Source organism: Maniola hyperantus, chromosome 24 (genome assembly GCF_902806685.2).
Source record: "Maniola hyperantus chromosome 24, iAphHyp1.2, whole genome shotgun sequence".
NCBI classification, from domain to species: Eukaryota; Metazoa; Arthropoda; class Insecta; order Lepidoptera; family Nymphalidae; genus Maniola; species Maniola hyperantus.
The window spans coordinates 3,285,934-3,543,684 of NC_048559.1; the positions used below are offsets into that span (position 1 = coordinate 3,285,934).

General features: G+C 38.5%; 5 protein-coding genes across 11 annotated transcripts; 3 read left to right on the forward strand and 2 right to left on the reverse strand.

Moving 5' to 3' along the window:
* The first annotated feature begins 11,204 nt into the window (after positions 1-11,204).
* On the forward strand, positions 11,205-20,533 carry LOC117993401 (uncharacterized). Of its 3 annotated transcripts, none has more exons than XR_011238151.1 (2): positions 11,205-16,174; positions 16,226-17,053. XR_011238151.1 is itself a non-coding variant. In XM_034981194.2 (2 exons), the coding sequence occupies exons 1-2, from the start codon at positions 11,361-11,363 to the stop codon at positions 20,324-20,326; spliced, it is 1,092 nt and encodes a 363-aa protein (XP_034837085.2). In that variant the 5' UTR covers positions 11,205-11,360; the 3' UTR covers positions 20,327-20,533. The 3 variants fall into 3 exon arrangements, 2 of the variants coding, with proteins under 2 accessions (XP_034837085.2, XP_069363087.1); XM_034981194.2 differs by lacking the exon at positions 16,226-17,053 and adding an exon at positions 20,214-20,533 and having other exon boundaries at positions 11,205-12,339; XM_069506986.1 differs by having other exon boundaries at positions 11,205-12,273; positions 12,340-17,053.
* A 5,881-nt stretch (positions 20,534-26,414) lies between these two features.
* On the reverse strand, positions 26,415-64,671 carry 5PtaseI (inositol polyphosphate-5-phosphatase A). The gene is made up of 13 exons (XM_034981350.2): positions 64,516-64,671; positions 60,594-60,824; positions 51,382-51,549; positions 50,741-50,866; positions 50,240-50,368; positions 49,993-50,154; positions 47,663-47,787; positions 46,065-46,166; positions 44,779-44,878; positions 44,149-44,282; positions 40,931-41,105; positions 40,232-40,268; positions 26,415-31,746 (listed from the first exon to the last, which is right to left on the reverse strand). The coding sequence occupies exons 1-13, from the start codon at positions 64,594-64,596 to the stop codon at positions 31,607-31,609; spliced, it is 1,710 nt and encodes a 569-aa protein (XP_034837241.1). The 5' UTR covers positions 64,597-64,671; the 3' UTR covers positions 26,415-31,606.
* Positions 64,672-66,243: 1,572 nt separating this feature from the next.
* Scgalpha (sarcoglycan alpha) lies at positions 66,244-74,706 on the forward strand. 2 transcript variants are annotated; one of them, XM_034981432.2, is made up of 10 exons: positions 66,244-66,381; positions 66,720-66,849; positions 67,869-68,011; positions 69,136-69,284; positions 70,378-70,509; positions 71,234-71,408; positions 72,184-72,428; positions 72,972-73,040; positions 73,560-73,661; positions 73,895-74,706. In XM_034981432.2, exons 2-10 carry the CDS (start codon positions 66,723-66,725, stop codon positions 74,319-74,321), a joined length of 1,569 nt encoding a protein of 522 aa, XP_034837323.1. In that variant the 5' UTR covers positions 66,244-66,381; positions 66,720-66,722; the 3' UTR covers positions 74,322-74,706. The 2 variants fall into 2 exon arrangements, with proteins under 2 accessions (XP_034837323.1, XP_034837325.1); XM_034981434.2 differs by lacking the exon at positions 72,972-73,040.
* Positions 74,707-75,414: 708 nt separating this feature from the next.
* On the reverse strand, positions 75,415-95,568 carry Kaz (E3 ubiquitin-protein transferase Katazuke). 2 transcript variants are annotated; one of them, XM_034981358.2, is made up of 9 exons: positions 95,231-95,568; positions 83,871-84,023; positions 83,284-83,427; positions 82,072-82,201; positions 81,353-81,489; positions 80,543-80,681; positions 79,620-79,770; positions 78,629-78,818; positions 75,415-77,470 (listed from the first exon to the last, which is right to left on the reverse strand). In XM_034981358.2, exons 1-9 carry the CDS (start codon positions 95,267-95,269, stop codon positions 77,372-77,374), a joined length of 1,182 nt encoding a protein of 393 aa, XP_034837249.1. In that variant the 5' UTR covers positions 95,270-95,568; the 3' UTR covers positions 75,415-77,371. The 2 variants fall into 2 exon arrangements, with proteins under 2 accessions (XP_034837249.1, XP_069363076.1); XM_069506975.1 differs by having other exon boundaries at positions 78,629-78,808; positions 79,610-79,770.
* A 1,185-nt stretch (positions 95,569-96,753) lies between these two features.
* Positions 96,754-214,236, forward strand: CtBP (C-terminal binding protein). Of its 3 annotated transcripts, none has more exons than XM_034981356.2 (13): positions 96,754-97,006; positions 152,277-152,314; positions 190,479-190,675; positions 196,370-196,432; positions 198,046-198,173; positions 203,212-203,471; positions 204,435-204,566; positions 205,126-205,325; positions 206,458-206,557; positions 207,166-207,296; positions 208,241-208,487; positions 209,317-209,447; positions 210,139-214,236. In XM_034981356.2, the coding sequence occupies exons 5-13, from the start codon at positions 198,091-198,093 to the stop codon at positions 210,199-210,201; spliced, it is 1,347 nt and encodes a 448-aa protein (XP_034837247.1). In that variant the 5' UTR covers positions 96,754-97,006; positions 152,277-152,314; positions 190,479-190,675; positions 196,370-196,432; positions 198,046-198,090; the 3' UTR covers positions 210,202-214,236. The 3 variants fall into 3 exon arrangements, with proteins under 3 accessions (XP_034837247.1, XP_034837248.1, XP_069363074.1); XM_034981357.2 differs by lacking the exon at positions 96,754-97,006 and adding an exon at positions 139,589-139,761; XM_069506973.1 differs by lacking the exon at positions 96,754-97,006 and adding an exon at positions 144,475-144,495.
* The last annotated feature ends 43,515 nt before the right edge of the window (positions 214,237-257,751 follow it).

Consider the following 257,751-nt stretch of genomic DNA (forward strand, 5'->3'; position numbering starts at 1 on the left):
CATCACTCATTGCTGCCAAGTAAACGGTCGCATTCCTATCAGCGACGTGCAGGCAAGGCGGGTGCGTAGAGCGGAGATAGCTTCTTCCGTGCTTCTTACCTACCTACGATTTATTTGTAACGCTGGTCGTCGTTGTAACCGGACAATTTTGTGTGAAATTCCGTCATTAAAAGCGGTCGGTCGTTATAGAGGAGTCATAATTAACGGATGTAGGTACTTTCATAGTGGCTCATATTAAAACCAAACACATGCCCCACATGCCTACCTACTTACGACGCTAAAACGTTTCGTTGTTATATGCGAAGTCGTACCTACTAAACGGACTACACTGGTATTGTAAAAATGATTTCATGATAAAATTACAACTCTATATATCCGTGTGAAGGCGAGGCGGGTTGCTAGTATATATATTAAAAACTGGGTGTCTATCCGTATTTTCCAGTTTGCACATCATAACGATATTTTGTTCGATATTTTCCTTGTACAGAGCATTCCTATTTCCTACATAACTAACATAACCTACCTATAACCACAATAACAGGATAACTCAATGTTTTAAGTACCTACTTAGAAATATCGAGATATACCTGGAGTAAGGCCCATTACGGACGGACGACTAGTCGCTCGGTCGACGACGCGACGGCGACAAAATTATATAGAATTCGCCGTATGTTTACGCACGCGCAGTCGCCACAACTTCGTGCGCATAGACACGGAGACTTCCATATAAATTACAGATTCTAACGGTCGACTAGTCGATTTTGCAAAATGGCTTAGTTTGCGGCCCAAGTGGGAGCGGTTGCGTCCTGCAGGGTGGCCAGCGTGTGCACAGGAAGACGCGCGGACGTGTCCTAATCGAGAGAGGGTGCCGAGTGGCATGGATAGTAAGTATGGCACTCACTGCCCGCAGGACGCACCCGCTCCCACTGGGCCGCTGACGGTATCGACTGAGTACATAACTATCGGCAACTTCCATATAATTTACAGGTCGTCGACCGAGTTGCGGGGCGAGTCGTCGACCGTGGTGCGTATAATAGAGCTTACCTACTACGCATATTAGGTATATGTCTGATCAATGAAATATTTCGTTCTAGCTGTACCGGATATTTTTTTTGTTCTAGCTGCACCCGCGACTCTGTTCAGGTAAATTAGGGGTTTACCGTGGAAAACTCGAAACTGATTTTCCGAAAAAAAAGTGCGAGTCATACTCCCGCACCGAGGATTCCGTACTACAGTCGTATTTTTTCGACATTTACACGATAAATCAAAAACTGGTATGTATATATAAAAATTAATAAAAAATCTCTTTTAGAATGTACAGGTAAAGCCCTTTCATATGATACCCCACTATATGTACAGTATATGTATTAATCTTACTTTGAAAGTTGAAAATACTAATTACTTAATTATTGTTCTTGAACACGTCATTTTAATATTTTTTTTGTGATGTAAACATAAATTCACGGTTTTCGGATGTTTTCCCTTACATGTGCTATAAAACCTATCTACCTGCCAAATTTCATGATTCCATGACAGACACGACAGACAGAAAACGAAGTGACCCTATGAGGGGTTCCTTTTTAGGGTTCCGTGCCTCAAAAGGAAAAACAGAACCCTTATAGGATCACTTTGTTGTCTGTCTGTCAGTCTGTCGGTCTGTCAAGAAATCTACAGGGTACTTCCCGTTGACCTAGAATCATGTGGCAGGTAGGCAGGTCTTATAGCAGACATTCGGAGAAAAATCTGAAAACCGTGACTTTGTGGTTACATCACACAAAAAAAATTAAATTGTGGTCATGAACAAATAATTAGTATTTCAATATTTGAAGTAAGATAACTATATTAAGTGGGGTATCAATCATCATATGACAGGGCTTCACCTGTGCATTCTAAAACAGATTTTTATTTATTTTTATGCATCATAGTTGTTGAATTATCGTGCAAAATGTCGAAAAAATACGACTGTAGTACGGAACCCTCGTTGCGCGAGCCTGACTCGCACTTGGCTGGTTTTTCCTTTTGAGGTACGGAACCCTACAAAGTAGGTAGGTAGTAGGTACCTATCCTATATGTCCGTCTCGGATGCAATACTACTTACCTTAGTCAGAGATAATATATCTGCCTTAGTTACCTTAGTAGTACCTACAGACTTATGTTGCTATCTGTCGTCGATTTTCCAAAGATCGGTTCAGCAGGTGAACAAAATTAAAAAGGAATTTTTTGTCTGTTGTGAGCGATGTTTCTGAGTCGTGGCTGATATGGGTCAGGGCTAACAAGTATTTAAGTGTGTAGGTACTTATCGGCAGTCTGCGTTTGCCTGTTGAGTAGGATGGTCCCTTACAGACTGTTGCTGTTATATGTACTTATATACATTATAATTGATTCGTAACTGTCGAATGTGGTGACGTCACAACCAAGGCGCGGAGCAAAGATTAATTCGACAGAACCTTCACCTTCTGAACGGAAGAATACCGACGGCAATTGTTGTTTCGGATTGTGTTATTTTGCTTGCTGCGATGATGAAAAACAAAAGAGAAGACGTCGAAGGAATACCTCCAATAATTATACCAGTGACACTTTGTTTAGTAATGATTCCAACACAGCCAATTTCGTAAATGATAATCAACACACACACGCATACAGTTACCATGGAGCTAGTACACATCATGGTGGAACTACTGACCATTCGGGTGGTGGTGATTGGGGAGGGGGAGACTCCGGTGGTGGTGATTGTGGAGGAGGAGACTCCGGCGGCGGTGATTGTGGAGGGGGCGACACGGGTGGTGGTGATTGTGGAGGGGGAGACACGGGTGGCGGTGATTGTGGAGGGGGAGATTCCGGCGGCGGTACTTGTGGTACAGATTAATGGTTTATACTATGGATTGTTTAGTTTAGTGGTGATCAGCAAAAGTGGACTAAATTATGGGAAAATAAAAGCTGGCAATTTGAAAAGAGGACTCTTAGTGGTTCTAAATTAAAGATAGTATTAGTATTTTGCGCGCCGTTGTATGGCAGATTGTGATTAGATTTTATAATTTTAAGACCCATTTGTATAGTCCGCGACAGGTCGAGATGGTAGTAGGGGCACAGGGGTATGAGGGGGGGGGGGGGCACACCCGCACGTACCCACGCTCGCTCGCACCGGTTAACGCGGTGGCTGTGCGGGAGTGCGCCGCGGGCCGTTCCATTCATACATTCTGAAATGATAATGTTTTACACTCCTCGACTTCCGGAGTCTCGATAAATATATTTTTATTCAATTAAACTTTTACAAGTATTATTGAATCGTCAGCTGCATCTACCACTCGTTCGGAATGCCTTTTCGACCGAGAAGAACCATCAAGAAACTCGGCGGTTGCTTTTTTCAAAGATTTGATATACAATATTATATGTAGGTAGGTAAATTGAGATATTGATGTGCGTCTATTGCATTTGGAAGTTGGAAGTTGGAACCCATGGGTTTTTAAGATATCGAAATCCGTAAACGATTTTATTGATTAAAAACCAGTCAAGTGCGAGTTCAACTCGCGTGGATAGGGTTCCGTACGATGAATACCTATGTAAGTTTGTACACACTATATTAAGAAATTTACTATGTACCTACCTATGTTATTTAAAGACCACTTCTTATAGGTTTTCCTGTCATCTATACCTGATATAAATATATAAAAAGAATAGGTGACTGACTGACTGACTGACTGATCTATCAACGCACAGCTCAAACTATTGGACGGATCGGGCTGAAATTTTGCATGCAGATAGCTATTATGATGTAGACATCCGCTAAGAAAGGATTTTTGAAAATTCAACCCCTAAGGGGGTAAATTAGGGGTTTGAAATTTGTATAGTTCACGCGGACGAAGTCGCGAGCATGAGCTAGTAATATTATAAAGTGGACATAGGTCTCTTGTAGGGACTTCGACACGCCACGGTCTTGCGCCACCTGAATCCAGCGGCTCCCTGCGATTCGTCTGATGTCGTCCGTCCACCTAGTGGGGGTTTTCCAACGCTGCGCCTTCCGGTGCGAGGTTGCCATTCCAGCACGTCCAACCAACGTCTATTGGTTTTCCGAGCTAAGTGCCCTGCCCATTGCCACTTCAGCTTCGCAACCCCCTTGAGCTATGTCGGTTACTCTAGGTCTCCTACGATTACTCTTATTTACACTATAGGTACATACATACGTATTTGGGGCACAGTAATTCATATACTGTGCATCTTAGTGTAGACCAATTAAGTTAGAAGGATCTAACTTAATTGGTCCAGTACATTTGAAGCAAATTGGCTGTGACAGACGGATAGACAGAGACCCGAGTGATCCTGTAAGAGTTCCGTGTTTCAATCGGACGTACGGAACCCTTATAATTAAATTACAAACTTGAGTAGGCGTGGTAGGTGTGGTATTTCCAATCTCAATTTAATAAACCTGTTTTTTTTCGATTTTCCTGTTGCTCGACTCGAGAGACGCTCCTTTAAAAATACTTATTTATTTCACCTACCTGTTACAACTAAATACACTGTCTATCGAACTATACATCCTCAAAAATACCTAACTTAAAATATTTTAAATTTGTATCTACTGTAGGTAAACAAAATTAGAAGCAGGTATCTCAACTTTAAACAATGTCTGATGTAATATCTATACAACCACTTGCAATGGAAAAAGAAATTGATGAATCACTTTCCACCGCAAATATCACCAATGAAGAACATATTAATGAAGAAGCAACCACACTGCAGCCTAAACGGGAACCCCAAGACTTAACAAAGCGAAAAAGACAAAAAGAATGTTGCCCTAGGTGTTCTATCAGTGATTTTTGCTCTAGTTGCTCTTGTTGTGATTGTTGCTCTGGTTACTCTAATTGTAGTGATTTCTGCGCGCATACAATGTACGCGTGTTGGTGTCCCGCTTTCCAATGGTGCGTTGGAATGCTTGAGTGCTGTGGTTCATGTTGTATCTTGTTTTCCAGTATCTGTCCAACCTGATCAATAGACATCGGAATATGCATATAGTACGCGACTAGTCGAGATGGCAATCGGGGAGGGAACGCCCCGCACCGCAACCTGCATAGCCCGCGCGCTAACCCGGGGCGGGCAAACGCGGGTGTAGGCGTCCCCCGCTTCGTACCCCGATTGCCATCTCAACCGGTTGCGGACTACAGATATATTCCGATATGTACCTACCTATTAACGAGGTATTAACCAGTCCGATATCTATAGTCGAATTTTTAATTAAACAACATTTTTTAGCGTTTCCAGTGCTACTAGATTTTTATCAAAAATAAATAATGCGGGGGCAAAAAGAATCACCAACTGAGTTGATACAGTAGCTACGGGTAACTTTGGAAAGGTGTCTAACATTGTGAGTCGATGGTTCAATGGAATGAGTAGGTTTCTAGGCAACATTCGAGAAAATTTTCATAGATGGCGCTGAATTTTACAACCACTAAAGATGAAGAATAATACCAATATCTATATGATCTATGTTTTAATGTTTAGGTCGTGTCAATCAATGACATAGATGAAGAGTAAGAGCTAGCGTGCACTGCAATTATTTTCCTTACGTTTCTTCCCCACAAAATCTGTGAACTATAATAGAAGTAGTTAATTAATTAATTTCGCATCCGATTTAAATTTAAAAATTTAAAGCATAGATGATCTAGATATAGGTATTATTTTTCATCTTTAGTGGTGGAATATTTCAGCGCTATCTATGAAAATTTTCTCGAACATTGCCTGGAAACCTCCTCAAAAGTTATAAAAAAAACTCAATCACCTACTAACTTAATTGTTTAATAACATCTAAGAGCACCTAATTACTCAATAAAATATATTATATTTACGTAAATCATATCCTAAGACCATTTTTAAAGCACTATTATACACTCTTACCCACCTCTAAATACTTATTTTATTTTAGTCTACTTGTGTGAGTTCAAATTAAAATAGAGAAGCGGGAACTGGTTCATTTACTCATTCACATGACACAACTGAACCATTAAATCACTATAATCTTAAACATGATATCATTATTTTACGATCAAATTTCACCTCTCGCACTTTTAGAGTTATAGAGACGTATCTGAAAAATGAGAAATCCAGAAAAAACTGGTCTATAGAATATTTAATCTATTGAACAGTTTGAAATCACTTTCAAATTCACTACCTGGGTATCAAAATCTATATCTATAATTATAATAAAACTGTAACTGTATCGGAGGAAATATTATTGTCTCATACATTAGACTCCAAAAAAAATTTATTCGAAATTTGAGAATAGAGGTCAAAGAACGTTGCGTAAGTAAGCCACTCGGAGTCAATGCCGCGTCGTCTAGGCGGGGCATGACAAAATGGAAAAAGTTTTAAAGTAGTTACCTATTGGTATTGGATTGTATTTAGGTAGTTGTAGTGTAATTATATTATAGAACATGAGGGTATTCTCAAAATAAATTCAGTTGTTGGTCAACCAGCCTCGTTTTATTACATGGTGGCAGCGGCGAGAGTGAAAAATGATAAATTAAAGAGTAATAGTAATGTGATAATTAAATAATAAGCAATAAAAGTGATATTAGTAAAGTGATTATTGAAAATAAGTAAGAATGGAGCACGCACGACCGCCACCGGAGCTAAATATAGAAGGAAGTCCAGCCGTGCGGGCTGAGGCGTGGTCAAAATGGTGGAAGCAATTCGAAATATTCCTCAAGGCATCCGGGATAATAAAAGAAACTCAGGATGTACAGGCCAGCTTGCTGGTAAACCTCATCGGGCCAGACGGTTATGAAATTTATTCTACATTCACGTACAATAAAGGTGAAAGTGCAGACGACCTGAAATGTTTAAAAAGTAAATTTGATAACTTTTTTGGAACCAAGAAGGCTAACGTGACGATGTTAAGATTTAAGTTTTTTACAAGAAATCAAAGCGACGGTGAGACTATAGGTAAATATGTAACCGCGCTCAGATTACTCAGCCAAGATTGCAAATTCGAGCATCTCACGGATGATTTAATAAAAGATCGGATCGTATGTGGCATATCTAACAATGTCGTGCGAGATCGACTGTTGAGAACGGACGATTTAAATCTGGCGAAGGCGGTGCAAATTTGCGAGGCTGATGAGGCGTCCAGGCACGAAAGTCGTCAAATACAGGAGGCAAGTTCGAGCATACGGGTGGATGGAGTGGCTGGTCGGAGCGGTCGCGAGGCTGGACGAGGCAGTGATCGAGGCGACTGGTCGGCGTCGAGAAGCGCGCGCGGGTCCTGGCGCGGCGCCGCCGCCGCCAGTGGGGCGCGCGACGAGGAGCGCCGGGGCGTGCGCCCGCGCCGGGAGGGCCGCGCTTGCTATCGGTGCGGCCGTGATTTTTGTGATGAGCTGCGGTGCCCAGCTATTCAAGCTATTTGTTTTACGTGTAAATCCCGGGGGCATTTTTCCCGGAAGTGTAGATCAGTGGGAAAGCGGGTTCACAAAATAAGTGAGAGTAGTGAATCGGACGGATCTAATGATGAGTTAATTTATGTGAATGTGATTAGCGATGGTAGGCCGAAGGAATGGACTACGTTTTTGGACTTTAGTGGTAAGCAATTAGAATTCAAATTAGATACAGGATCGATGATAAATATTTTGTCAAAATTAGAGTATGAGGAATTAGGCCTTAATTTTAAAAATTTAAGTCCCTACCGTGGCCGTGTGCATTCTTACACGGGTAATATTGTGCCGATAATAGGACAGTGTTATGTATTATTTAAGTATAAACAAGTAGAATATAACCTAAAATTTGTAGTGTGTAATATGAAATGTCAAAATATTTTAGGTCTGAGTGCTTGTGTGAAGTTAGGCTTGATACAGCGGGTAGACGCATTGGATATTGATAATGATTATAGGGATCTATTTAAGGGCCTGGGAAAATTACCGGGAGTACACAGATTAACCATAGATAAAACGGTGCAACCGAGCATATGTCCAGCTCGCAAGGTTCCACTAGGGCTTAAAGATAAACTGTATAGTGAGTTGCAGCGTATGGAGGAACTGGACGTGATTCGTAAAGTGCACCGTCCGACTGAATGGGTTAATGCTATTGTGATAACAGCGAAAAAGAACGGAGATATACGTGTGTGCTTAGACCCGCGACCGTTAAATCGCGCTATTAAGCGTGCGCATTTCACTCTGCCGACGGTGACCGATCTCGCGTCGCGACTTCGCGGGGCGAGTTTCTTTAGCGTGCTCGACGCTCGCTGTGGGTTTTGGATGCTGCAGCTGGACGATGCCAGCGCCGACCTGTGTACCTTCAGCACACCTTTCGGCAGATACCAGTTCTTGCGGTTACCGTATGGAATAAGCTGTGCGCCAGAATTATTTCATTCGAGGGTGCGACAACATCTGGAAGACCTGGAAGGGGTCGATTCCTTTATCGATGATATAGTAGTTTGGGGTAGAACTCGCGAAGAGCATGATTTACGTCTAAAACGATTACTAGAGAGGGCACGGGAAATAGACATGAGATTTAATAAGGATAAGTGTAAATTCGGTGTTAAAGAAATAACGTACTTGGGGCATATTTTCGATGAACGCGGTATGAGACCGGACGTAAATAAAGTGAAAGCTATCTTAGAAATGCCTGAGCCTAGGGATAGAAAATCGTTGGAGCGGTTTCTAGGTATGATTAATTACTTATCGAAGTTTGTTCCCAATTATTCACAGTCGGTAGCAGTCCTTAGGTATCTATTAAAGAAAAATTCTGAATGGGTCTGGGATTCGGTGCACTCGGAAGCAGTGAATTTATTAAAAAATAAAATCGCAACGGCTCCGGTACTAGCGTTGTATTCCAGCGAGCTGCCCGTGGTGCTGTCGGTGGACGCGAGCTCGGAGGCGCTGGGCGCGGTGCTGCTGCAGGGGGGCCGCCCGGTCGAGTTCGCCTCGCTCACGCTCACCGACACGCAGCGACGGTACGCACAAATAGAAAAAGAGATGTTAGCCATCGTCTTTGCGTGTGAACGTTTTCACCAGTATATATTTGGGAGATGTGACATCACGGTACAGAGTGATCATAAACCGCTCGAAGCTATTTTTACAAAATCGCTTTCCTCGGTTCCCGCGAGGCTACAGCGCATGTTGTTAAGGATTCAAAGATATGATTTTAAGGTCACTTATACTCCGGGAAAGTATATGTATATAGCGGACACGTTATCTCGTGCGCCGTTATCAGATTATATGTATGAAAAATTTAATGAAAGTTTGGAGGCTCAGACTTGTTTTATGATTAATAATTTACAGTTCAGCAATCAAAAGCTAAGGCTGATAAAAGAACATATAGAAAAAGATGAAGAATGCCAAGAAATACTGAAGTATATAGTAGAAGGATGGCCTAGAAATAAATACGACGTAAAAGTTAATCTTAGAGTTTTTTGGTCTTATCGTGAAAGTTTTCAATATGTGGATGGTTTAATATTAAAGGATTATTTGTTGTATATCCCAAGAGCCTTACGAGGAGATATGTTACAGAGAATTCACGAGGGGCATCTCGGTATGGACCGGTGCAAGCGGCGCGCGCGACAAGTGATGTTCTGGGTAGGCATGTCGCGCGACATCGAGCGCGCGGTGCGCGAGTGCGCGACGTGCGAGCGGTATGCGCCGGCGCCGGGCCGGGAGCCGATGTTGCCGCACTCTATTCCTGATGTACCCTGGCTCAAAGTGGGCTCGGATATATTCGAGTATAGGAAGAAGTATTATCTCATTTTAGTAGATTATTTCTCTAACTTTGTTGAAGTTACAGAATTAAATCTTATAAATAGTAAGTCTATAATAAAGGCTATGAAAGAACAATTCGCAAGACATGGAATACCAAACGAATTAGTGACTGACAATTTTTCTGCGTATGTATCTAGTGAATTTCGGGCCTTCCTTAGTGCATGGGATATCAAACACGTCACATCTTCTCCCTTATATGCACAGAGTAATGGTAAAAGTGAACGGAGTGTCCGTACTGTTAAAAACTTACTAAAGAAATGTTGCGACTCGGGCGAAGATTATTACATAGGGCTGTTAAATTTGAGAACTACGCCACGAGAAAATATCGATTCGCCCGCGCAAATTCTTATGGGTAGGAGACTAAACACGCGGTTGCCTACATATCACAAACTCTTGGATGAAACAGTCGATCGTAAAAGAAATTATAGTGCTATATTGAAGCATCAACAAAAACAAAAACTAAATTATGATAGGTCTGCGAAACCCCTTCCACCGCTTCACACGAATGATAAGGTTGTGATAGTAGACGGCAAGGAACGCAAGCTTGCGAAAGTGGTTCAGCAGACTGCGGAACCTAGGTCTTATTTTGTAGAAGACCAAACCAGGCGTATATATAGGCGCAATAGGCGACATCTGGTAAATAGAAAGGGCGAACAGACGTCCGAGGGAAGGCACAATGATTGCGAGACACGTTCAACTGAAACTAGTGCGAGTACAGGTGAGTCCGGTACGGTTGCAGATACTAATCTCATGGGTACGGGACCAGCCAAAATGACGTCGAAAGACGCTGTTTTGCTGCAGGATTGTGCCTTGCCTCGTCGCACGAGAAGGGCTTGCCGTTTAAACAATAAAAATAATTCAGAATAGTACTGTTGTTGTGTAGATTGGTAGTGTAACTTGTACATAATTTTTATTTTATTTTATCTATTGATGAATTTTAGCAATGATAATTATTTTAAGTGGGTACTACTAGTAATGTTATTTTGTATTGTGCATTGTTATTTTATATCGGATTATTAATGGAATGTGTTATATGGTATGGATTTTGTAATATGAGGAGATGAATAGAAATTTAATGTATTAGAATTGTAATGCATGTCACAAACATCAATTGTTTTTCAGTATAGAAAAAGAAAGATGTAGTGTAATTATATTATAGAACATGAGGGTATTCTCAAAATAAATTCAGTTGTTGGTCAACCAGCCTCGTTTTATTACAGTAGTGTAACAATTAACACTAAGTTTTGCTAGCGTTCTGGTTACACCCTGTAAGTATAGGGTAGTTTTTGTTTGTTAATTATTTAGGTGGGTAATTTGAAATTACGATATAAGTTTATTAATATATCGGCGTTTCGTCTTTATCGATTAACTCTGTGTGATGTCTCCACAGAGTAGGTACCTATATTAAATATACGGAGTCTGTGGCATAATACCTAATGTATTAACAATGTGTGAGAGCGCCTAGCTTCTTTCTTTACACATTATAATATTATTTAAGAGTTAGTTAAGTGCCAAAATAAAAGTGAGTGGGTGGGTGGACTGTATTAAACCAAATCACTGTAGATAGGTAGTTAGTTTTTATTTCAACTTTGATTATCTACTGTACTAAACAAACGAACTATGTCGAACGTCGTGACGTCGCAGCCAAGACAAGAGGCAAAGATTAATTCAAAAGAACTGCCAACATCCGATAAAAATTGTGAGAGGTGTCACGAAGACGACGACCAATGTTGCTTCGTTTACTTCTACTCGTTATACTGTAGTCAATGCCGCTGTTCTGGCTGCTGTAATGAGGAAAAACAAAAAAGACAGATACCTGAAAGGCGTGGCGAGAATTATTTTTATACTAGTGAGCAGAGACCTCAACGGCATAGAGTGAATAATTATGATCGTAGTGATTATGATATTATGTTTGACGATGATACAGACATAACAAGAGGCTTTTTATACGATAAAAATGGTTTAATACATACATACAGCGACCATAGGCAAAGTGACGTTCCCGTATATGGTGAAGCTACTGACACTTTAATGAGTCCTTCTGAAGGCAGAGCTCATTTGGGTGATAATATTGGCAATCGAGATCATTTTGGGAGCGGACATCACCACGTGGTACATTCTGAAGGTGAAGGTCACAGAGTTGCTAGTGTATGTCATTCTGGAAGTGAAGGTCTCTCAGAAGAACAATTTAAACTTGGAGGTCGCTCGCGCGATAATAATGGCGATGGAGGTCGTTCAGGGGGCGAATGTCCCTCACCCAGTGGTGAAGGTTACTCTTGGGGGCATTCTGAAAGTAGGGGTTATTTAGGTGGTCATTCGGTGGGTGGGAATGATCCAGATATGAATTGTTGGAACAGAGATGACTCTGCTTGTAAAAGTGAAGGTAATAATGCAGGAGGTGACACTAATGGTGACTGTGCACGAGGCGATACTGGGGGTGACTATGGAGGAGGTGACACTGGGGGTGACAATGGAGGAGGTGACACTGGGGGTGATTGTGGCGGCGGCGACACTGGGGGTGACTGTGGAGGAGGTGACACTGGGGGTGATTGTGGAGGGGGCGATACTGGAGGTGACTGTGGAGGAGGTGACACTGGAGGTGATTGTGGGGGTGGCGGAGACGATTAAAGCCAGATATTATTTGCTAGCTGACATACCTCGCCTTCGCCAGAGAAGGCTCATCTATTTTATAGACTAATTCATGTAAATGTTTTAGGTAGGTTTACAATACTAATGTGTCTCCAGGATGCAACCTATCTCCGTACCTACCAAGTCGATGATGCCCGCAACTTCCCCCAGGATTTTTTTGGGTGTATGACATGTGATATGTGCATGAAGTCATGCACACTTGATGGTGTATGGCTATTGAGTTGACTGGACGTCGCTTCAAGTCAGCTGCAAACTTGATGGTATTCTTGACCATGTATGACCAGCGTGATACATCTACGAATTGTTTAATCTTTGTACATGGCAAAACGAAATGTCAAAAATCATTTCTAGTGTATGAGATGAGTTTTTCTCTTTGGTTTAAACTGTAACGTCAAAACTCAAACTAAAAACTTTTTTGTTTTTCTCTTTTTTGTTTGTGTCTTTTTAAGTTTGTGTATTTGTTTTGCTAGTGCGGTCAATAGTTTTCTGTGTGTGAAGGTGTTTCATTTTCAAACACGTTCTAAATTTAAATCATGATTCATGCATAGAAACTCTCTTTGAAACGTGTGCCAAACCTAGGTATAATACTTGGTGTATTATAAGTAACCCAAAACCAGTTCCTCAAAAGCGTGTTTTTATCCTCTTTGCTCATAACCATAATTGAATTCCCAGTTCCCACTCGACTTACAATAATACACAGAAACAGCTAATATATGGAAACAGTGTTCCTGTTCTCCACTTGCAGATATTATTATTATTACCCATTTTGAACTTTAAACATAAAGACGTCTATAATATTGTAAATTATTACTCACTTTCGTAAAGTGCGTACATAATTCGAAGACCTATCATAAAAAGTTGAAAAATAAAAGTAAATAATGTCAGCTCCAATCACAACTCAACCTCAACCTGCAAGCAACACAAGTGAAAACCTGAACAGTGATTTATCAGATACCTTTGTAAATGTAAGCAAAGAAAACGAAGTTTTGCAGCCTCTTGAAAATGAGGTAGTACCTGATGGGGAAGAGAGAAAAAAGAAAAGGAAAGGAGATGCATGTTGTGCTTGTTGCGTGAATTGCAATGATAATGATGAGGATTTTTCTATATTAGATCTTTGTGCATGTCTAGCGTGGTTTAGTAACACTTTTTCGGAGTGCATTCAGTGTTGTTATCTAGGGTGCTGTCAGTGTCTTGGAGAGTTTGTTACTGAGTGTGGATCGTGCGACTGTGATTGCAATTGCGACGACTGTGATTGCAATTGCGGTGACTGTGATTGTGGTGATTGTGATTGCGATTGTGACTGTTCAGATTAAAAGAACCTACAGTACATAGCCGAAAGTAATGTACATCAACCTTTAAAAGAAGATAGCAAATTTGTAGAGCGCTGTCTCTGTCGTAGAGACTGACAAAACGTCATATAGGTATGAGTGACAGAAACAATGTTTTACAAATCCGAAATTTCATTCTAAAGGCAGATGTACATTACTTTCGGTCACGTACTGTAAGTTATATTTTAGCCAGCTGCATATTATTATGAGAAATCATCTGCCAGAAATCCGACTACTCCATAAATCTATATACATATTCATGGATAGAGCACTGCTAAAATCTACTTGAAGCAAATACCTACATAAAACTATCCCAGTTCAATTAACAAATTAGAGTGAGAGGTAAGACCAGCCATACATGGACAGCTTGAAGCAGTCGGGATGGACTGCTTCAAGCTGCGACTGCGTGTTGAACTACAGACTTCTACGTACGTACATACACAAACTGCTCAAGCAGTTGCAACAGCTTCGGGCGGTTGGGCGGTCAAGCAGTCTCCAGGCAGACACTGACTGCTCGAGTTGTCGACCGCTCTCGCGCAGTTACCTCCGCCCGCGCTCCTTATTCCACGTTGCGCACGCATCCCGCCCGCATTGAAATTGCTTGGCAACTTCAAGCTGTTGACTCTGACTGCTCGAGCGGTCCGTGTATGTTGATCACTGGCTAACCGCTCGAGCAGTCATTGTATGGCGGGCCTTAGACCCCCAGTGGTGTCTGACCTCTTGCTTGCTTGACAATTAAAGCGAGATAGGGACAAGTAGATTTTAGGAATGCTCTATCTATAGGTGAATACATATAGATTCATGGACTGCTCATACACTACATACTAGACATACTGCAGATAATCTGCAGACGCTGTACACAGAACACAAAATGTTTCTAATTTTCGTAGAGTGCAACAGTAAGATTTCTGATATGTGAGTGGCCTATAATCCATTTCAGAATCTCTATCACTGCTCGGCAACACTTTTTTATTTAGACGCAAGTTAGCTCTAATTTATTTCTCTAATAAATTAGCTCTAATTATAGCAGGTATTCCCCTCTGCTGGAAATCAAACTAAGACCATTATCTAAGACCATAGTAAAAAGCAAATAATGTCATTTCTCGTTCAAAGAGCTTAATTGTAATATGGGACTTTGAATTGAAAGTAGTTTCGATAACTGCAAAGTGTCGCTACTAGATGGCATTAAACAGTCGCTTCAGTACTGAGTTAACAGACATATCACCAATTTCGTCACTGGCAGTAAGCGAGACCGTGGCCGAGTGGTCAAGGCATCGGGCGCGAACCCAGAAGATGCAGGTTCGATTCCTGCCGGTTACGCAACTTTTGATATGTATTTAAAATTATTAAGACCATTATCATTTTGGAGAATCTGAGTAGGCACTTTATATCTTGGGAAAACAATAGGCTTCCACTGAATTTTTGTAATTCTTCTATTGACAATTCTATGGAGAAAGTATAAATATGCAGGCAAAACTAATTTTAGGTATAACTTGATGTAAAACAAATTGTGCCATTGACAATAGTACTTAGGAAAAAATTGCATTTAATATACCTACTTACATGTTTATTACGCTTTATTACCTATGTGTTGAATGTATTAAACACTGAGTTATCTTTTATACAGTAACAGGAACAGCCTATGTAAGCTAGAGGGTCTCATACTAACTAATATCTTACTTAAATTGTAACGAGCCTTTTTAAATCAGTACCCTTGTTATAAATGCGAAAGTGTGTTTGTACTTTGTTTGTTGGTTTGTTCAATCACGTCGTAACGGTGCAAAGGATTGACGTGATTTTTTGCATGGGTATAGAAAAAGACCTGGAGAGTGACATAGACTACTTTTTATCTCGGAAAATCGAGTTCCTACGGGATTTTTGAAAAGCCTAATTCCACGCGGACGAAGTCGCGGGCATCAGCTAGTCTAAAATAATTATGAATGTATTCTCACTATTATTAAATATTAAAAATATTATAGGTAGACCAGAATCTCATGAAAAATATGGAAATGAAATTCCAAAGTTAGCAACACTGTACTCTGTGGTGAATTATTAATATTCACCACAAAGTACTATGTACATAGGATATTCACAGAGTACAGTGTTACTGACTTTGGAATTTCATTTCATGACATTCTGGTGGACCTATATCTAATACTATTTTAAGAGTTTGTATGCTTAGAGTTTGTATTTTATTTCTATAAAGAATTAAAACTTTATACTACTATTAAAATTAAAAATTAATTATACAGTTGTTATTACATATTATAAAATAGTTATAAATATCTACTTAAGTAATATATAGTTAATATAAGTACCTACCTAGTTTTAATTTAAACTCAAGCTGACTGATATACGGTCTGTACCTACTTATAACGCGTCCAAACTAAGAACGGGAAATCTTATCCGACCCCTTATACCTTCGACATATTTCTAGCTAGTAGAAATATGTCGAAGGTATAATAAGGAAGGTTCGACATATTTCTAGCTAGTAGAAATATGTCGAAGGTATAATATTGCTAAAATCCTATGTCTTTATTATTTAGGTTTAGCAGTAGGTATATCCTCGATATTATGATTCAAAATATTTTCAATAGATTTTGTTCAAAATTCATTGAAAAGTCATTTAAAATATATTGTACCAATAATATAGCTGAGATGTCACAACATGGCGGAGATTTCCAACATTTTGCTACAGTACGCGCCAGGAAATATTGTACATCTACCGTTAGAAAGAGAGTGGTTTCGTAGACCGTTGTCTCTGTCGTTGAGACAGACAAACATTGATTTACCAAAAAATCGATACCGACAAAACGTCACATACCTACGTTTGAGTGACAGAGACAACGCTCTACGAAACCGAAACCTCTTTCTAAAGGTTGATGTACAATATTTCTTGCTGGCGATTGTAGTTTGGACGCATAATATAAGTAAATATGGCAACAATGTACTTTGCTACTAATATTTTGCTGAATATTTACATTTTACAGTTTTTTCTTTGATATTTTTTGTCAAAGATTTTTATAGTTAATTGCCACTTTTTACAAGTTTTATCTAAGACTAACAGTTTACAAAGTAGCTGTAAAGTGTTTAATCCATTTTTTTAAATTTTATTTTAATAATAATATTATGTTGATGACATCAAATTTTCATACAAATATACTTTGTCTCCAGAATGTGATACGAAAACAATCAACAATATGTGTTTGAAGACTCATAAAGTGTTAAACATAAGGAAAAGAACGATAATTGAACTACATAATGCAATATATCAATATCTTTAAACAGCATTTTTTTTAAATCCTAGTTTTAAAACTTGTCTTTAGTTTTTTTACTTTTATGTTACCAATATTATTCATCTCTTCAGTTCACTTATCTCTTATTACTGATGTCAGTTAATTAGCCGAGCATGCAGTCATCTGAATGAGCGGCCAGTGACCAGTAAGACCGCAAACCCATTATTATGAATAAGATAGGGTTGAAATTTTTACAGAATATGTATTATATAACTATATATATATATATATATATAAAACTTTCTATACGTGAGAATTCAATTGGAATTATAATAAGACAGATTTGAAGATTAATATAAAGGATATAACAAAAATAAAGTCTGAACCTTCAAATGCAAAAAAATCTGGAAATATTGGTTTTGTTGGTAAGCCCTTTTTAGGGTTGCGTAGTAAACAAAGAACCCTTATAGTTTCGCCATGTCCGTCCGTATGTCCGTCTGTCCGTCCGTCCTCGGTTAATCTCAGAGACTGTTAGTGCTAGAAATCTAATTTGACGTGGGTATAAATATTAATCACGCCGACCAAGTGGCGAAATAAAATTGTGATAAATATTTTTAGGAAGGAACGTGAAACAATTCACAGCGGTAGTAGGTAAATAATATAATCAATTTTAAAGGAAAACTATCATGGCTAAGTTGTGACTACGGAACCCTACACTGCGCGTGGCCCGCCACGCACTTGGCCGGTTTTATTATACTTACCCCTTCAATTATGTAGGGCGTAGGTATCGAGGCGTGCAAGTATAGTCATTAATTAACCAAGGAGTGCAACTTCTTTACGTATACGAGGTACCTACTAATTTATTTTTTGTGACAAAAGACACGATCTATCGGGATCAGTTCTCTGTGATCGGGATACAGCGTAAACTGCTTAAAATAATTTAAACTTGTTTCTACCTACCTACTGTAAACAAAGGTGTATCAACTTTAAACAATGTGTGATGTAGTAAATAAACAACCATATTTTAGCGATTCCGTAAATATTAAAAATGGAGAAGCAACCACGCTGCAGCTTAAAGAGAACCCCCAAGAAAAACAATGTTGCTCTTGTTCTTCTATCAGTGATTTTTGCTCATATTTTCTATGGTGCATTGAAATGGTCAAGTGTTGTGGTGTATGTTGTGTGATGTGTTCCAGTATCTTTCAAAACTGACCATTAGGTACTAAGTAAACCAGTTGACGCGCCCCGGCTTCGCACGAAGGGCCTACCTATTCCACAAACAAAAACCCGGCCAACAGCGAGTCTCTCGCACCGAGGGTTCCGTACTACAGTCGTATTTTAAGGAAAAAGAAACCGTTGTAGGATTACTTCGTTGTCTGTCTGTCTATATATTAAGAAACCTATAGGGTACTTCCTGTTGACCTAGAATCATGAAATTTGGCAGGTAGGTAGGTCTTATAGCACAAGTAGCAAAAAATCCGAAAACCGTGAATTTGTGTGGTAACATCACAAAAAAAAAACCTAAAATGTGTTCATTAACTAACTAATAATTAGTATTTTTAAAGTAAGATAACTATATCAAGTGAGGTAGGTATCATATTAAAGGGCTTTATTTGTACATTCTAAAACAGATTGTTATTTATTTTTTGCAAAATAGTTTTTGATTTATCGTGCAAAATGTCGAAAAAATACCGTTCCCCCTTATCTCAGAATCTAAAAAACCAATCAAAAATCTGAAATAAGCTCAATAGGATATATTTTACAGAAAAAATAAAACGAACGTTCTATCATAGTTTTTTTGATATAACAATAAACTACGTACCTACAGTCGATTTTGCGGTTCGTTAAAAGTGATTCAGATTACCGTTTTACTTTTTCTGTAGTACGGTTCCGTACCGTACCGTAAACGCACCGAGCGCGAGTCCGACTCGCACTTGACCGGTTTTTTATCAAAGCTAGCACAATCTATGTAGGTATAGATATATAAAACTAAGATTATGAAGTATTAACTATTACATTTTAAGGCTGGTTTATTCACTGAATTAAATTATGTACCTACTATAATGTAGTAAAATATTTTCTCAAACGGTTTATTGCATTTTTTGGAAAGCAGCTGTTGACAACACTAGTGTCTAGTACCTACGTGCCTACCTACATATATATTCTGTGCTGAGAAGAGAAGTGAAGTTACCCGTTGGCGGTGCAATGCACCCAAATGCACTGGCAATGCATCGAGTTCATACATGTTATTGGTTTGTGGCATAGAGTAACGAATGGTCTGTGGCCGGTGCCAAGTTTACTTTACTCTATGGTAAGTACCATGAAAATAATCATAAAGAATAATTTAACGCCAAAGTAAAAGTGAGTGGAGTGTATATAATAAATACCCACATCACATAGCTAAAAACTTCAATATATATTTTATAAGAAATATTGTTACATTAAACCTAGGTAACACAGAGTACATTGAATATACTAGGTAAGGTAGGTACCTACTACATCTTGGGCATTGATCATTAGGTATTGAACAATGACTTATACCTATGTATCATTGTTATTGAAACAAAATGATGTCGAACGTGGTGACGTCACAACCAAGGCAAGAGGCAAAGATTAATTCAAAAGAACTGCCATCGCCCAAAATAAATTGTTGCTGGTGCTGCGAAAATGTCGACCAATGTTGCTTCGTTTACTTCTACACTTTATATTGTTATAAATGCCGCTGTTCTGGCTGCTGTGAGGAAAAACAAGAGAGACAGATACCTCAAAGGCGTGGAGTGAATTATTATAGTATTGATAATGATATTATGTTAAACGATGATACATTCATAATAAGAAGCTCCGTATACGATGAAAATGGCTTAATACATACATACACCCACCATAGGCAAAGTGACGTTCCCGAAAATGGTGGAACTACTGACAATATTATGGGTCATTCTGAAGGCGGAAATAACTTGGGTGATAATATTGGCAATCAAGGTCATTTTGGGAGTGAATGCCCCTCGGGTACTGGTGGAGGTTACTTTTGGAGACATTCTGAAAACGGGGCTATTTAGGAGTTAGTGGTGGGGGTGTAGGACACTGTATCAGCGGAGATCATTCGGGGAGTGGAGATGTCAGCAGAGGTCATTCGGGGAATGGAGATCTCAGCGGAGGTCATTCGAAGGGGGGGGGGGGTGACTCAGGTGCGCATTGCTGGGGCAATGATTACAGTGGAGGTAATAATAGAGGCGGTGACACTGGGGGTGACTATGGAGGTGGTGACACTGGGGGTGATTGTGGAGGAGGCGACACTGGGGGTGATTATGGAGGCGGTGACACTGGGGCTGATTATGGAGGCGGTGACACTGGAGGTGGCGGAGTTTATTAGCGATATAATATTTGCTATGCTGACTTGTCTCAGCTTCGCAAGATTAGGTTTAGGTACCTATTATACCTACTAAAATATTCGAATGTTTTATATAATACTAGCGACTCTGCCCGGCTTCGCACGGGTAGCTTATTACAATTTTCGTAATAAATCTATTATTAAAGAAAATAGCCTAGGTATGCCACTCAGGAATAATGTAGCTTTCTAATGGTGAAATTTTTTTTAAATAAAATATTTTTTATTGAAAATAAAAGCTTTTCCTATAATGGTCTACATAATGCATTAAACATGACGTGATGTACCATACTAATTGTAGTGATGGCTGTCGCCTATCAAACTGTTGTTTGGGCTATCTGATCGACGATTTTTTTAATCTTTGTAAATGTCATAATGAAAATTGTCAAAAATGTGGACGACAGCGTAGGACGTTACCTGTATCTCCGGATTACTGATCTGTGCTGCCTGTAGATATATTATATTTTGGAGGAAGACGCTATGATACGAGAAAATATTTTTACGATATTTACTACGCCTAAACTATTTATAGTTAGGTATTATAGTCACACGAGTTTATAGTTACAGCTAAGTATCAATGAATCACTATGTTTTTGGTGTCAAAGGGCAATGCCCTCAAAAGTTAATTATTATACGTAGGTAGGTACACTTCAATGCAGTATGTACCTACCTCGTCTCGCGCTTCCCCGTACCGCACGTCCTAGATGCGGTTTGAAACATCTGAATTTAGCAGCATTGGCAGAATTGCATAGCAGCATGCAACGCTACCAAGGCTGGTAAATTCAGAAGTTTTACTCACTTTTACTTACCTAGTAGTTTTTAGGGTTCCGTAGTAAACACGGAACCCTTATAGTTTCGCCATGTCCGACCGCTTTTTTTATTAACGCCGATTAACACTTTAAAATATGATGTTTTAAAGTGTTAATTTTTATTAGTCAAGTGTTCCTCCCTCTATCAGCCAAATGGTAGTACCTATATATACCTACTATACATATAGGAACGTGAAAAAATTCACAGCAGTAGTACCTATTTATAATCAATTTTTAACCGACTTCAAAAAAAGGAGGAGGTTCTCAATTCGTCGGAATCTTTTTTTTTTTTTTTTTTTTTTTTTTTTATTTTTTATGTATGTTCCCCGATTACTCAAAAACGCCTGGACCGATTTTGAAAATTCTTTTTTTGTTTGAAAGGGTATACTTCAAAGTTGGTCCCATTTCAATTTGGTGAAGATCTGATGAACATCTTCGAAGATAAACACTGGAACTCCTCAACGGATAAGAGTAAATTGCTCGCGATCAGTGTAATAGCTTAGTAAACAGTAGATTTTTAACCAGGCATAGCATAATTCCATGGGGCCACTAAAAATAGTGAAATAAAAAATTTTTACAAAAAAAATAAAAACCGACTTCGTTACATAAACACTAAAAATTGAAAAATAATTTAATTTATTACCGAATATATTATGTATACAAGAGTTAATATAGTTCCATAATAATATTTTTTGGGGTCGGTGCCAATGAGGTGCCATTGTGGAGTCCCATAAAAATATGAAGTCTAGACGATTCGCGCAGCTAAAGCTAATTGGCACCGGCACCAAAAAGTATTATTATGGAACTATATTAACTCTTGTATACATAATATATTCGGTAATAAATTAAATTATTTTTCAATTTTTAGTGTTTATGTAACGAAGTCGGTTTTTATTTTTTTTGTAAAAATTTTTTTAAAGGAAAACTATCATGGCTTAGTAGGGTTCGCAGGTTAAGGACTTCTATCTGTTTTTCGAGGATTGTGACTACAGAACCCTACACTGCGCGTCACCCTACCCGCACCCTACACGGCGTGCGACCCGCCACGCACTTGGCCGGTTTTTTTTGACTTACGCACTGTATAGAACTTCACTGACGCTATACCTAATAAGTTCGCGACAGGTTGAGATGGCAATCGGGGTATGAGGCGAGGGGACGCCCCGCACACCCGCATGGCTCCCGCGCTCGCCCGCACCAGGTTAGCATGGAGGTTGTGCGAGTGTGCGGGGCGTTCCCTCCTCGATTGCCATCTCGACCTATCGCGTACTATACTTGTTTTCGTGCCAGTGACGTCATTTGACGGGTGCGGTGGCGATGGCGGACTGCTCACACTCACTGCATGCGTAATGCATTTAGCAGAATGCAGTTCGCGACCGTTGCGTAGTTAGGTATTGCCGTAGGTTATTTCTGCATTCTTGTTTTGAAGTGGTCGTGTAGGTACCTAGTCAGTTGAATCACAGAATACTGAATTTTGTTTTCAATTTTCTGAGTTATTTAGTTTACTAGTGTGGTGTTTGTGAGTTTCATATCCAAACATAAATTTTATGTTTAGGTTGATAAGTATGAATTATTATGATGATTCATGAATAAAACTCAGTGAAAGGTGTACCAAATAACTACTATAAGTACGTAGGGGAAACAAGTTGGTCAAAAGTGTTTCTATCCTCTTTACTCATTGCCATAATTATTGTAGACTTCCAATAATTCTCAGAAACAGTTTATCTAGAGGGAAACAGTTTTCCTGTTCTCCGGACTCCGCTTGCTGGCTCCGCTTACTTCTTAGGTACCTACTTTGAACTTAAAGAATAATAAAAACGAGCATATTGTTAAATAAAGATTTCGACCATAAAGAATAACACAATCACTAAGTTTTTAACGGCTACCTACCTACCTACGGTTGAAAGTTGAAAAAAAAATGTCAGCTCCAATTACAACCCAACCTCAACTTGCAACCACTGGATATAATATATTAGTTGCTGCAACCATACCAAGTGAGAAGCCCAATAGTGATTCTACAGATTCATTTTTAAATGTAAGCAAAGAACGCGAAGTTTTGCAGCCTCTTGAAAGTGAGGTTGTATCTGATGGGGAAGAGAAAAAAAAGGAAGAAGGTGGATGTTGTGCGTGTTGTTGCAATGATAATTATTATGAAGATAACTTTAATTGGTTAGATTTTTGCGCTAGTCTGACGTGGGGTTGTAGCAGGCTTGCAGAGTGCATTGAAAGTTGTTATTCAGGGTGCTGTCATTGTCTTGAAAACTGTTTTACGTTCTGTAACTGTGATTGCAATTGTGCCGAGTGTAATTGCTGTGGTTGCGAATGCAGCGACTGCGACTTCAATTGTGACTGTACAAATTAAAGGAATGTATAATATTATGGCCAGCTTTATGTTTATATTATCAGAAAATGGTACTGATGCTGGTGCCAACATTTAAGAGTCGGTATTCACATCTTTTTCTTACCAATGTAATAAGAAAAGGACAGACAAACTTATTTTTATTATTTAAAAAACTGTCTCGTGACCAATCCCTTAGAGACCACGCTTGTGACTTTAGGCGCCAATCTTAAGAGCTTCCGAGACGGTCAAGCACGTATAGATTTTTGCTTGAGTCAAGCATTTAGAGCATTTACTTGTTTGACGCGTGATTGACGCGAATTTATATTTTTGCTTGACGCGCGTCGTTCAAACAGTATGAGAAAAGAGCCGTTTGCTTGATCAAGCCGCTTGACGGGCGCATCAAGCAATACAAATCTATGTACCTACCTACGTGATTGACGTCAAGCTGAAGCCGCTTGACCGTCCCGGAAGCTCTTTAGCATAGTGTTTATATTTCTTTATTACTATTGCTAGGTACCTACTAGTTTTTTATTAATATTTACGATTTTTTCTTTGATATATTTATCAAAGATTTTTGTACCTAGGTAGTAACTATATAGAACTACGTAAAAAGTAGGAACTTTGCTACTTTTTGCAAGTTTTATTTTATTAAGAATATACCTATATTTAATTTTACGTAACTAAGTATATTTATTAATACATATTTACCTATAATACTTATTAGTACATAATATAATAATTAATATACTTAGCATAGCAAAATATATACTCAAATATTTTTCAAGTGTTCAAATGTTTATACCTACTTGTAATATAAATATTTACAATAGGTACCTACTCGTTTACCTAACTACTTGAGTTTTATTTAACCGGTAGTTAGCTAGTACCTACTTAAGAGATTTTATGCAGGATGTTTAGGTACCGCTCTATCATAATTTATTAGGTGAACCGTGAGATTAGTAAATAAAATGAAGGATCAATAAAATTCATTCTCATAATTGAAATTTTATTTTCATAGACACATCTAATAATAAAATGACTAGACACCGATACAACATTTTATATAAATACTTAACAATTTATAATTTTTTCACAAATAATATATCTCCGCGCGCCGTTCGCGCTTTACTTCGTACCCCAATTATTATTTGGTGATACGAAGTAAAGCGCGACGCAATACTTTGGCAAATAAATCGATTAATCACTCACTCCTGAGTGTGCTGGTTCAAGATCTATATTTAACTGACGCCATGTATAGGATTTGAACAGACTAGCAACGAGAAAAATAATTTAACCGCGAGGTGAGCCCCCGACCTGGGTAAAGTTCTTGCATTATACGAGTGCGCGTGGCTCATATTGCATGGGACAGGTCGATATGGCACTAGATTAGTTTATAGGTGATGCTGTTGTACTTTATATCACAATTTGTATATTTACGTTAATATGTATAACGCGAACTCGATGGCGGTCTGTGTATTTTAATGTAGGTAGGTACCTACTTAACTGAATATTCTGTGATCCATAAAAAATACCACCCAGTAGATCGATAAATTACCAAATCTCTTTGCAATTCAAGGTTAGAGTTATTTTTCCTGGCGCCAACTATAGTTAATTAAACTATTTAAACACTCACAACACTATTCTGTAGTCATGGAATGGATATTGAAATATTATAAAATATCATCGATTTACTGCAAGAACTTATTGCAAATAATCATCACTACAGTTTACGACAACTATGAACTCAACAAATTCATAGTTGGTGTAACATAAATATTTCAAAAAATCATCAAGTTCAGTTTACAACAACTATGAACTCAACAAATTCATAGTTGTAACATAAATATTGCAAATAATCACCCAGACCACTACAGTTTACAAGTACTATGAACTCAAAAAATTCATAGTTGTTGCATTGTAACATAAATATTGCAAATAATCATCAAGTACGGCTTAAAATAACTATGAATTATGTTCTATATTATATATTACTCTTCTTGGTGATGTATAACTACAACTATGAACTCGACGAATTCATAGTTGTTGTAAACGGTAGAGGTAGGACTTCATGATTTTTACAATTAATGAGTTCTTGTAGTGAACCGACGCTATGTGACGACACGAACATTTAACTTTATTAGAAATATTAAATGAAAGCGAGTACGCCCATTATTTTAATACATAAACGTAATTTGATCTAAGTTTTATCTTTAGGTAACAATATTGGCATTTTTATTTTACCAAAATATAGTAATTTTATTTGTAACATCTGTAATTAACAATAGAATATGTCAGTTTCATTATACGCATGTGCTATATTAAATATCTTCAGGTATTTTAGCGTTTAAACTATCGTGAGTGATTTTCATTATAAATATCCCGGCTGTACTCACGTGGTTAGTCGACGTAAGCCCGAGGCGATCCCAGATGGGTTCGAGACTAGTCGGGCTTACGTCGACTAACCACGTAAGTACCTACAGACGGGATCTCCTTCTATAATCTTTAGGTTCCCCATTCTGCACTATTCACTAACTGTAACCAAGTTGCTTTGTATATTTACTAATTTTTAAACTGTATATTTTATGGGCTAAATGATATTCAGAATGAAACTTCCTACAATATACTTAGTGCAGTAATTTTAATGCATAGGAACTAATAATATACTCAATTATTCATATTAATATCACTGATACATGCACTCACACAACGTTAAAAATAATTTTCGGTTACCTCTTATTTATGAACTATTAAACTACGAATAAAATACCCACTGAATTAGATTAAGGACTCGAGCGCACTTATTACACAGGTACTAAACGGACTACAAGACAAGGATAACGTGCCTGAATGTAATAAAATGTTTGAATTCAGTCACGTTAGTTGCTCTGACGTTATCAAAGCTTTTAAATTAATTAATAATAAGAAAACAAATGATCTGTGGGGCATTTCCGTTAACGTTGTGAAATCATTAATTGATATTGTTGCACCCGAGTTAGCATTAATATTCAATAATTGTGTTGACTGTGGTGAGTTTCCAGACTTAATGAAACATAGTAAAATAATTCCATTATTTAAATCAGGTAGTACTAGTGACCCCACTAACTTCAGACCGATATCTGTACTACCCACTTTTAGTAAAATCTTTGAAAAAATAATTTTAACTCAACTGCTTAATTTTTTCAACATTAATGATTTATTTCACACCAAACAGTTTGGTTTTACACGGGGTCGCTCAACAACCGATGCTGGTGTTGAGTTAATACTAAATATATTTGAAGCCTGGGAGGAATCACGTGATGCGCTTGGCGTTTTATGTGATTTATCCAAGGCTTTCGACTGCGTTGATCATGAAACATTGGTCGCGAAATTGCACCATTATGGAATTAGGGGTGCAGCATTGGAATTGATGAGTTCTTACCTAAATGATAGAATACAAAGGGTAGACGTGAATGGAAAGCGATCTCCCGGATCCGTTGTAAAAATGGGGGTGCCACAAGGTTCCATCTTAGGACCTTTTCTGTTCCTTATTTACATCAATGACCTTCCTTACCTCGCTAAGGACAATTACGGGATAGTCTTGTTTGCTGATGATACATCACTTTTATTTAAAATCAATCGATACTTAACAACTTTTGATGAAGTAAACAATTCTCTCACCAAGTTAGTACAGTGGTTCGAAGCTAATAACCTGCTTCTCAACGGGAAAAAGACAAAGTGTATTAAATTCACTTTACCAAATGTTAAGCAGGTGAAAACCACTGTGCAACTTAATAATGAGGAATTAGATTTAGTGGATACCGCTATTTTTCTTGGAATAACGTTAGATGCAAAACTTCAATGGGGCTCTCATATAAATAACTTATCGAACAGACTTAGTTCTGCCGCATATGCGGTAAAAAAGATTCGCCAGTTGACAGACATAGAAACTGCGAGACTAGTATATTTTAGTTACTTTCACAGCATTATGTCATATGGTATATTATTATGGGGTAATGCTGCTGATATTAATTCTATTTTTGTGCTGCAGAAAAGGGCTGTTCGAGCCATATACAGTATGGGGCCACGAGAGTCGCTGAGAACTAAATTTAGGGAAGTTAAAATTATGACAGTGCATAATCAATATATTTTTGAAAATTTACTGTACGTACATAAAAACATAAATAAATTAAAAAAAAAAAGTGACTGTCATAATATAAATACTAGAAATAAAAATAAACTTGTAATTCCCGCCTCTAGGCTCAGTAAAGTTAGCAATTCATTTGCTCGTAATTCCATACGTTTCTATAATAAGCTTCCAGAAGACATATTGGAGATGTCTCTCAACAAGTTCAAAGTTTTCATAAAACGTAAACTAATTGAAAAATCCTATTACAATGTAAAGGATTATTTAAATGATAAGCAAGCTTGGGAATGAGTTGCTTAACGACTTTGTGATAGTTCTAATAAGTTTCAATAAATTTGTAAAGTGGTGATAATAAAAAGAATACCCGGCTGAGTTTGTTGTGGGCTCTTCTCAGACCTGGGCGCGTTTGGAACCCTCGTAGCTTTAGTTTTAAGTTTGCGTTATAATTATCACCACTATATTATCTTACAAATCTAACACTATACCAGACAATCAATAAGAGTAATTTATTACCTATTTTGAATAAATCATTTGACTTGACATTAAATAGGTACTACATTTGAAAAATAAATACACCCAGAGCTTACATAACTAGGTAATTGTTAAGTATTATTAAACTACTTAATTCAGTTGGAGGTAAATGTATAACTTAGTAAGGTGATTTGCTAACTCAGTGTCTAACACTGAATGATAGCCACCGAGCTCATTTGACATTGATTGGTTCTATATTGCAGCTTCATTGAGTGATATTAAAATAATTTTTCGAAGAACCTACAATGAATCTATACATAGGTATAAAAGGAAAAGGTGACTGACTAACTGTGTTTATCAACGCACAGCTCAAACTACTAGACGGATCCGGCTGAAATTTGGCATGCAGATAGCTATTATGACGTAGACATCCGCTAAGAAAGGATTTTTGAAAATTCAACTCCTAAGGGGGTAAAATAGGGGTTCCAAATTTGAGTAGTCCACGCGTCCACGCGGACGAAGTCGCGGGCATAAGCTAGTAGGAACTATTATAATACCTCCCAATTAATAATGTAGATTTTACCCCTACTATATGACTTATTCTAAAATCTAAACCACAGAACAATTTCAACATTTATGAATATGAATATTAATGATTACCCTACCTACTTGTTATTTATTTATAAAACCAATAATAAATTAGGTAGTAATTCACCTAAAATGAAATTCTCTTAACTTTCTTGTAATAATCTACCCTGTGATGTTATTTTGGCTTCTTTTTACATAAGATATTTTATTTCTTAATAAATTCGTAATGAAGAAAAATTACGTAGAGAAATAAATAGATAAGTACATAATAACGATACATATATTATAAGTCTCGCAAATTGCTAATGCGCGTGGCCGCCATTTTAGTGACGTCAGCACTAGACGACGTCAGCACTAGACTAAAGTTTCGAGCTGATGCTATATTTTTATTTCGGCTGACGTCAAAATGACGTCATTTCGATGTTGATGGGACATGGTTTCAGCGTAATAGCAATTTGCGGGACTTAGGATAACATATTTTTTACATTTATAATAGAGGATAAGTTTAGAAGTTTCATAATAAATTAATATTGATCCGCAAAGAAGATATATAAGTAATAAACAGTAACTTAGCATTTTATATTTTAGTTAATTAATTATAGCTATTTGATTATATTAAATATTTTACTAATAGGTAAGTAGTTAAGAATAACATTAGGGGATAGGGATAGTTTTAATATTCAATATCATCTATTAGTAAATTGACTAGAGTTGAAACAAAGCTCAATGGGAAATGACACAGTGCGCGGCCAAAAGTGATGAACATCGATCTGTAGAAGGAGATGATGGAGGATTTGTAGAGCACTCTCTCGGTTGTTGAGGCCGACAAAACGTCATAAGGGTATGAGTGACAGAGACAACGCTCTACAAACCTGAAATGTCATTCTAAAGGCCGATCTTCATCACTTTCGCCCGCGGGCCCCGTACTGTTCTTAATTCAAGTTTTTTTATTTATAGGTATGTTAAATTATTACTTTACATACATAATTATGTATGTAAAAAAAATTAACAGACTTAAAAAAAAAGGATCATTTATGTATTACGGTCACTATTATCTCAAAGACGAAACGATTTGAACATTTTGAGAAGGGTTGCACGATTTTTAGACCTGTCAATTTAGTTTAGAGATTAGGTACATTCGAATTAATATCAATTTTTTTAGTTTTCGATACCATAAGTAGTCTAAAGTTACTTAGTTAAGTAAAGTAGTCTAAAATTACATTTAATCAATCAAATTACATTAAATTAATTTAATAGATTAAGGATTTAAGGAATGACTAGCGACGAATATTAATTTTAAGAAAATTTTCATATTACCTAATAATAGGTAACTTATTTAAACATTTATTTATTCTTCTAATTGTCAAATAAAATATTATAGTTTTAGATAGAAACGCTCTATCCTGGATAGATGACAGTTTACCTTCTTCCTAATCATAAAAAAGAAATATTGTACATCGACTTTTATAAAGAGATTTTGGCTTCGTAGAGCGTTGTCTCTGTCATTCATACCTATGTGACGTTTTGTCGGTCGCAACGACAGAGACAACGCTCTACAAATCTCTTTCTAAAGGTCGATGCACTATATTTCCTGCCGGGTAGTACTGTAGTAGCCAATTTGATTGCTGATTCGGCTTTACAACATGTTTGAAAGTAGTGCTATTCTTTTCCGCATGGAGCATCGTGAAAGGGATAGCACTATTTTTTGACCTGTCAATTCAGTTTAGAGATTGTGTGCAACCGAATCAGCACTAAGCTACTATGCGATACTCGTATAACAATAATGACGTGTAAATAGTTAGTTCGAAGAAATAATTAGATGTTGGGGTTCCAAGATGCTGATGATGATGAAATGGCGTTCTGGCACCGGAAATTGCGGCGTTAACTGACCCCCCATTAAGTTAACATCAAATGATCCGCATCATGGGGCCGCTGGATCAAGCTGCGCGATTGCGGTTGAATGACAGCTACAATGTCACGATCGCAATCACCTCTGATTGGTTAACGCTCGCGCACTATTGGCTACGATTCATTGTTGCAACAAGAATACCATAAATTCAGCCAATCACAATCATTGCGATTGTAATAATGATTGATGCAGGTTTTACGGAATCGACCAGCAGGCGTATCTACCAAGACCGCTCCCACGGAGCCGCTGGACCCAGACGCAAGACAGCGGCGTATGGAAGTACCTTCTTATTCTTCGGGACTAAGCAGGTTCTTGGATACCCTGTATCACTTCAACCTTCTGCGATCCATTGTGATCGCCCCCACCTTATAGTTCTTTGTCAAAACTTGTGGCCGTTAGATACAGCAAAAGTTTTCTGATTGGAATTAAAATAGCTTCCCCAGGGTGTACGATGTTTTCCTAGATAGATGCTACGTTTATGCATTAGAACAAGTCCAAACATGAAGAAGTCCCTACAAGAGATCTATGTCCAGCTGTGAACGTCTATCGGTTGGCCACGAAGAGTAGTTAAAAATCTTCAACACTCAGTCCCGAGAATAAATAAAAATAATTATCTTTTCTATTACCTTATACAGGGTGTAACCAGAACGCTAGCAAAAACGAAAACAGGTGATAGTACTGATGATTACCGATATGATACCATAAAACAGAATTAACGCGAGAAAATATATAAAAAAATCCTTAATTTTGTAAAAGTTCACGTATATCGTTGCAAATAAAACATCTGACTGACGCTAGAGGTCAACAAACGTTGCGTAAGTAGGCCAGTCTGAGTGAATGCCGCGTCATAGGCGGGGCATTGACCCGAGTTTTGCACGCTATACATTACGAGTTTGAATAATTCCAAATCACTAAAACTACAAAATGAAGCAAATGGTTATTGGTATTGGATTGTGTTTAGTTAGTATAATAAAAACTTTAAGTTTTTGCTAGCGTTCTGGTTACATCCTGTATAGAATACTGCGGTTTATATATCTGTCTCTTTGAATATGTTATTAGGGGTGGACTGGAAGTGGATATAGCGAGTGTTCGGCGACTCCGTTTCCTCGTTCTCTTCAGTGCCTCGCTTTGGCGACGCTTCCGAGTGCAGCTCGTGACGGAAATTCCCTGAAAATTTACAATTTCTATATGACTTTTCATAGAAATAAACAGAATAGAATATACTTTTATTCACATACAACTTTTATAAGTGCTTTTGGATCGTTAAAATATTTTACTAGGTACTGCATTTATATTTTTATGAGTGTGTTTACCTACACTTCAAGGAAATTTCTAAGTAATTTCTAGATACATATCACAAATTTCGTCACTGGCAGCAAGCAAACGTCCGAATCCTGTTGGTTCCGCAATTTTTGTTATGTATTTAAACATTATTTTACTACTGGTTCAGAATGCTGAAAATATATTGTAAGGCCTTAGTGGCCGTTCTAAACGAGGGTCATGCAGACCGTGGCGTGCAGCGTTCGTCTCAATCGCATGTTCAACACTAGCAGTGCCGGCTGAAGCCTCCCACCAGACCGGACCAAAGTCAATTCAGAAATTATAAAATACAAAATTGCCTCTCCCGGGAATCGAATCTGGGGCCTCTCATTTTTATAGACCACTGTCTTTCATCAAGTCTATCAAATCTATGCTAAACAACCGACTTCTATAGGTGCTTGGTGCTTTTTAACGGATTTCTGACTCTTTTCCACCAGAACTAAGATATGGCTAAGCTATGAAACTGAAGCGATCCTATTGGTGGGGTTCACATGTGTGATCCTTCGCTTCGCATCCTACTGATTTATTAGGCAATATTTTCGGTATGCTTAAAGCAACGCCGAATCCCATACCGACTCAGACGTTACATATAGTTTAATGAATTCACATATACTAATATTAAAAACATTTAATCTATCACATCGCCGGTGGAATAAAAGCCTAAAGTAAAGCTCGCAACAAAAGCACACTAAACTAGTTCGATGTTCGAAAACAAACATAAAAACATACTTACAAGCAAAGCTTCATAGATGCAGCTATTTCTATATTCTGAAATCGACTATAACAAAACAAACTACAAGAAATAAGCACAACAAAACTACTACTACAGTTCTTGCAATTCACGAAGACGAGTGAACTTCACTTGTGGTTACGTCGTTTACATAAACATTGCGCAAGTGTGCGTGCATGTCGGACCAATCAGCAAGCGCTCGCAAACGCACACATTTACTGTACCTTACTTATACCGATACGACTTAAACACAAGCATGAGCTACTCGTCTTCGTGAAATGGAAAAATATACTTTTAGCCGGTAGCAAATTTTTAATTGATACTTGATAAAATAAAAATAAATTCTCATTAATATTTTATTTTATATTCATAAATAAAAAAGCTGATAGTATTAAATCGGTATTTATTAAGAAAAGGTCCACTTGAGCATCCTTTAGACTAGAATCATAGACCATTTGGTATAATTTCACTTCACTTTATATGTTAGGCTCTTTTCGCACTGCATCCGATCCGAATCCGAGGAAGTTCAGATCTAAAAAACTCTGATCGAAACCGGATGTCGTTTTTATACTGCATCTGTTTCGACGCTCGGATTCGTATCGTACGCAGTTCGTGTTCATACAAGTAATACTGTGGTTAAATTGTGGCCGCCATTTTAGTGACGTCAGCACTAGACTGAAGTTTCGAGCTGATGGTATATTTTTATATCGGCTGACATCAAAATGACGTCATTTCGATGTTAATGAGACATGGTTCCAGCTCAATAGCAACTTGCGGGACTAATACTGTGCTTAGAATTGGAGATATTCTCAGCTTCCGAAAACAAATTTCAGATCTAGTGCGCAACCCCTCATATAAATAGTACTACGCCTACTTCAGATCAAAAATTCTCGGATTCGACTCGGATGTAGTGCGAAAGGAGCCTAAGGACCTGTTTCAGATAAATTTTATCTAACGAATTTTGACTTACGACTGTTTTTGTACTGGGTATCTGTGAAAATATCAAAGGGCTTTAAAGATTTTTGTCTAGTCTGTAACTAGTAGTCAGGCATTTTTATCTTTTCCAAAATAGCGACTAAACACATTAAGCCTATATTAATCAATCGCTGGCATCAATACGAACAAGTTTGTATGAAGCTTATTTCACATTACGGGATATAAATTATATAATAGTCCGGTCAATATTGGTGTTAAAATTCGTAATTTCTAGAGCTAAAAATTGGTACGAATGTCGGGAATACCAATATTGCCCGGACTACAATATAATTTATATCCTGTAGTGTGAAATAAGCTTCAGACAAAATTTTCCAAAGTATATAAGCTATCAAACCGAGATATAAGCTATCAAAGTTATACTGGTGGCGTCATCACTACAACACCTAGCCATTGGTACAACTTTAATCTATACTAATATTATAAAGAGGTAGGTAATGTCGTTAAGTTTGTTTGTAGGGGGTAATCTCTAGAACTACTGAACCGATTTTGAAAATTCTTTCACCAATAGAAAGCTACATTACTCCTGAGTGACATAGGCTATATTATATACACGCGGGCGAAGCCGCGGGGATCAGCTAGTAGCTTATATACCTCGGAAATCGGTGGAAGATTTTGTCTCATACAATAGGTACTTGTTCGTATCGATGCCAGCTATTGAATAAAACAGGTTTTATCCGAGGACGCTATTTTGGAATAAAAAGAAAATGGCGGACTACTAAACTAGCGGCACGCTATGATGGCCGGTTTGACGTTTGTCCGCTCATGAAGTTCCGTATTAATTGATAACGACTTTGAAGGAAATAATTGTATTACTTTATTGACGATAGTGATGTGCAGAGATTCATAAATTTTATCGAATGTAGTTTTAGGTTTAGGACTCAAAATTTATTTATTAAATTGATTTCTTAAATGTATACAAGTGTAGAAAAATCAGTTTGCACCATTTAAGGGGTGAATGTACTTGTGAATATGAACAATTTTCACTATGTGGACAAACCTCTGAAATCGCAAAAAAATATCAATAAATTTTTAAAAATGGAATCTAATACGATCGTCACATAGGATCGCTGGCTAGCACAACTACTACCTCCGGCAAACTCGCGTCAATGCTCAATGCAAAACAAAGCAGTTTCGAATTGACGTTGCTTCGAAAAGTATAAACTGTCAGTGCAATGCGATTGTGATATAGTTTTGACCTGGCTTTGGATTTCAAATATTGATACTGCATTACTGTTGACCCTTGCTCGTTAATTTGGACTCTGTTCAAGCCCTTTGTTGTGGATTTCGTCGATATGACCGAACGTACGCAGAGAACTGTTCTAAATAGTCAGACACGTGAGTTCCTAATACGCCTTCGTAACTATTTCGATCGTGAAGCTCAAAATGGAGGGCCAATTTTACCTATAACGTCAGTGGTTGAACGCGTAGCTGATGCGCTTAATATTGGACAACGAACTGTTAGACGGATAACTAAAAAAAAATATGGCGAGACTGGCACAGAAGAAAATAAACTTCACACACCAAAAAAGAGAAAACGAGCAAAACCAGTCGTAGGCATCGATAGCTTTGATGCCGATGCTATCCGAAGACATGTTTACGGCTACTATTTACAGAAGGAGTATCCAACAAGAAAAAAGTTGGTGCATTCACTGAAGGAAGCTGGATTATTCTTCGGTGGGGAAAGTTCTTTAACGAAGATTTTGAAGACCATTGGATTTCGATACAAAAAATGTAACAAACGCAAAATATTGATGGAAAGATTTGATATAGCGATGGCAAGGTATACTTTTTTACGGCAAGTGAAAGAAATCAAAAATTGGCAAAATGTTGTGTTCTTGGATGAAACATGGCTTAATGCTAACCATACTGTAGGCCGTTCTTGGAACGATGACACAGCAGCATCTACTTCCAAAGTTCCTGTAGGAAAGGATCGCGACTTATAATTTGTCACGCCGGAACCATCAACGGGTTTGTCGAAGGTTCTCTCATGGCTTTTGCGTCAAAAACCACTGGAGACTATCATGAAGACATGAATGGAGAAAAGTTTACTGAATGGTTTACCTCAATGTTGTGTAGCCTCCCTGAACCATCTATTATAATTATGGACAACGCCCCATACCACTCGATGCAAATTGACAAGCCACCTGCCCAATCCCAAAAGAAAGCTGATATCGTCGCATGGCTTCGTAAAAATGGCGTAGATGCAAACATGAATATGTTAAAAGCGGAATTAGTACGTCTTTTAAAAGAAAACAAACCAACCAAGATCCGATACGTCATTGACGAAATAGCATTAGAACATGGGCACAGAGTTATACGGTTACCGCCTTACCATTGTGAGTATAATGCGATTGAGTTGGTGTGGGCTCAAATTAAGGGATATGCTGCAAGACACAATACAGAACCCCCATTTACCACAAAAAAAATGCTAAAATTATTAGAAGAAGCTTGTGAACATGTGACTAAAGGAGACTGGGAAAAGGTTGTGAATAGAACTGTTAAATTCATAAGGGAAGATTATGAAAGAGATGTGAAAATAGATAATATTATAGAAAACGAACATATAATTATTAATGTATGTGATGATAGCAGTGACGACAGTGAAATAGTAGTATGGACGAATCTGATTAATTATGGCCTTTGTGGCACCTTTTTCGGTATCTTTTGTATTCATATGTTTCTTGTGTGCATATAAAGTATGTATATTCATTTTCGTTCAAATATTCAGTTCGTTCAAATAAATTAAATAAACATATACATTTTTGTTTTATTAAACCTATTTAATCAGGTACAAAAACAAAACTTAATTGTTTTTTGTTCGAGAATAAATTGACATTCCACATCACTATTGTAATGTGTCAAACCGGCCATCATAGCGTGCCGCTAGTGTAGGTAGGCCAAGTTCCATACTAATATATTCAAACCCCTTTATTCGTCAGATAAAGTCTATCTGACGGTTGTGAAACACGCCCTAGAGTTACATCAATGTAAGTACGGCACAGCTGAAATTACATCTTTTATATTATGTACGTTTAAAAAAAAAAGAATATAAGCCATGTTAAATGACTAATATTCCCCTTTTCCTCTCCAACTAAGCGTCAGGCTAGGAGTAGGTACGACAATAGTGCAACGGGCGGGGTTTGAACCATCGACCTTTCGGTTTTCAGAGAAGAGTTTGTTGTATTTGCTCCGCTCACCATATTTTTTTCTGAATTATTCACTGGAATTATTTCTCTATGCGTTGTATTGCAGAGGGTCGTGACCTCTTCCAATTAATCACATAATGGTAGGGAGGTTTCTTGGGTTAATCATGCGGTGGGTACCCTGCAGCTCCCTCCGCATACTACATTGTTTAGAATTATGTATATCAATAGATAATCGATACAGAATTCACAATCAATCCATAATCAATCAATTTAATTTAATAAATAAATTAATATAAATTAAAATTAAATCCTATCTGAGATCTGTCGATAAGCGACTAACAGCCGTACTCAGAGTCGCTTAATCGTTACTTAAGGCATTCCTTATCCATACTAATTCATGTCTTAAGTAACGAGTGCGGCTGTTAGCAAAGCAACGTTGTTATTTGTCAAAAATTGTATGGTCTTTTTTGACAAAATATAGCAATGTTTCTGAGTAACTTATTGATATTTAAAACAAAGAGTGAATAGGCACCTTCTAGGCAAACGCGTCCTATCTTAGGCCACATCATCACTTCCCATGAGGTGTGATCGTGGTCAAGCGTGCGCCTATAACGAATAAAAAATAAATAAAAAAAAGATTGATCATTAATTTTGGCCGATAATAGTAATCTGTCAACTAGAAAGTAGTATAGTAGTAAGTGGATTATAATAAATGTACTGTACGATATTCAATTTTAATCTTTTGAGTAGGTAATTTATACTTTTATATACAACTGTGCCATAGACTAGTAGAACTGTTCCATAAAATTATTTATACATTTAAAAAGTATCTTGTAACTTATTTATCTAATTGATATTGCAATATAAAATGCACGCGTCATATTGGTTTGGTTCTAATTCAGTTGTACCACAATTTCTAAACTTAACTATGTAAAAGCTATCTTTTTTCGCAGGAAACATTGTAAAGAGATAACATTTAGATCTGCCATTTTAGTTTAATTTAGAAAATGTGTACAACCAGTGAACGACAAATCTTTAGAAATATTCCATACGCTCCATTACAGCGTAATGAAATCTCTACTGCGGTATAGTCCGTATAAAATTACTTTTCACGCGCCATTTTAACTCTATGGGTCAACTGTCATGTGACATGTCAAAAGTACTGCTCACCTTTAAAATCAGGACTAAAGTTGTACCTTTGACATGAAATTTTGACACAAAAAGTTAAAATGGCGCATGAGAAGTAATTTTTTAAGCATATTAAATATAATATTATAAACTCTACCGCATGCGTCTTTAATTTACTATAACGCCATAACTGTGACGTTGAGTCAGCCAATAGGCGGCGCGGCGGCCAGTGTCACATGACACAAGTACAGACCAATCATAAGCCTGTTATAATTTACACTAATTTAATTTAAATTACGTGTTTAACAGACGTGAGTTTGTGGCTCCCATTTTCGAATGACAATTGTTAGAAACGCGGTTTCTATGCTTTGTCGTTCACTGTGTAGAACCGAATAAGCACAATTAACGAAAATTCTTGATAAATACTCGTAGGTTGTTTAATTAAAAAAAAAAACACTTTTTTTACATCAAACACTATTAAGTATTTTCGCTAAGGAATTATTAACTTATTTCTATATATTTTTATTTAATACTAGGGTAAAACATGCGCCACACATTTACTTTAAGTAAGCGTCGAAAAAAAAAATGGTGACCATTTTTCAAAAACAACAACAAAAAACAGTTGGCATCTAAGAAATTTAAGGCAGGTTTAGATTGAGAGAGCAACTGTAGAAGCGTCGCTGGAATACCAGCAATAATTGGCAAGTCACTGTCTCAATCTAAACCTGCCATTATAAAGTGTATTTATTCGTGTACAGTGAGTGCTACATTAAAATACAGTTTTAAATTAAATGCAGTTCACTTTGAATTAAAAAAGTTCGTGAATAAAATCCAAAAAAATTAATAACACGCACAGGAAAGACCATAGTATCGACTAGTTAACAAAAAAAAGCTATATTGGTAGCTTGGTCAAATACGTATTTTTTCAGCTCACACTGGTGCTATTCGCTTGTGCACAATCACTCTAAACTAAATTGACATGTCTCATAGTAATGCTATCTCCTTTTCTCTGCAGAAAAAGAAAGCACTATTTACTTATAGTTTAGGGATTATTTACAAACGAATTAGTACCACTGATGCTCAAATTTGAAGTCACAAAAATGAACTTTATAAACTTCAACGCAGGGTTGAACAACAAAGAAAACCTTATTTGACGACAGCGGACATGAAACTATACATGTACAATTATACTATGTATAATTAAGTCTAAATAAATTACAGTGCGTGTGGCGTCAACTTTAATAAAGTAAAGCTTACGCGATTAAGTACAAAAATGCAATATAAGTAGCGCGAAAAACGACAGAGATATTTGCCATCCTTGTCTATTCATGTCCGTAATCGACCAATGGAGTTACTGGCTTAGTACAAGTTTGCAACGTTATAGATTTCAAGTGTCAAAACACTAGTTAGTTTTTTATAAGATAAGCTTGCGCTTGATAAAGTCTAGGTCCGGGCGGGCTTGCCTAGAGGTTCAAGTTGAAGTTTAGTATTTCGAAGTCAAAACCTATAAACGTTGAAATTTAAAGACGTGCCAATAAATAAGCGAATTGAAAAGAGAGGCGGTTACCTTTTGATCTCATTTAAACAATAATCTTGTGTACAGTGTGTGATTGAGACGGAGCGATTAGTATAGCTTCGTTTCGATTCGTTTCCTTATAAGCACGCGTTATACTAAGGCACAAAACACGACAAACGTTCATACGTCATGAGGAACAACACTTCAAGCCACTACAGCTACAATTCACTTTACGAGCTCTACTCCTACAGAAACCGTAACATTTCAACGCCAAACAACACAACCCCCCTTTTTTACTACTACCCGACTTGCAAGACTCCCTACTGTCTAACCTTTGTAGTTCCGGAACGCTTTTTTTGCTTTTACAGTTTCTGTTCAACAACATGTCTAACCTAGTTTTTAATTGGGACGGTGAAACACTCCTATCCCGAGTTAAAGTAGTCACGACTAAATCATCGACAACAGTCAGATCGGCAGATACATCAGCGTTTGGAGTAAAAGATTCGACGCTTTCCGGCGTATACGGATCCGAAAACTGTTTGGGACTTAACAACGTTGTGTCGATATCGTTAACGAATATGCCGTCGTAACTCGAATAGTCTGCTCGAGTGATTTCAACGTATGGAATACGAAATATCTTTTCGTTAAGTGAACCCGTTCTAGTACGTTTTATTCGGTTGTCGGGTAATAGTTTGTCGGGGTGGCTGGTGGAGTATTCTAGATTGTTTATAGTTAGTAACTTTTTGTTCGCGTATATGTCAGGGTCTGTAGGCAAGCGTTTGAGACGCGGGGGGAGGGGGTTGCAGGGTACGATACCTCGATCGCTTTGCAGCATCACTCGGAGGTAAATCGGCTGTGGACAATGTTTAGCGATTGGTAGAAGAGTATGCGAATCGATCTTTTATTATTTCAATGTATTTTATTTAGTTCGTCGATTCCCTTTAAGATACAATGTTTTTCTCTAAACTGAATATAGGGTATCTCCATCTTTTTCTTTTTAATATTACTAAAAAAGGGCGGAAAATGAATTTTAAATTAACTTTAAAGACGTAATCTGGGCAAATTTTCGCCGCATCGTAAGAAAATCGACAAACTATTTATTCTTGATTAATTTTAAATTTAATAAAGTTATCATTAATTTACGTAAAAAAAATTATCTACTTTTAAAATAAATATACTAATAATATAATAAGCTTGCATTTACAGTTTACAAAATTGAATAGTATAACCAATGTAATTAAACTCTGAACTAGTTACTATTAATTCAAAGTAAAAATAGGTACCTAACCTAAGTGAATGTTTTTATTAGATTATGGTAAGTATAATTTAATAATCACCTACAAATTAAATTAATTAGTAAGTCATGCAGTGTTTCAAAAATACTCACTTAAGTACTCATGTTTTAGAACTAGATTTTGTAAAAAATTAATAACTTGTAGAAAATTATGATTGGTAGAAAATGGTAATAAAATTGGTACCAAATGGTACGAAAGTTGGTAGAAAATGATAGTTCACCTTATGGTCCCCCATGCAAGCCGCGTCTCCTATAACGCCATACTCGCTCCGCCTGCGCGCCGGCGCGTCGACCAATCTCCGAAGTTCCGCCGATGCCTCGCCCGATTTTGGTGATCCTTCCGATTGGTTCCGTACCAGTTTGCGGCGGCCCGGAGATACTTCTGAATCTGATACCCTGCACCAATAATAACGACTTTATGACAAGGTAACTAACTGTAAACTGTCAAGTCTCCGGTACACATTGTCCTAATGCATTTTACAAGTCAAGTGGCCGCCAATATGTAACCGATTTGCACACTAACTGCCGTACTCAGAGTCGCTTAATCGTTACTTAAGTTTAGTTAAAACGAGACAGAGCTATATCTCTCACATAAATATGTCTCGTTTTAACTCAATCTTAAGTAACGATTAGCGACTCTGAGTACGGCAGTTAGATCCTTTAATGTTTGTTCGAAATCCCACATACAATCACCAAAAGGCAAAAGCAACAATACAGGAAGTATCAAATCCCTACTACAAGTACGAGTAATATTATAAAGACAAAAGTGTGATTGATTGTTAGTTTTTCCTTCGATCACGTCGCAACGGAGCAACGGATCGACGTGATTTTTAGCATGGATATAGTCAAAGACCTGCAGAGTGACATAGGCTATTTTTTATCCCGAAAAAACAAACGGTTCTGCGGATAGCTTGCCATCTTTCAATCACGCAGCAAGAGATCAACGGATCACATGATTTGTCGTATAGTCCCATAGTTTGCATGGAAAAAAAAATATCCCAGAAAAACTAAGAGTTCTCACGAGATTTTTCAAAAACCTAAATCCACGCAGACGAAGTCGTGGGCATCATCTAGTAGTAGTATACATAAAAACTTATTTATAACATTTATGTATTTTAACTCTAATGATATTTATGTGCAATGTGTGAAATGTGGTGTGAAATAACTAGAAATAACGAATGTAACAAAGTGACAGCCAGCGCGTGCCAGACTTTTGTTATTTTATAAAAGCTGAAAGTTTCTCTGCGTATTGTCCCATACACAGGAAGGAACGATCAGCGACTATAAAGTTTGGGTATCTGGTAGTAAGGGTGACTGGCAAACCCCTGCCAGACACCCTTAAATTACCTGTTATTGAATTGAATTACCTGTTATTTCACAAAGCCACCATGATACAATTTTCAAACTTCATTGTTTACCCATATTCGCAATAAAGAAATTTGAATTTGAATTTGAATTTGAATTTACCGTTCCTCCCTGTGTTGGGGACGACACGCAGACAAACTTTTAGATTTTTATAAAGTAACGAAGGTCTGGCACGCGCTGGCTTTTAGTCCATAAGCCTAAATTACCTATGAGAACACCTATACCATCCAATGACAAAGAAATACAATTAGTGCAATTGTATCTTTTGTGCAAAACATACACTAAAAATCTTATTGTTAATTTTATAATTCAATATTGCTCGAAACGTATTGATCAAACAAAACAACGACATTAAACATTCCAAAATTCATGTTTTTTACTTTATGCATGAATTTGAATTGAATTTAATGACAAAAGAAAAATGCATTTACACTTCAAATGTATGAATAAAAAAAACAACAATTCATACATAATATTATAGAATGTGTGTTACATTTAAAAGACATCGAGAAGAGTCGAGCCGCCGGATTAAGTTTTTATGTTAAAAAAAAGAATATTAGCCATGTCAATTATGACCAATGAGCTATAATGCTAGGAGTAGGTACGACAATAGTGCAACGGGTGGGGTTTGAACCTCCGACATTTCGGAATTCAGTCCGCTCCTTAACCGTTGAGCTATTGAGACTATAACAGACTATGGCGTGTGGAAATTCCTACACGAGACCTATGTCCAGCAGTGGACATCTTGACAATGATGATGATGAGGACATTTAAAGGCGAAAAAAATTAACACATTAATTGCAATCCCATCACATTCGTAACATCGGTTAACTTACGGTTTTTGCTTTGTGAAATATTTCCATTTCAGTCTGTAAAAGTTTAGTTTAGATACATTTTTTGTATTACACTAGCTGAACCACCCCGGCTTCGCTCGGGTGGAGTGTAGAAAATTGAGGAGGTTGAATTAAATTTTTCTCTCCGTAAGAACCTTCCTCGTACTTCAAGGAATATTATAAAAAAAGAATTAGCGAAATCGGTTCAGCTGTTCACGAGATTTGCGATGACCAACACATTTGGTGATACATTTTTATATTATTTTATTTTATTTTTATTTTTTATTTATTTATTCAACTCTTTAAATCTAGCATTACAGGAAATGGTCCTAATGCACTAGATTAAGCCTTAAATATTATCTAAATCTAATTATAGAAGATAGGACTAGTGTTTTGTAGATACTAGGACCAAAGGCTAGGCTAGGACTAGAAACTAACACCAGCGTAGAAGAAATAACACTCAATTTTTTTATGTAACCACAAATTCACGGTTTTCGGATTTATTTTTTAATTGTGCTATAAGACATTGCTACCTGCCAAATTTTTTGATTCTAGGTGAACGGGTAGTGCCCTATAGGTTTTGATTCCCCTGACGGGTCTTGATGTTGGTTTTTAGGGTTCCGTACCTCAAAAGGAAAAACGGAACCCTTATAGGATCACTTTGTTGTCTGTCTGTCTGCCTGTCTGTCAAGAAACCTTCAGGGTACTTCCTGTTGACCTAGAATCATGAAATTTGGCAGGTAGGTAGATCTTATAGCTGACATTTGGGGAAAAATCTGAAAACCGTGAATTTAGGGTTAGATCACACAAAAAAAATTAAATTGTGGTCATGAACTAATAATTAATATTTTCAACTTTCGAAGTGAGTGCCTATATCAAGTGGGGTATCATATGAAAGGTCTTCACCTGTACATTCTAAAACAGATTTTTTATTTATTTTTATGCGTCATAGTTTTTGAATTATCGTGCAAAATGTCGAAAAATACGACTGTAGTACGGACAGTGGCGTGCAGCTCATAGAAGCATAAACGCACTGCTTACCCTCATTGTAATAAATCAATGATTATTTTTCATTTTAACCTGCCGTAAAATAAGTTCATACCTAAATGCATACCCTGGCTTGAACTCCTGTGCACGCCACTGAGTACGGAACCCTCATTGCGCGAGCCTGACTCGCACTTGGCCGGTTTTTCTCTGGGGGTACGGAACCCTAAAAAAGAAGTCAAAACGGGATACCTCACCTGGCATTGATGGCTTGCTGTAGGCTGGTGGGGTCTGCGATGCTCTTTCTGCTCGCCTGTATGGCGGGCACGCTGAGCACATCCAACTCTGCTGCGCTGCTTTTCTTCTCTAGGGTTCTGCTGGGACTCCATTGCTGAGGAAATATTTTAAATTCGATTTCTAGTCCCATTTTTTTTATTCCATAGTTTTTTTTATTCTGTTACAAGTTAGCCCATGACTGCGATCTCACCTGGTGGTAAGTGATGATACAGTCTAAAATGGAAGCGGGGTAACTTGGAAGGGGTATGACAATTTTATTAAAACCATATCCCATATCGGTTTCTACACATGCTAAGTCGGATGGCAATACGGCTTTGGTGATGATCTAGGTAATGTCAATGAAGTTCATCATCAATCTATCGCTGGCTCACTACTGAGCACGAGTCTCCTGTCAGAATGACAAAGGTTTGGTTATTGTCTACCACCCTATTGCCTCGCTGAATGGTTATAGCCCTAGCCGTTGAGCTTTTGGGTTGATGTTTTTTATTCCATTACAAGTTAGTGTGATCCTTTGACTGTGATCTCACCTGGTGGCAAGTGATGAATGATCATGCAGTGTAAGATGAAAGTGGGCTATTTTCGCGTGTTACCTGATTGTGCTGCCTGGCCGGCGAACCGGACCTGGCGGGGCTGCTGTCTGCAGACGACACTCGTCCGCTGCCGCTGTCTGTTGAATCTGCTACCGACTTCCTACACCAAAAAAAAACAGAGTACCTTCACTCACATGTTGTAGACACAGGTGGAATAAATCACAAGGCAGAGATCTCGAAAACAACTGGTTTATTAATAATTAGCTGATGCCAGCGACTTCGTCCGCGTGGAATTAGGTTTTTAAAAATCCCGTGGGAACTTTTTGATTTTCCGAGATAAAAAGTAGCCTATGTCACTTCACTCCACTCCAGGTCTAAATCTATACCCATGCAAAAAATCACGTCAATCCGTTGCACCGTTGCGACGTGATTGAAGGACAAACCAACAAACAAACACACTCTCGCATTTATATAATAAGGGATTGAGTATGCTTCGTGGCCGCTACAGCGTCACCGGATGGGGTGGCGAGCGCTAAGCTTCGCCGGGGGGTGAGCCTAGGGCGCCACCCCAGGTGACGAGACCTTGGGCTACCAGGCCAAAAACTATTAGGATCCAGGTAACAATGTGCTACCTGAGAGGAAATGCCCGGGCAAGGAGTGCAGCCTCGAGGCCCGCACCAAGATTGACTTAGGTCGATCGAGAAGACCCTTCATCATCACTTGCCCTAAACATCTATATATATAAAAGGAAAAGGTGACTGACTGACTGATCTATCAACGCACTGCTCAAACTACTGGACGGATCGCGCTGAAATTCGGCATGCAGATAGCTATTGTGACGTAGGCATCCGCTAAGAAAGGATTTTTCAAAATTCAACCCCTAAAGGGGTAAAATAGGGGTTTGAAGTTTGTATGAAAGTCTGTCAGTTTTGAAGTTAGAATCGCGAAAGTTTGTAAGTTACAATTATCTATCTTATCTTATACTAGCTTATGCTCGCGACTTCGTCCGCGTGGACTACAAAATTTCAAAACCCTATTTCACCCCCTTAGGAGTTGAATTTTCAAAAATCCTTTCTTAGCGGATGCCTACGTCATAATAGCTATCTGCATGCCAAATTTCAGCCCGATCCGTCCAGTAGTTTGAGCTGTGCGTTGATAGATCAGTCAGTCAGTCAGTCAGTCAGTCATTCAGTCAGTCAGTCAGTCAGTCACCTTTTCCTTTTATATATATAGATTTATTATAAAATAGGGGTTTTAAATTTGTGTAGTCCACGCGGACGAAGTCGCGGGCATAAGCTAGTTCACACTAAACAGGCTGCGGTTCATTGGCATCATAACTTACTAACCTCGAGCCGTGTAGCCTGTTCTCTCCAGTCCTGGCGTCGCTCTGCTGCACCAACAGGCGCGCGGACTGCGACAGGAACACTCGGTCGCACCACGCCGGACATCTGCGGAACAGATAACTTGGTCCTTAACTGTCCTGGGTCGCGCCGGATTACGAGACCTCACAGATCCTCTGTCGTAGAGGCGATGGCCGTTGGAGCCGGAAAGTCCTTGAGTGGAGACCGCGTTTAAGCAAGCGTAGAGTGGGACGCCCACCAGCACGATGGACCGACGATATAAAGAGGCTGGCGGGAAGTAGCTGGATGAGGAAGGCTGAGGACCGGGTGTGGTGGCGCTCTTTAGGGAAGGCCTATGTCCAACAGTGGATGTCCACAGGCTGATGATAATGATGATGATGATGATGATGATGACAGATCCTCAATGGACACGGCTGTTTCCGGGCGCGCCTGCATGGGATGACGTTATGCGAGAGCCCGGCGTGCGAGTGCGGCTTTGGCGACGAGGATAGGCACCATGTGCTGTGGGAGTGTCCCCTTTATGAGGACTTGCGGGTGATCGTACGCAGGGAAGCGGGGCCGGTCTTCTACACGGACCTCGTCTCATCGGCGGGGAACTACAACCGGCTACGGGAATTCGCGCACCATTGGCATAAGAAGCGAAGCAGCTGGGAGCGTGCAGGTGCTAGGCCGGCACCACGGAGGAGCAGCAGCGAGGATCTCAGCTGTGCTAGTGACGTCTAGCCCCCAAGGAGGGAGAGTGAGCATATAAAGGACAAGGAGGAGACGTAAAATAATTTGTAGGGAGTCAAGGTGCCCCGGGAAAACGCCAAGAGCAAATACCGGCCCATATAACCGGGAGGTTGGTGGGACCATGGGAGGTGGAGGATCAAGGGTTAACTGTTGAGATGGACAATTTCACAGACCATGGAAAAATCACGTGAAGCCTTTATGTAATAATGGCTACCTCACTTAAAGTAACCTATAAAAATCGGTCAAGTGCGAGTAAGACTCGCACACGAAAGGTACCGTACCACAAGATGTTACACTTTTTCATTTTTGTTAATTTTTATGGCGACCATTTTGAAATTCTTATTTGTTGCCGCTATAGGCAATAGAAATACATATTCTGTTAAAGTTTCAACTCCCTATCTATTACGGTTCACGAGATACAGCCCGCTGACAGACGGACGGACGGCGAAGGGTTTGTAATACGGTCCCGTAACCCGTTGGAACCTTTCGGGTACGGCAATTCAATATCCGTAAAAGCCCTAGTAAACAGTGCATTTCACAAGATATTGCATCCTCTAATAATGTTATCTCCCTGGGTTTTTAAAAGAATCTGAGTAATGGAAGCCGGTTTTGCGGTTACTGTAAACCACTGACCTGGTCCTAAATAATATCTGTCCCGGCTGTACTCACGTGTTTAGTCGACGTTAGCTCGACTAGTTTCGAACCGTGCGCGAACGGACTCCCTTGAAAAAGGACCCCGGATGGGTTCGAAACTAGTCGGGCTAGCGTCGACTAAACACGTGAGTACAGCCGGGACAGATATTATTTAGAATGGAAATCACTCATGGTAGTTTAAACGCTAAAACACTGACCTGGTCTTCATGTAATGCGTGGGTAGATGCACGTCCTCTTCGAAGGGGTACGAGGGCGGGAACTTGACGGGGAACTCGTACAGGTTCGGCTTGAAGGCTTCCAGCTCGCGGTCATATTTCTGCAGCTGAAACAACCCATATAGCCATGGTACTGATTCTGAAGATAGTTCTAATAAGTTTCAATAATTTTGTAAAGTGGTGATAATAAAAAGAATACCCGGCTGTGTTTGTTGTGGACTCTTCTCAGACCTGGGCGCGTTTGGAACCCTCGTAGCTTTAGTTTTAAGTTTGCGTAATAATTATCACCACCATATCTTAGATATTCAACATCTGACCATCAAAAAGAGTAATTTATTACCTATTTTGAATAAATCATTGGACTTTGACTTTGAACGCAACTAAAAGAGACCGACTATCTCCCATACATCACTGGGTCCAAAAATTGATGAACCGTTACAAGTTTCAATTAGTGTGATTTGTTAGATAAAAATATCTCCTTTAGACTGCTTTACGCGGTGTCCTATGTGAGCCACGAATACTACGCGACGCGACGCGACACGACGTAATGCGTATATGGCAGATAGGCCGCAAGCACGGTATGCCGTTGCGTTGATCGCGTTCGTCGCGTTCGCAGCGTCGCGTCGCGTAGTATTCGTCGCTCACGCAGGACACCGCGTAAAGTTTCAGTTTGAGTGACAATTGCATAATCAAAATATCATGTTCAAATCCATGGGTTACGTTGTATTAGATAGTGTGTAATTTGAACAGTATTCATTCCCACAGTGAGCACGGTTCTGTCGTCGGTTTTAGTGCGATACTGCAGCTTGGACGAGTCTACGTTTTGTATCAGGAGAACATCATATCACTCACCCAGGGCTCTCGGAATATCTTCTGATGGTCGACGTGCGCAAACTCCTTCTTGCCCACAGTGAGCACGGTTCTGTCGTCGGCTTTGGCGCGATACTGTAGCTTGGACGAGTCTACGTTTTGTACCAGGAGAACATCATATCACTCACCCAGGGCTCGCGGAATATCTTCTGATGGTCGACGTGCGCAAACTCCTTCTTGCCCACAGTGAGCACGGTTCTGTCGTCGGCTTTGGCGCGATACTGTAGCTTGGACGAGTCTACGTTTTGTACCAGGAGAACATCATATCACTCACCCAGGGCTCGCGGAATATCTTCTGATGGTCGACGTGCGCAAACTCCTTCTTGCCCACAGTGAGCACGGTTCTGTCGTCGGCTTTGGCGCGATACTGTAGCTTGGACGAGTCTACGTTTTGTACCAGGAGAACATCATATCACTCACCCAGGGCTCGCGGAATATCTTCTGATGGTCGACGTGCGCAAACTCCTTCTTGCCCACAGTGAGCACGGTTCTGTCGTCGGCTTTGGCGCGATACTGTAGCTTGGACGAGTCTACGTTTTGTACCAGGAGAACATCATATCACTCACCCAGGGCTCGCGGAATATCTTCTGATGGTCGACGTGCGCAAACTCCTTCTTGCCCACAGTGAGCACGGTTCTGTCGTCGGCTTTGGCGCGATACTGTAGCTTGGACGAGTCTACGTTTTGTACCAGGAGAACATCATATCACTCACCCAGGGCTCGCGGAATATCTTCTGATGGTCGACGTGCGCAAACTCCTTCTTGCCCACAGTGAGCACGGTTCTGTCGTCGGCTTTGGCGCGATACTGTAGCTTGGACGAGTCTACGTTTTGTACCAGGAGAACATCATATCACTCACCCAGGGCTCGCGGAATATCTTCTGATGGTCGACGTGCGCAAACTCCTTCTTGCCCACAGTGAGCACGGTTCTGTCGTCGGCTTTGGCGCGATACTGTAGCTTGGACGAGTCTACGTTTTGTACCAGGAGAACATCATATCACTCACCCAGGGCTCGCGGAATATCTTCTGATGGTCGACGTGCGCAAACTCCTTCTTGCCCACAGTGAGCACGGTTCTGTCGTCGGCTTTGGCGCGATACTGTAGCTTGGACGAGTCTACGTTTTGTACCAGGAGAACATCATATCACTCACCCAGGGCTCGCGGAATATCTTCTGATGGTCGACGTGCGCAAACTCCTTCTTGCCCACAGTGAGCACGGTTCTGTCGTCGGCTTTGGCGCGATACTGTAGCTTGGACGAGTCTACGTTTTGTACCAGGAGAACATCATATCACTCACCCAGGGCTCGCGGAATATCTTCTGATGGTCGACGTGCGCAAACTCCTTCTTGCCCACAGTGAGCACGGTTCTGTCGTCGGCTTTGGCGCGATACTGTAGCTTGGACGAGTCTACGTTTTGTACCAGGAGAACATCATATCACTCACCCAGGGCTCGCGGAATATCTTCTGATGGTCGACGTGCGCAAACTCCTTCTTGCCCACAGTGAGCACGGTTCTGTCGTCGGCTTTGGCGCGATACTGTAGCTTGGACGAGTCTACACTTGCGCCGTTTTGAAGACGACAGGCGGTCAGTTCTTCTGTTACTTTCTGGAAAATATGAATTCGTTAACTTATTAAAAGTTTATTTACACAGAAATATTAATTTTAACAGAATGGTATTCGCCATTACTACCTTAACGACGGCACCAGTGTCGGTCCTAAAGTTGAAGTCCCCGAATATGAAGTACGGCGCCCCGTTGACGTCAGAGTGCAGATGTCTGAGCGTATGTCGCAATGCGCGCCGTCGACTGCGACAGTATACCTACAAAACATTGGTAAATCAGTCGCTCGATTGCGGTAGAATGACAGCTACAATGTCACGTTCGCAATCACCTCTGATTGGTTATCGGTCGCTCACTATTGGCCACAATGTATTGGCAACAAGAATTGCACAAATTCAGCCAATCACAACAATTGAGATTGTAATAAGGATTGGATGCAGGTTTTACGAAATCAACCTACTGGTAAATCTTTTACAGCTCGATCCCGGGAATGGTTATTGGTTCTGGATTGTGTTTAGGTAGTATAACAATAAGTTTTTGCCAGCGTTCTGGTTACACCCTGTATACGTAAAAAAAGACACGTCTTCAAACGCAGTTTGCAAAAGCTCCAAAAATTATATTTTTATACTCACAGAGGGGAAAGGTTCCATAGCCAGCAGGTTGGACGCGTCGTGGAACAGATGTATGTTGACAAACTCTATGGCAGTGCTGCGGATCGACCAGCGCGTGCGCAGGAAGCCTTTGCGAGACCATTTGCACTGTGAAACAATACCAATTAATTTATGCAGGGCCGTCTTTGCCCGGGGGTTCAAGGGGTGCGGTGCACCCGGGCGCAGAGAGCTCCTAGGGAGCGCAAGGCAACCGCCATAAATTTCCATAGGTACCTACTACATTGAAACAACGCGAGCGGAGCCGTGGGCACAGCCAGTGGAGTAAAAGGCTAACTTTTGCACCCCGGCGCCGAATATGCTTTGATGTGCGAGTGTGTGAACTGTGAGGCGTCCCCCTGCCTCATACCCCGATTGCCATCTCAACCTGTCGCGGACTATAGACTACAAGGGTCTAATTCCACGCGGACGAAGTTAAAGGCTAGTGTACTATTTTTTTAACTCAGATAAAAGTTAGCCTTTGACTGCAATCTCAGCTGGTGGTAAGTGATGATGCAGTCTACGATGGAAGCAGGCTAACCTGGAAGGGGTATGGCAGTTTTTAGTAAACACTTTGCCCATACCCTTTTTTACAATTAAAATGTTGTACTGTACTGTATACTTACTTCAGGAAAGAACTGTTGTGGGAACTTGGCCTTCTCTTTAGTGGTGACCTTCTCAATGTTGCCACTGTTGACCTCTTTGCTGACTACGTCAACATATGACTTCAGTTCAAAGTCCCAAATCTTGAGGTCCGTCAAAGTGGAATGAGCGAAGTACATGTTCCCAAGGGCCTGCAAAACATATAAAAGTGCAATTTATATTACACCAATATTATGAAGAGGTAAAGTTTTTAATGTCGTTAAACCACGAAATAACCTTAAAATCGTGAGGTAAAGTTTGTAAGTGTGTATGTAGGGGGTAATCTCCGGAACTAATGATCCATTCTGAAAATTCTTTTTCAACTATATCCATGTAAAGAAAACCGGCCAACTGCCACACCGAGGGTTCCGTAGAAGAGTTACTAAAGTCGTATTTTTTCGACATTTAGCAAGATAAATCAAAAACTATTATGAATAAAAATAAATAGAAATCTGTTTTAGAATGTACAAGTAAAGTCTTTTCATATGATACACACTCGGTATAGTAATCTTTACTTTGAAAGTTAAAAATACCAACTTTTGTTTATGAACACATTTTTTATTTTATTTTATTTTATTGTTTTTTGCAATCAACAGCGATATATACAATATAATTTTACATAAAAACAGACTGAAAATAAGGCCAAATAGGATTACAATTTTTTACAGATTACTTAAATAGATATGAAATATAAATTATTTATAACAGTACGTTTGATAATTTAAACAAGCTTTACAATAATATAATAATATGAAAATATAAAAGTCAATTAACTAGTAAAAATACCTAGTAGGTGATTCACAACATATGTATGTGTGTGTGTGATTAATTTTTTTCTTGTGATGTAACCACATTTTCCTTTACTTGTGCTATAAGACCTACTTACCTGCCAAATTTCATGATTCAAAGTCAACGGGAAGTACCCTGTAGGTTTTCTAGACAGACACGACAACGAAGTGAACCTGTAAGGGTTCCTTTTTTCCTTTTGAGGTACGGCACCCTAAAAATCAGACCAATCCGTTGCTCCGTTGCGGCGTGATTGACGGACAAACCAATAAACCAACAACCAAACACACTTTTGCATTAATTTTAGTAAGTATTTTTATATTTTTTTATTTTTTTTAAAGAATATTAGCTATATTAAAAGACTAATATTCCTCTTTCCTCTCCAACTAAGCGTCAAGCTTGTGCTAGGAGTAGGTACAACAATAGTGCAACTGGCAGGGCTTTGAACCGTCGACCTTTCGGTTTTCAGTCCACTCCTTTACCCGTTGACCTATTGAGGCTCTAAATCTCTAAATCTAATCTAAATAGTGATAAACGCGTTGTGTGGCCTGAGTTTTAACACGCCTAACGTTCACGTCAGAGATTTTTTTAATATCTAGGTATTACAAGTGGTAATAAGAGCTTACCGTAACTCTAATATCTGGTAATATTCGTATCAGACTGATAGGATATCAAGTCAGTATTGTCGAACCTATTCTGCCACAGATCGATTATTGATTACTCTATATTAGCTGATGCCCGCGACTTCACGTGGATTTAGGTTTTTCAAAATCTCGTGGGAATTGTTTTTTTTTCCGAGACAAAATGTAAATCCTGCGAGAATGCTTTGATTTACCAAGACAAAAGGTAGCCTATGTCACTCTACAGCCAGGAAAAAAATCGATAAAGTCAAATGATTTATTCAAAATAGGTAATATATTACTCTTTTTTTATAATCAGATGATGGATTTGTAAGATATAGTGGTGATAATTATTACGCAAACTTAAAACTAAAGCTACGAGGGTTCCAAACGCGCCCAAGTCTGAGAAGAGCCCACAACAGACTCAGCCGGGTATTCTTTTTATTATCACCACTTTACATAATTATTTAAACTTATTACAACTATCACATAGCCGTTAAGCAACTCATTCCCAAGCTTGCTTATCATTTAAATAATCCTTTACATTGTAATAGGATTTTTCAATGAGTTTACTTTTTATGAAAACTTTGAACGTGAACTTAATTATTGTATTATATTGTTAGGGTATTATTTAGAGTACTTTATAGGGATGCTTGAGTTCTCCATAATGTTCTCAAAAGTGTACGAAAGCTGCCAACCCACACAATATGCTCAGCGAAGTGAATTACCGCCTAAGCCTTTCTCATGCCGGTTGAGTTTGTTGTGGGCTCAGACCCGGGCGCGTTTCGAACCCTCGTAGCTTTAGTTTTAATTTCACGTAATTAATTTTCACCGTTACAATTTAACTAACGACAATCAAAAAGTGTTCAATGTTAGTTGTTACCAATTTTGAGTAAATGATTTGATTTTAACTTTGACTTTGAGAGGCGACCCGTGTTGACTACAAGTGGGCTGGCGATGGGATTATGATGATAAGCCGTCGAACGCATAGCCAGAGCGCTTTTGGTCGATGTGTACTAGGCTCTTTATAGTATAAGTTGCGATTTTCCGTATAACCTTTGAACGTCGTAAGCGAGTATTTATTTTAGTTTCATGTCAAGGGCGGGACGGCCGTTATTTATTAACGCCTCGTTGAAGTGGGCACACGCCCTGAAAGTTTTATCCGATTTACAAAAGAATAACATACAGGCTACAACAAAACTGCGATTCTTTATAAATTTATAATTTATTAGCTTATGCTCGCGACTTCGTCCGCGTGGACTACATAAATTTCAAACCCCTATTTCACCCCCTTAGGGGTTGAACTTTCAAAAATCCTTTCTTAGCGGATGCCTACGTCATAATACCTATCTGCATGCCGATTTTCAGCCCGATCCGTCCAGTAGTTTGAGCTGTGCGTTGATAGATTAAGATCAGTCAGTCACCTTTTCCTTTTATATATTTAGACTAGCAGTTGCCAGCGAATTGGTCCGCGTAAAATTTCTGGTTTCTCATGAGATTAGGAATTTTTCCGCTGCAAAAGGCCTCACTTACTTAGTCTCTCTTTAAGGCGGTTATGCACTCATCCGATCCGAGTATGTGAAAATACGTTCCTTTTGTTTTGTATGGGTCCTAATGACATATGTCGTAGATAATCGCCGGTATTCTCACGGATGACGGATAGAACTCGGATGACGGAAGTGCAGCGCGTAATCGCCGTTAGGGTCTTTGTGCACTCATCAGTGATTTGACGGATGCGTTAAAAAAATACGAATCGAATGTATCTACGTATTTGTGTGACGGTCACTTCGAAGAATCACGGATACGAAAAGAATACGGATGAGTGCACAAAGGCTTTTAAGGTACGGAACCCAGAATACCTAAATGCCGATTTTCATATCTCAAACTTCAAATACAGACTTCCATATAACTTTTCAACCTTCAAATCACGCCCTTAGGCACCCCCCTGCCCGACTTGCCTACGCAGACTATACCTAGACTATGCAGAGAACTTTCCGCTTTTATAAAATAACGAAGGTCTGGCACGCGCTGGCTCTTGGTCCAAAACAAATGAACGTCATAAAAGACACGCCGTGCAAGTAAATCAATTAGAAATCATCATCATGTACAAATAAAAATACTTTTTAATGCAAAAGAAATAGCGTATGTTTTACAACGGTACGTATTCTCGGTCATTGTTTAGGAAGGAGCTATTAAAATCGGCCCATTTCCATTTATAGGTGACGATGCTAAATGGAGTTACGTCATTAGGCCATATTGGATTTATTTTGGTCCTTTGAATCCAGACGTTTTATTCTTTCCACCAACTGTTTATTCATACTTTTTTTTCGTATTGTATTATGTATTTTCACAGTTAATAATTAGTCATTTCTATCTTTAACCTGTCGATCAGTTACTTCTTAACCGACTGCCAAAAAGGAGGAGGTTCTCAAATTTTTTTTGTATGTTTGTTACGCAATTACTCCGTCAATTATCAACCGATTTTGATGATTTTTTTTTGTTTTGTAGGACATAGGTACTTCAGAATTGGTCCCATTTTAGTTTGGTAAAGATCTGGTGAATATCTTCGGAGATGGAGAACGGAACTCCTCAATGGATAAGATTTTTTAGTTTTTAGTGTTTGTGGTTATTGAAATCGGTTTTTTTTTAATGTTTTATGTTAGGTATCCTACTATGTGAAAAATTGTAGGGTTTTTAAATAAAAAACGATGTTGCTAATTACTAACTTGTCGACAGATTACTGATTTTAATAAATAAACACGCGGGCATAAGCTAGTTATCGTTACAAAATATGTAGTACCGAGTCAGTAATGGTTTCCACCTGAACTGCGTCAGTATGACGAATTCTACGTCTAGGTTTTTACATAATGGTATTGCGTCGTAGTGATAATATTGCAAAATCCTTGGCATGGTAGGATATTACGATTTGTCTATAACAAAGGATGACGCGGAAAACGTCACTACACTACAGTACACGGCAGAAATTATTGTACGTCGACCTTTAGAAGGCGATAACGGTTTCGTACCTATGTGACGTTTTGTCGGTTTCAACGACAGAGACAACGCTCTACAAAGCCGAAATCTCATTCTAAAGGTATTTGTACCATATTTCTTGCCGGCTACTGTAATTTTGTCTTCGCTATGAATGTGGCTGCTTCTGTTATACCTACGTACAGTATTATAGGCTATAGGAACTTAACTAAAAATAAAAGTTTGCTATCGCTTTCATAATCCTCCCTGCGGAAAAAGATAAGTAGGTAATTATTAGATAATTTCATTAACAGCCTTAAAACTCTTCTCTAATTTTGCTTTCGCTAAGGATGTGGCTGATTCTTTTTTTTTTAAAGAATTTTCGCCATGTTAAATGACTAATATTCCCCTTTCCTCTCCAACTAAGCGACAGGCTTGTGCTGGGTGTCGGTACGACAATAGTGCAACGGGCGGGGTTTGAACCGTCGACGTTTCGGTTTTCAGTCCACTCCTTTACCAGTTGAGCTATTGAGGCTCTACATTGTTGTACGTACAGTCTATTTATATAGGTATTAAACTTAAAAAAGCAACGGACAGCTCAAACTACTGGACGGATCGGGCTGAAATTTTAGCATGCAGATAGGCTAGATTATGACGTAGACATTCGCTAAGACAGAATTTTTGAAAAATTAACACCTAAGGGAGTAAAATAGGGGTTTAAAATTTGTGTAGTCCACGCGGACCACGCGGACAAGTCGCGGGCTTAAATTTCGCTGTCGCTTAAATAATGCTCCCTGCGAAAAATGATATCTAAGTAATATTTATAACTTTGATAACAGCCTTTGGTGGGGACGGCGTGCTGCCAGCACTGTGGTAATTAAGGAGCAAAAAAACCAGTTAAGTGCAAGTCGGACTCGCACCACATGAAAGGTTCCGTACCATCGTAAAATAAACAACTCATTTTAAGGGTTCCGTACCTCAAAAGGAAAAACGGAACCCTTATAGGATCACTTTGTTGTCTGTCTGTCTGTCTGTCAAGAAACCTACAGGGTACTTCCCGTTGACCTAGAATCATGAAATTTGACAGGTAGGTAGATCTTATAGCTGACATTTGGGGGAAAATCTGAAAACCGTGATTTTAGGGTTAGATCACACAAAAAAATTAAATTGTGGTCATGAACTAATAATTAGTATTTTCAACTTTCGAAGTGAGATAACATATCAAGTGGGGTATCATATGAAAGGTCTTCACCTGTACATTCTAAAACAGATTTTTATTTATTTTTATGCATCATAATTTTTGAATTATCGTGCAAATTGTCGAAAATAAAAAATGTAGTACGGAACCCTCATTGCGCGAGCCTGACTCGCACTTGGCCGGTTTTTTTAATTTTTATGGCAACCATTTGGCGTAACTCTGTTCAAAGACTGTGGCTACTCAACTTAGTCCGGGAAGTCTCAATTTTCCACAGATTGCGACTTTGCCATAGTCACACGAATAAGTAATAGAACGGGAAATCCACATAATTCTTAAGATTATGCAGATGCAGAATTCCATGCATAGATGACGTGCAATATGACGTCATTACACCTTATAGGATTTACTGGTATTTGATTCTTCAAGCCGCATTCTATTCCACAATCCGGTTGATTCATACGCGAAGTAATCTACACTAATATTCAATAGAATAGAATATGAAATAGAAATATTCTGTGAACATTTCAACTCCCTACAGTACGCGGCCGAAAGTAATGAACATCGAGCTTGAAGGAGATAGCAGATTTGTAGAGCATTGTCTCTATCGTTGAGACCGACAAAACGTCATATAGGTATGACTCTACAAAGCCGAAATGTCATTCTAAAGGCCGATGTACATTACTTTCGGCCGCGTACTTTACCTAAGTATTACGGTTCAAGGAATACAGCCCGCTGACAGACAGAATTACGGACGGACGGACGGACGGACAGCGGATGTTTAGTCTTAGCTTAGATGCCTTAGGAACCCTAAAAATTATAATTGGCTGGTTTAATGGGAGGCTTCGGTAGTAGGCTAGTCTTACCCTTCTATTTATTGCGCTAGAGAGAGGTCGACCAAAAATACGTAGGTTAGGTATTTATGCTCAGAGTTATAAGTACATTTGCTAACTTTAAGTCAGGGTCGCTGTATCGATTTCTGCTTCCGACGAAATGCTAATAACTCGCTTTCCACGAGTTGATGAACTACGATGGGAATTAAAGTTTCTAAACGATAATAAGATTTAAAAAAACCGGCCAACTGCGAGTCAGGCTCGCGCAATGAGGGTTCCGTACTATAGTCGTATTTTTTCGACATTTTGCAGGATAATTCAAAAACTATGATACATAAAAATAAATATTAGTTTATGACCACAACTTAATTTTTTTTGTGTGATCTAACCCTAAATTCATGGTTTTCAGATTTTTCCCCAAATGTCAGCTATAAGATCTACCTACCTGTCAAATTTCATGATTCTAGGTCAACGGGAAGTACCCTGTAGGTTTCTTGACAGACAGACAGACAGAAAACAAAGTGATCCTATAAGGGTTCCGTTTTTCCTTTTGAGGTACGGAACCCTAAAAAGCGATCAAGTGCGAGTCGAACTCGCACACGAAGGGTTCCGTGTCATCTAGGCTATTTGTTATTTTATCCTCACCACCAAGTGTGTGTATATTTTTTTTTATTTCAAAGATATTGGACCCAATATTTCGCAAGAAATCGATTTTTTGTACACTTCTCAGTAGGTACACTCAGAAAATAAAATTTGATTAACACGCAGCCTATGTGTTAATCCAAGGTAAAATCTATCTCCATTCCAAAATTACAGCCTAATCATCCAGTAGTTTTTGCGTGAAAGAGTAACAAACACACACACATACAAACTTTCGCCTTTATAATATTAGTGTGATGATGTGAAAATGAAAGGGAGAAAAAAATATCTTGCGTAACAAGTTGCCGTAACTAAAGGGTTCCTAAAAATAGAAAATATAATGACGCCATAGCCTAAGCCTTGTAGAAGCACTTATGAATTCTGTGCAGTGGCGGATTTGCCCTAAGGCCCAGTAGGCCCGGGCCTAGGGCGGCTAGATATTAGACGCGGCCAATCATGACAAAAATCACTTTTTTTAGTAACAAAAAAAAATTGCGCCTGCTGCGCTCGAGCTCGAGGTAAATTTTTAACCCCCCCCTCAACTCATGGCTACGACCATGATTAATGGGTGTTGAGAAAAGGGCGGCTGGTGCTTACGAAATCCTGGGGCCTAGGGCGGCCAAGACTGAAAATCCGCCACTGATTCTGTGGGATTTACTGCTATAGATAGATAGCTATAGGTAAAGTCTGTTCACTAACTTAGTGTCGCTACACCCGCAGGCGCATTTATTATTTTCCTTTTATTATATTATTTTTCTATTCTAAGAATAAAATAGAATATCTACTACATTATTCTTAAGGTTCGTACGCACCTGAGCGGCGCGGCGCGGCGCTTCAGCGAGCTGCACGTCGCGGCACAGAGCGTCAAAATATCATTTCTATCATTTTGTATGGCGCATATCGCACTAGAGCGGCGCTGCACAGCGCTTCACCGCGCGTTGCCGCGCGGCACGGCTGGAGAGAATATTTTGAAGCGCAGCGAAGCGACGCGCAGTGCAGTGACGCTAGTGCGACATACCCAGCGGCGCGGCGCGGCGCTTCGCGCTCGTACGCGAACGGGTATAAAAGTGACGCGCAAGTGACGCGAGGTGCCGCGTACTGAAGTTGTAGTGCGGTAGGCACCGTCGAGCGGCCTGAGGTGACGCGTTCTGCAGTCGGACTGAAGCGCCGCGCCGCGCCGCTCAGGTGCGTACGAACCTTTATGGTTATTGTAACAAATAAAAATAAATAATAAACACTAGTTGGGTGGCGACACTAAGTTAGTGAACAGACAGTGTGATGTAGGTAACGAATGTCATATTTTGGACATTCGCGGATGCGAATGCGAATATATGCTGCCAACATTCGCGAATGCGAGTATTCAGTTTTTGTTTAAATTTGGCGCCAGCCGCCATTTGTCTATGGCTTGGTGACCTTGGCGGCAGTCCCTTTACCAAATGATACAGAGAAGACTGATGATGTGATTACGAGGTTAAGTTACTTTTTGTTACATTAAAAAACATAAGAAATTAATGGTTTTTTTTAATTAACCAACTATTACATCAAAACAATTTTTTTTTATATTCGCAGTAATTTCGCAAAAATATGCGAATATTCGCGAATGCGAATATTCGTTACATCACTAATAGGTACGTTTCTGCGATAAAAGACCGAAATCAACGAATGCAGAAGTTGAAACGAGGTGTTAAAGGTTGTCACATTAGTGAAATTGTTACCAGAGTTAACTTTTTATCACGGAAAATCTAGAGTTCCCACGGAATTCATAAGGGCCCATATTTTGGTACAGAATCGCTTGCGTCCCGGAATTTGACATACCTAGGCAACTTTTATCCCGGAAAAATCAAAGTCTACATGGGATTTTTAAAAAACCTAGATCCACGCGGAAGTCGCGTGCATCATCTAGTCATCATACTAATATTATGAAAGTGTGTATGTTTGTTGGTTTGTCCTTCAATCACGCCGCAAAAGAGGAACGGCGTGATTTTTTGCACGGGTATAGTTAAGGACCTGGAGAGTGTCATAGGCTACTTTTTATAACGGCAAATCAAAGAGTTCCCAGGGAATTAAAAAAAATCTTACTCCAATATGTAAAAAAACATGTTTCTAACGAAGATATTTAGAGGAAAAAAATCAATTTCTAGAAAGATTCTTACCGTAAATTTCTCCGGAGAGCTGAAGTCCTCGTCCAGGAATATCCTGATCTTGTCATATAGCCGCAGTTCTGGACTGTCGCAGAGCCTCTGTACGAAGTCTGTGACGTATTGCATGGACTTCTCATACGCTTTGCCGCCAACCTCTTGAAGATGGAGTGCTATGAACTTCGGGTCCATGCGCGCTACTGCTTGGAGGAACTCGGAGGTCCAAATCGGGAGCATGACGGAAGGCTGAAAGAACGTAACGAGTGTTTATTAGTGTTCCGTACCTCAAAAGGAAAAACGGAACCCTTATAGGATCACTTTGTCTGTCTGTCTATCAGGAAACCTATAGGGTACTTCCCGTTGACCTAGAATGGCAGGAAGGTAGGTTGCAGATATGAGGGGAAAAATCTAAAAACCGTGAATTTGCGGTTACATCACAAGAAAAAAATTAAAATGTGTTCATGAACAAATATTGCTCTTTTCAACTTTCAAAGTAAAATTACTATACCAAGTGGGGTATCATAATATGAAAGAGCTTTACTTGTACATTCTAAAACTGATTTTTATTGATTTTTAGGCATAATAGTTTTTAATTTATGCAAAATGACGATAAAATACGATTGTAGTACGGGACCCTCAGTGCGCGAGTCTGACTCGCACTTGGCCGGTTTTTTTATAATTTTATACCGTAGTGTAGGACGACCTTCAACCCGCTGGACCGAAGACCTGAAGCAGCGGGATGTGGAAGGTGGCGACTGGCGGACCATGTTTAGTGGCGCGGTCTTGAAAAGGCCTATGTCCACCAGTGGACGCATACAGGCTGATGAATTGGAATTATATTTTATCGATTACAAGTTCGGATCGTCCGCGCGTCGGACTTGCCTCGGACGTGGCACAACCTTGCATAGATCATCACTTACTCTGATAAGTTAAGAGAGGCGTACCCGGGAACCTCCCCGGACCCACTGACTAGGAGGTTGACGCTTTAACCACTAGGCTATCACAGTTTCATTGTAGTCAGGTAAGTAATCCATACTAATATTATAAATGCTCAAGTGTGTCTGTCTGTCAGTCTGTCTGCTAGCCATTCACGGGCCATCCGTTCAACCGATTGTGACGAAATTTGGTACAGCGATAGCTTACATCCCGGGGAAGGACATAGGCTACTTTTTATCCCGGAAATCAAAGAGTTCCCACGGGGTTTTTGAAAGCTCAAATCCACGCGGACGAAGTCGCGGGCATCATCTAGTAAATAACTTAGAGCCTCAATAGCTCAACCGGTATAGGAGTAGACTGAAAACCGAAAGGTCGACGGTTCAAACCCCGCCCGTTGCACTATTGTCGTACCTACTCCTAGCACAAGCCTGACGCTGAATTGGAGAGGAAAGGGGAATATTAGTCATTTAACATGGCTAATATTCTTTAAAAAAAAAACTAAACTTCTGTTTTTTTCTACAACAAAAATAATTATCTTTATAATTATGAATAGTAAAAACGAATTACTTATTCATATTTCCTGTTTATAACAAACTTGACGTCAGCGGTTTTTAATTGCCTAAAACGGTTTTGTTATGACATCCATTTTTACCTGACCTCGCTAGGAGGTTTTCTGTAATCTAAATATATAAAAGGAAAAGGTGACTGACTGACTGACTGATCTATCAACGCACAGCTTAAACTATTGGACGGATCGGGCTGAAATTTGGCATGCAGATAACTATTATGATGTAGGCATCCGCTAAGAAAGGATTTTTGAAAATTCAACCCCTAAGGGGGTGAAATAGGAGTTTGAAATTTGTGTAGTCCACGCGGAAGAAGTCGCGAGCGTAAGCTAGTCTGTAAATAATGTTCTTACAGTACGCGGCAGAAAGTAATGTACATCGGCCTTTAGAATGACATTTTGGCTTTGTAGAGCGTTGTCTCTGTCACTCATACCTATATGACGTTTTGTCGGTGTCAATGACAGAGACAATGCTCTACAAATCTGCTATCTCCTCTGCCGCGAACTGTACTAGCTTTTCGTTATTATTATGATCAACCAATCGTCGTCCCACTACTCTCTCTTTTCAGAATTAGAAGGGGTTAGGCCATAATCCACCACGCTGGCCAAGTGCTGATTGGCAGACTTCATTCCTTCTTGTCCTAAATTAAATAGTAATAGATATTATAGTTATAGATATTTTACTAACAAATAGGTTTAAGTTTTGTGTAATTATAAACACCAATATGATCCTTGTTGGTCCAAAAAAAATATTTTATTTTATTTATTTATTTATTTATTTATTCACCTTTGAACATTGTGAAGAACTCTCATGCATGCAGATTTCCTCATAATGATTTCCTTCACCGTTTAAGCAAGTGATATTTAATTGCTTAAACGCACATACTTAATCCCGTTTTTTTTTTTTTTTTAATTATTATTGACATCAACATGCGTTTTTATACTTAAATCAAATCATACTGTTGACATTACTTACCTAGATAGATGAATTTATATATAATATAAAGTTAAGTAAGTAGAGGTTATTGAGGATAATATTATTGATTGTAAATTTTCATTTTTTTCTATGATAATGTAATAGAACAATTTGCACACTAAGTTATTGGTTGAATGTGTTAGAACAAAATAGATTTAAGACCAAATTGTACCACATTCTAGCAAATAAACACTATTTCTATTTTGAAAAGGTGGAGTTGGAGGAGGGCCGAGATTGAACCCCAACCTCCCGATAAGAAGGCAAACGTTTTAATTACTATTCTATCACTGCCTTTACTAGCTTATACAAAATATAATATGTTACATATGTAACAAATGAAATTTTTAGATTTTTTCCAAATTCAGTCATTTTAGTTAAGGATTTGCGCACAATCACAAATTCACTAATGAGTACTTATCATAAAAATTAATTGACATTTCTATAAATTAGTGATACTGATAACAATTCCTGTTATTTCCATACAAATTAGTGGAGTTTTTAATCAGATTAGTTGTTTAATGAATGACAGTTTTTTATTAGATGTATGTAATGTAATGGTCAAGGATTATGCCTGGGATATGATGAGGGCTCACCCAGGTGCAAGCCCACATAGCCCCTCCGTTTCCCCTGAGTTCAATAGAATTCAATAAGAGTTCAACAATGGTGTCATATTGTAATACTGATGCTGCAGGGTACTGCACTAGAAGTTCTATGGCTTTTTAGGAACTGTTGATGGTGAATTAATTTTGTACCATTTACCATTGTACCAGACCACAACCACATGATCGAACTCCGTTCACGAAAATCCCATGCACTCCTTCGAAAATTCTATTATTTTCTGAACTTATTCGCCAGCAAGAAAAGATTGGAGAAGGTGGATAGGGAGGCGTGAGGGGTGCAACAGATCGACGTGATTTTTTGTATGGATATAGTTTAAGACTGGAGAGTAACACTGGCTACTTTTATCACGGATAATCAAAGAGTTCCCACGGGCGTTTAAAAACCTACATCCATGCGAACGAAGTCGTGGGCTAGTTGTCAAATATAATCAGAACTACCTTCTATCTATAGTGTTATTGGGGAAAAGCCCTACCATATCTATAATATAAAAATGAATCACTAAATGTGCTGCTCATCGCAAATCTCGAGAACCGCTGAACCGATTTGGCTAATTCTTTTTTTATAATATTCCTTTAAGTACGAGGATGGTTCTTACGGAGAGAAAAATTTAAGTCAACCTCCCCCTCAATTTTCTAAATTCCACCCGAGCGAAGCCGGAGCGGTTCAGCTAGTTGATTATAGAATTGCCACAATAAACAAGTAACATAAACACTCTATCTATTCAAAATAAGAACACTAGTCAACACATTATTCTAATTCAAAAAATGTGGGCAGGCACAGACCGCGATTAGAACGAGTCTCGGTCGAGAAAACTTTGTTGTTAAATGAACTTTACTCACGTCTTCGAATATGGATCCAACGTTCGCAGTCACAAGCAGCAACGGTACTTTCTCGGAACCCATTTTTTTGAATTTCAACATGTTTATTTCGCATACATAATATTTTTTTTAAGCACCACTCCACTACTCCTCACTGCTCCTCACACCAATGTACTCTGTGCCCAGTGTTTCCATATGTAAATCGAGAATTACCGTGTTCATGGGTTAAAATTACGGTGTTTCTAGATTAAATTACGGTGGATTAGCTAAAAGAATACCGTGTAAATTACCGTGTCATTTTTAAAATTTGCTTTTTAATCAACTATTAATATTATTCTGAATCTGACTCTCCTAGCATACTTAGCAATATCTTTTTCATATACGGATTTATTCATATTTATATTTTGTTAAATCTCATTAGTTTTACATTTTACTCCTTCCTAATTGCTTGAATAAGGACGAAAATAGATTGCTGAGATTTGATGCTTAAACCGAGAGCAAGATAAATGTTGCCATTACGAAATATGCTTAGGTGACTGAGATTCGTACTCGTATTACGCAGTATATTATGAATTTTTAACGTGATTTTGTATTACGGTGACACGGTCAAGGTAATGGCCATATTACCTTGACGGTAGATTAGGGCTGAATTACGGTGCATCTACGGTAATTACCGTGTACATGGAAACACTGTCTGTGCCTCACACCTTCGAGCAACAGAGCAACCCAGACTGAGACTGACATTTTGATTTTTCTTAGTTGTAATAATGCTGCCAGGCCCTTATCAAAATTTCCCCCCAAGATTTTTTTTAGATCCCCCTTAAAAGTTTTAAAACCCCATGAGAATTGACATGGTAGGTAACAGATGGTTCATATTATTTTGTTCTTTGGTTCGTATTTTCTATCTTTCATTCGGCATCTGTCACTTGAAATGAAACATCAGTGGCCCTACCACGGTTGTTTGACAGCTACAATGTCACGATCGCAATCATCTCTGATTGGTTAATGCTCGCTCACTATTGGCCACAATGCATTGTTGCTCATTGTTGCAACAAGAATCGCACTAATTCAGCCAATCGGAACAATTGAGATTGTAATAATGATTGATGCAGGTTTTAGACAATCGCCCCGCCACAACACAACAAGAATCATAGGTGTTAAGCAAAATTAGATACCTACCTAATCACTCCAGTGAACTTTCACTCTGAATGAACCGTCTGATATCACTTTAGTTAGTGTAATAATGTATAGGTTCATACATATTAATCGTGCATATAATTTCTTTGATGAAGTGCCGTTGTTCGTAAATCGTGACTCATAAAATAAAGCTCTTAGGCGAATACTCATGGTGGAAGTGTGGAGCTAGCAGGTTTGTTAGTAGCCCTGAAAAATCCAAAGAAAATTCCAGCCCATGAATATCCCCTTTTACCCAAAATTTCAGGGAAAACCTCCTAAGCTGGAACCACTGTATTCATGTACGAATCGTGAAATGAATGGAGTGACGTGACGTTAAGTTTTACGTGTAAAAAGTTTACACGATTCACAGTAAAATAACTTCCTAACCATAAATTATTTAGTGATATCTTAATCATTGAATGTTACGCATATTTTCAAATGAAAGTTTTATAAATGGGCTTTAATTTAGAACCAAAAATGTTCTTTAGAATAGAAAATTATGTTGTTAGTCTTGTGGAATGGATCGTAAATTTCAATACCAACCCACAAGAACACAACATTATTTTTTTCTCAACATTGTTTTTGTTTGCAAATTGCAACCAATGACGTCGCGTCTGTTTTACGTACGTCACTTAGTCACGCCCTATTTTCAGGGACGTATTTGCTTATTTTTATCGAAAACATAAATAAATGGGAAGTAACTAAATAATTGTAAGTAAATTTAATACCTATCTACTTATTCCAAATTAAATGATGACTTCTATTTAACATTCGTTAGCGTAGGTTTGATAAATGTATTTTATTATTTCTAGCTCAGTTTATTTAGGTCTGTGCGTACGCGGAATTTTTATTTTATTTTTGTTGCGTTCTTTACTGCTTTTGCTAAATTACTGTTTTGTTCATTAAATATTCAAAATTATTTAAATAATTTAATTAAGTATATTTAACCAGTAATTTAACGGTTTATATATGGATATTCAGTAATTTTAATTTAACTCAGTCAATCTAATTTTAAAATTTTATTTGACCGTTCCTTTTTAAATTTTCAGAATATGGTGCTAATATTGATTTGGATATTATTCTTTGGCAAAGCGGTATTAGGGCATGTCTATAATGCGGTGGAAACAGAAATGTTTGCAATACCGATCAGTCCCAATTTGTTCAACTGGACATATCAAGGTATGTCCAAACTCCAAATAATGTCTAACTAGAGAAGTTAAGTAGGTACATACCTACTTACTATGTACCCACCTATAGTCCGTACAAAATGACTCCTCACACGCCATTTTAACTCTATGGGTCAGCTGTCACCTTTAAAATAAGGACTAATAAAATCGTAGGTACTCTTGATATGAAATGACACATTTCATCTAAACCTTCGTGGTTTTTTTGCTCTGTCTTAAAGCCTCAGAACAAATCTGATTAAAGCGGACTTGTTAAACATTCTTTATGTTGATAATTAAATTACGATTAAAACTTATCAGATTAGGTAAGTACCTACTTATTAAAAATTAATGTTTGTCTGTCTGTCTATTCGTTACCTCGTTCGCGCGTCGTTCATCTGATTATAGTTGTTGTTGGCACTTCCGTGAAGGTTTTTGGCACTGTACCATCAACGCACAAACGCACGCGTGCCAAGTCTGCAATTCCGCACTTGGCCAGCGTGGTGGACTAAGTATGGCCTAAAATCCGCTTTTCATTTTGAGTGCAAACCTGTGCTCAATAGTAAATTTATTTATTTATTTATGAAAGCTAAAGTAAAAATATAAGTAATTTCTCGATAAGTTTCATGAATATTTGTTTTAGGATTAAAAAACCTGAAACTTGACTGTAAAAAAATTAACGAAAATATAGGCAAAATAAATTTTTATTTAGCCTATGCTTTCCAAATTTTTTTACAAATATTCTGATGATGTTATTGAACAGATAGAATTTGATTTGATGGTGATACAAAAATCTTGAAGACAGTACATCCAGCGAAAGTGTGTCTGTCTGTCTGTCTGCTAGCTTTTCACGGCTCAACCGTTCAACCGATTTTGACGAAATTTGGTACTGAGATAGCTGGCATCCCGGGGAAGGACATAGGCTACTTTTAATCCCGGAAAATTGAAGAGCTCCCATAGGATTTTTAAAAACCTAAAGTCGTGGGCATCATCTAGTTTGTTCATACTTGAATGGGTATTTGTCTGCTTTCCCAGAATTCGACCAGCAATACAGATTCCACGCATCTCTAATCGGCAAGCCGGAGTTGCCGCCGTGGCTCCGGTACATCTACAGCGGCCGACACCACTCCGGATTTATTTTCGGCACACCACCGAGGAATACCAAGTCGCCGATCACTGTAAGTGCATATAATACCTAAAGTGCGACAAGGCTTTTTTGGGGAGTGGCGAAAATCCGAACTAACGTTGTCGTCAAAGCCTTTGTTCTTAACATAAACAAGAATAGTACAAATTCAGCCAATCACAACAATGAGGAAGTTTCAGGGCAACGTTCGATAAAATTTTCATAGGTGCTAAATAAATGCAGTAGGGCGATTGTCTAAAACCTGCATCAATCATTATTACAATCTCAATTGTTCTGATTGGCTGAATTTGTGCAATTTTTGTTGCAACAATGCATTGTAGCCAATAGTGAGCGAGCATTAACCAATCAGAGATGATTGCGATCGTGACATTGTAGCTGTCAAACAACCGCGGTAGGGCCACTGGTTTTAGACAATCGCCCTACGGGTTTATTTTCAGAACAAGGAGTACCAAATCTCCGATAACTGTTTACGCGTTATCGTTTATCTTTGAAGTTTCGATCGTTTTATTTATAGGTCCATCGTTAAAGTTTCGGACGATTTTGTATAAATATTTGGGTGCTGAGGCAATCAACCAACTGGACGGATCGGACTGAAATTTGGCATGCAGATAGCTATTTTCACGTAGGCATCCATTAAGAAAGGATTTTTACAAATTCAACCCCTAAAGGGGAGAAATAGAGGTTTGAAATTTGTGTAGTCCACGCGGATGAAGTCGCGAGCATAAGCTAGTATAATATTAAGCGTTAATCTTGAAGATCTCTAATAAATATACTCACCCTTCCGAAGTACGAATATTCGCTTAAAAAACTAGCCGATAAAAAAATAGCCGATTACTGCAAACCATCAAAAACCAAATCGATTCGATCAAGTAAGCGTTGAAAGTTAATTTTACTTTCAATGGTTACTTTACTTACATTTTGTTAATTACATTACGTAGGTACTTAATGCTCGTTCCAGCAACGCGCAGGACTGCAAATACTTTTTTTATACATGGCATAATATTGTATATTAAATCTTTGAAAAGAGCAACCGCCGAATTTCTTGCTGGTTCTTCTCGGTAGGAAAGGCATTTCGAACCAGCTGTCGATTCAAAAATACTTGTAAAAGTTTATTTGAATAAAAATATTTTTATTTTATTTTTATTTTAACGTTTACAGGTGGAAGTAATAGGCCTAAATAGACAGGACTATGAAACTCGTCGAGTGTTGCTGACCCTGAAGGTCATCCCAAAAGACAACATGGCGAGACATGAGGTGGAACTGAAGATCGACAACCTTAATGTTGAAGATTTGTTAGATGAGCATAGGTGAGATCCTTTCAATCCATCAGCCTGTTTGCGTCCACTGCTGGACATAGGCCTTCCCAAGAGCACGCCACCACACACGATGCTCCGCATTCCTCATCCACCCACTTCCTGCTATAGTTCTTGCATTTCACGAAGGCGAGTGGCTCATGCTTGTGTGTAAGTCGTATCGGTATAAGTAGGGTACAGTAAATGTGTGCGTTTGCGAGCGCTTGCTCGCGACTGATTGGTCCGACGTGCACGCACACTTACGCAATGCCCGTGTATACTACGTAACCACAAGTAAAGTTCACTCGCCTTCGTGAATTGCAAGAACGGTACCTTCTTAAGGTCGTCAGTCCAGCGGGCTGGAGGTCGTCCCACACTGCGCTTGCTGATACGCGGTCTCCACACCAGAACACGTCTGCCCCATCGGCCATCGGTTCTGCGGCAGACGTGGCCTGCCCACTGCCACTTCAGCTGACTAATTCGTTGAGCTATTTTTACCTCCCTGGCGCAGTGATAAGCGCTGTGATCTTATTAGTCCCGGTGCCGGATTCGATTCCCGGCAGGGGTTTGGAATTTCATAATTTCTGGGGTTCGGTTATAATAATTTTTTCTCTGGAACTGTCCATTATCTTATAACGGGAGTGGTATTAGAGGTGAGGGAGCATTTTAAATTTTATAATTACTAAATTTCTGGTCTGGTCTGATGGGAGGCTTCGGCCGTGGCTAGTTACCGCTCTACCGGCAAAGCCATGCCGCTAAGCGATTAAGCTTAAGATTTATTTATAGATCGCACTTTGTCTTTGCTCAGACTTAATATTGAGTTAAAACGGGACAGATTTATGTGAGAGATATAGCTCTGTCTCGTTTTAACTCTAGCTTAAGTCTAACTAAGCTAAGTCAGAGTACGCTCTATAGATCTCACCCTTAGCGTTCCGGTACGATGCCGTGTAGAAACTATAGGGTTTAATAAAACTGCAATACACCTTCCAGGTTAGCCCGCTTCCATCTTAGACGGCGTCATCACTTACCACCAGGTGAGATTGCAGTCAAGGGCTAACTTGTATCTGAATAAATAAATTTAAAAAAAAATTTTGGCTGGGCCTTTCAGGATGACACGTTTGAAGGACATCCTAAGAACGAAGCTATGGACGGAAAGTAGCACGGACTTGTATCCTACGTTTCTTGCATCTGCTATTGACTTGGGGGCACGATTGCCTTTGAAGCCCGGCGATGGAGAAGGGTGAGGGCTGACGCTCATATATTTTTTTTATTTTTGAAAATCTTAGCGTATTGAAAGATACTTTCTTTTTTTTTAAATTACCAACATAATGTTTAACAAATCCAATTTAGACACAGCAAAAAAACCACGAAGGTCACTTAGATCCAGTTGTTTGAGTTGTACATTTATATCTCAGTCAATCCGTCAACTTATGTTTTAAATGCCTATCTCTTATTTTTCTCTAAACTACTTAAATTTAGTGTCTGCATCTTTTTCTTTTTAATATTGCTAAAAAAGGACGCAAAATGAATTTTTGAAGACTTTAGCGCACTGCTCACGACTGGCACCTAAAGTCTCAGATTAGGTTAAGCCTAAAGCCACGAGGTTTGACCTGTTCTAAATAAAATTAGGTTTGAGTTACCTTTTCTTTTTACAATGGTAAGAAAAAGATGCGAACATCTACTACTCAAAAATTTTGTTGCGCTCAGAATCAGTAGCTACCATTATTAAATAAAATACGTATGGTACGCGGCCGAAAGTAATGTACATCGACCTTTAGAACGTGATAGCAGATTTGTAGAGTACTGTCTCGGTCGTTGATACCGACAAAACGTCATATAGTCGTCATAAGTGACAGAGACAACGCTCTACAAAGCCGAAATGTCATTCTAAAGGCCGATGTACATTACTTTCGGCCGCGTACTACTTAGGTATATGTTATTTTTCCATTGCGACGTAATTTTAGGCTCGTAGTTCGACTGGGCAGTACCATGCCGTTCTCGTCAGAACTGAAACGGCTGAGAGAAGAGGTTCGTCCCTTATCACGGCTACCCAGTTGTCCTCGTGAATATAAAAGGACAACTGTTGAAAGACTGTTCCGAGACGCTGGCTTGACGCTTGATTGGTGCAGCTTTGAATTGGTAAGTTCAATGACTTCTTATCTTGACCCAATTTCAGTTTATTTATTCACTAGCTGATGCCCGCGACTTCGTCCCTTTGAATTAGGTTTTTTAAAAATCCCGTGGGAACTCTTTGATTTTCCCGGATAAAAAGTAGCCTATGTCACTCTCCAGGTCTTTATCTATACCCATGCAAAAAAATACGCCAATCCGTTGCACCGTTGCGACATGATTGAGGGCCAAACCAACAAACCACCAACAAACAAACACACGTTGATAATTTTGATTGATCAACGGCTAAAGGTTGATAAAACGATCAAGTTAACATCGATCGATGCTGGCTCAAAGGTCAATTGGTGGTGAAACGACAAATCGCCATGCGGGACTGACGAATCGATAAATATCGAGCAATCGATATCGAAATTAAGGTTGTTCAACATAGGATTTTTTCTTTGAAATTATTGCGACCGAACGATCCTGTCCCATCCAACTCTGTTACAACAATGTGCATCCCATCATTGGAATGCGTACCTCCCGCTTGTTCGCTCTAATCTGTCGTACCGCTTACCTATAGTACGCGACAGGTTGAAATGGCATTCGGGGAGGGAACAGCCCGCACAGCCCCTGCGCTAACCCGTTGCGGGCGAGCGCGGGTAACGTGCGGGTTTGCGGGGAGTCTCCCCGCCTCATGCCCCGATTGCTTTTTCGACCTGTCGCGTCGAGTTTACCTTTTGCTCGCATAGTGACGTCATCAGTTACGCTGGCGATGTAGTAGTTAATTAATTATTCTTTTCAGTACAACACGATATACAAAGAGCGTACAACAGAGCACCTAGAATACCTAACCGAAATACCAAACACATCCAAAACCCGTAACTCAAAGGGTCTAGAGACTGACGTATGGTCAGCGCCGTACAAGCAGTCATTGCCGTCGCGGAGCTACGCGCAGCAATTAACAGCAGCGATTGCTGCGCCGATGGTGCTGCTATTGCTGTCCATTGCTGCGCTCACTGCTGTGTTGTGCTTCCATTATGCTGCTATGTGAGTACTTAATTAAACTTTTTTCATCATACTTAACGGCGATATAATCAACTTGTCACTCGCAACAGCGTCCTCGTAAAATTTTAATTTTATAAGAACAATTACTGGTATGACATAATCTAAGAACGCCATATTAATTTTAATCAAATCAGCAACTCTTGATCAATTAATTTACTACTACACTAGGACTAGGACTTGTGTTATTCACGACTAGCTTATGCTCGCGACCTCGTCCGCGTGGACTACACAAATTTCAAACCCATGTTTCACCCCCTTAGGGGTTGAATTTTCAAAAATCCTTTCTTAGCGGATGTCTACGTCATAAAAGCTATCTGCATGCCATATGTCAGCCCGATCCGTCAAGTAGTTTGAGCTGTGCGTTGATAGATCAGTCAGTCACCTTTTCCTTTTATACTATTTAGATATCTCAGGAGGAACCTTCCTTTTATTTTAGAGATCGCTACATTATTATAGCTATTGTGAATATTTGGGGATAGACAGTTTTATAAATAGGTACCTAATAACCTACCCAATATCTTTCAGGCCAGATCCAGAATCAAATAATTTCCTTGAGGGAATTTATCACATCTGTGAGGAATACAAAATGCGAAGGTTCGAAATTGTGTGTCCAATAAACTAACCAGCTTTTTATTAAAACAATTTAACAACTTAGAAATATCTTAAGCCTTTACAAAGTCAATAAAATAAAAAATAAAAATTGACTAAAACAATAAAACTAAAACCTTAAAAAATATAATATTATAACTAAAATATATTATTAAACGGAGTCCCTTTAGGCAAGGTTCCGAAGATACTGGCAGCGTTCCCCCTTTGAATTGCTAGGCTTATTCTTTGTCCGAGGAAAAGACAGAAATAAGATATTATGTTTTATCGCTAACCTACATGACTAGAATTTAGATTAGCCTGTGATAGATTTTTCTCCCACTTGCTCAGAATCGGCTACTTTACTTAGTACGATTATATCTTGTGTGACTTGACTGAAGAAAAGATTTCATTACAGAGGACTGTCTATACTGGCCGCGCGCCAGCAATTTCCAAGAGGACTGTAATGGAAATTGCTGGACAGTAACCAGAAAGATTTAAGAACTGTTAGATATTCTCTAATTTCAGAGCACACAAGTCAGCAAGAGTGGAACTTTGCAGGTACGGCACTGGCAACACCGAACAGACGCAAGTGGGCGACAATACGAGCCAGAAGAGTTTAGGTCTCAGGTAAGTTTTGATAAGTGCCTATATAAATAACTAGTAAGTATTATAAGTACCATGCTAACAGCCTCACTCAGAGTCGCTAATCGTTATCTACTTAAGATTGAGATAAAACGAGACAGATTTATGTGAGTGATATTAGCTCTGTCTCTTTTAACTCAATCTTTAGTATAACTATTAAGCGACTCTGAGTGCGGCTGTTAGAGTAAGTTCCCCAATGAAGTTTTATTTTGTTTCAGTCCAAACAACAGTCTAGCCCGCCCTTACAGCCCGAAATCCACCACAAACCTAGCGGCAAACTACAACCGCCCACAACCTCCCCCCTACATGGGCAGCAACACACACCAGCGCAAATCCCACGACCGGACGCCGTCCACACACTCACACACACCTGAACACAACCGCGGACACCTAGCACTCGAGGAATCACTCCAATTACTAAACGAAGCCAATATAACCAACGAATTCGACAACCTAATCTTACAAAGCAAAATAATCGACCTAGCCGACGGTTCTGACGATTACGTTCCCATTAAACCGGATTCAACCGAATATTTGTCGATGAAACCGGATAAAACCGGTTATGTTTCGAATAATCCGGATTTGGACGATATAAACGTGCCGGAACTAGCTAAGTATGGGATTTCTGGGATTGGGCAGATTTGACATGACGTTACGGACGGTTCGGAACCGCCAGTTAAGACTTGGTTTTGCTGAAGTCTTAACAGAATAATTTTACCTGTTCAAATACTTAGGTACTCAATATACTGACATCGAAAACAGGTGCCATCATTTTAGATTCTCGTAGACGATAGAACTCAATGTAGGTAAACCATTCAGACAACAAATTCAATACTTTAGCACGTAGGTATAACATAACGAGGTACTTAGTTATTATTGCAAGAAAGTAAGAAACGACACTAACTTATACCTACCTATGTAATTTTTTATGTAAGCACTTAATACAAAATACACTCAACGTAGATATTTATAATCACAAATTAAATGTATGAAATGTTTCTAGTCATAACTAGTCAATAAAGTGTTCTAATTTAAATCTCGTTTTAATTTTATTCATCACTAATCGTCACCTCACCTATAACTGAGGACAGATCTCCTCTCAGGAAATAAAAAGGGCTACCGTCATATCTACGCAGGACGACCCGTGCACCCCCCAGCTTCTCCCATCAACTATTTAGTATTTATTTATCGATACGATGTATAGTCATACGTATTTTTAAAATTAAATCCAATTTTAGCGTTTAAACTACCGTGAGTGATTTCTATTCTAAATAATATCTGTTCCGGCTCTACTCACGTGTTTAGTCGACGTTAGCCCGACTAGTTTCGAACCCATCCGGGGTCCTTTTTCAAGGGAGTCCGTTCGCGCACGCGCCGCGGTTTTGACTGCCCCCCTCCCCCCCTGTTTAGGTTTTTTTGAAAAACGACCCCGGATGGGTTCGAAACTAGTCGGGCTAACGTCGACTAAACACGTGAGTAATTCCAATCCCAACGCAGTCTGTGCACGGGTAAATATGAATTTCCCATGTACCCACTGCACCGGTGGGTACCTAGTACAGTACGCGCCAGAAAGTAATGTACATTTAGAAGGAGATAGCAGATTTGTAGAGCGTTGTCCCTGTCATTGAGACCAACAAAACGTCGTATATGAGAGACAGAGACAACGCTCTACAAAGCCGAAATGTCAAATGTTGCTGGGTCAAACGAATTAGTTGAATTTAATTAGAAATACAAATAGTACGTGATTACTGTTTATTCTTTAAAAATTACATGGAATAAGATACGAACGCTTACATTTTCCCATACATTTTGAGAATGCAAATAAAACTAAATCAACTACACTGTGATGTTGTTTATTTCTTTTAAAACATGGACATGGAAATGAACCCGTATTATTTTTATGACCCAAAATCTCGGAATCATTACACTGAGTTGTATTGAATATTCGTATTTAGCTTAATCGGGTAGCATTAGAATGAGCATCAGGCTCAAAGTGTGATTCCATCTTTTCTTTTCCATTATGGAACAATATGGACAAGTTTTACAGAGAAACTTTCAGTTTTTACAAAATAACGAAGGCCCTCGCTGGCCATTAGAGATCAAAGAGATTCAGTTTTATCAATGTAGTTAATTTATAAATACAATAAAAATATTTTACATAAGTAGTATTTACAAATTAATTACCTGGTTTTATTATTGCCTTTAGTGTAAAACGTCTGAAAATATTTTTCTTTGATTTAATGTAATCAATAGGTAAGATATGTTTTGTAACTTTTGAAAATATAATTAAAAGGCTACATAACAAAAGCAATGGCGTATGAGTCGCGAGACGTCATTCCATGCATGGCCAAAATGTACTGTCTTACTTGTGACCTTTTGTTCTTAATTGTGACCTTAGTCAATCACAACAATTATTGACATTGTAGCAATGATTCACGCAGCTTTTTCTATTGCAACAGCTAAAATGTCACGATCGCAATTACCTCTGATTGGAATGCTCGCTCACTATTGGCTACAATGCATTGTTGCAACATGAATACCATAAATTCACCCAACCACAACAATTGCAATTGTAATAGTGATTGATACAGGTTTTCCGCAATTGACAGGCTGCCGTCATGTTGACAGATCGCGACTTTAAGTTGCTATAATATATCAAAAACTGAAAGCCATAAAGCAAATTAAGAAGAAGAATATATCAAAACCTTATAAGTGTATCGGAAATGCGTTAAATAACGAGGCAAAACTTGAGCAATCACTAAATGTTTTACAGTAAAACAGCGACAATAACGTAGACCGAAATAAGTTTAAAACAGCAAAAAAATCTTAAATACTTAATACAAATATGGACACGAGTATAACTAACACACTAACATTTATGTCGTCCGTTTTTGTAACATCGACGAAGAAATTGCTTTCCTCCCACTTGCTCGGAAGTTGCTTCATTATTAAAAAACCGGCCAAGTGCGAGTCAGGCTCGCGCAACGAGGGTTCCGTACTACAGTTATATTTTTTCGACATTTTGCACGATAATTCAAAACCTATGATGCATAAAAATAAATAAAAATCTGTTTTAGAATGCACAGGTGCAGCCCTTTTATATGATACCTCACTTGATATAGTTATCTTACTTCGAAAATTGAAAATACTAATTTTTAGTTCATGACCATAATTTTTTTTGTGTGATGTAAACCTGGCAAATTTCAGGATTCTAGGTCTACGGGAAGTACCGTGTAGGTTTCATGACAGACCGACAGACAGACAACAAAGTAATTCAATAAGGGTTCCGTTTTTCCTTTTGAGTTACGGCACCCTAAAAAACAAAATGTCAATCGGCTCTTTTCTATAAGCACGCCATCAATTTCAAACACCACCGCGGTAATGGACATTGTTAAACAGTATACTGGTAACGAGGTTCAACGTGAAAATGACGAAAATCAAGTTGCTTCAAAAACATGTTCAGCGTTGTATTAGTAGAGGTCCAGTGCCTTAGTATTGTCTAGTTGCCCATATAAAACGTTCCATAAAATCGTATTATTAAAATAAATTAAAATGGAGAGTGTTGACTAAAACTTTTTACATTTTTTTTACCCGTTTTCGTATCACAATGGATTTTATTCATAAAAAGATAAAATATTTGACAAAAACGTGGCGACATAAATACATAATTAGGTATTTCTTGTGTTGTGTATGCTTTACATGACGTAAACTTTCTCTACGCGTTTCATACAGAACACTTCGTTTGTCTTTGGGCATATGATCGATCCGTGTTCCTTCATCATTTCCTTCAGGGCCTGAAATAAAAATAAAATAAACGTTTAGTACAGAAATTTTTGACCTTCGTTTTCTTTTTTTTTGCGGAATTGCAAACTTAAGAACTGGATATAGCAAGAGAACTCCTATCATTATATTATGACTAGCTGATGCCTGCGACTTCGTTCGCATGGATTAAGCTTTTAAAAAATCCCGTGGGAACTCGTTTGTAAAAAGTAGCCTATGTCTCTCTCCAGGTCTTTGACTATACCCATGCAAAAAATCACGTTAATCCGTTGCACCGTTGCGACGTGATTGGAGGACAAACCAACAAACAAACACACTTTCGCATTTATAATAAGGGTACTGATTAATTGCAAGGGTTTGGTGAGAGGCTACGGCCTAGTTACCACCCTACCGGCAAAGCCGTTCCGCCTAGCGATTTACCATTCCGGTACGATTGTAGTTAGAAACCGATAAGGGGTAGGTATGGTTGTAATAAAAACCGGCAAACCCCTTCTAAGTCAGCCTGCTACCATTTTAACTGCTGATATCCAGACTCAGTTGCATGAGTCGTGCTCACGACGGGACCTCGCGTAAAAAATCGCCTAATTAATCGTGGTATGTTCCCGTTTTATACAATACAATATCTCTTTCTAAGAGCTAGCGCGCACCACATATGAATTTTGTTCTATCAAAATCCGCTGCGGAAATAATCCTGCAGTGCGCGCACTTCTAAGAATGTAGTTCTATAGTTCACAGATTTTGCGGGAAAAAACGTGCGGAAATTTACCGTGGTGCGTGCTATCTCTAAAGGTCGATGTACATTAATTGTTGCCGGCCACTGTATAAAGCTGTGATAGCCGAGTGGTTAGGACGTCCGCCTTCTAATCGGAGGTCGGGGGTTTGATCCCGGGCACGCACCTCTAACTTTTCGGAGCTTTCGCGTTTTAATTAATTAAATATCACTTGCTTTAACGGTGAAGGAAAACATCGTGAGGAACCTGCATGCCTGAGAGTTCTCCATAATGTTCTCAAAGGTGTGTGAAGTCTACGTAACCGCACATGGCCAGCGTGGTAGACTATGGCTAAAACTCTTCTCACTATGAGAGGAGACCCGTGCTCTGTAGTGAGCCGGTGATGGGTTGATCATGATGATGATGATGACTGTACAAAGAGGAAGAAAACTAGGTTTATACCTTCTCGCCGTAGACTTGCCCGTTGGGCAGCACCATGGGCTGGTTGTGCTCGTTGAGCGGCAGGCGCGAGATGCGGCACACGAGGCGCGAGTGCGAGCAGTGCGCGTGCGGCAACAGCCGCGCCAGCGCGTTCAGCGGCGGCTGGCACGCCGGGCACGCGGACACTTGCGTGCTCTCCACGTAACACTGAGTGTTGTTGTGTTAAAGAATTTAAGATGTGAATTGATAGCCATTGTCTGCGAGAATATTGTGCGGATATCCTAAATGCATCAAAACTATCCCCTACATTCGTAAAAATGAAGCGTTTGGTGAAAATTTTTATGGGACCACCACTGAAAATAAAAAATCCCTATCAATTAAAAAAAATTTTGCAAATCAGTCCAGAAACCTAGAAAAAATCGGTGAACATACATTAAAAAAAAAACGGGGCGAATTGAGAACCACCTCCTTTTTCGAAGTCGGTTAAAAACTAAATGATGCACAAGACGATGAAACATTGTGATAGTTCTTATAAGTTTAAGTGATTTTTTTAAAGTGGTGATAATAAAAAGAATAGCCGGCTGAGTTTGTTGTAGGCTCCTCAGACTTGGGCGCGTTTGGAACCCTCATAGATTTAGTTTTAAGTTACGTAATTAATAATTATCACAACTACCTTATCATCTTACAAATTAACAATTTTGATCATTAGTAAGAATAACATGTTACCTATTCTGAATAAATTGACTTTGACTTTGATGTCGCTATTTGGTGCGTGGATACAGGTTTATAAAAACCACATGGTGTTTTTATGAACTCCGTGGGGTCAATCAAAGAGTTCGGGATCACGGGAACTCTTTAATTTTCAATTCACACAATCACTTCTCCAGGTCTTTAACTATACCTATGCAAAAAATCACGTCGATCCGTTGTGATATGATTGAAGGACAAACCAACAAACAAACACACATTCGCTTTTATAATATTGAATGTGCACACTATTAGCAAAGGATATGGCGTGTTCAACGCAGCGAGGCCGAGCTGCAGCGCCACGGGCAGGGCCGGCAAGCGCGCGGGGTGCAGCAGGCGCGCGTGCTCCCAGCGGAACTGCGCCACCAGCGCGCCCCAGCGCCAGCCGCCCAGCAGCGAGCGGTACGGCTCCACCTCTGCAAATAAAATAAATCAGTACCCTTAATAACTAAACGGAGACCTAGTGGTAAAGGCATCGGGCGCGAACCCAGAAGATGCAGGTTCGATTCCTGCCAGTTACGCAATTTTTGATATGTATTTAAAATTATTTAGTAATTTCCTTGAAGTGTAAGTAAAACACTAAAAAAATTATAAAAATATCAGTACCCTTATTATAAATTAGCTGATGCCCGCGACTTCGTCCGCGTGGAATTGGGTTTTTAAAAATCCCGTGCGAACTATTCGATTTTCTGGGATTAAAAGTAGCCTTTGTCACTTTCCAGGTCTTTATCTATACCCATGCAAAAAATCACGTCAAACCGGTACTTTTTATCCCGGAAAATCAAAGAGTTCCCACGGGATTTATAAAAACCTAATTCCAGGCAGACGATTAAAATTAAAAATTAGAAGGTACATCATCGAAAAATGATTCCCACACCCACAGTATTTGTAAAAGATCTATTCAACGATACCCCACACTATGGGGTAGACGACAAAAAAAATTCATCCCCACTTCACATGTAGGGGAGCTACCCTAAAAAAATATTTATCACAATTTTATTTCACCACATTGTCAGCGTGATTAACATTTATACCCATGTAAAATTACAGATTTCTAGCACTAATAGTCTCTGAGATAAACCGAGGACGGGCGGACGGACGGACATGGCGAAATTATAAGGGTTCTTTGTTTACTACGGAACCCTAAAAAGCACAACCTTTTCCAATAAATAATGAATACAAACATACCAGTGTCCTTAGGAAATGCGAGCATTCCCATGCAATGTTGTATGTCGTCGAGCTGGCCGTCTTCGTATGTGGAGAAATGCTTCTTGGCGTAGCGCACCGCCTCCAGGCGACGATCTTCGCGAACCAACTCTATGAACTCCTGCAAGAACGAAAAAAGCCTTGAAGTATTGTGGGTCATCCTACAGAAAGTCAAGCTTTACATATTATACATAGTGGCGTCGATTCTGATGTCTTTCTCTAATCAAAATTTAGAGTATTTGCATCTTTTTCTTTTTAATATTGCTAAAAAGGGACAGAAAATTAATTTAAAATTTAAAGACTAAATTTAAACAATAGGGTCACGACTGACCTAAGTTACGAGGTTTGACAGTTCTAAATTAAATTAGGCTTGTCTCTAATTTTCTTATTACATTGATACGTAAAAGATGTGAATACTCTAAGATTTAATTGCACTAAGAATCAGCACCAGTACCTTATACTCTGTTTTGCTCACTCATATGGGCAACAATATGCACTGCTCAGTTAATAGGGATTTTTCTTTCTGGTAAGAATGTTTTAACTTTTGCTTTTGAAGATCAAGGGACGGGATTGAAATCCGAAATATTTTAAGTTGGACCTATGTGGGGTTGCGTTAATTTGTTACCTTTCTGACCTAGCGTACGGGGCCTTGAGTGGCCAAGAATGGGGATCCACAGGCAAGACTGATCTCAGAGGGCGCCACAAAAAGTTCAACCAATGCAAGCTGTCATCTTCATAGTTTCTTACTTAGATTTTGTAGTGTGGTTCCCCATTGTCACGAACGAGCAATACCTGGATGCGTATCTTGAACTCCATGGTGGAGTTGAGTTTGCGCAGCTTGGAGCGGTTGTCGGCGCACCACTGAAGACACCGAGCGGTGCGGCGAGCGGACAACTCCGCCTCCACTTCTGCCGCCGCCGCGTAGATATCTTATAAAATTAATCAAACAAGGCGTCAATACGTTGCCATCAGGTAAAAAGAGCCTAGACAACAATAGAGGTAATGTAAACCATTTTGAGTTACCAACCAATCACAAACATGTTTTCAAAAAACATTCGAAAACAATTTCGTAATTGGTTGGTGCCTCAAAATGGCTACAGTGGCCGGCAAACAACTTGAGCATTGGCGTGATTGGCTGGCGAATGGCGGGCGCACGGGATTGGTTGATCAGTCGGCGCGGGTGCACGCGATTTTCGCTTCCCGGATTCGCTAACTTTCTCCCATTACGCTGCTTCAGGTCCAAGTTGTTTGCCGAGCACTATAACACCTGGTGATATTTTCTTCTCTGACATTTGTATGGGTTTACGTTGCAGAGATAGCCCTATTCTAACTTCTTTCCGTGGATAAAGTATAGTAACATCATTGTAAGTTACTACGGACTCAGGCTTGAAGTGTGTGATCGCTGTACATAATCCTTTTTCGTACGAGAACATCATCGTCGAGACGAGTACGAGACGTCATTCATAATCTGTACCTATATGAAAATCGCCACATTCTACAAGACTACTTACCAACATTAGTGAGATCTCTAAGGTCGCGCTTGTCTGCCAACTTGTTGGCTGAATCGTAGTAGCCGTTACGTAGGAAATAGTCCACGAGCATCCTGTCCAAACGCACGCTACGCCATTGATTCATTTGTGTCTAAAAACAATGCAAACAAAACTTATACAGAATGAAGCTTCCATTTTAATATGCTTAATATGCTTTATTGTTTTTATTACTGCTACAGTCGACGCATTTTAAACTGAGTCGTCGAGTTATCCCTGTTTCGCTCGCAGTTATAGGTCGTAGGTAAGTGCGAGCGAAACAGACAGATAACTCGACGACTCAGTTTAAAATGCGTCGACTATAGGTATATATACAATGATATTGGGGCCGATTCTCTTGTACACAATCTCTAAACTAAACTAAATTAACAGGTCTAAATCTAGTGCTATCCTATTCCGCAAGCAACATTATGAAAGGGATAGCAATAGATTTAGACAATATATCATTTTAGTTTACACTAAACAATAGGTTGCAAACTCAGTATAGCCCAGCATTTTCCCTGCTAGCTGTAATATCGCTACCTTCAAAAGAAGAGTGAATAGGCACCGTCTAGGCAGGCATGCTCCACTTTAGACTACACTATCGCACTAACTACTTGGTCTTATTGAAATAAAGTCCAAGCCTAACTAAAAAGTAAAGTTACTACTACTTAATTTAAAAAATTTGAGACTTGCTTACATGATAAAAAAAACTTAAATCAACACAATCAATATTGTGAGAAATGCCTACTACTGATTCAGATAAAACAACTAACTTATTGTAATATCAATGGTACAACTCAAACCGCTAGATCTAAAGATATAGACAACAATCTAGATGTTAGGTTTTTTTTTAAATTTTGATTTTTTTTTAAGAATTTGAAAAAAGAATGTTAGCAGTACAACAATAGTGCAAAGGGTAGGGTTTGAACCGCTGATCTTTCGGAATTCAGTCTGCTCCTCAACTGTTGAGCTATTGAGGTATTATTGCTATAATTTATAGTCGTAGTAAGAAATAATTGGTGCCAATTCTCTTGTACACAATCTCTAAACTAAACTAAATTAACAGGTTGAAATCTACTGCTATCCTTTTCCGCAAGCAACATTATGATAGGGATAGCAATAGATTTAGATGTGCCATTTTAGTTTAGTTTAGAGATTGTATACAACGGAATTGCCCACACTATAGCTGTAAACCTTAGCCTGTGGTGCGGTAGGGTCTGCTAGCGAATCCGCCTGCTCCTTGAGGTGTTCCAAGCGTTTCTTGCACACAAATGCGGCTTGCACCTCCTCTGTTATCGCCTCAGATGCTTTGCGCTTCATTGTTGTTAACTTCTCTACCTGGCAGTTGAAAATAATAAGTTTGTTGCTAAGCCACTTTCACATGATAAAAAAAACCGGCTAAATGCGAGTAAGACTCGCGCACTGAGGTCTCCGTACTACAGTCATATTTTATCGACATTTTGCACGATAAATCAAAAACTATTATGCCTAAAATAAATAAAAATCTGTTTTAGAATGTACAAGTAAAGCCCTTTCATATGATACCTCACTTGGTATAGTAAACTTACTTTGAAAGTTGAAAATAGCAATATTTGTTCATGAACACATTTTAGTTTTTTTCTTGTGATGTATCCACAAATTCAAGGTTTTTAGATTTTTAATTTTTTTGCATGGGTGCCAAAAAATCACGTCGATCTGTTGCTCCGTTGCGACGTGATTGAAGGACAAACATATAAACACACTTTCGCATTTATAATACGGGTAATGATTATGTCACTTACCATTCCACCAAGTAATGAGTCAATCTCGCCAGTCGTAGCACCTTTCTTCGTAGCAGCATCAATGTCACTTACAGATGAGGCCACTTGTCTTGCTTCTACATCCAGCACCCTTTGAGCATTGCGGTAACGCTTGTTGAACACTTCATAGGGTACCTGGATTTAGTGTTTATTATACGAAGGAATAGCTTATGCCCACGACTTTATCCATGTGGACTACACAAATTTCAACCCCCTGTTTTACCTAATCCCTAAGGATTGAATTTTCAAAAAATATTTTCTTAACAGATGTCTACGTCATAATAGCTATCCGCATGCCAAATTTTAGCCTGATCTGTCCAGTAGATTGAGCTGTGTGTTGATAGACCAGTCAGTCAGTCAGTTAGCTTTTCCTTTTATATATTTAGAAGAAGATATTATATTTTAACATGGACAAACCTCCGGAGGTAGTTATGGAAACAATATCATCTTAGAATCCCTAAAATGTCAGATTACTTCACTACAATATATATATATCTCGACTCTAGTATCATAAGGTCGGATGTGTACTTCCGACCAAACTCACTTTTTTACATAAAGGTAATGAGCATTTCGGGCTCTTTCTGCCAAGCTGACACCAGTATTTCTATCTCTTTTCGTTGCAAAGATAAATACATGCATAATGTCGTATCTGAACACATTCTAAAAATTTGGAGAACCATAATTATATTTTTTGACTTGCGTATGTATGCACCAAAGCAATGGAGAAAAATGATAGATGTATTTTGAGTTCGACCATTATGCTACGAAATTAGTTTATTTGTAATACTAGCTGGTACTGCAGTTACGCACTTCTGCTTCTAAAATATGTAATAATTTTGTTAGGTAAAATCACAACAGATGTTATGCTTCGAATTTTTTGTATTAATATTTGGACTGTGAATCATTTAAGACTTTTTGCCTTGTAATATATGTCGGAGAACAGGAGGATGGCTGATAATTATTATTCATCTTTAGCCGACATCAGAAGGTAGTAATTAATAAGTAGGTACTTTAATCCATGTTCTTTACAAATAGTTCTCAGTAACGTATCGCACATGGAAACCATCAACGTAACACAACCAGATCACCCTAACCTAACCCTACCTATGGTCGCCTCCAACCACCCCTCACAGCGACCCCTCACCTCACTCTAAACTAGCTAACCTAAGCTAAACACTACATCGTGTGATTAGGGCGCAATTGCTATTGCAACCTCTCAATCAAGTCACGACCTACTCCGTTATCTAATCATCTCAAGGTAATCAATCACAACTTCATGAACGCTCTTAAAAGGATCATTGCATCGACTCTCTTACGATCTAAACCAGATCTTATAATTGACTTCTCATTACTAATTCAGAATATCGCAATAGCTCTACCTTCTCCACTCTGTGCACATCTGCATACAGAACACCATAGCATCGTGCGCCACACGCGCCACGACTACTATATCCACCCAAATAAGCGATCACAACAGAAACCAGGTAGAATGTAAGCTATTCGATCTCATGGGCAACTCATTGTCTAATCCATTTCAACATTACACGAGAGTCATCAATGATTCTTTACCAACCGGGTTATACGATTCTAAAGCGGGTACCTACTATCAAAGTTAACTTCAAGTTACTATCACACTAAACTATCACTTCAAACTAATCATTATCTCAACTGCCGGTATATCTCCAATTACACTCTAAATCACTAGCGTCTGCAGAAATAACCTTAACGGATGTCCTTTTAATAATCTATCCACTGAGCCAAACGTTAACTCACGAATTACTCTAATATTCACCATTAATTAGTATTCCATATTCGTCAAACAACTACGCGAACATTATTAATAGTGCTTTGCAGACAAAGTCACCGGATGGCACTAGATGTTACGATTTAACACAATGTACATTAGCATCGAACAATTACTGTTCTAACTATATCACAATCACCGAATTAAATATCACGATTAAGAAACTACCTACCTATCTCAAAGAATAATAATTAGCTAAGCTATAATCTGATACTTAATTAATTTAACGCGAGAGAAAATTGTGAACGACAACAAAATTCGTGCGTGTCAAAGTCCAACTCTGACAACTAAAATAAAGATGGCTACCTTCCGTAGAGTAAAACTCATACGTTTCTTTTCACGGAGTCTATAGACAGTAAGAACTCTTTCAATATCGACCCTCCAATACGGCCATTCTGACATGCGACCGTCCTCGGGCGCTAGTATGTATCAAGCACAAACATTTTATAAACGTCAGAACATCCGCTCGTTCATCCTGACAATCAGCACAAGCACACAAACCACATATTCTAAAGCATGCATATCACAACCATTACAAATAAAACAAGCATGACACAACCAAAGCATAGCCCAACTTTATCCATAGTAGCAACTTCTAAAACACACTGCACCATTTGCCATAATAGACTCACCGCTCATAATTATGTCTCATAAAACCCGAACTCCAGCAGTACCCCGCTACTGATCCTATCACCTGTTCCAAACACCCACCACACTATACACCAAGCTAACTCCCCTCAGCTGAAACGGCCACGCCGCCGTCCATCCATCATCGGAACAGCCACCTCGCCGTTTATCATCTAAATGGCCACCTCGCCTTTTAGACAACTCCCTTTTTTTCAAAACAGCCACCTCGCCGTTTATTATCTAAATGGCCACCTCGCCTTTTAGACAACTCCCTTTTTTTTCAAAACAGCCACCTCGCCGTTTATTATCTAAATGGCCACCTCGCCTTTTAGATAACCCCCTTTTTTTTCAAAACAGCCACCTCGCCGTTTATCATCTAAATGGCCACCTCGCCGTTTAGACAACCCATTTTTATAAATCAAATATTCTTTAACGTCGCAATAGCACTTTTCCAAAAGCAATTCACTAAGCTCTTCCTTATACACATCCAAACTCATCCTTTTGAGGTCAATCGGCAGCTTATTGTTCATTTTTTTTTACAGCCATAGCGCAAACGCTTTTCATGCATGTACCACTGTGACATTCTGAAATGCATAGCTCGTTCGTGCATCCAACCGACCCACTCATCCTTACCTCATAATCTCGTTGGAAATATTTTTGACATCTCCTAATAAATACGCCCATATCCTCTATGCATCACAGTGGAAGGACCCCCATTTTTTTTATAACGGCATACAGCAATCGAACAGACCCATAACACAGACAGTCGTTATGCACTTCCTTTGAAGTCGAAATGCCCTTTTAGCATCAACGTAATTACCCTACAATGTCAATCCATACGACAACACGGATGATACACATCCGTGGGATGCACCCAAAGCCGCATTCAATTATATCATCTGCACCAGACGTCCCCACGCATACACAAATTCGTCCAATTCAGCACACACACCTAATGTGCACCCTCAAATTAGAGTTCCTGTCGCAAATTATTCCCAAAAACTTTAACTCATCAACCCTCTCCATCGTCGCATGATCATGAACTGCATCATTTTAGTTTTATTTAAGCGCACTTCCAAGTCATTATTACTAATTCAATTAATTATCCTCCAAAGCGCCGTTCAATTCCCATTCCTACATTCCTTCAACATTATTCTATCATCTGCAAACAATACACAACGAACAGTGGTCGCTATCGTAATGTCACCAATACAAGTTACAAAAAAAAAACAAATATTCCGGCGAATTTAAAAACCTCCTCCGTTTTTGAAGTCAGTTCAAACGGAAGGATTCTAATACACCACACATACCATACAGTCTGAGGTACCCCTCGCTTATCACATTCCAGTGGAGATCCGTACACCCTTTGGTATTATTTTTCATTCTAGCAATCCCAGCGCACATTTTCGGTCCATTCAAATACGACTCTATCCATTCATAAGCTCTTCTTTCAACACAATATCCATCTAATTTATCCAATAATATTTTATCATTCACAAAGTCAAAAGCCTTAGTCACATCCTGAAAAATAATAGCAATAGGTACCCTGTTATTCAGGCTATCATTATCTATTCCACTTAAACAGAAACAATCCTCAACAGTGGAGCTGTCATTGCAAAAACCAAATCGTTCATCCACGAGCACACCATTGGCATCGAATTTTTTTTTGAGACGTTTCACCATTACCTTTCCAATCATTCCCGCTAATATTGGCACCAATGTTATAGTACGGTGCCACATCAATCGCCTTTTTTTTTTAACACGGGCTACAGGAATGGTAACTATAGAAATTTTTAAGTTGCCTAGCAACCCCTAAAACCCCTTATTCAAACGACTGATTCACTATGTCTGCAAATACACTGCATAGGCGAATAGCGCACTCCTCTACAGAGCCAGTCCTCATCTCATCTTAGCCCAGCTTCAGTGTCACTCGGTGACTCTATTATACCAAAAATCCCTTCAGTCAACCATACCGTTTTATTATTACAATTATCCATTTTCACCTTCTTAAAGGGTAAACACAGCACATAGAAAAGTTATACAACATCATGAAAGGAATCAAATGCCTCGCCGACGCTTTCCGAATATTCGAAAATGTAAGGGACTAGATAAATTTCATGAATAAAATTATTTCGTATTATCCCCGTTGTAGTCCCTCCCATATTAAGACCATGCAGACCTATATCGCACTTTTTTTTCAACCCTTACTGCCAATGCCCAAGTAGCATCATGATCTGAGAGTGCTAGATAGTCAATCTCAGCAGCTGAAAACATCAGACCACTAGCTATTAAATTAGATGACAACCGTGCTGGGACATCACACTCCCAATGCTATAACCATTTAGTAAGGAAACCAAGTAGTTTGGAACCCTCGTAGCCTTAGCTCCAAGCTTACACAATTCACCATCACCACCATACCACATAACTCCAACAACTGACAGTCAAAATTGTAAATTAACTAAACTTAACTATTTTGAATAAATGATTCGAGTTTTGAGTTTAACTCCATTAAATCACGGCCACTTTCACCACTCCTTAGCGCATCTCTACACAAAATAATCCTTCTTTCTTTCTCTTTTTATTCAAAACACACAAAAGTAAATCAAGCTTTTCAAGAAAGACCACGTGTGGGTATTAAAATTGAAAACATGTCTTGCACAAATAAATAAAAAAAAAAAAAAAAAATCTTGTAACTTTTTTTTTTTTTTTTAAACAAAGCTAGTGTTGCAATGATTTTCGAAAATGTGGGCATAAATCGTGTATCCCACTTCTGATGTCGGAGAACAGGAGGATGGCTGATAATTATTATTCATCTTTAGCCGACATCAGAAGGTAGTAATTAATAAGTAGGTACTTTAATCCATGTTCTTTACAAATAGTTCTCAGTAACGTATCGCACATGGAAACCATCAACGTAACACAACCAGATCACCCTAACCTAACCCTACCTATGGTCGCCTCCAACCACCCCTCACAGCGACCCCTCACCTCACTCTAAACTAGCTAACCTAAGCTAAACACTACATCGTGTGATTAGGGCGCAATTGCTATTGCAACCTCTCAATCAAGTCACGACCTACTCCGTTATCTAATCATCTCAAGGTAATCAATCACAACTTCATGAACGCTCTTAAAAGGATCATTGCATCGACTCTCTTACGATCTAAACCAGATCTTATAATTGACTTCTCATTACTAATTCAGAATATCGCAATAGCTCTACCTTCTCCACTCTGTGCACATCTGCATACAGAACACCATAGCATCGTGCGCCACACGCGCCACGACTACTATATCCACCCAAATAAGCGATCACAACAGAAACCAGGTAGAATGTAAGCTATTCGATCTCATGGGCAACTCATTGTCTAATCCATTTCAACATTACACGAGAGTCATCAATGATTCTTTACCAACCGGGTTATACGATTCTAAAGCGGGTACCTACTATCAAAGTTAACTTCAAGTTACTATCACACTAAACTATCACTTCAAACTAATCATTATCTCAACTGCCGGTATATCTCCAATTACACTCTAAATCACTAGCGTCTGCAGAAATAACCTTAACGGATGTCCTTTTAATAATCTATCCACTGAGCCAAACGTTAACTCACGAATTACTCTAATATTCACCATTAATTAGTATTCCATATTCGTCAAACAACTACGCGAACATTATTAATAGTGCTTTGCAGACAAAGTCACCGGATGGCACTAGATGTTACGATTTAACACAATGTACATTAGCATCGAACAATTACTGTTCTAACTATATCACAATCACCGAATTAAATATCACGATTAAGAAACTACCTACCTATCTCAAAGAATAATAATTAGCTAAGCTATAATCTGATACTTAATTAATTTAACGCGAGAGAAAATTGTGAACGACAACAAAATTCGTGCGTGTCAAAGTCCAACTCTGACAACTAAAATAAAGATGGCTACCTTCCGTAGAGTAAAACTCATACGTTTCTTTTCACGGAGTCTATAGACAGTAAGAACTCTTTCAATATCGACCCTCCAATATATAAATAATTTTGCAATAAAATTCATGGAAGTAAGTTGAAATAAAGCTTTTTGTTTGTGACTACATTAAAGTTGATGTGATTAATAGGTAGGAGATCCATCCTATTTCACCAAAATTTTGGACTAAACTGCGGGAAAAAAGTAAGGAGCCAGAATAAAGCTGAAGACATTATGAAAATGTAGACTAGAAAATCTTTTAGGACCACAAAAATCACACCATGGAAATCTAAAACTTTATTATAATAATACCCCACTAAGCAAAAAACCGTGCATTTATGGTGTTTTTTATGAATCATAGTTCAAATCATCAGTTCAAAAATTTATTGCCCTAGTTTTTAAGGTAGCCTTGAAAAATTAGAGTACCTAATCAATTTTTTTCTTCTTTACCCGTCTTATAATCGACCGAATTTCATATTAATCGAGAGCAGAAATTATAAGTCACCTACAATATGTGATGATAGTGATTCTAACGAAACATACCTAATTATAGGAAGCTTTAGATTATGTTAATTTAAATATAAATGTAGTATAAATTAATTTATTAATTAAACAACTAATAAAAGTGAAAGTAAAAAAATAAAAAAACTTAACTAAAACACGAAAGAAACAGTTTAAAAAAGTATCTGTTAAAAAGAACAGTCGAAACAGAAGCAATGGAATTTTCAAAAAAGTCGAAACAGAAGCAATGGAATTTTTAAAATTTTTTTTATTAAAAAAGTGGCAATGCCGGATTTGACTAACAGTAAATCCTTATACCTGCGTAGTTTCTGCACCTTAAAAACGATTCATGATGCTACCAGCAGTGTTGCTACTTTAATGTGGTCTGAAAACATCAGCTGCAGCGGAAGGAATAAAACAGTATCTTGTCTTATTTCATTAATCTACTAGAGAAGAAACAAAGTATTCTCGAAATTGTTGAAGAATTGACTTTGTGGTCTGAAAATTGTGTCGGTCATTATCGGAGCATGATAATCGTTATGGCTTACTTATGATTATTATAAGGATTGCCACACTAAAAAGTGATAAATCCTTGGACGATCTAACCTATGGACTTGTAACGCGCCTAATATTACGAATAAAAATTTCTGTCACTTTTGGTGCGGGACGAGGAAACACTACATAGACAACTTGACACACTCACTTAACAAAGTTTTGTGTCATTATTAACACACACATATCTAAATCTTCAACACTACTACATTTTACGCACACTAATAAGTTATTTACATCAACATACAAAGACATTACGAGTGTAAGACAGTCAAATTGATTTGCGATGCTACCGTATCGATATTTTAAAATATATCGATAGTTTTTCAGAAACAAAAGTAGAAGTAAGAATTTATTACTCGTATTTAATTACTTAAAACCAGTGTTTGGTCAGCGTAGCGTATTCTTGCATACATTCACCTCACTTAATAGGTAATTATCCCAAAAACTAATAATGCAACGTAAAAATAAGAAAAATATATATTTAAAAAATATGCACATACTTTTTTACTTATTTTATATCATTTTTAATCTTTTGTATTTTTTTATATAACGAAATTTTCATTTAAAATTTCGATAGTGAAAATGTGCTTATTAATGACCTTGGACGTTCTAATCTAGGTTAGATCGTCCAAGTTAATGACTTATATTATTATATAATACAAAATAAACCTGACCGCGCAAAAGCCTACCAAACATAATTAGTAGGTATATCAATCAATAAAATGTTTCTTTCTTTCCAATCAATCATTTATTTATTGCGCATTGGGTTTACATGGTAATTCCAATATGGTGTACTCTTTGTCCAAAAAAATTAAATGTAAGTTATTAAATATTACACGTATTGCCCTTACAAATTAGCAATGCAAAAATTTTCTCAATAAGCGGCAGGCGCTTTTACCCCACAGCAATATTCCATAAGACAGATATGATACTATGAAAATAAATTAGTAAACACACACGGTGGCCTCTTCTATTTTTAACACGTCATTATTTACCATTAGGTTAATGTTATGTATATTCTTGGCGATTCTCTCTGTAAAAATATCGAAATCTGTAAAAATAAAACGATTATGATAAATTATTACCTAATCCTCATCCTTGAGAAAGGTACACCTTTTAGCTACATATTACCCAGTTCAGAGACACCCTACCCCGTTTCGCGCCTATCACTAAAATTGCGTTGCTTTAATATTTTTTTAAATGTATTAAGTACGTGAAATCACAGAAATCGACCAGTTTTATTACAAGTATAGGTAGCGAAAAAATTGTGGTAATTAATAATAACTATTCTTTACTTGACTTGAAGACGGTAATTTAGTCGTTAATAATAAAGAAAATGTTTTCATCGATATCGATAATCGAACCGCAATCACTATCACATGATTCTTAAAAATCGAACCTTATGTCCTATGCAATTAAATCTAATACTGAAAAATTTTGTAAAAATAACACTATAGTCTCGTGGGGAGTGCGGTATACTATAGACGGAGAGCCAGGACCCAAAATACTGTTTGAATTTACTAAGGCTAATTTTTATATAGTTCATTAGAATGGTTGCGTACACAAACATACTGCGGTCAGTCAAGTGAACCTGAGAACAGTGACTCAGGTGCGCTATCAAAGGTGTCGTACCTGCGAGGTAATAAAATGAATTTACTAAGGCTGAAAATTGTTATATAACTTGTATATTGCATATAAATAAAAGTTGTAATGGTTAGTCAGCAGAATATGGGGACAGAGCTGGTCAGTATGCGCAAAAAATTAGCCTTAGTAAATTCAAACAGTTTTTTGAGCGCTGGCTCTCCGTCTATAGTATACCGCACTTCCCACGAGACTAGTGTTATTTTTACTACTACGTAATTTCATGCTGTTCACGCGTATTCAAATTTTAACCTAATTTGTATATATCGAGGGTTGCAATTGTTTAGAAAAAACAAAATATAGTCTCGTGAGGAGTGTGACTCGTTTCTACCGAATTATTACGTACTCAATTACTGAATCGGTAAAGTTCTCGATTGTTATTTTATTATAATAATTTATGTAATTAAATTTATAGAAAGCGTTTATTACACCAAAAATACTTACTTATGAAATGAAATTCCATCTTTTTGTAAATTTGATGTGTTTGATTTGTTCTTGCACTCACTAACGGCACAAACAGGCATTTTTCACCCAGCGTGTAAGACGTCGTCACACATCGAAAACGATTCTGACAATGATAAAATCGATTCCGCAAACAGTGTTTATAAACGCAGTGGATTAAAAATCCATTACTATTGACAGAGGGGAATAATCATGCGAGGCGCGTCCTTAGGTTAGATCGTCCAAGGATAAATCACAAGCTTTATGCTAAAATGCAACATGTACCTACGTGGAGTAAGATATAATCCATGCACAAATAGAAAAAAAGGGAACAGCTGAAAACAATGCAGATTACTAAACTAAGAGATTGGTCACAGTTTACATGAACATGCGAAGGAAACAAAACTTTTTGATAAGTTTGATTTGGCACTACAACATATTTTTAAAGACCACATCCCTTTACAAAGGTGATAGACCGTTTGTTATATCAAAAAAAAAATAAGAACGGCGGGGATTTTCAGATTTCAGAATATATTACCTGGCTACAACTAACGCAATAATGCTGGGTGTTAATTTTTTATTAAAACTACTTACTTTAAAGACTTTTTTGTATTTCATTAGTATGTTATAGGTACATATAAACTTAAAAATTCTTCCCCGCTTTCGCCCAATATACGACATAATGAGAAACCATTATCCACTGTAAAATATAACCAACTTTTGCAGTAGGTACCTGCTGACCCCCATTCTTACTTTACGTACCTAATCATTATAAGGAAAATCAGGCTATGTTGGCATGTTTTAGATTTCTATATTGATGTAACCGTCATGTATGCAATTCCACAAAAAATGTTTGGCCCACTGTAGGTTTCTAATTACTTTGTAATTTTTTTTTCAATTTTTGGCCGTTGTTTTTAATTAATGGGCTTTATTTGTGAATTTGTAAATGTTATTTTCATTCATTCAGAAGACACAAGGTTTACACGGATGCAATGGTCAGACTATCGGGCGAATGCAATTATTATGTTTCAGATCTAACTAATCAGTTTCAGAAAAATCAGATAGGTACATTGTTGCTATCTCACAAAACTCCTAAATGTTTTTTGTGAGATAACTACTGTGATCTTTTGTCCGAATATTACTTATGTATAATCAGTTAAGACGTATTATGAAATATTAAGTAATAGATCCGACTTTTATTTCAAATTTGTAATAGTAAAAATTGCAGCCATAAAGTCGGTTTACAACTTATGCACACAATTTTTTAGCACAGTTACGGATATTACCAGCATAAAGTCGCATATCGTCCATTTTGAAGAAATTGTGAGTTTATATTTTATTTATTAATGATAAAGTATTTCTAGTAATGGTTAATGATAGGTACAGTTAAGTGTTAAATATTACAAAAACAACTGAAATTGTATCTCTAGTAGTTTAGAAATTATGACCCGATTTCACTAGCATTTTTGTTTTGGCTCTCCTGAAAAGTAGCAAAAATCCACATCCGACCTTATGATACTAGAGTCGAGATATATGTATCTGTTAACTTTTAACTTGTGTTAAGTACAATACCATAATTATGAAATAGCCACTTGCATATTGAGATCAATCAAGTAAGCACTTACCTATTGCTTAATCTAGGCTTCTGCAAAACTTTATTACTTAATAATGACTTAAATGAGCAATAATTGAACGAAGCAACGAAGTGCGTCACTAAAATGGAAGCTATCTTCAAATAGACAAGAACATGTTTGCAGATTTAGTTTTTATTGATCGTAAATAGAAAATATTCTTCACTCACCTTCAAAGTGGCGTGTTCCAGTGATTTTATTTCGTTCATTGTAGGCAATTTGTGTCACTACCTCAAAATTCCCTCAAGGTATCGCTTCCAAGCAGCCACCCTCAATAATGAAAACAAAACTCAGCTGATTTTTTGTTGACTATAGTCAATACTTCAATAGTCATTCAACTACCACATCCTATTTAGCAAAATCATAGACCATGAACAAGTTTCTATTCAATTCAGTATTTTGATAATGAAATAATTCGGCTCCACAATGAGTAAATCGCAAAAATTTCAAGAAAATGATTAAATTTTTCTGATTTTTCCTGACAAAAGCAAATGGATGATTTTATAATTTATTTGTCAAAAATGTCAAATTGTCAAAACAGTGTCTTGTCACGGAGACGCCAAGAATGAAGAGTCTATGGTTGCACGGTAAAATGGATAACATTGGTACACTTAAAAGCGTAAAATGCATATACCAGTCCAGGTTTCTAAAAATGCTTTCTAGGACTGTAGTGTTTTCGGTGATGATGTGTCTCCTTGTCTGGTGCCTCTATTGATTTGAAATTCAGCTCCCTCCAGTCTCTTTCCAGTCTAATAAAATTCTTGCCCGGCATCTAGAATATACACTTTTGATTATAATATTTATGTAACTTTGAGAGACACCTTGTTCTAGTAATGACGACCATATTCTATTCCTATCGATTAAGTCGAAGTTTTTTGTAGTCGATAAAATACAAATATACCTAGTTAACTAGTTACATCTTTAAGTCGTATTCATTTGCCTTCTCTGTCAATTGAGTCACTACCTGAATATGGTCCACCGTGGTCTATTTTTCCTAAAGCCAGCTTTTTCGCATGGTTGCTAGTCATCCAGCGTGTTTCATTCTGTTCATTCTGTTCAAGAGCACTTTAGTAAAAACTTTGCAAATATTGGACATAAGACTAATCGGCCTATAGTTGCCCAACTTGCCTCTGTCACCCTTTGTAAACAAAAGTGTTATGACAGATTCTGAGCACTGTGGCCCATCTGTGGCCCGTCAGGCGCACGGAGGGTGCACGTCAGGCGTCAGTTTCATGTTCAAGAATCAAGATGCGATTAAAAAGAGAAAGAAGCAGCTCTCGTAAAGCGTAAACACACTTATAACACCTCATTCGAGATTCTTCTGAGTTTTTATAGCATATAATGCTCTACCTCGGATGTCCATGAGGTAGAGTATCATGAGCACATGAGATCTTACGGGCTCTTTGGCGACGGGATGTAAAGTTTGCAGTACATTAGTCTGTTCTACTATCTGGCTGTCTTCATAATATGTTTTTCTGTTAGATTCTGTAGAATTCTGTTGTTTTCTTAATTATTTAATTAATAAAACCATACATTTTGTAGGAAGCAGTTTTGTACCTGCTACAATATCAATGTTACTCGTTTCTATTGCACATATTTGACACGTTTCTAAAGTTACCCGTCACTCCTCTTAAAGTCATAGACCAAATATATACTTTTATTATCTATGCTTTTGTCAGCGCGTCACCGCGTCACTTTCTTAACGCGAATCCGCCATTTTGTACGTAGCTGGCGGTGATTCGGGGTTCGCTTTCCCGGCTAAGTGTTTATTGCGTGGAAAACCTGGAAAACTTCGTTTGATTTCCTTCTCCAACTGACTTTAGGCGAAATTGACATTTTAGTGTATAAAATTTGCTTCGGTACCAAGTGCTTTCGTGATTTGTGAGTGCACTGTAATTGGAGCGCGTGGCTGGTTACTCTTTGTTGTTGGATTCTGCGTAAAATAGGTAAGTTTCACAGTTTTCTCATTTGTTTCATCATATTTGAGCTCCAATAAAGTCATATAGTAGTTTAATGTCTTAAAACGATCGAGTTCAGATAAGATATTAGCGAGTATGTTGGCGTCATCCGGGTGGTAATGCCAGTATTATAAGAAGTGTGTCGTTTTGTATGAGACAGTGCTGAGGTCTCCGTTATGTCCTTTGTCGACGCTTGGCCGCGCTTCAACCTCACGGGCGGTAATCGCGCTGGCCGCGTCAGTTTTCTAGAACCTACCAACTAATCGAACGACACCACGCGGTTTTTGTCCGAATGACGGGACGCTGACCTACTTGGCGTAGAAAGTTAGTTTAGTGTAAATAATTCATATTTAACTTAACGATTGTTGGTCACTACATCGGTTTATTGTCTATTGAGAATTTTAAAGTCACTATGTAAAACTGACTTGATTGGTAAAGTATCACTTTTAATCAATTAGATACTGGTACTTGGATCAATTTTAAGATAGTCACATGTAACTGTAAGCCAGCATGAACATTCATTTTGTGCCAAGCATGTTTGAGCTCCCGTATGATGATTTTTTGTAAGCGATTCATCCTTTACATAGTCTCTCATGAAATCAAAAATGGCTTTCTCTTTTAACAACACATTTACTATACCAATGTTTAGAAATTGCAGTTTGAATTTTTAAACCATGTAAATACTGGTACATAAAAAATGCATATCGAAAATTTCATTATTGGCTGTGAATAGGCCATTGTCTAAATTCCCTGGATACTCTTAGTTTTTTCAGAATACAAAGTGGCCTTGATCTATCCCTGAGCAAAATATCTCTGTACCAAATTTTGTCAAAATCAGTTGATCAGATGGATCTTGAAAAACTGGCAGACAAATAGATGCACTTTCACATTTATAATATCAGTATGGGTTGATAATGAAAATTACAATTTCTTTATGTGGCTGCTGTACTCATGTGGTTAGTCAAAGTAAGCCTGACCAGTTTCAAGCCCATCCGGAGTCCTTTTTCACAGGGACTCTACTCGCGACGCGGCGTGGTTGAGACTGCGGGCTGCTCGGGTTGCAGCCTGTGGTATATATAATAAGTGACTATATGTTTTTAAAAATTCCAGAAGAACCATGGATTTTAACTGAATGAAAAGTAGCCTATGTGTTAATCCAAGGTATAAGCGATCTCCATTCCAAATTTTAGCCAAATCTATCCAGTAGTTTTTTCGTGAAAGAGTAACAAACATACACACACATACTAACTTTCGCCTTTGTGATGTAGTCTCCCTATATGTATATAAAAGGAAAAGCTGACTGACTGACTGACTGATTTATCAATGCACAGCTCAAACTACTGGATTGATTTGGCTGAAATTTGGCATGGAGATAGCTATGACATACACATGTGCTAAGGAAGAGTTTTTGAAAATTCTACCCCTAAGGGGGGTAAAATGGGGGTGAAGTTCGTGTAGTCCATGTGGACAAAGTCTCGGGCACAAGCTATTGTGATTTTAAAATGTTGACTCATCTTTAGAAATAAAATATTATCATTGTCAATGATACAAAAATATTATCAAGGAGGAATATACACAATAGTGATATCTGATATTTTATGAGTTACCAGATAAAACAACCAACAAAATTAAATTAAGTAATTATGTATGAGAATGATGCAATTTTTTATTTCAGTTTATAATAATGAATTTCATTATCTCATTAACCCATGACTTTGTTTGTATGGATACTAAATGTCTTTTGGGGGGTTTTAATGCTATGCTTTTTGGTAAACTAGCTTATGCTCGCGACTTCGTCCGCGTGAACTACACAAATTTCAAACCCCTATTTCACCCCCTTAGAAGTTGAATGTTCAAAAATCCTTTCTTAGCGGATGTCTACATCATAATAGCTATCTGCATGCCAAATTTCAGCCTGATCCGTCCAGTAGTTTGAGCTGTGCGTTGATAGTTCAGTCAGTCAGTCACCTTTTCCTTTTAAATATTATGTTTAAACTTGTTCAAAAGCACTTGTAAAAGTTTACTCGAATAAAAATATATTCTATTCTATTCTATAGAGGGAAGCAGTTGAAAAATCAGAAATTTTCACTCTGTCTGAAGTAGAACCTGGAAGTTTTAGCTTTGATAATATGTTAGATATTTGTTTGTATGTTTAACTAAAATGCGCTCATTCATTTTCTAAGACATCCCAGAAAGTCATTAAACTGTCAAGTAGGTACTTTCCTCCAAGGCAATATCAAACATTGTTTCTCATGTCCCTTAGAAAAGTTAAATTAGTACAGACTCGCTCAACTAAACTTTGAATTGGGTAAAAAGTTTGAATGGATTTCATTTGAAAGTTTGCCTTTTCATTATTTACCTATTTAGCTTTTTGCTTTTGTTTTCAAAGTCCGAAGGTTTAGTTTTGGCAGAATTCTTTTCCAACTTTTCATTAATTTCACCACTCGAAGTTTCACTTTGGTAAGAAACAATTCTATTATGCTCTTTGAACAAAAAAAAAGTTTTCTATTGAATTAAGAATTTAAAAGAAAACTTTGGAACTTTATTGTCTTAAACATTGTCTTTTTCTTTGAAAAGTTTTGGAAACAAAGTTGTTGGCCACAACAGCAACTTAACTGGTTATGTACACTTTCCAAAGGGCCAAACTTCTCAAAGGTATAAAGGCTGTTGAGTTTCTTTTTTTTTGTTGATTTGTTTTTTTTTGTTTAGTTTTTTCATTTTAATCACAAACCATATTATAACAAGATACATAGTTTTTTCATCAAGGATCACTTTGTTGTCTGTCTGTCTGTCTGTCTGTCTGTCTGTCTGTCAAGAAACCTACAGGGTACTTCCCGTTGACCTAGAATCATGAAATTTGGCAGGTAGGTAGGTCTTAAAGCTGGCTTTAGGGGAAAAATCAGAAAACTGTGAATTTGTGGTCACATCACACAAAAAAATTAAATTGTGGTCATAAACTAATAATTAGTATTTTTAATTTTTGAACAAAGATAACTATATCAAGTGGGGTATATATCATATGAAAGGGCTTTACCTGTGCATTCTAAAACAGATTTATATTTATTTTTATGCATCATAGTTTTTGGATTATCGTGCAAAATGTCGAAAAAATACCAGTGTAATACGGAACTCTCGGTGCGCGAACCTGTTTCGCACTTAGCCGGTTTTTTTTATCAAGTCTCAACACTGACCTCTACTAATACAAGTACACTCCTGCAAACCATACTTTTTTACCGAAATGTAGGAATTGTAGAATCAGGGCTTATAAGTAGAGTTATTTGTTGTTTAATATTATAAATGTGATACAGTCAAGAACACTTAAGAGCTATATAGATGTACCTACTTTATAAGAGCACAGTCGCATTGCGTCTGTACTGTGGAGAGAATGTTACGTGGCGACTTGTTTTCTCTCCATGTCTAGGGTTGGCGCACTCGTAAACTTTTAAATTTCAGGGTTCCGTATTTATATCGATATTCGATAGCCGATCAAGCCCGCGGCGACCGGTTACTCTGTATGTGTGAAAAGGAGATCCATGTGTGCGAACGGATGTGTTGAGTGTATGTGAAATGTATTTGCTAAGACTTCGGGAGGCATCGTGCAAACTATGGATAGGAAGTGTTGCTTGTTTGTCTCTTTCGTTTTAAGGGTTCCGTACCGTCAGTCGTCGTCTGTCGTACGTCTTTCCGTCCATCTGTCTGTCTATTAGCGGGCTGTATCTCGTGAACCGAAATAGGTAGAGAGTTGAATTTTTTACAGAATGTGTATTTTTATTGCCACTATAACTACAAATAATAAAAATTTCAGAATTGAACCATGGAAATTTAAAAATAAATAAAAAAGTATTCTTGAACGATGGTACGGAAGTCCGACACTCACGTGACCAGTTTTTTGGTTATTTATTGTTTTGAGAATTAAAAGCAGCTTAATTAAAATCTATTTTGTCTATCCTGTCTGTTTGTTTTTATGTTTGAGAAGAGGCGGGCATCATCTGGTTTTACGAACACGTGTCAAAAATCCTGTCATCTAAAGTCAGGAAATGTATAAGACGCTATAGGCGAAAATAACGCCATATTAGATGATGCCCGCGACTTGGTTCGCGTAAGCGTATGTATAAAAATTAAAAATCCCTTGGGAACCATTTGATTTTTGCGCGTTAAAATGTACATGTAGGTACCTATTATGCAAGCAATGTCTGTACAAAACGTCGAAATTGGTTAAATAGGATGGGCCGTTAAATGCTAGGAGACAGACAGACATTTCGCATTTATAATACTTGTATGGATTAATGATAGTGTGTCCGACCGTGACCTCGAAATGAGTTAAGCTCGTGAATATAATAATTATTTAAGTATGTTATTTAAATTATTATTATTATTAAGTAATCATTGCCTCGTTTTATAATACGCTGATTAGGCTGTCTGATTGCCTCGACAATTTATCAATGTCATATATAGACTTATTTTTTATAAAATTACTTAATTATTATTAATTATGGATACATTTTGTAGAATTTCTTTAATTTTATATTATTTTCGCTAGAACATTTACCTTTATATATTACTTTTGACAATTGATATTTATTTATCTTTATTTTAGAAGGTTTACTGCTGATTAAAATTACAAAATATAGACTTAAGAAATAGTTACCTACTTAATAGGTAGGTAGGTAGGTAGTTATTTTTCGCAATCAGATCATACCTTTAATTTAAAGTACAAATCCTATTTGCCGTAGCGTAAATCGGTTAGCATAATATTGGTTATCTGTAAAAATTTATACATAATATGTATGTTAACATTACAATGATGTGATGAACGCAGGAAAATTGTCACCACAGTACCTATAACAATATGTACAAAAACACCACGTTTTGTGGTCACTGGAAACAATTTACGGAGCAGCAAATAATGTACATCGACCTTTAGAAGGAGATAGGGCATTGTCTCTGTCGTTGAGACCGACAAAACGTCATATAGGTATGAGTGACAGAGACAACGCTCTACAAAGCCGGAATGTCATTCTAAAGGCCGATGTAATGTACTTTCTGCCGCGTACTGTATTTATTTGCTACTCCGTTTATGGCAGCAGTACGAGCTAGTTCAAAAACCTGCGTATCTACGCGATATCGTGTATTTAGCTTAATTCACACGTTTTCTCAGATACCTAGGTATTTAATACGGATACTATACATCCAAATTCGCCGTTTAAAAAAGAATGCTGTGTAAAACCAAACAAAAACTAACTAAAGTCCTAGGTAGCATTCGTTTTCAAAAATATATAAAAAACCCTTGTTTTTATGGCGATAACTCAAAAACTACTTTTTGGAATACGAACATTTTGAAATTTTTATTATTCGTAGTTATAGCGCCAACAGAAATACTCATTCTGTGAAAATTTAACTCCTACTACGGTTCACGATATACAGCGCGCTGACAGACAGACATACGGACGGACGAACAGACAGCGTAGTCTTAGTAATAGGCTTTCGTTGGCACCCTTCGGGTACCCTAAAAACGAAAAAGAAAAAATAAGCTACACTTCCCATCCATAGTTTGCACGATGCCTCCCGAAGTCTTAGCAAATACATTTCACATACACTCAACACATCCGTTCGCACACATGAATCTCCTTTTCACACATACATAGTAACCGGTCGCCGCGGGCTTGATCGGCTATCGAATATCGATTGCCCGCCTTTAAATACGGACAGTTGAACGTGCTTTTATTCCACTTTATATCTTTCCTATTGACCACTATGGCTTTTATTTAAAAGTGAAGCCATTCTTCCCTATACAATATATACTTCTATACTAATACTAGCTTATGCTCGCGACTTCGTCCGCGTGGACTATACAAATTTCAAACCCCTATTTCATCCCCTTAGGGGTTGATTTTTCAAAAAATCTTTCTTAGCGGATGCCTATGTCATAATAGCTATCAGCATGCCTTTCAGCCCGATCCGTCCAGTAGTTTGAGCTGTGCGCTGACAGATCAATCAGACACCTTTTCCTTTTATATATATATCTTACAAATCCTACAACCGACCATCAAAAAGAGTAATTTATTACCTATTTTGAAAAAAAAATCGAATTTTGAATTTTAGGGTCTTCGCACATTACACAAACTCGACGTTGAATTCACTTCGATTCGACTAACAGTAGGTAAAGCATGGAAATGTCAGCTTTATATCCTGTTACTTACGGTGGTAGTTTCTATATCTAATTGAAGTGGACCACGTTCAATACCTACCACGTAGGTACCAATACTGAAATGTTGAAAATTGCCCGTAAGTAACACGACATAAAACTCAAATTTCCATGTGAGTCGAGTCGGAAGAAGTGGTTGGTGTTAGTGTCGGTGTCGTCTGTGTAATGTGCGAAGACCTTTATTCAGAGATAGTTTTGCGTGACCTCAAATTTCCATGTGAGTCGAGTCGGAAGAAGTGGTTGGTGTTAGTGTCGGTGTCGTCTGTGTAATGTGCGAAGACCTTTATTCAGAGATAGTTTTGCGTGACCATTATGTTGAACTTTTAAGTCGTTTACTTACAAACATTGTATGTATTGTTGGTAGGTATAATAAACAATAATGTTTGAGTTACAAAGTACTAAAATGCGCGTTAATATTATCTTCGTGTTTTGCTGACGCAAACCACAGTATACTGTATAGTTAAATGCAATTTTCCTCGTATGTCGTGTCTATTCTGCCTAACTACAGTTTTTTTGTGTTTTATTGATTAATTAATTAATTTCATTTTGTTGTTTAAATATAACTACTTGTGGAAAATTAAAAGATACCTTAATTTACTTTTTCACCATAATGTTCTCAAAGGTGTGTGAAGTCTACCAATCCGCACATGGCCAGCGTGGTAGACTGGCCAAAAACCCTTCTCTCTGGGAGGAGACCCGTGCTGAAACTGAGGAACATGATGACGATGACCAATTTTTATGGAAATCAGGCAAATCAAGTTAAGGTGTAGTTTTGAAGGTAACTTTGAAATTACACATTTTTCGAGAAATCTGGAACCGGCAGACACTGGTCATGTTTGTTTCTAGAATGTATCTACAAAATTTATTAGTGATTGGTCAATATTCATATGAGAACCGGACTACCTTTATATTATGGGGAGCGAGTTAGGGATACCTCTCTTAAAAGCTTGTGCTAGAAGTAGATAATTCGACCTTTCGGTTTTAAGTCCGCGCCCTTATCGTTGCGCTATTGGGGCTTCGTCGCAAATTCTAATTAAACTGCCACCTGCCTGGCAGGTGACTGGTTGTGAAATCGAAACTAATCGTCTACGATTAAAAATATTCCACTATGGAGTTAAACGTTTAAATTATCGTGAGTGATTTCCATTATACATATCTCACACCCGGCTTTACTCACGTGTTTAGTCGAACGTTAGCCAGACTAGTTTCGAACACATCCGGGGTCCTTTATCAAAGGGAGTCAGTTCGCGCGAAAAGGAGTCTCAACGCGACGCGTGTGCGAACTGACTGCCTTTGAAAAAGGACCCCGGATGGGTTCGAAAGTAGTCGGGCTAACGTTCGACTAAACACGTGAGTAAAGCCGGGAGTGAGATAGTATTATGGAGTTTAACATTTCTATATATACTAGTTGACCCGCCCGGCTTAGATCGGATGAATGAAGTTCGGTATATATTATGTATCTATGCCTATGTCCGTCCATCCAAGGTCATTATACAAATAATTAGACCTTGAATTAATAGTTTCAGAGAGACAATGGCATGGATTTTCTGGGGATAATAACACTAAGGGTGATATCTATAGAGCGCGCTCTGACTTTGCTTAGACTTAAGACAGAGTTAAAACGAGACAGCTATAGCTCTCACACAAGTCTGTCACGTTTTAACTCAATCTTAAGTCTGAGCAAAGTCAAAGTGCGCTCTATAGATTTCAGCCTAAGTTCCCAGGTCCATCGACATCCAAGGTAAAAGTATGAAGTGAAAAGTATTATCTCAACTCTCAGGTTTTCGATTATGTTGGCTGACTAATCCACACGTCCCTTGATCTATATCACCTAAAAAACCTTAACGTGTTAGTAAGCAGTACGTGTAGAGACAGACAATTTCATTATTTCGACGTCGAACTCGTCTTGGCAAATTGGGCTCATATGTCACGCAAAGGGTTTTCCCTCGGCGCGACACCTCTATAAATTACTGACGTAATTCTCTAGGGTTGTCACTCGTTATCCTTAATACCAATTCGAATTGCTGTCGAAAATATAATTTAAACAAGTTTTGTGGCTAGAACATTTTCTTGAGGCTTACACACATTAAAGTTCTTAAACAGTAGGTCGATTTGTTTTAGCTTGATACACGGAAGGCACTGTTCACGACAGTTAGGAAACTTGTAACAAAACGTCGAGGCTTCTCTTACACTGGCAGGCGTCAAATGACGTTACCTACATTTGACGCTAAGTTGGCTATGAAACGACTAGGTAATCTTTGATTTCACGTCACCTCTAGTCTCCCTGGCGCAGTGGTCTTATTAGTGGGAGGTACCGGGTTCGATTCCTGGCAGGGGTTTCGAATTTTAATATTAATTCTAAATTTCTGGCCTGGTCTAGTGGGAGGCTTCGGCCGTGTCTAGTAACCCTCCTACCGGCAAAGCCGTGCCACCAAGCGATTTAGCGTTCCGGTACGATGCCGTGTAGAAACCAAAGGGGTATGGGTTTAATAAAAACTGCCATACCTCTTCCAGGTTAGCCCAATTCCATCTTAGACTGCATCATCACTTACCACCAGGTGAGATTGCAGTCAAGGGCTAACTTGTATCTGAATTAAAAAAAACATTTGACAAATGTCGATTCAAGATTAAAATCGAGATTCACTCTGCTTAAGGCTTTTAGACTGAAGTACCATCGTCCACATGAGACACAGAATTCTCGAAGTAAATAAACTAAAGCTTCAACGTCGAATTCACGCGCTCAACGCTCGATAACGTTTCCAAAAGCTGTATTATAATTTGAGTTACATAAACCTATTGTATTTCCACCCCCACCCGGAGCGATCGTGGGCGACCCCTCCAGCCTTCCCCCACTCGCTGACCGACCTATTAAAATTGTAATTACCAGACGGCTTTGTGTATTATTGCCGAAATGATGTCATATTGATTTTCCCCGGCCTTTCCGTTAAATATTAAATGGCTTGTTAAAAGAAATTGGTCGTTACGTTTTGATAAATGCAAAGGCAGCATTTTTAAAAACGAGATTTGATTACGTCAGCATCCGAAGTTTAATCAGCCAGAGCAAACTCGCAGAAAGAGAATCTCGATTGAAACTCGAATAATAATCACTACCCATATTATAAATGCGAAAGTGTTTGTTTGTTGGTTTATTGAGTTGTCTTTCAATCACAACAACGCAACTGTCCGTTTTCTAAACCAGTTCAAATTGAATATTTTTTTTTAGCTGCGACATGATCAAAGTCTGAAGCTTACTCGTTTATTTTTAAACCATATACTGAAATCTACAAAGAATGTTAACAAGACCAAAATAACCGACGTGAGTCGTGCTGCGTTGACCATAACTATGTCATCTTGATTGAAGGAATTTTTGGGAAGTTGGGACCGATTGGTGCTGTCTGTTTGTGTCTTTATTTATTGTACAAAACAGACATTTATATATATATCTACAGTCCACCACGTGGGCTAAGCGCAAATTGGCACACTACACACTTTAAGCACATTATAGACAACTCTGGCACGCAGATTTCCTTCATTATTGAAGCAGGTGAACTAATTGCTCAAACAACACATAAATCTGAAAAGTAAAGAGGAGTGTGCCCAGACCAAAACTACTTTTTTGATTGCTAATGGGCTGCCGCTTGATGACAATCATGCTAAATAAAAGACAACGACAAGGTTATGGAGCGCGCTTGCCTAAAATATGCCTAATTACTCTTGCCTTAAAGGTATTTAGGTTACACGTACTATGAACGAACGTAGGTACTTAAACTAACCGCCACTAAAAGAAATAGGATGACCTAAATCGTAATTTGTTGAGTTATACAAAAACACCAATCCGACTTATGGATATAATTTCACATTGACCGATTTTGACATACCGCTTAGCTAGCAGATTTGACGGACTAGTGCTCGCCAAGCTATCTAAATACCCGACCTCCAACGAATGGCCGATGCTGTAACAGCGAAATCGTGTAATAAAACACTCCATTGTTATTGCTCAGCGTTTCGTACGACTGAAATAGTTACATAAAACTCCGTTTCTAACGCTTCAGCGAATTATAGATTTACGCTTGTGGGCTTACCTACCTATTTTTGCAATATAAATCAAAGTTCTTTTTTTAAAAAACTAATTGCATATCTAATTCGAACCGCAAGGATATGGTACCCCCTTCCGGTATTTTTTAGGGTTCCGTACCTCAAAAGGAAAAACGGAACCCTTATAGGCTCACTTTGTTGTCTGTCTGTCTGTCTGTAAAGAAACCTACAGGGTACTTCCCGTGGACCTAGAATCATGAAATTTGGCAGGTAGGTACATCTTATAGCTGACATTTGGGGAAAAATTGAAATTGAATTGAAAACCGTGAATTTAGGGTTAGATCACACAAAAAAAAATTAAATTGTGGTCATGAACTAATAATTAGTATTTTCAACTTTCGAAGTGAGTGACTATATCAAGTGGGGTATCATATGAAAGGTCTTCACCTGTGCATTCTAAAACAGATTTTTATTTATTTTTAAGCATCATAGTTTTTGAATTATCGTGCAAAATGTCTAAAAAATACCACTGTATTACGGAACCCTCGTCGCGCGAGCCTGACTCGCACTTGGCCGGTTTTTTATGTAGCATGATGATAATATTATTATACCTTTCGAAGATTAAACACAAAATTAATTTCTGAACGCGCTATACATATTTGCCCGCAGACAAATCACTACCATATTATATTTGCTAACGTGTGTAGGTTTGTTAGTTTGTTGGTTTGTCCTTTTCCATGGGTATAGTTAAAGGCCTGGAGAGTTATATAGGCTACTTTTTAACCCGGAAGAAACCTAAATCCACGCGGGCATCAGCTAGTACCTAATACTAATAGTAATCTTAAATTAGTCATGGTAAAGAATTTATAGATGCACAAGTGAATCACGCGTTTTATAAACGTATCAGTACGTGTAAGAACTAGTAGCTATAATGCGTTGTTTTCAAATACTTGCATAAAAGGCAATGCTTTAATACTTAATAAGATACTCGTAGTAAACGGTCGTAGTTATATGCTTTTTAACATAATATTAATAAAATAACAAAGAAGTTTTTACCATAACTAAAACAGTAGAATTTCTAATTACTTAGCCAGTTTCTTTGTTAGTTCTGAAATTAAAAACATAAAAAATACTGGTACTTTTCCACAAACAATGAAAGACTAATTTGTAAAGGCACCAAAAACAAACTAATTAGGTATAAAAGGTTTGAACAAACAAAGCGTGAACTGCTTTGCGTCACATCGTAAGCGCGTGTACACGTGAATTTTATCAATACATCCAAAAAAGGGGAATATTAGTCATTTAATATGGCTAATATTCTTTTTAAAAAATAAAAAATTCACTGACTGACTCATCACCTCCCAGTCCATAGTCCAAACCTTTACACCTAGAAAGCTAAAATTTTACACGAAATTTCACGAAATTTGTAATAATATTGTCCTCCCGAAAGAATTATCTGCCACAGCGGATAGTCTCATCTGCATGGGGGGATGTTTTAGCGCACAAATGTGTTCGCAAACACAGGTGGACTTTCTATTTCCTCATTCTCATAGCCCGATGGCACGGCGCAGAACCGACGGCACGGGCTGAAACACGCCAACTTCCTAATTCTGTAGCTAGTAATAAGAATTTCATGACCGAAAATCCAATACTAAATGTTTTTGGCACAATTTTTATCAAAGAACTGTATGAAGCACGTGACATTGCGGCACGCCATGGCCACGACGCGAGACTGTATTGATTTGCAGGTTCTATACGCGCGCTTTGAGTTGTGAAATATTTCATTCTACTCTTCGAACCGAGTTAGACCTGTTTCGTCGCGCATTTTGTGTATCCCAAGCTTAAACGCAATTCAGAAGTCAGAAGTCAGAACTCATAATGAAATATTCCAAAAATAGACACTATACAATATACATACACCCCATACAGAATTACTTGACAAAGGACGTGGCACAATAGTAAATGTGATTTGAACACAATAGGGTGTGCTCGGGAAGGACGGGAGTACCCCCTCGAGGACGGCATTGGGACACCTAGCTCAAGATTCGAGATACGACCTTGTTTCGTCCCCTTCGCTAAACCGCCTGTTACAGGGCGGAGTCTCCTACTCCTTCATTTATAAACGTGTTGAATTCGTTTATCCATTACCAAATGTTTACACAAATCGTGAAGTGTTGCAGTTAACTGCTAGGTTTTCTATGTTCACATTATTTCAATAGCATTTCAGTCTAGCGCTGAATTGGAAGCAGGCAGATTTTTATAAAATGATCTACTAGGGTTTATTTCATTATGATGAATGACGTTCTACTGTCTTTGGATTAGTGTAAAACTCTTGTGAGTTTAACATAAAGTAGTTCTAGTAAAATCAGTACGTGAACCCTGAGTACAATACTTAAACGTTTGCTGGGGTGGATCACCTTATATAAGAACCAGTTATGAGTATTCGAAGACAGCAATTTAGAAACTTTATATTCCTTGCAACGCGACGTCCCCCTAGAGACAGATATCAAAAGGAACTTTCTTGCTTTAATGCAGATTCGCAGAATCTTCGCGGGTGCAATAACATTAGTGATTTTTAGTTCAACTTGTTTTTATTACTTTGGGAGTAGGTATCGTAGTGTGTCTTTTATTGCAGAATAGCTACTTATAGCACGCGACAGGTCGAGATGGCAATCGTGGAGGGAACGCCCCGCACAACCGCACAGCCCCCGCGATAACCCAGTGCGGGCCATTGGTCATTAGACAAAAATTATTTAATTGAACAACCGATATATGACCGAGCAGAATGACCGGTTACGTAAAACTTTGCAGTAGCGATAGCAGTAGCAATACGATAGTTCATTTGCTGTCGCTTTTCTTCTTCTTATTTTGCTTTATGGCTATTGCTGTCTCTCTCTAGCCGGACGTTTGACAGCAATGATCGCGAGATTTACGCCTGTCACTAGGCTGTCACGAGATACGTAATCATCCCGCGGAACAATCTTATGAAACTAACACTGGAATTCATAGTCAAGAATCAAGATAGGGGACAATTCAAGTGATATGTGTCATACTCAACATTTATGCAATGCAGATATTAAGATTGAATATAGCACATGTCGTCGGAATGGTCCCCTAACGAAGCCCCTATCTTGACTATGCATTCCAGTGTAACAATGGCGGTTGAAAAATTAACAGTACTAAAATTACTACATATTTCAAATCCAAACAGTTTCCACCAAAACAACAAGTCCACGCGGGGCGGCCTCTTGCAAAAAAAACCTGGCCAAGTGCGAGTCCGACTCGCGCATCGAAGCAGGGTTCCGTACTCGAGTTTTTTTTCCCGACATTTTGCACGATAAATCAAAAACTATTAGGTATGCATAAAAATCTGTTTTAGAATGTCTTGTACATTTGTTGTCAACAATTTAGATTTTTATTTATTTTCTCAACAATTGAAAATATGTACTTAATTATTTATTATTAAACACGTTTTTTATTAAAGGATGTAACCACAACGGTTTACGGATTGTTTCCTTTGGTTGTGCTATAAGACCTACCTATCTGCCAAATTTCATGATTCTAGGTCAATGGGAAATACACTATAGGTTTTCTTGACAGGCACGACAACGAAGTGATCATATAAGGGTTCCTTTTTCCTTTTGAGGTACGGAACCCTAGAAACTGATTACGCGTGTAAAGCCAACGCAACGTGTATTTTTAGATAACCTTAAATACTGCAGCACTAGACGCCCCCACGATTCATACATTGAGACTTGCTCGATATAGCTACGGTATTTTTATTATAATACTATTTCGAGACCGCTAGATGTAGACATCTGTTCAGTGCAGTGGTTCGAAAGCTCGCTTATTACACGTTCCCGGGTTCAGCCTTTTAGATCTCGAAAGAACTATCCTATATCTCATCGGAATCTCGAAACTAATACCCATTACGCACGATCGACTAATCGTCGACTCAGTCGACGGCGACCGATCATCGACTGAGTTGCCATATGCTACCAAATCGTATCTATTTGCTACCACAGTGGAAACTTCCTTTTCTTCCCGTTTATATTATTATGACTTATGAGTGATCTGGGCGTGGTGTTATTTCAATTAATGGAAATATTTCACAAATTGTTATTTTTACGACTTCGCGAATCGTCACACTTTTTGTACACGTTCTGTGATTTCGGTAAGTCGAAGTGGCGACTTCATAAGTAATAAAGATTACGAAGCTACTTCAAACAATGTCTTGAGGAGAGTTGATGAACTTTATATGTATTGTTTTTGTAAAAATAACGAAGCGTCGTTTATCTACTAGGATAATACGAATAATGGAAAGTTTTGTTAGAGAAAATATCTACACTGGCGACAATGGCATTCTCCGTTTTGATGTAGAAAAGTTGTGAGTTTGTGTTGTGAAAAATTGTGATGTCATGTTGTGTACTGTGGGATTAGGGTTACTAAAACTAACAGCCGTACTCAGTGTCGCTAATCGTTACTTAAGATTGAGTTAAAACGAGACAGATTTATGTGAGAGATACAGCTGTCTCGTTTTAACTAAACTTAAGTAACGATTAAGCGACTTTGAGTACGGCTGTAAACTAATTTTAAGTAACAAATCAAATCCTTTTTAATTGATCATAGGCCAAAGTACTTAAGTATTTCCCGGCCCTTGATTATTTTTAGTGCCAAAATAGTCTTGTCTCTGTTCTCTACTTTTTAATGATTGGAATAGTTCTATTTATTGGTTTGTGTACTCAAAAACCGACAGATTGAGACGAAACTAGCAGTTCAGGGACTTAAATTACTGCTACAACTTAGATCAAAAACGATGAGCTGGAAACTTGAAAACCTCTTGACCTAAATTTAACGCAAATGAAGCTGAGGGCTATAGCTAGTCAAATTAAGGTGTTTTACACACTTGAATAGTTTTGGAGTTTCACACAGTTTTTAGAGTCAACAATAGACCAATGGGTGAATATGTATATCGTTGTTATAAAGCTTCATGACGTGCTGTGATTTAACTTTGCCTGGATGTTCCGACTTATTAAATTATAAATTTTTCGCGTTGGCGGCGTCACATGTGCATTTTATATACCTACACACTGCAATACGACCGTTGCGATGCAATATAAACACGCGAATTATCCATTTGAGCGCGATCATTCCGTTGTTTATTGCGAACGGTCGCGGCGATAAAGGATTTATGGCTCAATTTCACCCATACCTACTCCGCGTGCTATCTCCGTATCTCTTCCCCTATCCGATACGTGTTCGATAAATGCCCTAGTTATCTAATTGAATGCTTTGAACACGATATTGTGGCTAATTCTGTTGTACACAATCTCTGAACTTGACTAAATGACAGGTGTAAATCTAGTGGTATGATTTTCTGGAGGAGATCTGTTATTTTAGTTAAGAGATTGTGTACAACAGAATGGACCAGCGGGTGTTTGACAACAGTTTAATCGATAATTTAAAATGGTTAAACTAACAAATGACGTGGATTTTGCGTATTTTGGAAGACCCTCCATAATAATAAATAATAAATATAATAAAATATAATAAATACTAAATATAGTATTTATTTTTGACTTATATTTTTACTCTTGTGTAAAAACTCACTAAATCGAGGCTATGAATTTTTCAATGTCAAAGTTGCGTGGCAGTAACCGGCTGAGCTTTCAGTTGATGGTGTAGTGAATAGTTACATTAATAATAATATTGTTACTTTTTGTGATTTGATAAGAGCAACTGCTGAGTTGCTTACTGGCTCTTTTCAGTAGAAACTGTTGTCCGAACGGGTGGTAAAGTCAAAGACGTAACATAAGGGACATTATTCCTAAATGGAATAAATAAATTTAGATTTTAATTCGTGATTTCAGTTATTTCCATTCCTACTCTTTTGAGCGTAATTTGTCTAGAATGATGTAGTTAGTCCTATGTACCTAGTCTAACCGCTAATGGGTCAGCTGTATTTTAAACAACTAAGTTTCACTAAAACTAGCAACTAGCAACATTGCAACATGCAGCAATCTTAACATCACATCCCGATGGTGTTAATGTTAACTAACTCTACGTAAACAAAGTTGTTAGTTTAACACTACAATTCTGTAAGACTACATCGAGATTTTTAAAAAGGTTGTTAGTTGTTACCGATTGTTATTTTGTACTTATTAAGTTCCTGCTTAAATTGGTTGCTTGCCTGAGACTGCCGTGTGAGGACAATAATATATCTACTGTATCTCAAAACAAGCATTTCTCAGAAATGGCGATTTTTTTTCGGAATTCAGCCATAAAATCTTTAATATCTGTCGAAACTATTATCTCTATATATAAAAATGAATCGCTGAATGTGTTGCTGATCGCAAATCTCGAGAACAGCTAAACCGATTTCGAAAAATTTAAAAACCGGCCAAGTGCGTGAAAGCTCGCGCAATGAGGGTCCCGTACTACAGTCGTATTTTTTCGACATTTTGCACGATAATTCAAAAACTATGATGCATAAAAATAAATAAATTTTTTTTTAGAATGTACAGGTGAAGACCTTTCATATGATACCCCACTTGATATAGTCACTCACTTCGAAAGTTGAAAATACTAATTATTAGTTCATGACCACATTTTAATTTTTTTTGTGTGATCTTACCCTAAATTCACGGTTTTCAGATTTTTCCCCAAATGTCAGCTTTAAGATCTACCTACCAAATTTCCTGATTCTAGGTCAACGGGAAGTACCCTGTAGGTTTCTTGACAGACAGACGGACAGACAGACAGACAGACAGACAACAAAGTGATCCTATAAGGGTTCCGTTTTTCCTTTTGAGGTACGGAACCCTAAAAAATTCCCAAAAAAAACTACTGTAAGGCGTTACGAAGTTCGCCGGGGCAGAGAGTTTTTAATATAATAAATAAATATAATATATTTTGAATTGTTATGACGAAACACTGTATTTTTGTATGCAGTTTCTTGTCAAAACAAACTCTTATGTTTTATTATACCCTTATGTATTATGATACAGGGTATTTACATTTGAAGTTTCTCAGTATTTAAAAATATTTAAATGCCATATTATGGAACCTCGTGCGAGGAGCTGATTTATCGCTATGACCACAAAACACTATATCTGTAGATACAGTGTATTGTCCTCGCACGGCAGCAGAGTAATTCTATGGAATTCTTTCAAAAACACAATTATTACCTAAATTGACATTCGTATCAGCCGTCCATTAAACGGATCGTTAAGTGTTGGGAAAATTCCGATTGCTATCGGTATCGATATACAATAACATTGTAATTACGGAATATTTGTGTTTACTGAGAAAAAATAATCTACGCCCTTGTGGTTTTACTTTTAAGGTAAGTTAAAGGCCTGGACAGACTCGAGCGATGGCAGGATGTAAGTTCACACTGAATGCCATTAATAATCAAGAAAGTGTATAAAATCTTTTCAAGGTAGGGAACCCTCGGTATGCGATTCTCGCAACTTGGTCGGCTTTTATAATTAATAATTTTTTTAGACTTTTACCGTTTTATAGACTTCAAAACCATCCAACCGATGTGCCCCAAACCGGTTTTATTAGAAAGGCAATAATGGAAAGATTGTTTTCGACAAAAAAAAGCATTAGCCAATTTTTATCATAGTAGCCGCCGGCTATCCGATAGTGAGATAATAAGTAACTACATATTCGGACGGCTAAGCTGTGTAAACACTCAAGTGTTATCAATTATCATACTGACCTCTAAGTTTGGATTTAAACTCTAGCACATTTTTAAAATGAATACCACTTCTGATGATAGGGAGCTGGACTCCAGTGATCGATAGCTTATATTGCTCTCCTGTAAGCAGCATAAAAATAATATAAAATGTACAGTGTATTTTCTTGCGAGACTTCTCGAGGTATTTTACGGTTTCCGTTTATTCGGCCAGTTAATAAAAGCCGCCGGGATGGGATGGCTAATTGGATTTCGTTTTGTATCGGAAACAGCCGGCGATGCCACGTTTACTAAGGTCATTCACCTCAAGACAGTTTTGATGTCAGTTTTACCAATTACGATTATTATTTATGTCAATGTAATAAGGAAATATCTTGAGATATCAATCACTCGTTGAGCTATAAATCATAATATAGGGAACTCAATTTAAAAATATTTTATGTTATTTACCTGTTATGATATTAAACGTAATCGACGTTAAACAGTAAAACAGCGGTGTCTACAAATACAAAAGTTTCGGGCAGAAAAGCCTTAACCATCTGACGCCTAAATCATAATTTATTAAATGTTGTAACTTGTAAAGCGTTATATCTACCTAGATTAGGGAATCTGTATCTATTATACCTTCTGGTAGGTACTTATAACGTAAGCCTATTTCAGTTCAGAACTTCGTGGTGTGCCCTCGGAAATAATATTAGAAGTCAACTTTACCCTCGCCGGCAAACTTTTCAATGGGTCTCGGAACCTCGACAAAAGTTACTCTTTCGCCGCCAAGGATATACCTACTTATACGGACTATCGAAAGTTTTATGAAAAGAATAAAAGTCAAATTCGCCTCGCCTCTGTAATTTATTCTCAGTCGCTCACCTTTATCATTGCCAATAGCGCTATTACAAAGTGTTTTATTGGTATAAAAAATCCGCGTTACAACGGAAAACAAGTCGCACGACGTCGATTTTGATATAAAGGTTGGTGCTGAGTCACGTAAGTGGCGACCGTGGGGAGCTGAGTAGGTTCGCGGAGGTGGGGGGCGGGGGGCCGGGGAGAGGAAGAAACCGCTCGGCTCAGCCACCTATTGTCGTACTGTGGACTTGTGGAGGCACGTTGTTTTTGCTGAGAGCAATGTCAGCGACACACCGGGACTAGGGCTTGACAATCGGACTTTTTTTCAGCTCCGGAGTCGGGTTTTGATGCTGAGCATTCCGAGTCCGGAGTTCCGGAGTTTCGAAACTTCATTAAAAAAAATTGAATGTGATTGAATAACGCGTTTGATTTGAATATTTCTTGCACTTAAGTAAATGTTCAAGCCTGTTAGTTATGAAATTAATCAAATCAGTTAGAAAAATGAAAAGGAAACTTTAGTTTAAGACCTGGTAAAATTATTGTAGTAAGATTTTTCTTTTACATTTTTTGTTTTGTTTTCTATCGATAAATTGTAGTTTTACCCTATTTCATATTATGTACAATTTATAAAGACTGTACTGTATATGTAAAAGCTGAAAAAGCTCGACTTTTTTCTAAAAATATAAAACCGAAACGCCGGTTATGTTCACGATAACTCCGGTTTCGCAAACGTGTGTTTCGAAGCTCCGGAGTTATTTCAAAACAAGCCCTAACCGGGACGTGAGTCGACGTGGCACCGCTGAGCCATGTTTTTAACGTCACGGGAAACAGGATTTATGCTACTCTTACTTGTTGTTAATACTGCCGCGTCCGACTTTGAATCTTCTCCAATTTTGTAATAGTTTGTTACGTAACAGATCACGCTGGATGGCGGGGCGAACTGTTAAAGAGGGGGTTTATTTGTGATGCGCTCCTAACAAACGTATAGTACGCGACAGGTCGAGATGGTATTGCCATCTCAACCTGTCTCGGACTATAGTTTGACTCTCATTTGAATACTAATCAATCAAACTCAATCAAATTTTATAGGCACGTCGAGTTTAGTTTCTAGAACGTATCTTCATATTTTTTAAAGAATATTAGCCAATGATGACTAATATTCCTCTTTCTCCTCCAACTAAGCGTTAAGCTTGTGCTAGGAGTACTGTATATGACAATTAGTGCAACGCAATAGTGTAGTCTGATTTCAGTCCGCTCCTTTAACCGTTGAGCTATTGAGGCTCTTTAACGTCGAGTTTGATCTATAAGTACTATTATATTATTCTAATATTGTGTTTATACTAATATTATAATCTTTTTTTGTGGGAAGTAATCTCTGGAACTACTGAACCGATTTTGAAAATTCTTTCACCAGTAGAAAGCTATATTATTCCTGAATGCACATAAGCTATATTCTATTTTCAAAAAATTAGAGATTTCAGCCCGATCTGTCCAGTTGTTTGAGCTGTGCGTTGTTACATCAGTCAACCAGTCAGTCACCTTTTCTTTTTATATATTTAGATGAATTCAAATGAAAAGCAGACTACGTTTGTATCGAGCGAGTGACGGAGATATCGCCCTTAATGGAAGTTTAAAGTCGCTAAGATAACACGTAATTGATATGAAATGAATGACACATGCGGTATTGTTTGTTTGTGTGTGTGTGTGATAATTTTGATTGAATATTAAGTAACGGGCATCATGCAGATTGATTTATGTACCTATTTTAATCTACATTTGATGATTTATTAATGTGCCTGACTCGTATTCTATTTCTTATGGAGATACGGAACCATCGAATCTTAAAATGAACAAGGTCACAAATATGCATATACTGGAAAACCCTCTATATTCAAATCGTGATTTTATATTGAAACTAGATGACACCGGAAACTTCGTCCGCGTGGATTTAGGTTTTCAAAAATCTTGGAACTCTTCGATTTTCCGGAATGAAAAGCAACATTATATCCATGCCCGGGATGCTAGTAATCTTTTTACCAGATAAAGCCGGCTATTTCGTCCACGTGGTTTTTAAAATCTTTGATTGTTCAGGGACAAAATGTAGCACATGCCCGTCTCAGGATGTAAGCTATCTCTATACTAAATTTCGCCAAAATCGATTAAACGGATATCCCATGAAGAGGTAGCAGAGTTTCACTTTAGTACTTAGGTAACATAACATAAAGTAGCGCTGCATTCAAAAGTTTTGTTCGACGTTGTTATTGATGTATGATCAAAATATTCTAGGTCAGCATACAATGATACCTAGTCAATTTTCTGTTCACGTAAAATTCAAGCCGCTTAGATTTAGGCTACGTCAGAATGAGTCAGCTTGAAATTTCTCGCGACGAAACTGTAAAAGCCAATTACTTAGTCAGCGCATAGTTTAGACAGACACAGCTTAGCGACCATACAGTTTGCAGTGAATGTAATCCTGCAAAGCAACGATGGGCTGAAATTTCAAACTCGCTTGGTTTATGTTATCGAGTTGGTAGAATCATTAGAGCGTGTTTGAAAAGTTTAAGACCCATTCCTTTTACTTTGGTCACTAATCGCAATTGCAGCATTGTATTGTAGCATTGCTACAATTTCAACTGATGCGATTGGCTGAATTTATGGTATTCTTGTTGCAACAATTCATTTTAGCTAATAGTGAGAGTGTCGGCCAATCGGAGCTCATTACGATCGTCACATTGTAGCTGCCATATTGTCGCCTGATGTCTGTTATGAGTACTATTTTACAGCGACACAGCAGTGTGGTGTGTATTTGAAAGACATTGCGTATTCATACGCGTGATAGGTCTTATATCTAAAAATACCTTTTTTAGTTGGTTACGTATACGTAGTTTCCGAACGAAAGGCTTTATTAAAACCTTGGTCCTACGTAGCATTCTTGTGTAGAAATATTAGTTTTTGAATGTATGATAACACAAAAAATAGTTTTTGCAGTTAACGGTTAATTAGTTTACACAAGTAAGAGGAATTCGGGTTTAAAAACCAACGTGACGTGATGACTAGTATTCGTTTTCCTAAATCGACCTTGAAACGATAAATAGCACCGAGAAGTAATTTAAGGAATCTAAAAGTTTCCGAACTGTATGAACGTTAAACTGCTGACAAATCCGTCAGAGAACGTTGGAAAATGTTAGAATTTTTATTTTCAGCGTATACTCGCGCTCGTAGTTTTGCCCCTTTCATGTTGTTGCCGAACACAAATGGACGCAGGATGTAGTTTTCTCTTTGCGCCAACTTCGCCGCTACGAATCCGTTGCGTTTTCGAACTCTTTTCTCGTTTCTTCTTGTTTTTGATTAATTGTGTCATTTTCATTGTTTGCGAAGTTTTGCCACAGCCTGTATTTTTAGCGAATTGTACAGCAACAGAATTTAGAACGATACTTCTACCTTTTCTTCTTCTTTGCCATTGCTACTTTTTTTAAATTAAGAATATTAGCCATATTAAATGACTAATATTCCCCTTTCCTCTCCAACTAAGCGTCAGGCTCGTAACATGTTTTTTAACTTTTTCTGTAGTCATCGTTTCTGTAGGTATACGTAGCATTTATGGTTGCTTTCTTTTAGATCCAGTAAAAACTTTTATATTGACACTTTTAATGATCTACCGCACCGCTCCACCCGTAAGCAATTTCACCCTCGCCACCCGCACCTTGGTATACTTCGACCGCGCATCCTTTTTTCCACGCACATATACCTATATAAAATTTACATTCCAATACTAAGCCTCCGCTGTCTGTCCTCTGTCTGTCCGTCCATCCATGCGTCTGTCTGTAAGCGAGCTGTACCTATTTTGTGAACTGTAATAGGTACAGAATTTGTATTTCTATTGCCACTATAACAACAAATAATAAAATTTTAAAATGACCGCCATGAAAATTAAAACTTTATTTCTTGTACGGAACCCTTCGTATGCGAGTCCGAGAAGATTATTGGAAACGACGCGGAATTGATCGCGGAGTTTCTTTTATTTTTCTACTTATTATTGCGATAAGATAGTAGGTCGTGAACATTACGATAGTTGGCCAATTTTCTGCTTTCTAAAAACACGAGACACTTTAACAGAGCGCTTATACTACGTACAATGAGTCTACTTAAAATTGCTAGAGACCGTTTTAAAAGAACAATTACTTAGACGAGACGAAGTTTGACACGCACCCGACCCGCTCGGAAACTATTAAGGTTAAACTTTTATTTTGTACTTTCAAAAGAAATTTAGAATGTCGCGAGAGAAACTTATAATTGTGAATAAAAGGAATTGTGTTACTTCGTCGTCATGAACCGACAAACATCTATTGATGGGCATAGGTCTCCTGGAGGGACTTCCACACACCAGAGGCTTGCGCGCCTGTGTCTAGGGGTCCCCTGCGACTAGACTGATATCATCCGTCTACCTAATAGGGATACCCAAAGTATTATTACTTCATCATGATCAACCCGTCGCTGGCTGACTACAGAGCACGGGTCTCCTCTCAGAGTGAGAAGGGTTTTGGCCATAGTCTACCACGCTGGCTAAGTGCGGATTGGCAGACTTCACATACCTTTGAGAACAATATGTAGATCTCTCAGATTGCAGACATGCAGGTTTTCTCACGATGCTTTTCTTCACTAAAGACCTATTGGTATTTTTTTTGGGTTCCGTACCTCAAAAGGAAAAACGGAACCCTTATAGGATCACTTTGTTGTCTGTCTGTCAAGAAACCTACAGGGTACTTTCCGTTGACCTAGAATCATGAAATTTGGCAGGTAAGTAGATCTTATAGCTGACATTTGGGGAAAAATCTGAAAACCGTGAATTTTGGGTTAGATCACACAAAAAAAATTAAATTGTAGTCATGAACTAATAATTAGTATTTTCAACTTTCGAAGTGAGTGACTATATCAAGTGGGGTATCATATGAAAGGTCTTCACCTGTGCATTCTAAAACAGATTTTTATTTGTTTTTATGCATCATAGTTTTTGAATTATCGAGCAAAATGTCGAAAAAATACGACTGTAGTACGGAACTCTCATTGCGTGAGCCTGACTCGCACTTGGCCGGTTTTTATTTATTATTCAGATGCAAGTTAGCCCTTGACTGCAATCTCACCTGGTGGTAAGTGAGATAAAATCTAAGATGGATGTGGGCTAACCTGGAAGAAGTATGGCAGTTTTTATTAAACCCATACCCCTTTGGTTTCTACACGGCATCGTACCAGAACGCTAAACCGCTTAGCGTCAAGGCTTTGCCGGTAGAGTGGTATGCTGGCTTATATATATATATTATGTGAGTTTATTTTATACGAGACATTTATTTAATTCTATAACAGGAATTAACAACAAACCTCATTAAAAAGATTTCACCAACAGAATGTCATTAGAGGTTATCTCTCTTGATAACAAAAAATTGTAACTTATTAAAGAAAGTCATTATTACGCTATCGACGTAATTAAAAGAGCCGCGTAAGGTCAACAAGACATGCGTGCTATCTTATCTCCGAGCCGAATGTACTCAAATTAGGTACGCTTTAACTGGTTATAACCGGTTCAGATAACAATAAAATTTAACAAAAAAAAGTCCTATCACCAACCTGGCCACCAGCCACACTACAATGAGTGTGAACTAGAGTGAGGGAACTCTTTTTCAACAGATTTTGGAAAAGTATTAGTCCCATAGAGTTGAGATTGTATCCTTACAATTTGCAGGCCTGCCGGTGTAGTGCGAGAGTAACAACTACGGTAGCAATCACCTCGGTCGGCTGATGCTCCCTTCCTATTGGCTAAAATGATCATGTGCAGCAAGAACATTATGTTATATTCAGGGAATCACAAGAATTGACATTGTATAGCTGCTGGTCGATGGCTTGCTGGGGCTCTTGATATTGGCTAAATGCACAGTCGCAGCCAGAATTTTTGTGATTGGCTGAACTGGCTTGGCTGATATTGCTGCAACTGCATTTTAGCCAATAGCGAGAGGGTGTCAGTTAATCATAGGTGATTGCGATTGTAACTTTCAAACAACGGCGTTCGGGCCACTTATCTACGTCAATAACGCAAATATGTTTATTTATCGCGCGATAGAAAATTTCTACGTAACAGTCAATACTCGATAATGTTTGCTAACACTAATGTTGTATGCCTATAGGTTATTTATAAAGTAGGTACATATACGTAGGTTGATTTTATGTAGTAGATACATAGCAAAGCCTAGGGTTGACACATTGTATAGGAAGGCAGTTTTTCATACGCCATTTTATGAATAAAATAGAGGTAATTTATCTTTACTTTTTATTACGTCACATAAAATCCTCTCAGCTCAAAAGATTGAGATCGTAAAAACAGGATAGGCTATGAAACTTTTATTGTACCTAAATGTTGCTACTACACAATCTTGGTTAAGTTCTTCATTAAAGGAAAATCGTCCAAAGAATTCGGTTAAACGTGTTTGAACGAGTAAATTTACTAATTCAAATGAAATACAGAACCACTCTTAATTTTAAGATAGCCTTGTTGTTGTCTTTATAAAGTGAACACCACTAACTAAGATATAATAAATTGGCAGACTAAAGGCTGCTCCAGACGCGTTTAATGTATTATGTTATAATATGTGACGCGAATGCTTTAGTATAGTCCACCGATAGACATCCACTGCACTGCTTGTCATAGGTCTCTTGTAGGGCCTTCCACACCAAACGGTCTTGTCACCAAAAGCACAGTGGGACGCTAACGAATGCTTATCGTTGACGTTATGACGCTCGTCTGATGTAAATCGGCCTTAGATGGACATAATTCTGTAGCCTACGAATATTATAAACAATGCTCGGCCAGGCACGTTGCCTGACCGTGCGTTGATCCATCAGCATGTTGATTCGCTAACTCAGTGTTCAACCATGAAAAACAACCTCCGAGCTCATTTGACATTGGTTGGTCTAAGTTGCTGTTTCACTGAGTGATATAAAAGTAATATTTCGGAGCAAACTTTCAGTGGATTAAAAATAAATGTCAAATGAGCTCATTCATCGATGAACATTGAGTTAGCGAATCACACCTGGTGTCGCTTTTGTAGCGGGCACGAAGGAGAGTGCAGTACTTTTTTGGACAGACTTCGTGTTATCGTTACATTAGTACATGTTTCTCAACCAGCCTTTTCACCTTTTAATCTTTTGACAACCCTAACACATAAAGCTTAGTCACGTACACACGTCACATACATTCATATTGTCATAGTTATACATGTGTGGAACTTGAATAAATAGTGGAATTTCGCGCTCTGCTCGTTCGCTTGACAGCGGTTAGCTTAGTTAGAGTAATCACATTCACGCTAGCGTCGTTGTGTATTTACTTTGAGTCTATACTATACTCAATCTATCTCTAATATGTCGATAAGTTACCTAGCAACGCTGTGATTTGTCAAAATTTAGCATACAAACGACCGAACTATTAGAGTAGAATAGAATATAGTTTTATTAAAGTAAACTTTTTTTTTCCTTATTGTTGAGAGCCAATTAGCTACTCAATTATATTACGATCTAGCCTAATGTATGACTAATAAATAATTTTATTTTAACCTAAACTAATAAATTATCTTATATACTAAGAAATTGTCCACTGACGCATCTTAGTCTTTCTTGGTTTGAGATACACTTTGTTCGCGTGTTCTTTTAGTAAACTTTTACAAGTGCTTTTTAAACGTCAAAATATTTTCCACTCGTTCGGAATGCCGTTCCTATTTAACCCTCCCTGCAAAATAATAACATAGGTTACGATATAGGTTCCTATCGGGGGCAGTTCTGCCATGCAAAACAATGTTTAGTAACATATTGACAGATTATAGATAGATTGAATATAGAAACCTAGATTGAATTATGCAGATTCTATTGTGAATGATAAATAATAATAGAACAGATGACCTAACTTTTTTTAAAGAATATCAGCCAAGTTCATTGCCGACTAATATTTCAATTTCCCTCCAATTAAGCGTAAAGCTTGTGCTAAGAGTAGGTACGACAATAGTGCAACGGGTGGAATTTGAACCGGCGACCTTTCGGTTATCAGTCCGCTCCTTTAACCGTTGTCATGTTATAAAAATATTTTTTCTTACGTTTCGTTATTGCTTCACCTAACCATAGTATGGCAATTTTGGATCTCTAATATTGATACAATAATTAGAGAACGGGTTTGGCTCATCTATTTTAATAGAAAATCTGGAAATTCGATAATATTCAGGATTCTTCACGTATTCTGTCTACGTCAGGAATTATTTCACCATAGTTTACTATTTATTTACACAGTTTGTGGTTTATCCAATAGAAAGCCGGTTCATGTTGCTGTAACGCTATATTCTGGTTTAGGTATGAAATTTCATGACTCTGTTTTACCTACTCTACCCAATAACCTACAATTTATTGTAAACAGGATTTCAATAAATCAAATAATTATACTAACGCGCGCTAACCATACCTACCTCCTCCAAGTTATGCAGTCAAATAACAGTATACAATCTGCTAAATAAATAAATAATAAAATGTTTTTATTTCGACCAACAAGGATCATATTGGTGTTAGTAATTACACGAAACTTAAACCTAATTGTTAGTAATTATTAATATTAGTGTTAGTAATTACACGAAACTTAAACCTATTTGTTAGTACAAAAATCTATAACTATTTAAATTAGGACAGGATCGATTTGCCAGCACGTGAACCATACAACAGTGATTCAAGTACTGGCAGTCGATCCTGTCAGAAAATACCTTCAGGAGGCCGTTGGGGCTGGACCGGACTCTACGCAACGCTAAGATCGAGTCAAAAGCTAAATTGTCAAATACGAAAAAAATAACATAATACTTATACCTATACCTATAGTATGCGACAGTTTGAAATGGCAATCGGGGTATGAGGCGGGGAAACGCCCTGCACACCCGCAAGTCACCCGCGGGGCCTGTGCGAGTGTACGGGTGTACCTACGGGGCGTCCCCATCCCCTTTTTGCCATCTCGACCTGTCGCGTACTATACGTATTATGAATTTCGTTGAAAAACAAACAAGCATAATATTCCTATTAGTTAATCTCCCAGTCGATAAAAAAAAGTAAAAAAAAAAAAAAAAAGTATATTAGCCATATTGAATGACTAATATTCCCCTTGTGCTAGGAGTAGGTACGACAATAGTGCAACGGGCGGGGTTTGAACCATCGACCTTTCGGTTTTCAGTCCACTCCTATACCGGTTGAGCTATTGAGGCTCAGTTGTCGGAAATGTAACTAAATGCGAAAGAAATTGGAAGCGATCGTGCAATCAGCAGCAAAGGAGCATCGTCGGCTTTCTCTTTGTGTTGGAAATGCGCTTAGTTGGCAAAAAGTCGCTGATGTGACCAACTGGGGTTTCGCTCACCTAGGCGCGGGCACTTCAAACAGATACGACATTCAGTAATTCTACAGGTATAGTTAGGTACATTGTTCAGACACGATGGGACTAAATTAGGAATCCTTTGAGATCCAAGTAGGTTCATTCAATGGTAATCCTAATAATGTTACCTTAGGTTATCCTCGTTTCCACTTTTTTCCGTGTTTCTACAACTATTACGTCTTATATTATACTGAAATCTATGCCTATATACAGACAAACTGACTGACTGATACATCAACGTACAGCTCAAACCGCTGGATCTAGAAACTTTGTCCTAAGTTCTTTTTCAGAAATTCCACGTGGACAAAGTTAAGGGGAAAGCTAGTAGGCATTTATGTGAACTGTAAATCTTTATTACTAAATAGCTTGATAAAACATTTATTGAATTTAAAAAAAATAGTTAAATATTATTGAGAGTTCCGTACTCGAAGGGAGCCGATGGGACTCTATTACTATTTACTAAGACCTCGCTGTCCGTCGTTCCGTGTGTGTGTCATGTTTTTCTACGATGGCACGGAACCCTTCGTGTGCGAGTCCGATTCGCACTTGACAGATTTTATTGAATATGGTGAGGATCATTAATATGTAGAGATGATTTATTATTAAAAATGACATAATGCAAAGTTTACACTATTAGGATTAGCCAAAAAATATCGATTAATCTAAAAATACCTAATAGCCAGTTCTGCAATCGTTTCGTAAACTGGTTCCGAAGCCAGGTGGCACCCGACCGGCTTGTCAATGTCAATTAAAAAAAGCGCGTCTGCAGCCGGCCGGTGGGCAATTAGCATCTTCTGCGAATGGGCGGTTTACACTCAACGACAAAATAGTAATGCAATGTCGTTGCTGTAAGCCTTTTCCAACCTTCTCTATCTATCTCTGTCGTCCTATTCTTAAAGAGCTGTTTAATCTGTTTTCGAATGTACAGGAACATAATATACCAACGCATAAACTCCTTTGATTTTTGAGGTTGCTAAGTTAGCGGTTTATACATAATCGTAGGACTATGTTAAAAGTAGCTTAAAATTATAATATTATGAGCTTTAGCTTCATTAAAAATTGTGTCGTGGTCGTGTCGTTGCATTTCACTTTAAAAACAGTCAGTGATGGAAGAACCTGTATTGACTATGTGATAATTGGAACTTGGAAGGCACTTAGGTATTATCAGTCTTCTTTTCTTCATATCATGGCATTCATGTACTATCTGTAAATTTAATGTGCCACCATTTTACATATACTTTTAGAAGTTTTTGCCAAACAGTAGTAGGTACAGTGCGCGGCAGAAAATAATGTATATCGGCCTTTAGAATGACGTTTCGGCTTTGTAGAGCGTTGTCTCTGTCACTCATACCTGTATGACGTTTTGTCGGTTTCAACGACAAAGCCGCTATCTCTTTCTAAAGGTCGATGTACATTCTTTTCTGCTGCGTATGTAGTAACTATATTATTTGTCTAAAGAAGTTTTACCTACCATTTTACTTACTTTAATATCTATGATGCAATCTCCATGTGACTCACAGATACGTATATGGCAGCAATTAATCTAAATAGCACATAATACGTGATTATATTCACTTGTATGCAGAAATGTTACCCGCAATCTGCATATAAAATATATTCGAGACACGTTTCTTCTATATACAAAAACAGTTTCTTTATATCTCAAGATTATGCACTGAGACTTGTGAATCTTTATCCATGTTAAGTTTAACAATAATATTATATTCTTCACTACGGAAAATGTGTATTCGGGTACTGCTCCTCAATACACGTTAGGCCAAAAATAGGAAGCAGTTGATAGAATTTGAGCTTTCTTATGAGGCCCTTAGTTAATCATGGGTAATAGAGACCTATATGAGTGTGTCCTACCTGTGATGACGTAACTAAAAGTCGCTCAGCGCGCTATGGAGCGAACTATGTTGGGTATTACTCTCAAGGATAAAATCCGGAACGAGGAAATTCGCTAAAGAACAAAAGCGATCGCCATAGCTCAAAGGATTAGCAAGCTGAAGTGGCAATGGGCAGCTCATGTCTGTCGCAGAACCGACGGCCGATGGGGCAGACGTATTCTGAAGTGGAGACCGCGGTCCGGTAAGCGCAGTGTGGGACGACCTCCAGCCCGCTGGACCGATGACCTGAAGATGGCGGGGAGCGGATAGATGAGAAAGGCGGAGGACCGTGTTTGTTGGCGCGCTCTTGGAAAGGCCTATGTCCAGCAGTGAACGCAAACAGGCTGATGGATTGAATTGGATTGAATAGAGACCGACATATCAAGAAAGGTTCTCGGTCTTTCGGTCTCCAGCTCCAGGCCATCGCCGGGACGAAGTCTTAGGTTTTCGTTACTACAGTTAATGGTTTTGTACATTTCATAAGCATAATATCGTTTGTCCGGCGCAGGGTCAAATGTCGCAATAAATAAACATGCAATTTGCACACTGCCGTCCACATAATTTATGGATTGACTGTCACTATCGGCTGGAATATTTATGTGGACGTTTGTAATAAAATTATTCACATCATTTCTTTCCAGCGGCGTCGGGCAAATTTGATTAAAAACAAGTTCTTATTTATAGGTATGCAGCTTAATAATAAAACGGCCCTTATTTGCTTCCATGTTGAATTGAACTGTTCATACATTTACTTACTTTGTAAGCATGTAGGTATTTTGTTAATGTTTTATCTATCTATCTAATAGTGTAGCTAATTAAAGCTCGTCGGAATATTTATCGGCACGAGGCGACTCAATAACGATGACAATAACCTACTATATACTACACTTATTACTACTCCTACAGCAAAAAGGGTGGTGTTTTTTTTATTTTGTTTTGACTTTATGCTTCTTATAAATACATAAAACTAGCTGATGCCCGCGACTTCGTCCGCGTGGATTTAGGTTTCTAAAAATCCCGTGGGAAATCTCTGATTTTCCAGGGTAAAAAGTAGCTTATGTCCTTCCCCGGGATTCAAGCAATATCTGTACCAAATTTAGTCAAAATCGATTGAACCGGGCCGTGAAAGGCTAGCAGACAGACAGACACACTTTCGCATTTATAATATTAGTATGGATGAAAGATGACTGACTGACTGAGTGACATACATCTAGTTGTGAGCTTCTACAAACCGCCATTAGCGTGTGTGGTTGTGAAATAACCTTAATTCGATAATCGTGCGCATAAAATTATTCAAAAATCATCAAAAACCAAGACCTGGCTAGGCTGAAGACGCAAAATAAGGACAAGTGTTTGGTGCAACATGTGAGAAGGTGACTTGAAAATTCACAACTTCATCAAACTGTGAGTTCATCCTATGTTCTTCTAGACGTCCCATTTCCTAGCTAGTTCCTTGTTTTGAATGCTACTTATTTTCGGGGAAAAATTAATTTAAACCGCTTTAATCTACAGTCCACTTTTAAAGTTAAATAAATATCGAAATAAGTCGTACCGCTTCAAATATGGTCGAATTCCGTTTACCCCATAATTAATTTTTGGAGTTTAACATATTTTTTCTATCAACGCCCAGCTCAAACTACTAGACGGATCGGACTGAAATATGGCATGCTATTATGTAGGCATCCGCTAAGAAAGGATTTTTTTTAAATTCAACCATAAGGGGGTGAAATAGTGGTTTGCAATTTGTGTAGTCCACGCGGACGAAGTCGCGAGCATAAGCTAGTTGAATAATAAAAGTAATTGCCTTCGGAGTAAACTAAAGGATTATTTCATGGGTTTTGAACCTCCTTTAGGTCTGATACCCTGCAGAAGTGATACTTTTTGTATAATTGCTACACAAAAACTCTGATAGATCGATCATCGAACTAAAGTCTAAAACACGAGTTGATTTAATGAATAAGAAATGATTGTAAAGAAAATTGTTATATCGTAATAACATTGTTTTTCAAAAGTAGCAAATTACCGTTGTAAGCTCGTTTACAAAAACGTGTCTAATGTTAATTTACTGTTCCCTTTGAGTTCACAAAATGTCAGCAGTAATTGAACACGTTTGCTTTGTTATATTCTTATGAAAAAAGAATTATTATGGTTCGTATTTAATTTCTTAGAATTCGCGGCATATTTCGATAGACGACCACCTACATACATATTATGTGCAAACTAATCGGCTTACCGACACGTTTACCGTACCCCTACAGTACGCGGCCAAAAGTGATGAACATCGGCCTTCAGAATGACATTTCATCTTTGTAGAGCGTTGTCTCTGTCACTCATACCCACATGACGCTTTGTCGGTCTTAACGACCGAGACAGTGCTCTACAAATCTGCTGTCTTCTAAACATCGATGTTCATCACTTTTCGTACGAAGTGATTACTTTCTCCTTTCTAATACGCACTACTAGAATATGGAATGCCCTTTCTGACTTTCGTTTTCCCTGCTAGCTATAATATTGGCATCTTCAAAAGAAGAGTCATCATCATCAACAACCGATATTCAGCTTCGCAGTCAAAGAAGAGTCATCACCTACTATTTGGTATGATGTAGTCAAACGCAAGTAGTTAAAAAATCTTTTGATCTTGAATCCAACGTACAACAGTGAAAGTCGTTTGCCAATCTAACTTGACGTAAATAGTGATAGAGATGGACTATTTCGCATGTAGCATATGAAAAATCACGAAAATTCTTGTCCGTAAAAACCACCTGTGACATATCAGCGCTTTCATTAGTATATATTAATTAAGCAAACAATTATTGTAATTGTGAAAATTGAAAAATCACTTTTCGTGAAAAATAGCTTGTGAAATCATTGTTAAAGTGAACCAGAGTGATATGTCAAATATTAGACTATGGGTGACGTAATCAGAGAAAAATTTGGCTATTCATAGGCAACCTAGTGTCAAATGTAGGAATATTTGACGCCTGCCAGTGACGTCGATGCTTCGACCCTTTGTCACAAGGTCTTGAACTGTGTCACTGTGAAGAAAAATAATATAATTTCACCAGATGAAGATGATTTCAAAAGTAGCAATAATGCCCATCTCTGGTATATGATATAGATTTAGATAAAGCAGCGTAGCAAAAAGAATGTTCTCGCCTGTAGTCAGCTCACATCTTGGGCGAGGGGGGCAGGGTGGTGGTGTGGGCGGGCGAGGCTGGTGCCAAGGTCGCCGCCCTTGTCTGCGTAACCCCGCCCGACCTAGCTAGGCTCTGTCGTCGGGCGCACGCTTTACGATTTAATCGAACGAGTGTTACTAACTAAATATTGAATGATTTGTTAGAATATATTATGTTATGCACTTTTGGAATAATAAGTAACATGTATTCACGGAATAAGTATCTTTTTTCAAGATTAGAAGTTTTACCTCTTTTATGGTTTGGTTAGGTCAGAAGTGTAACTTTTCAAGTTAACATTTGAAACAACGTTTAAAAGTTAATCGGAGTATAAGGCGGGGAGACGCCTCGCGCTCACCCGCGCCCGCCCGCACCGGGTTAGTGGGGGGGAGGGCGTTCCCTCCCCGATTGTTTTCGAAGAATATTTTTACACATACTCGTGTTATGGAGTGGTTATAGTTTATTAGTAACTGTAGGATGTATAATTACGAATTTCTGTCAAATACGAAAACTTGTACAGACGTAGGTACTCTCAATATTTTACGGTAAATCTAGTTAGAAACCGTAATTGAGTAGAAGTGAGCCCCTCGTATATGAAAGTATAGAACGCAATAATATGCTTACCTGATATACCGATGTAGGAGGATAGATATAAAGAACTGTGAAAAACGCTGAATGACTGACTGATCTGTCAACGCACAGCTAAAACTACTTGACGGATCGAGCTGAAATTGGGAATGCAGATGGCTATTATGATTATGTAGACATCCGCTAAGAAAGGATTTTTGAAAATTCCACCCCTAAGGTAAAATAGGGGTTTGAAATTTATGTAGTCCACATGGACAATGTCGCGGGCATAAGCTAGTATTCTATACTACCTGCTGTTGCCTCCGCTATTCCGCATCGGGTAAGCGCGGGGGTTGTGCGGGGCGTTCCCACCCCGATCGCGTACTGTAGTTACCTACACATAAAAATTTTATTTTATGACACTCATAAAGTATTCTTGTTATTTTCCAGGTAAAGCAATTAGCCGCGTAGCAACTTGACGCCTGTCGCTGTGAGTCACTAGCTTTCACCTAATGAATTGCGTCCGCCGCGCCGCCACATTTTCATGGAAACGCGACGACTCTAACTAAACGACTTTAAAGCGCAACGCACACCGGCAGAGTTGAGGTGCGGCTTCACAATAACAAGTCAAAACTACGACTAAATAAAGCGTAGTTAGGCTAAAGATATTATAAAACTTCAGATAGACAAAGCTCATATACTTAACTATATTTTAAAAAGTGACACAGACTACATAAATTAAGCGGGATTTAAGCACCTTTTGACACCTTCGAGTGTGCTTAAAAATGGATACCAGGATTCACTCAGGCATAATAGAGGCCCAATGACGCACGCCCTCCCTGTTTTACTTTCCTTATGTAAAGTCAATTATGTGCGTTTTAAGTAATTAAATATCACATTGTGAGTTCTCCATAATGTTCTCAAAGATGTGTGAAGTCTAGACCAGGCAGCGTGGTAGACTATGGCCAAAACTCTTCTTATTCTGAGAGGAGTCCCATGGTTTGTAGTGAGCCGGCCATGGGTTGATGATGATGATGTAAAGTTCGGCGGCATGTCAAACTAAATAACGTTGAGTTAGAGAAGAGTAGGTAGTTGTTAAAAAGATTCGATTCTACTCCATCTGTTAGCGCTGGCTCTAGGACTTAATTAATTTAAACGACACCGTTTTCCGAAATGTTCGATTCCTTTGTTCTACGAGCTAGCGGTTTCTAGATACTTTGAAAGGGGACTGTTTATTATTCTAACCTAGTTTTCGGAGGCGACCAGATTTTAATCACCGACGCAAAAACGGCGGGTTTGTCTTTAATGGCCTAGATACACGCAGCGACCTTGATCGACAGCGACTTGATAGCGATTTAGGCCTATAGTCTCCACACAATAGGGATCTATGTGTAGTCTTTATCTGACCTCTATTTACATTAATTTGCGACGAAAGGAGAAGTGTTGTCAGCGCTAACAGCTTTTAAAACGGACGCCTTTTCAGATTTGGAGCGATTCAATCGCTGTATTGTCAGCGACATCGCGATCGCTGCTATTACCACGTCCACACACGTCGCCAGCGAGTCGCTGTCGACCTAAGTCGCTACCGTGTGTACCCGTCATTATGTGCTCATTTTTGTTGTATAACCGAAACCAATGAATTTATTGGTTGGTTTCAGTTTGATTTATTCTATTTTGTAATAGCTAAGTTTTTAGGATCCGGTACCCGAAGGGTGCCAAAGGTACCCTATTACTAAGGTTCCGCTGTCCGTCCGTCCGTCTATCAACGGGCTGTATCTCGTCAACCGTAGTCCGTAATAGGTAGAGACCTGAAATTTTCGCACAATGTGTAACTCTATTGCCTCTATAACAAATAATAAATATTTCTGTGTAAATTTTGTTTGATACAGATGAACGTCAAAAAATAATTAAATATTTGTATAAAACATGTTCTTGACAATGTTTTATTCTTTAAAAGAACAAAGTTTTTTTTTTCAACTTTATCTCAATCTGGAGGGAAATCCTTTATAATATTATGCAGTGAAACTACTTAATATACAAAACAACACTTGCATCTAAATAATTGCTTGCCCAGTCGATCAGTTCCCCGCAGCGTCAGCGCAACGCGAACGGCTCCCTCAACTTTGAACTACTTGGAGCACAACTCCCGGCAACTTCGCAACTAGAAACTTTCCACAACTTGCCCCGTGCGAACATCTACATTCTACGTATACTCGTAGTTCTTGCGAACAATCCCCTTTACATAAACTTTAGATTTTAGGATTAAACAGAGTAGATTTATAATAATTAACTACATAGTACTTACATCAACTTTTAACAAATTATTGGCGTTTGGAAGTCCTTCCAAGAGACATATTATATCCGGCTTTGGACGTCTATCTGTTGATGATAATGAGGATGACTTACATCTATAGGCCGTGACAGGTCGAGATGGCAATCGGGGTGGGGACGCCCAGCACACCCTCACTGCCCCGGCACTAACCCGGTGCGGGCGATCGCGGATGACGTGCGGGTGTGCGTGGCGTCCCCCCGCCTCATACCCCGATTGCCATTTCGACTTGTCGCGTACTATACATATATGGGTAACGAAAGTCCTTAAGCCGTTATTGAAGGTTCAATTTTATTTTCTCATGGATATCATTCACGATAGTTTCAACGCTAAAACTTCAACATTTCCTTTCTCTCTGCAATGACTTCCTCATTGCTGAGGGTCGTTGCTCATGATCCTTGCCATGTGTCGCCTTTTTACACACGGTTATTTATGTTATTTATATATAGCGGCTATGTGGGAATTATGTTAACAGATCTACGAGTACCTACATATTATATAAATCCTTGAGCCTATGGAACTTTGAAACTAAATATTTTGACAGAAATCTGGCAAACTACAGAGTACAGATATAACAGATATTCCTAGAACGATTCTACTAAACTTAATTAAGCCAAACTATTTTTGTTTGGAACGCATTACGAATAAACTCCTCTTAAATGATTAATCAATGTCATCAACATCAACCGATACACGTCCACTGCTGGACATAGGTCTCTTGTAGAGACTTCCACGCACCACGGTCTTGCGCCGTCTGAATCCCTGCGACTCGCCTAATGTCCATCATCAGGTGCCTATCAATCAACCAATCTATCAATATAGTGCCTATCGATCCTCTTTAATGACGCCTAGGCAGCTATTCAGTGCTCTTGGTGTTTTAATTTTTTTTAATCTTACGAAAATCTCTCCTACTGCTTTAATTATTACGTCAGTCCGACATTTAACACAAAAACGTAAATTAGAGACTTGAAAACCTGTTTGAAGTCTGCAGTCAGCCCAGACGAGTCAATCTGCTTTTAGATAAATTCTATGTTTATAAAGAAACTAGAAAATAGCCGCTACTTCGTCCGCGTGGATTTAAGTCATTTAAAAATTCCTTGAGAGATTTTTGATTTTCCGGAATAAAAAGTAGGTAAGTAGTCTATAACGATATTGTTCGCGACTTCCTCCTTTTGGATCCAGGTTTTTGAAAATCCCATGGAATCTCTTTGATTTTTCGGAACAAAAAGTAGCCCATGTCCGTCCCAAGCTATCTCTTGTATCTTAAATATATAAAGGGAAAAGGTGACTGACTGACTGCTGATCTATCACAGCTCAAACTACTGGACGGATCGGGCTGAAATTTAGCATGCAGATAGCTATTATGACGTAGGCATCCGCTAAGAAAGGATTTTTGAAAATTCAACCCCTAAGGGGGTGAAATAAGGGTTTGAAATTTGTGTAGTCCACGCGAACGAAGTCGCAAGCATAAGCTAGCATTATTATATACCTTTCGCCAAAATGGATGGGTCGTGAAAATCTAGCAGACAGACATACACACTTTCGCATTTATAATATTAGTATGCGTATGATTATTAGAGTATGGATGATCAGAATGTGTATAGGGTAAATGGCATGATATATTATTATTTAATAGCCATAAAAGTTCGGCTTCGGTCATGGTCTAAAAATACTCGAAATCTTTTGTAGATCTATATTTATCGTTAAAGGAAAGAGATTCAAAGAGCGGTCTCTCTGAGATGACGAATCATGTTAAAACATCGCTAAATATTAACTTTTATGATTCGTGGCACAAGCAATCCAATATTTAAGAGTGACGATTTGCTTAAACATTATTCGAGCCGTTCACCTTGCGTATATCAAGTCCATGTGTGACTGTTTCATACCCACTCCGCTGTCGACGTATAGCCTCAGAGATTCTATTAGTTTTTCTATTGAATTTTTTTACACATAAAATGCTAATTGTTGTGAAGTTTTCCTATTAGAAGACTTTGCCCGGATTAGTGTCCCTGTCCCTACAAATGATATAATTCCATACAAATATTACAAAACTGTATCTATTTGTCTGTGTGACCCTGTCACGGCCCATCCTTTAAATCTATTTTGGCAAAATTTGGAACGACAGAAGATATTTTAAGCGATTTTGGCAAAGTTCAAAACAGACAGAAGATGCATAACTTGCATCGTGGAGACGATTAGGATTAGGTTACTTTTTGTCCCGGAAAATCAAAGAGCTTCCACGGGACTTTTGAATAACCTAAATCCACTCGGACGAAATCGTAGGCATCAGCTTGTTTTAATTTTTTTAATACAATGCTAGCTAGATTAATCAATAACGTACAAACACCATGTGACGTATATATATAGTACGCAACAGGTCGAGATGGCAAAGCGGGGCGGCCCCCCGCCTCATAGCTCGATTGCCACCTTGACCTGTCGCGTACTATACTTGCAAAACATGGGTACATGTGGGTACCTAAATTATAAGTGTAGCGAAAATAATTATAGAGGTTAGGTACCTAACTTAAACGTTTGTATTGATTCAATGCGAATTCTCGCAGCCGCCTCTCAATTTGTCATGCCGTTTGCGGCTTAACAATCGGTGTCTTTGTGTTGTACAGGACGACTAGCGTCTGTTATTATTAATAGGTATTATTGCTAGCAGGAAAACGTGTCTCGAAATAGCGCAATTGTGCGATGGCGAGGCGAGCCGCCGGCGTCCGTCATTATTCACTTTTTGCCGAGTGCGCTAGCTCGATGCTTCATGCTACACTATGAACGCCAGATGTACAGACACTTTTTTTGGGACACGTCATTACCAGAGTGAACTAGTGAGGAAACTCTCGGGTTTGATCCTGAATCGACAGCTGTCAAAGATTATTCTGGGGGTGACATGAAATCAAAGATACCTAGTGGTTTCATAGCCTACATAGAGTCAAATGTATAGCAATCGGGGTGCGGACGACTCCGCACAGCCCCCGCGCTAACTCGATGCTGGTGAACGCGGGGGACGTGCGGGTTCCCGCCCCGGTTTTGCACGGGTCGCTTATTACAGTTTTCGTAGGGATCCCTAATTTTTTTGAAATAAAAATGGTCTGTCTTAATATTAATAATGTAGCTTTCTACTGGTGAAAGAATTTTCAAAATCGGTTCAGTAGTTCCGGAGATTACCCCTACAAACAAACTTACAAACTTTACTTCTTTATATTACTAGTTTTAGATATGAGACTATCCGGTAAACTTGATAGAGCTGGCGACATTGCCGTGCAGGTTCGGTCTGCACACGGACGTTTTTGCACTTGTGCACCGTTTCGCTTGATACGCCGTTGTCATTTTCGGACGACCACTCTGGTTTCCGGGCTCGGATCTGCCGCGTCGAATCACAAAAAAAGTATTGCCATTTCAGACGGTTCTGGCTCATTAGCGGCCATTGTTTTGTCGATTGTCGCATTGTATAGTTGTCTCAGACTCCGCTCAGCTGTACCTACATTATGTAGATTGTCTGGAATACACATTAAACAGTTTTAGGCAGTTTTATCTTTGTATATTTACTTATTTATATATAAGCTGTGATAGCCTAGTGGTTAGGACGTCGGCGAGCGGCAGGGAGCCGCTGGATGCAGGCGGCGCAAGACCGTGGCGTGTGGAAGTCCCTACAAGTGACCTATGCCTAGCAGTGGACGTCTATCGGTTGATGATGATGATGATGTACAACTAACAACGTATATTTGACCATGAGACAAACCACCAACTGCCGACAAAGCAACTAATTTAGTCAAGTCGAGTATACTCGATTCAATAGAACAAGTGAGACGTATCCGATGGTTTTTATTGCTTTGTAGGCGACTCCAGTGACTCATTGTGTTCCTATTATTGATTGTCTTTGTCCTGTGGAATGGGAATCTCGTGTCTTTCACTATTCTAACTGGAAGGCCATGCGAAAATCAAACCGTTTTCACTTGAGATAATTCTCTGTTAGCCTAGTGTGAAGCTGTGATAGCCTAGTGGTAAGGGCGTCCGCCTCCTCATCGGACGTCGAGGGTTCGATGCCGGGCACGCACCTCTTAACTGTTCGGAGTTATGTGCGTTTTAAGTAATTAAACATCACTTGCTTTAACGGCGAAGTAAAACATCTGGAGGAAACCTGCATGCAAGCACACAGCGCTGGTTTTCATCTAGCTCCGATTACTGTTATACATGATCACGTTGTGCAAGTATCTATTCGTACTGTTGAGAGAAATCGATATTATTAACTGAATCCCGCCCACTCAGCGTCTGACCTTTCGTCACCTTCGCCTTAATACCCACTTGTAAGGCAAGAGTAAACGGTCTTATCACTTATATTGTTGCGCAATTCCGATAAATAAACACGTGTTATCTCGCAGACTCGGTCGAGAATGTTCGGCGAGGCCTTTGATTCTAATATTGAGCCCATTACTACATCGCTAACCAACTCTTTGATTTACCGGGATTAAAAGTAGCCTATGTCCTTCCCGGGGATGCAAGCTATCTCTGAACCAAATTTCGTAAAAATCGGTTTAACGGACGGGAAAAGCTAGCAGATAGACAGACAGACAGACACTTTCGAATTTATAATATTAGTATGTATTTCCGGCAAAAATTCGAATAAAATGCTGGTATCGCGATTGTATCTGTTTTTCGTCGTTGTAGAGACGGGACTTAAATTACGTTTTCACCAGAGTGTGGCGTGAAAGGCGATCGCCGGCGGTGCATTCACCGCTCGCGGCCGTATCGAATTTATCGCGAGATAGATAAGCGGCCGCTTTTACCTGCGCCCCGGTACAAAAGCGGCCAACTCAATAAATTGACATTTTGAAATTCGGTCGGTGACAGCCTCGTTATTGGACTTTGACGTCAAATTCGGGTCTGTTCCTTTTCGCCTGGCACGTTTTTAATTTTTTTAACTATGCGTTTTAAGCCTTAGATAACATTTGCGTTAATGGTGAAGGAAAAGTTGTAAGGTAATCTGCATGCCTGAGAGTTGTCAAAGGTGTGTGAATTCTGCCATTCCGTAGGTACTTGGCCAGTGTGCTTGATGTCCTAATTCCTGAACCTTCGCATACTGAGAGGAGGCCCCTTCCAGTAGGTCGGCGATGGGTTGAGTTAATGATGATTATGTTATTTACGAAACAGATATCACTGATACTTTATTTATTATGGTTTACCTTTTTTATTAACAATTTGTAACAGTTAAATATGTAAAATTTTAATTACGTTATTAAAAATGCACTGGGTAACAAAATTATGCCGCTATTTGCTGGTCTTTGTTTGAAAATTTATTTAAAAAAATAAGTAATTTTGCAAATAATAAAGCTATTGTACCTACACCTAATAATTTTCTTTAAATATCTACAAATACATATTGGTTACAATTTTTTTGATGGCTTATAAAAAATCTTAACAAATGTATTTTTTGAGTTGTGCCACATACATTAGCGCGCTATACGCAGTTTGTCGACACACCGTACACGTGGCGGGGACGCGCTTTCGCATGTGTGCGTCACGATTATATGGAATTCAGTGATTACGCCACCTATCTACGTCCGAGCCGAGACCGCGTCCAATAATAATAATAATTAGCCAGTTGTTAGCCGCTGCCGCTGACTGCCGCACGACCGCTGTCATCGACAGATAAATACCTGCTTATACACAACGCGATCGAATCATATCGAGTACATATTGTATTATTGTAACTATCTCCCTCCTTCATTATTCGATAGAGGGATCGGACGTTTCTGTGTTGTCAGGGTATAACAGTGTCGTGTTTGAGTGAAACTGTTGCCACCATAATCAAAAATTGATAACGGAAATAGACATTGATTGTTGATAAATATTAATTACACCGCGTTTTAAGTATGAGTGCAAACTTCAATGCGATCGTTTCTTATTCGTAATTCGATGATGTAAATGGGCGTTTGATGTCAGAATTTGGCACTTTTAAAATACATAAAAAATAGGTATGTAACCATTAAAACAAAATGCTTGTCGATAAAGACCTTGAAATACTTTTATTTTAATGTCTGACTTCCTTGAGCGCTGACATTGAATTTACATACAAACTGCAACAAATTACAGCACCAAAAATTGCGAATAATTAAGTAAGATTATGAAAGTCTATTTTATTTAATAAAAATGTTACCATAAATTTAGAGCTAACCTTATCTAATTACTGTACGATCATGCCCGCATAGAATGGTTCCAAGGATACTTTCTGTGCTCAACAGTCACGCTGATCCTTTGCGCAAAAAAATGACCTAGCCCTTCTGTCACCAGATTAAAACTTAATTGTTCACACTTTTCTTAGTTTTTAGTCACTCACCCACAGTCGAATAATTAGGCTTTCAAGTGTCGAGTTTTTTTGTTTGACAGTAAGTAGATAAGCTTGTCAATTCACATCATCGTCTTATGAAGTAGGTAGTGTATAATACCTAGTTATTGTTGTACGGTCTATTGTGATAGCTATCTACCCAGTGCTGTGTACCTGCCGTGCAATAGTGCCATTGTGATCGGATTGTTCACAGTTCGAACCGAAGGACTTATCAGGTACGTTTGTTTGACTTGGCTAACGTAAACAATGGCGCTGCGAGTGTTTAGGTTTACCCAGTCACTGCTGCAAGGTAGGGCTACCTCATCTAGTTCACTGCAGCTTTAGGTTACTGTATTATACTTGCCAGGTTTGTCAATTAACTAATGATTATGAACTCATATTAAAAATCTAAGAGCCACGATAGCCTAGTGGTTAGGACGTCGGCCTCCTATTCGGGAGGTCGGGGGTTCGATCAGAGGCATGCACCTCTAACTTTTCTGAGTTAGGTGCGTTTTAGGAAATTAAATATTAACTGTAAAAAAAAAAAAACATCGTGAGGAAATCTGCATACTTGAAAGTTCTCCGTAATGTTCTCAAAGGTGTGTGAAGTCTGCCAATCCGCACTTGGCCAGCGTGGTGGACTAACCAAACCCTTCTCGTACGATCATGATGATTACAGTTCTTCGGACATGTATCCCGGCCTGAGAGTGACTCCATCGAGCTTCTTATCTTTTTGTGCAGGAAAATGGAATTGCACCAGAGGACGAGGACAGGAGGATAGGTTAGGACAGGTCGCCCATGCAATGGACCGACCAAATTAGGTCTGTTTTGGGTGGTCCCTTGCACGAGTGTACTAGTCAGTCATTTCAAAGATTGTTTACAACACAAATTAGCCACATTGTAGAGTCAATAGATATATTATTGATGTTTAGTTTCAGCCCGGTTTAATGTCGTATAATTTGGAGTAGGTACCTATTCTTATGTATTTTATTTATTTAAACAACTTTATTATTAACAAAATTACCAAGCGTAAGAATACAGGATACACTTAAAAAACAAAGGGCGACCTTATCACCAAAGTGATATCTATTGTATGAACTATTCTATCCACGGTCGAGCTGTGCGAGTGTAGAGCTAAGCCACAGGCTAAGCGTCCTATCTTTCTTCTTCGTCTTCTTGGCAGAGTGGTTGTGGTCATCTCGAAGTGACGTTTTGCGGGCAGATGTTATGCGCCTCACGAGCATTCGCCTGTTCACCCTGCTGGCCGATAGTCTCGTACACTCGTACGTCTTACCTACAGTCATAATATAGTTTTATAGTTTTCCTGCATGTTTCTTCATCAGGAGCCCTTGCAAATCAATAACCATTCGACTTCTATTCCATAAGAGACAGGAAATGGGTATTGATTGTAAACAAGCAAGGGCTCCTGGTGAAAAACATGCAGGAAAATTATTAAAATTTTATTCGACACCCCTAACTTCTAGCCCGATAAACAGGCGAAGTTGTGAAGTAGGCACGCTAGGGTTCGCTTAGGTCCCACTCGGTATGTGCAAGCGTTCAGTGACCTTGTGATTGAGGCGGCGGCGGCCCCGTGCCGGCATATTATGATCGTACACGTGGCTGCGAAACTGTTTACTCTTCTGATTAAACTGCTTATGTGGCGTGGTTATTACTGTTACACCATACGAAATTATACGTATTAGGTACCAATGATAACACTGATAGCCCAGTGGTTAGGACGTCCGCTTCCTAATAGGAGGTCGGGGGTTCGATCCCGGGCTCGAACTTTTCAGAGTTATGTGCGTTTTAAGTAATTAAATATCACCTACTTTAACAGTGAAGGAAACCATCGTAAGGAAACCTGCATGACTGCGAGTTCTCCATAATGTTCTCAAAGGTGTGTGAAGTCTGCCAATCCGCCGAAACCCTTCTCACTCTGAGAGCAGACCCCTGTTCTGTAGTGAGCCGGCGATGGGTTGATCATGATGATGATGAAATAATTTGTAAAAATAATGTATTTTTCGAGGCTGTTATGCAATTGATGAATTTCTAATGACAAAATTGTGTGGAAGCAACTGACACGGCGGATCTTTGAGTTGCTCCCCAAGATAGTGTAGTAGACTGTTACATTGATAATATTGAAACTTTTATGATTCGAAAAGAGTAGTTCTGCTTAGTTTCATTCCCGCTCTTCTCCTCCTTTTCAAACCAATAGTAAAGTCTCAGACATTGTGGGATACTTTGTCCTACACGAAATAAATAAAAATGCAGAATTTGATACCATTGCATTGGTATGTAGGACAAGTAGGTATATTATTTGTTACTAGCTTGGTCTGCGTTGACATTAGGTATTTGTACAGCCGAATGCAATTAACGTCAGCAAAAATACTTTGTTACTATGCAAGAGTTTCATACACGTGTTCAAACTATTACATTTGTAGGTACTGCAAGCCCGACCGCTCGCTGCCGGCCCGTATTACACGCGCGTAATAATTTACATAAACGGTAATTAAAACAGAGGTAACCGAAATAATCTATATTAAACTAGCTGCCCCGGCGAACTTCTTACCGCCTAAGTCGATTCAAATTTTTTAAATTTTTCTCCATAAGAACCATCCTCGTACTTCAAGGAATATTATAAGAAAAAAATTAGCGAAATCGGTTCAGCTGTTCTCGAGATTTGCGATCAGCAACACATTTAACGATTCATTTATTATATATAGAGATGTTATCCACTGATATTGTTTTATAATACTAGTTGCTACTAACTTATGCTCGCGACATCGTCCGCGTGGACTACACAAATTTCGAAGCCCTATTTTACCCCCGTTATGGGTTGAATTTTCAAAAATCCTTTCTTAGCGGATGTCTACGTCAGAATAGCTCTATCTGCATCCGGGTTAGCGCGGGGGGTGTGCGGGGCGTCCCCACTACGATTGCCATCTCGACCTGTCGCTTACTATAGTCATGTTGTTTATATTGATGCTGGTTACGGGTTGTGTTTGTGTTTAGAGTGTTTGCATCAGAGGCCAGAGCAATGTTAACATCTCATGTATATTCATGCGAATCATGAATATCTATTTTGGTTACGAGTTGTATAGTTTGTTTGCTTAAATGCCTCGTTTCCAGGATTCCAATCAATTTCATTCCAGCGTTGGATTGGAATGTTCGGCGTCGGCTACTTGATGCCGTTTCGCACCGACTGGCTTGCTTACTGGACAGACCAGAATAAAACCACTCTGCAGTTTCTTCAAATTATTGTACCTGTAACAAACCAGCGCTGATTCAATGATAGTTTAGTCTTTAGTAGAAGACGCACGTTTTTTAACTTTTCAAAATTATTTTTTCCAATGTCTTCAATTTAGTAACAACATAAGTTTTTTCTTTTCTTCGTACATCTATATAGGTACACAAAAGGAAAAGCTGACTGACTGACTGATCTATCAACGCACAGCTCAAACTATTGGACGGATCGGGCTGAAATTTGGTATGCAGATAGCTATTATGTCGTAGACATCCGCCAAGACAGGTTTTTGAAAATTCAGCTATTATGACGTAGACATCCGCCACGACGGGATTTTTAAAATTCAACCCCTAGAGGGCTAAAACAGGGGTTTGGAATTTGTGTAGTCCACGCGGACGAAGGTGCGAGCATTAGCAAGTTCATTTTAAAAAGTAATATCTGTTTAAAAGGTTATGTGAGAGATCCGTGTTCAATTAACGTTGTTAAGGTAACTGTAGCGGTGCGGCGTAGGAAAGTACGCGGAAGTTGCATAACGCGAAATTGCCGACGAGTCATGTTATTCCAAGCTGCACGCTCGTGTGCGCCGCTGCTTACGAGGCAGGGCCGAATGTCGCTTAGCGTGCGTACGGACACCATGAATCATGAATATACAAGCGGGACCATTTGAAATATTGCCGCTTAGTTTTTGTATTAAGGCCCATCTGGAATCGTAATGTCCTACAACTAGCTACACACAAATTTCAAACCCCTATTTCATCCTTTTAGGGCTCATATTTTTAAAAATCCTTTCTTACCGGATGCCTACGTCATAATAGCTATCTGCATGCCAAATTTCGGCCCGAATCGTCCAGTAGTTTGAGCTGTGCGTTGATAGATCAGTCAGTCAGTTGGTTAGTCAGTCAGTCAGTCACCTTTTTATTTTATATATTTAGATTATTTTTTACACGTACAAACTTTCGCTTACAGAGGCGCAGAGTAGTACGTTAAGAAATCTGGCGTCAGGTAGGAGGTAGGTAAATAGAGCTCTAGACGACAGGTGGAGGAAGTATGTCTAGGTTAGGTATGTGCGCGTACCATATCTAATCCACTGCTAGCTCTATGGCGCACATAGTAGGAAGCGTAACTCTATGACACCATTTCTTAAAAGTGCCTTAAAAAACATTTTGGCAGTGACGTTTGTTTTTTCTTGGACGAAAATTCTCGATTAGAAATGTAACCTCGCATCTCTTTGTAATCCATATCCATACTATTATTATAATTGCGAAAGTCTGTCTGTCTGTCTGTCCGTCCGTCTGTCCCTCTGTCTGTCTAACTTTTCACGGCCCATCCGTTTAACCGTTTTCATTGAAATTTGGTACAGAGATAGCTTGCATATCGGGGAAGGACATAGGCTACTTTTGATCCCGGAGAATCAAAGAGTTCTCACGGGATTGAAAAGTTCTCGCAGGTTTAGGGTCAGACAGGTCTTTTTACCAGTCCCCAAAATTAAACTCAAACATTCTGTGGTAACTTACCATTGTGGCAGATTAGCATAACTAATTCTGTTGTCACGTTTTTTGACTTAAATAGTTACACAACGACCTCTGAATATAAGTTTGATCTATATACTTTTTTATTTATTTATAGACTAGCGCCTGGCTACAATCAGACCTGGGTGGCAAGTGATGATGCAGCCTAAGACGGAGCGCGCTTGCCTAGAAGATGCCTATTCACTCTTGTCTTGAAGGTAAAAGGGAAAACTGATGCTGGAAGGGTGTTCCAAATCTTGGCGGTTCGAATTAGAAATGAATCTAGTACTTTATAATATAGTACTTGGTACTTTATAGTTTACATAGTAATTATAATACAGGAAAAGCCCTTCCTTTATTGATACGTGTGGTAACTCTAGCGCGGCATGTAGCTAAACGTGAGTGCTATTACAATATGTAGGTAGGTATATACGTACTCGATATGTGCGAGTACGTGTATGTACGCAAGTGGAAATGTTTCACTAATGATGTCACACTCATACGCGTGTTGATAGCGATGGGGATTTGTCGACGAGCGCGGAAAAGTGTTGTGTTTTTAAATATTGTAGTGTTTTCCAACTTTGGCAAGCAATGTTTTTTAAAAAAGAATATTAGGCATGTCGTCACCGTCTCAATACAGAGCACAGGTCTTTTCTCAGAGTGAGAAGAGTTTTGGCCATAGGCCATCATCTACCACGATGGCCATGTGCGGATTGGTAGACTTAACACAACTTTCATAACGTTATGGAGAACTCTCAGGTTTCCTCACGATGTTTTCACTTCACTGTTAAAGCAAGTGATATTTAATTAATTAAAACGCACATGACTCCGAAAAGTTAGAGGTGCGGGCCCGGGATCGAACCCCCGACCTCCGATTAGAAGGCGTACGTCCTAACCACTAGGCTATCACAGCTTTTTTCATGACTAATAATATTCCTTTTTCGACTCCCAACTAAGCGTATAGCTTGTGCTAGGAGTAGGTACGATAATTAGTGCAACGGGTGGGGGTTTGAACCCCAACCTTTCGGATTTCAGTCCGCTCCTTTAACCGTTGAGCTATTGAGGCACTATTTTTGGTGACTGGGTGCGACTTATAGCGAGATATGTACAATCTAAATAGGTCTATGTTAATGTTAGGCATATACGAGTAGTTTTAGTCACATAGTATGTGTATATTATATATATTATATGATGTGTATACAGCGTGTTTGATAAATCATATATATGACAACATGAGATACATGTAGCACCAATTAGTTAATGCCATAGATTATTTTGGTGTCTCTGTATTGACAAACGTTATAACGGTGAGTTCACAGAAGTTTTTTACGAGTTCCCTTCCGCGATTTGGAGGGTTGTCACATTGTAGTTTCAATCAAATCCTTTAAGTCCTCATAACTTCCACGGGTATCACGCTACGAGGCTCATTAAGTATTTTTCTGGTACAACTGCACCTCTCGGTTTGATCCTGTATCGACGATATGTCAAATATTAGGCTATGGTGACGTGAAATCCAAGAAAAATAGGGCTGCCTTCAGGCTACCTGAGGCAAATGTACTGACATTTGACGCCTGCCAGTGACGTCGAAGCGTCGACGTTTTGTTATAAGTTCTAACAGTCTCGAACTGTGTCAGTAGCTACTCGTATCATTGCACCGCCTCGATCTTTGAGTACTTGAAATAAATAACAAGAACTCTATAATTTAGTAAACATCTTACATAAATTGAATCAAAGTTATGTCTGGTAGTATAGTAGACAAATATTGACAAGCAGCAATGCAAATTGTAGAGAAATTTATCTTCGAGCTAAGATAGACTGATGTATACCCGTGGAGCCAACATGGACAGTCTAAAAGGCAAGTCGTCCATTATCCAGCAACTAGACATTATTTATACAGCAGAACCGGGCATTTATTAAAACCGGTCTGGTACACATAGGCAGCAGGCTAGAAAATACGTTCAGGGATCAAAGAAAGTTGTATCCAGTGCCGTAGGTCCATGCGTTTACATTTTAAGCCTGTACCATACACAGCGTGCGACGTGGTACTGCAAATGCTCATGGGCGGCGGTAATCACTTAACATCAGGTGGGTGACCCGCCTGCTCGGTTGCTCGCCATTTTTATAAAAAAAAAATGATTCTTATCATCAGTCAATCGGAGATGTGCTTCACAGTTTCACACAGTAGCTCTGCCAAAGAAACGTCTATGATAATGAAAGCACGTCAAACACTACGCGTGATGCCGGCGCGCGGATGCTGGAGCGCTCGCGCTACGCCAATGTGCGCTGCTCTGTGTGAACGCCATCATACAGTTACTTGTATTACAACTTCTAGAGTTCGCGCTGGACTCCGTCGCTATTCTGTTTTCAGCCTTTATAATGCCCGTGTAGACGCGGGCGGAATAGAAAGTTGCGTCGAGTTGTACTGCGATACAATAGTGCAGATATTTCTGCAATAAAGCGCTACCCGCTAACGTTCATTATAGAGAACTTAATAAAAGTTTGTTAGTGGTTAGAAAATAGATGATTTTCACTCTATGAGTAAGAATATAGGTATTTATGTTTAGGGTTACAAAATAATGTTACAGAATTTATCGCCCAAGGATCAATAACATAGTGCCGTAACGTAACTCAATATAAAGAACGTAATAAAGCTTTCTCGTTGCTCGTTCTAAAATCGATGATCCTAAGATATATACAGCCAGCGAAGTCGAATAAAATATATAGTGCTTAGGGGTCAAATGTCCACTTTAGGGAACGTAATATAGTTTTCTTGTCATAAAACCAAGGATTCTTGGATAGAGAATAATATAAGGATTGAAAAATATATAGTAGAGATCGTATCTCGAGGAGCTCGTATTTTTATTACAATGCTCAGTTGTGCGGACACTGGCGGAATAGAAAGTAGAATCGTGTTCTACCTACCAACTAGATTCTAGATTTTCTACATAGCCTAATAATTTTAGGCTATGTAAAACCTGCTTAAATATATTTAGACTTTGATCTTGTATTTCAACCAAGTGTTGAATTAAAAATAAGGCTGTCCACTAAGTGCGGATTGGCAGACTTCACACACCTTTGAGAACATTATGGAGAACTCTCAGGTATGCAGCTTCAATAATAATAACCGCTAAAATTTTCCTAGTTCATCCAATCACGACTTGTGTGTCACTAGTCACCACTTAACATCGTAAGTGGCGTCTGCGGAAGCCATCAAAAATTTAACACTCGCAAGTCTCCCGCCTAGCAACTGCATATATTGCGTTCTCTTTTGGATGCTTGCAATATCTAGCATCTACACGCGTAAAGGTAGTTGACCCTGTGTCATTGTTGAACTCGCGAGTAATTGGACGTCGCCGTGTGAAAGTTGGCTATCTAACACGGCAACCGTTTTATTCGTCATAATATAAAACCGCGTTTATATCACGCCAGTAATCTCTATACAATTTTTTACCTGTTCATTAAAGCTGGTTCCCACGGTTTGTTATGATGCGATGATAGTTTGGTTTCTATCACTGTCAAATCGACAAAGGGTGCCTAAAAGTATGATGTATAGTTCGCGACAGGTTGAGATGGCAATCGGGGTATGAGGCGGGGGGACGCCCCGCACACCCGCGGTCGCCCGCACCGAGTTAGCGCGGGGGCTGTGCGGGGCGTTCCGTCCCCGAGTGCCATCTCTGCCTGGCGTGTATTATAGGCACGAGTACCTAATATAAAGTTTTCAAACGTATGTTTTGAGTGCATACACGGACTACCGACTAATTGAAGTGTCGTTGCTAGTTGCTACCTCCATTGGAGTGTCGTCGAGTCGCTAGTGCCTTGTTTTTGTATTTAGAGATATTTGTTTGGGGTTTATTTGGTCTGTATATAGATTTATCAGTTTGTTAAGACAGTGTCAATACACAATTCTTAAAACTACTAATTATAAATTATTATTCTGTAACAACGTCGTCAAAAAGTCCGCCCAGGTTGCCCCTAGTAGGCCAAAGGTGCCCATCAAGCTAGAAGTATAGCCACGCGGCACTGAATGGCGATGGACAACCTTTGGACCAGCCCCCCAAATGTGTTTAATGATTTCATCGTTATCATTATCGTCGTCATCGTCATAATTACGATAACGATGAATACGTTTTTCTTACACAATCGGGGGGCAGGTAGGCCCCAGAGCGCATAACGCTGCCTCTTTGCCTTATTCGACGACCGATGTCGCGCACGAAACTAGTTACTAGTAGGAAGTACATTGTAGTTTTTGAAATCAAAGATATGGTTTAATCCTCATGTATTTAGCGCCTTGTACAAATAATTTTCCACAGGTCACCAGGTTAGCCCTTGGTGGCATGACTTTGCCCCGGTAGCCACAGCTGAAGCCTCTCATCAGACCAGACTGTAGGAACTAGCCACAGCCGAGAAAAAGGTCAGCCGCCGAATCCAAGTCGCCTGGGCAGTGTTCAGGAAGCTTCTTGTCCAATATTCCTCAGTGCTTGAAGACCAAAGTCATGAAACAGTGCGTGTTGCCAGTGATGACATAATTATGGATTATGGATCTGAGACATGGTCGCAATGGGCCTCATAAGAAAGCTCAGAGTCACTCAGCGGGCGATGGAGAGATCTACGCTCGGAGTTTCTCTACGTGATCAAAACAGAAATGAGATCCGTAGGAGAACTGGAGTAACTGACACAGCTCAACGGGTTGCGAAGCTGAAGTAGATGATGATTATTGATTATACAATATCAAACAAACCCGTTTTTTGTTAATGTTGAATGATTGTTGTGATGTACGTCAAAAGCCAACAGATTTATGGAAGGGAGGCGTGCCACCTATTTCAGTATTTTGATATTTTCCAAATGTTTTTATTGATTTAGTGCCTATCGTTTGCCAAGGAATTTAAAGAGTCACCCTCACGTCTTACTGGTATGCTGGTTTCAGATGGGGACAAATACGCCGTTTGCCAAAATAACATGTACTCGTACGTGATATGAAAGATTAAATTCGATCAAAAATCCATTAATGATATGGAATCTTTCTTGTCTTCTATCCCATAGTTTGTGGAAGAATAAATTACTTTGAACAAATGGAACCATTACCTACCAACTTTAAAACTATTATTTTAAAACTTCCGAGATAGTTCAGAACTTTTAAGTATACCAACGAATATGCTGGTTTTAAAAGTGTTTCCTTTGCTTTCCTTGCCCGAAAGAATTGTTTTATGTATTTGTAACTTTTTGAACAAAGAACTTCGGAATCGATTCTTTGTTTCTTATAGTATAATATATGCAGTCCCATACAAAATCTGGTAGTAGGGACTTGTTTTTGACAGCAATAAAAAAGGCAAAAATACATTTTCCTCCAAACTACATTTAACTTTGTGTACACTCATTGTATTTTTACAACACACTGCGTGAGATAGGTCGCATTGACTTTCTCACTAGCAAATCATCGATAATAAGTTTTCATGAACACTTTTTGACGATCAACGACAGCATATCTTGTACAGTAATGATCGAAGGATCGAAAAACTACTCTGCTTAAACGTAGTAGTAACGTTATTCGATAAATTTAGTTATTACGCGCATCAAAATTCGCTATGTCATACATTCATCTAAAAATATTGCACTTGGCACTGAATAAAACGGCGTTAACTCTTTGAACCGCGGCCAAAGTATTCTTTCCGACGAACTCTATGGCAAAGCGGTATGAAATCTCATCTCACGGTGGTTCTGTTCCCGATTGAACACTCTACGGAAATAAACGAAACGCCAGAGACCACTAAGACCTGTTTGTTTGCTTGCCACATTGTTTTGTTATATCACTTACATAATCATGATGTGATGTGACTTAATTTGCTAATTTCAATACTGTATAAATGTAGCGTTTAAATTCACTAAGAACGAAGATGCGCTTGGGGTCTTTTGATGACCATATTGATACCTACTATAACTCTTCTACTATCTTATCAAAAATGCGACATGGCTTTTTAATTAGCCGTAGGTACCTATTATTACTACTTTTACTTATTGTTATTTTCAACAGCTAAGTTAAACAAGCATTAATAAATCGTTATAACAAGATAAAAAGAAAGAAATCCGCCATCTTAGGGCAGTCTTGGAATGTGATGGGCTGATCGGCGCGTCACTCGACCTCCGCGAAGGCCGGGCCTTTATTGATTTTTTATGCGCGCTGTCCATTCGTTACACAGTACCAACGCCCCTGCTCGATTCCCAACTGTATTATTGATGTACTACAAAAGAAATCGCTTTTACTCCACGTCTGAGCGAGTTGTAGAGCTCTGTAATGTGAAGTTGCCTTGAACTTTTACTTTGTTTATTTATATACAAAAAGGTAGTATGGTAGTAAGGCACAAATGTAGCTATACTATAAAGCATTGTTTCTCGAACTACTTTGTTTATAGCGTTAGCTGTCTGCTGTGCCACGGTAATCTCTATATATATAAAAATGAATCGCTGAATGTGTTGCTGATCGCAAAACTCGAGAACAGCTGAACCGATTTCGCTAATTCTTTATTGTAATATTCCTTGCAGTACGAAGATGGTTCTAACGGAGACAAAAATTAAAAAAAAATTAATCGACTGTTAGGCGGTACGAAGTTCGCCGGGGCAGCTAGTTGTATATAAAAGATATGGAAGACTCTTTTAGAAGATTTATTTCAGCAGGATATTTATTATAGCAAATAAATTGCCAAAATTAGCCTCTAGTTATAATTAGTGATAAGCGACCTAGTCAAAAGCTAGCCAATAGCTGTACCTACCCTGAACCTGGAATTTAATATTACTATTAAATTATTTTTGTAATTTTAAAATTAATGAATCTATATTTTTACTTTTACATACCTACCTAGTTATCTACTTATTATTTTTTTTAGTCTCATTTCAAAATATATTTTTTGTATCTAAACAACCTTTATATAGTGAAAGTATAATGAAATAGAAATTAATTTTAGAAATAAGAGTGTGTTAGAACTTAGAATGTGTAGAATATAAGAAAATAGTAATTAAGTATAAACGTAAAAAAAAAAATTGTAACATTATATTATACCTAGTAGTTAATTTAGTTTTTTTAACATATTTATTAATTTTACAGTAGAACGTTTACCTACTGTTTACTTTTTAACCATACCTACAGACATACTGAATGGAATCTTTACCTACTTAAATTGTTATCCCCTTTGTAACTCTGATATCTGTACGGAATTTGCATGCAGTGTTTACTTTTAAATGATTTAACATAGTTGTGCATGATAGAAAAACCTATGTATTTATTATAGTTAGTAAGTTTTATGTTAAAATCGCTAGTAAACCATTCAATAAAAATAAAAAATAAAAAAATAAAATTAGCCTCGACTAGCATTGTTCATGACAGTTAGGGAACTTCTAATAAAACGCCGAGACTTCGACGTCACTGCCAGGCGTCAAATTTTAGTACATTTGACGCAGGTAGACCTATTTTTCTTTGATTTCACGTCACCATAGTCTAATATTTGACATACCGTCAACCGAAAATACTGTAAAGTATCAAAACGGTACTATAATTAGGTACCTTTGTCTACCACAGTGGATGTCTATCGTTTAAGTTTATGAAGACTATGTTGAAGAAAACTGCTTAGCATCAACAACTTTACCGCCGAAATTATATATTATATCGAAGCTATATATAATAATCTAATCTTATCAAATGGCGGACATGTCGCTATTTCCTGTGTAACACTGGTACCTATATCTGAAGATTAAGCAATTCCGTCAGATTGATTTTCGTACGATTTCCCTCAATAACTTAGCCGAAACCGAATGACCCGATCTTGTTACGAAAATGAAGCTAGTTATTCAATAAATCACAAAACTAGTTAGTGGAATTCGTGATAGTTTTATATGTACAAAGTTAAATGTGCTTACAAGTAGTTTGGTAGTTCGGCGAACTTCCTAAAGCCATCTTGGGGACATATTTATAGCGTGATAATAAATTAATGTGCCTACTTGTTTGTTTTAGGTCATTGCCGGAGCAGAAAGCAGTTTGGACTATACAGAGTGAGTTGTAATTTATTAACTAATTTGTAGATTTACTTGGGCTATTAATGTCCATTTTATGTCTTTATTTAAAGGCGCAACCCACACCTACGGAATGGCGTGGGACAATAGGTGAAGCGTCTTTTTTGATAACAACTCGACAACTAGCGACGAAAATCGCGCTGTTTGAATCTCTCGTTTTTGTTTTCATTTCAACCGCAAAGTTTCGAGTTACTTATTTAAAAAGTACGCTGCACCTCGGTTCAATTTCATTCCGTAGATGTGCGTTTTGCTTTAGAATATTGTACAACCCACCACCTCCCATGGCCCCACCAACCTCGCGGTTATATGGGCCGAAACGCGGGAGGGCGCCCGTTCGGTACTTGCTCGGTGGCTCTTTCCCGGGGCGCCTTCTTGACTCCCTACAAATTCTTTCTTTCCTGTCCTTGTCCCTAATTGGTCTTTCTCCCCTTTCTGGGGCAGACGTACACAACACGTGAGACTTACACAACACGTTAGAATATTGTACAGTTAGAAAATCGAACGGGTTTTACTACATTAGATAAAATCTATGAAAGTATAGCGCAGTACTTCCGGTTCCGCGCCGCAGAATGACCGGTTTTAACTGGTTATTTCGGACATTAGATGATAGATTTATATACGGAGAGAACGGAGACCTGTCGCTTTACTTATTATCCCCAGAAACTTATCATCATGACTGTGATCAAATCTATAAAGATTGAGTTCCAAAGATATACACTCATAATATACCTATAATAAGAACAGTCAATGGAGTGCACTTTTATTTAAAGTTAGGGTAGGCAGTTAGGTGGGTTATCCGTTTACTGACAGTTCATAATGAAAAATGTACATAGAGCTATTTCAGTGTAAGCAGTGTTTTAATCCCTTTATGAGCTGCACGCCACTGACTAATCTATACTAATATTCTAACCCTCTAACAAATAAACCTGGAATAGCGGTGGAATAGTTATACTCTGTTTTGTCTTTCTCTGTCATCAGTAATTTGACATTTGAAGGAAAAAGACAAAACAGAGTATAACTATTCCACCGCTATTCCAAGTTTATTTGTTAGAGGGTTAGAATATCCTAATATTATAAAGAGGTAAAAGTTTGTTTAGGGTAATCTCGGAGTTACTGAATCGATTTTGAAAATTCCTGCACCAGTAGAAAGCTACATTATTCCTGAGTAACATAGGCTATATTTTATTTCCAAAAATTAGATATCCCTACGAAAATTGGACTAAGATACCCGTGCGATACCGGGGCGGGTGGCTAGTAATCTATAAAGTATCTACTTAATTCTACGCAATAGTAAATTGTCCACATATCTTGGCGAGTCCACTATTCATCATTGTTAGAGATGAGTTATATCCAGCGGGCCGACATACAGTTCGCTAGATGAACGCTAACCACACTACAAATCATCACTCGACCGACTCCCCAAGAATCCTCCTTACCCCACCCTCCTTTCTTCCCCCCACCTATTCCCCTCGCAACTAATTCCCACCCATAAATGTCTCATACAGTTGTCGAATGGTATTAGGTTTTAGTATCGAATAGATATACAGTTATATACGATCAGTAATTCCCTTGTCCAAATACACGCCGAACAAGGTGAGTAGGTATATGGTACGCCACAGGTCGAGATGGCAATCGGGGAGGTAACGCCCCGCACACGCGCAGCTCCCGCGCTAACCCGGTACAGGCGAGCGCGGGAGACGTGCGGGTGTGTCGGGCATCCCTTCGCCTCATACTCCGATTGCCATCTCAACCTGTCGCGTACTATAAGTTACATAAGTATGACGCAATGGGTCGGATAATCCGAAACATTATTATTCGCACTCTCGCTATCGCATAGTAACACAAGTTGTAGGTAATAATTTATTTATTACTAGCTGATGCCCGCGACTTAGTACGCGTGGATTTAGGTTTCTAAAAATCCCGTGGGAACTCTTCGATTTTCCGGGATTAAAAGGAGCCTATGTCCTTCCCCGGGATGCAATCTATCTTTGTACCAAATTTTGTTAAAATTGGTTGAACGGATGGGCCGCGAAAAGCTAGCAGACGGACAGACAGACAGACACACTTTCGCATTTATAATATTAGTATGGATTCATAATTACCGAACAAAGGCTCATTTCTTGAACTGGTAAATACTGTGAGGAGCTGCACCGGTTTGCTGTTAGTATGACAAGACCTAAAACGTGTATCTGTTAATAATAATTGCGATTGTCTGGCCATACGTGCGCGGCGAGTTACAGCCTGTGTTATAGCGCAGTTGCCAAGCACCTCTCCTCACTCCCCTAGCCTCTCCGCCACTCGGATCAGTAACCGCTTCTTGAGACGAAAGCATTCTCGTTTATACAGCTTGAATGGACGACTAGTTTACATGACTAAGCGTATGATCACATACTATTATTGGTACCTGCTTTTTATCTTTTCATCATCCCTCTACTTGATCCAATGACAGAATAATAGATAGAGGCGCCAGATTCCGTAAAAATACGAATCGAATGAATATGTATTTGTATGACGGCCACTTCAAAGAATCACGGATACGAACCGAATACGCAGTGGCGTGCACAGGATTTCAAGCCAGGGTATGCATTTAGGTATGAACTTATTTTCCGGCAGGTTTTAATGAAAATTAAGCATCAATTGATTTATTACAATGAGGGTAAGCAGTGTGTTTATGCCTCTATGAGCTGCACTATGCCACTGCGAATAGGGATGAGTGCACGAAGACCCTTACTGTCGTGAACTGTGGTACTCGTGTAACTATACGCGTAATCAGGAATCAGCTGCTCGATTGCGGTAGAATGACGGCTACAATGTCGAGGTCGCAGTCACCTCTGATTGATTAACGCTCGCTCACTATTGGCTACAATGCATTGTTGCAACAAGAATCGCACAAATTCAGCCAATCTCAAAAATTTAGATTATAATAATTATTAATGCCGGTTTTACGAAATCGACCTACAGGATGACGAGAATGCATTTTGCCATGACACGTTAAAAACTACTACACGATAAATGTCAGTCATAATTAACTACTCGGTGCGGGCGTGTTCTCAGAATTGCTAATGACCAGCTCTAAATTCCTTTAGGCTCTTTAACTTCTACTAATATGGATTGCGACACGGTTCATTTAAATTGGATATCTGTATCGATAGTTATTAATTTAATTTTATGGGGCAGTTGGACTTCAGTCGCTACTCATAACAGCTTAACCTTTATTGCTATTTGTACAGAGTAACGATATGATATTACATACAGACTCAACGAAGTCATCTATAGACATAACAATAACCGTGCAGTAAGTGCGAAGCAGCAGCGGCCCGAACTGGCTTGCTAGCTCGGGCCGTTATGTTGAACCATCGTCATTTACCACGAGAACAAAGGCGTCGGACACTGTGTCTGAGATTTTTATATTATGTTAATTTGATTGAATTCATCGATCATTAAAATATAAGAAAATTAAGTGATCGCTTATTTTCATTAGTAACTAGCTGCCTCGGCGAACTTGGTACCGGCTAACAGTTGATTCTTTTTCAAATTTTTTTTTAAATTTTCTCTCCGTAAGAACTTTAAGGAATATTATGAAAAAAGAATTAGCGAAGTCGGTTCAGCAGTTCTCGAGATTTGCGATCAGCAACACATTTAGCGATTCATTTTTATATATAGAGATTTAGTACGTTAGTAAGGAACCAATGTGAGTAGGTACGTCTCACGATTCTACAGTTTGCTTTGAAAGTTGTAAAAATACAACAAATAAAGTAGTCTAAAGGAAGTAATAGTACGCGACAGGTCGAGATGGCAATCGGACAGAGAACGCCCCGCACACGCGCAGCCCCTGCGCTAACCCGGTGCGGGTGACGTGCGGATGTGCGGGGCGTCCCCCTGCCTCATATCATCTCAACCGGTCGCGGACTAAAGGTACTTCTGCTTTTTTACGGTTCGGCTAATAAGTAATAACTCGAAACGGATACAATTTCTATTAGATTCTGATATGGAATGCATGTTTTATATTGTACTTTAATGATCGACGTATATTAATAGGCAGAAGTATGGGCTGTTACTACTTACTATTATTAATTTTCATGATAATACGTATTTAATTAGTAGGTATTACTATTCCACTTCGCCGCACTTAAATGGATTTTGCCCCGCTTATATTAAACCATTATATTTAGTAACCTTGATTCATAATTAATCGTTTGTATGCTGATTGATGGATCAAAATGAAAGCGTAGAAATGCTTCGTAGAGTTCAAGTTTTTTAATAAAAAGAGTAGATATTGTTGCGATGATCAAAAAACAGTTTTATTTTATGTTTACTTCAAGATCCTCGTGATTTCTGAGTTTCATTAATTTCTTTAGCTAATATCAGGTAAGGTAAAAATAGCAAATGTCGAGCGCAGTCGACACGCGTTTTATGATATACTAGCTTATGCTCGCGACTTCGTCCGCGTGGACTACAAAATTTCAAAGCCCTATTTCACCCCCTTAGGAGTGGAATTTTCAAAAATCCTTTCTTAGCGGATGTCTGCGTCATAATAGCTATCTGCATGCCAAATTTCAGCCCGATCCGTCCAGTAGTTTGAGCTGTGCGTTGATAGATCAGTCAGTCAGTCAGTCAGTCACCTTTTCCTTTTATATATATAGATTGTGGTTGGGGTACGAAGGTCATTTATCAATGCTCGCATAATATATTATTATCAACATTAAATTTCATGAAAATCCACAGAGTCGTTTAGTGTTTAAACTTTTTAAAGTGCGCATACCCAGAACGCGTTTCTATTATTAATAGAGTCACTAACGGACACAAAAATTGAAACCACGGCCAAAAACGGCAGCTGTAAAATGTAGATAAGCGCTTTTTCCAGCTTACGTTGCCATAGTAGTTTTTCCGTTAGGTTGCACATTTTTACGATCGCGCCGCCGGGTCCGAAATGGCGGTAATTTAACACAGGCGGGCGGAGGCGGACTCTCACGACCGGTCCCCTACGTGATCTCCGGCGACGCTTGCCGACTCGTTAATAGCTCCGAATGTTAGGGCTAGATCGCACTGCGGAATGGCACCGTGCGGCCGAACACAAAACGTCACAAGATACTGCAAAAACTGGTAGGGTACATAAGGTAGAGTCCCGTAGCCATGCTAGTTTGTTTGCTTTGCGCACTTTATTTGATTTTGAAGAATTAACTACCGCTAAAGAAATAATGGCCGTCAAAGTTTTTAGCAACTCTAATCCAGTCGCTAAAAACTTTGACTGCCATTATTTCTTAAACGGTAGTCAATTCTTATTTTATTATTATTTTTTGAATAACTTGTAGGAAACCCTAATGATGATTTTAATTCGGGGTATGTGGTACTTACTAGTGGTAAACCAAAATGTTCAGGAGGTACCCTGAAAATGTTACTATGTCTCTGCGTAGCAGTAACAGGTTTCTGCAACTTTTTGAACTTTTGCTCTTGTGTTTCTATAAATTTTTCAACTTTACAGCTTTTGTGGTTTATTTTTAAAATCGCTGTGACAGACAGACTGGCTGGATGAAACTATAAGGGTTCCTTGCTTACGGGACACTATAATTTAAACAGATTTTCAACTCTTCTTTTCCGATATGCCAAACTTTGAAGCGATATTGGCAAGTTTCTATTCTTTCATTTTTGTATTTTAAAAAAGAAGACAAAAAAATCATGTAGGCCAACTTGTTACGGCTCTATGATGTCAACTTTCTACGTCTTTGACGCATTATGAAGTCTAAATTTGAATAAATACGGCGCGGCAATATTCCACCGTGTGTGCAATTTCCAAAACTTCAGCCCCTAAATACACTCGCTTGTTTGTATTCGACACTGGGACCGCCATCCCGAGCGCTGTGTGCAACGCTTATTGCCATCTGATGTAGTTTCCATGTTCTGTCGAGCCAGGCGTTTTAGTTTATAGCCTCGTTCTATATGTCTAACGATCATAATATAGTGAACTAGACGATGCCCACGACTTGGTCCGCGTAAATTTCCGTATTTTAAAAATCCTGCGGGAACTTTTTGATTTTCCGGGATAAAACGTAGCATATTTCTGTCTCTGGGATGTAAGCTAACTCTGTACCAAATTTTATCAAAATCGGTTAAACTGCTGGGCCGTGAAAAGCTAGCGGACAGACAGAAACACTTTCGCATTTATAATATTAGTATGGATAATGGTAGAACTGAAAGTTTTCCTTTGTACTTTGAACAAAGGCTTAAATCGGTATTAGAGGAAATTATACAACGGCAATCGCTAACCATGTTGCGGACATCTGCCAGTTAATTATACCTAATAGGTACTTATCCATAATAGTATCAAAGTAAATATAGCTTGTATCTCTATCTCTCTATCTAAGGCTCTCGCTCGAATGGATAGAAGGCATAGATACACTCCTGTGGGCCACAGCAGTAAAATCATATTATTAGATATGCCAATAAATCGCAAGCCGACACTTTCCGACCTAGGCATCTATCCCACAGTGGATCCGCCTTAATTAAATAAGAATATTATTTATAACTTTTATTAACCTATACTTTAAGGAAAATCTTAGTAATAATTCGAACCTCGCGTCTCTCTGGGTTTTGGTCACCGAGAGATGTGCAAGTTTCGAATCCTGCCTGTTCCGTAATTTTTGACAGTAAAATTATTCAGCAACAGTAATTAATATTGCGATGGACTACAAAAGTATTGAAATATGATTGTCAAACAACTTTTGCGTTGATTGTTTAGCTATGTGTAGAATGTCCTGAAGTAAGTATTATTATGAAATTAAATAGCAATTTCAGTTGGACAAATTAGTCTCTGCCAATTTGGAGTGTGTTGGATGGATTTTCTAATCAACAGTAATGCGAAACTGTCGGTGCCGACATTGGGTGTTAGAAGTTGGTATATCTGTAGGTGTAGAGGCTAGGCGCTCAGGCGAAAGGACGGAGGTATAGAGATACGATAGATAAAAGGTACATTCCCGGTGGCGGCAACACAAGACTATACACACATGAATACACGCACAAACACACAGAAAGGTGCATTCCAACGTCCTTGCTCGGCGTTATCGGCTTTCGCATACCAATACTTGCCGACTATCGTTTCTTGTGAAAGACGGGTCGGAGGAAGTAGGGAATAAGGCGTTTCTATATAGAGGCTAAGTTTGGCACTGGAATTTTTGATTTGTTATATTATTTGTAGTATAGCACTTCTTATGTTCAAAACGTATATATTATTTACCAATTTTGAATAAGGTATTTTGAATTTGAGTTAATCAAGACAATTTCATTGCTGCGTAATATAACTAGTTGTTGTTTGTAATATTATTTATAGCTAGGAGAACAAGGGAATTAATAACTCAGGCGAAGCAAATTTTGGCAGGTCGAAATTAACCCAGAAACAGTTTAATCTTGGACCTCTTGTCGCGAGGCATGGGCGTTCGTTGATGTACACCTGGATCCTTATCCGGCAACTTCCCTCTTCCTTCTCATAATAATATCATCGATTTTTCATCCTTTTCGTATTTGGATAGAGCAGCTATTCAACGCTTGACCGCTGACCGCTTCATTAAATAGTTGTATATCGTTCACATGCATGTAACCATGTCCATGACAGTTTTATTGGTGCGTAATTTAAAAGTTGTTTCTGGAGCGCCCACCTCTCGACTCAAAGACCGCCGCACGACGGTTGCAATTGCGTCGATTGTCCCTCGTCCGTTGGAATTGACCCGCCTCAATTATTGCGGCCGGCGTCCATTAGCAACCGCCACTTCAGTCTATATCTGTAGCATCGACACAGACATGCCGACATGTCGGGGCTGTGAATAAGTTAAGTATAACAAGAGTCAGCATTGCTTTAAACAAGTGTTTTAAATATGGTTTTTTTAAATTAAAACAGTTTTAAACAAAAACTATTTTGTTTTGTTAAAAAAACTGGTTTTTTTCCTGAACCTGGGTTATCCATTGTCCAATAACAATAGTGTCGGATTGACTTGTCAACCGACGTGTGACATTAGTATTTGTTACAAATGTTAATTGAGGATCTGTAGTCTTTGATTATAAGTACACAGGGGAATTTCTATCGAACTCCCGATTTCATAGTTTTCCCGTTCGGTAGATTATCAGTAAAGGAAGTCATTGATTAGAAGTAAGGGACGCAGAGAAATTCCTATCAAAATTCCGATTTCGTAGTTTTCTCTTTCAGTATAGATAAAGGAAAAGTTCCCTCTTTTAAAAAGAAACGCTTTCGAAAGAAGACACTCAGAAAATATTGCTCTCAGTATAGTTTTGTTGATAAATACGGATACGCCAACGGTAACTTGAGATGTCCTTAGATTTGTTCATCCACTTCGTAGATCCCTATAGATTTCTTGACAGACCGACAGACAGGCAACTAAGTGTTCCTTTTTTTCCTTTTGAGCTACGAATCCCTAAAAATCTTCCGTTTAGTTCAGACTTGCGAATCTGTCGGGGTTGGAAGTTGGCTCGTCTGTCTTACTATGACAAACACTCGTACTACAAAGCGAGATATAATTTCTATCTCAAACAAGGTCGTCTATTGGTCTATTAATGTCAAGATCACTGTTTAGTATCCAACGGACACGTTATGATTTTTTTCTTTTATTGCGAAGTACGTAAGTACGGCTGTAGATAAGTACCTACCTAAGTATAATCCTATAATTACCTAACATATACAATATACATATACCTAATATGAAAGCAAACTGACTGGTTATTTATCAACGTATAGCTTAAACCGCCTAGGTCTAGAAATAAGATTTTACAAATAGATTTTCTGTTGTAGACCCCTAAGAAAGGGTTTTTAAAAAATCCTGTGCGTGTGTGTGTGAACGAAATATGTAAACAAAAAAACCATATGTACCATTACATATAATTGTAAATGTTGTAATCTATCAATAATATACCTACAGTTTCGTAAACGGAACCACGTCAGTATAAATATAAATAAAACGTGTGAGCCAGTCTCGTAAGTAGGTACCTAGATAAATACCCGTGCCAGTAGGTAGATAGGTAGGACGGATTCGTCAAATTATTATCATAAGTAGCACTTTTAGGGTTCCGTACCCAAAGGGTGCTAACTAGGGACTCTATTACTAAGCCTCCGCTGTCCGTCCGCCTGTCTGTCAGCGGACTGTATCTCGTGAACCGTAACAGCACAGTTCATAAAACTGTGGTAATAGGTAAAGTGTTGTCATAGAATATGTATATCTATCGCGACTATTTAGTAACAAATAATAAAAAAATCAAAATAGCCGCCATGAAATTTTTATTTTTATTGTACGGAACTCTTCATGAACCTGGCTCGCACTTGACGGATTTTTTTATATATTTATTTATGTGCGCTTATGTAATGTTTTGTCTGGACGATACGACGCCGACAAGTTTATTATCAATTCTTTTGTTACTTGGCAAGGTTTTGAATACATAATTAAATACGAGTGTGGGCTATTATACAAATAATATACATGTCTACTCCACACTTTTTGCCCAAAAATGGCAAGCAAGATTTATTTGTATTACTAACTGACCCGCCCTGGTTTTGCTCGGGCAGTTCTCGCTCTAGTCATAAAGCGAAAATATAAATCCTCTTTTGGACGCATCGGGCGGATTTGGCATGCAGATATAGCTATTATGACGTAGACATCCGCAAAGAAAGGATTATTGAAAATTCAACCCCTAAGGGGGTAAAAAGAGATTTGAAATTTGTGTAGTCTACGCGGACGAAGTCGCGAGCATATTAAGCTAGTTGTCTATAAAAGAACTGTAAAATTTCAGCTTTCTAGATCCAAGAGTTTGGTCTGGGCGTTGATGAGTTCGTCAGTGAGTGAGTCAATACTTTCTTCTTATTGTATTGATAAAACTAATTCTTATTACTTGAATGTACAATTGTAACATTTTAAGTTTATAATACACATGATGTATCATAATAAAATTATAGTACCTAGCCCACTTGTGGAATATTATAAGATCAAGTCATACAAGGAGGTAGGTATAATTTTCTAAGTAGAACAATGTGCTCTGCTCTAATATACATCGCGTACTTTAACCAGTCTGAACTACTGTATTACGAGTTACGCCATTACAATTACGTTTCGACTTTCGGCCTTTACTAGTCTCGGGCCTGTCTGACCGCACATGATTGCTACATTGCTGTGTGAAACACTTTTTTGCATAACCTCTATTCGGTGTCGGGGCGGAGTTGTATTTAAAATCAGAGGGATTGTAATTCCAAATTCTACCCTTGGGACTATTGGTACTTAGGTTTTAAGTTTTAATTTAGGTAAAAGGATGAGTTATGACTTTGAGTTATATTATACTTTAATTATGCTGAAAGAATGCACAAGACTCGTAAAAGTATTCATAATATTTAATTAATCTAATAACATGCTCGTTTGTATAAATCGATTTCATAATTAAACGCTTTAATTCTTGTAGTTAGTTTGGCATACCATTTCGTGATTAAATATTTATCACTAGCCCACACACTTTTGCTTATGCCAAATGTTAATACTATTGAAAATAACTTGAAAAGACGCGTGCAGCTGTCACTCTTTGATGCAGTTTTCTTGATAGCGTTACTTCATTTTATTTATAGCTATTATACGCCGCGTGTTACAATAGGTACGTGGTAATTATTTATCGAGCTTGTGAATAATGTGCAAATACAAGGCGCGATCTGTCACCACTCGCGTCTTGCTCGCTTCACGCGCTTTGTGTTACTAACGACCGTAGGGCTGTCACTGCATTTAAATTTTTCATTTCAAATTTCGCCGCGAAAATGTTACCCGCCAACTTTTTAGGTTCATGAGCTGTGATGACGTCACACGGATTAATAAACAACGATATTTTCTGAGTGAAAACATTACAACTTCAATTAATGTGACGTCAGAGTCAGAATTAACATGGCGGCTACGGTATAATGCGTTTTGGACATAATATGTAGAGTAGACAAATAATGAAAGCTTTAAAATGAATTATAACATTCATTATATAAATTTATAAACTGAAATTAACATTTTTCGATTGCTTATTGCTAATACTTACAATTACTAGTAAAATACCGTATTGTTGTTTCGTGTTGTAAATTACATAATATAGTTTTGACGCAGCCCTTATGACCCTTTATATGAAGTCAAATACAGTAAACAGGAAAATGTTGCGGCTTTATAACCGGCCTTCGGCATCCATCCTTTTGCTCGAGAAGCTTAATACAATATTGAACTGTATATATAGCTTTACTATACTTGCACATACATATATTTTATTCTCATAATATTACGCCTTGAGGCAAAATCATACGATACTGATACTATTTGTGATACGATATTAAACCCTATTTTATGTACACAATTAGGTTTATATCGTAACGAAAAAAATGAAACAAATATATGAATGAAACGAAACGATGTGCTCACGAGTTCGGAAACTCAATTGAGCACTGTTAGACACCTTTTTCTCTTGAATAACCTAATAATGTGTTTTTGATATGAGGGCATGAATGCGATATTGGATTGGCATAGAATTTATATCAAACATCTTGAAAGTCGGAGATTGATTTACGAGTATGAAGTTATTCGAGACTTGTTATATTCTTTGAAGATATTTGTTGAGTTGCGCTGTTGGATATTGAATGATTTATTCTGATTCTACCTTTTACTCTGATTCCAATATACATTACCAAAAATAATTGTTAACTCTGCTTTCATACAATTTTACTTACCAATCCATTTCCGTGGGTATCTTTTATAACATAGAGAAGGATTCGTGTGATATTCGACATGCGGATTGCGGACATTGTTATCCGTTTCTATTAGAGATTAGATGAGCTAAAGGCTGTCCTATTGGTGGGTGCCAAGTGTCAAAAACATCCCTCGTGCATCCCTGGTGAAAATGCAGCTCTTTAAAGGCCTATTTAGACAGGGGCGATTCTCGTATCGATGATAACATTATCGAAAGAAGATAAAAAAAGTTTCTTCGTCTAAACATTCACAACTATCATGCTATTATCGCCCTTCCACTTTGGCGAGAATTGCCTCGCATGGAATACCTATTGATTGTGTCCGCGTAGACAGAATTTTAAAGCAATAATCGCAAGCAATAATCTCATTTCGAGTTTTTGTGTCAGTTGCTACCATGAGTGCAGTGCGCGAGGGTGTTTTAATTATATCGGCTCTTCTTAGACAAGAAATACTTAATAAAAGGAAAAAAAGATGTTGGGTAAAAAAATGGATAGCGAGAAGAAACGCTCTTGGAGCATCTAATACGTTGTGCCGTGAATTACAATTGGAAGATGAAGAAACATCTCGATTTTTGTAGTGTTCATGCTCCTTGTTCCATAAACATTCAAAGTTCCTATATAGTTCGATGAACTTTATATTATCATTAACTGAAAATTTGAAGGATAAATGCGACACGTTAACATTGAATCACTAAACTCGAATGGCAAATCTCGTACTCAAAACTATTCGAACCGATTTGTACGATACTCGTATGAACATGAAAAAATAGCATACGAGTTCATGTCGTACACAAGTCGAGATTCTCGTAAGCTAGAAACTTCTTACTATAATTTCGCCGTCTAAAGAGATGCAGGCAATTATCGCCTAGTGATAATTTCCTTACGAATCTCGTATGACATAATCGTAGGCGAGAATTTAGTTCTTGCCTCTATTTAAACATTTTGATGCGATAATGTTATGGTGATTATTGCTTGCGATAATAGCATACGATTTCTCGAACGGAAACGTGCGAGAATCGCCTCCCGTCTAAATGGCACTTTACTGTTAAATCTCATAGACATAAAGACTGTGAATTGGCAACATGTCCTATCTCAAACTTTTGACGATTTCACTTTACACTATTCCGTAATTTGCAGTGTCACAGTTCAAGACAATTATTTAGCTTAGCACACGTACACTAGCGAGGCTTCACCTACACTGGCAGGCGTATATTATATAAACATCGTATTTTTCCTTCATCCTGTAAAATTGTTAAAATTGAGGCAGTAGTACAGGTTGCCAGTTCACAGTCGATATCAGTTTTGGCACCCTTTCTAGAATTCCGTGCCACACAATTGTCGCTGTATACTTAGTATTTTGTAATCACTCAACTCCACAATCTACATAGTAACACTAATACAGCGTTTCCCAAACATTAGTTTACAGAAACAAAATATAGTGGCTGGCTGTTCTCATGCCGTCGCGAGTGTATGAAAATCAGAAAAAATTGTTTTGGCGATGGTCATAAATCATTTATTTGCCAAATGTTTAATATAGAAACTTGTCTTTATTCTTTGTGTTATATCTTTGTGATTGTATGTTAACCAATGCTATCGAAATAATAGGAATGCGCTTATCATAGTAGTAGGTAGTAGAGAAAATGTAATACGGTTGGTTTTACGGTAAATGGTAAATCGGTTAAAAGGATGTGCCTTGAAAAGACAAACAGACAGACACACATTCTCATTTATACTATTAGTATGGATTTTTGTACCTAAACTACATACAGTCAAAATATATAATGATATATACCATACTGATATAACAACATTGAAGGGACCACGATTATTAGGTCGCAATAGCCGCTAGTTGTAATAACCAGTGTTAATAAACAGTGTCTTTACACTAGGTACAAAACTACAAACTACAAATAGCCAGGATTCATATTTTTTACTAAAATGTCATTGCTTTTGTTTTAAACGGTTTTGTATAGCTGTAGTTCCAAATAAACGTCAGTATTCTGTTTTTACCCGGCTAAGTTTGTTGTGGCCTCTTTTCAGACCTGGGCGCGTTTGGAACCCTCGTAGCTTCAGTTTTAAGTACGTATTAATTATCACCACTATATCATCTTATAAATTAAAATTTTGAACATCAGTAAGCGTAAAATGTTACCTATTCTGAATAAATAATTTGAGTTAGGCTTGGAGTTTTTTTTTTTAAATTAGACACCAAAATAATGTTTTGGAAACGGTCGGTGCTCCGACGCAATTTAGATCGTTCATCTATGTTCGTATAACGGTGTGACAGATGATTTGCAAAACGTGCGCCACGTTTCGCGAATTACCGCCGGCTACGTCTTATTTATTTTAGTTTGTACCTGACAGTGTAACTATTTGAATGCGCCGTAAACATGTCTGTTTAGTTGGTTGGTTTCGCGCCTGGGGTGTGTTCACGAATCTCGCAATGCTTTCGGAAATCGTAGGTATTCCTTTTGTTTTGTTTATCATTTATTGTTGTAGCAAACACATTTCGTAAATCGTTTCTAAATAATAGGCAGACTAGGTACATGCAATGTTGATACAGTTTTATAATTTGAACTTGCAAACCGAATCTAAATATATAAAAGGAAAAGGTGACTGACTGACTGACTGATCTATCAACGCACAGCTCAAACTACTGGACGGATCGGGCTGAAATTTTGCATGCAGATAGCTTTTATGACGTAGGCATCCGCTAACAAAGGATTTTTGAAAATTCAACCTCTAAGGGGAGGAAATAGGGGTTTGAAATTTGTGTAGTCCACGCGGACGAAGCCGCGAGCATAAACTAGTAGACTTATATTTTAGTGTCATCATTATGATCAATTCTTGAAGTGCCGGACGTTGGGACATGTAAATATTATTTTAGCAAACCCGACGTCCGAGGCAGCAAAACGTATGTAAATAAGATGGTTCGTAATAACATAAGTCGTACAAATAATTAATTAGTAACTATACTAAGATCTAGTTAAAAGTGTTTGAAAGAAATACTTAATTTTAAATCATTTGTTAAATATTGACTCAGCTAGCTAGAAATAAGAATACCCAGGATAGAAGGCCGACGACGCGACGTCTTAACCGAAGTCTTGACGCTCTAAGCAATAAGTTGAAGAAGTAAAACTGAATCGACTAAAGAGTAGAAGAATTGAAGAGGAAAAATCTAATGGTGTAAAGGCGGCCTCATCTTTATGCTAAAATCTAAATAATGTTCAAGCAACCTCTGGTGAAAGGAATAGTGGTAGAAAGTGAACGCTTATATTTGATGATCAAGGAAAACTAGTAAAAGCAATCGCCGGATCAAAACTAAGTTGTAAAATAACTACTCCTCTCTACCTTCTAAGTTTCATCTTATCCGAGTTCTCAGGATAGGATATTCATTTATATGGCAATATCTATAGATTTCCTCGTAGCTGCCTATAATTCTAGTTGCATTGTAGGTAATTTGTGTATGTTTGTGTATACGATAAGGTTTTTTTAAATCTTTTTCTCCATTCTCTTTTTCTCTGTGTCGTATTCCTCTTTGCTGACGGTCAGGTCTTGACCCCTTTCTATTTTAACAAGCGACCCGCCCCGGCTTCGCACGGGTAGCTTATTAGGGGATTTCGTAGGGATCTCTTATTTTTGATAATAATATAATATAGCCTATGTCACTCAGAAATAATGTAGCTTTGTACTGGTGAAAGAATTTTTTAAAATCGGCTCCGTAGTTCAAAAGATAACCTCCTACAAACAAACTTGCAAACTATAATTTTATAATATTAGTGCAGGTAGATTACGTAATGGTTAGGAGTTTTCGTGCGAAAATTTTGTTGTAGTCTTCATGAAATCCCGGGAATATGGTCACCCTAGGAGCCCACCCACAGAGAGTATTAACCCAAGTACACCACCGCTACTCGTATATCGTTATGTACCAGTACAGATTCTGATAAGTGCGCGGACCACACGCTAACATTCTTTACATTTAATCTGTTTAATGAAATTGCGAAGAAAAACTAGCCAGTTGGAGTCGTACTTGTGCACGAAGGGTCCGTACCATTATCTATAAAAACGAGCGAAAAATCACGTTTGTTGTATGGAGCCCCCTTAATTTTTTTTTAATTTTTAGGGTTCCGTACCTCAAAAGGAAAAACGGAACCCTTATAGGATCACTCTGTTGTCTGTCTGTCAAGAAACCTACAGGGTACTTCCCGTAGACCTAGAATCATGAAATTTGGCAGGTAGGTGGGTCTTATAGCTGGCTTTAGGGGAAAAATCTGAAAACCGTTAATTTAGGGTTAGATCACACAAATAAAATTAAATTGTGGTCATGAACTAATAATTAGTATTTTCAATATTCGAAGTATGATAACTATATCAAGTGGGGTATCATATCAAAGGGCTTTACTTGTGCATTCTAAAACAGATTTTTATTTATTTTTATGCATCATAGTTTTTGAATTATCGTGAAAAATGTTGAAAAAATACGACTGTAGTACGGAACCCTCAGTGTGCGAGCCTGACTCGCACTTGGCCGGTTTTATTTAAGTATAATTGTTGTTATAGCGGCAACAGAAATACATCATCTGTGAAAATTTTAACTGTCTTACTATCACGGTTCTTGAGATACAGCCTGATGACATACGGACAGCAGAGTCTTAGTACTAACTAATAGGGCCCCGTTTTACCCTTTGGGTACGGAAACCTAAAAACTAGCCAAGATTGCTTACTTTGTCTCACTAGGTACTTAAGTTTTCCTTAGTATGCTTAAAAGATCAACAAATCGCAGAAATCTTATCGGAGACATGCGTAAGCGACGCGATTTGTCCGGTGCTTTAGACCCTCTGGAGTTGGGATTTTCACTTTTCTATCATGATTTCTTAGTCACTTCGCGGTAACAAGGTTGTATGGGCCGCATATAGTGCACCTTTTATGCAATTCAGCGAGAACATACTTGTTTTACTTGATTATATACTAGCTGATGCCCGCGACTACGTCCGCGTGGATTTATCTTATCACCAGGTAAGATTGTAGTCAAGGGCTAACTTGTATCTGAATAAAAATATAAATAAAAATTAAATAATGTACTTTATGTAGGTAGCACAGTTTCCTATTCGGTGATGTAGTTCGTGACACATCTGCACTGTGTGAAACGGCAGCAGTTGTGCACTGTGCGAAACGGCAGCAGTAATGAGCGTCTTCTAGCAGTCACGTTGGACACGTTTCCGTCGCATGTTGTCTTTCCAATCCGTTATTTACACTATCTTCTTAAAACGTACTCGCATTATAAGGATTTTTCGAAAAGACAATCATTCAATCTATTCAGACCCAAACTTTGCTATTGTACTTCATAGAAGTGTTAAAAGAAGTTCTTACATTGCGCAATCTTAAATTTTATCAAAACTATGTACACGTTGTTAGGTATATCATAACATATTGCATGCTAATAGGCAGAATTTGGCTGTACCTTTTTGTTTTTGTAACATCTCCACTGTTTACCCAGATTCGCAATAAAGAAATTTGTACTTGTAGTCGAGAGTCTTTCATGTAGCGTAGCGCCATAGGGAACTACCTAAGATGTATAACATACGTAACGCTAATTAAGCTCTGTAGTCTGTATCTGTATCTACCCAAAGAGTAACGAATTCAAAGTTTTATAATACATCCATTCATTGCATTCACGGCTCTAGTTTGCGAATGACGTGCGAGGATAGGTTCAAAGTCCTCGATCGTATTCTTGAAGCCGGGTCACGCACATGCACACAAAACCTCTACATGTGTAAATGTGATGAACGAACGTCTGTTCGTGTGTGCAATACGCGTGTAGTGTAATTATCATAGCACGCACACATTAACGGACATGTTTCAATGGTCCAGACATTTCTCATGTTATAGTGTCTAGTGGACGTAGTTTTCTCAGTGTGAGAAATGAATGCCGTGGCCCATGATATTAATAAAAAAAACAAATGTACACACCTGTGTATATTTCTTACGACCACCTTAGAAATAAAGAAACAAAGTGTCTCACATTTTGTCAAGAAATATTAACTTGCCGTAAATACTGGTTGAAAATAGAATACAGGACATTTTTAGACAAAATAGAATATAGTCACCAAAAAGAAAAAGAAAATACGTATACACACATAATTCTATTTATGGTGCTAGCATGTTAAAGGCAGATTTATTGCTAATATCTCCCAGGCAATCCCAAACTAAATTTAAAAAGTTACCTAGAATAGCAGAAAGTTGCTAGTGCGGATAACCGATAATCTGTTTAGTAAAAAAATTGTGTAAAAAAGTTAATAAAATGACTCAGAATCTTAAATAAATAACTTATTTGCTTACCGCCAATGCCTTGTGAAATGGACATCCTACATGGCTACTAAACAGCAGCGAGTTTCACTGGAACCGGTTGGTTTTAGCTACAAGCCATACCGGGCCCGTAACTCGTTTTATGTTCGCCAAGAACTTAAGAAAGCTTCTAAGGATGATGATACTTTACGTAATTATAAAAGCAAACAGTAAAATTTACACTTTGGAAAAGTTTTCTTTAGTGAAATTTTAATTAATTAGTAAATTTCTAGAACCTAGATGGTTTTCCATAACACCGTTAAAACAACCGTCTCTAAGGAATTCGCGTGTTAGACATGCAGAATTAGTAAAAATATATTATAACACCGCTCTTTGTGGGTCGGGGATTAAAAAGACGTAAAACAGTCTAAAGCAGGATTTTATTTAACCTTTATTTCAACAGTTTTGTCGTCAGTTGCGGGTCTGCTGTCAGCACAATACTATAAAACTTTTCAAGACAGCAGCCAGAAATTGTGTGTGATAGGTTTGTCTTTCAAATTCGTTTGTTCGGAAGCGCCTTTGTGGAAACACCGAAGAGGGGGAGTCTTTTTTGTAGTCCGTTCCGGTCGCCGCTATGAATAAAATTTAGTTTTCAATAGGTAGGTACTCTTTAGTGCAGTAGAGTGAATGTAGGCCCAGTAACTTTGTCGCAGAAGTTCAATCGTTTTCTAGCTCTTTGTTAGAACATTCACGCACGTATAGTCCGCGACAGGTCGAGATGGCAATCGGGGTATAAGGCAGGGGGACGCCCCGCACACCCGTACGTCATCCGCGTTCGCCCGCACACCCGCACGTCATCCGTGTTCGCCCGCACCGGGTTAGCGCGCGGGCTATGCGCGTGTGCGGGGTGTCGCCACCCCGGTTTCCATCTCAACCTGTCGCACTATATGCTATAATATCATCATCGTCCATTGTCTTAAATATATAAAAGGAAAAGCTGACTGACTAACTGACTATTGACTAATCTATCAACGCACAGCTCAAACTACTGAATGGATCCCATAAACTCCTATTTTATCTCCTTAGGGGTTGGATTTACAAAAATTCTTTCTTAGCGGATGTCTACGTCATAATAGCTATCTGCATGCCTTGCGGACTGATCCGTCTAGTAGTTTGAGCTAAGCGTTGATAGATCAGTCAGTCAGTCAGCTTTTCCTTCTATATATTTAGATAAAAACTCGGTTTTGACTTGTTAAAAAGATTCTTTATCATCTAGTTTTTGGGAATGAAATTCGAAGTTGTACCAACTTTGAAGAATTCTTAAAGAAAGAATAACACAAAAGGAAGTATGACATAATTACGACTTTGAAGCAACAATTTCTGTAGACCTCCGCATAGAATAACAGAGTAATTGAAGTCCGTACTTCGTAAAGAATATTCTCTGTCCATCTATTGGGTGTAAACATCGTGTTATCGATCTGACAGATCACAGATGACACTGTTAGCGGCCATCTTCCAAAAACTCACGGTTCACGGAATACAAGTAATAACTTTGCGTTCAAGTCTGCCTGTGTCTACTCGACGTAACGGACACGACCCAAAAACAAAAGCCGAACTTTTCGCAATTGTTATTAGATAAACAATTGAATTAAATTTCACCAGTAATTATGTATTTAGCCAACCATGGAAATTGTAGAGACCTCAATGTCAGAAACCTTCCAGTATAGAAAATAGTTGTTATTCAGAAAGTTAAGTAATCCTCGATTACGGTGAAATTATGTTACTGCGTTGTTTTGACATTTGATTTTGACCTAGAAAAGTTGCTGTAATAAGGGTGCTTAGCTGAAATAAGCATTCTTATTTGCATAATATACACGTCTTACTTTTTTCCCAAATATATCTGGTACTAGCTGATGCCTGCGACTTCGTCCGCGTGGATTTAGGTTTTTACAATCCCCTGGAAACTCTTTGATTTTCCGGGGTAAAAAGTAGCCTTTGTCACTCTCCAGGTCTTTAATTATATCTATGTAAAACATCACGCCGATCCGTTGCTATGTGCTTTTTGTTGTTGTTGTTGTTGTTAGGTGATCTTGTTCATAATATTTGCTTGGTTGCAGGTTTTTTCTTCTGATCGTTACAGTTAACTATACAACAAAGATAAATGCATTGCCCCAAAATTGGGTCAAGCGGGGGGATTGCTATCTATTGTGGATTTTGCGTAAATATGATAATGGCCGATGTAAACAACATATCGATTTGTCAAACGCACTAGCGGCCATCTTCCAAGAGCTTATAGTCCATAACGTAACGCGCGCGTTAAAACTTTGCCCACTTATGTACACGCCACGTCACGTTACAGATACGATTTGTTCAACGGTAAAGAACAAATCGTAAGTTAAAAAAACAAAGCTTCAATTGTGTCTAATAGATTCTGAATAACTAACGAAAATAGCGCTAGGCGGAGTATAATATTTTAAGTTTTGAGATGCAAATGATAAGCAGACCTTTGGAAGATGGTTTACAATGGATCGGTATTGGCTTGTGAATAATTTAAGCTCCATGATACAACTACGGTATAACATGCAATGGGTCCAAAAATGTGGAGATATCACCGACGTGTGCATGAATTCGCCGCGCATGAAATAGTATACTTTACCCAGAACTTTTTATTGAATACACGTATAGTTTTTATTTCATGTAGACCTATAAGCACGTTTAGATTTTCAAGACCGCCTGATTGTTATGACTTTACTAACTAATCAGTACGGTCGGTCGGTACTATTCATTCTTTGTTTTCATTAGATTAGCTGAGCTGCCCGGCTTCGCTAGAGTTGAAAGGCGGTTGAGAGGAGGGGCCGGGATTTCCAAAAATCGTGAAACGTTTAAATCTTCATTTTTTACCAAAAATTAAATACCAAGTTTCATGGATATAGCTTCAAAAATGATAGACTGTCATATAAACTTCCATCTCCTATTTAATCCCCTTAGGCGTGGAACCTTACTGTCAATTTCAATTTTCTAATCCTAACGGTTTAGGCTATGCGTTGATAAATCAGTCAGTTAGGCCAAGTCGTTTAACTGTATAAATATATGGAAATGTTATTATGTTTGGGCGTTTTGAAAACCAAAAATGTCGTAGTCGTGTCGTCGTTGGCGAGCGGACGCAATGACGACAGTCGGTCCGGTCGGCGCGGGTGAACGACCCGAGCGCGTCCCCGCGTCGATCGAAGGCCCTCCACCGCGCCACTCCGCTCGCCCTGCCGCCGCCTGCCCGCCTGGCTGCCCCACTTGCGCGACAGACACTTTACCGTACTTTCTGTTTTCTCTGCCACTAGCACTGTAGGTTCGCCATATCACCCTCTTTTATAATATTACTAGATGATGCTCGCGACTTCGTTCGCGAGGATTGAAGCTTTTATATAATGGCGCGGGAACTCTTTGATTTTTTGTGATAATAAGTTGCTTATATCCGTCGAGCTGACTCTGCTCTAAATTTCGTCAAAATCGGTTAAGCGGATGGGCCATGAAAATGTAACCGACCGATAGACAAACTTTCGCCTTCTGACTTCTATCTGTCCGAAGTTTGACTGGTTTTTGCTTCTTAACAGTACGTCTTTGTTTATCACTTCTAGTCTTTAACTTAACAACAGTAACGATTCGTAACATTGAAGTTTTGCAAGTTGATTCTTCAAATAATGCTTCTACGTTATTTAGTACTGAGTCGCTCCGGCGCGGCGTAGAAACAGAAATCTTCTATAAAAAACTTTATTATTCTTTTACAGGTCCATTTTCACGATGTAAAATGTCTAGGTGACCCAAGATTAATCTTATTGTGACTCAAATTTTTGTTATTGTTTCTGCCAACTTTCTTTACAAGAGCGGAAATATAAAGCATTATTATGATAGGCTTTATAGTTCCACTCTTGTTGGTTATGGATGGTGACTACTCAAATAAAATCCGTTCAGCATTTTTGAGCGCCTTATGAGCGCCTTTACATAAGTCAGGCTGATTTTATACGATGGAGTGATTATGTGCAACTCGCACCAGCTGCCGTGTGAGATTTCGCTAAACGAGGTCGCATATTTAACGATAAACTTGGCAACTTGGCTTTCAGACTTTGCTGTTACGTGTATTGCAATAATTCGAACAAAGGCTAAGATAAAGAAATGAAAACTAAACTTGGCGAGTTTTGGGCCATTTTGAGAACATTAAAGAGAAAGTTCTTGATCTTCTTGATTTGATTGACTTTAATCCTAATGGCAGACTTAAGTCGATTTGTGATAAAGCTCGTTTGTAGATTTAATGATAAAGGTTGACCTTAGTGACTTTTAGGATTTTGGCAAGTTTAGCGCCCTCTAATGATCTTGATCTTGACTTTATCGTAATGACAGATATTAGATGATTTGTGATACAGCTCGTTAGTTTTCTAATAATATAGCATGGCCTTAGTGATATGGCCTTATAGTAATTTTAAAATTCGATAAAATCTTGTATTGTTTTTTTTAGAAAGTATCATATTCAGTCTTTTGCGTATGTTCACTGAAATATGGCTTCTAATGTTGTCTTTTGAAAGACTACGTGTCAGAATCCTAGGATCTTTCTATACTTTTATCTACTCATTCTGTTCTCTTAGTTTTAGATTTCATTTAAAATACTTGCTCGTAAGAGCTTGGAAATTAGGAATTAATATATATCATGAATTTTAACTAAACATTTTATGGCTTTATGCAGGAATATATTAATATTATAAAACTTCAAATAGTCAGGTACCAGCTCGAGCGTCATATTATGCTGGCATGCACTGCAAAGCGTTATTTTAAAAGCGTTTTCAAAGTAGGTACAATAAAAATAAAAATATGAATGTAGAACAAAATACCTACCCTATCATTTTTATTTTTTAAACAGTACCAAAGACTTAATGTATTAAATTTATTTTTCTCTGCTCATTTCACGGTTGAATAATACCTACCACGTTTTTTATTTTTATTTCATTAATTATTTCATTGATATAACGAGGATTCTTTTAACTAGTTTAGGTAATAATTATTATGGCGGCGCTTACCACCGACGCACCAAACTGATTTTACGATGACGTCACATAGGTACTTATTATTTTAGTTATAGGTAGTCCTCTTTGCCCTTGAGCTTTTATGAAGCCATAGTCACTGAGCCAGATTCAAGGTTAACCATTTACATATTATGCTCCAATTCCAAAATATATGTTCAACTATTGGATGAGTCAGCCTGGAACGTGGAAAGGGCTTGGCAGTTATTGAACCTATATCCCTAAGAGCGTTTGTACAGTGCTCATTCGTATTCGTAAAAATACGATTTGAAGTGACCGACCGTCATAAAATAATTATTCGGATCCGTCAAAGTACGTACATGTTATATGACAGCCACTTCGAATCGTTTTTTTTTTACGAAAATGAATACGAATGAGTGCACATATGCCCTAAATCCCTAATCGCTTTCTACGCGGCATCATATTGCAACATTGAATTGCATGGCTGCAGGGTTGACCAGCCAAGGCTGAAGCACCAGGTCCGAGTCAATGTAGTTTTAAATTGCAAATTTGACCCAACCGACAATCGAACTCGGTATCTTCTTTATAATGGCGGGGCTTCATTAGCGTGCTACGGCGAATATTCGCGTTGTCGCGACTAGTGTGGCCGAGTAGTTCGTCGCATCGCGGTGTATTCAGGCGCAGACGATTGGCCATCGCGGCACTGGCACAGAATACAGCAACGGGCGCGCATCAAAGGGTCTGTCGCGACAACTGCGCTTGCGTGGCTACACTGCGTAGATGTAGACAAGAACATCACGTTTAAAAAAAAAATTATAACTATCTGCCCCGGCGAACTTCGTACTGCCTAACAGTCGATTCTTTTTCGGGAATTGTTTTAAATTTTTCTCTCCATAAGAACTATCCCCGTACTTCAAGGAATATTATGAAAAAGAATTAGCGAAATCGGTTCAGCTGTGCTCGAGATTTGCGATCAGCAACACATTCAGCGATTCATTTTTATATATAGAGATCAAGTAGTAGGTATACAAGATAAATACATATTATGTACATTTTTTGATTCTCGCCAAACTGGTGAACCAGTTTGTTGGTGTGTACGTTTATCCGTACACGTTTTTGGCGCGACAACGAGAATATTTGCCCTCTAATGAAGCCCCACCGTAAATCACAGCGCTTACCACAACGCTATGGAGTGAGTTAAAACTTTTGTAACTTGTGTTGAACTCATCAATAGTTCACAACTACCATTACAGGACTGTGTTACTTAAAGTTGAGCATACACACGAGTAGCTACCTACTAAACTTTGTCGGCAGAGCTTACAAACTAACTTTTCAACTAATCCTTCAAAAACATTGTGAACTACACCGCGTACCTACCTACAGCTTTAACTAAGTTCGTAAGCGCTCGCTGGTTCGCTCGTTAGTGCACACGGTTGCTTCAGTTCCTAGTCCAAAGTAATCGCTTTTCATAACTTATTCGCACGTAACACTTGCTTCTTGGGTCCATTAGACGACCGGTTTCGATGTCAGTTTTGCGACTCTTGCTGTGACTGAGGGGTAACCTTTTTTTGTTGGCTGAGGGGAATCGGGTTGTGTGGGATTTGAAAAAGACAAAACGTGCGGCCGGTGCCTCTTGATACTTTATTGCTCAAATGGGGACGCGCCGCGACAACCAACTCTTTATAAGATGTATTGTATGACATAATTTAAAAATAAACGATTTTTTCAGCCCGATCCGTTCTGCAGTTTTAGCTATAGAAAGGTAAGTTGATAGACCAGTCAGTCAGTCAGTCACGTTTTCCTTTTAGATAATAATGCTCTTCGTTGACACAAATAAAAAATATATGCCAGCGGTTCTGAATTTACACTATTAGCGGTACAGAAATTTTACAGTAGGTACCTAATGATCAAGATCTGATTTTTCATGCAAATCACTAAAGTAAACTAAGTTTGGTAATTTGCCAGGAATTATCAAATTCTCTATATTGGCAGTAACATTTGATAAATTTATCAATGAGCAATTTATACATATGTATAATATGGAAATCACTCACGATAGTTTAAACGCTGAAATGAGAAATTTATTTGTAACTTGCTTAAAACTGTCGTAATAGTGTACTGGTGGCTTAGTTCATGATGTTGGAGCACACGAGTCCTTAGCAGTTTTAAGTGGAAAAGCTCACCAATGTTGTGTGTAATCCCTTCAAGAACATAACGCAGCATACTGCATACTGTCTATAGTTTCAACAAAGTTCGTGAGTTTCAGTTCGTCAGTTTGCGCGCTCTGCATGGGAAATGGGAACGTATAATAGCTTTTCGTCCTATACAACAACAACTACGGCGTATGAACTTGTAGTTTGTTTTCCCCGTTCCTGTTACATACGAATTTTTTACACTGTAATACCTATAATATTAGGCGAATTTCTTTATACTTTTCTTTTTGGTGGATTTTTTCTAAAGTTATAGACTAGCGCTTGGCTGCAATCAGACCTGCTGGTAAGTGATGATGCAGCCTAAAATTGAGCGCGCTTGCGTAGAGAAGATGTCTATTCACTCTTTGACTTGAAAGTTCCAAAGAAGGACAAACCAACAAAGTAGTTATAAATAAATAAGTAATAAAATTGAATTCACAAGCGCTACTCTTTTCGAAAATTCAAAGACAAGTAGTTGATCTAAAAGTACACGCTTTTAATGTAATTAACAAGTAAGTACATTCAACAAAAAGTTTGTTTACGAGAACATGAAAGTATTAGAAAAGCTTTGCTTAAATATTATAAAGTTTCTGCGATTTTGCTTTATGTAAAGTTTTAACTTTTGTTTTTCGCAATGTTAAACCTACGCCAACAACAATGGAGAGTTTTCAGAACTTTAGCTACCTACCTTCATTAATCTTTATTTTGTGTACACAATTGAGAGTAATGTATAGTACGCGACAGGTCGAGATGGCAATCGGGGAGGGAACGACCCGCACACCGGCACAGCCCCCGCGCTAGCCTGGTGCGGGTGAGTAACGGGTGACGTGTGGGTGTGCGGGGCGTTTCCCCGCGTCATACCCCGATTGCCATCTCAACCTTTCGCGGACTTTACTATTATATTAATTACTTCTCGACTTGTACGATATTTTTTGGTTTTGTGTATTTGTTGACTAGATGATGCCTGTGACTCCGCCCACGTGGCTTTAGGTTTTAAAAATCCCAAGGGAACTCTTTGATTTTCTGGGATAACAAGTATTTACCCTGTGTACTTCTCAGTACCTACTGGAGATATTTAGGTATACCTATCAAATTTCACCCTAATGATGCGGACCAGCTAGTACCGAATAATATGCAGTAGATAGATGTTATACGTCGTTGTTAAGTTATAATTTATGTACCAAGAAAGCCTCAAAGCTTTGAAGATGTAGTTACTCAATCCAACTTGTGGTTATCGCATAGCTATGTTTGGCTACGTGCCCAGATGACGTTATTTACTGAGGGTTTTAATCACTACCCTTACTATAAATGCGAAAGTGTGTTTGTTTGTTGGTTTGTCTTTCCGTCGCAACGGTGCAACGGATTGACGTAATTTTTTGCATGGGTAAAGATAAGGACCTGGAGAGTGACATTTATCTTTTTATCTACTTTTTATCTCGGGTAATCAAAGAGTTCCTACGGGTTTTTTTTAAACAGATTTTTAAAAACCTAATTCCACGCGGATGAAGTCGCGGGTATCAGCTAGTAAAATAATATTATGTACATTTTATTACTATTAGGATATTGGCGTCTCTATAGTACCTAAGTGCTATTATTGATGTTACCGAATTTATTCTATCACAAAGGGTCATTACAGTATTGAGTAAACATAGGTCGATACCGTAATTTATTAGTCATAATCATAATTTATTGAGCAATTCGATGAGCCCATTACGTCTTACTTATATAATAGTACACAATTATTACTATGAACCTTTAAAATTTAATAGCTCTACTTATCTATTATTAACTAATATTTTGTAAATAATAGCCATTGGTAAAAGGTTATTAGCGTTTAAACTATCGTGAGTGGACTACTGACTATTCGACTAATCACTTGAGTCCAGCCGGTTTTATGTTATATTCACCTATATCTCAAACATTTTATGATTTACTAGGTTATTCCCGCGACTTCGTCCGCGTGGACTACACAAATTTCGAACCCCTATTTTAACCCTATAGGTGTTGAATTTTTAAAAATCCTTTCTTATCCGATGCCTATATCATAACAGCTTTCTGCATGCAAAATTGCAGCTCAATTTACTAGCTTATTCCCGCGACTTCAGCCGCGTGGACTACACAAATGTCGAACCCCTAGTTTACTCCTTTAGGTGTTGAATTTTTAAAAATGATTTCCTGGCCTACGTCATAATACCTGCATGCAAAATTTCAGCCCGATCTATCCAGTGGTTTGAGCTGTGCGTTGATAGATCAGTCTGTCAGTCAGTCAGCTTTTCCTTTTATAAATTTTGCTACCTCGACCTGTCGCGTACTATCTAGATAGTAATGCAACAAATAGACAACACAGCAGTCAGCGGGGTTCGGGGTACGCGAACAAAGTTGCCAAAGATTTTAATGGAAGTTGGTCCGCTTTGTTTAAGTTCGGCGTTCGTCCGTTCAACTTCATGTCGCCGAATGTCAGGGGTGACTGCCATTGTGCATATCGTTATTATACAAGACTAAATGAGGCCCGCGACTTGGTCCGTGTGGATTTAGGCTTTTCAAAATTTCGTGGGAACTATTCGCTTTTCCGGGATAAAAAGATGCATGACTTGATTACTAATACTACTCTGAAGAAATGTAAAAAAATTAGACTTTATACTTTGACGTAAGATTTTTTACACCTTTATTATCTACCTGTTATCTCGCACTATGATCCAAACAAACATTCGTCCCAGTGTTGGGGACAATATGCAGATAAACTTTCAGCTTTGATAAAATAAGGAAGGTCTAGCACGCGCTGGCTCTCTCTCTATTAGAAAGAGGCCCGACAAAACGTCACATAGGTATGAGTGACAGCGACAACGCTCTACGAAGCCAAAATCTCTTTATAAAGGTAGATGTACAATATTTCTTGCGGCTACTGTACCTACAGTTATTAGCGGATGTAAATGAAGACCAAATTCAGATCTCCAAAGTTGATCGTTCATCCAGTTACCGACTTGGATTAATGTTGCTTAACGATCGCGGTCGATTGATATACGTTGTCACAAATAGGCTACACGTCCCTCCTACCTAATAAACCTTACCTTTCGTAAAACATGAGAAACAAGCTGGTTAACATTTGAACTTACAGTAGTTGACATTCTCTTTATGCAGTAGGTAAGTCACAGTGGAGTATCTAATATTCAGAAGTACGAGTAATGGTTCAAGATCCCACTGCCGCCAGACGTTCCTTTTTTTCTGAGAAACTAAATGTGTGGAATAGAGTAGTGCTGGTGCGTACTTTTAATGTAGGAATATTTGCTAGCTTGTAGATCAAGCCAATTTAAATATTTCAGTTGCTAAAGGCACGTAAAATGATTACTCACTTTTCTTAATGTCTGAGTGCTGACTTTTATGTTTATTTCCTGAGTATCATAATATAAAAATTGCGACTCGGACGAATTAACATAAACTACATATTATGATATTTTTGCGAGCTTTAAAGCGTCTGGCGGAAATTACCCCCGACTGGAAGTGTTTGGCCGTATAGAATATTAATTTTAGCAATAATCTGTAGACCATTGTATATGAAAATCAGCAGTCAGACTTCAAGAAAAGTGAGTATTTTTTTAAAAATAGGTACATTCAGTAGCTGATTCCTATAAATTGGCCCAGGTACAAGATATACAAGTACAAGCAGATATGCGTAAGTTAGTATTACACACTAGCACTAACAGCTGTATTCCACAAAGTTTGTTTCTCAAAAAATAAGGAAAGTCTGGCTGCCGTAGGATCTTGTTCTGTAAGTAAAACAACATACAGGTCTCGGCGGGGCCGGGGACTTAGTTGCGAAAGATTTAATGGAAGCTTGCCCGTCTTTGTATAAGTTTGCGCCTGTCTGGTTGCACATAACTCTACTTTGTGAATTTTAGGGGTGGCGGTTTGTTATAATACTGTGAAACTACTGCTACTCAGAATCCTTTCCTGTCCTATTTTTTGGGAATTGAATGGAATCGATCTCAAACTGACCAACACGCTTGGCGCAAACAGCCCTCTCAAAACCTTTCAAACTCAAAATATTTATACGTACTTTTAAACGCATATAATATACACAAAGCGCGACGCAACAGTACGTTGGGACGTTGCGCGATGCGTCGGTTTCAACGTGCGTGAGCATGTATGGCTACGATTTGTTTGAATTACAATAGAATTGCGATATAATGCAGCGAAGACACGGGAGGTGCGCGACTGCATGAGTGCGGCTCCTACACTCGGTTTTGAAATTTGAAAGACGCCTTCGTAAAGCTGTGGCCCTACCGCGGTTGTTTGACAGCTACAATGTCACGATCGCAATCATCTCTGATTGGTTAATGCTCGCTCACTATTGGCCACAATGCATTGTTGCAACAAGAATCGCATAAATTCAGCCAATCAGAACAATTGAGATTGTAATAATGATTGATGCAGGTTTTAGACAATCGCCCTACGGTTCTTCGCATTACGAGTAATAGTTACAACATCTAGGAGTCGTGTTTGACATTTAACTGTGGCCTGTTTATGTGTGTCTATGTGTAAAACTTTACAAACAGGTAGAGAGAGGTAAGTAAGCTGTGATAGCCTAGTGGTTAGGACGTCCGCCTTCTAATCGGAGGTCGGGGGTTCGATCCCGGGCACGCACCTCTTATGTGCGTTTTAATTAATTATCACTTGCTTTAACGGTGAAGAAAAACATCGTGAAGAAAACTGCATGCCTAAGAGTTCTTCATATTGTTCTCAAAGGTGTGTGAAGTCTACCAATCCGCACATGGCCAGCGTAGTAGACTATGGCCAAAACCCTTCTCACTCTGAGAGGAAACCCATGCTCTGTAGTGAGCCGATGATGGGTTGATCATGATGATGATGATGATGAGACAGGTATCGGGGTCATTAATTATTATAGAAATACAAATATCGACCGAAATGTCGTTGTAAATGCAAATCTCCATTACACACATAATAAGTAAGTATTTCACACTGGTCATAAAAAACAAAAAAAAGTAAGAGAAAACAATAAGGACTCGAGACATCTCGACTCCGTTGTAACAATTTGAATCTATTTAGTCGCCATTAAATTTACATTTTCACGGATCCCGCAAAGACGAGTGGCGACTGGCAACCCTACAGGAATGTAGGTACATCCAGGGGTGAGAGAATGAAGTTTTATTGCTTCTGAATTTCATTATAACTTTGCAAGCCCCCCTCTCTTTGGCGTGTTTAACGCGGATTGTTGTCTAATTTGTACGTATTATGATGAATATTGGGCTTGAACATTCTGACTGTTTATTTATCCATTTCAATGCTTCGTACTACCATGTATTATAAAATAAAGAGTGCGAATTTAGTGTTTTTGTGTGTATTGGGAAGGTAATCTCCGGAAACTTCTTTCACCATTTTGAAATATAGATAGGTACGTTAATTCAGACGGACGTAGGCTATTGGGACGAGTCATATCACTGAAGGAGGCTGCGGAGCGGGAACGAGAGCTAGACGCTGATGCCCACTCGCTTCGCAGAAGAAGACAGGGGAGAAGAAGGAGGCACTATGCTCACCTTCTCCCGCCCTAAGTACTGGTTGTAAATCTGTGCCGGTTGAACGTCAGGACGTCTCAGTCGCTTCCGATATCCGGGATTCTGAGACGCCTTATAAGTATTTGACGCGGATGGTACCGCTGGGTTTTTAATGAGTATGCTGACGGCGGTTAAAAAATTGCCAGTGGGTCCTATATACCCGCCCTTGTGCGGGATGCGTAACTGCATATTTACCAGCGGGAAAAAAGGCTATTAGGACGAGTAGGTATATAGACACGAATGTAGGTATGTAATTCAGGCGAAGTCGAGGTGAGCCACTAGTATTTACCTCCGAATGCTGCCTGTGCCTCAGCCGCTGATCTGATAAGACAGCTTGCATTTTTGAGATGGATATTCTCGTATTAAGTACTTATTATAATTTATTTTTTCTTGGGAAAACAAAGGTCCTGATTATTCTTAAGAAACATTAAACAGCTAGGGGACCCAATCACCCAACCTGACTTAAGTTTAAACAAGTAAATACTCTTGTCCTTAATCAAAGGAAGATGTGACGTATCACTGATTGGAGCGGGATTACCGTTCCAATCAATAACGTATTGATTGCGTGGCTGCGTAGAATGACTTGCCGTCACTCTGATTCGCGCTAGTGAACGACTTTCAAGACTCCGATTGCTGTAGACATACAGTTTTATATCCATACTAGCTTATTGTCGCGACTTTGTCCGCGTGGACTACACAAATTGCAAACCCGTATTTTACCCCCTTAGGGGTTTAATTTTTATAAATCGTTCTACGTCATAATAGCTATCTGTATGCCTTTCAGGCTGATCCGTCCATTAATTTTAGCTGTGCGTTGATAAATCAGTCAGCCAGTCGCTTTTTCCTTTTATATTTAGATTTAATATTGATGGTCATAGATTACAATGTATGGTAATTTATTAAAAATGTTGAGGCATCGATAACCGGGTCAAGTTCAACACGGCAGAAACCGCAGCTGCGATAGTAATTTCTGAATGCACCTACCCACATACACATATTACTTTCTATCATATTCTATTATTGTCCTGCTTTGTAGTTCTGTCAGTTTTCTAACTTTTTTGTTTCAGAAGTTATCGGCCCCTTTTTCATAAAGTTGACAGACACGTGTACACTTTGATTCTCTTACTATTCGTACTTTCTCTTTGTGAAGGTCTTTAAAAAAACACCTTTTGTTGATGATGTTGAGATGTTGTTATCCCAAATTTAAGTAGCTCTCTGTACATTTAATTGATTTGTCAAATTGATTGCTTACAATATAACTCGTACAATTGTAGAGTATCAACGTGACTTAACAATTACCCACGATACTTTTCACGCACGAATTTGCCGTACTTTCTAATCTGTCTTGTTTAGTCGCTTTCTCTATTCAAGTCTCTTCGAATAGTTCGCCGAAGCAACCGTTTAATTCACAAAAAATGATAACGGATGTCACGTTCTCAATTCTCGGAGTTACAATAAGTCCACGAGTCGCGCAAGTGCCCTTGCAATCGATAGTTCGACGACCTCAACTAGTCACTGAGTTTCGAAACCGTTCATGGTTGCCGCTCGCCAACTTGATAACGTACCTATCACGAGTATGTATTGTATGTAGTATAATACTACACCAGTATTAGTTAGTACCTTTGTTGATGTGTAGGTAGAGGTACATTGTTTATATTTTATCTGATTTGATAATAATAAGTGATGATGCATTATACTTGTAGAATGAGTTGCTAGGTAAAGTAACCAGTCCCCCAATTGTGTAAGAATAACCATTTCATGGCTATCGCAATCGTCATGAATTCTGTCTGCCCTTTGATTGGCTGTGAAAAAATGTAAACAGCGAATCAACCAATCAAAGGGCAGAATTTCTTGACGATTGCGATAGCCATGAAATGGTTATTCTTACACAATTGGGGGGCAGATTAGGTTTGAAGTTAACCTATTGAAGTTTTTTTAACACCTGACTTGTTGACTGATTGTCGCTTTGTACGTCTCAATTGGCTGGACCGATTTCAACGCGTTTTATTATAATGAGGTGGATTTTCTCGTGGCGATACGATTGATCTACTGATATACTTGATTTGAGGAAAATTTGTACAACCGTTAAAAGATTATTTTATTTTTAAGACAAATATATACATTATTTACTCGACTTTCCTCTATTTGTTACCAACGGCTGCTCTCTTATTTCGGGCACATCATGTGGCGTGGGAATAACAAGCATAGAGAAGCTGCTTGTTACGGACAACATTGAGAGCAACCCTCCACCTCCCATGGCCCCACCAACCTCTCGGGTATATGGGCCGAATCGCGGGAGGGCGTCCTTGGACAACATTGAGGGCAGAAGAGGAGAGGCCGCTCACCAACAAGATGGGCTGACCAACTGAAGCAGTCCAATTCGTGGCAGTTCTACCCTATCGCTAACATGGCCACCGACAGTAGATAATGAAAACAGCTTATCCAATCGAGACTGGGATCTTGCCAGGAGGGCCACGATCTTCAGTGATGAAGGAACGACCGGGACTTTCTCTAAACTTAAATAAAGTTACATTGCTTATTGTTTGTACGAGTAGATCAAATTGTGGACGGTCTCTTTTCTTGTACAAGATGTTTCGCAATTTGATGTGATAACCGCACGACGCGACGGTATAATTATTATCTGTTCCATTTATCTTTTAATTGAAGCTAAATGTTAGTTTCTCTTACTTTACCGACCGCGATAGATGTGTATCGTGTATCGTTAATTTGAAAATATACTCTTTTAATTATATTACTTTTTGGCTAGTTATAGTCGGTTTTTTATATCGGTGTTATCTTACAGTCGATTTTTTAAATATTTATTCTATTTGATGATATACACTAAAAAAACTTCCTAAATACATAGTGTTGTGAAAGTTAGATATTGAAAATCTTGTTTATTTAGTTTGTCATTGTTCCATACCTGCTACATATTTATTATAAATATAAAGGCAAAAATGTGTCTGCCTACCTGTCTGCCTGTCCGTTTGACTATAACTTTTTCATGGCCCATCTGTTTAACTAGACGAAAGCTACAAAGATAGCTTGTATCCCTGAGAAGGAATAGGTAAATTTTATATCGGAAAATCAAAGAAGTTCTCATGGGATTTTAAAAGAACCGACGGAAAAAGCGGATGAAGTCGCGGGCATCATCAAGTCTATTAGTTTATAAAAAACTATAATATGGTATTTTCGAGTGTCACCCTCACCTCTATGAAAGAATGCACTTTTTACAACAAAGGGTGCACCTCGTACCGGTAACGATCAAAGGCTCTTTCAATTAAAAGTTCCCCGGAACTGGTCGCTACATTGTGCGGACTTGTCTGTATGCTTTTTGTGGAAATTCATACAACTCTACTTGGCTTTTTGTACACGCGGAGTTTGCGTTTGCGGAGGAAAGTTTAGTTGAACACATACCGTTCACGTATATGTTTTACATTCCGTTGATTACCTACTTATAAATCGTTCATTATGCCTTTATTACTATCATCATCATCATCATGATCAACCCATCACCGGCTCACTACAGAACACGGGTCTCCTCTCAGAGTGAGAAGGGTTTTGGCCATAGTCTACCACGCTGGCCATGTGCGGATTGGTAGACTTCACACACATTTGAGAACATTATGGAGAACTCTCAGGCATGCAGGTTTCCTCACGATGTTTTCCTTCACCGTTAAAGCAAGTGATATTTAATTAATTAAATACTATACTGCTGTATTATTTTTAAAAAGCGGTTACCTGCAAAAAATATGGATTTATAAAAGCTAATACTGCCGAATATAAAAAGCGATTAACTGTAAAAGACAATGTTAAATCAATAGAAGCGAGGTTCCTAACACGCTATCATACTACATAGAGCTACAATGTCTTCAGCTCGGTTTATGGTCCGTAAAATATTACGCCGGGCCGCACAATGCTATAAAAATAATCTTTGCGAGTGCTTCTGAACGTTACTTCTCGACTTGTGTATACATGAATATAATATGAATGAATGTGGGTCTAGGTCTTAGTACGATAAATCATAAAATGCCTTAAGATCCATACTATTATTTAAATTATTATAATTGCGGATGTGTGTCTGTCTGTTAGGTACCTTTCACGGCCAATCCGTTGAACCGCTTGAAGTAAGGCACAGAGATAGTATGCATCCCGGAGATGGCCGGAGATTTAATCCCGGAAAATCAAAGGGTCATTTTGTACGCATTATACAACATGGGGTTATTCAAGGGGCGGACCAAAAAAATCCTGAAAGGCCGCCAACGCATTGGCGGTTCCTCTGCTGCTGCAAATGTTCATGCGCGGCGGTAATCACTCAACATCAGGTGACCCGCCTGCTCTCTTTTTTTTGTTTAAAAAAAAGTTTGCATCACAGTTATTTAAGTCAAAACTCAAGTAATCTTATCGACATTTCAAAAATATAAAATTTTAATTTTTATTCGCAATAACGAAGGCAATAGCTAGGATAGCTAGATAGCTAGGGATGATACTAAAAATTGTTCGATTTTGGCGCTTTGACGGTTTTATTACGCTTTTATCTGTCTCATTTGAATGCTCTCCGCAGCCTCCGCTTCAAAGAGCCATAACGGATATAATATTTACGGCGCGACTATTAATCAACAAACCACATTCAGCGAAGCGGTTATCATGACGTGGCATGCTTGCTTACATCTCGCACCGTTAGCGTAAGAGTGGTTACGCACTCATCCGATCCGAGTCCGTGAAAATACGGATATAAAAAACTCGTACCGAACTTGGATATTGATTACGCACTAATCCGATCTCTGATCCAAATCCAAGCTATTCAGAGGACTTCTTTAACACATCTACATGATAGTCATACGTCCGATTTGAATCCGAAGCACATCTAAGATGTTGTCACGGATGACGGAGAGATCTCGGATGACGGAAGTCGGAGCTAGTGCGTAAGCTACCATACAAATAGTTCTACGACTACTTCGGAATGTATTTTTACGGATTCTGGATGAAGAGCGTAATCGCCCTAACGAGGCCGTGACAGCGTTGTTGCTACCTCAGCCAAATTAAATGCACCGAATATTTGACCGATCGAAGCGAGGTCTCTGAGTCTACTTGAGTGAAATTGCACTTGTCCGTCTGTCTGTCTATCAAAAGCCTTATAACTTCTGAATTACTGAACGTAATTACTTCAAATTTAAACACAAAATGTGTTGTTTGGGGACCAGTAGTGCCCGCGACAGGACTGTGGCAGCTGGTGACAGCACTGTTGCGGCAGCGCTGCTGCGTGCAGCGTGGTTCGGAATCATACCTAAATGCTAAATCTATTGAACGCACTCTACTCAGACTTTAGTAGACAAAATGTCTCGTTTCAGCTGTCTTACGCCTGGGCAAAGTCATAGTATACGCTCTTTTATAGAAATAAACTACCATTAATCCATGTGTACGTACATTTTATTTACCAGATGACGGCCGCGACTTCGTCCGCGTGGATTTGGGATTTTAAAAATCCCGTGTGAACTCGTTGATTTTCCGGGATAAAAAGTATCCTTCCCCGGCATGTAAGCTAACTGTGTACCAAATTTCATCATTATCGGTTAAACGATTGGGCCGTGAAAAGCTAGCCGACAGACATGTAGACACTAGTGGTGTCAAATACTGTTAAGAGGGCTCAGGACGGAGCTTTCTTCATACAAACGTAGGAGGGTAATTACTACATTATTTGATATTGTACGCTCAAAACTAAGTATTAAGTCGATTTATCTCGTCATTATCTAGGTTTGTTGATATATCAAACATTGAAAATAATATTGATTTTAAAGTTACGAGCCTCAAGAGATTCATATTTTAACACTAAATTTATGACAACTTTGGGCGTAAATAAGTAAGATTAGGAGTATGAAAATTCTAAAGAAATTTAACATTAGACATAGTTTATTTATTCATTAGTTGAAATAACTATACTTTGCAAACATAAACTCAGTAGTTTTTTCTCAAAAATACTTTTCCTAAACCCTTGATTTCGCTGAAAATCATCGTGCCTCTCACCTTTCTCATACAATGTCAAGTGAAAAGCAAATAGGTTTGGTCGAGCGTCCTGCGTCACCTTAAACTTACATAATATAATATCAATAATTGTTATTAAAATTTATTGATAAATAAACACGTTAAAAATATAACACTGACAAAAAAAAAACACGATACCTACCCCACTTGATTTCATCTTACTTTGAAAATTGAAAACACTACTTTCATGAATACATTTCAATTTATTTTTGGTGATGTAACCAAACGAGTCGCAGGGAGCCGCTGGATTCAGGCGCCGCAAGACCGTGACGTGTGGAGTGGAAGTCACTCCAAGAGACTTATGTCCAGCAGTGGACGTCTATCGGTTGATGATGATGATGATGATGATGACGTGACCAGAAATTACGGTTTTCAAATTTTCCCCCTTGCGTGTGCTATAAAACCTAGGTACCTACCTACCTGATAAATTCATGATTCAAGGTCCATGGGAAGTACCCTGTAGGTTTCTTGACAGACAGACAGACAGACGGACGCACAGACAGACGGACGGATGGACGCACAGACAGACGGACGGACGGACGCACAGACAGACGGACGGACGGACGCACAGACAGACAGACGGACGGACAGACAACGAAGTGAGCAAAACAAACTACACCATCAAATTACCCGAAAAAATAAACTAGCAAAAAGTCTATGAACGCGCACTATCGTTAATCGAACAGTATCGGTAATAAACAGAAATAACAAAAATTTCGACTATTGTATTATTTATGTATCAAATCAAAGCATCGACAAAAACAACAAAATTATTTAACTTATTTATTAACACTTCGTAGGTATTCGATGGGAACAACAAAATCATTTGATATGCTAAATTTATCATCATATCGATGTGGTGCTATTTAACATTAGTTGACTTGCTATTTTTAACCATATTCAATGCATCGGTATTTTTAGCGCATGACGTAATCAGTCGCAATCGGTAGGTATAATGTCGTCGCGCGCGCATTTTGCACCGCGCGCCCCCTTCGAAATTTAATTTCCTGGAATCTTCGCGCTACCTACTTAAGTACCTACTGCAGCTACTTAGAACGTAGGTATAGGTCCTAACTATAATAATTTGTATTTTTTGATTTAATAATATTTTTTTATTGAAATTGTTAAGTTTTAGTATCGCAGTTAATCAACAAACTTTAATATGTGTTAAATTAACAGGTTAATAAATAAATTGGTCACCTCTAGTAGACACACTTTCGCATTTATAATATTAGTATGGATTTAAACGTAACTAACTTAATTTTTTTCTTGTTGCAGGTGTTAAGTGAGCAAGGTGTGTGTGTGCGCGAGGCAGCCTCGCCGTAGTGTGTGCAAGTGGCGCGTAGTGTCAGTGTGTGTTCAGTGAACAGTGACAGTGTGTGTGTGTGCGTACGCGCGTCCGAAGTGGCGCCGACGCAAGCGTCACCTCGATGGATCGGTGATCGCGATCTGACTACATCGCAAGAGCAGCGCTGGTAAGTTAAAATTCCCTTTATCTACACCTGTATTTGTGTTTAGAAGTTATGAGACAGGCGATAGGCCGCGGACGCGTCTGTGAGACCTAATGTATCGGATTCTACAGGATATATTTCGGAGTGCACTCAAAAACTTTTTGACCTGGTCCCATTCTCACCTTTCTTTCGTCAGTCCTCATTTTAAATGGTTGTGTAAGTCGACATTCCCTGGACACGTTCCTCATTTTAAATGTTTGTGTAAGTCGACATTCCCTGGACACGTTCCTCATTTTAAATGTTTGTGTAAGTCGACATTCCCTGGACACGTTCCTCGTTTTAAATGTTTGTGTAAGTCGACATTTCCTGGACACGTTCCTCATTTTAAATGTTTGTGTAAAGTTTTAAATTCAAGTAGGTAGGTACTCGTTACAAACATGAAATGAATGAAGACTTCTTCGCCTTAAAATAGCTCTCTCATAAGACGAACGTGACCCAGTTTTGAAAAATGATGTTCTAGCGGAATCTGCGACGCATTTCGATCCGGATTGCACGAGCGTGATTCTAGTATTTCGCTGCATTCTTTCTCGTGTGTTGAAATTGTCACGTACTCTTCTATACTCAGAAAATATACGTGCTAGAAATGTGAAAAATATTGCGGAAATGATCTTACGTTTCTGAGACCTCTTATAAATATACTATGTATATACAGCGTACAAAAAACTAATCGGACATAGGAAAAGTACATTGAATTATTAAATTATTTATTTCTTGAAAATTTTATTGAAAAACGTAGCTTTTTCCCGCGACTTCGTCTGGGACTGCACTTTGAAATCCCTTTTTTACCCTCTTAGGAGTTTTATTGTCAAAAATCCTTTCTTAGCGGATGTATACGTCATAATAGCTATCTGCATGCCTTTCAGCCCGATCCGTCCAGTAGTTTGAGCTGTGCGTTGATAGATCAGTCAGTCAGTCAGCTTTTCCTTATATATGATTAGTTTTTCCTTATAAATGTAGATGTAACCTTTCACTTAAAAGAAATAGTAATAATAACCGCATTCCTAGCCCATAATAACCGCATTGAAACAATTTTTCAAAAGCCGAATCGAAGCAACTAAAAATGCAATTACACACTACTATCTTATTGAATAGAATAGAAATATTCTTTATTCAAATAAACTTTTACTGGTACTTTTGAACACTTAGGAACTTACCACAGAGAATTCTCTAGATTTATCTGTGTTAAGAATAGATTTTTGAATCGCCAAAATACTGAAATTATTTCATGATTTAACAGTTGTAAAATTTCTCCCAAAAAAAACTATTTCACAGAATAGAGGTCATTTTTAAAAAATCTGCCATAAATATAATATACGAGTGTGTACTTCACGATAATAATTAGTTAGTTAAATAGTTAACTAGATAAATAAAATTATTATTTCTGTTCGCATTGTCTGATGTAATCAACAAACCAACCGTCATATTCGGTGTAGTACTATAATTAATTATGTCTAATCGGCGTTCTATTTAAATTACTTTGTTATTTAATTAATCACAAGTCAAATGATTAAATAGTTAGATAAAATGTAGGTATTATAGAGTGGGTCGTTATGCGGATGTAGACGTTTTATTGACTAGATGATGCCCACGACTTCGTCCGCGTAAGTTTCCGTTTTTTTTTAAACCTCAAACTCTTTGCATTTCGAGGATCAAAAGTAACCAATAATCGTCTGTAGTATCCATACTATCTCCATACCTAATAGATGATGCCCGCGACTTTTTCGGTGTGGATTACTTAATACTTTTTAAATATCCTGTGGGAACTTTTTGACTTTCTGGGGCAAAGTAGCTTATATCTTTTTCCGGGCTGCAAACTATGTATATGTGTGCCGAACGTCATAATCGGTTAAACGGATGGAGTAGACAGAAAGACAGCCAGACACTCTTTCGATAGATAGCTAGCTATATTATCCACGAGTGCTATCCCTTAGGGCTACAAATTGTATAATACTAGATGATGCCCGCGACTTCGTCCGTGTGAATATATAGGTATTTTTAATACCGTGGGAACTCCTTAATTTTCCGGGATAAAAAGTTTCCGGGATGTAAGCTAACTCTGTACCCAATATCATCAAAATTGATTGAACGGCCGTGCAAACCTAGCAGGCAGACAGACAGGCACACTTTCGCATTTATAGTATTAGTATGGATGAATCGTGAACGACGTACGAGCAAAAGCTAGTTTGTATATAAAGATAGTGAGCAAACGAGTGCAAGTCACATAACCGAATATTGGAAGTGATTATAGCTGCCCTAACCTTGCTATAACAGAGAAAACGTTAGGGAGTTGCAGACTATTTAGGAATTTATCACCAAATGTCTGTGGTATTTATTTATCCGCTCCTTGAAATCCTCGTTTGTATGGAGAAGCGCGTATGAAATGTAACCTTAAACCATGAAACGAAAAGTATATGTGGACTTTTTCTTTATTTAAATGCAGGTCAAGCCTATGGCAGGTGTTGTCGTCAAAACTACTCGCCAAACAAGCCTACACACGTGTTTACCACAGTACATAGTAGCACAGTTCTAGATACCTATTTACTGTTGTAGCTATTCCTGCTATTTCATTATGACAGGATCATTCCACTGTTTTTACACGACTGCCCAAAAAAAGGAGTGTAATGTTTTCAGGGTTCATGAAGGTATTTCATGAGTTTCTTTATTCCACTATACCTTCTAAATGCCTTAACAGATTCGGATGTAGGTACCTATGCGGTATCGTTAATCCTTACATCATCTAGATTCTAGAATGACACTGCCGCGGATTGGGTGATTTACATTGATTCAAGTCTGCAGTAGGGAAGTTGAGAATGTAATAATTAATTATTATTATTAGACTTGTTCAATGAAGCAGGTCAACAATTCTAGAGATTATATTGCTAGTTTTTATCAGTTCTATTGCTTCTTCTATTAGTATAAAAGCTGATGCGCAAAACTTGGTCAGCAAAATCCCTTGGGAACTCATTATTTCTGCGGAATAAAAACTATCCTACAGTTATCAGTCTCAAAGATGCAAGCTATCTCCGTGCCAAATTGTGTTGAAATCGGTTGAGTATATTTTGAGATGTAAAGAACTGACAGACAGACAAACTAATTAAAAGACAGACGTACTTTCTGATTTATAATATTAGTACGTACTACGTATACATTTAACATTACACGCGTAGATAAATAAGCAAGCGATAGTAACGTGAGAAACGCGTAATTAATTCATTAAATAAGTAAGCAGTGCAAGGTCACCCGGCTACACGTTGGGCCGCAAGCAGATAGCTTCATTAATTCAAATGACCAAGCATACACAGTAATAGCTTAGCGAAGGATCTTTCCACTGAAGCGGAGCGGAGTGTGGGTATAGTCACGCAAATTGCTAATGCGCGAGGCCGCCATTTTAGTGACGTCAGCACTAGACTGACGTTTCGAGTTGATGGTATATTTTTACTTAAATATACGTCAAATGGCGTCATTTCGATGTTAATGAGACATGGTTCCAGCGCAATAGCAATTTGCGGGACTTATACTTATTGGTCTTCAGTGTATCTTTCCACTGAGGACCAATCAGAAGGTCGATTTCGGAAAACTTGCATCAGTCATGATTACAATCGCAACTGTTGTGATTGGCTGAATTTATTGTGATTTTATTGCAACAAGGCATTGTAGCCAATAAGTGAGTGAGAGTGGGCCCATCAGTGGTAATTGCAATCTTGACACCATTGCACTGTAGTTGTCACTTTACCGTAATCGAGCCCAGGTTGCTAATCAAACCTACCTACCTGCCAAATTTCATGATTCTAGGTCAACGGGAAGTATCCTGTAGGTTTCTTGACAGACAGACAACAAAGTGATCCTATAAGGGTTCCGTTTTTCCTCCTGAGGTACGGAACCATAAAAATATATAAATAGTCTTCGTAGAGGTTGATAGTTAAGCATAATAGTTAAGTGTCTGTCTTCAAATCGTTCTGGTATTCACTGTGACGTATGTATTGCTCCTGCATGCTGTGCTGCTTACGTAGAGCGTCCGCGGTATTTGTGTCTGCCTATGCCCTCTCACGTTGTATGAACTCAGCTCGCTCATGTACTTTTTCCGTCCGAAGAGATCTTTAAAAATTATTAGCGGCTAGTATTTAATTAGCGCACTATCTCAGCAGAAAGTATCGTGAGAAACTCGCGACCAGTTAATTCAGTGCAAGGTCGTGCAAAACGAGTTGCTGATAGTGGCGATGTAAACGTTTATTGATTCTAAGAAGTAACACGTTGCCATCACGTTGCTTTAAATATACGAGACCTTCAATGAAATAGTGCCCTACATATTTTAATTATTTTTTTATAAAGAATATTAGCCATGTTAAATGACTAATATTCCCCTTTCCTCTCCAACTAAGCGTCAGGCTTGTGCTAGAAGTAGGAACGACAATAGTGCAACGGGTGGGGTTTGAACCGTCGACCTTTCGGTTTTCAGTCCACTCCTTTACCGGTTGAGCTATTGAGGCTCTTAAATCTAAGTCTGCGGCCCAGCTGGGAGCGGTTGCGTCCTGCGTGGCCTGCAGCGGGTGAGATGCCATACTCCATATATGCCGCTTGATACCCGTGTTCCTTCCAATTTCTCTCTTTGTTGTTCTTCCTTTCGTTCTTTCTTGTTCTACACGCGGGCCGCCCTGCAGGACGAACCCGCTCCCACCTGGGCCGCAGACTTATACTCTAATCAGTACTCTTATTATAAATGCGAAAGTGTGTTTTTGTTGGTTTGTCCTTTAATCACGTCGCAACGGTGGAACGGATTGACGCGATTTTTTGCATGGGTATAGATAAAGACCTGGAGATTGACATAGGCTACTTTTATCCCGGAAAATAAAAGAGTTCCCACAGGATTTTTAAAAACCTAATTCCACGCGGACGAAGTCGCGGGCATCAGCTAGTACGAAATATAATAATCTTTGCATAATATACCTAGAATTACGCATTTCTATAATGAAAAAATATGTAGTTACAATCAAATAAAACCCTACCGGGCGGTTTAAGTATTACCGAACTTTGCTGTAGTTCATGCCTTCTAGCTTGCCTTTCTATTGCATTGGTTACATACCTACTTGCACGCTTTTCGATGTAAACTTATTATGCTGATTATTCTGTTATAATTACTTAATTATCGATTCACATAATATAATACAGCAAGATTTATGTCTTCTAAATATGTATTCAGTTTTTTTGAACATTTGCATAACACCCTCGATAATACTTGAGTACTAAAACTATGCCAACTTGTAACGGATTACTTAATAGATTATACTTTCAGATTGTAGTTGTACTTATTATTAATTGTTTTGGACTTGCTGTATATTTTTAAAGCTGCTGCATAATTTTGAAGGTCCGCGGCAAAGTCCACTAGGACTATGCCACGTATATGTATTGTATTACGCAAATTGTAGAACCAGCTGCTAAAATTTCATTGAAACTACAATATGGGGCTATTCAAGGGGCGGATAAACAAATCAAATGTTCATGGGCGGCGGTAATCAGTTAGCATCAGGTGACCCGCATACTCGTTTGCTCGCAATTATATAAAAATACGTTTAAAATAATACAATTTAAATATTATTAATTTTAAAATGTGCATTACAATTTTATTGTCCAAGTAAATTAACAATTGTGTTTTTGCTCTAGGTAAAATGAGCGCAGCGCGGCCGAGAACGAATTGCCAACGCCAACCCTAATGAAATTGAAATTGTGAGTACCCTTATTGATCGTTCATACTATACGTAAACATTCGATGATAAGTACTCCTTCAGCCAATTCCTTCAAGCACGAGTAAAGACTGATTGATGGATCAGAAAATTATCCAGATATTTGTCATGCAACAGCATTGACTGTGGCAAAATTGACAGCTTGTTAACAGGAAGACATTGCATTCGGTTCTCCTTATAAATATAAATTATAATAAACTAGCTATCCTCCCCGGCTTCGCACGGGTTCGCTCTAATTTTTTTGAAATAAAATATATATATATATATATATATATAATATATATATCATAATATGCTACTCAGGAATAATGTAGTTTTCTACTGGTGAAAGAATTTTCAAAATCGGTTCAGTAGTTCCAGAGATTACCCCCTACAAACAATTACCTCTTTAAAATATTAGTATCGAAAATAACTCATTCAAATTCATTCAGTATAAAAATCCTCACGCTAGCAAAATAAATGCTACATCCTTTCCAACGAAGTTCCATAACATTTCCTATGCAGCTATTGTCCGATTTGGAGGTGTTCCAAGATTTTATACAATCGGTTTTACGACCTCGCCGGCTTTCGACCTAGCCCACGGTCAAGTATTGAAGCGGACTTAAAATCTTTATTATTGTACCTATACATCATTTTTTGGACAAGCTTTTCTTAAACTCTACCCAACTGGTTCATTTTTTACACAACTGCACCAAAAAAGAAGTTGAATGTTTTCGGTAGTAGAGATATATTATGTAGAATTGTTAACCGTGCGATATTTTAAACTGAAATAATAGAGGTAAATGTGTATGTAGGTTAAGTGGAATAAAGCAATAATTATAATTGCTGGCCTATCAATACCTACGTGATTATATTTACAATACGAACGTGTAACAATAATAACGATAATTGTTGTTTGTGCGGGCAATAATTTGGGCTAGCTAATTAAATTCTTAACTTATGAAATCATCCGTAACACATTTTGATTATTTGCGGAGAGGCTAATTATTTTATTAAATACAAGTTCAGGGACAAAATAAATATTTCGCAATCGCTACGCCAAAATGAATTGAAAACGCTGTCTTTGTGCTGGTGTGGCACGGCACTCATACGAGCCAATAAATAGAATAAGACCACTGTCCTTTATATATATCTTCATTTTAACGTGATGGTGGTTATTTATCTCCATTTCGCGATAATCTGTTAGGACTTGGACACAAAAATTCCAGTATGGATAGTTATGTATTCTAATGCTATGAACTCATGTCGTGATTTTAGAATGGTCTTGTCGTAAAGGGCTTCCGAGCCGGTCAAGCATGTAGTTTTGTTTTGCTTGATCAAGCAAACAGCACTTTCCTCATATTTTGAACACTGTCCGAACGTCGTCAAGCAAAAATATAAAATCGCATCAATCACCGTCAAGCACGTAATTGCTTGACTCAAGCATAAAGCAAACATTGTAAAACGTCAAAATCATGCAAAAATCTGCAAAATGCAAAAATTGCTTGACGTGAAGCCGCTTTGACCGTCTTGGAAGTCAATATTTGCATCATTGAGAACATTAAGATTTATCTTTTCCGTCAGCGTGCAATAAATATACCATTGCATTGATTCCAGGTGACGCGCTGCGGAGCGGTGGTTAGGGCGGCTCTGCCGCTTTAAATGGAAAAACGCAAGATGCTGCCAAAGAGAGCGCGTATGGAAAGTATGCGGGGTCCAATAGCCAATGGACCCCTGCAGTCAAGGTGAGCAAAAGGGGAATTTACCATACTTAATAATCCCATGATCCGCCATAGGAATACGATGGATCTTGCGCGGAATTAGCTTCAGTTTGATATTCCTCTTTAGTATATATTTATATATGTTTTGTCTATAAAAAAGCTGTGGATGTTTTGTCTATAAAAAAACTTTACTTTACCCAGTAGATTTATTACTTTACCCAGGAGTTAAGTACCTCATTAATAACACACTCGTAGTTGCTAATGGAAGAACAAACGAACTTCCGATCGCGACGTGAATATATTTAAAAGCAGGTTTTATACTTTTACTTGTAGGCAGGTAATTACTTAATTTTAATTCCTAAACATTATACTCGTGTGTCCCTTCATTCACCGACAGTCTCGTTAACTCATACCTAATCGGTAATATTATTATTGCAACCATTTTTGCATAAATGCATAATGTTTGACCAGCATAGACCGGTTTCTTTGGATTGTCTAACCACGGTAATAATATTATGTATACAGTATTCTAACTTCATAAAAACGGACAACTTCATACAGTGACGAACGGACGGTGTTTTGTTTTAACAATAACCGCGCGATTTTTTCACTAACAATAAGTTCAAGTACATATTTAATATGACGAGTAGGATATATTATTGTTCTGTTTTTGGTTGCATGAATTCGTCAATAACGCATCCAGAGATAACTTTTTTTAGATTACAATCACAAAACTGAATGGAAACACAAAGAAGGCAAATGTAATTAAAATGCTGGAGGCAGGCAGCCCTATCGCATGCTTACGTACCGCGCGGCTGTAGGCATTTATTTCAAGGATACGGCCGAGTTACAATACTTGTATACATAATATTACCGTGGTCTAACTATCCTTATACGGAGTGGCGTCTTGTAGTATCTACCTACCTAACTCGAACAATAGGAGATCGTTCTCTGTATGATAAAATATGTGGGAATCTTTCGCGATATTTCTTTTGATTGTACTGGATTTCAAAAAAAATCTAACCAATTGATTTTACTTGAACGTTTCAATTATTAGCTAAGGCGCAACGTATATCTGCAGAATGTAGTGAAGCTTAGGTTTGTAAAAAAATAATCAAAGAAAATGAAACAGTGATGAGAACCAAACCACGCGTCGTCGCTTGGAGTCGTCGCCAAGCTGAATAAAGCAGAGTGAGGAGTGAGTCTCTCTGCGCCTTTGCTCCACTCTGCAAAATTGTGTAGCGCTTGGCTTCTCAAGAGACATGAGCCGCGATTTCATTTATACGTGGCATTGTACATACGTTTTCCGTTATATATCGAAGACACACTTTCGCATTTATATAATCACTTAAAAATAATGAAGAAAAAAGAAAAATAATAATAAGTAGAAAAGTCCTAGACAAAACATTCAAAATAGGTACCATTGTATAAGTCCCGCAAATTGCTAATGCGTGTGGCCGCCAATTTAGTGACGTCAGCATTAGACTGAAGTTTCAAGCTTATGGTATATTTATATTTCGGCTGACGTCAGAATGACGTCATTTCGATGTTAATGAGACATGGTTTCAGCGCAATAGCAATTTGCGGGACTCATACACTCTTTGATTGTCAATTGCTGAATTTGAATTTTGTAATTAGAATTTGTTATTCATAGGGTGTAATGGTGACAATAAATTACGTAAACTTAAAACTAAAGCTACGAGAGTTCTAAATGCGCCCTGGTCTAAGAAGAACCCCACCACAATTTCCTTTTCATTAAATTGGTTTTTTAAAACTACTTAGTTATTAAGCTTTTGAAGGCTTTTAAATAATTATTTCGTGGCCAGTTAGCCGTCTGCGTGCAGAAATTCCAGCAGTTACGTACTCCTTTAACACTTTATTAATGAGAAATTTAACCGGTTGTAGTCATGCAACATTTTTCTTTTCGTTATTTTAAATTCATTTTTATTATTTTCTAGTTATGTGGCATAACATTAACTAATTCAGGTACTTAGAGTTTTGTTTATATAATAGTTAAAACCCGTCCGTGACTTCGTCTGCGTGGATCTAAAACTCCCGGAGTACATTGATTTTTCGGTATAAACGGTACGTTGCTAGGATGCAAGTTATTTCCGTGTCTTTACGTAGAAACAGCCGGGAAGGACAAAGAAATATTTTTCCGTTTTATAATACCTATTAGTTGGATTTTTACGTTTGGAACATACAAGTATGTTTTGAGACCTTTACATTAAAGCATCTCTATGTGCATACAGTTCGGATAAAATCGGTGACGGTTGATATGGATAATTTGAAAAAATAGATATCTGTTTATATCGTCGTCGTTCTGAACTTATGACTTTCCGAATCTCCTACCAATTGGCTATTGAAGCTTTGAAAAAGTTTTGATTTGTATTATGTATTTTGTTTGGTCTACATATTAAAGAAACAACTGCAGTGCCATTTTCATCCCACCTTGACCCATCTAACGTTTCTATGATTGCCTGCATTGCAGTTTTGCTTCTTTTAAACTCTTTATGGAAATGTTTTCAACATATTATTTGCACGAATAATTATTTTTTATATATATAATGCATTCGTACCAAATCTACAGTCACAAAATACTTAGTTAAACGATTTATTAATGAAAAATAAACGACTTGTTTATTTATTTATGAATTTATTTTAATATTATTAGACGAATATTGCTCAACCACCCATATTATAAATCGCGAAAGTATGTTTGTTTGTTGGTTTGCCAGTCGTTCAATTACGTCGCAACGGAGGAACGGATTGACGTAATTAAACCCTCGCGCACGAAGTCGCGGACATCACCTAGGTAATAATAATTAATTTGTTGATACACTCATGACTCGTGAGTTACGATTATTAATCAGGATATTACAATACTTATCTACGCGTCTAAACTACCGCATTTGGGTCGCCTTTGTAGAGCACTACCTCTTTTAGTCTCGTGCGTTTTGTAACTTCTGTCTTATCAGCGAGCACGCATTTTGTACTCCATGTACCTACTCAATATGAACGTAACATATCTATGGTTTAAATTCATTGCCTCTATGTAAACCACAGACGCACACGGTATAAACAATCTGTTACTTAAAGCTTCAACACCCGAACTAAGTTCTATAATTCGCTTTAGAAGTCCACCCAAACCCTTGCCAACGCCGCCGGTCCGTCTATTGGGCTCAGTCAACTTATTCTTTCCTCGCGCTAATCCTATTTGCCTTCCATCAAAACTTGGCCGAAGGGTTCGCCCCCACACCCCATCCCTTTGTTTGCCCCCGAATCTGTTTTCGTCTGCCCCGGGAAACTTGGCGAAATTTTGTAAAACTCCTCCGGAATTACTTTCTCGTTTCGCCGGAAACTTTCCTCGGCAGTAATAATAATAATTCTGCTTCGCTATGACGAAAGTTTAATTTATTAGTTTAATCGCGCTGGCGCGGCTTTAATTATTCTCGGGGGCTGTGGAGGGGACCCCGACTCGGTTTAATTTAGTTAGGATATTAGTTTCGCGTCCCTGACTAACTAGCCGATATTAGAGCACAAGCTCGTCAATCAATTCTATTGACGCTGCTTACGATTGCAGATTTCAGACAGCTTTCTGACGTTATACTTTGACGTTAGATTTTTTTTACACCTTTATTACATGTTATCTCCCAAAGCCACCATGATCCAAACTTCATAGACGCTCATCGTTCCTCCCAGTGTTGGGGCAGAGAAACTTTCAGCTTTTATAAAACTACGAAGGTCCAAAATATCGTCAGATTTTTTTTAAAAAGAATATTAGCCAAGTTTATGTTGTCTAATATTCCCCTTTTCCCTCCAAGTAACCGTAAAGCTTGTGCTAGGAGAAGGTACGACAATAGTGCAACGGGTGGGGTTTGCACTGGCGACCTTTCGGATTTCAGTGCACTCCTTTAACCGTTGAGCTATCGAGACTCTCGATTTGTTGTCATATTACCGAATATAAAACGTGTTATGCATCGTTTAACTATGGCGTCTGATTTGCATCTTGAATATGGGCACTATGTTCCGAATCAAAGACTGTTGTCGGTCATTATGTGAGTTACGCAATGAAATGGCTTTATGCTAATGCGGCTTACGTAATAGCTCCGGTCTGTATCTGTTTAAGGAAAACTAATGCAATAGTAGTATTTTTTTAATTACATTATTTCTTGTTCCAACGAAGAAATCGCTACTGCAAGATGAACAATGCAGTAGTAGTTCACACAAGTTATTTGTTAAATCAGTAATTAGTATTTAACTATTTATTAATTACTTAGTCTAATTCCTCTTTTAGATAAACTGTTTCAATCAATAAACTGTTTACTGAACTTCTAATATTACCATACTGGGCTTTTTTAATACGCCAATATTCAAATACTAGAACTGATACGGACGAAGTTGTGGGCATCAGTCCGCGTGGATTTAGGTTTTTGAAAATCCTGTAGGAAGTTTTTGAATTCCCTGGGATAAAAAGAAGAATTTGTTACTCTACGTCCTTTCAACTATCTGTATGCCAAACATCAAGAAGATTGGTTACTTATTTAGGGCGTGAAGGAAGGACAAGCAAATAAACATACTTTCGCATTCATAATATTGGTATAGAAGTATAGATAAGCTTTTAAAACTACTTATTCCAACTTTTATTGTACCGTCATAAACGGGTTTGTTTCTACAGTCTACTGCATTTGCAAGTTTTGTTTAGCATCCAGTTAGTTGCTGGCTCGTATTACCAGAATAGTTTGTAAATCATTTCCTTGTACAGTCTACAGTCTACACTACATTGGAATATGCAACATTGTTTAGTATACCATACTTTGCAGATTATGCTACCATAATATGAGCATTCCCAATCTCTGACAACTATTCAAAATGTGTTGTTGTACTGTTTAATAATGAAATGAAATGTATTAATTTAATATAGGGCAACTTGTGCCATTAATGATAATACTAAATGATGCCTGCGACATCGTCTGCGTGGGTTTAATTTTTTAAAAATCACGTATAAAATAAGTAACAAAGTTTGTTGTAAGTCTTATGTGTATTTGTTTGGTAATTCCAGGCCCCTAGTGGCGTTACTTGACGGGCGGGACTGCACCGTCGAGATGCCGATCCTGAAGGACGTGGCGACGGTGGCGTTCTGCGACGCGCAGTCCACCTCGGAGATCCACGAGAAGGTGCTGAACGAGGCGGTGGGCGCTCTCATGTGGCACACCATCATCCTGACCAAGGAGGACTTGGAGAAGTTCAAGGCGCTGCGGATCATCGTGCGCATAGGCTCCGGCGTCGACAACATTGACGTTAAGGCGGCTGGAGAATTAGGTGAGCTTCTTCTTCTGCTTCTTCGCGATTACGCGTTCATCTCGCCATGCCAATTAGGACACCTATTCGAGATCAGTATGTTTGATCGCGCGTTCGTACTAGTAAAGTTCGCGCGAACTTGCGATGATCGCAACTTGCGTTGTGTTAGGAGGATGCCTTAGTCATAGTCCAGCAGCCGCCAAGGGATTTTTTTCTGATTAATAACAGACTGTATTTTCGTGAGTAGATTCCGTTTCATTTGAGCAAAACTTGGGCGTCTTGTCAAAAGGAATCTACTCTCGAAAGTCCAGTCTGTTATTAATCAGAAAAAAAATCGGCGGCTGCTGGACTATCATGCGGCGGCCAGGGATTCGCCGACCTGGCTTCCGGCTTATATACAAAACAAAACTTTGAAAGTAGAGGTAGATTACTAGACTAGAAAAAGACAGGTTTTACACTTGTTGACTATAATCATCTGTAATGCAGTATAAAACGGAACTCGGCAAATGTTTGATGCCGTCTGTAGACTGTTGGATCACTCAATTCACAAACACTGGGCTTGTACACTCTTTTTAATTGAGCTTTGGGTTAATGGATCCCAGCTCTTAGTGTTTGTAATAAAGCTTAATTACATAACGACATTATACCATTAGTAGCATTACCAACCGACAGTAACTTTTCAAAATTGACTTATAGTCTGACAGTTATAGTACAAAACATATTCTTAAGACTGTGCATAGAAGCTGTGATAAGCTAATGTTTAGGACGTCCACCTCCTAATCGGAGGTCAGGGGTTCACCTCTAACTTTTCAGAGCTATGTGAGTTTTAAGTAATTAAATATCACTTGCTTTAACGGTGAAGGATAACACTTGGCCAGCGTGGTAGATTGTGTGTGTGTGTGTGTGTGTGTGTGTGTGTGTGTGTAGTGAGCCGGCGATGGGTTGGTCATGATGATGATGATGATGTGCCTTGTTGGTTTTCAGGCATAGCTGTATGTAATGTGCCGGGCTACGGCGTGGAGGAGGTAGCGGACACGACGATGTGTCTCATATTGAATTTATATCGACGGACATACTGGCTCGCCAACATGGTGCGAGAAGGAAAAAAATTCACAGGTATGCTACTGTGTACATGATAGTTAATTAATAATCAAGAAATATTTGAAGATGCATTAGTCTTGGTGGTATGGTGGAAGGAAAAGTGACGTCAAAGGCAAAATCTCGTTTTTGCTACAGATTTTTTGTTTAAAGTAGCCTTTCTGTAGGTGCTAATTTACTTCTAAGCCAAAAGTCAAAATCTCACTTAGTGTAATTGTATGTGGAACTTGAAGTTACTATTAGAACTTACCCCTATTTAACCCCCCTTAGGGGTTCACTTTTTAAAAATCCTTTCATAGTGGATGTCTACGTCATAAAAGCTATCTGCATGGCAAAGTTCAGCCTAATCCGTCCAGTAGTTTGGGTTGTGCGTTGGTAGATGAGTCAGTCAGCTTTTGCTTTTATATACCACCACATTTTATTGTCCCAAAAACCCTTTCCCGTATGTAATGGGTAATACAATACAGAGAGACAGATCATTGTCAGGTCCATAGCTCTTAGCTAACATGTTTTAGAGCTGCAAGTTATTAAGTAGATGGTTAATTTAAAAAATTGGACTATATTAATTGGTTTTCAGGTCCGGAGCAGGTGCGCGAGGCGGCGACGGGCTGCGCGCGCATCCGCGGCGACACCCTCGGCATCGTCGGCCTGGGCCGCATCGGCTCGGCCGTGGCGCTGAGAGCCAAGGCGTTCGGCTTCAACGTCATCTTCTACGACCCCTACCTGCCCGACGGCATCGAGAAGTCCCTCGGCCTCACCAGGGTCTACACGCTGCAGGTAATCTTCTTATTACTTCTTTCTGGGGAAGTTTCCACACTTACCTACACCAGAATTCATAGTCAAGATGAGGGCTTCTTTAGAGGACGATTCAAACAACATGTGTCATACACAACCTTAATTAATACATTGCATGAACGTTGTATCGTTTGAATCGCTCTTTAGAGAAGCCCCTATCTTGACTATGAATTCCAGTGTTAAACATCTGTTTTGTGCATGCCCCTACTCGCAAAAGTTTCACTCCAGTCACACAAGCTCGCTCCAGAGGGCAGCAAGGCTGTCGGTCTCAGGTGCTCGCGTTGCTCTGCCACGATCGTGCACTCTAGCATCACGTGCGTCGGTGTTTCATCTACCTCAATGCAGGCCTTGGACAGAAGATGATTTGATGACATCTTACCTACAATAGGCTTTTGTTTAATGGGCTATGCCTTGTTATTAAGTCCCACTGCCTTCTTGAGTTTACCTCTGTCTAAGTGGAGTAGTTTGTTAGTTTGTTTATACTAGCAAAAGCCTCTCTGGCTTGTCTGCAATCCCTAGAATATATCCACAGTTGGGAATGCTCTCTTGAGTGTTAGTTCATACAACCAGATTTTATACTAACTGAAGGGTATGGGTATGACAGGTTCTGGCCCTGTAATCATTTTAGTTGTCCTCACCATATGGTGATGTCATTGGATGTGGTGAATGTTGCCAGATCCTTGTGGCCTTCCTATATTATGAATTGAGAAGTTATCGAGGAACTAGTCAAATCAATGGGTGGGTCAGTCATTATCTCTACATAGTATAAAATAAAGTCGCTTCCCGCGTCTGTATGTATGTTTGTATGTATGAACGCGTAGATCTTTTAAACTACGCAACAGATTTTATTGCGGTTTTCACCAATAGATAGAGTGATTCAAGAGGAAGGATTGTAGCTATAGTTTAATTCTCAAAAAATTAGAGATCTCTAGAGAAATTGAAATAATGTGAATTAGGTCGGAAAAAAATCCTCTCATTTGAGAGTTTCCGAGGCAATGAAACCTCAATGACCCCACATTAGTATCTACGTTACACCCATGCGAAGCCGGGGCGGGTCGCTAGTTTTACTATAAATAAATGTAACGACATTTACAGTACAATTTTATGTTTTCAGGACCTCCTATTCCAAAGTGATTGTGTATCATTGCACTGCAGCTTAAATGAACACAATCATCACCTTATCAACGAGTTCACTATCAAACAGATGCGCCCAGGTAACAATATCAGCTGTATACCTAATTAACTACCCAAGGATAGACTTAAGAAAATGTCTTGCATTGTCTCGCATCTTGTTTCGCAATTGTCTCTTATTTCAAAGGTCGGTTCACCTTTAATATAAAAAAGCTTAAAAGTCTACATACTATTTTTGACATGACGGTTAAAATGGCGAGTGAGTTCTGCACGGACTATACATATTTCCTGTGGAAAGCTGTGATAGTCTAGAGGTTAGGATGTCCGCCTTCCAATCGGAGGTCGGGGGTTCGATCTTGGGCTTGCTTTAACGGTGAAGGAAAACATCTTGAGGAAACCTGCATGCCTGAGGGTTCTCCATAATGTTTTCAAAGGTGTGTGAAGTCTACCAATCCGCATATGGCCAGCATGGTAGACTATGGCCAAAACCCTTCTCTCTGAGAGCTGTGCTCTGTAGTGCAATGACTTGACGGCGTCATCATGATGATACATATTTCCATTTTAGTGAAAAATCCACTGGGACAAAAGCTGGTATTCATGTTTTCACGAAATAATGATTCCCAGTTTGTTGTGGTAGTTCTATGCGGTGGGCCATTGATTGGATATAAAAGCAGTTGTATAATGGTTCCAGGCGCGTTCCTGGTCAACACCGCGCGCGGCGGGCTGGTGGACGACGAGGGACTCGCGGCGGCGCTCAAGCAGGGCCGCATCCGCGCCGCCGCGCTCGACGTGCACGAGAACGAGCCCTTCAATGTCTTCCAGGCGAGTGCCCTGCGCCTTACATACACTCGTACATCGGCTTTGTAGAGCGTCGTCTCTGTCACTCGTACCTATGTGACGGTTTCTCAGTCGCAACGACAGAGACAACGCTACACGAAACCGCTATCTCTTTCTAAAGGTCGATGTACAATATTTCCTGCTGGGTATACTGGAGTATAGTGTACAGTACCCTGCAGGAAATACCGGAGTAGGTATAGTGTACAGTATCTGGCAGAAAATATTATCACAGGTGAAAATCAGTGTGCTGCATTTTATGTGTGTTGATGCATATGATGCAAGACATTAAGCTTTACACCTATTTGGGGTAGTGTCACAGATGCAAATGTTACATTTTACCCAAAAATACCCAAGTATGGAACCCTCTGTGCGCGAGTCTGACTCACACTTTTATGCTTTGTTTTTATCTGTGACAACAAATAATTTCTTTCGTTCCTTTCTTTTTTCTTTCTATACACTTCGCGGCGCTTTCTGTAAACGCTGGCGGGCTGATGGACGACAAGGGAATCGCGGAATTATCACATTGTGATCAACATTCGAACGACTTCTTTGCAATAGCGGCGACAAATATAGAGGGCATGTTTGTTGTTTGTCGACTAATCCGCTTCGACTAATTGCGCTTTTGAAGCAATTTGCTATGGGTTGGACGGTTTCAAAGTCTATGACGGACACAGAAACATTTACATAACAATATTATATAGATTGTTGTTAGAAACTTTTTTTTTTTAGTTAGACACTTTTTTTTAAAGGATATTAGCCATGTTAAATGACTAATATTCCCCTTTCCCCTCCAACTAAGCGTAAAGCTTGTGCTAGGAGTAGGTACGACAATAGTGCAACGGGCGGGGTTTGAACCTTCGACCTTTCGGTTTTCAGTCCACTCCTTTACCTGTTGAGGTATTGAGGCTCATTACGTGTTTGGTTTGCAGGGCCCACTGAAGGACGCGCCGAACGTGCTGTGCACGCCGCACGCGGCCTTCTACTCGGACGCGTCGGCGCAGGAGCTGCGCGAGATGGCCGCATCGGAGATCCGGCGCGCGATCGTCGGCCGCATCCCCGACTGCCTGCGCAACTGCGTCAACAAGGACTACTTCCTGGCCGGCGCCGCGCCCGTGCTGGCGCCGCCCGCGCCGCCCATCCCCGCGCCGCAGCCGCCGCCCAGCACCTACAGCGAAGGTAGCCACGCACTACACACGCAACATCTGTAAACAGACCAGTCGACCCGACAATACTTTACATTACACCCACTTGAATACTGTATGTTGTTATTCCCTCATGTTAACATTTGTGTAACAAGTGTATGTTTCCCGAATTAGGCTTATTTGCCCAATTAATTATTTATCAATTATCTTATGGACTAAGAGCCAGCGCCTGCCAAACCTTTGATATTTTATAAAAGCTGAAAGTTTGTTTGCGTATTGTCCCCACTCAAAGAGGAACGATCAGCGACTATGAACTGGCTGGCGACTATTTCTTTAGGAGATCAGGTAATAACGCGCACGCGCTGGCTCTCTCTCTATTACTTATTCAACAAAATGACTGACTTTAAATTGTATAGTTACTATAAAAAATGTTATTTGAATTATAAGGATTATTAAAAGCATTTTGATTTATAATTTGTAGAGCAATTAATACCATAAATATTAAAATACATTTGTTCTGTGTGTTAGGGTGACCAATCAACACAGCTATGCTGTGCTGTGCTGTTGTGATGAAGATACGAGCAAGCCCTGCTGCACTGCACTTTATAAAGCAGTGCTGTATTTAAAACATAGCAAGGATCACGTGATACGTGCTGGCTTGCACTTGTGGGCATGTCGCGCTGTCGCAGACGCACAGCACACCGCGCAGCTCAATTATGTTTATAGAAAAAAACAAGTCGTTGTACAATATTTTCTGCCGCGTTCTGTAGCTTAGCTGAGCACAGCACATCGCAGCATAGCTCAATGCTAATTGGTCACCCTTAATGTTTGGTTAATGTTAATGTGTGTTGTGGTGGCGGCAGGCATGAACGGCGGGTACTACGGCGGCGGCGGCGCGCAGGCCGCACACTCCACGACGGCGGTGCACGAGGCGCCCGCGCTGCCGCCGCAGCCCGCGCCGCAGCCGCCGCCGCAGCAGCCGCCCATCACCCTCGTGAGTATATATTACTGCACACATCTCATCCCCATCACATAACTAAGAACCTCGATAGCTTAACGGTTAAAGGAGCAAACTGAAATTCGAAATGTCCCCAGTTCAAACCCCACCTGTTGCACTATTGTCGCACCTACTTCTAGCACAATTACGCTTAGTTGGAGAGGAAAGGAGAATATTAGTCATCATGATGGACTTGACTAATATTCTTTTTTTTTTTTAAATATCTCTTATAACTGGGAGATTACGGGTAAGATTCCCGGCAGATCAATTAAGGAACTTACGATTATGACTACAGCCATTCCCCTACCTAGCTAGCCCACAACTTCATAGTTTAGCACAAAGTGAGATAGCGGGCAAAAGCTTCTTCTCATTTTGTCTCCAATCCATTGTGATCGCCACCACGTTTACAGTTCCTTGTCAATACTTGTGGCCGCCAGGTACAATGGCACTTTTCTGACTAAGCTTGTGCTGTCCGTCAGTCTGTTAGTCTGTCAGCAGGCTGTATCTTGTGATCCACAATGGGCAGAGTTTCACAGAATATAACAATTTTAAATGGCCGCCATAAAATAAACAGTGTTATTTCTTGTACGATGATATGGAACCCTTCACGTACGAAGCCGAATCGCACGTTACCGATTTTTTACATTAAAACTGTTTTTGATAAAACATTTTTTTTTTGTGTTTTCAGCCAATCAACACTTCGGACTCGGGTAACCACCAGATGAAGCAAGAGAGCTCCGACGTCCACTAGGCGACACGCTACGTTGCAGTACCGTCAGCGCCGAGCAAACAAACAAACATACAAACAATAGTTTTATTGATTCCATCGCAACTATGTCATAAGTACCTACGTCGTAAGCCAACGAGTGATATCAAGTGGACCGACGTTTGCATACGCATGCCTGTTAGTTTAGTTCCTGAAACTGTTCAGTCTCCGTCGACAAGGGCTGAGCTAAGCCAAGACATGGACTGGTCCTGTTGGGATCGATACGCCAACTATATTAGTATGTTTTGGCAACCCTAACGAGACAGGCTGTTAACAAGCAATATCTAAATATTGAGATACGTATGCCTGTCCACAAGTTTTGTCTTTGCAGTGAGCATAAAGGACATACCCCTAAAGCTATATTTAATTACGCCTGTAATAAGTGTAAAAGACATTTTAAACAATATAGAAAGTGAGGTAAGGGAGCGTACAAAATAATAAATGTAGCTTTATAGTGCATGTATTAAATGTGAAAGACTGTAATTTGGGGGTGTTTTGAATATTTTTGCAAATCTATCGTCCAATGGACTCCGCTTACGGACTCTTAAAGTATATTTGATGTGTATAAGTGACGCGTGTTGGTGCAAACGTCGTTTGAGCGATTAGTTGATTCTGTGTTTGTATTTCGTAAGTTGGGACAGCTATATTATATACTGTTATGAAGCGTGCAAATGTCGCGGGCCGATGTATGTGTGTGGAGTGCAGGGGCGATGTTTCGAACGTACTGTACACGTGCCGTCGAGTGGAAAGAGCTCTGACATTGAACTTGCGCAGTGGGTGACGATATCCTTGATGGTACAAAGTGTAGTGCGAAAGCGAGGATCTCTATACCCGCGCATTGGTTCGTCAGCCAACATTTAGGAAAATATGCACAGACAAATTCTTATCACTGTCCAGAGGTCTTTTTACGTGGCGCCAATTGTATGATGGAATTGAAATATTATGTTAAATCTACTTAAATTGTAAGAACTGTATTTCTTTTTTTTTTTAAGTACACGAAAAATTTACTATGTTGGAACTTATGGTGGAATACTGAAACAACTCTTAGTGCAGAAGAGCATATTTAAATATGTGATTGTTATTTACAGTTACTGTATGGATGGAATGCCAAAAATAAACATTTTTAATGTTTTTAATAAATTAAAATTAAAATTAAGTAAACAAACTCTCTTATTAATGTTTTTCAGTATTCGCGAGACGGTTGTACAAATTCTTAAAAAAATGCACATATGCATGCTAATTCTATTGTACACAATTTCTGAGGCTGCAGTCTGTCTGTAAATGCTTGGAGCACAGTCTTGACCTTGTGCAGAAAGGGCCAGTTCGTTTCGCGCGCATTCATACTTTCTTTGGACGACCTCTCCGGCGCAGTGGTGAGCGCTGTGGTCTTATAAGCAGGAGATACCAGGTTCGATTCCTGGCAAGGGTAAATTGGAATTTTATAAATAATTTCTAAATTTTCTCAGGTCTGGTCCGGGGGGCTAGTTTACCACCCCAACGGCAAAAGAGCTCCAAGCGATTTAGCGTTCCGGTACCAAAGAGGTATGGGTTTAACAAAAACTGACGTGTACCCCTTCCAGGTTAGCCCGCTTCCATCTTAGACTGCATCATCACTTATCACCAGGTGAGATGGCAATCAAGGGTTAACTTTTATGAATATGAAAAAGAAGTTTACACAAGTAACGCGCGTAAATCGCGTGTAGTTCGCTAGATTCGACTCGCGCGTATAACACACGGCGTTCGCGCCACTCGACGTAGTACAGACTCGTCTTGCGTCGAAAATGTATCGAAAAAACACTAACTTATGTAGCATTGCAATATCTTCCTCTTCTTCTAACAGCATAAGTGCTTGAAGTTTTACCACTAAACCTGTCGATTTAATTTAGTTTCGAGATTGTGTACGACCGAACTGGCCACAATATTTTCTTAGTCTGCAGTTTGGAGTTGAATATTGTATCCTGAGTTGGTTTTGCAAAACTTTCGTGTTCTTCGTTAGTTTACAAAAAATAAAGTTTTATATATATAAGTATTTTTTGTAAATGAAAGTTTCTCTGTAATTATTATAGGTCTATACTATGCAGCCAACGCTTTAAAAAAATTTGTTTGTCTTTTTTTAATAAATAAAGGCAAAGACAACTTTTTGGTGCGGAATGTTTTGTACTAAAACTTCTACCATGTTCATGAGATGTACATAGTTATGCTTTTAGTTGTGACATCGTAGAAAAAATATATGACTGAATTGAAGGTTGTAGTATATGACACGAGATTAACAATTAATAAGAATTATCTGTAGGTAATATATTTAGTTAAACCACGAGGCCTGTATTTTCCAATGTTTGATCTTGTTACATATACTATCATCTTTACGATAATACAGTAGAAACCCAATTATTCTGAGTAAAAATATTAAAATAGTTAAGTTCGGAAAATTCAATGCTTAGTATGAAATATAATATACTTAGCTGACCCAGATTTGTGGGTGGAGTTATTGAAAAAGCCTTTCTAAGATGCTATCTATAGAGAGTACTTTGACTTTGCTCAGACTTAAGACATTTTAGAAATGAGACAGTGTTATTTAGTTGGCATAAAACTGTCTTGTTTTAACTGAATCTCAAGTCTGAGCAAAGTGAAAGCACACTCTATAGATATGGCTGTTAGTGTGGGTCCACATTATAGAGATGACTTGCAAAATCACAGTTTTCAAAACCACACAGTTTGAGCTGTATATTACAGTAGCCAGCAAGAAATATTGTACATCTACCTTTAGAATGAGATTTTGGCTTTCTAGAGCATTGGCTTTGTCACTAATACCTATGTGACGTTTTGTCAGTGTCAATGACAGACAACGCTGTACGAATTCGCTATCTCTTTCTTAAGGTCAATGTACAATATTTTCGGCCGCATACTGTAATAATATATCAGTCAGTCAATTTCTTCTAGATATTACACGCAAGTGAGGGCTACTTTCTGAAAATGTACTAAAAGAGATAACGGTTTTGTAGCGTGCTGTCTCTGTTCCTGAGACCGACAAAACGTCACATTGGTATGAGTGACAGAGACAACGCTCTACAAAGCCGAAATCTCTAAAGTTCGATGTGCAATCTTTCCTGTTGGGCACTGTAAAAATTTAATGTCAAGTTCCTCCATACATTTACAGCCCGTATATAGATGTGAAATAAAAGTCGATAGTAAAAAATTAAAAAAAAGAGTAGATCCATTGTATAAAGACAATGGTGCTGATTCTGAGCACAACCTAATTTTAGAGTATTCACATCCTCTTCTTACTAATGTAATATGAAAAAGACAAACAAAGTTTAACAGTTTTAAATTTTATTTTTAGATGGTAAAACTAAAACCGTGATTTTAGCGCACAGTCGCGAACCTACTGTTTAAATTTGTAGCGTGCACTAAAATTTAGAGTCTTTAAATCCCTTTTTAGCATTGTTAAAAAGAATAGGATGCAGATACTCTAAATTTAGTTTAGAGAAAGATTACGGAATCGGTGCCACTATTGAAATTTGAAACCCACTAAAATGATATTGGGAACTGAATAATGGGGTTGCTACTGAGCTAGGCCTGACCTATTATTTGAGCGTTGGATCCATCGCCCCGTTCGTGTGTTCAGCATTTGTTCGCATTTGACCCCGCTCGCCCGAGCTGCACATACGCATATAAAACTGTTATTTTTAAGTATCGACAATGGACTGTAGACCTATCATCACACTTTAAACTAAAAAAAAACAGGTGGACTTGTTTTTATTTTTATTTTGAAATGTACAAAAATCATGCTTTCATTTATTTTTCTTTTTCTAAATAGAATTAAGTTACGGATTTGTACATGAAGCGAAAGAGCACGTTTACTATAGACGGAACGCAATAGCCACCCGGATAATCCGACAATCGTGATTGGTATTTAAAATTAGTATTTACTTACAGTTTAGTTTAATGACAAAAACAATGTGTATATTTTATGAGAAAGTGAAAAGTTCTTAAATAAAACTATTGTTTTCGGATTAATGACTCTGGTGTTTTATTTTTATTTAAATCCCAAAATGTTATATCTGTTGAAATTGAAAAGGATCGAATAGATTTCTCAGACCTAGTCAGAGTGGACTAGAGTGAAGGAACTCAGTTTGATCCTGAATTATAAGAAAAATAGGGCTACCTGCGTCAAATGCGTCTAACATTTGACGCCTGCCAGTGACGTCGAAGCCACGACGTTTTGGAAGTTCCCACTGTCGAGAATTACCATGCTTTACTGGACGAAAATAGCTACTTATTTAACTAAGGAGGAGGACGCAGAGAAAGTGAATTCTATAGATTCTAGTGCGAGAATCAAACCGTTCTGTAATTTATATGGAAGTTGTGTGTGTATACGCACGGAATTGCGGCGACTTCCATATTGGCTCGTATATTGTATATTCCGTAATGGCTCGATCTAAGGGAGACTGACATCTATAGAGCGCACTCTGACTTTGTTTAGACACATAAATCTGTCTCATATAACTCAATCTTAAGTCTGAGCCAGTCTGAGCAAAGTCAAAGCGCGCTCTATAGATCTCAGCCTGAGTGCTATCGTCACACTCACTCTAGCTGTCAACTACGGCGGTAGGCCTTCTGAATCTGAAAGAGTCAAGAATCGGCCTGCTGAATATTCTATGAAGTTCATATCCGAACTGTAATAAAAGTTACTTTAGTGCGCCATGTAAAATAACCTACTTCTGTAAGAAAAAAGTAGGACAATAAAAGTTGTCGGCAAGCCACAATGTAAGTATACCTTCCTTACTTCGACACTTAAAGTTGTTATTGTATTATCATGGGGGTCGTAAGCAGCAGCGACTGGCAACTTTTTCATTCCAGTTATAAATGACAATGTTGAAAAGTCCTGAAGGAATAAAGTTCGGGTCAGGGACGAAAAAAATATATAATATTTTATGATATCCGTGGTATGAGTTTTTGTGACACTAAAAAGTGGTGTGGAGTGGGAGGCTTCTGAAGTGGCTGGTTTTAATTTTACCTTCTTAAATAATTATATAAAAGGAAAAGGTGAATGACTGACTGACTGATCTATCAACGCACAGCTCAAACTTCTGTACGGATCAGGCTGAAATTTGGCATGCCGATAGCTATTATGACGAAGGCATCCGCCAAGAAAGGATTTTTGAAAATCTAATCTCGAAATTCGAGGAGTCCACGCGGACGAAGGCGCGAACATAAGCTAGTTTAACACTAAATTTATGATAACTTTGGGTGTAAATAAATGAGATTTTTAAGTGTGAAAATTCTAAAACAATTTAACTTTAGACATAGTTTATTTATTTATTAGTTGAAATGTCTTTACCTTCTTTGCAAACATACATTTAGTATTTTTATTTCAAAAACACTTTTCTTACACCCGTTTCGCGCGCTTGATTTCGGTGAAATCGTGCCTCTCACCTTTCTCATACAATGTAAGGTGAAAAGCAAACAGCTTAACAACGGGCGCTGGCAATTTCGAGCGTACTGAGGTACCTAGTTAGAAATTCTAACCGTTATAACTACCATTACCTGAACTAATTATTATAATATTCTAACTTAAAATACTTATTATATTAATTATGTCAGGTCTCAGAATAATATAATAGTAGTGTATGGTACGGTTTCATTTAGCCTAGCTTAGGTAGGTACACAGTTCTTACTTAGCTCTGGTAGAAAAGGCTGAATGAGCTCATTCCATCGACAACAGCATACGAGTTCTGGAAACCCAGTGTATTCACTAGTTAGGTATCTATATTTTATTCTTTTTGACCTGATTTTCACTTTTTATAGTTATGTAAAGCAGCCTAGCGCAATATGTAAGATCTAGGTCACGCCGTTCGGGGTTTTCATTAGAGCGGCGGACTGTCCCTTCTGGATTTGCATAAGACGCCTTCCTAAGTTATGGCGTCCGGAGATTCCAACTTGAAGCGGTTCGTAATGTGTTTAGCAAACGGATTTAAGTCTACCACGAATTTGGATAGTTACATTGAGTTATACGTTTCTATTAGGTAGGTATACGGGTGTACGGGGTTTAAATAATAAACCACCAAGTAAAAACTCTTTATGAGGAACATACGAACATTTTATACGATATTATACGAACATATTAAGAGCCTCAATAGCTCAACGGTTATATTATGATGAAAACCGATTCAAACCCCACTCGTTGCACTATTATCGTACCTACTCCTAGTACAAGTTTTACGCTTAATTGAAGGGGAAAGGGGAATATTAGTCAGCATGATAAACTTGGCTAATATTCTTTTAAAAAATATACTTATAAATATAGGTATACATAACTTATAAAATTACAGAATATTATTTACAAAATATTAGAGTGTACAAGCGGCCTTATTACCTCCTAATAACGAAGTGGTTTCTAACTTTTTAAAATCAATATCATCATCCACATTTCTTACCTACCTATTATGTCCGTATAAATGCGATAGTGTCAAAAAAGTGTTTATAACTTAGTGGTTAAAACGTCGGCTAACTATTCGGGGGTACGAGGTTCGATGAACTTTTCTAACTTTTCAGAGTTATTTTCTAACTCTGAAAAGTGTTAGAAGAAGAAAAGTTAGAAAAGTTCTAACTTTTCAGAGTTCCAACTTTTCAGAGTTACGATAGTACTATTATATTATTCTGTGGTTATACTGCGTTTTAAGAAATGCAATATCGCTTGCTTTAACGGTGAAGGAAACCATCATGAGGAAAGTTGCATGCATGCCATTATAGTTCTCCATAATTTTCTCAAAAGTATATGTACCTACTCAGATTTAAACCCGAGTTTTGGCCCTTGTACCAATTAATTGACTTGTTGAATAAAATTAAGTAAGTATCTACCTATTATAGGTGACTGCATTAATTTTCGCGTTCGCCTTTATCTACAAATTCCAAATTCAAACAAAATTCACTTGCTAGCCAAAACAATCGGATTCCGTTTTATTGTTGGGGCGGAATCAACAAAGTCATTTGTTTTGGCAATTTAGCAAATCGCCGACAAATAAAGGAGAAACGTTTTCAAACGATCACAGAGTAGATGAGCGATAGAGTCTAATCTATACTAATATATTATTACATTATAAAGAGTTTGTAAGTTTGTTTGTAGGGGTAATTCTCTGGAACTATTGAACGGATTTTAAAAATTCTTTCACCAGTAGAAAGCTAGATTATTCTCGAGTGACTTAGGCTATATTTTAAAGAAATTAGAGATAAAGACAAAATGGCGCGTGAGGAGTTAAATTTTACGCGTTATACCTACCTACTATGTGAAAATTTCAACTCCATGAGATACAGCCCGCAGACAGACAGACAGAAGGACAGACGAATGGATAGCTGAGGCTTAGTAAAATCATCATTCATCATCAAGATGCACGGGTCTCCTCTCAGAATGAGAAAGGTTTTGGCCATAGTCTACCACGCTGGCCAAGTGACAGACTTCACACGCCTTTGAGAACATTATGGAGAACTCTCAGGCACGCAGATTTCCTCACAATGTTTCCTTCACCGTTAAAGAAAGTGATATTTAATTACTTAAAACGCACAGAACCATCCAAAAAGTTGGACGTGCGTGCCCGGGATCGAACCCCCGACCTCCGATTAAGAGGCGGACGTCCTAACCACTAGGCTATTACAGCTTAGTAAAATGTTTATTCTTATTTTGTAGTAATTGGGGTCTCATTGGCACTCTACAGGTACGGAACCTGAAAAAGGAGTACTTAGGTAGAATTTCCACCTCTCTAAACGTTTCTGCTCTTTGGTTGTATTGAACAAAAGGCCGCCGGTACGGTTGGGAGTGATGGGAAGGTATATTCTATAGGAATACCTATACCTAATATAAGTAGATACTTAGATGTTGCCTTTGCATCATTAATGCGCGCTCTTTAACTTATAAAACGATTCTCAAAATATGTTAAAGAAACAAAATACTCTATGACGTTTATTCTTTGTTGTTTAAAAAAGCAATTGTTAGCAATAATATACAGTGCGACAAGGCTCTTTTGGCGCGTGGCGAAAATCGGAATTAACGTTGTCGTCAACTGTCCCCTTTGTAATAGTTGGAATAGTCTAGCCTTTGTACAAAAAAAAATTCAAAATTCAAATAATTTATTCAAAATAGGTAACAAATTACTTACTCTTTTTGCTGGTCGGTTGTTGGATTTTAAGATATAATGGTGATAATTATTACGAGGGTTCCAAACGCGCCCAGGTCTGAGCAGAGCCCACAACAAACTCAGCATTATATATTTAAATAAGTACATAATGAATATCACTCACGATAGTTTAAACACAAAAACAGAGATAAGCATTTTGTCTCAGTGTTAGTACTCAGTATAAAAATGCTTTTCATGCATAAAACATCTTTTCTTAATGAGAGGCGGTTTTTAACAATAGTAGCTAGAGCTACTAGCTGTACTTAAGTCGTATTGTTGTATAAATACTAGGAGATAAGACAAAAATACCATAAGAGAGCCTTGTGATATGGGTCAGGGATAAATCTCATAGTCATAGGGCCTACATTATATAGTCGAAGTGGACTATAGTCGTTTTGTAGAAGATAACTGTAGGGCGATTGTCTAAAACCTGCATCAATCATTATTACAATCTCAATTGTTCTGATTGGCTGAATTTGTGCGATTCTTGTTGCAACAATACGCTGTGGTCAATAGTGAGCGAGCATTAACCAATCAGAGATGATTGCGATCGTGACATTGTAGCTGTCAAACAACCGCGGTAGGGCCACTGTTCTTTTATACTTAACTAGCTTATCCCCGCGATTTCCTCCGCGTGGACTAAACAAATTTCAAACCCCTATTTTACCTTAGGGGTTGCATTTTCAAAAGTCCTTTCTTATCGGACGTCTACGTCCTGCATCATCACCTGCTGGCAAGTGATGGCAGCTTATGATAGAATGCGCTTGTCTAGAAGATGCCTATTCACTCTTGACTCGAAGGTACCTATATTAAAAGTGTATATATTTCTATAATAAAAACCGGCCAAGTACGAGTCAGGCTCGCTCAATGAGGGTTCCGTACTAAAGTCGTATTTTTTCGACATTTTGCAGGATAATTCTAAAACATACACATAAAAATACATAAAAATCTGTTTTAGAATGAACAGGTGAAGACCTTTCATATGATACCCGCTTGATATAGTTATCTTACTTAGAAAATTGAAAATACTAATTATTAGTTTATGACCACAATTTAATTTTTTTTGTGTGATGCAACCCTAAATTCACGGTTTTCAGATTTTTCCCCAAATGTTCTACCTACCTACTGTGTATAAGATCTACCTACCTGCCAAATTTCATGGTTCTAGGTCAACGGGAAGTACCCTGTAGGTTTCTTAACAGACAGACGGACAGACAGACAGACAACAAAAGTGATCCTATAAGGGTTCCGTTTTCCGTTTTTAATAGTGAATTATCAGATCTCTGCGTACTATATAGTAAGTAATTCTCATTGTTCAAGATAGGATAGGTAGTACGTGATCCTGTCGTAGCAACGTTCATTGAGTTTACTGATATTTTAGACAAAAACCGGCCAAGTGCGAGTCAGACTCGCGCACTGAGGGTTCCGTAGTACAATCGTATTTTGTTGACATTTTGCACGATAAATCAAAAACTATTAGGCCTAAAAATAAATAAAAATCAGTTTTAGAATGTACAAGTAAAGCCCTTTCATATGATACCCCACTTGGTATAGTTATCTAACTTCGAAATATGAAAATACTAATTATTAGTTCATGACCACAATTTAATTTTTTTTGTGTGATATAACCACAAATTCACGGTTTTCAGATTTTTCCCCTAATACCAGCTATAAGACCTACCTACCAAATTTCATCATTCTAGGTCAACGGGAATTACCCTGTAGGTTTCTTGACAGACAGACGGACGGACAGACACACAGACAGACAGACAACAAAGTGATCCTATAAGGGTTCCGTTTTTCCTTTTGAGGTAAGGAACCCTAAAAAGGTACTTATAATATAAAAAAGTTATAATTCTTGCATTTCACGAGGGCGAGTGGCTCATGCTTGTGTTTAAATCGTATCGGTGTAAGTAAGCTAAAGTAAATGTAGGTATGCGTATGCGAGCGCCTGCTCGCGACTGATTGGTCCGACATGCACGCACACTTCCGCAAGCCCATGTATACGACGTAACCACAAGTAAAGTTCACTCGCCTTCCTGAATTGCAAGAATTGTAACTAATAAGAACAAAGTTAAAACCCAAATACTGCTGTGTTAAAATTTAAATCATTTTTAACCGACCGTAAGAGAAAAAAAATTGTCATTAAAAATTAGCTTATTCAATAAATACCTACCTATAATTGGTACCTATCATATCTATCATAAATCTACCTAGGTACCTACCTAAAGAGGTAAAGTTTGTAGGAATAGGTGTAAGGGGTAATCTCCGGAACTAATGATCCAATTAGATTTTGAAAATCTTTTACTGATTGTTATATTTTGATGTTTCACCAGCAGGGCGATTGTCTAAAACCTGCATCAATTATTATTACAATCTCAATTGTTCTGATTGGCTGAATTTGTGCGATTCTTCTTGCAACAATGCATCGGAACAATTATTGAGATTGTAATAATGATTGATGCAGGTTTTAGACAATCGCCCTACAGCCCCTCGATTGCGGTAGAATGACAACTACAATGTCACGATCGCAATCACCTCTGATTGGTTGACGCTCGCTCACTATTGGCTACAATGCATTGTTGCAACAAGAATAGCATAATGATTGATTCAGGATTTACAGAATCGACCTATGGTATACCTAGCTACATTCTACATATTGACAAGCCAACGCTTGTTTGCCATTTCTTAAACAAACTCCGGATTCGATGGTACCTATATCTACTGCAGTCACACAGTTCTATAGCTGTTCTATGAGCTTTGCCTGTATAGCGTTCGTTATCCGCCCCTTGTGGCTAACGACTCTATCTCTAGTAGGTACCTACTGGCGCCCTGTGACCTAAATTTTTGCAAATTCCAAATCGTTGAATGCTTGCCTAGCAAAACGATGTCTGACCTAGATTTTAATGTTGATCATGATTTATTTTTCCCGGAATCAAGTTTTAACCTCATTTTCTTGAGAACTTTTATTTATTACCTTTCTCTACGTCATGTTCACTATTTTCTAAGGGTTTTGACTGCTTTTCATCAAATCTTTCAGGTGGATGTTAATGTTGTGTACTCCTAAACCCTTCTGTATTAATCCTCATTCCTCAGTTAAAAATACGGGATTTTGACTCATTAAGACAAGACCTAGGTATCCACTAGTTTCTTTAATAATATAACAGAGACGAAGATGCTCATTCTTAGTAAAAGTGAACAGCAAATCAGAAATATTATCATGAAGCAAGCACGATTTCCTATAAGTTTTATAATTATCCATAATTCCATACTTCCATTATAAATGCGAAAGTGTATCTGTCTGTCTGTTTGTCTGCTAGGTTTTCACGGCTCAACAGTTCAACCGCTTTTGACGAAATTTGGTACAGAGTTAGCTTACATCCCGGGGAAGGACATATGCTACTTTTTATCCCGGGCATCAGCTAGTATTACTTAAGTATATTTTACTTAATTTCAAAATGTATCTAAGTACGACGGTATATGGGAAAAGTTATGCCGTATGAACGTTGCCTTAGAAGCCATTCACACTGCGTAGTTTAAGTAAAACATATAGATGATTTTTTTACATGCTTACCATGTCCCTACTTATACTTACTTTTTGTTTGGTAAGCCGGGTAAACCCAGCTTAACTTTATTTTAGCAAAATATATTTTGTCAATTTTTCTGTTGACATAACAGCTAAATCCCGTCATACATTTTATCCCAGTGAGCTGCTGCTGTACTAGAGACGGTAATATCCTTCAAAATTCAAAACCTTCTTAAGCAAGGGAACACCTAGCATCATAGTTTGACAGCGGCAACGCAATGATTGCAATCATCTCTGATCGGCTGACACTTTCTCGCTATTGGCTAAAATGCTTACCATAAATTCAGCCAATCACAACAATTGCGATTTTAGCAATATTGTGATAATCACAACTGTCCTGCTAACGAGGCTTGACGCCTACCAAGTAAAGAGCGAGTCGACATATATCGTAATATATGTCGACTCGCTCGCACCCCAGTACTCGTGCCTCCCTTCATAGTCTTCATACCACAAAATCGATCAATAAATCACCCACTGCACAGGTTTAAACTCGTAGTCATTTTTACCAAACACCTACTATAGGTATCTATTAGGTACGTCTTTGTATGATTAGGTATATTGTATATGACGCGTCCCATCTTAGACCACATTATCACTTTCCATCAGGTGTGATTGTGGTCAAGCGTTTGCCTATAATGAATTTTAAAAAAAAGGTGTAGCTGTTTTTCGACGTCTGATGTATGAGGACTGCATCTCTATATTCCATATCTCAATGTTTCGTCCAAACAAATCCAAAAAAACAGCAAAATAGATATTTGTTAAAAGCACTGATCCCACGTCGCTCGCCGACAGATTAAGGCCTTGTTGTTTTGCTTGTGGCGTCTGTTCAGACGGGCCACATCACATCGGCAAAAATGTCGCCGAGCAGTCTTTTGTCGCGTGTGACTCGCTCCAGGTCCAGCTGCTTGAAACTTCAGGCAGCTGGACCTGAGCTGTGAGCGTTATGTGCATTTTAAGTAATTAAATATCACTTGTTTTAACGGTGACGGAAAACATCGCGAGGAAACCTGCATGCCTGAGAGTTCTCCATAATGTTCTCAAAGGTGTGTGAAGTCTACCAAACCCTTCTCACTCTGAGAAGAGACCCGTGCTCTGTAGTGAGCTATCTATAAGAGATTGGATAAAATGGGCCTCCTAATTCGAGCGACCTTCTATTAACCATAATCGGGGTTAGACTATTTTCGGTTTTAATTAATTAGCCGTTGCCGCTACCTAAATGCCGTGATAAGTAACATTGTTGAAAGGGGCTCTGTGATTTAGTTTCGGCGACATAATTTGTTTGGACTTAAAAATAGAGCAGATAGGAAGAATATTCTCGTCTGCAAAAGTTTATTAAAGAGACTTATAAATCAAATCCATACTAATATTATAAATGCGAAAGTGTGTCTGTCTGTCTGCTAGCTTTTCACGGCCCCACCGTTCAACCGACTTTGATGTAATTTGATACAGAGCTAGATAATATCCCGGGGAAGGACATAGGCTACTTTTTATCCCGGAAAATAAAAGAGTTCCCACGGGAGTTTTAAAAACCTACGAGTAAATCCACGCGGACGTAGTCGCGGGCATCATCTAGTACTTACTTATATAAATTCATGTTAGTCTTAAGTTTCATTGTGGTCAAGATCAAATAAAAAGTTTTCTTTCTTTCTTCTTTTCTTTTTATGACGCCAACTATAAAAATAAATCGATGACTAGGGATTCTGCCCAGCAAAACATTAATGAAGTTTGCCCGTTTAGTATTAAACTTTTCATACCCCGCAGAGTTTATGACTAACATATTATGTAGGTACATAATTGTATTTGGTAAACCCATACGGATCTAGATGGGGCGCTAGTTTGGAAAATTGGATTTACCTACCACAAAACCACATGCAACATCAGAGAAAGCTGGATTTTGGATACGGGAAACTTTTCGTGAAACTTTTGTGATATTGTTTTGGAGTATTTTATTAAAATGGCTGGTTATTTTAAACTGATAAATAATAATCACGTCCCTGACTAATTTATGCTGGTTTTATGAAAAAGAAATGTCTGTTTTCTATTTATCTACACTGAAATGTATAACTTTTAGGTAAAAGCTGCAATGATAAAAAAGGACTATTAGGTACCGACCTACTCAGGTTAGTTAGTAATTAATCACTGCTATGACTGGTAGCAAGTAAAATGCCAAGAAATAAAACTAATTTTTAGGGTTCCGTACCTCAAAAGGAAAAACAGAACCCTTCTTATAGGATCACTTTGTTGTCTGTCTGTCTGTCTGTCAAGAAACCTACAGGGTACTTCCCCATGACCTAGACTCATGAAATTTGGCAGGTAGGTAGGTCTTATAGCAGACATAATTGGGAAAATCTGAAAATCGTTAATTTGTGGTTACATCACACAAAAAAAATTAAATTGTGGTCATGAACTAATAATAGGCTAGTTGACACTTTTTTTAAGTAGGTCTTAAATGGTTAATATTTGTCCTATTAGATCAAAAAAATTAACACTATATTTTTTTGCGCCCTAAAAACCGTAAAACTTTCATTTAAAAATATATTTTTCTTAGACAGGTGAAAACACTGTCGGCCATGTTTGGCCGATAGATTATCTGTGCTCTGACGTCATGCATTTGTAAACAACAGCATAACCTACCAAAGTTTAATAAACATGACTTCTATACTAGTTTACATGAAAAATATAGTAATTATCGTTATTGTATCATCCGAGAATGTAAAAACGCATCGATAAAGACCACAGGAAAGTTGTGGATTAGAGTGCCCAGTGAAATAAATATACGTAATACGCGAAGACTTGCTTAAAGGGATCCTATATCACTAACGACTGCAACCCAAATTTATTTTTGCAAAGATCACTTTGTTGTAAGTCTTACTTAATAACTTATTCAATTTATAAAGAGAAAACGATAATTTTTTACGTTTACTATGAGTTTTTAGAAATATATAAAAACTAGCTTATGCTCGTGACTTCGCCCGCGTGGACTTCATAAATTTCAAACCCCCATTTAACCCACTCAGAGGTGGAATTTCAAAAAATCCTTTCCTAGTGGATACCTTCTCTTTACCTACAAAGAACACACCCACCAAATTTCATGTATCTAGGACCAGCTGTTTAGATGTTTAGGCTGTGCGTTGATATATAAGTTAGTCAGGAGGACTTGAAATTTTATATATATGGATACTACGTTAGTCAATAGGGATGACATTTGTTTGTTTACATATTTAATGACGTCACATCATGGCTGACAGCGTTTCCTGAGTTTCAAATAAAAATAAAAACTGTATTTTTTAAAATTGGATTTATATATCCATCCTGCGTTTTTAATAATTGTTATTGATATATTTCGTTGTCTTAAGCAAAATACTATAATAAATAATCATTTATTGGACGAAATTAGATATGAGTCAAGTAGCCTATTAGTGTTTTCAATTTTCAAAGTAAGATAACTATATCAAGTGGGGTATCATATGAAAGGGCTTCACTTGTGCATTCTAAAACAAATGTTTATTTATTTTTATGCATCATAATTTTTGATTTGTGCAAAATGTCGAAAAAATACGACTGTAGTACGGAACCCTCGGTGCGCGAGCCTGACTCGCACTTGACTGGTTTTTATCTACTGAAAAGAGTCTCACGAAAGGTTAAATGGCATATTAAAAAACCTTTATTACATTCGAAAATGTTCCACGATGAATCTAGGTCAAACAACTGTGGCTGAATGGAGGTGAATTTAAAAGTTTCGCACTGAATTTCTAGATCACCTATGATATAAATAGGGTTGCCAATATTTTTTGGGATGATTATAGTATTTTTAGAATATGCTATAAGATTAGTAATAATAATATACGTGGCCTCTTAAACACTTTTCTATACAAACGTAACGTCTTATATTTTATTCTTAGTTGTTTTAGAAAGTTATAGATCTATCTAAGCCATAATATTCGATTTATTTCTCCATTATCTATGCCCTATTAAGCTGTGATAGCCTAGTGGTTAGGCCGTCCGCCTTCTAATCGGAGGTCGGGGGTTCGATCCCGGGCACGCACTTTTTCTACTTTTCAGAGTTATGTGCGTTTTTATTGATTAAATATCACTTGCTTTAACGGTGAATGAAAACATCGTGAGGAAACCTGCATGCCTGAGAGTTCTCCATATTGTTCTCAAAGGTGTGTGAAGTCTACCAATCTGCACATGGCCAGCGTGCAGTGGCGTGCAGGTCATAGAGGCATAAACGCACTGCTTACCCCAGTTGTATATATTTTTCATCATGACCTGCCAGTAAACAGGTTCCTACCTAACTAATGCCTACTCTGGCTTCAAATCCTGTGCACGCCACTGCCAGCGTGGTGGCCAAAACCCTTCTCACTCTGAGAGGAGACCCGTGCTCTGTAGTGAGCCGGTGATGGGTTGATCATGATGATGCCCTAAAACAATTTATACAGCAAAATTGTATTTATTTCAAAAGTTATAGCCCTTGAAACATCCCTATTTTAGGGCAAATTTTGACAACCCTAGTTATAAAGCACTTAGTTGGAAGAGAAATAAAATATCGTTCGTAAAGTACTTGGACAGGATTTAGAAATGTTTTCACAAGGCGAATCTAGCTTTGCCTTCATTTCAGACGACATTAGGCCATGGTCGATAAGAAGCTAACCAAGAAACGTCCCCCCGCGTAAATCTCGCGATCATTGCTGTCAAACGTCCGGCTAGAGAGAGAGAGAGAGAGACAGCAATAGCCACAAAGCAAAATAATAAGAAGGAGAGCAACAGCAAATGAACTATCGCATGGCTACTGCTGTCGCGTTGCTGTCGCTACTGCAAAGTTTTACGTAATCACCCCGCCGTGCTCAGTAGTACCTAAGGGTGCTACTGAGGTGGGTCGATCATGATGATGATAATGTGGTTAATTTTCACACAAACGAAGCTTGCATTTAGCGCTCGACAGTGACAAACTGTCGGCGAGCGGGACATTGCCCTGATTTACGGCTTTTGGTTACAATTAACAATTCGTGTGCATAACACACATACCTACACTACACATACTTATATAAGCTGAAAGCTGTGATAGCTTAGTGGTTAGGACGTCCGCCTTCTGATCGGAGGTCGGAGGTTCGATCCCGGGCACGCACCTCTAACTTTTCGGAGTTATATATGTGCGTTTTAATTAATTAAAGGTATGATTCCGAACCACGCTGCACGCAGCAGCGCTGTGGCAACAGTGCTGTCACCAGCTGTCACAGTCCTGTCGCGGAACTACTGGTCCCATACAATCTCTATAAGCTTATATGCTGTTGCCGCAGCGCGGCTGCGTGCAGCGTGGTTCGGAATCATACCTTAAATATCACTTGCTTTAACGGTGAAGGAAAATTTATCGTGAGGCTTGCATGCCTGAGAGTTCTCCATAATGTACTCAAAGGTGTATGAAGTCTACCAATCCGCACATGGTCAGCGTGGTAGACTATGGCCAAACCCTTCTCACTCTGAGAGGAGACCCGCGCTCTGTAGTGAGCCGGTGATGGGTTGATCATGATGATGATACCTATTTATAGTCAAAGGTATACCTATTGATGTCTAAATTGATTTGGTCTGGTGGGAGACTTCGGGCGTGGCTAATTAGTAATTACCACCCCGCACCCTACCGGCAAGACCATGTCATTTTTCGTTCCGGTACTATGTTTTGTAGAAACCAATAAGGGGTTAGTCCCATCAGTACCCATATTCTAAATGCGAAAGTGTGTCTGTTTGTTGGTTTATTGGTTTGTTGGTTTGTCCTTCAATTACGTCGCAACGGAGCAAACGATTGACGTAATTGTTTGCATGGGTATTGTTAAAGACTTTTTATCATGTATACTTACGCCCTATAAATAAATAATAAATAAATAAACGTTTATTTCAGACCTTCATAGATCCATAGTTTGTTAGTATGTTAGTTACAATTTTTCCTTAAATACTAAGTTAGTATTGTTAGTTCATTAGTGGGTAGGTACAATTAATTTTATTTTACTGACCCAATAGCTACCGCCACACAGTGGTGTAGTATGGGACAGTCAGGCCTGGCAGCAATTACTTTTAGGATGCCGTTGTCGCTGGTACGTAAGCGCTGCAGGAGAGATGTCGCTTTTTTGCGCATTATGGCAAAAAAGTCATTGGTGTGAGCGTCTGCAAACATTTTAGATGCGCTACAGCGCCACGGCAACCTCAACAGCATCCTAAAAGCGTTATTATATTGAACACGCAGGGCGCTGTAGGCTCGGCGTGTATATGTCACCCATAGTGCACCGGTATAGAAGGACTGACAGAACGCTTTAAATAAGGTTACTTTCACGTCTGCAGTGCATCGGGCAAACCTACCTACCTATAATCGACCAAGATAATTTGGAGTCAATTTGGTACTAAACTCTATGAAGTCAATACCAGGAAAAACCTTAAATAAATAAATAAATAAATAAATAAGCCTTTTATTACTGAAAAAGGTACAAATTTACAATATTATTACAATTCTAAATGTGTAATTAGATACATGCTTTTAGGTATAAGTACATAATATAGTTGCTTATAGTTACAGTAAACAAGTTGGTCAAAATATTTTCTGGTTTTTGTTTTATTTTATAGAACACAATTTTTGAATTTATTAATACATCTTAATATTTAAAATTTTTGATACTAAATCACAATTTTTTAAAAATTTGGAAAGAGGAAAAACCTTAGTTCCTAGTTAGTTAAGAACAACTTGCACTTGACCGGCGGCGGCGCGGCGGTGATTACGTATCTCGCGACAGGCTTGCGACAGGCTTGTAAATCTCGCTATCATTGCTGTCAAACGTCACACGTAACAGCGGCTAGAGAGAGAGACAGCAATAGCCACAAAGCAAAATAAGAAGAAGAAGAAGAGAGACAGCAAATGAACTGTCGCATTGCTCCTATGTCACGTTGCTGTCGCTACTGCAACGTTTTACGTAATCACCCGGCGGGTTCTTTTTCAAATAAGTTGCAGACGAGGCTCTAACAGCGAAGCTGTAAGCAAAAGAGTCAATAAAGAAATGACTTAGTACGTATTCCACCGAGGAACTATGAAACTGTATCGCAAACATCTCGACATCCTATTGGTTTTCTTTGCACCGTGTCTGGAAGTTATAATGACTTTCTTAGCTACAAATGACATGACTAACTTCTTATTGAAAATACATATTTTGCACCTTATTGTGTGGACGGTAGAGCTTAAAATAGCTTGAAGTGCATGGTTTGAACCCTTGTTTATAAACTGACATGGGTTTAAAGGTGCCTGTCCACTGAAACGAGGCGAGAGGCTAGATGTGTTGAACAGACCAACCAAATTATTGATACACTTCGTCCGCGTGAACTACACGAATTTCAACTCCGTACTTTCCCCTTTAGGGCTTGAATTGTCATAAATCCTTTCTTAGCTTCTTCGAAGAGGCTGCGATCCGCGCTCTGGGGCCTACCTGGTCCAAAGATTGTCCATCGCCATTGTGTGGCAGTGGCAGTAATGCCACGCTGAGCCCTGTCTCCGCTTGTGTGCAATTAACGGTCGCTCTGGCGAGCTAGCTAGTTAATAATAATTAAAAGCAATATAAAATAAAAACGAAAAGTTTCGTACCATATCGTACAAAAATAACACTTTTTAATTTGTAAAAGTGTAATTGAATAAAAAAAAATTGATCTTTGGTTTTGACACACAAATTTTCATCTCTTTACCTCATCGTAATAGGTTACGGTTCATGAGATACAGCCCGCTGACAGGACGGACGGACAGACGGACGGACCGCGGAGGTTTAGTAGTTCCCGTGACCCGTTGGCACCCTTCGGGTAGGGAACCCTAAATAGAAGAGCTCTACGAGTAATTAAAACAAACAAGTGCAATGAAAACGAGGGAAAATCAAACGCGCTGCAATTTGTTGATTGGATCTGATACTATTTCCACATTGGACCAATATCGCTGTGGAAATACATCGATAGAGTACCTACTGGTTTATTAATTATCTAGTGCCTGCGACTTCATCCGCGTGGACTACTCAAGTTTCAAACCCATGTTTTACCCTTTTAGGGATTGAATTTTCAAAAATCCTTTCTTAACAGATGTCTATGTCAAAATATTATATAATGTCTATGTCAAAATATTATATAGCTATCTGCATGCCAAATTTTAGCCTGATCAGACCAGTGGTTTGAGCTCTGTGTTGATAGATCAGTCAGTCAGTCAGTATAAGCTTTTCCTTTTACATAATATACAGACATGCTATCAGTTTTTCGAAAAAATCTTGTGAGAACTTTTTATTTTCCGGGGGAAAACAAGCGTGTGTTTTGGGATTTGTGTGGTGCTGCGTGGTGGTGGTGCGTATAGCTTGCTTTGTGGCTGGTTTTCCCTGCATGTTTAGCAGTGGAAGGGTGGGTGGTGCATGTTGCACCATACAGATTTGATCTGTTTCAGAGGATTATAGCAAATTAAGCTTTTGATTCTTTGTAAAAGTAGCGTAGGTAGGTATGCTATGAAAAAAATCGCTTCGATCCGTTTGCCCGATTGCAGCGTGATTGAAGAACAAACAAACAAACCAACAAAAACCAGCCAAGTGCGAGTCGGACTCGCGCACGGTTCCGTATCTATAAAAACGAGCAAAAAAATCACGTTTGTTGTATGGGAGCCCCTTAAATATTTATTTTATTCTGTTTTTTAGTATTTGTTGTACCTAATAGCGGCAACAGAAATACATCATCTGTGAAAATTTCAACCGTCTAAATATTACGGTTCATGAGATACAGCCTGGTGACAGACGGACGGACAGCGGAGTCTTAGTAATATGGTCCCATTTTACCCTTTGGGTACGGAACCCTAAAAAGCATAATTTCGCATTTAAAATGTAAAGTAGAGGTACAATCATTAACCTAACATATTCAAATGTAAAATAAAGCAATTTAAAATCTTTGTCCTGATTTTTGAACAAACGAAATTACAAACGATTCGGGCGTAACGATCGAATAAAATGGGTAATAAATAATAATCGATTCGTAGCCGATGGCAATGGCTCCGTAAATATTTGTTATTGCATCGAGCACTCGGTAGGCTTACTTTGTGGGGTTATCGGTAAATAAGTGATGCGGGCGCGTCTTCGTTCGTATGGATTAAGATTTTGAACAATCCTGTGGAAACTTTGATTTTCCGGGGGGGAAAGTAGCGAACAGTGCGACAAGGCTCTTTTGGCACTTGGGTGACATTGACAGGGGGGCGCTGTTGGAGAACAAAGGCTTAGAGTGCTTAGACTATTCTAACAAGGACAATGGGGACACTTGTTTCACATTAGTTCCGATTTTTGCCACGCGCCAAAAGAGCCTTTTCGCACGGTGTAGGTGTGTTACTTTCCAGGTCTTTAAAACATCCACGGAAAAGTCATTTTGATTGTTTCAGTGCGGTGTGATTGAAGGACAAACTTACAAATCAACCAAAAAAACAATTTCGCATTTATATTCTAGGTAGATACTGCTCATTAACCTAACATCTGGTAAAAGTGTAAAATGAAGCAATTTAAAATCCTCATCGTGATTTTCGAACAAACGAAATTGTAACCGATTCAGGCGTTACAATCGAATAAATCGGTAATAATCGATCCGTATCCGATGCGAAGGCAATGGCCTCGTAAATAATTTTTATTGCATCGAACACTCGGATGGGCTTACTTTGTGGGGTTATCGGTGGATTTATATTCAATGGATTGCGTTCGATATGAATGCGAAACGATTATTCAATTGTAGGTAGGTTAATCCTTTCTAATGAAAATTTTGTGAGTTTTTGTTATAAAATTAGAATTGATCTCTCTTCGCTTCTTTTTCATCTCGACTCATCGCCCGGCACACTACTGAGCACAAGTTTCCCCTCAAAATAAAAAAAAGTTTAGGCTTCCATCACGCTGGCCATGTGCTAATTGACGACTCATATTATGCAGAACTCTTAGGCATGCAGGTTTCCTCACGGTATTTTCTTTCACCATTAATAAATTTAAAATTAATTAAAGTGAATGGGTCTAAGAAGGGATATAATAGTTTAATTAAACACATTACAACACCGAATCGGTATCTATTCTACACGAAATCAGCATCGTGCCGAAACGTAAAAACGCTTGGCCGCACGTCTTTGCCGGTGGGATGGTAACTATAGCAACGGCTGAAGCCACAAATTAGAAATTATAAACTTCCAAATTCACAAATTGCCCCTGTTGGGAATCGGATCAGAGACCTCCTACTCATAAGACCACCGTAGAGGGTATCGTAGAGGGTGGTCGTACAGACCATCTTCTGTAAACTAAACTGACATTTGTTGGTTTGTCGTCCAATCATGTCGCAACGGAGCAACGGATCGATGTGACTTTTTACCTATAGCTAAAGACCTGGAGAGAGATATACGCTACTTTTTATTCCAGTCCATCAAAGAGTTGCTACGGAATTTAAAAAATCTGTCTACGCGGATGAAGTCGCAGGCAAAAGCTAGTAGGATTATAAAAAGAAGTATTAAAAGAGGTATTCTGTCTTAGCCCATTTCCGGCCTATATAATTAATCTTCCCATACGAGGGGTGTTATTAATAACGTCATAAATGCCTTGTAATTTCTTTATCACTACACTGATCTGAGGTAGGTCTAAGTATGTACGTATTAACCCGTACGGAGGCATGCTCAAATTTGGAACACAAATGGTTCGATCGGTACATCTATACAGGGTGTAACCAGAACACTAGCAAAAACTTAGCGTTATTGTTATACTACCTAAACACAATCCAATACCAGTAACCATTTGCCACATTTTGTAGTTTTAGTGATTTAGTATTTTTCAAATTAGCAATGTATAGTGTGCAAATCTCGGGTCAATGCCTCGCTTACGACGCGGCATTGACTCCGAGTGACCTACTAACGTTACGTTCGTTGACCTCTGATGCTTTAACGGTGAAGAAAAACATCATGATGGCACACCTGAGAGTTCTTCATAATGTTCTCAAAGGCGTGTGAAGTCTGCCAATCCGCAATTGGTCAGCGTGGTAGACTATGGCCATACCCCTTCTTATTCTGAAAGTAGACTCATGTTCTGTAGTAAGCCGGCGATGGGTTGATAACATATAGGTACTGTATCTGAAAATCCTTTCTTAGTTTGGGTCTATACGTTATAGAGAATGTAGATAACATGCAAGATCTCGAGATCAGTGTTTGAGTGATCTGAAAGTATTCCAAACCAACGAAAGCATAAATACCGAAAACTCTAATTTTTTTAAAATATTCTCTTTAATAATGAATTCTAGAATAAACTACCTTTATACAAAAAAACCGGCCAAGTGCGAGTCAGGAGGCTCGCGCAATGAGGGTTCCGTACTACAGTCGTATTTTTTCGACATTTTGCACGATAATTCAAAAACTATGATGCATAAAAATAAATAAAAATCTGTTTAAGAATGTACAGTTGAAGAACTTTCTTATGATACCCCACTTGATATAGTCACTCATTTCGAAAGTTGAAAATACTAATTATTAGTTCATGACTACAATCTAATTTTTTTGGTGTGATCTAACCCTAAATTCACGGTTTTCAGATTTTTCCCCAAATGTCAGCTATAAGATCTACCTACCTGCCAAATTTCATGATTCTAGGTCAACGGGAAGTACCCTGTAGGTTTCTTGACAGACAGACAGACAGATAACAAAGTGATCCTATAAGGGTTCCGTTTTTCCTTTTGAGGTACGGAACCCTAAAAATCACATCATTTTACTACTACAGTCTAAGACCCTATTGCACATACCACTGTGGTACTTTGCACCCGGTAGTGCCTCAGCGGGTTAGTAGTTGGGCGGAAAATGATAGATTAGCTAAGCCTAGCCGGAAAAGCACTTCGTTACGAGCTGGCGTAGATTGAGTGTTAATTAACTCTTGTTTCGTACTTCAATTTGCCAATGTTGCCTGCAAGAAACAAGGATTATAACTTCTAAGGTTAAATATTCTAAGGTTAAGAACTTTTCGTTAATACACTTATGGCCAGTGGCATTCAAATCGTATTTTACATTGACAACGGAATATTTATGTCTAAATACTATGCTAGGAGCCTATATGTTTTCCGTACTTGTTTCTGTGAACAGATTAGTATCTAAGGAAAAGATAGGTTACGAGCGATTGTAGCAATCTAAATATATAAAAGAGAAATACCACCCACTCACTGACTGACTGACTGACTGACTAATCACGAAATCTCAGAAACTATAAAGCCTACAAACTTGAAATTTAGAAGGTAGGTTCTTTCTTGAACGTAGGTGTCAGCTAAGAAACTGTTTTGAAATTCCCCCCTAAGGGTGCGAAAGGGGGGTCGAAGGTTGTATGAAAGTCCTATGTTTTTGGAGTTAGAGACGTGAAAATCGACATTTAGGTTATTAGCTTTAAATAATAAAAATCTGTATGGTTCAATTTGGGAAATTCCTCCCTTAAGGGTGGTAAAATAGGGGGGTAATGTTTTTATAGAAAAGTTTTAACAATTGTTATTTTTACTTGAAATTTGAAATGTAGGCTATTTCTAGGGGGTAAGTATCAGATAAGAAAGGATCTAACTGAATTCTCCCCCTAAGGGAGTAAAATGGGGGTGGAAAGGGTTATATGAAAATCCTATGTTTTTTAAGTTAGAGATAATATGAAAATTGGCATGTAGGTAGGTGAGGCCTTTTGCAGCGGGAAAATTTCAGATCTCATGAGAAACCAGTACGCGGACGAAGTCGCGGGCATCTGCTAGTGTGATATATTTAATCACATCTTTTGTGTTAAAGGGCTGTGTGACTTTCTGCTACGCTGCTATGTCGCGCATTTATGTGTTGAGGGCTTTATTAATTCCAGGCAAAGCTTCATAGGAAAGTTTCTGAAGAGATACCCTCCAAATGCGGCAGAGGGTGTGTTTTTCAAAAGAACCTCATTAGGGCAATTCTTGCAGTGAGACAAAAGAATCCCTTCGTTTACGTAATTAGGCAGTTTACTGTTCAAAATGAAATCAAAATCAAATTATCTGACTTAACCAAATTCAAACCTTCATACATTTGTATGTAGCATAAAAACATCCTTTTAGCTATATCTATGCCAAAAATCAAGTCTATTGTTTAGTCAGGGTGTGAAGGAAGCACAAACAAACACACTGTTGCGCATTTATAATATTATATAGATATAATTAGTAGTAGTATAAAAGTATAAATAGACAATGCCCACGACTTCGTCTGCGTAAGTTTTTAAAAATCCTGTGGGTAATCATTCCCTTTTAGGGTTCCGTAGTAAACAAGGAACCCTTATAGTTTCGCCATGTCCGTCCGTCTGTCCGTCCGAGACTATTAGTGCTAGAAATTTGTAATTTGGCATGTGTATTAATCACGCCGACAAAGTGGTGAAATAAAATTGTGATAAATATTTTTTTTAGGGTAGCTCCCCTACATGTAAAGTGGAGATGAATTTTTTTTCTCGTCTACCCCATAGTGTGGGGTATCGTTGAAATAGGTCTTTTAAAAATACTGTGGGTGTGGGAACATCATTTCTCGATTTCTTGATCCGTTTGTAAAATATGATGTTATCAAGTGCTAATTTTGTTAGAGTCAAGTGTCCTCCCCCTCTATCACCCAAATGGTAGTATATAGGAACGTGAAAAAATTCACAGCGGTAGTATATATAATCAATTTTAAAGGAAAACTATCATGGCTAAATAGGGTTCACAGGTTAAGGAGTTATATCTGTTTTTCGAGGTTAATTGTGACTGCGGAACCCTACACTGCGCGTGGCCAGCCTCGCACTTTTTTTATTTTAGGGATAAAAAGTAGCTCATGTCTACGATGTGTCTATCTCTGTAAGTACCAATAAAAAATATTAATAAAAAAGCTTTTTGGTAGGTACCTACCTATGTAGTTTCCCACTTTCAACTATAAACTTGTGCTATAAACTATAAATACCTACATTAGGAGGCTGTGTTTAGTTCGTCTTTGTGTTGTAAGATCCGCAGAGTTTGTCGATTAATTAACATCGACAGTGATCTATATGCAAATTGTTTGCTATTCATCGGTTCTGAATGATGACGGCGATACAGCCTTATCTGTTATGTATTTAGGTTGCTGTTTATTAACTAATCTATATAGATTAGTTAAAAAACAGTTTTTTGTTCTTATATAAGTACAAAATATAGAAGGCTGGCAACGCATTAGTGGTTCCTCTGGTACTGCAAATGTTCATGGGCGGCGGTAATCACTTAACATAAGGTGATACACGAGTTTCTACTCATGTGCACGTGCTCTGTAGTGATCCGGCGGTGGGTTGATGATCATGATAGCTTTGCGCTTATGTTACATAGCGTGTTTAGCTTTTGCATGACGTTGAACAAAGTTACTTTCATCATCATCACTATCATGCTCAACCCATCACCGGCCCACTACTGAGCACGGATTTTCTCTCAGAATGAGAAGGGTTTGGGCCATAGTCACGCTGGCTCAGTGCGGATAAGCAGACTCTTCACATACCTTTAAGAATATTATGAAGAACGCTCAAGCATGCAGGTTTCCTTAAAATTACATTTACTTTTATAAAATCCAACGTCGCGTCGGTCTCTGAACAATAAATTACAGCTCATAAAGTGCTAATCCCTTTTTATTACATTTTTAATGCCGTGTAATCAACGCGGAAATTGTAAAAGAAAGGGTTAGCTGCTTACATTTTAAATGGTCGCTAATCACAAAGCACCTTAACTTCAACTAAATGGTTAAAGTTAGTGCAAGTATTAAGTAATCATCATCATGATCAACCCATCACCGGCTCACTACAGAGCACAGGTCTCCTCTCAGAGTGGGAAGAGTTTTGGCCATAGTCTACCACGCTGGCCAAGTGCGGATTGGCAGACTCCACACACCTTTGAGAACATTATGGAAAACTCTCAGGCATGCGGGTTTCCTCACGATGTTTTCCTTCACCGTTAAAGCAAGTGATATTTTAATTACTTAAAAAACGCACATAACTCCGTAAAGTTAGAGGTGCGTGCCCGGGATCGAACCCCCGACCTCCGATTGGAAGGCGGACGTCCTAACCACTAGGCTACCACAACTTTTTAATTAATAGTTAATATTAACAATATTAAGTAATCGTTAACATTAATTTAAAACTAATGCAAGCTTATAGATTAGCCGTAAGATGTTAGGTTTGGTTTCCCACAGTAAAAAGTGGTCGACGTTACTGTCCATGTCTTTAACTATATCCATGCAATAAATCACGTCGATCCGTTGCGGCGTGATCGAAGGACCAACCAGGAATAATTGCATTTACCTAGGTATGTATAATATGGGTATTGAAGGATTTGTTCTAACACATTTCCTTCACGTTTTCAGGCTTTAGACGTGTAAAATGCACGTGAAAATGTCGTCGTGTGTAAAGGCTCTTTAGACGTGTAAACTGCACGTGAAAATGTCGTCGTGTGTAAAGGCTCTTTAGAAAACTTTACTAAGAGGCTCATCTTACTAATTAATGAACATTCTAGTCTATGAAAGTAGAGAAGTAGGCACTTAATTCACCTCCGCCTGTGGTAAACTTTACCTAAGTATTATGGGTGGGTAGTGGACAATATTATAGCCGTTATTATAATAACTTGGACTTCCGTATTAAATAAGTAAAGTAGCTCCTAAGCTTCTTTTATTATTATACCCCGTCCCGGGTCCCGTGGACCCCATTCAGGTACGGAACCCTAAAAAAACTTTACCATTATTTCGAAGATAGTAGGTACTATAAAATCATCACTTAATAAACAAGCTTCTTAAATCTTTTGTTCTATTGTATACAAAAATACAATAGATCTTTTCAAAACAAGGCAACAATGGTTTAAATTAAAATGTACTAAATAATTACAATTAATTTATATGTTTTGGTTACACCTAATACTTAGCAATTTAAAGCTTATCTTTATTTTGCTTTAATAAAAAGTTGGTTTAGATTTTTTTTATTATTGTTGGAAATATTACAATAGAACTTAATGCTAGTGTTAGCTTATTGAAGTTAGTTTAATGAATTAGACAATATTTGACTCATCCGATGTCACGCGATCTGTGGCGGGGAAGCCATCTTGAATCGAATTGTATAAATACCAGTGTTTGAAGGTTTTTAAGCCAGTCTCGTTCCGACTCGAGACTCAACGACTATTAAATACTTTTGTGTTTAGGTCGATATTTTGATTAAGTGGTTACAATAGCAATTGTGCCCTAATCAAGTTAATATTGCAGTTAGGTTAATATAAAGATTAAATCTCTCAATAAGCCTCTACGCGTTGCGATCTATATCCACGTGCAAGCTTTATATGAGGGAACATTTTAATAACTTATAAAATTAGTTAAATTTAACCTGCTTCTCTGACTTACGCTTTTAGTTCAGAAGCGGGATCTAACTTACGTTGCCTTAATTTTGCTTTGCCATCTAAACAGTTGTATTTTTGAAAACGCTAGTAATTTAAAGTAAAATTAAAAATATACCCGCAGATATTTTTTTATAAAGTACCCGCAAATTTTTTGTTAAATTTGAACAGTTAGACGCCACCGAGTTTCTTGCTGGTTCTTCTCGCTAGGTCGTGGCAACAATCCGAACCAGTGGTAGAATCGCTTTAGAATCAAGTAATTTAGTACAGTAGATGATGCAGATTTTGTGTACATCGAATGAGAGGCAAATGTTTAAATTGATTGTTGTGTGATTAAGACTGACAGTGGGCAGTTCAAGGAATGTTTACATGTTTTAATTGCTAATGGGCGAATACCTTCTGTTTTAGTTGTTGTGAACATTACGGGGTCACGCAACAAACAGTTTAGTTGTTGTGAACATGAAGGGGTCACGCAACGGGTAGTCGGTTATTTCACGAGACGTGAAGACGATCAGGAAAGGCCGACTGTTAGCTTATTGAAGTTAGTTTAATGAATTAGACAATATTTGACTCATCCGATGTCACGCGATCTGTGGCGGGGAAGCCATCTTGAATCGAATTGTATAAATACCAGTGTTTGAAGGTTTTTAAGCCAGTCTCGTTCCGACTCGAGACTCAACGACTATTAAATACTTTTGTGTTTAGGTCGATATTTTGATTAAGTGGTTACAATAGCAATTGTGCCCTAATCAAGTTAATATTGCAGTTAGGTTAATATAAAGATTAAATCTCTCAATAAGCCTCTACGCGTTGCGATCTATATCCACGTGCAAGCTTTATATGAGGGAACATTTTAATAACTTATAAAATTAGTTAAATTTAACCTGCTTCTCTGACTTACGCTTTTACTAGTCTTATCTAAAGTCTATCTATTTGTGTATACAAATCATGTCCGCGTGGAATGGTGCCAATAATACTGGCTGCATTTCCGCGTTGGACAGCCAGGCTGATCCGTTGCGCAAAAAATGAGCCAGCCTTCTGCCACCAGATGAGGCCATTAAAATAATTAAAAGCATTCTTTACCTCAACCTTGCCATTTGCTAAGAAAGTACGAGAACAATCTCCTTTACTGGCGAATCCAACTTGAATAGGTTTTGTTATCTTTTAGTGACTCTGAGATCTATAGAGCGCACTATAAGACTTTGCTTAGACTTAAGACACTATTAAAACGAGACAGCGTTATAACGCTGACATAAATCTGTCTCGTTTTAACTGAAGCTTAAGTCAGAGCAAAGTCAAAGTGCGCTCTATAGATTTCACCATAAGTCTCTACACGCTAATTTTGACGCCAAACCAACAGCGATGGGATGGATGCCGCCATCTTTTTTATTAAAAGCACAAAAAGCCTTACATCATAAAGGAATGAATTTAGCTTCATTTATAGATAGATGACGTGATAGTCACGCCATGTGATTGGTCGAATACATAAGATTTCCGATCCGCTCCGTATGTGTAGAAACGCGCCCTTTACAGTTATAACATTATGTATACGGTTAAGTAAATCCCGACTAAAGTTGCTGAGGCATAGATATAGTCATTTGAAGTCTAACGACCGGCAAACTCGCCACGGTGTTTCTAATTAAAACTATTCATCAACTCAGACTAGTTGATGTTAGAAGGAATTTTAGATACGGTAATTTAAGTTCAATCCCGGGCATGCGCTTCTAATTAGAAAAATATGTATTTAATATCTAAAGGTGACGGAAAACGTCGCGAGGAAACCAGTAGGTAGATTTCGAAAAACCTACATCAATCATTATTACAATCTCAATTGGGTATTTGACTACATCAAAAATAAATTATTTCACAGTGATTATTAAATTGAGGGTCTTCCAAATTACGTAAATTCCACATGCTTTGTTAGTTTTATGTGTGACAACCATTTTAAATTATCGATTAAACTAAAAAAAGCACGTCAAATGATTGTGACGGTACATACCGGCATTTCATAGAATTTCGCATACAAAGCGCGCGTTTTGAAGTTTCATAAAAAGTTACTGATTTGACTAGTTGTCAAATACCGTATTGTTGTGATTGGCTGAATTTGTGCGATTCTTGTTGCAACAATGCATTGTAGCCAATAGTGAGCGAGCGACAACCAATCAGAGGTGATTGCGATCGTGACATTGTAGCTGTCATTCTACCGCAAATGAGCAGCTATATGCCTAAGAGTTCTCTGTAAAAAAAGTAGGTATATGGAAATAGATATAGTCGGTTTTTCCTTAGTTAGCTATAAAAGATAATAAACATATGGCATGGATTCTTGAGCTTTGTGAAGAAACGCGTAAGCGACAAGATGGGCCCGTCGTTTTAGAACTTCTGGAGTTAGATTTTCCCATGGTTTTTCACTTCTATCATGTTTTAATTGTTAGTTCGTGGTAACAAGGTCGTATGGGCCGCGTTTGGTGCGCCTCTTACGCATTTCAGCTTGAAGCTACTTGTTTACCTTTTAAGTAAACTAAAGTATCTATACAAAATTTCGTACAGTAGCCGGCAGGATACCTCATCGACCTTTATTTAGCAAGGGAGTTCGGCTTCGTAGAGCGTTGTCTCTGTCACTCATACCTATGTGACATTTGTCAGTCTCGACGACATAGATAAAGCTCTACGAAACCGTTATCTCCCTCTGCTCCATCAGTTCCCTTATTATAAATGAGAAAGTGTGTTTGTATGTTGGTTTGTCCTTCAATCACGTCGCAACGGCGCGACGGATTGACGTGTTTTTTTGCATGGGTATAGATAGAGACCTGGAGAGTGACAGAGGCTACTTTTTATCCCAGATGATCAAAGAGTTCCCACAGGATTGTTTAAAAACCTAATTCCACGCGGACGAAGTCGCGGGCATTAGCTAGTGTACAATTTTTCCTGCCAGCTATTGTAGCTTAGTTTTTCACTGCGTAGCTACATCGCATATCTCTGGTGGAAAGGGAGCCAAGTATGAAGCATACCGTATCAATTTCACTTCCCTCCAGGCCACGGCGCAGTAACACATAGCGCCGACATCGCAAAAATTAAACCAGCACCGCAAACAAAAAGCACGCGAACTGAGGCCTCGCATGCCATTGTAATGTAACTGTTTAACCTATTTTAGCCTTAAATCTAGTGCTACTATTGAATCTAATGTCTACTTTTGCTTGGCAGTGATGGAACGTATAAGCAGGCAAATATTCCAGGAATAAGATTTACTTACGAAGTTCTTTGCAGCAAGGCTTTGTTTGATATAACAAAACATATATCTTATACCTACCTGATACATATAGCCCTATAGGCTATCACCGCCTATGCCTACGCCTGTTATAGGTAACGCCGTTAGAATGTGGCAAGGAACTTATTATTTCATGAAAAATACGTGAAAGTACTTCTATAATATTTTATCGAACTTTTCTGAGCAAAGCTTTTATTAGAGTGGCCATACACGGGCAGCTTGAAGCAGTCATAAGATGACTGATCAGTGACCAGTGACCACTAAGAGATAATTTATTTTTGACGTATCAGTAGGTACCTACCCTTATTATAATTGCGAAAGTGTGTTTGTTTGTTGGTTTATTGTTTTGTTGGTTTGTCCTTCAATCACGTCGCAACGGTGCAACGGATTGATGTGATTTTTGCAAGGGTATAGATAAAGACCTGGAGAGTGACATAGGCATCTTTTATCTCGGAAAATGAAAGAGTTCCCACGGGATTTTCAAAACATAAATCCACGCGGACGAAGTCGCGGGCATCAGCTGCTCAATCAATCGGTTGCTCCGTTGCGACGTGATTGAAGGACAAACCAGCAAACTAACAAACAAACACTTTCGCATTTATAATTATACATATGGGTACTGATTCAATGGTCAAGTTCTCAAGCGCATGCCGTGTATGTGTGTGGCCGCTCTAAGAGAGTCGGTTACAATTCCTCGCACGTCCTTTGTTTATGAAACCCCACTGAAACCTGTACCAATTACCTTCTGTCCGCTCATATGATACTCCCACACTCCACTCGCTGCTGCAGTCTAGTAACACGACCGAACTAATAACTGGAGGAAATAAACAAGATAGATTTAAAGATCAAAACTAACAGAGGTAGGTAGTTATACAATATACATATATGAAGTAAAGCTGACTGACTGACTGACTGGTCTATCAACGCACAGCTCAAACTACTGGACGAATCGGGGGAATAAGCTAGTTTCTCTATATAGGTTCTAATAGCCTGATAGATTTTATTGTACGGGTATTGAACCACTTTACAGGCATTTACTAACGAGGTCATTGTATACAGAGTGTTTTTAGGAGAGGTCATCATCATCATCATCATTATCATTAACCAATAGACGTCCACTGCTAGACATAGGTCTCTTGTAGGAACTTCCACACGCCACGGTCTTGCGCCGCCTGAATCCAGCGGCTCCCTGCGACTCGTCCGATGTCGTCCGTCCACCTAGTGGGTGGTCTTCCAACGCTGCGTCTTCCGGTGCTAGGTCACCATTCCAGCACCTTGGGACCCCAACGTCCATCGGAGAGGTCAGTGTAACAAAAATTTAAATAGTTCGCAATAGAGATTTCGTCTAAACATGGTTATGCTGATATCCTTTTTATATTTTTGTAGGCACCTATAGTCTGCGACAGGTTGAGATGGCAACCGGGGTATGGGCGAGGGGACGCCCCGCACACCCACACGTCACCCGCGCTCGCTCGCACCGGGTTAGCGCGGAGCCTGTGCCGGTGTGCGGCTTAGCTGATGTCTACGTCAAATAGCCCGATTCGTCCAGTAATTTGAGCTTTGAGTTGATAGATCAGTGAGTCAGTCAGGTTTTCCTTATATTGGTAGGGGGAGGCCAAGAGGGGATTTTGGGGATTTTGTCGAGCGCGTCAGATTAAGACAAGGTAAGTTACATAGATGCAGAAAAGTGTACATTTCATTGATCTCACAATTTGAGCATGATATAAGGAAATGGGAGAGTAACAAAGTTTTAAAAATCTTCCATGACTTTTGGTTGCGTCCAAATCGTCAGTTTTTTCACAATCCAATAGGTCCCCACGACGCTCGAGTAAATTCCTATTTTGCTTAGGGCTCCCCTACTATTTATTTTTGTTATCGTTTTAAATAACCTGGCCACTTGAGCGATGCCATTCTGTTCGTGATCTGTCACCTATACCCATGTCCTATACTATAACTATAATATATTCTATCAACGTTGGTGAAATGTAAAATCTCGTACTAAGCATACTGGTTGAAATACTTTCAGCTTCATAGTTTAAGTCTTCGCCTATCTCAAAGTAGTAGTGGTAGCACCCTGTATATGAGCTACGATCGAATTCCGTCGAGATACTTGAAACAGCTAGTTAAACTCATCAAACGAATAGTTGAAAACTACATGTGAGTTAACTGATATTGGATACGGCAATTTTACTCGACTATGGGAAACCCGGTAACAGCCTAGTAGTTAAGGCGGACGCCTTTTATTCGGAAAGTGGGGGGGTTCGATCCCGGGCACGCGCCTCTCACTTTTTGGATTTACATGCGTTTTAATTAATTAAATAACATTTGCTATAATGGTGAAGGAAACCATTGTGAGGAAATCTGCATGCCTGAGAGTTCTTCATAATGTTCTCAAAGGTGTGTGGCTTCGACGTCACTAGCAGGCGTCAAATGTTCCTACATTTGGCACTGGGTAGCCTATGAATCGCCTATTTTTTTTTTGATTTCACGTCACCCATAGCTTAGTATTTGACATAATTTTGTCGATTGAGGATCTGCCAATGCGCACTTTGCCAGCGTGGTATAGGTGCGAGCTCGGAACCGAACCATCGACCTTCGATTAGGATGCGGAGGTCCTAACCCCTAGGCTATCACAGCTTAAAAATGCCATATCTTCATTTAATACATCTTGATACAACTTTGATTAAGGCTTTCGCTACCCCAGCGCTCACATAAAAAGGGCTCATTACCAAGTTCGTTTCACTTCTTAATTACCTACCCACCACTTATATAACTGTCTTTTAGTTGGTTGCCAAGCTTTTTAGAATTCCGTAAACAGAATGAGAGTGAATAGGCATCTTCTAGGCAAGCGCGATCCATCTTAGGCTGCATCACAACTTGCCACCAGCCTATCGATTCGCTAACTCAGTGTCTAACACTGAATGATAGCCACCGAGCTCATGTGACATTATTTTTAATCCATTGAGGGTTTTCCATGAAAAAATATTTTAATATCACTCAGTGAAGCAGCAATGTAGCACCAAACAATGTTAGTTAGCTAATCACCCCGAGACAGTCAAACTTTTTCAAAAATAATTTTAAAACATTTTTATTCATGGTTCAAGAAATAACACTTTGTTTTAAAAAATGTCAAGGCGGCTATTTGGAAATTTTTATTATTTGTTGTTATAGCGGCAATAGAAATACACATTTTGTGAAAATTTCAATTTTCTTCCGGTTCAAGAGCTCACAGCCCGGGCGCTTACAGACAGACCGACAGACAGCGGAGGCATAATAACAGGGTCCATTTGGCACTCTTCGGGTACGGACGGAACCCTAAAAAGAAGGCAGCCTTTTTACATGACTCGCGCAAGACTCTCACTAACTCCTATACTACAATACACTATTGAAAAATCCCAAAAAACCATGAAAAATAGGTACTTTTTGCGATTGTAATACCACAGATCTACTAACTCAGGTATGAGCTACAATCGACTCAAATAATGACCAAATAATTTCTTAACGATATTTGGATCAAAATAGGTATACTTATAAAATAAGCAAAAATAATTCTTTTGGAAGGTTGGCTCAAAATAAGATTTATTTATTACGGAACACTGATTGTACAATATCGACTTGCACTTATCCGGTTTTTTGTAATAGCTACTTGCATTGATTCCGTTTCTTTGAAGAGTTTTAATAGAGTACGGTCACACAAATTGCATTTTCCTTTATCACGGCAGTAGGCAGGAGCTTCAGAACTTTTGAAATTTAATAGCTTTGATAACAGCTAAAGCGCAACGCGCACCGACAGACTGGTGTGGAGCCTAGGTGCATCCACTTTTTTGATAAATATCGAGAGTCATCGAGATGTTTAAACAATCGAAACAATCGACTAAAATATCTATCGCGCATCGCTACAGTACGGAACATCATCAGCATTCACACATTGGCCGGCACTAATTACAAAATAAATAAAATAAAATAAAAATATTTTTTATTCCATTAAACTTTTACAAGTATTTTTGAATCGTCAGAGTCATCTACATATTGTCACGGGCGCCTGGCTGACTAATCGACAGTGCGTAATAAAAAAATAATTTTTTTTTTAAAATTCAATTATACTTTTACAAGTATTTTTGAGTCATCAGCTGCATGGCTCTTACCGAACGCATTGGGCCAATGTGTACAGGAGCAGTACGAAAACACTTATGTTTAAATTGTTATAAAGATACTCGTACACCATACTGTGTCAATAGAAAATTTACAGTTTAACCGTAAAGAGGTAGGATAGCGAAGGGTATAAAACCTCTTACTTGCGGCACAGCGGGGCCTAGCGTGTGAATAAATAAAATTTTCTCGCGTCCCCCTTACTACACACAGTCTTTGCGTTCGGCTAATCTCTTCTAATATCCGATTGATCGTACCGCTTCATTGGTACCACAGATTAATAGAGGATACTACGATTAGTACATAACTATAAGTCTCGCAAATTGCTATTGCGCTGGAACCATGTCTCATTAACATCGAAATGACGTCATTTTGACGTTAGCCGAAATAAAAATATTCCATAAGCTTAAAACTTCAGTCTAGTTCTGACGTCACTAAAATGGCGGCCAAGCGCATTAGCAATTTGCGGGACTTATACCAGCAAAATTACTGTCATGATATATTTTCATTTTCATTTTAGCCTATGAAATCACGGGTCTCCTCTCATAGTGAGAAGGGTTTTGGCCATAGTCTACCACGCTGGCCATGTGCGGATTGGTAGAATTCACACACCTGTGAGAACATTATGGAGAACTCTCAGGCATGCAGGTTTCCTCACGATGTTTTCCTTCACCGTTAAAGCAAGTTAATTAATACGCACATAACTCCGAAAAGTTAGAGGTGCGTGCCCGGGATCGAACCCCCGACCTCCGATTAGACGTCGTAGGTGGACGTCCTAACCACTAGGCTATCACAGCTTAGCCATTTTATATACAGCTAGTATATAGTTATATCCCCACTATCTAGGGTCAAAAATACTATTTATTATTAATCTACACAGGAAAACCAACCCAAAAGTTTCATCGTGACGCGTAAACTTTTTTTTCTGGGGCAAATAATGTATTGGGGAGTGGCCATCTCCCTTCCACGGGAGCGAAGCCGCGGGTGGCCGCAAGTAAAATGAATTATGCTTCTTGTTCATAAGACACATGTGTATCAAACACGCCCTACGATCCTACAGTTTTATAGCGTTGTCTCAAAGGGCTATACCTCTCCCGATCCGCTAGGAAGACGTTTTAATGTGTTCCGACGCTGAGATATTTTGTAGACCCAACACTTATTTTGTTAATGTTGATCGCACATTGCAAATCAGTCGCACGCGCTGATAGAACCGCACGCGTTTCTTCATAGGCGCTTAATGTGTTTCACATAACATCTAAACTATACTAAAATGACACGTCTAAATCTATTGCTATCATTTTTATAATATTGCCTGCGGAAAAGGATAACTTGGCCTTAAAAGGCACATAAGCACACTTAAGCTCCAGAGCTCAGACACCTGCAGACTGTGCCACGAGTCTACCGAGACTCCGACGCATATTATCTGCTTCTGCCCTGCTCTGCACAAACGTAGCGTCCACTTAGGGAAACATATCATTTACCCTGAGGAAGTTACTTCAATTCTAGTCAAAAAGGTGCTGCTGTATTTGGTGGCCACAGGATTTGTTTTCACAGTGATACAGGGATATCAAGAACCTGCATAGCCCCAAAGAAGAAAGAAGAAGAAGAAGAAGGATAACTTTATCATTTCTTTTCATCCTCGCGTCTTTGATGGAGCGGAGAATTACCAGATATTTGCCATACAATACCTACATTAGTATTTAATAATAGATGGTAGGTCATCCATCTATGTGTCATATGACACATGTCATCTGGATGGTTCCCATCATAAGGCCCTATCTTGACTATGAATTCCAGTGTTAGACTGCTACACTCATCACCCATAGAAAAAGCTTTGCGTACGGTGCGTACGGCCCTTTGAATATGTGGGCTTAATGTGCGATCAGCAAAAGGGCTGCTGAAGCCGAAATTGTCCTACTGCGTTATAAATGATTTACGACCTACTAACTTGATATATTGCTCTAAGATTGGTGTTAAAACGCTTTATGGGATTTCATGGGTAAGTACGGTAAGTTTTTTTTTGTTACACCTACGTGATTTAATATTATGACACGATTCTTATGACATCGAGTAGGTACCTTTAGAACGCGACAGGTCGAGATGGCAATCGGGGTATGAGGCGGGGTGACGTCCCGCACACCCGCACATCACCCGCACTCGCCCGCACCGGGTTAGCGCGGGATCTGACCTGACTATACCTACTAATATTCGGCCATAGCACAGGGAATCCAACGTAGTTTGGGGGCGAGGAACTTTGCTTGTTATTACTTACCATGAAGAAAACAACCTTGTAACTTTTACGGTTTACCAAATAAAGATTATTGTTATATATAGACGTGTATATCTACAATTTTAAAATACCCACCTAATTTCCTTTTGTTAATAAAATGTTGGATAGAAGCCTTTTAATAATTTTAAAGGCTTAAAATAATAATTTTAAGCTTATTTCATTTTTAAAGCTAAGTGGCTACTTATTGTCAAATTATTCACACATACACATACACATTTCGAAGTTTGGCTCGGACCCTGAGCTGGCCCGAAATATTTGACCCGATCTATATATCGGTCTTCGGTCGGTAAAACAAGGGTAGCTTTTTAAAAACCTAAACTCGCAAACGAATCCCCAATTAAAAGCTCTAAACTAAAATAGATATACCTACATAGGTAAGTAATATTATGGAAAATTTTGTATACACAGAGAAAGCTCTACAAAGAAAATAATAAAATAGATTACTTTATTTTACTTTCATAAAAGGTAAAACCTCTTATTTCAGCGTTATTTTCCTTTCTACTCTGTAATATATGCCACCAAAATACACAAAGGGTTCCGAACGTCGAATCTGCGAAAACTTTCTATAATAAAAATGTTATCCATGGAATCGTCCCGGTAAACTACCTTCTTCGGGCGGCCCTTGAAAGGCTTTTGTGACTGAGATAAATAGCCTTCATAATGTATTAGAAGTGACAAAGATGCGTGGTATTAAAATAAATTACATCCCGCTAAGTTACCGCGCGGTTCCAATTTCGGGAGAGCATCTCTGAGGTTTTATGAAAAGTTATGTGTAACCATTCGTCAACGTAAAGATGTTTTCAACATTAGGTTTAAAGACTTTATTTTCTCATAAAACCGCCCAACTGCACAGTTGTATTTTTTCGACATTTTGCACGATAATTCAAAAACTATGATGCATAAAAATAAATAAAAATCTGTTTTAGAATGCACAAGTAATGCCGTTTCATATAATACCCCACTTGATATTATAGTTATCTTACTTCCTAAAAATTGAAAATACTAATTAAACGAAAATAGTTCCGTACCTCAAAAGGAAAAACGGAACCCGAAGTACCCTGTAGGTTTCTTGACAGACAGACAGACTGACAAGAGTGATCCTATAACAAGGGTTCCGTTTTTCCTTTTGAGGTACGGAACCCTAAAAATTGGTCATGCGTGTCAGTACACCTTTTTCTTTGGGACTTAAAAATAAATAAATACCATGTCTAAACTTTTTCAAGCTGCATAAATTGCATACGAAGGAAGGTAGAACTCGCATAATGCTCGCTTCGAAAGGAAGCGGTCTCAAGTTTTGCTTTCTGGCACAAACCGTACAGCGGCTTGTTTGAGTCAATTGCATTCAGACTTACGGTGACGCGGTACGCTCGACCGAACCTGTTTGCTTTTCACTTGACATTGTATGAGAAAGGTGAGAGGCACGATGATTTTCACTGAAATCAAGGGCTTAGGAAAAGTATTTTTGAGAAAAAACTACTGAGTTTATGTTTGCAAAGTCTAATTATTTCAACTAATGAATAAATAAACTATATCTTATGTTAAATTTCTTTAGAATTTTCATACCCCTAATCTTATTTATTTACATCCAAAGTTGTCATAAATTTAGCGTTAAAATAGGAATCTTTTGAGGCTCGTAACTTTAAAATCAATATTTTTTTCACTGTTTCATATATCAATAAACCGGGATAATGACGAGATTAATCGATATAATACTTAGTTTTGAGCGTGCAGTATCAAATAATGTAGTAATTACCCTCCTACGTTTGTATGAAGAAAGTACCGTCCTGAGCCCTCTTAAGGTGATCGCACAGGGCCACAAGAGCCGTATATTGTTCAGAACTGAAAATTCGAATGCGCTGGACGTCATCAGTATTTCTTTGATGCGCCCGATAGAGCCGAATTTTGTGTCTGGTCAGTGGTCTGTTCAAGACCACAAGGATCGCAGATTCTTCGGAACGGAAAATGCTAATGACATTAACTAGTAGATAAGACAAAAAATGCGAAGGTAATGTCGCCACCGACCGCTTGCTGCTAAAGTAATTTGTTAAAACTTAATTTATGTAATATGCCTAGGATGCAGCCGAATCACAAGTCCATAATATACAATGAACCAAAAGCTTAATTTGCTATAATCCACTGAAACAGGTCGAACAATTGTGCATTATAAGGTCTACATCTCCTGAGGATCCTCCGGTGTCGGGGCGAAACGTGCGTCGAGTGTGTTTAGGATTTGTGTGGCGCTGCGTGGTGGTGGTGCGCATTGCTTGCCTGGTGGCTGCGTCTTCCTGCATGTGTGGCGGTGTATTTCGCATGCTGTATGTTGCAACATACAGATTCGACCTGTTTCAGCGGATTATAGCAAATTAAGCTTTTGGTTCATTGTATATTATGGACTTCCGCAAAGTAACGCCTGCTTCTATACAATATTTTCAGAGCATTTAAAAGTAATTTCAGTACACCCTCATACCGTCAGTCGGTCGTGGGAGCTTGTGAGCAATTTGCACAAAACTGCCAAATCTCCATTACGTGAGAACGGACCAATGAAGGCAATATAAGTGCGGCCATTCCTACATACATACATACCAATATTTCGGACACTATATTCCATGGTCATTTAAATTATTATTTATCTCATCATGCTTATTGCAACTTGCCACATATATAGTATGCTTATTAAATTATACTTCTCTGGCGCTATGGTAAGTCTTATAAGTGGGAGGTCCCGGTTATCCCGCATCCATTTAGATTGCATCGTCACTTACCACCAGGTGAGATTGCAGTCAAGTCAATACCTAAATAATTTTTTTAAAAAAAGTTTCAAACAAATTTCCCGCGGGTATCACGCTACGAGGCTCATTATATATTTTGTACATCTACACGATCCTAATTTCAGCTTGTCGGTATGTTACAGACATTATTTAACACCTTACATGTATATGGCGTATTGTTTTCTCATAGTTATCAAACTTAACATACTTTGGTAAAGATGTTGCATGTTCCGTAGAGTTAGTGATTAAATAAAAAAATAGTTCTTTTATCGATAAAGTTATTGAAACAATTTACTAGCTTAGCAAAAAAGCATTCAGTATTCCAACATTGTACGTCAGAGACCTGAAAAAGGTCGTAATCGGCAAAATTATATTACCACGATCCCTCTATAAACGACTTGCGAAAATCCTACATAATATGGTACACGTCAAAGGAATAATAATATTGGCAATTTGTAGTTTATTTTTATTATTTAATTTAATTTTTATTGATACTATAGATAAAATACAGGCCTATAACAATTAAATATTAAAACTACGAATCAAAAATATCATCGTAACGAGGCAGGGTGCCCAGAACGCTGGCTGCGTTACCTCGTTGAATGGTTTTTTTATTCAATTACAAGTTATTTCTTGACTACGATCGCGATATCGCCATACTTCTTCCAGGTTAGCCCGCTTCCATCTTAGACTGCATCATCACTTACTACCAGGTGTACGACTATAGTACGGAAATAAAATAAAAATAAAATACGACTGTAGTACGGAACCCTCATTGCGCAAGCCTGACTCGCACTTGGCCAGTTTTTTTTTAATATCATATCACTAATCATCAGTATTATCACCTGTCTTCGTCTGTCTTTGCTAGCGTTCAGTTTACACCTTGTATGTGAATAATACGCTTCCTCTTATATTTTAGACCGTCCGCTTAGTTCACCACGACATCATTATCTGCCCAACACAAGCGTGATATTAGGACGGACTATTTCATTATATTTTTCCGAGGGATTTCTTCCTTCGAGCCGATAGGCGGTGACGGACGACGGTGGTAGTGGCTATCACGTTAAATGTGTGTAGTGTGACCAGTCCGAATGTCTTTTTATTTATTTATTCATTTATTACGATGCAAGCTAGCCCATGACTGCTATCTCACCTGATGGTAAGTGATTATGACTGCATTATCACATCCGCAAGTTAACCCGCTTCCATCTGGAAGCTCCAAGCGTTCTAACTTGTTAGAGGAGAACAAGAAGGAGGTTAGCCACGGAGTCCAACGCGGCTGGGCAGCTTTCATTAAGCTTTGAGATAAGACATCTCTCCAAAATTCCTCAGTGCTTGAAGACCAAAGTCATCGAACAGTGCGTGTTGCCAGTGATGACATATGGCTCCGCGACAGGTCGAGATGGCAATAGGGGTATGGGGTGAGGACGCCCCGCACACCCACACGTCACCCGCGCTTGCTCGCACCCGGTTAGCGTGTAGGCGTGTGTGGGTGTGCGGGGCACATTTATGTCATGTCAATCAATGACATATTTACGTACCTAAGGGCACTAAATTCTAAAAGGCATAGATCTGTGGCATAGATAGTATTTTTCCTCTTTCGTGGCGACCTATGTGAAATATTCAAGTAAGTATTCAAGAGACATCTATGAAAATTTCATTGAAGCTTGTCCCTGAAACTTCCTCATTGATTTAGGTTAGGTCGGTGATTCATGAAAGAACTCAGAGTAGGCACCAAGTTCTTTCGCTCGCGTATTTATTGCTCGCCTGTTTCAGTTGTTTATCTCGTTGAAAAGTACTTTTTCATTCAATTTATTAGTACGTTGAAGACGTTGAAGAGGTTTTATTCATTTCTCCATCTCGCAAATTGTACGCTCTACTCTGTTTGATTTTTTTAAAGCCGTTTATCGGAAATGTTTTTTCATGTTCGTTAATTTATAGGTACTTTAGTAGCCCAGATTTTTCAACTACCAAGTAAACTTTATCAGACAAAATATAAATATGTATAGTCCGCGACTATAATATAATATAACATATACAAGCTAACATTGTTTTAGTGGTCTAAACCTATCTTCGCATTATTGACTTTCTAATGAAACTGGTTTGGGGCACATCAGTTGGATGGTTTCAAAGTTTGCAACGGTCACAGGTAGAAACATGTTGTTTTTAGGGTTCCGTACCTCAAAAGGAAAAACGGAACCCTTATAGGATCACTTTGTTGTCTGTCTGTCTGTCTGTCTGTCTGTCAGGAAACCTACAGGGTACTTCCCGTTGACCTAGAATCATGAAATTTGGCAGGTAGGTAGATCTTATAACTGACATTTGGGGAAAAATCTGAAACCGTGAATTTAGGGTTAGATCACACCAAAAAAAAATTGTGGTCATGAACTAATAATTAGTATTTTCAATTTTTGAAGTGAGTGACTATATCAAGTGGGGTATCATATGAAAGGTCTTCACCTGTACATTCTAAAACAGATTTTTATTTATTTTTATGCATCATAGTTTTTGAATTATCGTGCAAAATGTCGAAAAAATCCGACTGTAGTACGGAACCCTCATTGCGCGAGCCTGACTCGCACTTGGCCGGTTTTTTTATTTACATACATATAGACAGTTAATACTATCACATAGTACCTACGCTAGATATGCGAGGTGTACCTACCTATATGTTTCAGCGTCAAAACTAACTTCTAATCTTCATCCAGAAGAATTTTCTTTCTCATGACAAACTTTTTGAAAATGACTATTGAAGGAAATCCTCACAGCGGATGTGAGGTTTCCTTTTGCCCCGGAAATGAGACCCCGTAGACGATGCCAGTAATACGGTTTCTGAGATATAGTATGTTCCAGCGATCTATCGTTTATCCTATACTATATTATTGTAAGTATAAGGAAGTGTTCGTGACTTGGTTAACTTAACTCGAGATTTTTCTCTGAACTGTTTTATCTTAACTGTATACCTACCTACTTAATTTTCGCTGATGACGTCACTTGTTTTGAGTAAGCTGACTTAACTACAACTCAATAGGTCCCAATTCCCAATCCCAATTACTACCAGCAATTGGGATGATGACTATTTCAAAAAAAAACTATTTCGTAGGAACTTTAAATATATTAATTCTGCTAATTTTTTATATCTTTAAGTTTGTATGTTTTAATTTAATATTTTTTTAAGTATCTACTTTTAATTTAGATTTAAGTTTATTTAGAAACTAAAATATAATACTATGAAAGTTGAAAAAAAAATCAGCTTAATATCGTAAAATCCACATCCACTGTCAGTTCTAGGTTTGCTAACCATTTTAAATTGTCGACTCACCGACTAAACTAAAAAGTACCTACGTCAAATGTTTATGAAGACACATCTGTGTATTTCCACAGAATATATAATCCTGAAAATTTCAGCTTTCTAGCGTCATCCAGTACCCGTAGTACAAGATTGTACGTCTCACCAAACCAAACCAAATTCGAGAGTCGAAATACTTCCGCGTTACAGTAAACTGGGTCTTAAATGCCTTGTTTTAAAGCTCAAGTTTGTCTACACTTCTACAGCCAGCGCTCCAAGCGGAAACATTGCGAAATTAAAATCAGTGGCATTGAATATTTGACTTCAATTCAAGGCTGTTTAGGTCCATTTTACTGTAACGCGGAAATATTTCGACTCTCGAATTTGGTTTCGTTTGGTGAGACGTAAAATCTTGTACTACGGGTACTGATCTATATATATCTACTCGTGTGGCTCGGTTACGAAGCAAGCGTTTTGACGTTTGATAAAAAGTCGCCGATGTGACTAGTAGCCATCATCACTATTCGGAAAAGAGAAGAGCTAGCAAGAAACATAATCTATTAAAGTGTTAGTACGTATTAAAGCCACAGTATAGGTATTCCGGCGAGTGTTTAGAGTGTAAAAGGATGACATTTACATAATCTTTCCATTACCAATCGCGGAGGCCATGAATATTTATTGAACGACCGGATTCACTTAAATTTCGGGACCGCAATGTTTGGGGATGTACAACTTTGACAGAGACTTAGGTACCAGTATAGATCTACTGTGTGTAAACTACAGGTAGAAAGGATGTGCGCAGAGAATAATATTTTCAATGTACGGGATTATTTGAACCTACTTACGCAAACCACACGCAAACCAGAACCAATTCACTCAACAATGATAGTTTTGAGAAAAAGCAGTTATTGTCTAAATTGTATGTATAAAAAATTATTTTATAATATCCATCCATATCCTCCATACTTAATATTATAAATCCGAAAGTGTGTCACGGCCCAACAGTTCAACCGATTTTCATGAAATTTAGTACAGAGTTAGCTTACATCCCGGGGAAGGACATAGGCTACTATTTATCCCGAAAAATTAAAGAGTTCCCACGGGATTTAAAAAATGCTAAATCTACGTGGCGAAGTCGCGGGCATCATCTAGTTCTTAATAATTTTTGTTTGTCAATAGGCGAAAGACACAGGAAGTACCGAAATTTACTAATGAGCTTTGATAACCGGATTGATTATTAATAATTTACTTAAGGCTTCAACTTACACCTAGTACCTATGCGACTCATCTAAAATTCTACACCCAACTTACAGCCTTAAATCACAGAGTCCACTCTCATGTTGCGGTGCGGTGCATCTTATAATTGAAAAAGAAATACTTAGGTCTACTTTCGTGATTTTTTAAAATTTTATAAAAGAAAATCTAAATTAAAAAAAATTATTATCAATTTTTATTTAGATCGACTTTACTAGTTACTCGTATAAGAAAGCGAAAGCTTTGCTTTTATCGATTGACTCACGATATCACTCCACGATACCGCACAGCTTTTTTTGCAGCACGTATTTAATTACGTCATTATAGAGACAAGCGCCTTAGCTACAGAATTTGGCTTACTGGGGCGCAGCGATATAAATGTTCCACTAGATATGGTGATTCATAGTACATATATGGTACGGAACCCAAAACAGACAAGAGGACGACCAAAGAAAAGGATAGATTGCGAGAAAGAGGATATGCGTGTAAAAGGGGTGGATAATAATTTGAAAGATGACAGAATTGAGTGGAAGAAGAAGACATGATGTGCCGACCCACGTAGCGTGGGATAAGGTAAGGAAGAAGAAGAAGATATTTGAGTAAGCATAGATGTTTTGTACCTATAGTCCGTTCTAACTTATCTATGTTCGCAGAAACGGGCTGCGTCTAAAGCGGTTAAAAAAATAGAGTTAGCGATCAAACGTGCGGGTGGGTTATTTGATGTTAAGTGGATACCGCCGCCCATGAACATTTGCAGCACCAGAAAAACGGCTGATGCGTTGCCGGCCTTTCAGGAATTTGATGGTCCGCCCCGTGAATAGCCCCATGTTGTAATCTAGTGGGCACAACGCCGATGGGAGTTGATTCCACAGTTTGCATGTGGGTGGGAAGAAGGATCTGGCACAACGGACGGTCGAAGTGCACAAGACACCCAGGTGGTGAGGGTGAAATTGCTTACGATGGCGTGCGGTGCGGTTGTAGAAAAAGGAGGGTGGAATGAGGTCAAAAAGCTCTTCAGAGCACTCCCCATTATAAAAGGCGATAGAACACGCATAGAGAGCTTACATCTTAGCGGTGCTTTCCAACGAGCAGGTTAGTTTTGGTAAGGATGGGAATAGGTATAGTGCATTCAATATTAACTGGCGTGTTTCCACTTGAGACCGTCATTAGCAATAACAATAGGATTAAGTCATGGCGGGTGAATTCTAAAGTATCAACACTGGTTGATTTGCAACAAAATATATAAGGTTGAACTGGCTCCTTTAAAAATGAATGAGTGTTTGGTTTATTACCCCTATTTTACTTGGCATGTCGAATGCAATCCTATTGTTATTGCTAATGACGATCTCAAGTGGAAACACGCCAGTTAATATTGAATGCACTATACGATTGACAAGTGTGCGGGGACACCTATGTTCGTTCGAACATGTTACTGTAAAGCGTCGCATCTAGTAGTAGGTACATTTGCATCGCTGTGGGGGCGGGCGGGTCTCCGAAAAGTCCCTTTCATTAGACGCCCGTCGCCCTCTCATTTTCTCGAATGATCTTATCCTATTGATTACATCTACCATTCGTTAGGAACAATATATAATGAAGCGGATTTTCTCATTAACGTTGTTTACTTATAGATAGATATTTTATCTTTCCCGCGCCTTTGTTAAATTATATAAAAGATTTCTATGCTATACTAATTAGGCCTGTAATCAGTACCCTTATTATAAATGCGAAAGTGTGTTGTTGGTTTGTCCCTCAATCACGTCGCAACGGATTGACGTGATTTTTTTCATGGGTATAGATAAAGACCTGCAGAGTGACATAGGCTACTTTTTATCCCGGAAAATCAAAGAGATCCAACGGGATTTTAAACAACCTAATTCCACGCGGACGAAGTCGCGGGCATCAGTTAGTAATTAATGTTTTTTAAACCAAAAGCTGCAAACATACCTCTTACACTAAAAAAGCTTCTTTTAACAATTAGTTTTATCACTACCCAGCACCCATATAGTAGGTATTATAAATGCGAAAGTGTTTGTTGGTTTGTCCTTCAATCACGCCGCAACGGAGCAACGCATTGACATAATTTTTTGCATGGATATAGTTAAAGACCTGGCGAGTGAGATAGGTTAACTTTTATCCTGGACCATCAAAGAGTTCCCAATAGGCTTTTGAATTTCCCCTGCTGAGAAAATCGACCCCAAGACGTCCACATACAAGAAAACTAGCTGATGCCCGCAATTTCGTCCGCGTGGAATTGAGTTTTTAAAAATCCCGTGGAACTCTTTGATTTTCTGGGAAAAAAATTAGCCTATGTCATTCTCCAGGTCTTTATCTATACCTATGCAAAAAATCACGTCAATCTGTTGCACCATTG

Coding starts and splice junctions, on each gene's coding strand:
- Kaz (XM_034981358.2), bottom strand. CDS start 95,269: ATGAACGAAATAAAATCACTGGAACACGCCACTTTGAAG. Junction 81,490..82,071: donor TAGAGATCTCACTAATGTTG/GTAAGTAGTCTT, acceptor TAATTTTATAAG/ATATCTACGCGGCGGCGGCA. Junction 79,771..80,542: donor CGCATTTCCTAAGGACACTG/GTATGTTTGTAT, acceptor TTTTATTTGCAG/AGGTGGAGCCGTACCGCTCG.
- CtBP (XM_034981356.2), top strand. CDS start 198,091: ATGGAAAAACGCAAGATGCTGCCAAAGAGAGCGCGTATGGAAAGTATG. Junction 204,567..205,125: donor AGAAGGAAAAAAATTCACAG/GTATGCTACTGT, acceptor ATTGGTTTTCAG/GTCCGGAGCAGGTGCGCGAG. Junction 206,558..207,165: donor TATCAAACAGATGCGCCCAG/GTAACAATATCA, acceptor TAATGGTTCCAG/GCGCGTTCCTGGTCAACACC.
- Scgalpha (XM_034981432.2), top strand. CDS start 66,723: ATGGTGCTAATATTGATTTGGATATTATTCTTTGGCAAAGCGGTATTA. Junction 71,409..72,183: donor ATTGGTGCAGCTTTGAATTG/GTAAGTTCAATG, acceptor TATTCTTTTCAG/TACAACACGATATACAAAGA. Junction 72,429..72,971: donor TGCTTCCATTATGCTGCTAT/GTGAGTACTTAA, acceptor AATATCTTTCAG/GCCAGATCCAGAATCAAATA.
- LOC117993401 (XM_034981194.2), top strand. CDS start 11,361: ATGTCGAACGTCGTGACGTCGCAGCCAAGACAAGAGGCAAAGATTAAT. Junction 12,340..20,213: donor TGGAGGAGGTGACACTGGAG/GTGATTGTGGGG, acceptor GTGACTATGGAG/GTGGTGACACTGGGGGTGAT.
- 5PtaseI (XM_034981350.2), bottom strand. CDS start 64,596: ATGTTGAAATTCAAAAAAATGGGTTCCGAGAAAGTACCGTTGCTGCTT. Junction 50,867..51,381: donor CACAACAGTTCTTTCCTGAA/GTAAGTATACAG, acceptor ATTGTTTCACAG/TGCAAATGGTCTCGCAAAGG. Junction 40,269..40,930: donor CTTGCATGGGGGACCATAAG/GTGAACTATCAT, acceptor CATTGTCCACAG/CCGATTTACCTCCGAGTGAT.